A 259456-nucleotide genomic window follows, 5' to 3' on the forward strand; every position below is an offset into this window, starting at 1 on the left:
CACAATGCTGCTCGGCACACGGGGCGCCTGCTTGGCTTCGTCCCGTTGATTTAATAGTTGTGAGTCTGTCGTCATGCAGGGTGCTGTACTGCTCAGGAATTCTGGCACTTAGACATCTTATGGTTAGACGCCGGGGCTTTGAAATCTGCCAGGTTTGTGTGCACATTTACATGCGTCCTTATAGTTCAGAAAAGTAAGCACATTTTATTATTATCATTATTCACTGCCATCAAGTCAGTGTTGACTCCTGGCGACCAGAGAGACAGCATTTCACCAGAATGTCCCATCTTCTGTCTGGGTGTTCTGGCTTCTCAGTGGCATGTTCATTGTTGTGATGACTGAAGACCCATAAGAGGGTATTAATAATGTAAAAGCTTAGGTACACTATACAGCAGATACGAGTAACCTTTCTGCAGATGGTAACAACATGGCAGTAGCAGTAATGTATGACTGGTGAATTTCAGAAACATTCTATAATACAGAATGTACCTTAAGCCATTCAGGCTCCATCCCTCTCTGCTCAGATGTCTTTGATGGGCGTAATGATGCCACAATCGGCTTGAATTCAGTCGCGCTGCCGTTGACGGCACGGGGTGCAGTAGTAAATTGACAGGATGCACCACTGAGCTTGTGGGGATTGTTATTTGCTTTGCCTGACTTGTAAATCACATCCCCGGCGCCTCAGTACCGAACACCGTCCCATTAAAAATGCTAATTTCCTTTTTGCGCAAGGCGGCATCCAAGCCACCGAGCATGTCCCCCGTTACGGATACGGCCGGGAGACGTGAGCTTATTAAGAAATGACGCAGACTTCTGCCCATGTCCGTGAAACACCTTAAAATAATGTGCGGGATAAATGTGCAGTTTCCTTAATTTATGGAGTCTTGATGTGCCCAGGGCTACATAAAAATGAAACTTTTAAGTGGAGATTGAAAAGCAGACTCTTCAAAAGGAATCAATATGTCAGTCAGTTTAAAAACACACATGCACTCAGTAGAAAAGGACAAAATGTGTCATTTTGTTTTAGATAATAGTGACGCAGCCCACCCACCTCCCCAAAATAACTGCTTTACACATATTTGCAAACCACGCGTGTCAAAGATATAACATCTGTGCAGGGGCTGGTGCCTGTTCCTCGCCGTTTATGGAAGCAATTACATAATGTTTTCAGCAATGGCCACCGAAATATTGCAATTTTTTGAAACTGGTTTTACAGCGATTTTAGAGCATTTCCCTATTAGCTCTGGGGCAGGATAAACCTGTGGAGAGTTAGCTTTCCAACACTCAGACGCCCACACGCACTTGCTAACATATCACACTCACACTCTCATGCACGCACAAGCTAAATATTTGAGGGCCCAACGTATTACGGTTTACATTGATCACAGTGTAATGACTTCAGTCCCTCGCAGTACAAGTACACAGAGCAAGGCCTCCAGAGACTGATGTTATGCAACTCATGCGATGCCCACAGAGTAAATGTAAATGTGGATCAACACCTACTCAGTGCAGTTCTGCCTGTTTTTGGCAACTGATAGCACTGCCGTTTCCAGCAGGAACCCGAGGCCGTTGGTGCCATTTATCCGTCCCCACAGCTCCGGATCACGGCAGAGGAGCATTTCCTGCACTAGCAGGCGCCGGTGACCCGACAGCAGCGGCTCACAGACGGGTCCATCCCGGGGATTTTACGACAGCGCTAAAGTGATGTATCCTGACAAAAGCAAACTGTCATCTCCTGCCCAACTCTGACCTGGTGACAGACAAGGGACACAGTCAATATCGTCACCCCCTCTACTAACCCCCAGCCCCCACCCATGTCCTGTCCTCAGACGTGACGGGAGGCTTGCTGTCACCGTGAGGCCACGCCGCGCCGTCCCAATTGCCCGTGTGATCGTCAGTCTCATTAAGCAAACGTGCTCAGCTCGCCGGCCATGTCGCCTCATTGGCCTGCCACTCGCCCCCCGTGACCTGGAAACGCAGCATGACAAGGGCTGGGGGCCAAGCTGCTGTGTTCGTGTGGCACGAGATTGCAAAAGAAGCGCTTATAGTTAGCGGCTAGCAGTTAGCAGATAGCGGATAAACATACTACACAGAGCTGATCCATACAAATACATTGCATATTGGTGTAATTATGGAAATAAGATGTTTACAATTACAGCATATCTTGAAGATGTTATGTTACTACAAGTAGAACTTAATCAAATGAAGAAGGTATCAAAATTAAGTTTTTATTCGCGAATCCAGTTTCCAGCATGGTGTGTATTCCCTGTAATCGGTTGGCACCCCATCCTGGCTGACTGTTACCTGCCATGTGCCCATTGTTTCCAGGATAGGTTCCAGAACCATGTATAAGACAAGCAGGTATGGAAAATGAATGAATGAATGAATGAGTGAGTGGAGGGTGGTTAATCATTCCAAATTGCACTCCGGTCTAACTTGGCCCTGAAGAAGAATGCAGCTAAATATCTCCATTGTGTTCACATTTGGCACTTACTCTTCAAACGATTTTCTCACATATCAAAATTAATATGTACTATAGTGTATAAGTTCATCTAGGGCTTACGAATGCATGTGATAAGTTATACAGCTTTGTGGCATCGAAGTATATAAAGCATCTCTTTTACTGAACTCGGCTCGGAAACTGACATCTTGCGGCTGAGATTAGGAGCTGTGTCACAAGGGCAAAGGTCATAGCCGGAGGCAAGATGAGGCTGTTACATCAACGCTTAAACTAATCATTATACTCAGGGTTACAGGAATTTGACTAGAGATTAAGCTAAAAATGACTAATTTAATGTGCATTTTGATGGGGTTACCTGTGTGGATAATAAAGAAAATGATAAGTGTTCTGTCTCCATGTTTACCTATTTGTGTTTTGTTTTTCACTAAGATCCCATTTTCATGTGCTCTGATTCAGATTGATGAATTCAATGCACTGATATGTAGCCCCAGAGACGATCTGCACACGGAGCACATCTTCATAACCAAGGATAAATGCAATCTGCATCAGAGAATTAACAAGGCTCAGTATTAATTAGTATAATTACACCAGCCACATCATTCAAGAAAGTCATGTAGGAGCATCACTGTTACACACACAATGCATTTTGAATATGAGAAAGTGCTGCGCAAGTTTATATATTTAATCACCGATCTTTCAGGATGCACATTTTGAAATAATGTTATATGTAGCATTTGAACAAATACACAAGTACAGATGCAACAGAATGCTTGTTTTTGAGTGTGAAGATTGGGGGTCCATACATTTTTCAGGCAGCCCTGGGAGGGGGGTTAAGGATCTAACAGAAATTTGACTATTCAGCTGAAGACAGGGACTCAGACTGGTGACCATACAGTCACAGGCACCAAGACCTAACCTGAGGTGCCACACACCAAGAGACTGAGTGATATTCATATGTAGTCATGAAGCTCCTCGTCAGCAGGACTCACTTTATAAAATGTCTCCATTCACCAGCGTTCGTGCAACCGAACTGGTTTCTAAGCCTTATAATAGTGTCATCTCAGAAGGGATTACAGTAATTAAGCACTTAAGACAAAAACGCTTTCTGTTTTCATATGGTAGGAACAACGATTCGCAGTTAATTGTGATGGAGAAAACGGCATAATAAATGTAAGAGATGTGAAAATGGAGACAATAATTAATAGATTCATTTTTAAAAAAGTTACCATTGTGGCCATTATGCCCCAATGGCTACGGAGCAACATTAACACAAAGCGGATGAATTCCGAATGGATAACCAGCACCTGCCATCTCTCTAATACCCTTTATTTAAATGATGTACATCAGTGGAGTTTGGATTTCGATTTCATTTGTTCACATGCCTGTTTGAGGTCCAAGCCCTGAGCCAATCAGATGGCTCTGACAAGTAATAAAGGGGACACATAGGAAGCACACACACACACGAAGCGTTTCAGGAAGTGCCTGAAAACATAGGCGCTGTCATCAAATGACATGTGAGAGCCACGGTGAAACGTGTCATTTGTAGAGATGGCAACGTGAGGCGTGCTAATAACTGCCAACAAGGGCACCAATACAAATCATGTTAGAAACAGAATAAGGTATAAAGGCTCATTATATCAGCAGCTAGGCATAGCCTCACCGGAAAGGAATTATGTGCTGATGCAGGATTTCAAGCGCTGTCCTGTCTGCAAGCAGCAGACTTTCACAAGCTGCATAAAGGGCACATTATTGCCCTGCGAAAGCACATGGAAAATTCTAGATGCCCAACAGAAAAAAACATAAAAGGCATTTTTTTCCTAGCTGTATACTACTACTACTACTACTACTACTACTACTACTACTACTACTACTACACTACTACAACACTACTACAACCACTACGACTACTACTACTACTATTATTAATAATAATAATAATAGCAGTAATTACTGCAAACAGACAAAAAAACAGCCTCTTACAATTAGTAATACCTCATTTATAATTGGATTCTGTGGATATTTTAAGTGAGGCTGATTTAATTATACAGTGCAATTAGTATAATCAATTGCACTCCAATTACCCTTCATTTCACACTTTGTGATTTCTGAATTTGATACATATGGTGATGCACAGCTGTGTGTTGTTAATTCCCAAATCAGCATTAAGAAGGTAAAGAAAGCCACTAACTGGTATGTTTATTCTGCGTCATTTCGAACCAAATGCAGAGTTTGCTGAGAGACAGTCGCTCAGACGTGGGCCCCCCCCCTCGGCTGCCAAAGGTCCCCCCCCCTCGGCTGCCAAAGGTCCCCATAACTCCTCAACCTTCCAGGTGAATTTGAACATTTCAGAGACATTTCAGCAGCTGCATGGTGGCTCTTTGGGAAGCATCGCTGATTTTAACCCCCAGGGTTGTGTGTCTGTGTGTCTTTACATTAGGTTCATTACACTGGGGGCCAAATGTCCCCCACAATATGATAAAAACCTGTTATTTTGACGTCATGGGAAACATTTTTCAGGTCCCCAGAATGACCTATGAATGCAATCAAAAAACTAAAATTGAAAGAAAAAAAAAAAAAAAAACATATTTGTTTGGTTACTTATGGTTAAGGTTAGGGCTGGGTGGGGGTTAAGATCTTCATGCTGGGATTAGAGTTTTCCCCATAGATATGAATGGAGAGTCCCCACAAAGATATAATTACACACGTGTGTGTGTGTGTGTGTGAGAGAGAGAGAAAGATATCTCAACCAGGGTGTGTCCCTGCCTTTTCCAGGGCATCCTGTTGCCCTGTCTTGACAGGTGTTTGCAGGATGTGTGTGTGTGTGTGAAAAGTCTTACAATGAAAAGTCACAGTAAATGTGACTTATCATAAAAGTAAGTCATAACTGATAACACTATACATGTGTGACTGACAGTTTATTATAAATGATTGAATACAGCATGCAATCAAGTTCTCTTTTAAACTCAAATTATTTGGACATAATTACGATTTCTTAAATCTGCCTTTCTGTCCTTGCCTTTGGGAGCCAGAAAAAGTGGGTCAGGTAATAAACTCTGGATGACCTTGAATAATCTTCTTGTGGTCTGTCACAGTTTGCAAGATAAAAACAATTATTCAGTTTTTAGAGAGAATTGCAAATTGCATTAAAAGAGCAGCAAAAACTGTTCAGGAGTCATCTCAGTGTGAGGGTAATGTGGAGAAAAGAAATTTCATGTACTGACCATTCGAGTAAAACTGACTCCTCATAAGATGATATTAAACTTTACCTGTCCAATATTCTTTCCAATTACCCAGGAAGGGAAATCTTGCTTTTTCCAATAGTAGCATGTTAAAAAAGCTGAATTTCTGAGGCATTTCGAAAGGTTGTCGGTTTATGGAAGCTACATCGGGCCGTGCTCTCTGCTGCCACTTCAGGCATCAGCTTGGAGACTCTGTTCATGCCATCATTCCACATTTTCCTGCTAGAACCATCTGAGAGGACCACACTCTGTGTTTAAGAAAATGCCCATCTTAGTGTAAATAGTGCTATTGATTTATGTAACGCTGGCATAAGAGAGAAAAATAACATTCGTTTCTCGCTACAAAACACAATTTAAGAGAAGTTTCAATCCCAAGCAATCAGCGGGGGGAACTTTCCTGCTGACGAGTTGAGAAGCTGTCAGAATGAGACCTGATCTAGCTTGGATCTGGGCAGTCAAATTTCTACGCTTAACTAACCTGCAGTTTGAAATGCCACACAGGCCTCTCCGAGCATAATTAAATCACAGCTTGCTGTGCAAGGGACAGTTCTGTGATATACCTGAAACTGTCATACATCCATGCCAGCAATATGAAAAGCCTTATTGGTACCATGATTCATTGCTCTACCAGGCCAGCCAGGGAATCATATGGGAGGCAGTTATTTGCTAAAAATGTCTGCTGCATTTAAGATTTATTTCAAAACAAAAGGAACAACAGTCAGGAATGTTAGGTTATACTAATTGTGGTATTGCTGGTGTACCTAAAAATGGATATAATGCAACATATTGAACACGTGGAAGTAATGCTGCATGGACTGGTGTACTCTGGTGTACTCTGGTGTACTCTGGCCTTTCGTACAAAAAAATGTCACATGCATAGTTTTTGAATAAAAGGCCATGCAGAGCAACAAATGAAGCACATTATACATCTGATGTGATTTCAGTGTGTTCTGTATCATTATATACTACTCTGTAGTATAGTATAATACTCTACTCTGCAGTTACTTCCTAATCCTTGAATTGAACAGAAGGAAGAGGAAAATTAAGTGCCTTAACGTAAACAGAAGTCCTCTTATATATCATTTCTGAATTTAAAAATGGAACCATTCAGAATGTAGGTGATCCCCCTCATGCCCAGACTATGCATGTGCCAACCACCAAGAGGAGAATGGTGAGGGCAGGGGGGGGGGGGGTGTTTGCCTCGCTAACAAGAGCAGACTTCATCACCATTAAAGTCAGGATCTGACAATAAGGCCGATGGGAGGAACCCGCCTCGTTTTCTGTTTGGCTCATAAATGAGTCATTGGCTCCATGCAGTGATATTGCTGACCTCACAATGATGTTCATCAGACACTGCTTTGCAGATGTGGATGACTAATTAAAATCCATTTAAAGATTAATTCTGCACTTACTAATGGCTTTTCAGTCTCCTGGGAGGATCATACCTCATACTGGAATGCAAGTGGAGAGAATGGTGCATCACGCCAAAACACAGTGTCTACGTTCTGCTACCAAAGGAGGTCTGACTGATTCACTGAACTTCAATCTGAACGTGGAGGTCATTGACCTGTCAGTTTCTGTTACTATTTGGTGATGATATGTAAACTTTATTCACCATAAAAAAGAGCAATATATGAATGGTATTTTATATAAACGTTAATTTGCATTAAATTTCGCGCCGAAAGATCTTCCTGTTCCTTCCGATATTCCCCAGTCACTTGAAGACATTTCTTCTCTATATACTGTTAGTTTAATGTATGATGACAAGACCCATTAAGGTGAGACACATGCGTAAATGGCATGCCAAACTCTGTGTATCAGTCTGTTAGATCCTGTCTCCGCTTAAAGCCACATGTGCACCCGGTCATGGGCAGACCGTATGCAAATGCAGTATCTGGCAGGCTTGGGCGATGGTCATACACCATCAGACCTTATTAAGGGAACCCTGTGCACCCACCCGGAAGCAAATCCAACAAGAAACCTCCAGCGCTGCTCTTTCCCTTAGTTTAAAAACCAAATACAATATTTAGAAAATATTGCATCTACTCACATGCAGGTACGTTGAACGGCTGTTTAAGAGCTAAATAAGAATCCTTTTTTAAGTCTGACATGCCATTTGAGCACATACAGTTAAGAAACCAAAATGTATTTTGTTGTACGAAAGCCCTGAAGTGCAAAACACAACACATTGAGACAATGCAAATAATTATAATTATCATTATTGATGTTGTTGTTTCCTTATTTTGTGTTTTTGATGGTTCATATTCTTGTTATTTTTTTCCTTAATTGTGTCGTTTTCTTAATGCATCGAATTTTCGCCTTCCAGGCCACCGCACGGTTGGCTCCGTTCCGTGCTGCACCGAGTCGTTCTGTACGCCATCAGAGCCGCTCTGGACACAGTTGGGTCCTGCTTTAATACTGTGCGCTTCTAATTACTCACGTGTCCTTGGAAAAAGGGCACACCCTTCAGGGTTCTGGCATGGCTGTGTGCCTTGGATGGATTGGCACCTCGCCCGTGCTCAACTGCCATGGCTCCACCAATAGACAGCCGCTCACACATCGATCCCCCATGATCCCCTGATGTCACTTTGATGAAACTTTTTAATAAGTCAAGGTTTTTTTTTCCCCTGATGAAATGCTGTTGACGGAGGATATGCCTCCGGGCGAAGGTCAAAAGCCGTGTGATCGCCATGGCAGCCCATTCAGCGAAGTGTATGTGTCTAAAAATCACTCTCTCAGAAACACTCTTCAATCAAGTAAGTTTGTTCTGATTGAAAAGTTGCAAATTTGACCTGCCTAGAATTACACTTTGAATTTAGCCTGTCTGATTCCGTTCAGCGTTAAGAGCTTAAACCTGGCAATTACAGCCACACGATCGCTCATTCATGCAGCTCCTACCTTTGTTGGTATTTCAGCTGATCAAATGCATTTCATGTGCTGAGAGTCTGAATGTGCAAAATTCAAAGTTTACGTCGTTGTAGAAGGCATGACTATATAAACCTGTAACTGAAATTCACCACTAACCATCATAACAATTATATTATTAATAAAATACTTTCAATTCTTAGTATTACAGATAATCGTCCAGAGCACCAAGTTCCTCGGTGTCCACATCACGGAGAACCTCACGTGGACCCTCAACACCAGCTCCACTGCCAAGAAGGCCCAGCAGCGTCTCTACTTCCTGCGGAGACTGAGGACAGCGCACCTTCCACCCCCAATCCTCACCATGTTTTATAGAGGGACCATAGAGAGCATTCTCTGTGGCTGCATCACAGCCTGGTACGGGAATTGCAGCGTCTCGGACCGCAAGATCCTACAGAGGATTGTGAGGACAGCCGAGAAGATCATTGGGGTCTCTCTCCCCTCTATTACAGACATCTACACCACACGCAGCATCCACAAAGCCACCAGCATTGTGGACGACCCCACACACCCCTCACACACATTCTTCTCCCTCCTCCCGTCTGGCAAAAGGTTCCGTAGCATACGGGCCTCCACTGCCAGAATGGGGACCAGCTTCTTCCCTCAGGCCATCAGACTCCTGAACCGGAACTGAACACAATCCCCCCCCACACACACACACATACACCTCTGTACATCTGTATATAATATTTATTGTTATTTATTATACCACGGCATTTTTGTACAGCATTTTTGCACAAACAACCTTCGCTGCTACCATACACTAACAAATACTGTATCCAGAATGTTACCACTGTTAATTGGCACTGTATGTTGTCTTGTCTGTCTTGTCAATCTGTACTGCTATGCTGTCCTGTCTGCACTTATGATGTTGCTCTGTCTTTGTCCTGCTCTGTGTTGCCCCATGGTCCTGGAGGAACATTATCTAATTTCTCCATATACTGTGTGTATGGCTGAAATGACAATAAAACCTACTTGACTTGACTTGACTTGACTTGAAAAAGTAAATAGTGTCACGTACATATACCCAGAACTGCTTTGGGGATCTTGATAACATGAATATGAGAGTCAAATAACTTTAGCCTTTCTTTTCTACTATTGTAAAATAAGCCACTAAAATAATTAGATTTACTTGATTTAGGGTTAATGCTATTTGTTATATTATGTCACCGTTTAACAGACGTTCTCACTCAGCAACTATAACAATAATGTACGAGGTAGTAGCATATCAATATATGTTGCAATACCATTTTGCAATTGATGTTGCAAAATTTGTTTTTGAAAATTATGCTTGATTCTTAACTACAGGCTGAGAGGACTGTATACTGAAAAAAAATCAGTAGAATGTTTTACAAATATGGAGCATAAAAGGGCATATTATTAAAGATTCTGATGTGTAATTACAACGTACTGGGCAACCTTTATATGTCGTAGATGAGCCATTGTTCGTCTGGGCAAGCGGACATGAGAATCATGTAAGCACAGGCATTTCCCTTTACGCAGATCCAAATATCCAGTTATGCCACTTTGGAAAGAGTGAAATTGTTCTGTCGCTTTGACAGCTTTCTGGACCCCATACATCTCGGAGTCTGACAGCAGGAATTTCATTGAAAAGCTCGTCTTTGAGACCCTTCTCTCCTGTTACATATTCACTGTACCTCTTGATTTTTTTTCTCTTATATAACAGGTCATCATAATGATTTTTTTCAGTGAATTACCCTCAGTGTTCAGTTTGAAATAAAAATCGGAATATTTAATAAGCTTCTCGAAGTATTAAGATGACTTGAAATTCCAAGCGTAGCCGACAGGTGACAGGTGTGTCAAACTGACCCTGTTTATCTGTGTGAAACTGACCCCGTTTTAAGTGTATTAAACTGACCCGGCTATTTAGCTGACAAGAAGACCTTTTCTAGAGCTTCCCCTGCTTCTGACAGGCACCTGGTTTAGCTACAGCTCACACTTCAGATATCTTGGCACTGAGGTGGTCATCCACTAGCCTTAAACTAACATCTGCAAAATGTGTGCCTACGTAAGTCAGGCATATGACAACTGACACTCCTCTAACAGGAACCAAAATGGGATGATCTCATCCGCTTACTCATATGTTCATTTTATTAGCTTTTTTAAAAAAATTGCTTTTTTTTCCCCAAATATATGAGAAAATTATTTAGGACAAAATATAAGCTGAAAGGAACCAAACATTTGCTAATATGTGCACTGTGTGGTATGAGTAGAAAAAAGAAAAACGCTTTTAGCATAAATTTGAATAAATGGAATTGTGTTTCAACTGCTACTGTCCTGCTGGAAGTTTGTTTCAAACCATTGAACTATTGTTAACTATTTGTTTAATGTGTTCATGAGTCAGGGCTATTAGCATAGTACAGTACAGTATAGTATAGCACAGAGTAGCACAGCATAGCAAAGGTAAAACAGTTTAGTAGTGATCGGACTGTGCCTCATAATATCCAGGTTCTGTATAATGGGATTACTTGGATGACTTAGGGCCTCTAAGTTCTCTGTAATGCAAACCTCTTAAGGTCAAAATCCATTGTCAGGACCTTCTGCTGAACTCATCTTACAGCTACAACTTCGGTTTGGAATCTAGGTGACTGAAGCAGCTCACAGGTGATGATTTCACAATGTCTTGCACAACCTCAACATGCAGCATTTTTTGGACAAAGGAACTCTTAAAAAGTTTTGACTATTATAATGAAACTCCATTATTGCCAATCTAAATAATAATGACATAGTAAATTAGATTTACCCTCAAACATGTGCTTCTGGTCCGAGCAGTTCAGTTCAAATAGGGCTGAAATGAAAGGCTGGTGAATTAGTGTCGCTCAGTGCAACCATCCAATAAGGCCCAGCTGTGAATATGAACAGTGTGTTTATCTACTTAATTGGCTGCAGTTGAGTCCTGAAGCCAGTCAACACCGGGAACCTGCCCAAACTACTGAAACTCCCTTGCTGCTCCAAACTTTTCGCCCTGAAATATTTCCAGTGCCATTTGTCTTTTTATATTGTATCAGCACAGTCCTGCTGTCGAATAAGCACCATCCTCGGCAGACAGCTCCCGTGGCTTAAACAGATGTCATAAATACTGTATAATCAATACCTAATGTACTATTGCTTGCTGCTGAACCCCTGTAGTGTATTCATTACATTGTGGCAGCACATATTTTAATTTGTTTTATTTTCATTACTCAGTGAAAGGTGCGTGTCAGCTAATCAGATGAAAATAGCTTTGTTATGTAATTTATACAGTTTAATATGCATACATTTTATAATTTAAGTATTTAACATCTTGGCTGTCTTTCAGTGGGGGTTGAATAAATGTGTATGTAAATTATCATAAGGGATAGGAAAACAATAAAAGTGAGATGTTAGCTAAATTGCATTTATTGTATAATTACTTCTAGGTAATTACAATTCACTTGGGCCATCAGGTCTTCCTAGACTATGTGCATCATTATAATAATGTTTATCATACATTTTTAAGAACCAGGACGACGATACCTCATATCTGGAGGGTCCCTAAAGCATCAAAATGATTTAAAGTCATAGGCATCACAGAACATGAGCAAATGTTTGCACAAAAGTTGTAATATTGTACATAAGGATGCAAATGATTGGAATGATGACCTCCAATCCCAAAATTCTCCTTAGCTGACACGTGTGTCAGTTCAAAGTGACACTCATGGTTGAGGCTGCCAAACTGCCACTTTCTGTCTTCTTTATTCACACATTACGGGCTTTAAATTTAACGTTTGAAGGGCTTGAAGCAGACATTTGTCTCCATGTCGAACAATTCTTCCTCACTATCATTACTGCAGCTGCCTGTCACTCACTCGTCATTCATGCCAGCCGATCCTTCGTGTAAATCACATGTGAGCACATCCTTAAGTGTAAATAGAGCCCTTGTTTGTTGGATTTTTGTAATAAATGCTGTAATCATTTTATACAATAATTATATTCAGGTTTTGTTACACTGGATGTTTCAAATTAAATTACAAAATTCGTAAGTAACATGGTTTCATAACTCTCACATAAAAACTTGATATTGAAAATAAAATCATCACACATTATGTCGATTCACCTGCTGCTGAATCTCATTTGAACATTACTACAAATGACACAAAGGTCATCACAGGCTCTAGGAATTACTGCATGCAAATGACAGGGAGGTCAACAATGAATATAATAAGTACCGAAAGCTTATTAATAATAATACAGAGCATAATTTTACCCATATGGCATACAGGTGACCAGAGTTTCTAGTCACTGAGACTCCATGCATAGTGTAGATAGTCAGAGAGGAGCCCCCCCCCCCCCCCCCCATTGTAACGGCGTGATCCCATCATGCTGACTTCTCAAAGTTAATCCCCAAGCAGAGCAGGACTCCTGCCCTGCTGGGTTACTTGGGATGTTTGCCATGTGCCGCGTTCATAAACAAAGGGGAGGTAAGAGGAGGGAGCGTGAGCCCCAAGCAGTGTTTGAAGGGGGTTACAGGCCCCGATACAGGACTAACCTAGTTAGACCAGAGCTGCTGGCACTGTAATAAAGCCTTTAATAGACAGACTGCCACTTTTTACCTTATTTGGGGTAACACTAAATCCCCTTTTATTGTTGCCTGCACAGATGTTAGTGAGCGATCCATTCGTATAATCACACCGGGAGGTGGTGCAGTACATTTGTCTCAAGCTGAAAAACAAATTTGGCATCTGAGATATAAATATATATTTTCTACGGTTTGAAGTTTTTTCCCTGATTTTCCGTTAAGCAAGCATATAAGTTACCTGTCACTTAGATAAACAGAATGTTTAGCTTCTATATTGAGGGTTTTATGTCATTACCGAGTTAGTTTACTATAATTGTGCCGTATCTGCTAGATCTAGACGAAGTTTTAGGCTATAAGATGGACTAAATTATCCTCGTACCTCTGACCTAGTAACACTATCTGTTTTCTTTCTTAAGAGGAATATTGCAGTTAACTTTTCAATGTAAAAACACTCTGTACGGTACACGGCGATAATGCACATTAATGTTTGAGGTGACCTTAGCCCAATCAAATGCACTGCTGAGATAAGCGTAGCGATCTCAGCTTTGCAATGTCTCGCAGTTTTCTGGCTAAGCCTGCAATTGCATAATGATGATACATGTTACTCTGCTTTCATTTTTTAACAAGCCTTCTTTCTTTAGTCTGTTTAGAATTTCAGCAGCAAAAGCTTCAAGCTGCTTTTCAGACTGTTTTTCGCACTTTATGACACTCAGAGATGCAACTGAGCAGAGGAACACAGCAAATTTGATTTGCAGATAGATACAAGGAACATTGACGTTATGCATTTAATCTAATTCCTTATAATAGCATTTAATTAATCTTTATACGCAAAATAATTAAAACCACGTAAAATAATACCTGATACTGTAATAAAAGTAAAAAATCTTATTGTGCTTTTTGGTCAGGACTGTTATGCCTAATGCATGGTGGAAAAAACAGAGAATATGGGATTGCGGGCATCATTTAAAGCCTGTCTTTTTTAAGTGTAACTATGTGCTAAGGACAGCAGCTTCTAAAATGCATTCAGGGGTCAGCTAAAGTTCAGCGTGTGCGATGACTGATGGCTGGGGTGTGGGGGTCTGGTGCTGGGCCTTGTTCTCTTCTGCCCTGGCTGATGTGGCTCACAGCGGTGGTACGAGTTTGATGGATCGGCAGTCGGTGAAAGGAAATGTTTCCCGTGCTGCTGGGATTGGACATGGCCCTGCGGCCCCCCGCCCCTCTCCCTCCCTCCATAAGCTGCAATAAGGAGGGGGGCTGGGCTTGGAGGGAGAGGAAATAGAGAGGGGGGGGGAAGGTCAAAAGGCTAACGGCTCGATGATGTTAGCGCACGTGATAGTTTGTTGAGAACTGGGAAATTCAAATGCAAATGTAGCTGTAATAAAAATAAGACATTAGTCCTTTTGTGTTATTGATCAAGCATAATTCTTATCACACATAGTTATAGCTACTTCAGTTCTATTAATCATCAATGCTGCGCAACCAACATTAACCATTTATTTTAAAATTAAAAAGAATCATCAATGATTAATTTGATTCCATGGATCTCCAGCCAGGTGTTGATTAAAGTGTAGAGAAACAAGAGCCTGAAACCTAAAATATATTTCAGTATGCAGTGTGTGTGTATGTTTTATTAACAGTATACCTGCTAATTGTGGTTTTGTTCCCCAGAAAGCTGTACCCATTTGTGTTACATTTTGGCAAAGATATTGTGGTAAATAACTCAAACAAATATACCTTAAAATAAACCACAAATTACCTCTGTACATTTTATAAAACCCAGTTCCAAAAGGTTCCTTCTGGTGCATTACCGAAAGGTTAGAATCCACTTAACACTACGGATTTTCCTCTAGCATGAGTAAAAGATCTTGCAGCTACATTCATTAAAAATGTGTGACTTTTTCAGGTTTTAAAATTAAACTAAAAATTTTCCCAAATAATGGCATATGTTTTTATTTCACTTTGTAGTTAATTTTACTTCTATACAACATGTATAAGAATACAAAGCAAAGGTGTAGTGCAACACACACATTTTCTGGGTATAAGTTTCCAGTTTCCAAACCCTTCATACAGGCTGGGAGCTGGTCTGGTTAAGCAAGCGGCCAGTTCTGGAGTTCTGGAGAGGGTACTGAGAGGACACTGCACTGTTGGAGATTCTGATAAACCAGAATTGCTGCTGGAACCATTCAACCGAATGTGTGTATGACTAACTCTGTAATCCTGGATAAATTCCCATTCAGGACTGTTTGGAAGATGAAGGTAATCTAAGTTCCCCCCAACCTACTGGTTTCAGTCACCTTTCACTAATCATCCAGAACACTGACTACACAGGTGTGTGCTATGGATTAGCAATTATGGGTTTGAAGGATTAATCCGTGAATTCTGTAAGTAAACATCAAATCCATCCATCCTACTTATGGTGAAGGCTGCTATGCAAATAATTCTTCTTAAAAATAATAATAATAATAATAATAATAATAATAATAATAATAATAATAATAGCTGCCCTGCTTTGTTTGTATCGTTGCTGCAGTGAGCGACCTGGCATTCTGAGTATGCAACTATTGTACGTCAAGACTGAGCATTTAGGGCCAGTTACAGGGCCAGAATGCAGCATGCATCTATGTGCATTTGCGAGGGGGGGGGTATTCCTTCTCCCTCTCTGGAGAGCCAGCCCACATCTTGCATCTGTTGCAGGTGGCAGGTAGCGCCGCAGTGCCGCACCCACCGGCCCCCTCGTCAGACGCCATCACAGCACTCCAGCTGGTGCGGAAGGAGGCAGCCGCCGCGTCCCCTGCTACAGGGAGGTGCTACAGGGAGGTGCTATAGGGAGGTGCTAGCGCCTCCCCACACAGCTGCTGTGAGGTGCGGCCTGCAAAACGAAGCCTGTGAAAACAAATTCCAAACTCTGCTGTATCTGCGTGACCCGGCGACCTACGTCTGACCTCCATCCCTCGCCCTGCTCTGCCGGCCAATAAATTATCTTCAGTTGTGTGACAATCCCCTTTAGCCTGCCGTTTTAATGCATTTCTCCTTGGAAAGTCTGGGTGGGCCGTGATTATCTTCTCTGAAATTCTCTGAAAATCACTATCTTCGGCATCTCTTGAAAGAACACCGGAGAGTTCGCTGAAAGGTACTCCACAATCCCTGACTTTCACTTTCTATAGTTCAGCTTCTCATTCTGCATCACCATGCATAAGACCACTATGGCGATTACCCTGAACTATGACTCCTGTTAATTCATTTTGCCTTTTCATTAACACACAGCAGAGTAACTGCTAGCAGAATGCCTGGCCCTACTTGGATGAAATAAGGCCAATCAGCCTATAATGAGGAAGGTAATATTTCCCCTGAGAGGCTGATTGGGCTCTTGTCAAATCAGCCCCCAATCCTGCCGTTTTCCTTCTCAGTTGTTGCTGCTCTAACCCTCTGTCCTTTCCCTTCTCCTGAACCTGACCCCCCCACCCAACCCATCATCCTCCCTTCCCTCTGGTCTCCCCACCTTTTTAGCCTGCCCCCGAGCCACCCTGAATGATTATGGACGGCTGTGTATAAGAGGGCTGGTCCTTCTCTGTAAGTCTGAGCCGTAAGCCTCAAGACAGGAGGCCTTTCCGTCTCCATACAGCTCCGGCTGGTTCATACTGGCACTGAACAGTCCGGCTGAAGCAAAACCACTCAGCCCATATATAACATGGGGCTCTATTTGGAGCCTTAATTATCGCTGCCTTTGAAAAACACATTTCACACTGTCAAACAGTAGGAAATCTGAAGGTGCATTTATAAATCCATGGACAGTGGCCTGTTTTAAAAATTAAGGGATGATTTTAGATTTTAGATGAAAATAAACAATGGTCTGCCTTTATTGTACATTATTTGTTGCCAAAGACATGTAAAATATTAGGATTTGAACAATACAAAGAAATGCAAAGGGTGTCTGATGAGCAGTATCTTCAGCTTAACACATTAGTACATACCCACACACTCAAACATTTAAAAGCGAGAGGAATATATTTATAACCAGACAGATATCATGTAGGAAAAAAACCATTTTCTGATAATTATCATATTATACTACAGCCCAAATTCATTTAGCATTGTATCACTGACATCAGGATTACTTCAGGCAGCTACAGGTAACTGATGTACAGTGAAGATCGACAGGAAGTTAATTACAGCTAAGAAAAGGGTAGAAACAAAACCAAATGATGCAGTTAAAACTAAACGATTTCAGTTCCTTGAAGCTGATAAATCTAGAGATGATTTGAGTTACTAGAATAACTGGCAAGTAAGTGAAAATAGGTAAAAAAATAACACCAAAAATGTTAAAAGTTTGAACTGACAATATCCCCAAAACACTCTCCAAACTTTATACTAGCTTTTATAACCTTCGCAATGAGTTTTTGTCTACTTGACCTGTGATCCATTTAATTAATGGAAAACATAATTAACATGTCATAACTTGAATAAAGATTTTTGACAGAAATTATTTCGCATATCTAAAACCATGGTAATTTAATCTGCTCCCCATGCCCTCGCACAACCTTCTCCTGATTATGTTTTGAAAATAGTTTTTTTTCTCCTCCTTATCTTGTCACATGTTTCATTAAGACTCGTTTCCTGTTTCAGCAGATGAATGAGAGGCCCCGCCTTCTCACAAGAGGCGTTTGTCAGTTTGCAGAAGATCACATGACCTTCCAGCAGACGGCTATATGGAGAGCCTTGGATCACGTGTGCCGTCTACCTCTTCTGTACATGCGATTCCCCAGTTCCACACTTGGAGTGTGATCTGAAAAGGAGAACAGCACAGAAAATGTGTTCTCATATTTATTGCACTGTCAAGAATGGGGACTACGGGTAGGGACTAGTAGCGTATCGACTACTCCTCCTTCCTCCATAATGTGTTTACATTTTCAGGAACAAACAGAGATGAAACCCAGGATGTAGACTGGGGGTTGTGACCTGTAATCCATGGAATTTGTGAAACACATCGTATATGAAACAGAACAATGCTGTTCGACCAGAGTTTTAAGAGAAATCTAGGAGAAGGAAATCATTAATTAAAAGTAGGAACACAGATGTGGCCTGCCTCTAATTGCCATGCTCATTTTACAATGGTTATTTATTACTATTATATGTGCTCTGTGTGAGCAGGTAGAACAACAAACGAATGCTTAACCTCCACCCAGTAAGGTTAGAGACTTTTGGCATTTCTGGTTGTTAGGTTGCAGTCACAGATTTTTATAAAATTGACTTCTTCCTTCTGGGGACTGGATAAATACTCCATACAATGTCAAAATAACTGGTTTTTATCACATTGTGGGGACACATAATATGTGTGTGTGTGTATATATATATACACACACACACACACACACACACACACACACAATAGTGAAAAATGCCATCTTTTATTACCACAATAAATATACAAATTCTTTTTTGTTATGCAAGTCTTAGGGTCATGAACGTATAAGACTAATGACGTCTGCATAGCCAAAATATCACTATTAAAAATAGATACAACAACGCATGGCGACACAGAGAATCAGGGTGGCATATTTTCCTCAAGTAAAGATTTTTGACGTTTTCAAATGTCAACAAATGTCAAACCCCGCAATAACACATGAGCAGCAATCACTGCTTTGTTTCTCCTGCACTGATACCCAGAAGCAGCCCAGAAGCAGGAGCGAATCAACGCTACAGGAAGTTAACAGATGATGTTCGTTCAGCCCATCTAAGGTAGCTACATCGTAACAACATTAGTCGGTCTGAACATCTTTACAATACGATGCTAAGTGCATCACGTCTCCTTGAAGTAGAATGGGCACGTAACACACCAGGCCAATTTGGTGCATGGAGGTCTTCCAGTGGTGAAAACGAGGCCACTCATGTAAAGAGAAGTTCAGCGCAGACAAGGCTAACAATGACTGATTCTCGTGCTAAAAGTCTGCCGACTCTAGGGGATGTCTATAATGTAATTTCTCTGGAACATCATCTATCCTAACCAATAGACAAGTGACCGCTTTTTGCCCTGGGGTCATACAAAGTTCTAGATGAGGTGCTGCGAACGCATGTCTAACACACACACACGTAGATGAAAAGCTGTAGACTTTCAGTAGCCTTTTGACCTGAGGTCAAAGGTCACACTTCTGTTCACACACTCAAGTCAAGACTTGTGTGCTCAAGTCAAGGATTTGAATCTGAGTGTTTATTTCTTAATACGTTGATTGGTTAATGCACATGTAGAACAATTAGCTGGGAAACTCATACTTTAGTGTAAGAAAGTATGTCATGCATAAACGTACCGTCTACACCTTGAGACAAACTGTGATCGGATTTTATTCTGTTGCCAAAAAGACAGAAGAAATTGAAAGAAAGAAAGAAAGAAAGAAAGAAAGAAAGAAGGGATAAGGGCCTCATGTCAAAGAAGGGTCAAATGAGGTGAAATGGGAGGGATGATGGTGTAAATGGTGCAAAGGGGTGTATACCATTACCACCAGATATGTTTTAGGAGGTAGAGGGGGGGCGTTGCCAGAGTCCAACAGAGTATCAAACAGAGACGAAAACAATTTCTGCCAATAACAAAGGCCAGATGAAGGATGTTTTAATATGTGCTTCCGCATCATGGTGGAGGGACTGACAGTGATGGAGACAGTGTCAGCTTTTTCACTCTAAATGTCATGCGTTGTCTGCCGGCTGTTCTGTCAGCTCTTGGTTCCCGGGTTCAGGCCACTCTGCCTCATTGATTACAGCCTTTGTTTTTTTTTTTTTTTTGTCGGTGGGGAGGGATTAGAGCAAGAAGACACTGCAATTCAAGAATGGATCGCTGTTTCTCGAAGGAACAACGTTGCAATGCCCATATTTCTTCTTTTCACTGGTGCCTCAGAAAGAGGCTGCTTGCCACTGTCAGATAAAGCCCCTCCGAGTCGGCAGTATCACTCGGGGTGGCTCTTTATCCACATTACATTAAATTTCATTGGCTTTCTAAACTATAAGCTAAAAGACATTAATTAATCCATTGCTCATTTTGTAACCATTTCTGAAACAACAATGACAGCAACAGCAGTCATTATTATTTGTAATTTTTCTTAGTTCAGGTTGTATGTATGATTGCAAATGTGAATCAAGACTTCTTTCAGACTAAACAAGTACGAGAGCTTGCTATCTGCAATGCGTCTGCAGCTGTCAGACAGCCCGCTCCCTCTCCCATTTATAAATGACTGCTTTGTTTACCCCCCTGACATTTTGTGGAGGACTTGTGACTCTCAGCTTCTGTTTGTCCTCATTGTGATCGTGAATATTTCGGGACTCGCCCAGTTATCCCTACTTCCTGTTTTGGATGCTCCCCCCAATACCACAACCCTACTGACAAATCATCAATGTCTGTTTTCAATTTGTTTAAGTTCTCTTTAATCAGGAAGCCATTTGTGTGCTTGGGTGGGCAGGGGCTCCCCCGAAACATCCAACTGCTAACATTAGTTTGAGGGCTGATAACTGACTTGTTTTGACACATCACAACAAAGTGGCCTATATTTTACCTTATTAGGTAAATCGTAATAAGCTGTCCTGAATGCTTACAGTTTTTTTTGTTGTGATTCATTCACTTGCCTGTAAAGAGCTTCAACAGAAAATGATGCAATAGGAAACAAAGCACCCAAGGCTCTTCCAGAGAAAAACAATCCCCTCTTGCTATGAGTTATGTTTACCATGGTTCTGTCTTCAAAAATAAAGTAATAATAATAAAAAAATAATAATATAGTAAATAAAAAATGAAATTCAAGTCACTGCCAAGCCATAGCTCTATTAAAAATAAACATGCTGCATTCTGCGTTCTCATTGGCTGGCTGGGTTCTTGCTCTGTGCTTTTCGCACCTGAAATCAGAAATCAATAACAACATAACACCTCCATTGTAGAGATGCTCTGCATGGAAAATAAATGTAAAATAAAAAGAAAATGCTAAGAGAAATGAAATGGGCCTACTGTTCCCAGTAACTCATAGAAATATTTCCTCTTGCTGCTATTGTAAAAATATTTTTATTTGTTATTCTGGAAATACAGTTATATAGCAAAAAGTGTTTAACATCGTATATTCAGTCACTAGTGGACCTTGCTTGATTGGCAACAACTCTAAACAAACATTTTCTGTGGCTGTTATATGTATATATGAGGTATCTCTGGGATATCCTGCATGACTGTACTGCTCCAGATATCATCACAGCATTTCAAAGAAACTGAGGCCACAACTTCTTGGCCAATCTGAAAGGCTTTCTTCTGTTTTGGCGACTCACTGCTGACTGACTTCTCTTTTTGGATTATTGTAGTGTTTATGACCAAGCTTCTGTGTTTCAAATTACAGACAGACCCACTGAGATTTTCTTGTAAAAATGACCTGACACAACACTTCTTTGGTCCGTCAGTGATCACTAGACATTCACAAGGTTGCCAACTGTCATTCATCCGGCATGACACTCGAGCTTTCATACTCTCATGCAAGAAATCTTATGGCAAATCTATATTATTCTATTATAAGATTAAAATTAGCTATAGCTAAAGTTTTGGGGTATTTATAAGTTAATTAAACTGTTACATGTGTCTGCAGACTTGTCTCGAGTTGAAAATCTCACTCCCAAAGTTGCCAGCTGCCCAGAGTTGGCAACCCTGCATTTCATGACCAGAGGTCTCCATCATGCTTTACAATTGCAGTGAGGTGTGGCAGCTGGAATCCAGTGTTTCATCTACTCCAGAGCAATACTGGTCAACCTATTAAGCAACATAGGCAGCCATCTAGGATGCCATCTTCGGAGGAGGCAGGGTCATTTTGCTTTGTCTTCAGTGGGAGGCGTTGGCGGTGAAGTTTGCCTACGACGGCACATGAGCTTTGGTCAGAACATTTGTCTCTTCTGTTCACATAATGTGGTTGCAGTAGTGCTGTATAACATCTAGGTCAGGGGTCTCCAACTGCAGTCCTGGAGAGAACCAGCCATGCACAGCTTCATTCTTTCACTGTTCCACTGTACCTGATTCAACTCAAGTAAAGGATGGTAATTAGCAGAGAAGCAGAATCAGGTGCATGTTAAATGAGGGCAACCCCAAAAATGTGCAGGGCTGGGTCTCTCCGGGACTGAGACCACTGATCTAAGTGGTCCTTGGCAAACTTGAGCTGGGCAGCAATGTTTTTTGGAGAGGAGCGGTGTCCTCCACTGTAAATCTCTACTAGTTTTGTTTAGTTTTCCTCTTAAGGTAGAACACAGACATTGTCAAATGCATGTGGTACTGCAGATGCTAAGCAGTTACTATTGGATTCCTTGTCATTTGTTTGAGGATTCTCTGGTAGACTCTCGCACTGACATTTATATGACATTTATATGATCTCTGCTCCTTGGGACTGTAGTAACGGTGTACACTTTCTTCTATATGGAAACTATTTATTTGTCTGACTGGACCGAGGTCCAAGTCTACAAATATTCGTGATGACTTATGAGCTTCAGTAGCTCTGCGGAGATCCTCAGAAATCTGTTTTGATTGTGCTATTTTGCACTTGAAGAGAAATGTGTGGCAAAGAGCGGGTAACCAACATTGTTATTTTTTGCTGGTTGTTGTTGCTGTGTGGCAGGGCAGGTAAATCTCTGACTGAAACACCTGCGTCCAATTACCCTCTTTTGAAGAGGTTGTTATCACATAATTTTTCCATCAATGGTTGTGATTGTTTAAAGCACTGTTTCAACAAAGATAGGGCATTGTAAATGTTGTGTGTTTGTTGAATAAGATTGTTTTTATTATTAATGCTTAAATGAAGATCAGATCTCATTTTAGGGACTATCATACAGAAAATCAGATCGTTGCTAAGAGTTCACAAACTCCTTCTCAAACTATAATGAAATTATTTGAATATACTTTTAATAATTGCTTCTGCATGTAACCTGCATATAAAACTTACATCCAGATGTGTTTACTTCACTGTCTGACACAGTGCCATATATAATTAGCTATATCAGTTGTTATACATAACAGGATGCAGTTTTGCTTCAAGATATTTTCTTTATAACCCCTAATTCCTTTTCCATTTTGGAGAATGTTTTGTTTTTTTTGACAATCAACTCAGTGATGATTTACCTTCTGGCTAAAGTATATATAGTTAAAAACTGCCCCAACTTCTCCAAAACTTTTTTTTTGACTGTGAGATAAACTAAAGGCAAACTCACTGTGTTGTGCTGTATACTAAATTATTATGCAGCCATGCTGTTGTTGGCGTCTTTGATTATTCAGTAAGATTTTAAAATACTCAAATGAATAAACTACAGACTTACATTTTATTCACTTTGCAGACACGTACAGAACAATCAGGTCATAAAAACGTTCCAGATCTATTTTACATAGCTAAGAATTTAGACTTAAGTTGTCACTAAAATGACACTAAATTTGTCCTTTGGCACATCTGTGCAAACAGTGCATTTTCCTTCTTTGTTGTAGGAATTATTACAAATGAAATAAATAAACCCAGTATTGGCCGAATACATGGTTTTGGCCTATTGCGCTTATTCATTGCACATGTTCAGGAAATATGACCAATTAACAGAAAACTGAACTTACAAATGCCTTGACTGAGAAACAGGACTGAAGGCTCATGCAGAGAAATAGTTATAGAGTTACTACTCCTTTAATAGAGTGAGCAGAATTAGTACATTTTTCCAGCTTTTTAATTATTATTTCAGCCAGTTATAGCGTAAAGTATAAATACTTTGAAGTCCAACCCTTTTCATGTTTTTGTGCTGTGCTTTGATGAGAAAAGAATTATGGGATGGGGGGGGAGTAATTTTATTCCTTTAAATATTCATGTATTTGTGAACAGATCAGGACATACATTAATAATTAATTGAGGGCCAGTATATTAATAGATATTTAGATAAACGGCAACTTGAATCTTTTTTTTAAAGTGGTGTCTTGCAAATGGCTCATTTATAAATCTAGAGGAGTTTATGTTTGTGTCACACACCTATTGACATGAATATCCATCCATACATCTTATGCTGGTCAGTGTCATTATGGGGGTGGGGGTGGCACCCCTTAGAAGGGATGCCAAAGCACACACACTCACAGTCACACACTACGGGCAATTCAGGAATACCAAATAGAGTAACTGTATGTCATTGGACTGCAGGAGGAAGCTAGTGGGCAGATGAAAGCCAACCCAACACATGGAGAGCAGGCAAACTGCAGCCAGAGCAGAGGTGGGATTCGACCCCTAACCCTGAAGGTGTGAAAGCATTGCGACACAGTGGACCATTGTGCCATCTGCTATATTATTCATCTCGTAATATTCAGTTCAGTAGGTTGCGGTTAAAAATCATTGTAAGTATAGATAAAAACCCATGAAAGCTGCTTAGATTTCCAAGAGGAGATATCAAAATTAACATGGAAATGCAAAGTTTCAACAGGGACAAATCTCACTCAGCTAGATTTATTTTTTTTGGATATAGAAAATCAATGCTTTATTTAGACACTAGATTACCGACTTGTTAAACCTGAAATTTTAAATTTATTGGAATATCGTATTTTCCTCGCATTTTAAACTGGTCTGTGGTGCTTGTTTACCCCACTGCCAGTGGTTTTCCTATCTGACAGTTTTGCCGTGTGACATTTGGCAGCGTAGAACCCCTTGAACAACCGAGGGTCTATCGGGCCACAGGTGTAAGGAACTCAATCATGTGATGAGCCAGTCCTAAAAAATACCTTCCTGTCAAGGAGGAGATGTACCTGTCACTGCGTCAGAGGTCTGGTGCCCTGGCAGGGTAGCCCACATCCTCTGATAAAAATAGTGCATTAACATGGGGAGGATATGAACGAGAGGTGCCGCTGCCGTGAGCAGGATTGATGAATCTGTGGTCCATCCATTAGCGGCATTATTCAGCCACTGTGGCTGAGGATGCGGGAGATGGTGCTGATGCATGGTTATTACAGGGTCATTATAAGATGTGCATTGGGTGTCCGACAAGTGCACGGGCGGCGGCAGACGAAGACACATCTCCTGGAAGAAAATGCAGATCACTGTCAGATAAATCGCGCTCTCCTCAACACTACGTGTAATGACTGCAATGTGTGATTTTGCAGAAATGATTATATATTTTAGTTTTTGCATGCAGAGCTCTTGAGATTGAAATCTGCAATAGAGTGAAAGCTGGCATGTAGAACAGGAGAAAAGATGAGGAACTTCCAGTAAAACACTATTATAACCTAAGGTTAAAGAAGGAAATTAACTGAAAATCTGACCCTGAAAAAAGACACTGGTGATCGTCCTCACCCACAGCAATAAAGCTGTAGTTTTGCCTTGAAGACACCAATGTGTGAGTGTGTGGGGGGTGTGAAGGTGGAAGGTCTTTCCATTTTCAGTGTCTGAATGAGGCTCTAATGTTGAGCCCCGACTTGCAAATATTTAAACATTTACAGTAGGACTGCTCTAAAAATGAATAGGACAAAGTTGTGAGCTAAAAACCATCTATAAACATGAATCTTTTTTTTTTCCATTTACAAGATACGTCATGAGCGTGGAACATTTGGAGAATCCAATTGGGTAATCAAAATGAGCAACAAATGATGTTAGTCCAAAGCTGCTTTACCTAAAACCATCATAATGCTGCGATCATCATAACTTCACAGACTGAATTCAATTTGACGACCCTCAGACACACCAAGTCTGACATTTTCATTAAAATTCCTTTGACAGACGCGTTTGTCCAGAGTGGCGTCGAAGTGAAGAACAGGACACAAATAAGCAATACGATGTGAAGAAATCATTTACGGTACTTGCCACTATACAGAGTTTTAAAGAGCTTGCACCTTAGCCTTTGCGATGCTAGTTGCTCGCCCACATGTCGGTATGACGTTTCGTATGCATCGCAGATCGCGTCCAAAGCACTGCAGCACCGGAACCGAAGACCACGGATTCTATGAGAAATCAAGCCTCACAGCATCAAACACGGCAGACGTCATTCCTCCTGAGCTCGCGCGACTATTATGCCCTACGCCGCGGGGTGCTACATCCTGGACGGCTCGCAAAATAAATCAGGCCCCCGCTCGGGCGGCGGCGTGTAAACGACGCAGAGCTGGCGCATGAGTGGCGGAGGGAAGGGCCCCGAGCACTCAGCATCTGGTACTGAGCCTCATAGGGAGAAAGCGAGCCGCGGTGGGGGGGCATGTGGCCGGGAGCATGTAGGGGAATGCAGGAGAGGAGTGCGGCACGGGTGGTTCGGCCCACGGCGCGGCTCAGTCGTATCACAGAGCGGCGGCGTAGAAGATGCCCGCAGAGTCCCGAGCCAAACCCTTGGCTTACATCACACCAGCGGAGTCCTGGCATCAGACAAGCTATTGTGAGGAGTTTTTTCTTTCCTCTTTTCAAAATGAAAGTGAGAGAGAGAGAGAGAGAGAAAGGGGGATTACTGGGTCATCGCATGATTTGCAGTGGGTGGGATGCATGATGGGAAGGTTGTGATGTTTATATCTGTATCTCATACTGAATTTGATTTTTTCCTGGAAAGAAAAATTGTACATGGTGTGTACAAAAAAAAATTGTCTGCGCTTTTACATCATTTGTAGCTCTGTTTTATAGAGTAATGTAATAAAACCTTAAGATCCTTTCGCTTTATGTATAATAAACTATTTGCCAGCGGTCTTTCCTTGCCTCCTGTAATAATCAGCCCTCTTTGTGGAAATTCAGCTCAGGCCTACGTGACGATAATTGTCGATTATCTTTGTTTAAGCTGTTTATGTATATGTGTGTGAGGATGTCAGTATGTAAGCCTTTGGGGGACAGTGGGTGTCATCTGTACAGCTAGAAATTAGTGCCGATTAGTGGGATTGTGTTACTGATAACCCTTTGTTGTATAAATGTGATTGTGCATGTCTTTGTGTGTGCATGTGTGTGTGTGTGTGTGTGTGAGAGAGAGAGAGAGTGCCTACATATTGAAGAATGCCTGCACAGCAAATGTGCATGTCTTTGTGTGTGTGTGTGTGTGTGTGTGTGTATACAGAGATACTCTGAGGCTTCTGGGAAAGTGGTTGGCTTCAGTTTGTGTATGTCTATACATGCCTTCATTTTTCTATCACAGCGGATGTGTGAGGTGCCTGTGAGGCACGTGGGCGAGGACCATGCAATTCCTGATGCCTGTCCAGCTCTGACTGTCACGGGAGAATGTCAAGGTGTCAGCCGTGAAGTCCCCAGCACCGGATCCCGTCAGGTAGGGCTGTACCTGTGCATGGTGATGTGTTGGCAGTCAGCTCTGGGCTTTCGTACCAATGCCAGGGAAAATAAAATAAAAAATAGCACCTACACTGATACCCAACTCTCATTTGTCTAAATTAACGTATTATCATGTCTATCATTTGCATCTAAATAATGCAAATACACAGTCCAGGTAATGTAAATTTAAGTTGCCGAAACGGCACAATGACCTTACATTAACTTGATATACACCACTTTGATCCTAAATGTAACATGAGATTAATAAGTCGACCTGTAAATCTATTTCCTAACGTCATTGTATTACATTACACATGAAGTTATTTATGAAAGGCTTGATGAAAGGCTGAAATATTGAAACTGTTCTAAAGGGTTGCACAATGTTATTGGAAAATTAATTGAACATGTACATTTCAAGATGGTGTAAATATGTCACGGGGCCAGTGGATTATACTCTGGGAGTCTCCTTTAAACAGACGCATCCCACAAATCACCAGGATGTCCCTTCGCTCACTAAGTTGCCTGTATCATGTTCATTTTCTAGGTGGTAATAAATATTAAAATAGAATAAACGAAAGAGTGTCTGCCTGGGGTATCTGTTTGCTGTCTTTCCGGTTGCCACGGTAGCTGACTGACATCGCAGCTATGGGCAGATATGAGAAAAGGAGGGCCGACTTTTTTTTTGACAAGTAAATTTAGCCTTGGGAAGGATGAACATGATATAGCTCGGGCTCCTCAGCAGCGGCTGATGCTCGTCAATAAATCAGTCAGATTTTTAATTATCGGACACATGACAGGAAGCCGTGACAGCCCCACGTCCGCGGGAGAGTCTTCTGTCAAAGCGGCTTTGAAACAGAACAGCGCTCAGAGACGAGAGCCACATGGGTCGTTAATAAGAGCAGCCCGGATAGAGAGAAAGAGAGAGAGAGAGAGAGAGGGAGGGAAAAAAAACTCCAAAGAATATGGATCACATTGCACCCACAGGTTCAAAATGGGCATTTAGCTTTTGAAGATTCACAGAGTACGGCCAATGGAGTTGAGCGAGGGCAGGTCCGGGGCTGTGGTAATTCTCAATACCATGCAAGGGGTGGGTGTTGTGTGAGTATGTGTGTGTGTGTGGGGGGGGGGGGGGGGTGATACTGTTCCGGCCTGGAAATTCCCAAAATAAACATGTCAGTCTGATCCCAAGGAAAACATCCCTCAGCTATAGGTGTGCACGTTCCCCTGGTGACGCGTTTCATGTTTCCGATTTGAAGTAGTAACTCTTTCTTTCTTTTCCTTGTGGCAAACAAAGTAATGATACGTCAAAATGAACAAATTGACTTAATTCATTTTACTTGCGAGAATGATTCCTGTTCATCGAGCTATTGCTGCTTAGCACGCCTCCCACTGGGAGAGAGCTAGCTGTCATTATGTAAGCTGTGAGCCACCACAAAGCTAATGGCTCCAAGCTGACCCACGGCCCGCTTCTCCCAGTGTGTGCTCGTGTTTTCTGTCTATGACTTCTTTCACCTAATTCATCTTGGCTTTAAGCACATGCCTTTTTGCCAGCTAATCTTAATGTACACTTAAACTGCTTATTGTGATTATGAGCAGGATTTTAAAGAAAGATCATTTAAACAGTATTACACTATGCTAGCTAATCCCAGGCCACATAAATAGACTACCTCAGGCAGCACAAGGCACAGGGAACCCTGGAATATGAGCCAACCCATTGCCAGGCCCCACACTCACCCGCTACAGGCATTTTAGGGATATTCACCCAGCTGAAGGAAAATGGGATGACAAAAGAAGAAGATGCAGACTCTAAAGACACAGAGTCATTTGGAAAGAGGGAAGAACTCCTTCAGTTCTGCACCAATGATGTGCATCATTCAAATGTTACAGCCGCGAAAGGCCCGGCTCACGCCGTCTTTAGCGTATTCCGATTGCTCCACACTGCTCCACAGTTTTTTCAACTCAAATGTGAGCACTGGGAGTTTCAGAAGTGATTCACTACCGATCAGACCACCAATCCTTCGGAACCCTAGGGGAAAATGTGCAAGCAGATCGTAGTCTGAGGTGGTAGGTAAGAGGCTGCAACCCATATCATGTCCTACACGGAGCTTCTCTCTCCTGCAGTGTAATTTATGAAAGGACACAGCTGTTCCATGCTAATTCGTCAATAGCGATCTGACATCCTGGAATGTAGGCGGGCAGCTATGGTCTTCCTCTGGCAAAAAAACGGGACAGATTTTAGAACAAACTGAAAAATGGGATTCTTTGTGTTCTGGATCGGACCCAGAAATGTCTTTGTGGTGTAGAGCACTTGGGGAATGTTCAAAACACTACTAGTCAGAGGGGAGAGTCAAACAACTTCCAAAACAGGATGAGAAACCCAAAGACAGCGACAAATGTAAATAATGAGAAGAAAATAAAGGGAAACAGTCCAGAGATAGTAAGGGCTAGTTTAAGAACAAAGACTGTTAAGTATAACAATTCTAAAGCATGTTATCAACCTGTGGGCCACATATAATCCTGGCTAATACTTTTGCAGTTAGACTGGTTATAGATGGTTAGGGATTAGGCAAACCGCTGTATTCCGCAAGGCTTTTAAATGTATATGTTCTGGAAACCTTCAGGAATCAAAAGGAATCCAATGATTAAAAGTAAAACTTGAAATTCAGATCAAATTTTAAATATTAAATATATAATATCAGACCCTGAATAATCACTTTTAACCCATTGCCAGACAAATATTGAGGGATAAAATGTTGTAAAGACTAATAAAACAGTCTGTATTTATTAATATGACCAGAGGATTTAAAAAAAGCTAATTAGAATGGCTATGTGCAGGATTGACAGATGATTTAAATGCCAAGATGATCATATCTGTTTCCTTTGAACACACAACATGTTACTGAGTTCACAGCTACATAGGACACATGGTCTCCATCGTGCTCTTTGCCATCCAGCCTATGCTATTTATGTATGTTGCAAAAGCCTGTAGAGTTAACTATCAGCTTACTGTATGTGTGGTGGAAATATGTCTAGATGAGGCAAATAGCAGACAAAGCTATAAATAAAGACAACTGCACCATAAGGTGTATATATACGGTGTAGAACTCTAGCACAAGATCTGTGCATGGTGTATATATACGGCGTAGAACTCCAGCACAAGATCTGTGCATGGTGCGTATGTATGGCGTAGAACTCCAGCACAAGATCTGTGCATGGTGCGTATGTACGGCGTAGAACTCCAGCACAAGATCTGTGTGTGTATTATATTGGATTCCTTCATTAGGTGCCCACCTGATTGGGACTATAGAACAGGCGTGAATGTGTACCAGGGGAGTCATAGGCAGGCCAAGGGGACTGTTTGTTACAGGGTTATAATGTGAGAGTCAGGTGAGAAAGAGCACATCTGTACCCTGTGTGTGTGTGTGTGTGTGTGTGGGGGGGGGGGGGGGGGGGCAGGTGGTGAGGGAAGAGGAAGAGGAGGAAACATCATTTCTACTCTGACCCTGAAGGAAGGGGAAGACAAAGGCAGACCATTGAAGACGAGGGTAGGAGGTAGAGCGCATGAATCTCAGACTGGTTCCTGGAATGTAGAACTCTGACTTGTGGTGACTGTCCAGCTTACAGGTGGCATGCGCCCAAATGTAGACTGCCCTTCTGATGTGCAGACACTATGGCAGTCTACAGTACTTAAAATGCATTTATTTGTAAGGCTCCAGTGTCTATTTATGGTTATTCATCTGTATTAAGTTTGTGTGTTTATATAAGTTATGCCACGGCACCTCAGTGAAGAACCTTTTCAGCTCATACATGCCTGTATTCTTACTGAAGCGAAACACGAGTTTTCATGCGAAAACATGCACATTGACACACAGCAAGAATACAAATAACTACAAGAAATAATGATGCAATTCCGGCAGATAATATTTTTAGTTTACTGTACAGAAAAATTTGTCACATATTTGTCCAAATTTCCTCATATACTAGAACTTAATATTTTTGCCAATGGTTGTATGTTCCTTAAAAAATAGAGAGAAGTATATACAGCCATGGAAAAAATTAGCATTATGTATGTATTCCTTTATAGGACTTCAGTCCTGTTTCTAAGAGCCTGATACGACCTGTCCTAGCAGTGCACTTCACACCTGCACTTAATGTTCCCCATTCCTTTTGAAGGTCACTTGATGTCATCCTCTGATTCATGAGAAACTGTCGAATAAGTTAACGGTCATCTCTGGCATTAGAAAGTCACTTCTGCCCTTTAACTGGCTGGTTTCTAGTCATTCCCAGTGTCTCCCAGTGCATCCTGATACTCAGCGTAGCCTTATGCCAGTAGAACCACAATTAAACCAGCATTTAAAAATACATATTTGCCTAAAGATATAGAATGGTCTCTTAATTTTTTCCATGGCTGCATATGTATATTAAACCAGCTTTTTCTCTCTGGAATGAAGGTCTTAGTCCATTGTTTAGGATTTGTAACTGTCACGTGATCAGAGTTCTAACAAAGAGCTCTGTTGAGACAGCTTGGATGTGTTCTGCTGTATAAAAGCATAAAAGCCAGAAAATGAGGCACAGATTTTCTCTAGTCTCGTGGGTAACTGTACTAGTACTCAAAGCATGAGAACGGCTGATAAAAAGCTTACAGCAAGAAGCACATCCCATGGTATCTTTACCCAACCTTCCACCATGAGCTGAGAATGAGTCTTACAGCACTGATGTCCTGCTGGCCCATTACACCTCCATCTATTTGTCTGTCGACATAGAAAAATGGGTCCTTGCAGGATAAAACCCGAGCCACAGTCAATGTGGAATTTCACCATTTTATCACATGGTATTAACATGATAGAAATATGAATACTGGAACCTTATCATAGGTACACTGTACAGTTCAATGCATCTATAAATCTGTCGTACATTTGTCAAGAAGATCTGCTCAATTTCCAGAAGCTTCTAGACTCAATAATGCAATAATATATCATGGGCAATTACAATCAGTTTTGGTTTATATATATATATATATATATATATATATATATATATATATATATATATATATATATATTGTTGTTTATCTTTGTTTTAGGAACGTGGTTTTACATTTCAGGACATCATAAAAAATCATATGGTCCTTACCGGGTTCTAAAAATCTTTAAATGTAACCTCAGGTGGGCAACGACAACATCGCATCACTATTTATTTAACAAAAAAAGCCAAAGTGGAGAAGCCACGTGTGAAAAATTAAGTACACCCCACCATCCAATAGCTGGTATACCTTTAGCAGCGATAACTTGAAGTAATCATTTTCTGTATGACTTTATCAGTCTCTCACATCATAGTGGAGGAATTTTGGCCCACTGTTCTTAACAATGTTGTTTCAGTTCATTTATGCACAGCTCTCTTAAGGTCCCATCACAGCATTTCAGTCGGGCTGAGGTCTGGACTTTGACCCATTGCAACACCTCAATTCTTTTCTTTTTCAGCCATTCTGCTGTAGATTTAGTTTTTTTGCTTGGGATCATTATCCTTGATGTACAACCAAATTTCAGCCAAGCTTTAACTGTCAGACACATGGCCTCACATTTGGCTCAATACTTTGGTATAGAGAGGAGTTCATGGCCAACTCAGTGACTGCAAGGTGCCCTGGTCCTGTGGCTGCAAAACAAACCCAAATCATCACCCCTCCATCACCATGTTTGACAGCTGGTATGAAGTGTTTGAGCAGATCTGCTGTTTGGTCTTTGCCAAACACAGCAACGTGCATTATGGCAAAATATTTCAACTTTGGTCTTATCTGTCCAAAGTACATTGTTCCAGAAGTCATGTGGTTTGTTCAGATGCAACTTTGCAAACCTAAGTCATGCTGCCATGTTCTTTTTAGGGAAAAGAGGCTTTTTCCTGGCAACCCTTTCAAATAAGACTTAGGTCTTCAGTCTAATTCTACTGTCGTGGACTTTTAACATGCTATCTGATGCCTGTAGAGTCAGATGTAGCTCTTGGGTGTTTTTCAGTTTCTCTGAGCATTACATGGTCTGACCTTGGGCTGAATTTTCTGGGACTTCCACTCCTGGCAAGATCGGAAACTGTCTTTAATGTTTTCCACTTGCAAATAATCTTCTACATTGTAGAATGATGGACTTCAAATTGTTTGGAAATGGCCTTATATCCCTTCCTAGATTGATGGGCAGCAGCAATTGCTTCCCTAAGCTCATTGCTGATGTCTTTCCTCCTTGGCATTGTCTGAATGCTCCAGACCAGCAAACTGCCAAAACTTGTGCCTTTATAGAGGTCGTCACACTTGGTGATGATCAATTAATCAAGTGCATTTTTATTAGCAGCACCTGGCTGCTACTTACCTTCTTAATTCCTATGGAAGCAATAAAGTGCGCTTTATTTTTCCATACATTACATCTACATTTTGGCTTAGTTTTTGTTAAACAAGTAATCACACAATGTAATGTCGTGCTGTTCATCTGAGGCTGTGTTCACCTAATTGTAAGACCTGCTAAGGATCGGATGATTTTTCATTATGTCCTCATATGCAAAATTTTAGAATTGACAGGGGTTGTACTTTCTTTTTAACACGATTTGTCGGGCTTTTATAATGTAAGGTTATAAACCTTTAACGTGTATTTAAATGATAGCAAAATGCAATAGAGAGTCATTTGCATGTATTGTTTACTAATTTCAATTCACATGGATATAGATTTTAAAAATGTAAAAAAAAATGGCATCGGTCAAGTGTACTGGTATTAATCTTCCCATATCCCAAGATGACAGTCAAATATTATAATGCATGAATACAATCAAAAACTGAAAAATTTAATTTTTTTTAAATGATATTACCCTTTCATTGTTTGTTCAAGCTCAACACTTCCACTCTCTCACCGCACACTGAGCACTCAGGTCTGATCTCACTTCAAGTGCCACCTTTCAGGAACTTCCTGGATGACTGCCCACTGAAATTCAATCCATCTAAAATGAAAATGCTCCTCATTTACACCTGTACATCAGTCCGTGGTGAAGTTACTGTCACGCTGGACAGTAACGCTGTAGTGTTGTCGAGCGTCCCCAGATCATGGGAACACTTCATGCGGTGTCATGTGTCACACAGTGAAACTCAAATCCTCCCCAGTCCTGACATGTGCAAGACTTAACTCTCTCTGTACACTGAGGGGGTATCTCCATTTTAACCCTTATTGAAGGGTTCCCTTTGATAATGACCTCAGCACACAGTGCGTGTGATCAATCCCAGGTATGTTTCCCAAAAGCATTGTTACTAACAATGTTAGTCACTTACATGGTTTGAAACATGCAACTGAACAGTTCTAGCTACCAAAGTTCTTGTTCAATGTTTTCCCCATGTTATGCAGGAATACTCTGATTTTTATCCCATAGCCCAATGATATGCATCTAGGTTGATGAGCATCTCTGATTTTCCCATAGTGTGTGACTGTTTATGCATTTATGGTCTCTGTGATGGACTGACATCTTGTCCTATGTATACCTCTGTCTTGTCCTCACTTCTGACTGGATGTTGGAGCCGATTCCCTCCCCCAGCCCTGTCCATGATTATGCGGAACATAGATGAATAGTGATAATCCGGTCTGTTAAGGGAACACAAAGCGATACACCCTATCATGATCATTGCAGACAGCATCCGGCATCCTGTCCACGACAAAACATTGGAGGCCTCTAGTTTGCTTGTTAATATCAAGCAAAGCAAATATAAATCACAAACAAGAGACTTTTGTTTGCACAATACTTGCTAGAAGCTTTAGTAAGAAACACAAACGTAGTATTTCTGTTTGTAGCTAAATATGCTGAAATATGACCACCCCACACAACTGAAGATTAAGAGTCACATGTTTCATATTTCATGAGAATTCATTAATTTTAAGCACCTTGATGTGCATCTGCTGGCTTTGTCATTTCAGCTAACTAGCTTATTTTTATTACGTTATTGATATTCTTGTTTTTCAAATGCTAATACACTGTGACTGGAATATTGTGCCAAAATCCACATGGAAAACAAGACACCTGTGACTTATAATCAGAAACATATAATTTATTAGAAAGAAACACATTATTCAAATTTTTGTAAATGAGATCCACCGGTAGCATAATGATAAGTTGCAGCTAGTTTGAGAGCTTTTAAGAAATGCATCAATTTATTGTCCTTGTCTGACAAGGATAATGTTTGACAGTGATATGTACATTTGTACTGGGCAAGTTATTTGTATTCAATTTACAATTCAATTTTTTCTAAATATGCGTCCTCTGGTTTCTTTTGGAAAGCATTAGTTCCCTGCAATTGTCATGGCCGTTTTGCCACACAATTTCCCTGCGCCATTTTAGAATCCTGTTAATCTAGTGTTACCTAGATTTTTGTATTATCCATGTAGTAATTGACAATTAACCTTTTAATTGAACTGCAACAGGTCTTTGTTTTTGTTTATCATTATGCTTTTTGCTCATAGTGCTGGTAGAGAGGGTGCCAGAATAGCTGCTGGTGGTTAAAGGCTAAAGTGAATCCTCTCAGGGATTTATTTATTTTTATTTTTGCACTTTTTTGGGGGGGAGGGGGGATTTTTAATAATTTTTACCATTGGCTTCTTACTTTCATATGGTCCCTATGAGCATCTATAAAATGCAGGTGAGCTTAGTCCGGGAATGGAAACGGACTTTAATCTGAGCTAACGGACGATAAGGAAAAACTATATTATAAACTTCTTTACATTTCATGGAAAGGATGAGGCAATATTTTCTTCAAACATGACAGTTTAATTAAACAAATTACTTTGCTGAGGGAGAAGGACCTTCAAGCACATGATGAAGGAGACCAGATAAACGTTAGAGAATCTTTATCAAGGAATGGGGTTTAAACCTTTAATAGGTAATACACAGATAAGTTAGTCTCTGTGATGCTACTCCAACGGAGATCTTCAGGGAGAAGCTTATAACAGAGAAAAACAGCATCAGACCAAACTGCATTAATGTTTCATAAAAAATACAGATCAGAAATGCTTTATTTTTATATGGACCTGTTGGTTTTGAATTGGTCTGTATTCATCACTCTTTTAAACCTTAAGCCCCAAGATGCTGTATGACTTCTTACTGGGGGAGGTTGAGAGGCAAAGTTAGTTGAACTTTTCTGCCTGTTTACTCTCATTTCAGTTTTCAATGGCACCTTTGACATGACGTACTCTGGTGTGTGATTCTGTCACATATTCCCATCTAACTCCACCCAAGCCTCAGGCCTATTCTGACGGCTGTTTGTAGTGTGTTTGCCAAGTGCTCTCATCTTGACGCAATAAGGCTGAATCATCATCGGCCTAAGATGCAGAAAACTGCACATGGAAATATTTATTGCTTTTAATAAGCTGTATTCCAGCTGATATCATTGAGTTTTACAGTGGAACGGCCGAACTGATATGAGTATATTTGTAGGGATTATAGCAGAAATGTACAACAACTGTGTGGGAAAAGGCTAGACAGCTAGGTACACAGAATGACGTGATATGAGCGGTACAAAACGAAGCATGGCTTTATTAGGGGATTCCCTTCTGGGGAGGGGAGTAAGAATAGGAGCAGGGAGGAAGCACTCTGCACAAACAAACAAAAAACTGCTGCTTCGGCAGGGAAGGAAAAAAATAACTGCACACTCAAGTACTTTGCAGGGCGGACATTCGGGTCCAAGTTAAAAGAGGGGCGTTGTTGGTCTGGAGTAACAGTCAAAACAAAGCAGAAGTGGAGCCCAGCGATATACAGAAACAGCACAAACGAGGGACAGGTAGAACGAATCAGGAGCCCAGCGATATATGGAAACAGCACAAATGAGGGACAGGTAGAGCAAATCAGGAGCACAAGATGACAGCATGCGCTCCTCATTGAATGGGGGAATGCATTTAAAAAATAAAATGACTATTATTATTATTATTCATAATAATTTAAATATTAATCATGCCCAATAGCAGGTTTTACCACCCCTTAACATTTTGCATTCTAATAATATAACATTTTAGAATTATGCAGTATTTGGTGTTTTTTTTTTTTTAATGAACATATTATTCAATTTTTCTACAGTCAGTGTATCACGAGTCATAGGTGGGTCATTGTTGTTGTGTCATCACCGTTGGCGTGGTTGTCAGACATGACATGCATTGCCAGAGTGTTACGTTTAGTTGAAATTGGTCTCATTTTTCTACCTGGGAGAAGAATGAGTCAAAAAAGAGGCTTTGAAGCCTAACAGAACACAGAGAGAGAGTCATTTTCAGAGGAAGACAATTATTAGGGAAGTTAGCTGTGTGCTCAAGGATGCAAGTACAGATAAAGACTACACACAATACACACTAATTTAATGTAATATTTTTTTTATATTATAGAACAGAATACAAAACAAAACTAGCAAATACACAGAAAACAAAACAGGGACTTTGTATTGAAATGCCGGAAGTTCAATTCTCAAAGCAGGCTAAATCCAAGCTGATGTATAAATGCTCTCGCCTTCAAAGCATTGTCAGTACTATGCTGTTCACGTCACAGGACAGACGCATTAACTGTCATTGCCCTTCTTTCATCTTCAAACTTCAAAGACGACGATTGATTACTTTAAATGGCCATTATGAAACATCCGCCACCAGTGAGCGAAAGAGCAGTGCGACAGAGAGGAATGAATAATCATTATCTAGCTGCAAGGAATGAAGGGAGAACATGAAGCCACAAATATCATCCATCCGTCCGTCCGTCCATCCATCCATCTTCTGTACCTGGTTGTACAGGGTTGTAGTGAGCCTACACCATAACCCTATCCCAAGAAGGCCTGACATGTAGGGTGCAGTGAGCCTACACCTTAAGCCTGTCCCAGGAAGGCCTGACATGTAGGGTGCAGTGAGCCTACACCTTAAGCCTGTCCCAGGAAGGCCTGACATGTAGGGTTGCAGTGAGCCTACACCTTAAGCCTGTCCCAGGAAGGCCTGACATGTAGGGTGCAGTGAGCCTACACCTTAAGCCTGTCCCAGGAAGGCCTGACATGTAGGGTGCAGTGAGCCTACACCTTAAGCCTGTCCCAGGAAGGCCTGACATGTAGGGTGCAGTGAGCCTACACCTTAAGCCTGTCCCAGGAAGGCCTGACATGTAGGGTGCAGTGAGCCTACACCTTAAGCCTGTCCCAGGAAGGCCTGACATGTAGGGTGCAGTGAGCCTACACCTTAAGCCTGTCCCAGGAAGGCCTGACATGTAGGGTGCAGTGAGCCTACACCTTAAGCCTGTCCCAGGAAGGCCTGACATGTAGGGTGCAGTGAGCCTACACCTTAAGCCTGTCCCAGGAAGGCCTGACATGTAGGGTTGCAGTGAGCCTACACCTTAAGCCTGTCCCAGGAAGGCCTGACATGTAGGGTACAGTGAGCCTACACCTTAAGCCTGTCCTAGGAAGGCCTGACATGTAGGGTGTAGATTTGGGCGTGGACAGTAGGGACGTACCATGTGTGTGTGTGTATGGGGGGGGGGGGGGTTCAGGGCTGGTTACGTCCCTATCAATGCTGAAACCAAACCTACATCCTTGCCTAAGACACCCTGTATGGAATACTAGCCTAATGACATATGCAAAATGTAATTCTATATGCTGTAAACCACAATGAAAATATTGCCCTAAGACACATAGTGAATGTTTGTAACATCTGTTGAGAGGTTTTATGGGTATTTAAAAGTGGGCTGCCACTGGGGTTCTTATACACGCCAGAGGCTAACGCTAAAGTTCTCTTTTGCTTGGCTGCCCCAGCAGTAAGACTCTATGCTATGTGACACCGAAATACTTATCTTTAGAACACAGGTAGATGTACCTTCACAAGGGTTTTGTAGATCTGGAAAATACATTCCTAAAGCTTTAGTATGAATTGAGGGGTCAGACCTTATATTTTTCTGATATTTAACGCTATGCGTGGGGTGTAGCGTTTAGAAATCTTTACATTTTTATATCATTTCCTTCATGCAGTAGTAAGAGTTGGTTTTGTGTTTTGGATCATCAGCAAATTGCTGGAGTCATTATTTACTCAAAAATACTATCAGATGAAGTAATTTTCTTTTTGTCAGTTCTGCCTGTTTACCAAAGAATTTTACTGTATAATGGTGTAAAAATGATGATTTTAAGAAAGAAAACGCAAACACACATATATACATATAAGTAGGCACACACACACACACACACAGAAGATAGTAAACCAAGATACTAAAATGTCATAAAATCCTAAGCTGCACGAACGAACAGAGCTAATAATTCGATGAGTCCAAACAGCTGCAAGCTGCACAGATGGGCCATTTCAGTGCATCATTAGCTCGTGCGCCTGCCTTCCCATATGGAATGCTGTGGCAGCCTGTCCCGTTTCCTTAGTGAATCCGAAGCAGTCTTTGTTCCCTGTCCCCTTTCCTTACTTAACTTGCAGCAGTCTCCCGGCTTCTTCATTGACTCTTCAGTGGCCGTGGGTACCGACCATCTCGTCTCCTTTGTAAACCTGCAGCAGCCTTTGACATCGGCTCTGTTTATTCGGTGAACCTGCAGAGATGTCGGACACCTGTCCGAGTCCCCTAATGGCCCTGCGCTTTATCAACTTGCGCTTTAACTTCAGTAAACATGCATTACCTGTGCCATTAATAAGTGGCTAGTGATGAGCATAGATATGACAAGTTAAGATCCCGCCTCCCACGCACACACACACAAACACACACACACACACACACACACACACACACACAAACACACACCTTTGCTTCACCACTTCCACTTCCTGCGTTTCTCAAGAGAAACTGCAGAGCAGGGGAATTTCAGTCATTTATTATGGAAAGCATCTGGCCTTTCATGGACCACAAAATTACTAAACCTCTGAATTACAGTAAGAACATGTAAAGACATTTTTTAGCAGTAGATAAAAACAACTACAATGATGATAATAATAATTATTATTATTCTGAATAAGAAGGAGCAGAAGAAGAAACTCGCAGAAAATTTCACGATGTGTGTTTTCTTCTTGGGGCTGATCTGCTGATCATATTGCCTGGAGGACACAGCATGTTTTGGGCTGTGTGGTCATTGAAGCTACTGAGAGTCTTGAACCTCAGCCGCAAGGTGTCTATAAAGACCCCCGAGTGCCTCTGACACTTCACCCCTTCAGCGCCACTCTGCATTCCTCACACAGAGCACTGAGAGCGATCGATTCTGACAGCTGCCTGTCACTGACACCGACACCCAGTGCAGCAGAACGCCCTGGGAGAGAGATTAGTAACTCCCACATCTGGGTGTCTTCAGCGACGCGGCGCAGTGGCTGAGGGAGAGGATGCGGGGGGGGTGGGCAGGGGGAATCGCTCTGCCAGCTGCAGCACCAGCTCAAGATGGGAGTCTGGGGAGAGTCACCATCTGCAGTGTCACCTGCAATGTTGCTGTACCCTCTGAACATAACACTCATCTGATGAAAGAAGTAAAGCACTTCAGAGGAGGACCTGGCACCTCGGGGGGGGGGAAAAAAAGTTTGGCTTTGAAGAAACATGTAGAGGGACTGACCAATGAATAATGCAGCAGGAATTGAGAACTAACTTCATTTAATGGATTTTAAGCATGCGGCGGTCACATTGCGAGCTTTGCTTAAAAACAATTCCATACTAGTTTTGTCTACCACATGGCGAAGGATCACTAGCATTGCCGTATCTCACTGTAAACGCACAGATAAAAATAAAATCATTTGATTAAAGTTTGATTAGAGAGAGGGAGAATGGGTGTAAGGGGCGACTGTGTTTATGAATGTGTGAGAACATCCTAAGACGGGTAATAGATACATTCCTGCTTTACTACAGAACAAATCGACCTATAAAATGACAATATGACAGAAGCATCAACACTCTTACAGGTCGCCCACGACCACTATATTCATGTGGGGTGATTTCATGAAAGATCTTATTAAGTAATTACCTCCTTAATGCTCTTTCTCAATGTTCCTCCAACATTGTCCCAACTACCCAATAAGCCAGCTGTTTGTCGCACAGCCTCCAAATGAATCCACACTTATTTCATGTTTATAAGCTTGGAGACGGAGCCATTTGCCATTTGTTTTCCGATGGCCATCTACTCTACAGTAAGTGTACCCAGACTCCCTTCTTCCCATGGGGTCCACAGCATGTTCATAATGGGAGGCAGTATACGCTGGTTTCTGCCAGAAAAACACTTCACGACTTGTGGAAATGATGCTTCATAATGCGGCTCCCCGGACACCTCGCCTGCCGCCTCACAGGATGCCTGTTGCACGAAGGCTTGTCTTTAGCCATGGTGATGATATCACTGCACAACAAAGATTTTTCTTCATACTTGGGTGCATCTTGTAGATTTTGCACTGCCGATCACGGAAATCGCCTTAAAATTAGCGCATCATGTGCAGTTTTGTGAAATCCTTTATTTTCGTCCACCCTTCAATACCTGTTGGTATGAAGGGTCCCTCAACATCCCAAGTTAATGAGTTTAATACAGAAAGCCTGAGGGATTTGATTACAGGGGATGACAGGGGCCATCACTTTACACACAAAGGTGATAAGGACATTACCACAATGGAGAAACGTATCAGGGCTCCATCAATGCTGCCTGGCTATTTTTGGACACAGGTGAGATGCACCAGACATTCAGAACAAAAGAAAGCAAAAGACAAAACAATTTTAGCCCGGCAGGGGATTAACAACATCACTCATTAAAAGTTAAGCGTCATGCTTCTCAAAATTCCTGTGTGATACAGTCAAGCTGCAATTATGTTTCATAATCAGCAAATTTTTTTTAGGGAGTAAACATTTTTTTTTTTTAGCATTCGTTGTCCAATGCATGGAAAGTCAACGTGTGCTGTAAAGTATAGTAGAATCTATCGATAACGGACCTCAGAATGCTCAGTGTAACAGGGATGCTGTTCATGAAAAATTTAAGGATGGATTACAGTTGTGTATGACGTTAATGGGTATCTGCATTTTTTTCAGTCTGTAATTTTATGTCCTTAAAAGACCTGGATAACAGATTAAAAATGCAACTGATCAAACTACTAGGGCTAGTTATAACCACCACCATCACTGCTACTGTTATGCATTGCTGATATACATCTCTGTTGATGCTACTGTGTATTCACATACATATATGTGGGTGGGCTACATTTTAATCCTGTATGAGATAAATGGACACTTATTCAGGACTTCTTGATACTGAGGCTTGTTTTATTTTCTCCACAGCCCATTGTGGATATTGCTTTGTGTTCATTTCTCCTTGGTACCTGATGGTCATAACAATTAGCAAAGCTTGATCCTGCATTATCAGTTTCCAGGGTAGGTGACCAATACATTATGCTATTGTTTTCTAATCAGGCACCTGGGAGCTCTGATTAGTGAGAAAATAATGGTAATGTCAATTATCCCACCATCATGGCTGGGAACTTCACTCACGTGAACTACAAAGCAGTTCACTAATCGCAAATTGGATTTTAAAGATTTAAGCGAGTCGGTGGTCCACGAGTGTTGTTAAACTTCTGATTTAAAGCTCAAACTCCCATTATCAACATATGTTGCATTTTTGTTTGACGGTGATGATCCACTTGAACAAAACGAAGAATACAAACAAAGCAGAACAATAATGCACAATAATCTACCCATACAGCCATCCTCTAACTGGACCCTCATCATCATCATCATTAATGTTGTTTTTGTTTCTGTAGTATGTAGGTACACCAATTATGTGCTTATAGCCAGTGGTTTAAACAGTGAGAAGGTTGTGGCAGCCTAACAATGGCGTGAGATGGCATGGAGCAGGTCTACACAGTCTATTAGAATGCAGGCTTAATGCAGCTTATCAGATTGCTGCCCCGAACCGTCATCTGTGCGCCTCGATGCAGCACTCTGTTCCTGCCGGGATGCGAGCCATCCGGGCGGACAACAGTCCAATTCGTAGAGTACACATTGCTAATAGGAGGTTTGAGAAGGACAAGGACGGAGTGATCCGTCACCATATTCCCTGGCCCTTCTACTCACCCGGCATCAATCCCATTGAGCATCTGCCCCACTGGCGCCTACGACAAATGGTCCCCGCCTCATCACTTCCTCCTTTTCTGGGGAATGGTGCCAGATTCGCGCCATTACTTGCCCATTCTGACTTTGCTTCAAATCACATCTGGGCTCTCCAGGATATAGCTTGATCCACAAGCTGTAATTTTGTGTGTGTGTGTATATAGTTTACCATTTGTGTATATATATTTCTATATGCCTTAGGTGATTTTTGTCATAGCCCCCCCCCTCCAAAAAATTATTTTCTTAAATAGTGGTAGTGGATTGTTGGGTATTTTCGCACAAAATATAGGGTGACGTCCCATATTTCTCCCCTAAGGGTTAAACCCTAGAATCACCCCTGCCATGTACCATCCATCAGACTGGGAAATTACGCTAAAATTGAAAACCTTCAGTGTTGACATTTTTCGTATCCCCAGTATTTATTTCAACTCATTTTCAATGGGCTGTTTACCTGCTCAAGAGCTTTAAAAATGTGCATCTTTGTTCAGACGCACCACAGATTCCTGCTGCACAGCAGAATAACCATTGCTTACATTTTGGTAAAATATCACATCCCGATCGGATTTTTTAACTTACTTTCCATCATTTTACCTTTGTACGACCTGCCAGCGTTGTTAAATGTTGTGCAGTGTGCGGCATGCATACCAAACAGATGTGTGTGCCCCTGTGGACTGTAAGTATGGGAGAATAACATCTAATAGCGTCAGAAAATGGGGGAAAAAAAAAATCTGATATTTTCTCCTGTACTCACTTTCGTGGTGAGAACAGGCCTCCTGACAGGTGAAGCATAAAGTCATTTTTCAAGTTAAATGTCAAGTGGTTATGTAGCATAATATTCAGTCTAAATTAACCAGCTCTCCTCTACCACTGTCAATGAACATAAAGTACTTTAAAGGAACCTCTCCCTGGAGCTCCATTTCACCCACAGCCAGTAATGTTTGCATACAGTTTTGTTTTCCCAGCATCCTTTGAAAAAACAACCATTCCGGCTGCAGCTCCACAGCAGCTACATACATTTAGCCACAAAATAATTAGCCATCTCTTCCTTCCTTCTTTAAATAGCCATAACCAAAAATCAAATGATTGATATTAAGAAAGAGCTGTTACAATCCTTGCGTAAATGTTTCAGGTTTTGTAAACACCCGGTTAATACGTTTAGCGAGAAAAGTGTAGTAATCTGCAGTCATTTTATGTGTATTTATTGCTGAATAAATATCCTTGTAAAAAAATCTATTAAATGAGTTTCTTGAATTTCTAAATATAAATAATATTTTTCTTCATATTTCAATGACTGCAATTACTTTAAAATCAACAACTGGAAAACTCACACTTTTGTATATCTTATTGTGAGGAGCTAAAATTCTAGCATAATATCTAGTTCTCACGACAGTAACTATGTATGTAGGTCCCAAGCCGAAATGTCACGCGTTTGTCCCGAGCAGAAAGGCTGCTGTGAGCTCCAGCCGCACCACCCTCCAGGGCTGCTTTAAGGTAAGTCCCCCGCAGATAAGCACCTGAAAACCCTGCTTGCTCTGGCCTGCTGTAAGTGGATCAATAGCAGATCCATTTCCTCCCCTTAATGACAGTCATATTTCACTGCTGTGTGCTGACCTTCCCGACTCCCTTCTGTCAGCTGAGGAGAAAATGTGTCAATTAATGGCATTTAGAAGTTTCTTATCAATCCATATTTCCGAGGGGAGGACTGGCTAGGTGTGCGCGTCCTCCGCTGTGACCACATGCATATTAATATCTATATGAGTCTGGCTAAAAATCAAACACGTCATTGTTCTCATTTTTAAAGTACCTTTTAAAGTGGAAAGGTGGAATGACTGAAAATATCTGACAAAATTGAGGGTTACATTATTTTGTATTGTCTGCTACTCTTAAACGGTCCCATAAAACTCAGAAGTAGATCTGAAGTAACTCACCACAGGTTTCTTTGATCACAATTTTAACATTTCAGTTTTCCCCAAAATCAGCACCAGGTTCTTTCAGTGATAAAACAATGCAATAGAACTGGGTTGGAAGAAGCTTATTTAGCTTAATTGTCATGGCTGGTAGAGGATTGATGTATGGAGGATATGTGGTGATTATACATTCTGCTGCATGCATTTTGTTAATGTGGCTTCGCTTTGAACTCAAAATTGCTTATAAAAAATTTGAGAGGGACATTTTCAGGCAGTGGGCGGCATGGTGGTGCAGTGGTTAGCACTGTTGCCTCACACCTCTGGGACTCGGGTTCAAGTCTCCACCTGGGTCACATGTGTGCGGAGTTTGCATGTTCTCCCCATGTCGTCGTGGGGTTCCCTCCGGGTACTCCGGTTTCCCCCCACAGTCCAAAAACATGCTGAGGCTAATTGGACTTGCTAAATTGCCCGTAGGTGTGCGTGTGTGAGTGAATAGTGTATGAGTGTGCCCTGCGATGGGCTGGCCCCCCATCCTGGGTTGTTCCCTGCCTCGTGCCCATTGCTTCCGGGATAGGCTCCGGACCGCCCGCGACCCAATAGGATAAGCGGTTTGGAAAATGGATGGATTTTCAGGCAGTCTCCATGGTACTAATCAGATTTCCTATGAATAACGCACCTCAGACCTTGTGATCCCAAGCCCGCTGCATACAGTACACTTACACACCGGTGTGACATCCTCTCTGCTGCATTCTCATTTCCTTAGAGGGGATCAACGGCAGCCTGAGATTTGGCAGGATCTCTCCAGAGGTCTGAGAGCAGTAAGAGAGCACCACGCTTCTCGTAAGTGTTCCCACGCAACGTATCACTCTGATGCCAGGATAAGTTCCGGATCATCCGAACTATTACAAAAGCTCAAAAAACTTTGACATCACCGAGGTCCTCTTGCTACAGTTCACTCTGTGGCACCATGACTCACGTCTTAAATGGCAAACAGATCAGTGCGAAGAACAAGGAAAGGGTTGAAGTCACCGACGCCCCAGCCGGAGTCACTGGCCTCAGTAGCATGTTGCAATCATCCTGTTCATATTTTAGCCCACTGACATAATGGCTTCTGCTCCATGGTTCTAAATGCCGTATTTCATGTCAGGGGGACTGACTGTAGAATTGAATAACAATCCTATTCAAATCTGCAAGTAAATAGCTGGGGGTGACTTAACCTCTCATGTAATACCAGTGTATACTTGCAGAAATAATTGAAGCCCTTGACCCTGTCTACATACATGTGACAGTAAAAACAAACTTGACATTTTGATTCGGCTCCTAGCCTTTTCTGCTTGTTGTTTTCTCTTTCAATAATCCATGGGCAGGTAGACAAATGAAAGAGGGAAGCATGAATGATTAATACTGTCAGCCTAGAATAATATACCAGAAAGGGACTATAAATCTGTTTTTGTGACATTTCTTAACTGAATGTGATGCACTTCTTTAGCTAGTACTGTTTGTTTATTTATTAGTTCCATCTCTGCCTGGCCACTTCAGGCCTTTGTCTTACCCACTTGCTGCAGGAGCAACGACACTCGTATTTGAAAATGAAATGGAAGACAGAGAGCAGGCAGGCAAACAGGAGGGGAAAGTTTCACTACTCCACCTTTGTGTCTGATTATGAAATTAATATTACATGGAAACAAAGAAAACCGGCGAAAAAATTCAAATAAATATTTAATACTAATAGTGTCAAAAATACCTCTGGAGTTTGAGGCCCTTATTGTTTGTATGTTCTCTGCATGTTGCTTTACATACTCTGGTTTCCACCCACATTCTACAGGTATCTCTATATTGCTTGTAGTGTGTGAGTCTCCTTCAATGGCCTGGCATCCCATCCAGTGTCACATGATTTTATTCAAAGTGAAAAATGTTAGAGAGAGTTAGCCAGTCCTAGCAGCAACTGAGTATTAAGGGCAATGCTCAGACGGCGAACACAGAGCATCCTGCTGACTCTAGGATTTGAGCTAGCAACCTTCCTGATTACACGTACAGGGTCCTAAACCACTGTGCCATGCACCGGCCCCAAAAACACAACCAACGACTTAATCATTAACCATGCCTGCATGTTATATTCTTAATAGATTATGTGCCTCTTATATTTTATGGTTAATTATGATGACCATATCTTAAGCAGCGTTATTGCTGAGTGAGGATTCGTGTGAGATTTGTTATGACAGCCTCAGAGTACAGTGCCTTTATTGTCAAGACGTTAGCAGGTTCTTCTGTTCATCCTCGGCTCCCTGTTAGCGTGATACACGGCTGTCACAAGGGTGGAAAGCTAATAGGATTGAGGCTGCCAGGCTGCGTCACTCATCCCCCTTTCAATAAATAAATAATGGCGATGCTGAACTCTACACAAAGTCGTTTAACTCTCTTACACCCTCCGCATTGACAGGTATGTTTCTGGAAGTCGTGCCGTTTTGAGGCTCTTTAGTTTTCTGTAAACAGGCAGGCAAGAAAAAAAAAAAACAGTTTGGCACATCAGAATCTCATCACGCTGAAGGCTTGGCAAAGAGATGCTTCCGAAGCCTTTAGTAGGGATGTCGACAATTCCTGATTCCGGGATGCTGCTGATGTAGGTAAAAATGGGCTTTTCTTCATTTTGAGGTGGGAGTGCCTGTAGAAGCAGAGTAACTGGAGCCGACATTAAATGCACACCCCTTAATTCTCGCCGTGTTAACAGTGCATGGGCCTTCGTTTCGCTCAGTGCTGAAATGATGCAGGCCAAAGACCGTATTTCCACTTGATGGGCTGGTCTGCTTTACTCCCATCACGAGTGTTTAGGTAGGGTTAGGGTTGGAGACAGACACCGTCCCGGCTCATACGCTTCCTGAGCGACGCTAAAGTATCTCCCAGATCTGTTTCTCTCTATATGTGATGCAACTTTACATTGAATGAGCTTATGAATATTCAGTGAAGAAACAGGGTTTGCAGCCAACAAATTCTAAAGCCAAAATATAATATATGTGATATTTACTGCCTTATGTTGATGTACTCGTAGCGAGAGAGCAAGAGAGCACATGGTCTGAGCCGCAGATGACAGTCAACCCTCTGAGAATCGAGAAAACCCCCAAAGCTTATTTTTTACCCCCCTTTTAGACAGAAACATGGCTTAGCAGTTGTAAGGGTTAAAACCCCCACACCTTTTCTCTCGCAATAACCCCCCACTCTCAAGCTCCTCTGTGATTTATGGCCTGATCTTGGCCTGTTGGGAGTTGACAGTCGCTCTCATTTCTTATATATATTTTTCCCTCCTTACCAAGGTCACCAAGGATCTGGCCCTCCTAGTTTTCAGCGTTCGTCCTCCGACACCCTTCCCCCGGTCGGGGCCCATGAATCATCCCGTCATTGCATCGAGGACCCTGACGCTTCTCCTCTAACGCAGGGCGGCCAGCCTCAGCAATCTTTCTTCATTCTCGCTAACAATTTGGTAATGAAATATTGATTTTTAGTTAGATTCAAATAACTTTATTAAGTTTGCATTGATAAATCGTTCCCTCAGCAGGCCTGGAAGTGCCTCAGTCAAAAAGGCCCTAACCACACACTTACAGCTGCTGATGTTTTCATCGGATGCCTTTGGTCGCTCCTTCTCTGATTCACATGAAGATCCTACTGTCTGTCATAATTGCTGTGGGATCAGGGCCAATGTGTCATTGCTGTTGATATTTTTCAGAAGAGGAAATAAAAGTAGGAAGGCATGCGCACAGTCAGAGGCAACATTTCGCATCTCCACATACCTCTCATTAAAAGAAAGCCCTGCGGCTTGATATATGGAGGGGAGACTTGTATTTCCTTTCTAAAATTTTGTTTCCCCACATTTTTGACAGTGATTAGTGATTAATGGCTCCTGCTCATATTTGAGATATTACACATCTCTTTCCAGGGGAATAACACATTTTAAAAGTAACTTGTTGGACTACTCAAGTTACTGTTCACTGGTCGGTATAAGCATTAAGGATGCTTTGAACTGCATTATAGAGGTATGTATAGTGCATTAGAGATGAGAGCTTCTCAAGGCAGTCATGCTTTCTGTTCCTATCTCTTACGTTAAACGGGTCGGTGCTGACCCGAACACGACAGCAAGGCTAAGTAAAGTGTTACTGAGAATACTTTTTAGGTTTTATTTTGCAAATGTCTCCCTGTTTAATTGGTTTGATTATTATCTCAAAACATTTGGAATTGTGGAAAATATTCTGGAAAACGTTCTTAAAACCCCTAAACTAATGGTTACATTTAATTCACAGATTACAATCTTAAGAATTATTATTAAGAATATTCATCCATCCATTTTCCAAACCGCTTATCCTACTGGGTCACGGGGGGTCCGGAGCCTATCCCGGAAGCAATGGGCACGAGGCAGGGAACAACCCAGGATGGGGGGCCAGCCCATCGCAGGGCACACTCACACACCATTCACTCACACATGCACACCTACGGGCAATTTAGCAAGTCCAATTAGCCTCAGCATGTTTTTGGACTGTGGGGGGAAACCGGAGTACCCGGAGGAAACCCCACGACGACATGGGGAGAACATGCAAACTCCACACACATGTGACCCAGGCGGAGACTCGAACCCAGGTCCCAGAGGTGTGAGGCAACAGTACTAACCACTGCACCACCATGCCGCCCCATTAAGAATATTAAGAATTCTTATTTACTCTTTTTAAGAATATCACAAGCAAGGTCCAAGAAAGGCATGAAACAAAACCTAAATGTAGCCTAGGTTCAATCCCCCTTAAATAGGTTTGCTTAGCTGGTAGACTTCTGGATTTCTCAAGGGAACGCAGGTCCCTCACAAGCATAGGCCAGTGTGTGACACTGATGAATAGGTGGACAGTAGTGAACCTCACTGACATGAAGTTTCTTTGTTTTGGGTGACAATATACACTGGCTTGCTTTTCCAAGAGCCATCTGCAACCCTGGTCTAAAGTTTATAAAAAAAAAAATGTGAAGCAAATGCAATCATGCACAAACACCATCATAATGTTAACCATGCAGATTTGCAGAGTGAGGATTAGTGTGAGATTTGTGGCATTCATAGGTCAAACATCATTACCCTGCCACATAATTAGAAGTGTATAGTTAAACTACTCAAGTTGATCAGATGCCATGCATTTGACATTATCTGCAGAAGAGGACCCAAGAATTTGAGGATTTGAAAATATTTGAACACAATCATTGATTTGAGATAATTGGTTACGCGTTATAATAGTGCAACATGCTTTGGATTCAGTGCAAACACAACCCTATGCAAAGAAGTCAAATTAAAATCATCTTCATTATCAGTATCAGTGCCATCATCTCGGCTTCCTCTTCCCACTTTTCACTCTCTTTTGAATCAGAATTACAAAATCTAAAATATTTTTATAATGCATCAGACTCATTTCCCAAGTCGTGGGATCTGCAAAATGAGCATAAATTGGCTCTCCACCCCCCCCCCCCCCACTCTATAAAAACCATTTGCCCCACCCATCTGCTGCAAAGTACTGTTGCCGCATGCACTGTACCAAGCATTGGAACATGGCCCTGCTCTGGCTGATGCTGCCCTGCATGCTCCAGTCCTGCTCACCCCTGCCTGCCAGTTCTTCCTGGTGTGTCTACTCCCCGTCACGTGGATCTTCATGACCTTCTCAGCTTGCAGACCTTCAGGATTTCCCATTACGACTACGATTCCTGCCTTGTGATTTGGAGACTTTCCAAAAAAATTCTCCTTCTCATCTGTGTCCCCCGTCTTTCCTGTCTTCCGGTTGTGACACAGACTGGCCTGCTCTTTAACCATAAGACACCAGGGATTACTGCTCTTTAACCATAAGTAACCAGGGATTACTGCTCTTTAACCATAAGACAAGCAGGCATTACTTAACTTTTCCCGTTTACAAAATTATTGATATGTTGATTATTTGCATCTCATTTGTATTTGATCCTAGATCTAGAATTAGTATACGGTTAGTATAATATTATATGCTATGCAAGTTCTGTGATATCCATCCATTTTCCAAACCACTGATCCTACTGGGTCGTGGGGTTCCGGAGCCTATCCCGGAATCAATGGGCACGAGGCAGGGAACAACCCAGGACGGGGGGCCAGCCCATCACAGGGCACACTCACACACCATTCATGCACACCTACGAGCACAACTCCAATTAGCCTCAGCATGTTTTTGGACTGTGGGGGGAAACCGGAGTACCCGGAGGAAACCCCACGATGACATGGGGAGAACATGCAAACTCCACACACATGTAACCCAGGCGGAGACTCGAACCCGGGTCCCAGAGGTGTGAGGCAACAGTGCTACTCACTGCACCACCATGCCGCCCCCTATATTATATATACACACACACACACACACACACACACACACACACACACACTCTGATTGAAGTGTTTTGTACCACATATTAACACACTATCCTGCTTGTCACAGTGTACATAAAGTGAAGACATGGCTGCGGCAAGTTGAAGTGCAGTGAACGCAGTAATTGGAATTTGAGGATGAACTATAATTTACCTGGAGTGGACAGCATTCCAGCCAACAGCATAATAAAATTCTCTTGTTTGATCAATCTCCACAAAAACTATTGTGATAACAATTTATGTTTTTAATCTTTACTGATGTATCAGTCTCTCATTAAAGGAATATATCTTGTAACTACTTACCCTGGACAGGGTCACAAGAGGGCTGAGGACCATCTCAGACAGCACAGAGCAAAAGGTTGAGGCACATCCTGGATGGGATTTCTGTTCATTGCAGAGTCCCCACAATGTAACATTTTCAAACACATGCACTTACACATATGCACACACAGATACTCACACAGACTTGTACTTTGTGGGGACCGTCCATTGATTTTTATGGGGAAAATTCTAAACCCAACACGAATCCGCTTAACAATGAATCCACTTAACCCAACCCGGCCCTGACCATAAACCATAAGTAACCAAGCAAAACAAGTCTTTTGGCATTTTTAGTTTCTTTATTACTGTCACAGATTTTTATAAAATTGAATTTCCCCTAAATTTGCATAAAATACATCAAATTTTTAGCTATAAATTCTAAATGGGGTGTCATTGTACATGAACAAGTCTTAATGCTCTGTATACAATACTATGATTTATCCTTACCTACAAACACCAGTAAACAAAACCACCGAGTTACTTGTGTTGACTATTCATGCTTTAAACAGTCTTACAAATATCTTCCTTTGTCTCTGGGTTTAAATGGGTTAAATTGCTTTTATCCAGGAGAGGCCCAGGATATATAGCAGGTCTTAAAGCTGCCTGCAGTGTTACAAAATGTATGTTTTTATTTGCCCCCTTAGAAAACAGCAACAGAAATATACCCAGCGCGTAAAATCGGGGCTGCGGATAAATCCACAAATACGATGATGCTCGAGATCCTCCATTCAGGTCATGAAAGCATGTGCTCCCACAAACACACGCTTTCCTACTTATGCCTTTAGATTTCACAGATTAAGAAACAAAAAGCATTAATATAAACAGCATTATAAAGATCAACGGTAGCAGTTATGGCGGCCTTTGTGATCACAGCAATTACTCCTGATATTTCTGGGAAATGTGACAGTCCGACAGTCCAGCAGGCCACAAGACCAATAATCATGCAGGAAGATCTACAGATTTACTGGTACAGCTGGTTTCCAAGGTCAGAACAAAATCACACAAGCCCCATAGATGTCGGATGAAAGACAACGGCTCTCCTCCACTCTGCTGTTCACGTCTTCACACTTCTCCGTCTTAAGGTTCAGGTGCCAGGTGACTTGTCATATATCAACAACCATGCAGGAAGACTTATGGCTTGCAATAACTTAAACTGCCATAATCTGAGTACTTCATGTATATTTATTCAATTATAATACTATTTCAGTTAATTTCCCTGGCATATATATATTTTTTTGATCCACTAAGGAACACATCATGAAATGTGACTCTTTGTAGGAGGGTATTTCGGCTTCCAGCTCCGACATTCCTCTGGTCTCGGTTAGAGGCCCTGTTTGCCTGTGGCTGACAATCCGGAATCACAAGCCCTGTCCTACTTAAACTGCGTCTCTCAGATCATGTCAAACATCCGCTCAATCAAAAAAAAAAAAAAAAAAAAAAAAAAGCCTGCCACTCTCCCTCCGCTTGCCTGTCTTTTTTTCCTTCTTCTTCTTCCTTTTCTGTAATGTCTAAACCAGATGTAGCTGGTCCCTCAGTTACCTGCGGTCTTGACGGGCTAAATACGGAAAGGCTGACAGAGCGTGTTTGACGTTTCAAACGGCTTTGCATAATGAATAACGCAACCCGCTTGGCTAAATTCGCTGGCAGGAGGTTGCAACAAGTTGAACGCCCTATACAGCATAAATCACATTCTTCAGCCCATCTCTCTCTTACTGTCCAATCGCGAGCAGCTACTGTACCTCTGAGAGTTTCCTTTCTATAGCACTCTGAAGTCAGGGTAGGTCTATGGAATAATTAATATATAAAAATACTTTTTTTGCAGTAGTAGAGTTACACGAAATAAACATCTGTACTTGGAGGGTTGAGGAATTGCAGCGTATCGGCAAACATGCATTGCAGCCATGCAGACCTGCAAATTTCAAGATGCATGCCAGACACGGTATAGGACACTTATGGAGTCTGTCGACATAAAAGGTAGACACTACTTATATACACAGAAGCGATAGTGCATGTCATGTTACCGGCAAGTCAAAGATTCATGAATAATTAGAGGAAGGACCCCGATTTGGGTCTGCCACAAAGTTCATTCTGTGTACATTTTGTCTCGCACAATGGCTTAAGATAAAAGAAAAATAAAAATCCTCGAACTGCAATTGCATTAGCATAACAACATAACGACTTGTGCTGCTTCGCAGCCACACATCACGGGCCGAGATGCGGCCCCCCCAGTCTTCTGTGGTGCATGATGGGCTGTTGTGATGGGTGAGTCCATAAACCTGCCTGCTCTCTGGCGTCACAAGAGGAATCAGCTTTTACCTGGGAAACACCATTACTGGGTAATGAGCCATGCAGGAGAATATACCTTCTGCAGCCACTTGATAAAGGCCTACTGACACACTGCTCCAGACAAGGCTGCTTTTTGTGTGTGTGCGCGCAACTCCTGGATGTGGGGGTGTGTGGGCCTCTCCATATTTTGTCCATCTATCACGTCATTAGGCAAATCAGACAGCGCTGTCAGGGAGGGTACCGGCACGGAGACGAGCAGACAGGTGTTAGGGCTTTGCCAAAAAAACCAGCCACTTCAAATGAGCCACCCCCGTCAGGGCCCCATCTCAGCGGCTCGTACGTCAATAACGGGGAGACGGAGGGAGACGGGTAAGGCCCAGCCACTGTGCCAAGAACCATACAGCCCCTTTAAAAGCCATTAATTAAAAAGGAAAGGAGAGGGAGAGGAACAGGCGGTGGGAGAAAGTGAACGCTGAAAAATTACTTTCCATTCCAGATCTTCTCGGTCAGTTTCATTAAGCTCGTTAGAGTACAGCTGTAACACGGAGTGCTCTAGCCATGCCTTCCTCTGGTCTGGCTCAACAGGAAGCTAACGATTACATTGCTTTCCCTTACAGGTAATGAGTAACACTTTGAAATGGTGTTAAAATTTGTCAGACAAAGGGAAAGGTAGTTGTTCAGGGGGGGAAAGGGGGGGGTAAGACCTAACCGCTGTAGTAAAGGTAAAGTTTAATAAAAGTCTCACAACATGGAAAATGCAGCAAAGCTCTCTGGCTATTTTATAAGAACCATAATGAGTAGGATCCAGGTCACAGGTGGAAAAGCGCTTTACTGCACAGTAGTATGCGGCAAATAATTACGCGAAACTCAAAATAACTTCTCTTGACATCATAGACATTTCAATCCTTGAAGGACACTGGAGATTGATACTAAATGAAAATTATTTGAAGACATTGTGTGTAAACGTATTGCTTAACTCAATATATACAAGTAACCAAGTGCTTTTTTTGTATGCAAGTTTCTTTGGTCAAAGGTGGCATCTTAACAGCAAAATATCAATGTAAGCTGCCAACGTGACAAATTGCCTTGGAAGCATAAGGCTCATACTGGTGACATTTTTCCTGACATTAACCACCAATGACTCTGAGCCACCGTGGTCTTACATTGCCCGAGATGGGCAGCAACCCTTTAAAATCTGAAATCATGTTGTTTTGCCTTAAAATAATAGCTTGCCTCTATAAAGCATGTTTTGGAAGTTTTCCACGGTGTTCTGTGCGAGGCAAAATCTCAACGCTACTGAGATGTTGTACACTTTTATAGATTCATGCATGCTTTCCAGTGGACTGAACATTAAACTCAAAGTGTACAACTGAGAATGTACACTGAGATCATGGAATGCAGGCCTTCTTGTAATTCCTGACAAAAATGTATTTTAAAACTGTTGGCAGTAAGACTTTCACCCACAGGGTTTCTGCCAGCAGATATGTGGGTCTCAGTTTTTAAATCCTGATTTAAGACTTACTTTAGAATTACTTTAGCTTAGCGTAACACAAATAAGGCTGCCAGATGCTACTGCACATGCCCCTGTTGTGTTTCTATGTTTATGCTCTTCTTGGTTACCCATCAGCATCTGTGCTGGCCCACTGTGTAGCTCGGCCCTCCACATGGCCAGATGTCCTGGTCACCAACTCAGTTCATGGCGTGGGTATATCTGGTCAATAGAGGATAGAAGACTGGTTTGGTGATGGCCAAAGAGTGTCGACCTACAGAGGGCAAGGAGATCCTTAAAACGTATTACAAAAGCAAGCACTACACAAACTCACAAACTACTTCCTGGCCTGTTTATCACCTGCATGCCCAAAAGTGATCTACAGCATGATTGCTGTGCACAAAAAGGGCTTCACAGGCAATGATATAGCTTCTAGTAAGATGGTTAATTTATGTACTATTTATTGGATCATCAAGAATTTCTAGGAGAGAGGTACAAGTGCTGTGAAGAAGGCTTCAAGGAATCCAAGAAAGTCCAGCAAGTGCCAGGACCATCTCCTAAAGTTGATTAACCTGCAGGATCGGGGCACCACCAGCGCAGAGCTTGCTCAGGAATGGCAGCAGGCAGATGTGAGTGCATCTGCGCGCACAGTGAGATGAAAACCTTTGGAGGATGGCCTGGTGTCAAGAAGGGCAGCAAAGAAGCCACTTCTCTCTAAGAAAAACATCAGGAGCAGACTGATATTCTAGAGAAGGTACAGGGATTGGACTGCTGAGGACTGGGGTAAAGTCATTTACTCCAATGAATCGCCTTTCCGATTGCTTGAGGCATTTGGAAAAAAGATTCTTGGGAGAAGAAAAGGTGACGCTACTATCAGTCCTGTGTCATGCCAAAAGTAAAGCATCCTGAGACCATTCATGTGTGGGTTTGCTTCACAATTTTGCCTAAGAACACAGCCATGAATAAAGAATGGTACCAAAACATCCTCCGAAAGCACCTTCTCCCAACCATCCAAGAACAGTTTGTTGATGAACATGCCTTTTCCAGCATGATGGAGCACCGTGCCATAAGGCAAATGTGATAACTACAGTAAGTGGCTCGGGGAACAAAACATTGACATTTTGGGTCCATGGCCAGGAAACTCCCCAGAATTCAATCTCCTTGAGAACTTGTGGTCAATCCTCAAGAGGCAGGTGGACAAGCAAAAACCTACAAATTCTAACAAACTCAAAGCATTGATTATGCAAGGGTGGGCTGCTGTCAGTCAGGATTTGGCCCAGAAGTTGATTGACAGCAGCCAGGGCAAATTGCAAAGGTCTTGAAAAAGAAGGGCCAACACTGCAAATATTGCAGAAACGTAATGTAATTGTGAATAAGCCTTTGACACTTACGAAATGCTTGTAATTATACACTTCCTGGCCAAAAAAAAAAGTCACACACTTTAATATTCTGTTGCGTCGCTTTTAACTTTGATTGTGGTGCACATTCGTTACATGCATTGTTTCCATGTGCTTATGCAGCATCTCAAAATTATTTTCCCCCAGATTTGCATTAATTTCTCGTCAAGATCTTGTATTGATGACAGGTGAGTTGAACCACTCCATAAGGTCTTCTTCAGCACATCTCAAAGACTTTCAATGGTGTTAAGGTCAAGACTCCGTGGTACCCAATTCACGTATGAAAATGATTCCTTGCGCTCCTTAAACCACTCTTTGACAGTTCGAGCCCTATCAATCTTGGCATTATCATCCCTGAATATGCCCATGTCTTTACGCAAGAAAAAATCTATTGATGAGATTCAGGTAATCTACTGAATGGCCAGGTTTTCAGCTGACTTCACCTTATTGTTGCATATCGTTGCTAAGCTTTAATAAAGATGCTAGCATTGGCTTTTAACTACCTGATGATTTCAATTCGACTGGTGACTTTTTTGGCCAGGCAGTGTACTTCAGTATTACCATAGAAACATCTGACAAAAAGATCAACAAACACTGAAGCAGCGAAAACAAAAGCAGGTGAAAACCAATATGTCATTGTCAAATGTCTCACGACATCTGATTGGTTGGCCTTGCCTCCTCTAGGTGTTTGCACCTACCTCCTCCACAATCTAAGTGGTTCTCTCTCTGAACCAATCATTTTCCGTTCTGCCCTCAGAACTTTTTTATTTAAACTCCCATCAGCGACCACTGATAACTAGCTCTGTGTTAAGTGCCCCGGCGAAATAAAGTTGAGAAATTGAATTGAAATAAAAAAATTAACTGAACTGAACTAAGCTACTTCATCAGCACCCTTTTCCCTCCATATTGTACACATGTATGTACCTATTTGAAGCTTAAATGTAAAACACATTCATTTAAACTGTAAACCATTCATTCACGTTGATTAGTACGCCATTCTGTACATCATGATTTAACACAAATCTGATTGGGACTGCCTATATTTTTCTGTATTTTTAATTCTTCCTTCCCTTCCGCAAAAAATCCGCTTTAGGATCAGCTGTTTCTGCTCTTTAATTCTGCAGTCACCGGCTGCACATTTAAAAGTCCAGCATTCATTTGTCTTCATTTGCGGCTTGGGTTAAAAACAAAAGTAATGATTGCTATCAGGAGGGGGATGAGAGCAGCTTCAGTAGTGAAAAGCAGCACCGTCAAATCAGCCCAAGGCTGCCATTTCTCACCCCTTTTGTAATTACTAGATATACTTGTAAACATTATTAAAAATAATAACTTAATGTTTCCAGTTCTTGATTTTGCAGAGTTAGTGAAGTATGTTCAGTTAGCATCTTCCTTTTCATTTGGCCCCCAACCCTGTGGATTATGAATTTCACGTTTTTTAAGACAATAGTCTTAATGTGATTCTGCACTTAAAACAGGCATTTCTAACAATGTTCTCCAGTTACATACAGGGTATAATGTAATACACAGCCAATATGGATAATACTGCCGGATAACCTGAAACTGTGACCAAGGCTTCTTCACAACACTATTATTCTCTATTATATTTGTTAGAATTTTAAGGGGAAATTATGATACCTTAAAACAAACCAGGAAAACACCTCTTATTCAAAAAATACGAGACATAAAGCAATGAAAAGTGTCTGCTAAAAGAAATTGTAATTTCATCGTGCGATTAATCCTAAATAGGGGTTAGATAAGCCAGACTTAATGGAAAACATATTTGAGGGCCAATTTATACATTTGTTGACAAATGTATACATATATCTTTCATTTGACTGTAGTAAAGTAAAATTATTAAAATAATGTTTCTTCTTGCTGGTAATAATTTGTTCAGCTTTATTTGTTTAATCTATCCATCGATTTATTTATTTATGTTTCAGCTGACAAGTTGAAATGCACACAAGGTCAAATTCTGCATCTTGATTAAAATGTTCTTGCACGCTGGAGGCTCTAGGGCATTGATCTGTACATCACCTGCACCTTGTTTTCATATCCATTTGTGAAATTCTACAGATCAGACCATGTTGGTGTCAAACAAATAAATTTCATCTTGCAAATGTTAAATAATCTCTATAAATTAAATATATTAAGTGCCCGTGTGTATGCACACATATGAGAACGTTGGATTGCTCAGCCTCTACGATTATTCTCAATGTCTTGTCATGTGTAACAAGGCTGCAGCCAGTCATTAATCAAAGGAGCCAATCGGATAAGTAATTTAGACTATGCTGCTCACTGCAGGACACACTAATCTCTGAAAATGTTTGAAAGTAGCCAAAGATCGATGGTGATCTTCAGGATCTCAGCCGTTAAAATTCACTTGCTAATCGGGCATATTCAGCCTATAATAGGTCTCATTGTCATACCAGTCCTCCTTTTTTTCTTTAAAGAAAAAGATGACGTTTGTAGCATTTCGGTCATTAATGCCAAGTTACCTGTGCTTGTAATTATTTTGTACATGTGTGTCATTTGGATTTCAAGAATCTATGTGTACGTTATATAGCATAGAAACAAAGCCACAAACCACTTTTTTTTATATAGAAATACATACTATTATCGCGTTCTTTTTTTGGGGGGGGGGGTGTGCTTGCCAATAATATAGTTATCCACATCGCGTAGGTGCAACAGAGTGCAGTAACATCTTTTTACATTGAGAAAGGAATCCTGTTCATGTAGCTTAGAGTTTGTATTAGGACAGAAAACTGCAACACGCATCACAATAGTTGTTATCCCGGTGTCGGCTTTGTGCTAAAATGGGGAGCATTGCGGGATGATTTCCGAGGGTAAAACCTGACACGGGTTGACGAGCGGCGATGCACTTCGCCCACCATATAACTAGATGTACAATTTATTGACTGAACGGGAAAAGTAACAGAAGCAATCCTGGTGGGGAGGTGTCAGCACCCGGCCGTCACATCCCACCGACAGCCCCGGGAAGAGAGACAAAGGAGGGAAGGAGTCTTTCCGCCGGGGAGATCAGTACGGGTGCTCCCACGTCAAAGCCGGCTGATGCCAGTCGGAGCTCCGCTTTCCAAGAATCCGCGCGTTGCCTGTTTTATTTATATTTTTATTTTATTTTACATAATCGTTCTCAAGAATTGTTGAAAGCCTCTTAATTGGAGAGACCGGGGCCGTTCTGATGAGCTTAATGTATGGCACAGTCAAATCCCCTAATGACATCTCTAGGGACCATCGTCTTTTGCAAGCGCTTTTAATAGACAGGTGATTTTTATTTTTTTTTTTAATTCAGTGGGAAGCATGTTAAATTCAAATGGGAAGAATTACAGCGAAGCAGCTCTCATTTCACGTTAAGACATTTTTTTTAACGCAGTTGATTGAGATTACTGTCAGCTTCCACTGCAAGCACCCTAGTCTGTGATGAAAACCCCAATTTTAATAAGGAGACGGTGGATCACCCATCACTTGTCACATGTCAGAATTATACAAGGTATTATAAAGTACATCTAATGCACCATTATTGCTTGTACTTCCACACCTAGTGCTTTGATGATGCTATACTATATGACCAAAATGTATTCTATACAATGACACTAATTTTGTGGCTTATTTATTTAGCCTAATTTTGTCAGCAGACTCCTACAGAAAGTTGTGTGCAGGATGACACACAAGATGGGTTCATTTGTTTTCATTATGGCGGCTGCTGAATTATTTCCTTAGCTGATCTGGATTCAGTGGATGTACAAGATATGCTTTGCGTCCACATGGAATTATAAATAATAAAAAGAAAGAAAGTGTTAAACAGAAATTGGGGGTGGTACCTCATGTCAAGATGAAGGAGGTGACAGCAGAATCTGTGTGGACGTTTGTATCTTTACATGCGTCCTGTTACTGAGGCTTCTGCAGCTTAATAGCCAGTAAATAGCATAAATTAATGTTCTGCTTTAGAGGCTTTGCACCAATTTTGACAGATAAGTAGGATTTGACACATTATTGTTAATGACTTCATTAGCCAAATATGCTGCATTCAGGGGAGAAAAGTTACAATTTTAGCCTACTGAAGAGCAGCAACATCACTTATACAGTACGTTTGCCTTTTCATGCCTAACACAATTAAGAAAAATATGCAGATCTAAAATCAACACGAAGTTCCCGTTTGAAAAGAAAAAAAAACGAATAATGTGCATGACGCTGTAGTTTTTATTTAAGAGCTGCATGTCGCCCCAAAGCCTGTCATTGCACGGGGTGCCGTCCCAAGCTAATTCCGTCCATGTCACATTGTCTCTTTTTACAATTAAAACATCAGCACAGCACAGCACCAGGAGATGTAAGGCAGAACATTTATCATGATTAGGTGCAATTAATAAACCTGAAGAGTTCATTAAGCAAAATGCTTTAAAACTAATTCCACTTAATGAAGAGCATGATGTGACAAGCAGGGTGATGTGCACCAGGTGGGAGATGTGACAGTATTTATTTGAAGATGCCGGTTTCCATCCCGCCCAGAATCTCAAGGTGGACTTGTGCAGTGGCTTCTCTGTCGGCTGGATATTGACAGCTCTGGTAGAACTTTGATTATCAAGTCAACGGGAGGCTGAGACCTGTCACTTGTCAGGTGTGAAACAATTGGGTGGGGTGGGAAGGGAGGGGGGTGTTGAACAAGGCAGGGAGGCCAGGGGTGGGGGGGGGGGGGTCACCCCCACGGGCACACAGGATATGGATGGTTGGGGGGGGGGGGTGGTTTGGTGCCGTGCTGATTAACTACACTTATGAAAGACAGTGCTATACACCTGAGGTGAGAAGCACATAGTGCGAATATGGCATTTGTTATATTTACGCCGTGAGAAGGGGCTCGTGTAAAGTCATTCGGCGCGAACACGACTGTCAGAACTAACCACGATCAGCAATACCTGCATCAAAGAGAAACGAAATATCGTAAAGGACGTAGAACCGGGCTATCATGATAATGAAAGCTAACAAGATTTTATTTTTAGCTAAAAATAACAGGATCTACCTTTAATTATAGAATGGAAGATTCTAAATTCACTCTGTTTGGGGGCAGAAAGAGTACCAGTGTGGGGTGACGTCACGGCAGCCAGTAAAAGCGCTTATGGCGCCTGGTAAATGACCTCCATAGCTAGGAGTGTGTGTTTCCCAAGGACCTCAAATAGGTGTCACTAATAAAAAGCATGTCAGCACACGGAGAAGGGTTTCCGCTTCCCCCTCCCTGGCTGTAATCAAAGCGTTCCTCACCCGATTACAGCAGCACCAGTAACGGCTGACAGAGCCCAGCGGTCGCGACATGCTACCCAGGACCCTGGCCATGATTAGTACTTTCAGCCATACATCATGTAAATATGACTAAATCCATTGTTTCCTTCCCATATAAAACAAAAGACTTGTGACATTCCTTACGACATTCCTTACTACAGTATGTGTTTGTATTTGTTACAACTTCTTTGCAGTGATAAACCCTGATCAGATGAAAAAAAGCACCACAATACCCCCAGATCTGCATAAACCTGTATTTTCAGTGCAGTGGATTTGTACATTTGCTCTAGGTAATATTTCTATTCATATTGTATTTCTGTCATTGCATCATCTGAGTGTCAGTGCTGTGCAAGGCACTGATAAGAATTAACATTCCTGTGTGTGTGTCTTCTGTGATCCAGAGTTGCATTTTCTGTTGTGATATACAGAACATTATAAAATTACCTCTAACAGATACATTTAAAACACACTAGGAAGGATAATTACAATGAACACATTATGAATTAATTATGCTTATTTGAGGAACTAATTACAAAGCACTAAGTACATTAGCACTTACAGCTACATTAACTTTAATTCTCTTCAAATGTTTTTGAAATAAGTGCTGAACATGGTGTCAGGTAACCTGAGTAAGACAGGACAGGAATCCTTCAGTTTTGTTTAGAGGTTACCAAGCTAGCTGCTTTCATACGCTAATGCTAGGAACATTAACCGAAACATGCATCTGTGCTCCTAAGATGCATGTGATTAGGAAGCTTATTGTGTTTTGTTTTGGGGAAAATATGGTACATTGCTCTGTTATACACTGGTCCATATTTGGTGCCTTGTGCCTTGAATCAACATTAACAGTTAGCTCACGCTTCAGTACTTTATATAGCTTTTATGTTCATTTATGACCCTGATCTTCTTACTCAATCCAGACACCTATATGAAAATAAATTTGAGTGAATTAAGTAGTCATTAGGCCATACCCCGTGAGATTTCTATAACCGGATTACAGCCCTTCCATGTTGACTTTGCATGCAGTGACTTAATGCTTTTCCTCTCTCCTTGTATGGCAGCCCTTCAAGACCGGAATCACGATATCCGATATTCATTGAAACTGCTGCGGCAATATCCTGTCTGAAACAGGGACATGAAAGCAGTGGAAAATATTCTAGATGTGATCTTATTAGTGTTTTGTTGAACCAGAGCCGACTCCAGCCCCTTATGGGTTATTTGACATCATATAACTATGGATCACATACAGAATGATCTAACTGGTCGAACATTGACCTTATTGTATATCCGAGGTTCACGTGTTTATACTGCATGAGGAAAACCACACAGGAGCAGAGGTGGGATGTGAGAGTCCAATCCTGGAGGTACAAGACGACAGGGCCACCCACCCAGCCACTGAAGCACCTCACCGTGAAGTACTATTATGTCATGCTCATTTAAGATATATATAGCCAATTGTGCATCATCTCAGTGTCAAAACCTAAATATATCCAATGCCAGACAAAGTATTTATGGTTTTGCTTTAGAAATACTTTCAACTTATTTTCTCAAAAAGAAAGTTTCACTCACATTTGCTTTGTAGTAATTTTTTCTTTGGCAAAATGACAGAGTTTTGGTATAGAGGCCATCTGGCTTCCCGATGAGACGCATATAAGGGGTGAGAGTCAAGCTTGGGGTCAAAGTGTAGAATCAACCATTTATCTGCTACTTATCTGGAGCCTTTCAGCAGGTTAGGGTCCCTGCTCAAGTGCTGTAATCACTGCGCTGGCCATGAGATATAAAACGACGGAGCTTCCGATCACAGGCTCAGAGGCCTAACCTGCAGAACCATACACCGCCCCCTGGTGTCAGTAAAGGGATTTGGACCCATACCTCTATGCAAGTATTACTGTGAGCGCAGCCAATCGGGAGAGGAATGGGATAGTGGGTTGGGAGAAAATCACAATGCTAAAGGAATCCAAATAAAGTCAACTGTCTCAAAACAGGTTACCCTACCCTGATTGCTAGGAACCAAGTAACAGGTGGATTAAATTAAAACTGATGATCACCCTCTTCTACCATCCTATACGTATAGGAAAAAAAAAAAAAAAACTTAAATTAATCCCCTTGGTATCTGCATCAGCAAATCATTTCAACTGGTGGTCATTTTTGAAGCGCCGCATTATTAAATAGATTTTACTGGAGTTGATGATTAAGGCATTATACTTTCACTAAAACATTTTGCTATGATGTTAAAAACATCGGTACAGATGTCCTTTAGAAAGCTTGGTGGATTTTGCTTGTTTTCCCAAAGGTATTTTACAATAGGACCCATGGTTCCCTTTAGCAATAACAAAAAAAAAAAAAAAGTTGGAGCTATTAATGTACTTTAAATGCCCTGCAACTACAAGAATATGAGCATTTTATTAGTCTTCAGAGACTATGCACAGGTGGATAGCTGCTTGAAGCTGACAGCATGCCCTGCCCAGGGTAGCAAATCAGCAGACAGTGAAATTTGTTTTACCCTCTAAAAGGAGCCATGGAAAGAGAGGGATTTTCACCATCCTGCCTTCATATTTCAATTTCATTGCTTATGTTTCACTTGTCACATAATCGTGCACCACGGCAGGTTTTGATTTCTGCCACATTGGCACTTCTAAACGTCTGAGACGTTTCTAAAACTCAACTGAAATCCCTCAAACGAAACCTCAGACTTTAAAACCCAAGATGGGGCAGGGGCAGAAATCTGACTCTAACAAGCCATAGTCTTAAGCCACGATCAGCATGCTACCATCACTGAAATATAGCTCACAGGCCCCAGCTCACCCCATTTATACCTAAAAAGATAATTAGTCCAATCACAGTCAGGTGGATTTCATTACTGAGGCATCAGCAAACAGAGGTCTCCATGGTAATGCAAACGCAACTCCACCTCCCCACTATTGTTCTACCTACAGAATGTAAGCACCTTTTTTAAAAAAAAAAATGTACAAGAAAATTCCAAAAACTGTTAAGCCTTAAAGTGAGGCATCACAACGACAGGCTGAAGGAAAATGGGAGAATGCTCACTGTGTCAGAAGAGCAAAGAGGAGAATGAAAGCTTTGACAGACATCTCGGCCGGGACGACAGCCCCGTCAGTAGCCCGGAGATGGCTGCCTGATTGACAGCTAGCAGGTGGCGGCTTGAATGAAGTTGTCAGCTTGGCTCGTGATCAGCTGCTTGTCGCCGTGACAACAGCGGAAGGTTAGGCGGCTACCCGAGGTGATCTCTCGTTTTACAACAGGGGTGGCCAATCTTATCCAGAAAGGGTCACTGTATGCGGGTTTTCACTGCAATTCCCTAATGAGATTATTAATTACAGGGCTGTTCTCACACATGAGTTTGAACAGCTGACATAAAGGTTACCCCAAAACCCCGCATACACACCGGCCCTTTGTGGGTAAGACTGACCAGCCCTGTTTTACAAGCACGAGAAAGTGGAAGTCGTGCCTTTGGAGAGCATTGTGTCAATACACTGCTGACCACGTAACATAAGGAGCATTGTGAGATCGGAAGTGTCAGCCTGATTTGTAATAAAAATTAATGAAGATGATGACACTACAGTGGGTTGTGAGTTCGAAATCCACCTTGCTGCTAATTTACTATTACTATCTTTAAATAATTTTTTTCTTTGTAATACTAAAATATTCTGTTTTTCAGGAAATCCTATGTGTACTGTTTACATTTACTCGCACTATCTGTACTATCTTTTTGCTTTGTCTGTTTGGCACTACATGCATGTTCATCTGTGCACTACATTGTTGCCATCTGTAAGCACCAGAATGTCCCCCTGGGGTCAATAAATTCCAATTTTAATCTTAGTCTTAATCTTTATGTGTAGAGCTTGTGTGCGCTCCCTGTTTCCTTCTGCGTCCAAACGTGCAGTCAGGCTAAGTTGCAGTATCTGTATGTGTCCTGCAATGGACTATCATTCCATACAAGATATAAACCCCCCCCCCCCCCCCCATGGACTCTGATCAGGATAAGTGTTCCGAAGGTGGATACATGGGTAAACATACCAAACCACAATTATCCATTTAATAACTAGCTATTTTTATAGTACATCATAATTATATTTAGCTAAAACTACTTGCAACACAATATACACCATAAATTTAAGTGGATTACTGTATTAATTGGAAAGAAAGTACAATGTCCTAATAATTAGGAAAAAATTAATGGCATGATATTTGCGTATTAAAATACAATTTTATCCATTAAAAGGAACAAGATTTGCGACTGCTGGGAGATGGGAGATATAAAAAAAAATATTGCTTTATTCTCTCCTTTTGTTATTGTTAAACAGAATTAAACCGTAATGAGATAATCAAAGTGAAATGTTACAATGAAGATATTACAATGAAGTTACCTGCAGAGCAGAGAGAATTTCCTTTTTGTATTCATTAAACATGTTTTTCTCTTTGACTTCATGTCCATTACCAGACCGTACCCCCTCAAAAGCAATGGTCATTATCTTAGAGGAAAATAGGAAAATGCATTTGCCGTTAATGAAAATATCAATTAGAGTTCTGTTACTTCTGACACTAGTAATTCTGTGTCTCCTACCAGAGACGAATACTGCAAAAGTTCTGCTGACTAGTGACACAAGAAAATAAAATGCACACCAATGTTTGCACACCAGCAAACAATATATTTTAAATAGATCAATATTTATTTCAGCACAGTATTGTGCAGAAATAAAATATTGACTGATTGATTACAAGTGACCTGAAGTCTAAAAGACTTTAAGAGCGGTATTATCAGAAAAGCAATATGGCTTCTATATATATATATATATATATATATATATATATATATATATATATAAAATTCCAGTATATTTACAGAAACATCACTGTTTTTCATAGGTACTTTCAAAACTAGCGTTACTGTGAGCCAGGAGTCTCTCCCAATAACCACAGGGACCAAGGGACACCCTTGAGCGGATGCTAATGCATCACTGGGCAAACACACTCGCCCATACAGTCAGTCTACTCAAATATAGCAAAAAATCAAAATCATGATTATTCTGCTCAGTACTTGAGATCCCGATTATTTAATATGATTACTCATTGACTTTGGAAATATCATGCATATATTGAACTTTTAAAAACACTAGTCTAACTTAAGAGTTCCTTGAACTCTAAGTATAATTCAACATAAAAACAAAAAAGTGGGACCTGCAAAAGGTGCCCTGGGTTTATTACACACGACAAAATGGGAGCATCTTTGCAAAATGAAATACGCCACAATAACTGTTTTTTTTCTCAAATAATTAATTTTGATAAATCGCTGGAAGCCAAAATCGTAATTGTAATTAAAATCTGATTAACTGCCCAGCCCTAATACATAGTGACGAAGTCTGGGGAGTTTAGAGACAAAAATTCACCCAAGTGTATGTTTGTTGGATGTGGGTATAAACTGGAGTCCCCAGTGGAAATGCATGCAAACAGAGAAAACACGTCCAAACCCCCAACCCGGGCAGTGTGACGATGCAGTGCACAGTGTTACTTTGTTCAGTGAGATTACTCTCCTTTACACAGCACGTTTCACTTTGATTACCCTCTCAGGGGTAATAGTAATCACAGGAAAGAAGTGGTAAGCGGGATTAAGTATGGATAAGTTGCACAAACTTATTATAGCCCTGCAACTGAAGGCATGCTTGCAATATGAGTCAGAAGCAAATCTTTTTGTCACTTTTGCATTTTCCTGAGCTGCATGTCTGTGAGCTGTGTGTAGAATCTCACGGAGCAATGTGGAGCACGTGCAAAACGCCCCGCACACAGAGCGGGTGGGGGGGGGGGGGGGACAAACCTTCTACACTGGGGGTGTGAGGTCAGGGTGCAGCCTGCTGAGTCGCCATGCCCCCCGCCTTCTGTCATATGAGAAAGTCAACGTGAGGGTAGGACGTGGCGTACGTCCATCTCCAGGGGGACAGTCAGCTGTGGGGGTCTGCCTGAGCTACACCTGTGCCTTATTAGCAGCGCAAGATCAAAGTCGCCGTGTTCATTTTGCCCTGGTAATCTGGAGAACATCCTGGGTGATGGTGCTCAGACTCTCTCACACAACACGATTGTTTTCCTTCCATTGAAACAGAAACTTTATCTGTCATATTCTGTTTTGTGTTGCTGACCCCTCCCTTATTCCTGGAAAGGAAACCCCAATAAAATATACCCTTCGCTGCCAAATCCCTGTGTCACATAATTCTTTTCATTCAGAGTGCTTTAGATAGGCATGTAAATAAAGTAGTCTTTGTCTGATCAGTAGAATGAATGAACAGATGTTTACAGTATCTATCAAAGCATCTAAAAAAATAGATGTATAGAAGGTTAATATATCAACAAAGCAAAATGTATGAAAACACATTTTAATACCTCATTTTAAATTAAAATTAGTAAAATACCTTGTCTGAAAATAATCTATGCAGATGAGTCTATGTTCCTTTGGCTGTTTAAGTCAACTTCTGTATACGTCGCCATGAGTTATTTTCGGGCTTGATTTCAGTATCTAAGATTTAAATGAATAATTGAAAAGAAAAAAAAATCTTAGTTTTCTTCACATTCAAATGTTAGTTTTCAGACAAAATATTCAGCCAAGCAAAAAAGGATTGCTAATTAATACAACTCTACATAACTGTCACTGCCCAGTTACACTAAGCATGAAAGTTTAGCTGTAAATAACCGGCTACTAGCACAGATTCTCTATATCTCACTTGTTCAGCATGCCTCATTTCAACCGCGTAGATGTTCTTCACCACAGTACAAGCAATGTTCTTGTTATGTGAATGATTTTAGTGTATATTATATAAATTATTTATCTTTCATACACTGCAGTTCTTTAGGAAAACATAGTGGAATTATTGTATTTATTACAATTTTGCTTCAACGCAATAAAATAAAACTTGAGAATAATATAATAAAACACTTTATTTGAAATTGTTCTCTCATGTGTTGTAAACAAAATGGATGACAGTAAAGTCACAACTGCAACATTCTACTCAATTACATCTCCAATGATTAGTGTCTGAACATCTGGCACAGAGTCTTTAATTGAAAGCAGCTTTACACACTTTGATGGATATCTGGAGGCAAAATATATCTGAAATTTTATCTCCAGCAATAAACTCTTTGAAAACAAATAGAAAGTCAAGATAAAATATTTGGAAGAAATAATATGATCATCAATTCAAGTGGATGAGAAAATGGATGAATGAACAGGCTAGAATGCCTTGGATGTATGTGGTTGAGATCTTCACATCCTTTCTGAACAGTGCTACAACCTTACGGACGATTTTGGTGTCTTATCTATATCAGCGAAGATGAAAGGTGTAGTACCCTTTACACTGATATAGTGCGAGGAAAACATCATTATAACATCAAAAACAAAGCAAAGTACATATTGTGTGTATAAATTAGACATATGGTTTTGTTGGAAAAGTTGTCAATGGAGGCTTCCAGAAATTTCCATGCCTGATACCTCTGAGAATGAGCACATGGAGATGCTGTGGGATTATGTACCTTCACAGCTTGTATATGCATCTATAACGCGAAAGAGAGAACTGAAAACAAACTGTCAGCTTACACCTTGTATTAGTGAAAGCTGAGCTAATGTCATGCTTTTGTTTTCTACTTTCTGCTTAATTCTCTGTCTTTTAAGCAATTTTGTTAAGCGCGAGTGGGAAGGGAATTGTTTTTCCACATTGACTGGCGTTGACTTTCATTGTAAAAATAAGATGATTTTCCTCAGTGACTGCAAAGGAGAGATTTACAGCCCCAAGCAAAATACAGATTCTGCTATGTCTTTTCCAACAATATAACATTGGAAGCTCTTTCCTTCTCACACACCCTCACACACCCACACAAGCAGAGCAGTCAATCATTCCTAACCCAACTCCAATGCTTACCACTACCTAACAACGTGGAAAGGCATGTTTTTATATGATAGACACCCAAGAAAAAAAAAAAACACTAAAACTTACTAATATTTGTTGTCTATTATATGGAACTATTGCATCTCAAGCACACAAATAAAAAAGTCATGAATAATTTTTATATTTAACTAGGAATTAAAATGACTGCACTCATTTAAGTGTTCCTCCATTTTTGCTCAGTACAAATAATATCAATAAGCCTGAAAGCTCATAATACTGAGCCAAATAATTGCCTTTGTCAGAAACGTAACTGACAGCCAATCAGGAGAGCGTTCCCTAATGTAGGCGCAACGCAGACCAGGAACTTAAGCACACTAGTGTATGATTGAAATGTATTCAGAGTAGTGCTTAATATCTCGATCAAGTAACACCTGCAGAAGCCTGGCTGATGAACGTGTTTAAAGTTTCAATGCAAAAACAATAATAAAAAAAAAAGGGAATAAACAAAGACTAAATATATAAAGGGGGAAATTGGGGAAAAACCATCACAAACATAAAACAAGTTCTGCCTGAGGGAGAGAACTCAGGCAGGGACTTATATACTAAAACTGAACTGGGTAATGAGACAGTAGGAGAAAGACAGACAATTAACCAATAGGGGAAGGTGCAGGAAAACGAGCAATCAGGAAGACACACAAGGACAGGCAGAAGAACGGGCAATAGGTGAAACTAATTAACTCATGGAACTGAACAGGAAAACTAAAAACTAACAAGGAACAGGAAAACAGTGTGTAACACTGGGGAACTGGGTAAAAACACAAGCACATGGCACAAAGCATGAAGCCAAAACCAAATACAAATCACAAGACACAGGAACAAGAAAACAATGAAACACTAAGGAACAAACTACAAAAGCGGAGGAGGCGGGATTCAAACGCTGGACATAAGGGTTCACAAACAACTGGATGCTTAATGTGTTGAGCCATGAGGTCAACAGCCAACAGGAGAAAACAGAAAGACTGACAAAATGAGGCATAGGATGACCAGCAATGGCTGCTGGCCAAACAGGGAAGGGACACAGAGTGAGACAGGTGCTGACCCTGACACCTTTACACTATACTTAGCAGTATTCCTTGTATTGTTTTAATTCATAATACTGGGATTCATTGTCACGTACAGCCCCGCCCTGCTTGTCTGTTCCCTGCGTTTCCCTTGGATGTGGCTGAAGCTTCTAGATTCATACCTCTTGTTCCTCCTGTTAACCAGCCATGGCTGCCTTGTGTTTACTCCTTCGTTGTGCATTTGCATTTCTTGTCCTGTGATACTTGTTCAGTCATTATTCTCTATCTGCGTGAGTTTGTCCTGGCTGTTTCTCCTGATAAACACCCCTGTGAGGAGTTTTGCTTGCAAACAACCTGCATTCGGGTTATCCTTCCCCTGCTCCAATGTGATAGAAGACCTGAAATACAACGACTCCACGGCTGTTCTTCCCCGACCGATGGTGGCTCTGGTCTGACATCAGAGTGGGATCTGCAGCCACTCCTCCAGAAAGGGGCACAATGGAAGACACGTCTTGCTCTCTCCCTGGGGTTCTAAAGGAGCTCCTTGGAAATCCACAGCTCCGAGAATCATCTGAGGTGGTCATCCTACTGCACTGGATTGGGAGAGGATTGGAGGCGATTTCCCCAGTCTCCACTCCCTAGGTGACTCTCTTTACTTTGCACCAGTGGGTGAAAGATACGACTCCACCTGCTAATCCGCTGCCAACCGATGGGCCTTTACTGGAGTCGCTCTCGTCTGCAGCAGGACTCCTGCCTGCCCAGTTTGCCTCATCCAAACTCCTCAGTGAGCCCACTGCCGGCTAAACCGTCAGCTAGGAGAGCTAAAATGATGACAGACTCGGGTCTGTCACCACATCTCCACTGGCAGACAACTCAAAAGAGACTGCTGCTGTTCCACAAAGGTCCGAAAAGGCCACCACAACTCCACTGGCATCTGGCCCAGACAAGGCTGCTGTTTCGTAATCGCCTGGCTAAGGTGAGGCCTCCGCGATCACCCGGTCCCAATGAAGCCACTGCTTCGCACTCGCCCAACCCGGAAGAGGCCACTGCTCCGTGCTCGCACGGCATTAAAAAGGTCACTACTTTGCAAGTTCCCAGCCCAGGCGAGGTCTCCGCCTCCCCGCAGATGATCGACCTGTAAAAGGTCCCTACTGTGCCTTGCTCGCTGCCTGAGGTCCTTGCTGGGCTCTGTCTGCTGCCAGAGGTGCCCGCCGTGCTCTGCCCACTGACAGACGGCTCCTGCCTGCCCTTTCCTGCCCACAGCCATCGCCCAGACGGCTCCTGCCTGCTGACCTGCCTGCTTGCCCATAGTCACTGCTCTGTCTGTTTAAGTCTACCTGCCCTCAGCCACCAAGGCTGTGGTCATCGCCCTTCAGATTCCCGTCTAATTGGCACCTCCTCCCTTCAACGCCAGTAGCCTGTCCCAGGGCCCTCGTGGAGGAGGCCGTGGGGAGGGAGGTGCAGCAGGGTTTGGATAACAGGAGCCTTTTCCATCACCGGGCCCCTCGCCGGAGTCATCCACATCGTAGCTGGGCTCCTTCCCTAGCCCTTTGCAAGATGACTGGTGGTCACATTATCAGCCTCTTCTATTGGCCACCAGCAGCCCTGTTCCTGACACACCAGCAGTGAACAACCTGGTGACTGCCATGCCAGTCACTCACAACCTGGAGGAGTCAAGCGCAGAGAAGGAACTTGATTGGGACTCTCTGGGCATTTCCCTAAGTTATGAGTCAGAGACCCCAGGCCAGGATTTAAAACACACTGGTCCTCGACTCAGAAATTGTCCCCGGTACCGGGAAAAACCCAAGAAAGATGTAAACAGTCTCCATCTCCCGAAGAGTGAAATGTGGGCACACCATTCGTGGCAACCGGGCCAGTTCTAGCTTTTCTCTTGCAGAAGACCCAGGACCCTCTTTTCCCAGTTTCTGTCCCTGTCTCTGCTCTCGCCTGACAGGTCCAACAACATCCATGAGTTCTGGCTTGGAAGTCCCAGTGGTCCCTCCTTGCCCTGTGGTGCTGGCAGCACCCCTTTGCTCGTCTGTTCCTATAGATGCCACCTACTCCAGCCCTAGTTCCTGCCCTTCCATGCCACTCGGCCCGGGACCAGCCATTTTCTCCATATCCTCCTGCTCACATCCTGACCCCATCCCAGCCTCACCAATCTCTCAGCTTAATCCTGCTGACCGTGCAGTGCCACCAGGTCCCACGGATCCACAGATGCCAAGGAGGACGCACGGTGTGGAATCAATGCCCAGCGTCTTGGGACCATCCAGAACCCCCGGTCTGACCTCACTCCTTCTCCTGCCTCAAACTTTGCCCTCTCCTCCTGTTTGGCTTTGGTTTCCCCCCTGGTATGCACTCTCTCCTGTCATCGTGCCTTAGTCCTTTCTCCCTGTGATCCACATTGGTGTTTCTGTTCCTGTTATTATGCTTCTTTCATGTACTTACCCCGTCTTGTTTGTCCAGTCTGTCCTCCCTACAGTCTCTGTACACTGTACAAGTACAAGTAAGTACAAGTAATGTCCTGTGGTGTCCTCTCTAGTCCTCTATATGTACGTCATTCAGTCCCTTGAGTCCCCTCCCCAGCTTGCCTGACACACCCGGTGTGGGCCTCCGGGGGGTGCTGTCACGTCCAGCCCCGCCCTACTGGTTTGCTCCAAGCGTTTCAGCCACGCCTGATCTTCTTACTCGTACTTCTCGTTCCTGCCCTCTTGTTAACCAGCCACAGCTGCCTTGTTTACTCCTCTGTTAATGATGCATATTAGTGTCTCTTAGTCCAGTGATCCTTGTTCAGTCATTGTTCTCTGTCCACGTAACTTTACCTTTACTGTTTCTCCTAATAAACACTCTTGTGAGGGGTTTCGCTCGCAAACACCCTGCATCCGGGTCATCCTTCCCCCGGTCCAACATAACATTCTTGATTCATAATGATCTAGTTAAATTTCTCTGCAGCTTTTGAGAAAGTGTTCCATCAGATTGTTACTACTAATGGAACCTTTGCAGTGATATACTTGGGTCCTCCAAGAAGAAGGACCACCACAGAAGACCTTCTACAGAGTTTTCTTCTCAAATATTGTTAGATGGTACTCCAACAAATTCTGCCTTTGACATACTGCTGATCTCAAGGGTTTTTATAATAATGTCCTTGTATCATAATCACAAACATATACCTATGGTATAATATAGCCTTGTGCCCTATGCTGCTTAAAACTGAACATTTTTTGGATTGAATTAATTTGTTTTAATATGACTGTCTTTATTATTTTTTTTGTTGGTTTTTTATTTTGTTTCACACTGTAGAAAATAGGAATAGTACTTGACAGCAGACCAGAAAACTGTAGAAGAAAATAAAATTACTGAGAACCTAGATAGAACAATATCTTTATAATTAAGAGATAAACAAAACATAAATTCCGATATAGCATCTATTTAGACTACGATTCAATTATGCATGAGCCAGGCTATTTTAATTAAAAGATAAATCTGCATGACAATCCACTTCTGAGTTAATCATTCAGTAAGGTACAATAAAAACAATACCCATTAAGCCTGCCTTCATCCTTGTTTCATCAACAGGAATAAAAGCACAAAAAATATGTAATAATTGTACATATTTTCAAATTCGGATGTGAATTAGGGATTAAATGTTGTTTACAAAGTGGAGAGTTTCAGATATATAATATGAATTCCACTATTCAAACAGACACACACATACACAAAAACACAAACAGGATTCTAATTATATCTTTGTGCAGACTCTCCAATCATTTCTATGGAATAAACAGCATGATGACCTTAACACCTACCCAGGCCTAAACTTAACCATAAGTAACATAACGAAATACTTCTACATCAACCTTTTTTCTTAATGTAGGATTCACAGTGAATGGTTTAATAACAGGTCGGTTTTAGAAAAATGTTTTTTTCATCAGCTTTAATGTTAATTTTCATTAGTAGCTCTGACCAGACATTCATGTCTCAAGTAGCTGCTTAGATATCTGTCCCATGTTTTTTTTATTGTGACATATTTCGCTTGCCATACAGCTGCCAGTACTTCTCTTGCTAGATAGACCTTTGTAGAGGAAAGATATGTGTATGAATTATCCATCCATTTTGTGAAACCACTTTTCCTATTCAGGGTTGTGGGGGCTCCAGAGCCTATGGATGCATGGCATGGAACAACCCTGTATGGGGCGCCAACCCATCATAGGGCACACTCACACATAATTCACTCACACATGCCCACCTACGATCTATTTGGCAGCTCCAATTAACCTCCGCATGTTTTTGGACTGTGGCGGGGTGGGGGAGGGGGGATTGGGGTACCCAGTGGAAATCCCACGACGACACGGTGAGAACACGCAAACTCCACACACATGGAGCCATGCCAGACATGGGAGGCATCAGTGCTAATCATGGCACCACCATCAATGCCAATCCATGTTTGTAAGAATCAGTCCAAGAATGGCTCATTTTTATGCATTTTCATGGGGACATTTTTAATATTAACAATATTATTTGTAGTGATAAACCATTTTGAAGCATTTTTAAGTTTCATTTAAATATTATATTTCAAAAAAATGCAGGTACTATTTACCAACACGCTATGTAACATACCCGTATGTCATAATGGTAGGGTGACTAGGTAATACAGGGATGACACTTGACAGTATTTGTAAACTACCGTTTATTGGGTGCCAAGTGTTAAGTGTTCATTTTCGTTCACAAAATATATTCTGTCATGACCTGCTCATCCGAGCCTCCTGTATGCCACGCTCCCTCATTAACCTCATGTGAAACCGATTGTTCCCAGTTGTTTGATGTTATTTCAGGCTTGTCCTGTGTATTTCAGTCTGTGTTCGAGATGTTTCCCTTGGTCTGTCATTGACCACCATCCGAAGAAAAAAGAAGCGAAAGGAGCAGAGACTGAGCCAGAGATCTTCCTGGGGACCTTCTCTCTTGCCGCTTATCCCCCCGCTGGATTCCAAGAAGTAGTATCCCTGATCGAGAATCCAACAGTATTCACCCCCGATATCACCGCCACGTCAGGCATACAGATACCCCAAGCCCACGTGGCCTCCATTACGCTTCCATCGCGGGCAGCTTTCCCCTTCCGAGGAACTCGTCTGGCTCTTAAAGGGTCCAGGTCAATTTGGGATGCTTTTAAAGGGGCAGCACCTGCTCCTGAGGCGCCAATCCTGGCTCCCATGCCTGACCCACCTGATGTGCCTGTCTCACCAGTACCTGATGTGCCTGTCCCGCCTGTTCTACCTTACTCGCCCGTTTCTGAACCTGCTTGTCCCAGTGCCTACTGCACTGTCCAGCGAGGCTCTGAGGCTCTGCTCCACCCGAGGCCCCTCCTGCTGCAGCTGCTGTGTCGCCGCCCTCTAAGGCTGCTGCTCCGCCCGAGGCTCCTGCTGCCTTGGCTGCTGCTCTGCCCGAGGCCCCTGCTGCTGCGGCTGCTGCGTTGCCGCCCTCCAAGGCTGCCGCTTCACCCGAGGCTCCTGCTGCTGTGGATGCTGCTCCGCCCAAGGCCCCTGCTGCTACAGCTCCACCCGAGGCACCGCCTCCACCTGCTGCTTCTCCGCCCGAGGCTCCATCTCCACCTCCTGCTGTGGCCCTGCCTCCTGCTGCACCCGAGGCTCCTGCTGTGCCCACTGTCCCAGCTCCACCTGTCCTTGCTCTGCCCGTCCCTGAGGTGCCGCCTCTGCCCGAGGTCCCGGCGTCGCCTCCTGCTCCACCTGAGGTCCCGGTGCCACCTCCACCTCCTGCTCCGCCCGAGGTCCCGGCTCCGCCCGTGCCCGATGTCACGATCCCTGCACCACCTAATTCCGGGACCCCAGTCCCTGTCTCCAAGGAGGTCCCGGACTACCTGACCACCGCCCCTTCTCCCTTGATGGAGGGAGAGAAGGAGCTTGAGTGGGACCCCTCAGGGATCTCCCTAATGGCCCCAAAGGACTCCTTCAGGAGGAGGATTCCTTCACCCCAGAAGGGTCAATCCCGGCCCACCTGTCAATGCCTTGTAAAGGTAGATGACAGGGGTCGGGTCGGGTCCCACCCACCCTGCACCCAACCTTCACCCACCCACCCTGCACCCAACCTTCACCCACCCACCCTGCACCCACCCAGCCTGCACCCCAGCCTGCCTGTGGTTCCCAGGCTCCCGCTCAGTTGTTGTCTGCGGGTCCCCCGCCGTCGCTTTGTCGGCCGCCTGTGTTCCTGCCTCTGATGCCTCGTATACCACCTGTGGGTTCTCCCGCTCTGACTCGTCGTTGCACGGCACCTCTGCCTGCTCTGGCTGCGCCATCACCTGCTACGGCTTCACCTCCCTCCTTGCCTCCGCTCCTGCCTCACAGCCGCCCAGGGTCCCTCCAGCTTCGGCCCCTCCGGCTGCCGCCCATCACCCGCTGTGGCTCCCTCGGGCTCCCCGTTATCCGCCGTCCTCTGTCTTTCTGCCTCCTTCCTTTGTCCCTCCTGTCCCTCCCATATTTACTCCTCGAGTTGGTGTTCCCCCGGTGTCTCCCGTTCTGATTTGTCTGTCTGCGTTTCCTGTTCTGTATTTAGTTTTTGCCCTTGTGTCTGTTCCTGTGTACTTCCTGTTCCCGGTCTCTCTTTAATGGTTTTCGCTTTTGTCTTCCAGGTCCCATGTCCCTGGTCCCTTCTCGTCAGTCGCCTCCCCTGACGCATGCACACAGTGTGTGCCTTTGGGGGGAGGGTTCCGTCACGACCTGCTTGTCCGAGCTTCGTGTGTGCTACGCCCCCTCATTTACCTCGTGTGAAACTCTGATTGTTCCCAGGTGTTTGATGTTATTTCCAGCTTGTCCTGTGTATTTCAGTCTGCGTTCAAGTATGTTTTCCTAGGTCTGTCACTAACATTTTGTGCCTTGTTGCTCGTTCGCCGTTAATAAACCCTGTTTGCCGTATTCACGGCTCACCTTGCCTGTTTGCCCACTTGCCTGAAACACGGCGTATACATTCTGTATGTATATGTGTGTAGGTGTGTTTAGTTACTAATCGTAATCCAATACATTTCAATGGGCTAATAACGGTAATACTGCACTAACAATAATACATTCAGCACTTGTAGCTTTACTATAAAGCCCTTGAATGCTGTATACACTGAATCTGATGGAAAAAAAAACATATAATTACAAACGAAAAAACGCTGTTTAAATGGAAACAAAATTTAATTCCTTTATAAAACATTAGATTATTTAATATGTGTATAACCATAAATAACTGCCATGGGTAATAACAGACAGTGTACGAAAAACTGCATTCCTTATACAGTAAATACTGTTTTACGCAAGAGCAAGGAGACCACGATGATCAGGAGGACGGAGAACAGGAACATAGTACTACAGTATCTGTCGCACATTACTGACAATGAACCGTCTTTTCTACCACTTGTTTATTACTGTTGCTGTTGTTGTCGTGACATGAGTAGCAAAGAGAGATCATTCAAGGAACTGGGAAGGGCAGGTGACAGTAGCACTGGAGCACATGGTACTGATGAACATTCACACAAATATGGTGCTCAAGTTTGTTTTTCTTCTAATATGAAAGGTCTCTATTTGTCCTTAGAAAATATGAAATTATTATTTTTTTAAAACATGCTGAAGCACTGATTTGCATACAGTTACACATAAGCAAAGGGAAACTTTTATCACTTGTAAGGAAAACACATTAAAATCTCATTTGTGTGACACGTGACACGACGTGTGACATCGTTCAAGAAGGGATCACACAAACTAACGATAAGGCAGTGGGAATTATACTATAGAAAAATGCAGGTCTGTTATGCCAAAACCCTAATTATAAAGCAACTTAAATTAAAGACATAGTCTAAGCATGTGTTCTTCTACTCCAGCATATATAAATAATAATAATAATAATAATAATAACATCTAATATTTTTATTTACACATTTCTTGAAGTAATATTTCACAAAATGCTTTTCTTAGATTCAAGATGCTTAAGGCTGTAAGATTTCAGGACATCGGAGCTGTCATTCAATGACATTATGCTGTTCCCCTTAGATCATTCTTACTCATGTTAAAATTTCCATGAATGATAAAAAATATCATGTCTTCATTGCCCTAATTAAGAGTTCACTGATACCAAATATTGCTATTATTTGTAACTTAGTAATGATAATATTAATAGCCATTAACAAAATTAATTTAACAACATAAACATGAACAAAAAAGTTGCAAAAAGCATAAAAGTAAAACCTAAATAGCACAGTACTTTTATTATGTTCAAAAGATACCTGTACATTCTTAACAGCTTCCATCCAAACAAAACTGAAATGTCCTACATCATACTGTATGATATGAAAGTGAAACAAAGGTTCCGCTTAGTAGAACAGCACCACCACACCAATCCGACAGCATTCTATGCATACCAGCCTGTCTACAATGTTATACCAGCATGAGAGACCATCCAAAGACCATCCATAGTTGTTTAATATGAGATGTAAAGTTTTATTTGTTGCTTAATGCAGGTGATCGGCGAGGCTGGTGCCCGAGGTCACCTTCTGTCTGCTTGGCCCAGAATGATGACCTTCGTCACCTGGTATTCGTTAGACCATACATGCAGGGTATATGTGCTTTTTAAGTAGTTTTTTCAGATTATAAAAAAAGTCTCAAGTTTTAAGGATTCCAGGTTTAAACCTGCAATTGTTATTCTGTATAAACAAGAATGTAATATCTCAGTATTTATCATACATTGTAGGCAGTGGTAGTTTATTGTAATTGTACTTTTGGCAATTGAACCTAAATTATTAAGCTGTACATATATGTATATGATAGCTATGAAACCAGTACAATATTTCAATACACCTGTATAATATGAATTAATATGTTGCCTGAAAAAATGATGGCAACAACTGCACTTGGCCCCTGTGTTGTTGCACCTCCCTGCAGCATCACTGGTGAATGAGCCGGGAATCCCCGGTGCTTGCTGGTGCCCCCCTGGTTCTGTCATCATTGTTCCCAGGGGTTTCCATGTGCACACGCGGGGGATTCCATGTCCACACGCAGGCGCTTGAATCGCCGGTCGGGGTACTGGCTGTTATCAAAAGGCATGCGGTGGACACACACCACATGCGTCTTCAGGTTACCTTTTTGGGAGGCACTGTAGGGACAGTATTGGCACTGGAATGGCCTCTGTCCTGGATGGGGGACACAGTCAAAAACAAGTATAAATGGCATTTAATCGCATTTTTTGCAATATGTTATTATTTTCATATTAGTTTGACAAACTGATTGATGCAGGTTACAGTTTTACACCATGCAACATTTCTATTCAAAAAGTTACCTGTCCTGTAATTTCAGGAAACTTTTTCAATTGCATCAACCTTAGCTACTGTGGTAGTTGGGCTGCACGAACATCATGATATGTGATATTTCTACGAGCAAAACTGTGATATTTATAAAACCAAAAAGAAAATGAAATTACCCAGAATAAGCTATAGCCCAATAGAATTTATTATCTACCATTAGTGTATCAAATAAGTTTTTTGCCTGGAGTCTGGTCAACAGACACAAAACAGTGCCGACAAATATAAATGTTGTGCAAGTGCACATCACCTTCACGTTGCTGAAACGGTGTATCGTGCAGCCTTAGTGATGCAATACCTTGGATTGGAATGTTAACCCAGACCATGTGTTGGCAATTGGCAGTTTTATTAGGGATAGGATTTTCTGTTGCTGGGATCACATAGAGATGATATCAGAATAACAAAATGCGGAACATGAATACTACTGTAAGGGCACAAACCCCACAGACGGGTGGGTAACCTGGGAAAATGTCATCACAAAAGACCGCTTAGAACTGTGGTTCATGTTTCCATGGACAGACAAAGAACACAATAAAGCTATAGCAATTGGCAGGGAGAGCAGGTGAGCTGAAGAATCATCTGTCCATCTGTCCCAAGACGGACGTCAGCATTGCTTCCTCTCCCACAGATACGTTAGTGATGGTACATCTGTACAGCCTTGATTCCCCAGGTTCCTCTATGTTCCTTAATAAGAAACAATCAGGATATTACAGCTAATAGGTCTTCTTTGGAATGGAACCAGTGTTCATGCTTCACTTATATTAATAGTAGCAGATTTGTAGTTTACTCATTACCACGATGCACCCACTGATCAAGACCAACAATCATGCCCCTGGCACATTTCAGATACTCAGCAAGCTTACAGGAGCCTAATCCAGTGTTATGGTTGCAGGAATCAGCATCTCTTCGCTTTTTGGTGTGTAGGGAGATTTTAATAACCTCATATTTGCCTGAATTCCTCCACTGGGTCCAGGAAGCTCAAATTAAAGGAAATTGAATTAACAGAAGGTTCTGAAATAGATGTTGAGTAGGTGCATTGAAAACAGATTGGCTGAACATGTGAAATGTAAATCAACATGATATTCAGTAAAAAAAAAAAAAAAAAGATCAGGCTGCGGATTCTTATGCCGAATCGAGCCTCTATAGAAATGATGATGTCAGCAGTAGCCAGGAATCAACTGCATGCCCAGGTACTGTTACACCTTTGGGCTCCTACATGTTTCAGGGTGTTTCAGCTGTCATGTGTACTTGATGGAAGGAGCTGCATAAGACAGAGGGGCCATAGCAATCTTACAACAAAAAAAATTATTTATACTGTATCATCCCATTTCACAATTGGAGGGAAAACTGTTGCTGTCACGCCTCCCGGGTGTGGTTAGCCGGAGAGCTGTCAATTAGGCTCTACACGGGAGCACTATAAAGGCAGATAGTACGCAACACACATCGCAAAGTTTCATTGCAATCCTGAACAGTTTCTTGTCTCGTGCCATTCCCTCATTCCTTGCCTTGTCCGTCTGCTTTTTGTGTGCTCCTCACTCTGCCTGCCTTTCTTCCCCAGACCAAACCCTGTTCCTGAGTCTCCCGTCCTGCCCGCCCTGCCTGCCCCTGGACTTCGCGTCTCCCCTTCTTCTTGTCTCCGTGTCCCATGCCTGCATGTAGGACAGACCACCCCGGCTTTTGACCCCAGCTCTCACCCACGACTACGCTCCTCATCTTGCCCCTTTAAACACCGTTCTGTCCCGCAATTATGGGTTCGTGTTTCCCTTCGGGGGGGTCACCTGACAGAATACTTCAAGAGATGGACCCAGCTGCACCAAACCCCTTGGAACGGCGAGTTGCTGCTCTGGAACAGCTCCTCGTAGCCCAAGCCGCCCGTGTCCCTCGGCCAGCCTCACCTCCTCGTCGCCAAGTTGTTCCCCAGATTGCTCTCCCGGAGCGGTATGACGGCAACCCCAAACATTGCAAGGGGTTCCTCATGCAGTGTGGCATATACGTGGAGGAACACCCTGAGATGTTTGGGAATCCTGCGGCAGAGGTCTGGTTTGTGATCTCTCTCCTGACAGAGAGAGCCCAGGATTGGGCTAACGCCCTTTGGGCAAAACAAAGCCCTTTACTGCACTCAGCTCGGGACTTTCATCAGGCCCTTCGGGAGGTGTTCAATCTCCCGCGGTTGGAAGAGACCTGGGGGATCAATTGCTGGATTGTCGACAGGGAACCTGGTCCGTAGCGGAGTTCTCACTGGAATATCGGACCATAGCTGCTGGGCTCCGGTGGACTGAGTATTGCCTGCACACGATCTTTCAGCGGGCACTCAATTAAGAGCTGCAAGAGGAGCTCACATCTCGAGGGGAGTCTGGTACCTTCGACGAGTACACAGTCCGGGATAGGCGCCGCAGTCGCCATCCACCCTCTGCACCCAGAATGCTGCCTCCGCCTGTAGCTGACCGCCCGGAGCCCATGCAGCTCGAAAGATCCCCTCTGATGACCAGCAAGAGACGCAGACGAGCCCAGGGAGAGATGTGCCTGTACTGCGGGGAGTCCGGTCATGACCTGCACAGCTGTCCCATCAGACCAGAGCGAGAGACGTCCAGCGTTCTGTGCTGCCGCGCACACCCAACTGACTGTACCCGTGGAAATGCGAGGGAGGGGTGAGCAGATTGCTACACAAGCGTTGATCGACAGCGGAGCGGCCGGCACGTTCACTGATCTCTCCCTAGCGCCAGCTAGGCATTGGAGTTGCAACTCCCTATCTCCGTCTTGGGGGTGACCGGCGAGTGGATGCAGGAGGGAACCATCCGGCATCGCACCACCCCTATCTCACTACAGGTGGATGTGCTCCATGAGGACAGCCTACAGGCATACGTGCTCCTAAAGGCAAAGGACCCCCTGATTCTCCGGTTAACCTGGCTCCGATGGCACAACCCACAGTTTGATTGGAGAACCGGTGAGCTGACCAAGTGGTCTCCCAGTTGCTTCGACTCTTGCATGTCTGTTCCCTGCATGGCCACCAGGATCGAGGGCCAGGAGCCGGAGATTCCCATTCCTCCAGAGTACAAGGAGTTCGAGGACGTCTTCAGCAAGACAAAAGCCTACCAGCTGCTGCCTCACCGGGAATCCGACCGTCCACCTCACCGGTAACCGCCGTTTTCCTTTTCATAAAGAAGAAGGATGGAGGGCTCCGTCCCTGCATAGATTACCGTGCCTTGAATGCGGTGTCAGTCAAGCGTAGAGAGCCACTTCCTCTCATCCCCTCATCCCTCGAACAGCTGAGAGAGGCTACCGTCTTCACAAAATTAGAACTGTGCAGCGCTTATAATCTGATCCGGATTCAGAAGGAGGTCAGTGGAAGACCGCCTACATCACCAGCAGGGGGGCAGTACGAGTACCGCGTGATGCCTTATGGATTGGCTAATAGCCCTTCTATTTTCCAGAAATTCATGAATCACGTCTTACGGGACATGCTAGGTAAATTTGTGGTGGTTTACATAGACGACATTCTGATTTACTCTCGCTTCAAGTGAGAACATGTCCAGCATGTCAAGCAGGTGCTACAATGGTTGCGCTAGCACCGACTCTACTTGAAGGGAGAAAATTGTGAGTTACACCAGTCGAGGGTGAAGTTCCTAGGTTATGTCATTCAACCCGGGGCAGTGGCCATGGACACCCAGAAGGTGATGGCCATCCAGGACTGGCCATGCCCACGGAATCTTAAGGAGCTGCAGTGCATTTTGGGGTTCGCAAACTTTTATCAGAGGTTCATTAGGAACTTCAGTCAAGTAGCGGCCCTGCTCACCACGATGACCCGGGGTCGATCAACCCGATTGCGCTAGGAGCCCGAAGCTGTTATTGCGTTTGAGCGCTTAAAGGAGGCTTTCTGTTCGGCCCCTGTCCTCGCCCAGCCCTGACCTGAGCTCCCATTCGAGGTGGAGGTAGATGCCTTGGAGGCAGGGGTCGGGCCGTCCTCATCCAGAGGAACCCGACGACGGGACGTCGGCACCCTTGCACATACTTCTCGTGAAAGCTGTCTTCGGCTGATAGGAACTACTATGTAGGGGACCGAGAGCTCCTCGCAGTGAAGTTGGCGTTGGAGGAGTGGCAACATTAGCTGGAGGGGGCCCATCACCCCTTTGTGGTGCTGATAGACCATCGCAATTTGGAGTACCTAAAAAACTCTAAATGCCTGTCAGCCCACCAGGTTCAGTGGGCTTCTTGGTTTGCCCATTTTGTGTTTAAAGTCTGCTATCTTCCAGGGTCCCAGAACATCAAGGTTGATGCATTGTTGCGCCAGTTCGACCTCTCCTCAACCTTGATTGCTTTGCCGCCACCATTACATAGTCACTGGAGGAGGTCATCCGCCAGAAAAACGAGATTCGCCCCATCCCTTCAAGCTGCCCCGAGGACCACCTGTATGTGATCAAAACACATTGGGCAAGCCTCCTTCAGTGGGTCCATGCCCAGCAAGATACAGGACACCCAGGGCCCGCCACCACTCTACGAATGGTCGCCCGTCGATACTGGTGGTCCGAGATGCGAAAAGAGGTAACTGCTTATGTTGAGTCCTGTGCGGAACGCGCCTGATTGAAATACGCCCATCAAGCTCTGGTGGGGCTGCTCCATCCCTTGCCTGTGCCTTCACGCCCCTGGTCACACATCGCCATGGATTTCATTACGGATCTACCATGCTCACAAGGTAAAACCACCATACTCACTGTCGTGGACCGATTCTCCAAGAATCCTGATCGCCCTCGTGAAGCTTCCGACCGCCTCCGAGCTTGCGGATCTCCTGGTCCAATGGCTATTCCGCTACTACGGAATCCTGGAAGACATCGTTTCGGATCGCGGACCTCAGTTCGCCTCAGAGGTCTTCCGGGCTTTCTGTCACAAGCTTAACATCTCGCTCAGCCTGTCTTCAGCGTATCACCCACAGTCAGATGGCCTCGTGGAGAGAATGAACCAGGAAGTCATGAAGACGCTGCGGCTCATCGGCAGCAGGGACCCCGCCGGTTGGGCTTCCTGTCTTGTGTAGACGGAGTACGCTCTCAATTCCCGGGTGAGTCCCAGTACCGCCGTCTCTCCGTTCCAGTGTGTGCTGGTTCCAGCCACCCCTCTTCCCCTGGGACTTTCCCGTGGGGACCGTACCGGCAGTAGAGACGTGGTAGAAGGAGAGCCGGGAAGCCTGGCACCGGCTCCAGCAGGCGTTGCGTACTCAGGCGGAGAAAACAAAGGTCCAAGCCTACAAGCACCGGCGGGTTGGTCCTCCTTACCGGGTGGGACAGCAGGTGTGGTTATTCACCAAGAACCTCAAGCTCCCAGGATGCCATAAGCTCACAGCCAGGTACATTGGACCATTCCGAATCCTGCAACGAATTGGGGCCACAGGGGTATGACTCCAACTGCCCTAAGTGTATCAGATCTGCCCCACTTTCCATGTCTCCCTGGTGAAACCCGTCCGTTACAGCCCGCTCCGCCTCGAGGATGGACCGCTTGAGTCGTCGCTGCCGGTGGTCCCGGATGACCCCCCAGCTAACCGGGTTCGGTCCATTCTGGACTCCTGCCGCCGAGCTGGAGTCCTCCAGTACCTGGTCGAGTGGGTGGATGGTGACCCCGACGAGCGCTCTTGGATTTCGGCCCGGGTCATCGAGGACCCCTCCCTCGCCGCAAGGTTTCACCAGGCTCACCCCTCCAAACCGCCACCGGCCTGCAGGAGGCAGCCGTCTGGGTGGGGGGTACTGTCACGTCTCCCAGGCGTGGTTAGCCGGAGAGCTGGCAATTAGGCTCCACACGGGAGCATTATAAAGGTGGATAGTATGCAACACACATCGCAAAGTATTTGCCAATGTTTCATTGCAATACTCGTGCCATTCCCTCATTACTTGCCTTGTCCAACTGGTTTTTGTCTGCTCCTCACCCTGCCTGCCTTCCTTCCCCAGACCAACCCTCGTTCCTGAGTCTCCCGTCCTGCCCGCCCTGCCTGCCCCTGGACTTCGCGTCTACCCCTTCTTCTTGTCTCCGTGTCCCGTGCCTGCATGTAGGACTGACCACCCCGGCTTTCGACCCCAGCTCTCGCCCACGACTACGTTCCTCATCTTGCCCCTTTAAACTCTGTCGCTTGCCCCATCGAATAAAGATTGTTCTGTCCTGCAATTCTGGGTCCGTGTTTCTCTTTGGGGGGGGGTCACCTGACAGTTGCTCAAACACGTAAAATTTTCTGCAGTATTTAAAGTGATCAGAAATTAGTTTCTTCTCATTGCAGGGAAAACTCAAGGTACAGGATAAATATATTTGAAAAGCTTCAGGAATTTCATATAAGGTTCTACACCAGACAAGGTGATGCAGAGTTTGGGAAAATAACAAAATATGAAGCACACCATTCTTGCCAGGGAAATTAGGAGAAACTCACACAGTTATTTCCCATTTCCGTGCTTGGATGGTTATGCAAATAAGAAAAGAAATATTCAAAAGGAGAGCTCTTAGAGTGCTACAAAATTAATTGTAAAAGACTACGAATAAGCAGATTTGCATTCAGGCTATGATATGTGGAGCTTCATAGACACATGTGGTACAACAACATCCAGGAAATACAGTATAAATGTTACAAATTTTAAATAAAGCAACCATAATTTATTTAAGCTTTTACAGATTAGTGAAAAGATCACTATTGAGACTTTATAGTGAATATTATAAAGTACAAAAGTGTTCAGAAACAGGATACTGATCCATGAAGCCAAGAAAATGATAAAAAAAAAAACAAATTATTCAAAACCATGGCAATTTGCTGTAAAAATGGAATAACAATTTACTATTCTAGATTCAGGAATTTAGGATACGAAAGAAATATTTTGGAAATCCAAACACATGGAATTTTTTTTTTTTTAACCTAAAGTGTCAAAACGGCAGATTGATTACGGAATGGAGCCCTACACTAGACCTTGCATCTATGTGGCTGTAAAGTCTTCTTCAAATGAAAGGTGTCTGCTTTGGCTGTCTATTCTAGGTGTGATTGTAAGTTCATTTGCGGAATGACAGATGTCTGCAACCAGCTGCACAGAGGCATGTTAGAGTCTCTGTCTGGTCCACTTACCTCAGAAGAGTCACACGGCCCAGAATAAATGGGCAGCAGAGTCTTACATTATATAAAACATGCCGGCATTATTCCCACGGACACGGCAGCAGATATTCCTTGTTTTTTTCTCCCTCTCTTTCTGCTCTGTTTTGTTGTGCTTTTATCATCCCTGCTCTTACAAAAGACAAACACACCTCTTCTTTGTAAAGAAGCCCACCTTCTCCCCCAGATCGGACATCTGTCCCCAGTCACGCTTGGTTCTACCCACTCAGCGAGGGTTTATTTACAGCGCAGCGCGTTGGTGTGAGACTCTGTACACAATGGGCCAGCAGCTATTAAAGCTGAACCATAAGGGAGCACAAATTCCATTCTTCCTCTCTACATTTCAGCAGTACTGGGGCATCGCTGTGGAGGTGCTGAGTGACATGATTCAGGATGGAAGTCATGACACAACACTCCCCCCTGGGCGACTTCCTACCACCCTGCCCTCTGGTTAATATTGCCAAGTTGAAAACAACAGGGAAGAAAAGAAAATACTTACTTTCCTTGTTCTCATTACTTAGGAATGATATGAAATTAACCTCGTAACTTACTAAATGTGGAATTGAGGACGTTCTATGATATTACAGAAAGCCGCAGTTCCGCCACAGATTGAACCGAAACAACCCCTTCACTTCTCCCTCCCGCATGCCTTGTAAAAAGGAAGGGGAGCAGCTGCGTGAAGCCCACTCCCCCTGCAGTCACCGCAGCCACACAGAACCAAATCCCCGCACATGGGCTTTAACACTAGATTTAACCCCGGCCTGACGGACAGGAAAGGGGTTTCTAGACTCAATGGCTGAAGAATGCTGAGAAGATCAGTGGAATCCCCCTCCCAACTCCATTGTAACCCTAACTCCACCCCCTACCCCCAAAGTATACCTGTGCCTCTTTAACCTTCCGATAGATAGATAGATAGATAGATAGATAGATAGATAGATAGATAGATAGATAGATAGATAGATAGATAGATAGATAGATAGATAGATAGATAGATAGATAGAGTAAAAACAAGTGCTCCCTCTAGTGTCTGTTCTGCACACATACACACGCCTCCTTGGCAAAAGTACAAAACCACTATAAATTCTATCTGATGCCAGTGCTACCATCTGTCAGCAAGAATGCTTCACCTACATCTGCTTGCAGAAAGCACCCTCTCTGAGAGAGACAACAGGGTGAAGAAGGGACACGGAGCGAGGAAAGGGGGACAGGGGAGTAGCGAGGCGAGTGTTTGTGAGAAAGGAGCAGCAGAGAGAGGAAAAAAAATGGATTCATTTGCAGAATCTTGGTGAATTGCTCATATTTTATTTTAACGGCTCATCTGCACTTGACAAATCCCTGGCTCTGAGTGCCAGGGGATGCCAGCGGGCTTTCGTGTGTCTGCATGTGCATGTGTGTGTGTGTGTGTGTGTGTGCTGGCACCTGACAGACTACAGACCCCCTAATGGCTTTCAGATGCTTACAAACAGTAATTCTATCTTCCGAATAAGAGGAAAAAGCTGCAGGGGGAAGAAAAGGTCAGTTCGCCTGTTTCATTTCGGTTCCTGTAAATTATTTGGGGGTTAACCCCTGACAAGTAGCCTGCTGTTTCAGGATTACGGGGTCAGAGGAAAAGGTGGCAGCTGGGGGGGTGGGGGGGGGAGGGATCTCCATGTAAACCAATACCAATTCGAGATCCACACAATCACTTCGGACTGAGAATTTAAAAAGGAATCTTAAATCAAGATGTGTCAAATTAGGTAAAGTGGCACTATCACAAATAATTGGAAGGGACTTTTGCATTAGATGTAGGTTTCAGAGGACTTCGCATAGGTGGCACTGGGTAGGCCCTATTGATTAACAAGCTTTGAAATATGTAATGGGTTCATTACTAATTGAAAACATAAAAATGCCCTTTAGGATAACAACTGAGATTGTGTCACACGGCGTGTAAAATCAAACCGCAAAATGAAACTATATGGTAACTGTAAATGTAGCCTAATAGTCTAAATATTGACACTAGTGCTGGCGAATGCTGCTATCGCTCCGTGCATCAGCTCTGTTGGCCCATGTGAATCCCGGCTCGTTTTTTTAAAGGGCGCCAGCTGAACATCATTAACTGGGACTATGCCGAAGGAAGAAGGCATGAGCTGGTGGCGGAAAATGTGAAAACTCTGGCCTGTGCCCTCAAATAACCAGCTATGAGAACAGAAGAACTATGTGAGGATAGAAGAATTACACTTTATTTCCCAGCTAACAAAAATGAGATTTCAAGATGAATTAATAATTTATGAACGAATTCAATCTTTGCCAAATGGCAGCACTAAAAAACAAGCTTTCCAAAAAGAAATTTCTGGACTACATATATATAATATAGCAATATCGATATCACAGAAGGTGCATGTAATAAACCGTGGGGCACCATCTGTCGGTGAATAATAACCTGCATGTTGTAAAGCCTGGCATGTTACTCAGCAAACAGTGCTTGCTAACGCCCAAATCCCCGTGCAACATTAGTGTGCAATTCCCTTCTATCCATCGTTCCGTTTCAATTCGGGATCCACCGATGGGGATATTTGCCCTTCAAAGCCATGTAAATAAAACGTTTTGCCAAAAATCTACAGAGAGAAAAATATAAACTAAAAAGAGATCTATTCCCCGCGTTTATATGGATACTGTGCATTTACAGATGCAGTCCAGAAAGATAACTTTACAGTCCAAAAATGGCATTTTTTTTATCAGATATTCGATTATATATCGATTATGAAATGTTTGCAAAAAATGGGACCACCCTTTTCTACAGGTCATAAAACTTCTTGGTGGAAATTTTCATGTTGCTGACTTCATCACGTCTGAACACGGGGAACCACGTTACTCATCGATCACACAGATTGGACAACGAGTGTCTTGAGGGAATTTTAATAGATTTTTCTCACCTATTCTATCTATCGTTACCCTATTTATTAATTAGCTAATTATCAATTCATCTGTATTTAAGTATCTGATGCTAAACAGGTTTGGAACTGACCTTACTTAGATACCAACTAGGAAAGCTGGGTTGCTGCTGGAAGAGGCGATGCTGTGGCCAACAGGGAAACCCATCCTGCGGTCTGCGTGGATCCCAGTGCCCTAGTGCAGTGACAGGGACACTGTGGCCAACAGGGAAGCCCATCCTGCGGTCTGTGTGGATCCCAGTGCCCTAGTACAGTGACGGGGACACTGTGGCCAACAGGGAAGCCCATCCTGCGGTCTGTGTGGATCCCAGTGCCCCAGTACAGTGACGGGGACACTGTGGCCAACAGGGAAGTCCATCCTGCGGTCTGTGTGGATCCCAGTGCCCCAGTGCAGTGATGGGGACACTGTGGCCAACAGGGAAGCCCCTCCTGCGGTCTGTGTGGATCCCAGTGCCCCAGTGCAGTGATGGGGACACTGTGGCCAACAGGGAAGCCCATCCTGCGGTCTGTGTGGATCCCAGTGCCCCAGTGCAGTGATGGGGACACTGTGGCCAACAGGGAGGTCCATCCTGCGGTCTGTGTGGATCCCAGTGCCCCAGTGCAGTGATGGGGACACTGTGGCCAACAGGGAAGCCCCTCCTGCGGTCTGTGTGGATTCCAGTGCCCCAGTGCAGTGATGGGGACACTGTGCTGTAAATATGGTGTCCATCTCTGGATGAGACATAAAACCGAGGTCCTGACTCTCTAAGGTCATAAAAGGTCCCTGGGCACCTTTAGAAAGAGTAGGGGTGGGACCCCAATGTCTTGGCTAAAATAGCCCACTGTGGCCCTATCAAATCTGGCCTCCTAATCAGCCCCTGTATCTAACTGGTGAATTCTCTCCTGCCCCTTCACCACCTTAGCTACTGTGTGGTGAGCATACTGGTACAGAACGGCTGCTGTTGCATCGTCCAGGTGGGAGCTACACAGTGCTGGTGGTTGAAGTTGCTCCCCATTGGTTCTGTAAAGTGCTTTGGGAGTCTTGAAAAGCTGTATATAAATGTAACATTCATTCATCCATTCATTCATTCAGCTTTGAAGGGAGTATTTACAGTATTGTATTTCTCATTGCACTATTTGGTCCTTATCACAGTCACCTAAACCTGCTATGGGATGAAACTTCTTGATGTCATGGGCAGAGTGCAGCATATCCATCACGTTCTGAAGGAGATGTCAACAATGGCCTGAACAGGGCCTCCAACAAGTCTGCTGCAAGGCTGCTGAATTTACCCAGGGACTCCACACTCACCGAGGACGTTGCTCTGCACCATGCTGACCCATCAGACCAGACTTATAATGCCACAGTATGCCTGAGTGCGACCACATGGCTGCCCATGTATGTGTGTCCCTGTGTCCGTAGGGATAAGAGAAAAGGATAATGGTGTGAAACAGACATTCCACTCAACGTTTCACGATCCCACCACTGCTCTTTCTTCTCTGCCAGCACTAATAACGCGGGTTTCTACGTCATAGAAATATCCGCCTCACTACTTTCGACAAAATGTGTAACCATTTTGAAATATAAGGCCTGTACTCACATCATAGCTACACAGTCCTTGAGGGGACAAAAAACACACACTCTGAAAAAATAATGTTTATGACCTTTAAGCACACTGGTAAGGGTGGGGAAGGATAGCAGAGAAGTGAAGCGAATTCTTCTTTAAGATAGCCGCGGCATAAAAACGACAAAGCAAGCACTTTGAAAAGTACAGACAGTGTCAGCTTATCCTGCCGTACGCCAGGTGCCATCCAAGGACTTCCAGCCAATTAAATACCTGCAGGGAACAGAGCTGATACCAACCGAACGATAAGCCAAGGGGGTCCCATCAGCAAATAATAAGAGGATACTGAGGAGTTTAATTGTTAGGTCCCTGTTAGTAGCTTGATTGTTAAGTAATGCTGGCGTATATCATTACATAGTTATGAGAAGGAAAAAAAAGGAAATTATTCTTCATTGACAAAACAAGTGTTTTTTTCCCTCTGTGTATCCCATCATGCTTTGCTAAACAGTTGACAGAAAGTTTGCAGTCCAAGCACGGGGTCAGCCATTTATCTGCTGCCCTTGGAGCCCTTGGAGGAGCTAGGAGCCACGCTTATGGGCCAAAAGCAGATGTGACTATTCAGCTGAGGCCAGGACTTGAACTGACAGTGATCCGAGCGCAGGCAAGCAGACCTAACCCACCGAGCCATAGACCATTTCCTTATTTGTCTACGCTTTTTTGTAGCCACTTTTCTCCATTGCAACATATATACAGAAGTATGTATCTCTCGGTAGGTTTTCTTTTACCATTTTTTTGGTTTCCGTTTTTCTGTGTCAGGCATTACAAGGACAGCTAAAGACTAAACATTAGCACAGCGTTTCCTAACCCAGTCCTCGGGGACAGTCCATGTTTTTGCTTCCTCTCAGCTCCTAGTTCACGTGTACCAGGTGTTCAGGAGCTGGGAGAGAGCAAAAACGTGCACTGTTCGGGGTCCCCGAGGACTGGGCTTAGAAACACTGCCTTAGCACATCAATGAACGGACAAACAATCACTGACTGGCAGCAGGTGAATCAAAATAAGCATCTATATATTCTTGTAGAATAGGGCTGTTGTGACCAAGGAATGTGTTTCACTGTTTTGCCCTGTACGTGTGTGTCTGCACACACATATGCATGCAAGAGATCTGTAGCGGATCGATGCCTCCTGACCTCACTCGCTACCAGGATACCTTCATTCATTCCTCATTTACTTCCATTCAACTGAATTCAATTGAAACATTTGAACATTTTGCATCTGAAATACTTGATAGATCGCAACAGCCTGCAGTAGTTAATCATTCAGCCCAGAGATGGTTTCCTGGCTTGCAAGCCCTTCCCCCCCCCCAAAAGCCACTCGGTCTCTCTGAGGCCCCGATTCGTCTGCTTTAAGTGAAATCACTCAATTCCAAAAAGTCAGTAGAGGACTTCGGAAGGGGAGGGTCGGGAGAGGGCCACCTCCAAATAAGTTCCATTAATCACGGCCTGGAGTCTAATGTGACTAATACTTTACAATTAGAGGAGACAAGATGGAGCTAAAAGCCATCTATCTCTCTTACACTACATGATCATCGATTCATAATCCCGAGCCTGTGAGCAGCAGACACAAAAAAAGGCATTCATCAGAGAGGGGATTTGGTAAGGGCGGGGGTGTGTTTGTGTGGTCTCAGTGTGTGTGCATGTTCTCTGGAAGCCCAGCCGTGGGGGTGTAGGCCAGAGTGTATCCAGGGTGTAGGGGGGGGGGGGGGGTACTGAATCTTGAAATAATGACCATGTTGAGAGAGCGTGGCAGAAGAGGGCAGGCAGCACTGGGCGAGCAGCTCAATGGTGACGGATGACTCAGGGCTGGTCATTGATAGCCCACAGACAGGGAGTGATGGCCAGCTCTCCTTCTCCAACACGGCCATCCACTATTATCTCCCCTGAGCGATGGGGATCCAGGTCCTCCTGGTCACCACTCTGCTCCCACGTCCGCCCACCGCAGTGAACAGAAGACCAGCCCAATCCCACTCATACCTCCCTTGCTGTCCTCCTCTCCTCACAGCCTCTACTCCCTCAATAAGACTAACACTGCAGTAAGCTTGATAGCCCCAAAACGCTATCTCTCTATCTGCCCACCCCCTCCCTATTCCTCTTTACATCCCTCTTTTTCTATCTCAGTAATCAGACGTTATCCATCTTAAGAAACGCACTGAGATCTGGCCGCAGATCTGTGGCTCGAGCGCCACTTCCTGTTTCGTTTATCTTCACTTCCCCTCCACCTGACTTTCATTCCACCCCCCCCCCCTCACACAAGCCCCAACAGGTAAACGGCACGATAAACTTCATTCCTTCAGGCCTGGTGAACCCAGCAGAAATGCCCGTAACACAGCTGGCAATGCGGAGCTCTTCCATTCATTTTTCATAAAGTTGCAGACGCTGCCGTTATAAAAAGCAGGCGCATGACTGCTGGGCAGCAGATCACAGCGTTCATGAAGCATCGCTACATTAATGCACAGCAGCAATGCCTGGGACTGGAAAAGGAATTGGCTGAGTGACAACATTACCAAATGTGGATCTCTCCATGAAATCGCACATTAGACATTTCAAATGAACTGCTACCCAAGCGAGCTTAGGAGAAGAGTCCTTTGTTCTGAAAATAGCTCCTATAATCCTCTCCATTAGCAGAATTATTTAATATAGGGATGCAAGTGTATTCACATATTTGCACAGCATTCTTCGTGGAGACTTGAAACTTATTGTATTGCAACTGATGCTTAACGACGCTTCTACAAAGCAGATGGACACTGATGATTAATCACGTTTTCAGTTTTATGTGGAAAAAAAAAATATATGTATATTATAATTGTGTGTTTTTCAAGAATTCTTCATATTCTCAAAAACACATACATTTACATTAACATTGTTAATTTACATGCATCTTTGCTTGAAAAAAGAAATAGTTTTGCCACAATAGTTACGGAAATACATCTTAAGGCATAAACCCTGGAGGAAATAGAACGCCTATGGACAGTAAGCTGGTCTCTATCACCCCCTCGTGGTGAAGGGAGGAAGTGCAGTTCAGAAGCTGTAATGCAAAAGTGAAATGCAGCTGAAGCACATGATCAGGTTCAACTGGGGGTCACCATCTGCCTGGTTACAACTGTTATGCTGGGACACATGGACTGAGCCTCACTGTCATATTAAACACATCAATCGATGCCAAAGCATATGAACAGGGAGGCTGATGCATTCTGGATATAGAAACAACAATGTGTTTGCTTTGAGAAATATATACCCATACAGATCATCAGTACAGTGCTCCTTTATAAAATCCCAGACAACTAAAAAGACACTAAAACTATCAAATGAACCAATGCAATTTTAATTCACATAAACACACATAAATACCAAAGGTTGCATAGTGTTACCTAGGTTTTAGCCTTGTGATTTACTCGTAAATAAGGAGGCCTCATCAGATGCTGAGTGGAGTTGTTTGTAATAATATGGTATTTCGAAAGGTGTAATCAAAGGCGCACTCCCAACGAAAAAGAGTGAAAGTTTTTCAAGAAGTAAGGCTTATTGGAAACACATTCTAATTTTATATGTGACTCACATCTGGTTTCGCGTGTCTGAGAATTAGCCAGGCGTTAACCTCTGACTCTGTCGTTTAACTTCACAGCGCTGTCAACAGTGTTCCGTTAACAGAAAGGTGTCTTTCATCAGCTGTGGCTGGATGAAATGTCAGTCCGTTTCAGCAATGCTACCCTGCAGTAAAGCTAAATGCCTGTGAACCAGCAGTGACCGCACACAGAGTACTGTATATATAGGGTTATGTCATAAGAGTGTCTATACTGTAACAGTGGTATGTGCAATTTACAATATGCTATGCCACTGGCATGTCAAAAGGTTTGCGCGGAATTTCTTCTGGTTTATTCACATAAAGGAGGGCTCTGTTCCTCAGTTTCATGGCTGTCGGCTTTGAATGAAACATTGTGCCTGTGAGCATCTCAGGGGGGAAGCAGGGAAATATTTCTGCCTGACAAGTAAGAGCTGTTATGACAGAGTACCTTCATCAACAGAAATAACACATTCAGAAGAGGCCTTTTAAGTATTAGAGTGTTATTAGTAATTAAAGATAATTCCTTTTTTTTTGCATTAATGTACACCATAAAACAATTTCGTTATAGGATCATGCAATTGCCATTTTCTGTTCCTTAACAAAAAGTTAGAACCCTTAATATGACTTTACATATTTCTGCATAATCCATCAAATAAAGACCCACGAAAGGATAATCAAAAATACTGTTTTTTTAAAGTCCAGGCCACATATGAAACACATCTCTTTAAGGACCTCCTCTCTGTGACATAATCAGCTGCTTTTCATTAACACTGATGATACATACACAACACATTCACATGCGCACACAAAATGCTAAAACTTTTTCGTTATACAGACATTTACACTATATTGTTTTATTTATTTTAGATTTTACATTGTTACGTTTGTATGTTTTGTTGCATCCATGGAATACCCCTTTCAACATCTAATACTGTCTTGCCAGAAGATGGCAGTATTGATGCAGCATTACTGCAATCGGAATCAAACCACATGCTATGCCAGTCAACATGGACTAAGTAATTCCACTTATTCACATTCACAAAAACTAAGCACAAATAGATGAACACCTAATTCATGAATCTAGCAGTCCAGCAACTCCAGAGAATCCACGCCCAGGGTATCACTATCTTGTCAGCTATGCTACGTGGAATAAGCTTCCCCGGGCTACCTGAACGAGGAAAAGTAGTTGGAAAATGGATGGAGAGATGGATCAATGGGTTGTACAAAGTAGCAAAGTGATTCCTCAGAATCCTAGCAATGCAATTTAAATAATAGGATCATATCTAGTCATAACGAGAGAAACTGTCCTGCAAGCCGCTCTGGGTGTCTTACAGTCAGCGACTGGGCTCTGTGTTGTGTGCCAAAGGCAAAATAAATGGACATGGTTTGAAAGCACTTTTTTATTGCAAGTACAGTTTTCATAGTTACAAAAGGAAAGCGTTGCTATTAAACTTGTACTGCCATGATAATACAACAGAGTTTACAAGTCACAAATCTTCCTGGAATGTGAAATGCACTGAAATCCATTTAGTTAGTGCCAAACAGACAACCCTCCTGGGTAAACGAAATAAACCGAGTACTGGACGTCATTTCTAGACTTTTGTTTTTTTTAATAACACAAAAGAAACAAGGAAAATGGATGTCAGTGGGTCTCCACAGCACCGCAATCCCTGAATCCAATGCCTGACCAAAGGTACCATCATTATTATGATCATTTGTATATGTGTTATGCATCAATTAATTACACGGTGATTTTGGCAACTTTAAAGGCAAATAATACTAAGTTCATTCAAAGGTCATTATGGAGAAAAACCTCTGTGCATCAACAGAAAGGGAAACAGAACTGATTATGATTTCAGCAGGATTTCTCACCTTGACACATGACAGACTGTGTGTGATCTGATGTCCATCACTGACATTCATATAACAAAGTCTTTACCAAAGCCATACAATACCTAATCTTCAATATGCAAAGAGATTTAGGACTGTACAGACTGAAGAGATCTGACTGGGGCGAGGGGGGAGGGGGGTCCACAGGAAACAGACACTTTTTCCACAATTTCAAGTGACACACAAACACGCATTTATTTATTTTTTAGTTCATTCGATAAGTACTGCTATATTTGTTAAAACCAATATTTCATGAAAACAATCACAGTGCAAAATACCTTCGTAAATTAAAAATTCCTCTATGCTAAATGAATCATGGGTATATTCTCACAGCACGTGAAAAGATTGTCAAAAGTGTTTATGTAAAAGGCAAAAAGTACAGTACTTGAAAAACAACCCATTCTAAACGCTAAATCTAAATCAGCTACTTTTGTAGATGTTACAGAGTATTGTTGTATCTAAGGCTAAACAATAACTACATTCTTTTTAATTTTGTATTCGTTTTTCATGTTATATATTTTTGTTACATCAAACCATATCAGTAGTGAGTGATACTTTGCAACATTAACAGGTGGCAATATTTCATAAACATTTCAACCACTATAGTCCTTTAAGTCAACAAGATAAATGTAAATAATAAAAAAAAACAATATTTTCTCACATTCTTTTATTTTTCTATATATCTACCTATTTTGGATACAATTCTGTAAACTAATGACAGTTACTTTAGCAATTTTTGCAACATTCAAAATGTTGTTCTTTTTCTCTTTAATTAATTATTTGTTTATACATTTAGCTCTTTGAGAACTCGGAGAAAACCAACTGCAAGTATGACACTCATGTTTAACTGGCAGAGTGCTCCTTCATACCTTCCATACTTTATATATCTGTTGTCCTTAGTCTCCACGAAAAAAGTGCAACTGACCGATTGAATGAACTTACTGTAACAGCTACCATAACAGACCTGGACATTACTTCAATGACCCTGTTCTGTAAACAACTAGATTGTCAGCTAACATACATGAAGCTCTGGCAGACACAATTGGAACATAATTTTAAAAGAGGCCAAAAACTGCATTCCAGTTAAAGAACGTGGTCTCCCCCAGAAGTCTGCACTGCATTGCTAAGCTGCTACAGGCTCTGGCTCAGAGAAGCTTTTTCTATCATAAGTGAGCTCTGTTTAGTTACAGTACTGGGAAGTAAGCGGAGTGGTAATTAAAGGACTCAAACCAGTTACCTGTAGTTTAATGTCCCGAACAGGGTCCTGCACTCTGGTACCACTGAGGTACGTCACCTGAATCATAGTAGTAAAATATCCAGCTATATGAACGGGCATAGTGTACAACTGTAATTGTGTAATATTTAGATAAAATCATCTTGTCCTTCGATAATTTAATGTAAATAACTCTTTACTGAGAAGGGTGGCTACATCATGAGATCTGGTACCAGAGGAAGCGACAAGCTGCTCCAGTGTAACACCTAGTAACCCTGGAGCGCTGAAGAGCTACTTGCAATTCCTGGGGAAGTGCTGCCAAAGTGAAAGAGCTTCCCACCTGGCACAGTGCTGATCCCAGGCATGTTTGACCAGGCGAGAGCAAAGTCTAGCCGCAGGTAAGATCAGTCAGGAGGAATGTAAAGTTGAACGAATAGCCAGTCAACAGCGTGAAGACATGCGCGCGCACACAGACACACAGAGCTCAGAAAGTTGACAGAAAAGCATTGCATTTGAAAGACTCGCTTTGCATCCCACAACTGACAAAATCAGGTTTTCAGTATTTCATACTGTTCCTTCATTTCTTGACTGGTAACTGACAGAAGCTCTCTCCAGCTGGACCTTATGATGGTGAGGGCTGCATTCTCTGTAGTGGTGCACTAGCCTTTAAGAGAGTCTTCCATCTCACTGTCACCTAGGTTACATTCCTGGACCAGCACAGGCGCAGCGACTTGAGGGTCTTCCTCCTCCTGGTCTACCCAATGAGGAACTACAGTTTAAAGAAAAAATGCAGATTAACACTACATGGCTTATGGGTAGACGCAGAAAAAAAGCTAGACATCAGGCAAAATTTGGTTCCACTGGAAAACAATGTCATTTTAACAAGACTGTTGTGCTTTGTGTTCTCTATGCATACAATGCCAAAGCCAACTAATCAACCAACAGTAATGCAGGTATTCTGATTTGTCAACTTTTACAATGGAACCAAAATGCTGCTTTACAGAATTTTATTTTGCTTAATTGTAAACAATATGACATTCAAATGGCATTTATAAATAAAAAAAATGGGAGTTATTGTAAACAGTCATAAGATAATCTAAGAAATGTAACTACGTAACGTGTAAGACACCCATTCAGTGATAAAGGAGTATAAGTAAATAAATATTCATATTTTTTCAAAACTCTTTTCCCAAGCAAGTTTAGATGTCATGGAATAAAACTTAGTGTAATTTCGTCACTGATATTTAAAACACACTAATATTCCGATCTGCAGTATTATTCAAAAGCTAATTTAAAAATGAAGTCCATAAAGCGTTCATGTTATACTGCACTACAATTCTTTTGTGAAAATCACAAGGCCAAAGTAAAACACAGTTACATATTTGAGTCTCTGAAGAATTACAGTAAAAGGAAATTCAAATAATAATCCTTTGATTTTTATCAATTATAGCAATATGCAATGTGCTTTCAAATGATTAAAATTGTTAAACTGCATAAACATTTATTAGCTTGTATAATTGTATTAAAATTTATTTTAAAAAGTTACTAGCATGATACATTAACGTCACAAGTAAATATTTTCAGTTTGACAGTTGAGTTCAAAATTTACCGGAAAACACAACATAAATACTAGACGGTGGAAAAAAAACATCTGTTTAAAACTAAGTATTTTGAAATACGATTTTAATAAAACAACTGTGAGATTTGCTATGTTGTTCAGTTGGGTTTTCGATGGGGATTGCTAAGATTTATTTGAACTGCACTAAAGTGGTTTGACCCTAACCCTAACCCTACATTTCACTTACACAGGTCAGTTTGTTACAGTCTGTACTCTGTTACTAAACACTTGAGAAAGTACAGGATTAGTGTAGTATAAAACCCCTCAAAATGCTGCCAGCACTGCCCCCTGGTGGCTATAGTGCACTTATTCAGAGATTTAAATACACTTTAAACAGAGGTTGAAGGTTCAGGTCTAGAAAGTAAAAATCCAGACCAAAATTCTGTTTCAGCCAACCAGTTGAGTACTCTGTAAATATGACTTTTTATTCAACTGGTTGGTTGAAACAAAACCATGCTCTGGATTTGTACTTTCTGAACTTTCCACCTCAGATTTAAAATGTATAGGATAGCAAGCAATATCATGTATGCTTGTTTATTTTAATTTGCCACATTATACCCTGGGATTGTAGTGTTATTCCAATAATCTACTATGACTGCCCTATCAAGTATAGAACTGCATAATTAAGTTTAATTAATTAAATTAAAAATGTTTCCTACAACATATAGCACTAGTTCATAACATGAAATAATTGTAAATATAATCCAAAAACCACATGGATTCTTTAAGTCTGGCCTAATGTTTTAAAAACGTTTTCTGTGTTTTCAGCCAATCGGCATTTGGAATTATGGTATTTTTATACTATTGCAGTTTAAATTAACAAGATCTTTTCGTAGTAGGTTTAATTGAAAGATGCATTTTTAGTTTGGCAGTAAAATATATCAGCCTCCCCGCAAAGATCTGCAGCAGTTGAATTTTTAAAAATCATGCCACTGGTGTGAGCGCCCTCTGCTGGCACATTGCGAGGATGCACGCTTTGAGGATTAGCAAAGAGACCCCAGAGAAATAAAGCCATATGGTAAGTGGAAATGTATCCGTGGATCCAGCTTGTGTTAATACAAAAGTGTCTTGGGTAACTGAATAGATTAACTCAATGGAACAAAAGGTCAAGCAATGTTGAAAACATATTGTAAAAATCAAAAGGATGATGAGTAATACAGGAAAGGGTTTTTTTTTGTCCAATTAATTTCACGGTCTAAATCTTAGACTCAACATGAATCTATCTATTTATTATCACGTGGAGCCAAAATTCCAAAACAGACTGCATTTATATTTCAGTAATTCTGTGTCCATTTGACATATTTAGTAAGAGTTACTCTTTTTAAATTGAAAGATCGGTTCAGTAGAGACAGACCCGAAGGTGTAAAGATCAGTGATAATTTACATTGGAGTGCCCTAAAAACTGCGTGGTTACACCCCACAGACAAGACGCCAGACTGTTAATTCAGTGCCATGGATCCTCATTCAAGGGGTTAACAAGAGAAGCTTTTCCACCACTTTAGACATTCGTTATTTTTTGACAGAGTAAAGCTCACTGTCCATCCAGCATCTTAACATATGTAAATATGACTGTTGCACATGTCCTGAGCACCAGGAAGGCATGAAATTTAAATGAATACAGGATGTTTATAAATAGCATTTGCTGGAAAATAACAAAGGCTGAAAGAATTTCCTATACAAAGCACAACAAAATAAAATAAAGATAAAAGACAGACGACTTAAATTTCAAACAATAAAAAAAATCCGAAACATAAATCTTCAGCAGGAATAAAAGACATTAACAAGTAAGAATAAATGCTTAGCCACAATGTTTACAATTAGTTTATCTTTATTGTTTTGTCGAGAGAAAAAAAGCTGATAACCTTGGTTGTCTTAAATTGAGGGATGACTCTTGTTTGGAAAGGAAAACTTTATCCTTCTATAGTACATAAGAAAGGTTTATATCGAAGACAGTAAAATAAATGGAGTTTTTGTTCTGATTTATGAACTCCATTTTTGTGGCAACGATGACCCAATACAAAGTAAATTGGACAACATCTAACAATTTAAGTTTAAACTGCAGAAAACAACTCTAGCCCATCCTGAAATATAATAAAAGTATATAATATAATAAAAGTATCTAAATTGACTTTTTGTACTTGGATTTCAAATATCCGAACTGTCATTTTTTTTTTCTTTTGCTTTCTAATTATTCAGTCTCTTCTGCAAAGAAAAACAAATCATGGAACAGGGAACCGGAATGTAAACAAGGAGGTTTTCGGAAAACTAGGAAACGCAGACGAGACAAAGCCTTGGTGAAGCAGCCTCTTAGCATGCGTGTAAGATGCCCGTGTGCAGGCGTCACCTTAGTGCCTGTACACAAGGGGGCAGCTTGACTTTTTGGGGTGAACTTTACCCAGCAGCCCTGGCTGTGGGCCCCTCGCCAGGCTGACAGCTGAATGTCGCGTCTCTTCATTCAGGCTGATGCCCGGCTCTCACAGACACCTCGAATCCTTATGCCTGAGAAATCCCACCCCTCAGCCCGATTCGTCCCAAACTCTCTTTCCCACAGACAGGGTAGCCCGATATATGTCAGCTTAAATACCCCCCCCCCCCCCCCATTAATGTTAGGAAATGGCACTCTGTTTCCATTTGATCTCATAATCATTCCTGCTGAAATGATAATTAGTGCCAGAGTCATCCCAGGCAAATAAAGCAGGAGAATCCCCTCATTGTACAAAATACATCTGTCATTATGAGGTATTATCTTAGCTGATACATTGAGGACCAACAAGTACATTTTTAAAATACCCCCCCACCCCCCAGTCTGTTGGTGGAGTCCTCTTTCTGATTCTTTTCAGCTGACATAATTCGGATTGATTCGTTCAGCAGATAAAACTAAAGCCACTTCTTCCCTTTATGGCTGGGACATAATGCCGCTCTTTATTCACTAACAATGAGACATAATGGTGCTGGAATGTGCAAAATGACTGCATCTGAAATGACTGCAACACACAAAGGGCCCAACACAAAATATGGCTGAATGTGATAAATCATTAAGCACAGATTACTAACATGTTCCTGCATCAACAAGGTCAAATCGAGGCTGCGTTCAAAAAAAAAGGGAAGAATCTTCAGATGTGTACAAGTCATCTGTGCATGAAGCAATTAAGATTTGGATTTTTCTGCTTCTCTCCCAGCTCCTTTACAAAAGAGCCTTTTGGTTTGACAACAGGAAGAGCTGTGGTCAGCTGGAATTTCAGCCTGTGTGGAAATTGGGAGTCTTATTTATTTTAAACAGAGCTCATCTCAAAATGTATCTGCAGAATGAACATATCTGCCATTTACAACAGCCTTAGCATTCTGGTAAAGGCCCCATCCATTAAGGTGAAGCGTCAAAGTGCATGTGTTTGCTGTGTTTTTATTGCCTGTGCCTAGTAGACAGGCTAACCCAGGCTAACACGAAAACATCTGCTCAGCTACGTATCTCAGGTTGTGTGCCCTTCGGGAGGAGATCATGATGCTGTTGTCGCTAAACCGGTAAACAGCATTTGTCAGATGTCTCCCTGACCAACAAGCATCTATAAACAGAGATGTCTCAGCCTGTACAACGTCCCTGGTAAAAAAAAACAGGGGGACACTGAGGATCAGCTGATGAAAGGCCGGCTTGTACGAGCTGTTCGTGCTAATCTCGGGTCGCTCCGCTCCCCAAGCATGCCATATTATTCATAGGTTCCACAGCTGCTGCATCTAGTTGCTAATTTTGTGAGGCGTCGGGAGGGGGGTAGCGGCTGTGCGCGGCGTTCGATGTTACTGAAGCACATCCTGGGACCCCCTTTTCTCGCTGAAGCTGTCAGTCACTTTGTAGGAGAATAAAAGGTAGCAGAGCAGGTCTTTCATATCCATTATATCGGGAGCTGTCACCACAAAAAACACACTTAACGCGACTAAAAGGCACAAAAAAGCAGACACAGATACACTCTGTCACGGTGCATTTTTTTGGGGTGCAAGGTGGGGGAGAGGATTGAGAGGACGGTCCCTTATGGTGCAGAAGTGTCTGAACAGTTGTGCTTTTGATGAAAGTGTAGAAAAAGGAAAATGCATTGTGAACGACGTTAGATTGACAGATTTTGGATATGCGACTGTGACGTAACTTTTTCTGCGGTACAATTAGACAACGTTAAATTCTACCCACCCACTTGCCCCCGACTCTGAATAGTACATTGAAAACCTGACAAAACCTTTTGAAACTGGAACTGCGTAATATGGCCTGGAAAATTAAAAGAATGATTTCATGAGTCGGGCTTTTCATAAAAGCCAGTGAATGATGTGGTGAATAAATTTAATCAATGCTATCATCCCAAAGATAGTCATTCTTTCCCAACAGAGGCTTTCCTATACCACTGCGAAGCACGAAAAACACAAGCCCGGCCTCACGCTTTATAAGGGTTCATTTACCTCCTCAACTCTCTGATGACTCAGAGTTCTTGGTAAAACATCTGTTACTCACACTTACTGGATCTCAATTAAGATAGCACAATCCTGAATCAATTTTCAAATTAAAAATGCATTTCCCTTAAAATATAGTTTACAGAAGTAATACAAAAGGCATTTGGTGTAACAATCTGTTATAAGTGACCAAAATGTAAGTATAGTAAAATCTACATTTTTCAAATAAGCCCACATTAGTATTCTGGATACAAAAAAGCACAAATATGCAGGTAAGATTATGTAAATGAAAATGGGGGTGTCCATTACTGGATGCATTTTTGTCCCATTCTAATTTAAAATCTCCCATTAAAATATCCTCTGAGGACTCAGGATTGCTTAATAGGATAATTATGACAGACAAAGCTTCCAGGTTCACGCTTCATCCGGAGCAGCTCGTATTTTAGACAGTTAGTGTCTCTCCTGTGAAATCTGTCATTTGATTTCTCTTAAGACCCTCACTATGACAGTTCACGGCGTCATCCTTGAAACCTACTTACCTGACAATGTAGAACAAAATGATGAAACATAATTCAGGGAATGATTGTAATAGAACCGGCATCTGGGCCAGGGTGAACCCCAGGCTTGTGGCCTGTGCTGCCTGCGATGGGTTCCTAACTCACTCTGTGACCCTGACCAGGATATGCAATTATAAGATGGACGGATTGTAATACAGAATTTTGTGCAAATTTTGTGTCATTTACATGTTAAGTTGTTCAATACTTTTATTCGATATTAATATGTGTAAACACTAATAATATAATGTGTACAATTTAGCAAGAGAACTGTTTCATTTTGTTTTACATTAAAATGGGACTGAAACCTCAAATGCACTGCATAACTCACTGCAGCACTGGGAGTAAAACCTTACCTTCCATGCTGTGTATAATCTCCTGAGGTTACTACAGCCTTACACTGCTACAGCAGACCCACTACTGGTCTACCGATTCTGAGAGATCCAGCAGATTTTGGGTCTATTCCCATTTCTCATGACTGCTCCATTTAACACAAAAATGTTACATTAAATTCCATTTTCTGAGTAAGATACAAATCCTCCACGGGTTATTCAGGTCCGTGATCCTCCACAGCTTATTCAGGCCCGTGATCCTCCACAGCTTATTCAGGCCCGTGATCCTCCACGGGTTATTCAGGCCCGCGATCCTCCACGGGTTATTCAGGCCCGCGATCCTCCACGGGTTATTCGCTCCACCATAAATACCCAGAATTCCACTCCTCACCAGTACCGTCTCCAGCCACACAGACATTTTTTCTGCACCTTCTATTTCTTGTGCTAGTATAAAAAAGCCAGTTGAACATCTACATTATACTTCAGTTTTCCACACAGGTGTCTCTTTAAAAGGTTTATCAGATTTTTGTGATCTCAGGAGCCTGCAGGTCATTGCAATTCACTTTTTACCCAAAACTCTGCCAGCTTCTAACCAACACACACTCAGTCACACACATCCTGAAGAATGCCTTTACCTGTGCTTTCATGTCGCTGAAGGCTACAGAAGGATAAACAAAAACGTAAAAAAACAATGATGATGATTAAACATCTTGACAGATAGGATTCCTCCTTAAGAGATTTTCAAGGAAAAGAATATACTTCATAACTTGAAGTAACTTAATTACTGTGTTTATATACAGTATGTTTATATACAGCACCTGTTAAATATCAATGAATCCAAATGTACAGCTTGCTCAGCTGGGGTCAGTGTGATCTTCAGCGTACTGCGTGAAGCACAGAGCATGAGGGAGTGGGTGAGACTGCATGTGTGTGAACCATGGGGAGACACTCAAAGCAAAAGCCACACAAGCATGGGAAGAGCATGCAAACTCCACCCCCAAACGGTGGAGATCATCACGCTGGCTGACCTTCAATACCTCCCAGCTTGGAGGGAAAAGAAAAAGTGCTTCAATCAAAGTAGTGAAATTCCATCTGATTACAAATTTGCCCGATTTTAAGAAATGAAATCAAAATACATTTCAAATATGTACAATTTGAAAGCTAAAGAAAGAAGCAATACACTGTAATTAAAAGAAATACTTCTTCTACACAATGAGACCTTGAGAAGCTTTCATTTTTCTCTGGTGCGATAATGTGTTTCATCAATAATTTATTCTCAAACACTGTTCTAAAGCTTGTGTTCTGGATTTAATAAGCACAGCCATAACAGTATTTCACAACATACTTTAGATGAGCTGCTCTGTGAATCATTACAGTGTTTGCACTTCAAATGCAGTTTTAATAATATAAGAACTAGCGCTACAAAAACATCCTCCATTTTGGAATGCTAAATTTAGACCACTAGACTGGTCAAAACAGCAACTTTCATCCATGATGTTATTCTAACAATTTCCCCTTCCTGTTTTATTCCTCAAAACTTTTGTGTTGGTTCCGATTTAAGACAAAAGTAATAATTAAACCATAAACCCACAACATAAGCTTTTCGCTACAAGCTAACTTCAGTCGGACTAACTTTGCTCAGAATCAAAAATATAAGTCAGCGCACTCTGCGATATCTCAGCGATACACTCCTTCCTCTATGCTTGCTGTCTTTTTGCCTCACTTACATACTTACACTAATATCACAATTGTCTCTATTCTCACTTTTTAAAATCAAAGCCACTGTGACATCACACGAGAGAATGACTAGTCTTTTGTAATAGAAACCTGTAATATATACCTGGGATTATAAGGCACTGGGAAAAAGAAAGCTTGCTGATAGATGTGCTAGATTTTGTTCAAAGCAACGTGACAGACTCTGAAGAGATTAGTGGTCTTTATCAGGTCAGTGATGCCATGTGGGAAAATGTTTAAAATCACACTGACATTATTTTTTATTACAAGAACATTCTTCTCCCTGGCCTATATGCTGTATACGTATAACAGTGCTTTTAAAATGGCTGCAGTTTGTCAACTATGAAGACAATTCAAATCCGCTGAGTATATTGGCAGACCAAGTTAAATGGGATAAATTTTTTGATAAATTTGTGCTTTTTTTCCCCTCGCAGCATGCTTCAACCAACTCAGTGAAACTTACTCAGCTTCAGGCAGTATTTGTCAAGTGATGGGTGACTAGACGCATCACAGGAGTATATAAATAAAGATTTTTTGCTGGTTCCCTGAAGTCAGACTTCTGAGCATCTGTTACTTTCTGTAAAGCAATTGTTCCGTAGAACTTTAAAGGCGATAGAGATCTATGGGAACAGTGCAATGCTCACTCCTATTGGCATGACACGTGTAATAGGCTTGCTGCTGGTGTGTTACTAGTCAGTTCTGTCATCCCCCTTCCCCCTTAACCCCTTGCTGACCCTTACAACCTGTTCTGGTGGCAGCATGACTTTGAATTGCACAATATGATTTCACCATCTACCATATTCTTTCATTAGCTTTATTATTCTTTAAAGATGGATGACAACAAATCCAGTTTAGATTTTTAGCACAGGTACTGAAGTAGCAACAGCTGCACGATGCAGACATCCCAAGAAACACATCCCATTAATTTAATCCGCCAAAAAGATAACCTGTCAATAAACATTTAACGATTCCATCCTCCGTGGCGGAACGTTAAGCATGTCAGCTGCTTTGACTTAAAGTACTGTTTTTGCAGAAACTTCTAAAAAGTAATCAGAGCTCATGAGATGAGAGAAAAATCACACTAATGGTTAAATGCATTCCCTGTGTCTGGCCGCCATCTGGACGTATGGGCTGCACAATGATCTCTTGTTCAAATGAAAGCCTTTGTTTATCTGTCTATAACTGTCTGGCATGCAAAGATAAACAGATAAAGAGGGATCAATAGATATCATACGGAATCAAATGAAATAACAACAAAAGAATGAGCATGATGGGATTATTTTTCTGGTCCTTTTGAAGTAAGAATAAGGGGACAGAAACTCTACTGCCCAAGGTGATTTCGGCCTAAAAGAGCTACAGGCTTGCAGAGCACAATGGTCTTTTCATGCTGCAAAAATGACATTCAGCATTTCATTATGCTCTTTGGTATGGAAGTAATGCCCTGCTGAACTGCAGATTAGGGAGTCAGCACAATACAGGGAGTCACACGTTACGGCAGTGAGCGTCGGACGAGAACGACAGTCCGGCCGTCAGGCGGAGACCTTGGGAGGAGAAAAGATTTGCGATCAAATGTCAAGCCACAGCAGTTGCTGGGTGGAGGTGAAGGATTTGGGAGTAGTCAAACTTCTTGAGATGATGTGTGACATGCTTAACGCAGCGTGCTCAGGAAGTGTGTGGAAATCCTGAGGGTCAACATTTAACTGGAACCTCTGGAGAGATGCAAATGATCACACCAATGGATGCTCCAGCTTTAGATCCTCATGCACTTTCAATGACTTAAACCAGTTACTTTACTATTTTGCAATGTCTAAAAATGGCCTCTAGGTGGAGCTGGTCTTTTATGTGTGATGCAAAATTTTACAAGACTAAAAAAAAAAAAAAACATTAACTTGTCTTGAAATTATTTTTGATAAAAATGTAAAATGATGCCCGTGTGAACTCCATAATAAAGCACAGTGCATTTCTGCAGTTCCTAATTTGACTGGTTAAATGACTCCTTTATATGTCTAACTGAGGAAGGAAACCGTCAGTAAGCTGTGTTACATATATCCTATGTCCGCTTTTCTTTGGCCCTGTCTTTTCATCTGATTAACAAAAATGCAGAAAGCAGAAGTGTACAAGGAAACAATGTGTTCTATTGCCATGCAATAAAGATCACAACATTACACTCAGTCAGCTAATATGTCTTCACAAGAGACATTTACAGCCTCCTTCATACGTTCTCTGATGTTTAGACTTCAAGTATAACCCTGAGAGACAATTCAACCAGCTTAGTGTTGTATGTTAAATGTTTTTATCTCATTTAGTAGTTTCAGTTTAATGACATTATCTGTATTATATTTTCCAAATATTCAATAAGATTAATATATATATATATATATATATATATATATATATATATATATATATATATATATATATAATTAAATAAATGTCTTTACAGTGTTGTGTGGGCGAAATTACTATTGGTTCTCATCTTGTAGCACAACACAGACTTACTGATAGATAACGGTGAGATTAGCACATGCGAAATGTGACAGAAATACTGGTACTCTTCTTTTTTATTGACTGTTAAATATGTAAATTGGTATTTTTTTCTCCTAGGGGAATTGGGCAGCATCTTGGTAGAACAGCATGTAAATATATGCATAAAAAAAATATCACAGCGATTAATGAAGGTGATTTGCAAGTGCAGTGTGTTGTATATTTATTACACTGAGAAGGCAGGTGGTAACTGTAACTCCAACATAGATTTACAGATGTCCAAAAGAGGTACATACTCAGAGAGCAGTAGAAAAGGTATGAGTAGGATAGCCATAATGTGGGACATTGACATGGCTGATATAATATGCGATTCTCAGCATGAGTAAAGGGAACATGGCTGAAAGGCAGTGCAGTACTCAGTACTCCATAATATGGGATTCTCAGCATGAGTAAAGGGAGCATGGCTGAAAGGCAGTGCAGTACTCAGTACTCCATAATATGGGATTCTCAGCATGAGTAAAGGGAACATGGCTGAAAGGCAGTGCAGTACTCAGTACTCCATAATATGGGATTCTCAGCATGAGTAAAGGGAACATGGCTGAAAGGCAGTACAATACTCAGTACTCCATAATATGGGATTCTCAGCATGAGTAAAGGGAACATGGCTGAAAGGCAGTGCAGTACTCAGTACTCCATAATATGGGATTCTCAGCATGAGTAAAGGGAACATGGCTGAAAGGCAGTGCAGTACTCAGTACTCCATAATATGGGATTCTCAGCATGAGTAAAGGGAACATGGCTGAAAGGCAGTACTCAGTACTCCATAATATGGGATTCTGGACATGTGTAAAGGGGACATGTTAAACAGGGGCTGCAGTACTCAGTACTCCATAATAATGGATTCTGGATCTGAGTAAAGGGATATGGCTGAAACGGGGAGTAGGGCCCAGTACTTCATAAGCCAGCACCCTGATGCTCAGTACAGTCCACAGCTGTGCACCTGACATGCAAAGATGAGCTTGCATACGGAGAGACCCAACCATCAACACAATGCAATGCAGAATCACTTTTAATAACACAACATCTAATGCAAAACTGATGGTCCGTTCATGTGCAATATGCCATGACTTGCACACACATTTCCTCCATTTTTGTCCATTTTAGAAGATTCATTAAATGCAATAAACAGATTTAAAAAATCTAAAATGGCACTCCAAGGGTCTTAAATCAAACTCAAATTGCAAAAGCCTGAACTCATTATGACTCCATCAATTATTCAGATTTTTTTGATTTAAACAAATACAATTTAACCAATACCGCAATTACAATTTTTGACCTTCACATTCTTCTATGAAGACAGACAGACAGACAGACAGATATTATTAATCCCTAAAGGGAAATTAAGGTGCAACAATGGAACTACAAATACAAGACAAATCGGTCATGAAAGACAAGCGACATGGGCTCAGAAGGTGAAGGGTACAGTGACGCCATGGAATGTTGGAGAACACAGGGTAAATACACATGGATGGCACACACAATGTCCGAACGGAATTCAGCGTTTGCAAAGAAAAGACAGATGTTCTATGTAAAAATCACCTGTACATGTACTGTGTGACCTGTATATCTCCCCCTATAAGGCTGTAAGACAAGAGAATTCATCAGTATAATGCAGGCAGAAGTTTCTGAGCAAGGTAACAGCTGCAGACATAGATGCAGACAGCAGTACTTTTACACCAATAAAAACTTGAATAACTATTTATAGAGGAAGCTGGTGACAATCTAGCCAAATGTCAGCAATGTGGTCGAAACCTCATTAGTGTGCGACAATTGACGTGCCAGAGTGTATGTGGGTGGAATTTCACTGCGTGCCATTTTTCAAAACGGCACAAAATGTTACCGGCGGGGGGGTGGGCTTGTTGCATGACTCGATGCCGTTGATCTGCTACTCAATCGCTTTCATCTCCACAATGATTATATTTGTTAGGGAGTTTGGCAATGCGAATACCCATCATGCAGTTCTCCAGTGACATTGTTTTAACAAGAAGCTCAATTTTTAATCTCTAAAGACATAACCATCAAGAGGATATTTTGAGCTGCCTGGAAATTACACATCAGAAATCTATCCATCCAACTTCCAACCACTTACTGTATGCTGGTTACAGGGACATAAAGATGACATAAATTATAACTTCAGACCCAAAATCCTGCATAACTTTAGGCATTTTCCTAGATGCAAACTGCTTTTAAACGGCGATTTGTTAAATTCACATTGCAGTCACTTTAATCTCAAGAATCACTGAGCATAAGGTAGGGTGCACCTTGGATGGCACCTCAATCCATCGCAAGGTAAGTGAGCCATTGATTCACAAGTTGTCCTGAACAGCATGTCTTTTGAGAGTTGGAACTTAGGAAAAGCTCACTGGAGCGATAAAAAACTTGTGTGTGAAGAAAGTTCCAACTGGCACTAATTTTTCACCAATACCACACAATCAGAAGAACGTCGCCTACAGGTTTCCTGTGTTTTTTTAAAAAATACTCACATAGTCTTATTACAAAGCTCTATCATGTATTATTTTTAGTTATGTGTAATTTGCTAAATTCATACCTCAATAAGATGTAATTGTCTATTACCTGCCATTTTTAAAGAAATTTGTGTTTTTCAGTATTTAGAATTAAACTACACTAAATATACTACATGTCTTAGTCCACGTTATACATATTTTTGCTTTTGTTTGCTCTATCCATATAATTCCCATTGTACATATATTCAATATGTAAGCTATAGGCTGCAACAGGAATGTTATAAAGAAGCGAAAATCGCCCCTTTAAACTTTGTGGGAATTTTCAGTGCTGTTCCGAGGATCAGACCTCGTGCTTGAGTCACTGCCCACTGCTGTGCCGCGCCGTGCTCTGGGCCTCGCTGAAAAGGCAGCTTCTCAGCTCCTAACTGCCAAGGTTACTTTGATATTCTCACTCCAAGTCTATCGGCAAAGACATACACAAAGAGCGGGCAGGAAAGTAAGGGGATTTACGAAGGCATCTGTGAAGGCGCGTCAGCCAGCGGCTTCTCCGGGCCTTTTGATGTCCCCCTGCCCCCCCCCCACCCCCCTGCCGAAACTGGGGTCTCTGGCAGCCCCCGTAGGCAGCACAGTGCACCGAGTGCTGTCAGAGTCACAGAGGAGTTACTTTCGGGAAATACCTCTTTTCCGCTGTTATATAATATTACTACTTCCACTACTACTACTACTACTACTACTACTATTGATATTATTATTATTATTGTTATTATTATTATCTATTACAATGTATTTTTGGGTTATTTGTACCTGATTGTCCATCTGTCAGTCTTTGCGTATCAAAAATATTAATCATCAAGCTCGCTATTTTATATGCATAGTCGATACAAGAAGATTGTCAAAAAATAAGCTCAGCTCAGCTAAATAAAACAGTAGTAAGCAAAACAGACGTGGGCTGGCAGAAGTGAGAGAGTTAACAGGCCTTTTTAATGTCTCTGCATAACCAGATTTCGCTGCTGCTTAACGCAGGCTCAAAATTAAAGCATATCATTTTACAGACATATTGCGTGCATATTACTGAGGCCCAGCTGCTAGTGTCCTGGTTTTAAGAGCCATATGATTAAGTTAAGCAATATCAGATAAGATTTAGGCCTTTTTGCCAGTGGCCTGACTCTAGAAGGGAGCTATTTGCGTTTTTCCTGGAAAGATATTAAATGTTAAAATGACATTATTTTTAAGTGTATGTGTAATTATGGCCATACACCTGTGGCTCCTGTCATTTGTGACCGGAGCGTAATTGAAAGAAAGTATTGTTTTTTACAAGGGTTCTTGTATGGGGATAAAATTATCCCATGGGGGGCTGGGGGGGGTGGGGGGTGGCAGGAGGAGTATAAATGATGGCCAACAATTCCCAGGGAGCAGATGTAATCTTCACAACAAAATAAAGAATGGTGGCTTATATGCAAATCAACAAGCAATTCATAGGGGGCATTTCAAATTCAGTGGTGGAATAAACAACAGATTGAATCTGAATAAAAATATAACCTGTACAGAAATGTTATACAAATACCTGTATTAATATGTGTCAGCACATTCAATACATGCATTAAAGGGTGTCTATTTAACATTAGTACCCCCACAAAAAATAAATTAAAAAAATAACACTGAAATATAAGAGAGATTACAGAGTTAAACAGGACAGCAAGCCACACAACATCCACTTATATGTATGTATTACGTATCTTACGTATCTTACGGATATTATGTATCTTACGTATCTTACTTTTCACTTTTCTTGTTAGAAAAAATGTAAAGGATTGTTACAGTTCAACAGTAGTCATTGAAAGAAGTCCTCCTATCATTTCGTTTGCACATTTTCCAAGAGACACATTTATCATCATCACGAAATGTGGCCTATTGGAAAGCACAGGTCAGTCTTTTTGGTAATCATTAGCATATCGTCAAACCTGAGAGTAAGTAAGTTTTTACAAGAATACATCAGTGTTTTAATTTTCCTTTTTTTTTTTGTGCTGTCAACTTTTAGCAGCACCTGAACGAAAGTGAAATCGAGTCACAGTTTCCCAGTGATACGCCAAACCAGATCGGCGACGTGCATTTTGCTTTAATTCCAAGCAAAAGAAAACAGACGGTTGCAAATCCAAAGCTAACAGTGGAACGCCTTTAATGCTTATCCTCCTGTTATAAAGTTATGAAGGACTTTCAAGCATAGATTTACTGTAAATTTCAGGAGCGAGTAACCGTAGCAAAAACAGTCATTTAATTTTGTGCTGTGTTTGCCTGTCTCAAATGTCCTTTTTTAAAGTTGTGCACAAACATCCACTTACACTGAATAGCATATGCAGTGATGTATTTTTAAAAGTACAAACAACAAGTACTGTGCAGTTGAATTTGACTGTGTGTTTGTGTTTCTTCTTTTGGCTTCAACCAATTTGGATATAATGTCAGAAATGAAGACCGGTCCCATGATTCTTACAGTAGATGGTTGTTATTAATTCAAATGTTGGCATTTAAAAATCCGCTTCAAATTGTAAGTATTTAAAATGCAAATAAACTGGATACACTGGCAAAGTAAAACACCAAAACACAGTTAAACGCATTTGAAATCATTCCTTTATACATTTACTAGTCCAAGATTTTCTAGCATTTTTTTCTTCTTGGAAAAAAAAATCAATGTCATACAACTTTCAGAGCAACTATAAATACATGAAGTAGCCTATTCCTTCCATCCTTCCATCCTTCCATCTTTCCATCCTTCCGTCTAGTTTTACTCACTGGATGTGTTTCCCTTCATTGCCCCATTCTTTGTAAACTCCAGACATTATGGTGAATGAACATCTGAGGAAGGTGGCTGTTCCTGCTGTCACCAACAACCACAGCACGTTCACAATCGCAGAGATCAGGCGCCTCAGCCACTCTAATGCTTAGGCAAACAGCAAGTGAGGCCCGTGACCCTCTCTGTCTGATATATATTTTCAGTTGCAGACACAAGATTCTCTCCATGGAGGAGAAATATGTTTATGTTAAAAAGCAAGTCCATCTAAAAGTAATAGCTCTTCAAACATCTATCTCTTTGCATGTCTATTATATATCTCTAAAAAGAAAACAACCAAAAGTTACGTAATATCTGACAAAAATATAAGCACAAAAGATTCATTATAAATGGCTCTACATATATCAAAAACCTGAGGACTTTTAAAAAGTAAGATTTATTCCAGAATAAATAGTCTGTAATGTGCTTGAAGCAGAAAGGATCAAGGGGCAGTTATTGGATTATCCCTTAACAAAAGCCCCACTGTTAGAGACAACGAGGGCTCCTCAGATACTGTACCTTTCAGAATCAATATGTAATCATATCTGTTTTAAAAGGCTGATTCATATTACTGCAAATGCATGAGAAAGTTGTACCCATCTCCAGACCTGGGAAACTTGAGCATGATCTTAATGAGACCCACTTGGAGAGTGGGCTTTGTGAGAAGTATTACATTTGAAATAATAACCCATTACGTTTTATAATGATATAAAGCATCTTTAGTTTTTACAGGACAAGGGCACTAACTGTGCTTGGTGCTACAGTAGGTCATGGTCATTTCATATGTGACTAAATAGAATAAATGTCAGATGCTGCCTGGGTGTAGCATGACCCATAAAGTCACTCCAAGAAGCAAAAAAAAAAAAGCAGGTGTCTATCTTTGCATCCCATTCAGCTGTAACTGCTAACAGCACTTCAGCAAATACAACCTGCCTAAGAAAGAGCACTGGAAGCTATTGCTCTGCACTTCAAATAACTGAGTTGTTCAGAAAAATAAGCAATGTAGAAAAAACCTTTGCATATCTGACACTGTCGTACTTCATCTACAATAGACACAAATGTCAAAGAATCATCCTACAAGTAAATTGTTACTATCTAAACTATCGATGGATGGATGGATGGATGGATGGATGGATGGATGGATGGATGCAAGGATGGACGGACGGATGGATGGATGGATGGCCGGACGGGGGAATGGACGGACGGATGGACAGACCAGTGAGCTTTGGTTGAGCAACTAGTGTCACTTGAAGGGGTTATGAAACACCAAAGTATTTGTGTTTTTAGCCTGCATTTGGATAGGGGGGAGTTGATATTCTGTTAATTTACCTCAGTGCACGTTAAATATGGTAATAATGCACATGTGAAATTGCACCTCGCGTCGAGTGATAATCACACCACGTCACATTACACTCGACGAGAACGAGCACTGCCAGCAGCGTGCGACACCTCTTAGTTACGGAGAAATACAGGACTGAGAGAAAATAATAATGCACAACACGGGCTTTGAGGTCCTGACTCACTGGAAGTGCCACATAAACATGTGACCTAGCAGCTCAGCCAATAGCTGCAGCCAGCTCTTCGGGATATGGAGCAGGTTAAACACCCTTCTCAATGCTACTACAGCTACTGGACACCTTCAGGTTATGAGTTCATGCTCCGATACCCAATATCCAGGCAGTCTCCAGGTTAAGAGTGTCTGACTTACAGAGAACTCGTACTTACAAACGCCATAAACCATACTGTATTAAAAATTCTGGTTAAATATAATGGTTTGTAATAAAACACACACACACTACTTTGTGATACTTGTGAAAACACTGTGTGGCTACAGTGGTTCGTCAGCTGGAGGTCAAGTACAGTTACCACATATAGCAGAAGCGGAAAGTTCAGTTCCAAGCTACAGAGAAAGACCGATGTTTTGTTTCAGCCAACTAGTTGAGTCCCCTGTGACTGCGATTCATTGTACTCAATTGGTTGGTTAAAACAAAACCTTGGTTTAGATTTTCTTTCTTGACCTGAAGTGCTGTATCCATCTCTGATATGCAGTTAATTTTATCATTATGAACTTACCCACCCACAAATTCAACTTAAACACAGACTTTAGTGAACGGATTCCATTCATAACTTAGGGATTGGCTGGAATACATACTTAAACCTGATATTTCACACATAGCAGAATGCACCGTACAAACTGAATTGTTAGGGACAACACCTCCTTCAGCTCGCACATAATATGAGATATACAAAATGCAGTTTTATGTTTGCTATGGAAAGACAATTGGTAATACATCAGAAAATATACAATACCCTAGCTGTACCTTTCGTGGACCTAAACAATAGCCGACATGAGGTGGTTGTCCCTGTGGGCAGCAGAGGGGTAGAATTACCAGTGGCCCCTACTCCCATTTACTGTCCCGGGGACGCTAACTGACCCCCCACTTTCTGCCCAAGCCTTCCTCCCATGTACGCTACTTTTGACAAAAGCATCTGCAAAAAAAAAAAAAAGTAATGCAAAATGTTCAACCCAAACGAGACAATATTAAAATGGTAATTAAACACGTGAATTAGATGCTATGCTGAAAACATCAAGTTTAAATGGTTTGCGCTTCAAAAGAAAAAAAACCAAAAACATTGTAACAGATGATAGAGCTCAGAGTGCTGCTGCTTCTGGAGACTCTCTGACTCAAACCGGTGTGATTTTATATGTTTCGTGGCTGTGATCATTAGTGTACAGGAAGTTGAAAGAGCAGTCAATGAGGAAACGTATGTCTATGTGTGTGATACGTGGGGGGGTTGGGGGGGCTTCTTTGCCATGGAGGAAGAAAGAGAACCGAATGTAGACGGTAATCCAGTCCATCAGTGAGCTCTCTGTGCTTGGTGTATGGGCCATATGCTTTTAATTACCGTTATAGCCAAAGAAGAACCTGTTCAGGCAGAATCACACATACGATCTGTTTTATTGCACTGGCCTATAATTTAAAGTGTTTGGGTGCCGGCAGCCTGCCACTGGCCTGACAGCCTTGCGCCATTTACGACCTCTGCAACTCCGGGTCAGGTCCCATGCAGCGGGAGCAAACCTTAGACCTCTCCAACCTGACAGAAGTAATTGGCCACCAACGACACCATTAGAGTTAAGTATACAATTCCGACGATCCCCCGCACGTACAGGGAACCACACAAAGTTGTCAAAAAGCTAAAAATATCGCACATCCTCGAACACATTTATGTGTTTTACATAGTTTATGGGTCTGACACAGACAGTGTGTGTTTCTGTTCTCATTACAGCCCTACCCCCCTCCCCCCTCCCACTCTGCTCTCCTGCTGCCATGAGTAAACACACTGCAACGTGCAGCTCTCTTAGGGGCTAAACCTACAAGCTACATGAATATTTCCCTTCTACTGCCCCCCAAAAGGCAGTGTCCTTTTGCGCACAGGACATACAAACAGGGCAGGTTCCGTACGCTTCCACCAGGTGGGGTAATGTGCTAATGAAATGCGAGAGTCTGCAGGACATGCTTTTACTGTGCTTTACTTCTTTCTTCTGAAGTATACCCCTGAAGTTACCATACTTATTATTGGATGGCTGCTTATGACGCTGCTATCAGAGTTCCTGCACGTTGAATACAGCCACGCTTACTGGACTCATGCCTACTTGTTTCTGCCTTAATCCTTATAGCACCAAATAGCTCCATTAATTGAATTAGCAATAAACAATAAATAGCCAACATAACTGAGCACGAAAGGACAGCATTATCATTACATAATACAGTAACCTAATGCATGTGCTTTTATTTAAATAGCGGCTAATTTTATATGATTTCATCTTTAATTTATTCAATCTTTACTACTGCCTTTAAAATGTATATTTCATGAGGCATGTATTGATTTCGAAGTAATAGTTTGTAAATTGTTTTCTGGTATAATTTATTATTTAAATCTGATTGCCTTTAAATTAACATCACTCAATTAGTCAATAAATTTGCATATTTTAAGTAGCTTAAAATACATTTCTCCCATTATCAGAAAACCTGAAAGAATACATACTTTTTGCTAAGATGATATCAGTTAAGATGGGATGAAAGAATGATCTATGATGAGCTTCTACCAGTCACAATGCAGTAACACGGTTTGTTCCTGAAAATGACTCGTAATGGGCCACACAGAACTGCCCAGTCCAACTGGCATGAGTTTTCTACCATTTAAATAGCAGCTTTTTTTATCAGTCTTGTGCCATATTGACCCATCATGGAAGGGAAGGTCCATTGATAGCACTGTGCTGACAGTGAAGAAGGCGCTTATATTGATGATCATGATGACGATGATGATGACGCAGATGTAGACCCAGGTCTCTGAGGCTCCATGGTCATATGTGAACGTGATCATGTCAAGGCCAAGTTCCCCCTTTAATATCTGATGCAAGTGGACTGTTAGGGTGCGTACTTCAGGCATATTGTCCCACAACGGTTTGACCTGGTGACTGCCCGCCAAATTGGGCGACACCGTGTGGGCTCAAAGCAGTCACGTAAATAGCTAGTTAGCTAAAACAAACAAATAACTTGAAAACCAAATAAGGGCTTCCATGTGTGTCCACTAGCCTATTACCTAGTCTGTTATTACACGCCTAGTTCAAATTTCACAGAAAACTGAGTTATGCATTGGCTTTAGTTAAGTAATTTATTTAGGCTTGGCCCTTTTTTGGAGATGTGGGTGGGATGTGACCTCCCACAGTGTAATTGTACATAGAGCGCTATTTCCTCACAACTGGGGCCCATAAACAAAGTTGACTGATAGCCTTGCAGCTATTTTCTTTTTTCTTTTATTACACAGACCTTTTACAAACCCGTACTATTAATATGCACCTACAGAATCTGTATTGCATGCATGCAATTTAGTATAATTCTAGACTATTATTGTTAAGTTCTCACTGTGCTGTTTTCAACTGAACCCGTCTAATTTAGACTCATAAGGACAAAGGACACAAAAATTTGCACAACGCGGTACAGCTTTTTTGGATTTCCTGAGAGGTCCTTCACATCAACTGCTGGCAGGTCTTCAACACAGCAATCGCACTCAAACAGAGACTCAGCTGTTAGGATGACTGCTCACACCAGAAGACGCAACGCAGTACCTTTGACTAACACTACATATTCTATTCTGAGGATGTTATATGTTTACTTAAGTATTATATTACACATCCGATTTTTCCATCTCATAATTCATCGTATCCACCAAAAGGGGTAAAGTTCTATCACATTCGATTACATTCTATCACCATTTAGTTATTCAAAGTATCTCTTGAGTTAACAGATTTAATAAAATTAAAGGTCAATAATAATGATAATAATAATCATCACTATGGAAGGAATACATCAGATGGCATATTTTCAGGTCAATTTGTAACTAAATGTCCACCTGCCTACGGGTCTCTAAGTGTAACACTTTGGACGCGTGAAAAGCTGTTAACTGCTGTCTGGTGTGTCCCTCGCCCTGAATAATGTCAACCTCTGTTCATGTCACCTTTAAAACCTCATGAACCCAGTGGGCAGATGCTGCCAAGAGGATGAATCCAGAGGTTAAAGCACTGCTTGGCTGACTTCCACCTGGCAGCGCACAGAGCTTAATAAGGCAAGAAAGTACTTTTATACAGTAAGCAAGGGGACACGACGATTAGAGAGTTTAAGCTCTGCCTGTCGGTGGGTGGGACAGGGGTGAGGTTGTCCCTTATGATCTTTACGATCTTCTGCCACCCTAAGCTGTGTATACAGTGAAGTCTTATGAAAGCTGCTTTGGGGAACATCCAAAGGGGAGAAGATATCTCCCAACCTTTGATTTAAACTCAGCCCTCACCGCCGCGTGGGAGGTCCTGCTCTGAACATCTCTATCTTTCCTGTCTACCACAGCAGGACTGAAACTGGAAGAAATCTGGTTTACAAATGTGCCAGTCAGCAAGCACCTCTGAAAAGGACAGCCATTAGAGTTTGTGTGCGCAATTTCTGCATTAAAGACAGCTAAAAAATGGCTTTTGATTGTGAGTGAGATTAAAACACAATAGGTGTGCATTTTCAGACATTAGCAGGGGATTAAAAACTGGTATTCATTTTCATTACGAAGATTGACCCATTCAGGAAATTAAAATGACTTTTTTTTAAACCAGAGGGGAGACATTTTTTACAAAGTTCTGCCTTAATTGCAAGTACATTAATTAATAAAGGTTGCATTATTATTTAAGCAAGACATTTTATAGTGGAATGGAATGCAATTAATAAGACACTACATTCAAATGTAACAATGGCCTATTGCTGCAAATATGAACTGAATGTTTACCCATGTAGTAAAACATTTATATTTGTGAGTTAAAATCTCATAGCTTAGAGATAGTTTAAAAGATATACATGCGTTATTTCGACATTACTGAGTGAAATCAGAGAGCGCCTACTGTAATTACCCCAAATTTGGGGCATTGTAATGTGTTCTCATTTACCATGCTTAAAGAAAATAACATACTTAAATATGGAATACAACCTGGCTGTGAACCCTTCACAAAGGATGCGCTTTGCTGCAAATGACAATCACACGACACAGTCACAAGCGACAGTTATACGTGACATAACTTTGGTTTGTCTTTGCTAATACTACTTCTATTAAATGTGAAGGTTTATTTTGATTTGCACGTTATTTTTCGAATTGAATAATAAAATTCAACATTGTTTTCAAATTTACACACGGTGAAATATAAACATTTATATGGAAATTATATATTAGTATGTTACAACAAAATAAGAACAACAATAATAAATAATAATGATAATGTTGATGATGACGATGATGATAATAATGATGATGATAATAATAATGTCTTTATTATTTGTGTTTTTATTTTAAACAAGCTTTAAAAGATTATATATCTTGGACTGAATGAATAATAAAATACTGTTATACACCTGTCTGAAAGCACATTTTATATATTGCGGAATATACTGCTTTAGCATAACATGACATGGCACTCATGTCAACAGGATTTCAAAGTGATCCTTTTCCCTTAGGAGATACAGTTTTTAGGAGGATAGTTCATTTTTCACAACATAAAGATATATACGTATTACAAATCTCTAAATTTCACGCATGGTGAAATATACTGAAACATACTGAATATAAGTGACTGTGCTGCTTAGGAAGACAAGGGCAGGGTAGATAGGCTCTTTGTCTGCAAACAGGGTTACTCTTATCCTTCCAAGTTAATGACAACATCAATAATATCAATTAGCAATAAAAACTTAAATTGCTCTTCGCAAATCAGACTGCTGGTAAACTTGCTTGAAATAAGGTTGAAATGATTTTTTTTTTCTTTTGTGCCACAGCAAATGTCATGAGTAAATGTGTGCAGATGTGAGGAGGTAGGGGACCAAAAAAAAGAGCTACTCACCAAATATGTCTGATCTCTTGGTGCCACTGGTGCCGTTTGAGCCGTTTCCAATGCCGTTGAACGCCGCTCGGCTCTCTGTGCTGTACGCCCTCAGGACAGACAACATGTTCATCTGCTGCTCAAGATGGGCCTGGCCTGCTTGTGGCAGCCCAGTGGGAGCTCCATGAGATGAAAGGAGGCTAAGGCCTTGCCATCGCTTCTCCAGACGCGGAGGAACTGGAGGCTGGGGAGGTACTGGAGCCTCTAGTCTCGAGGCCACCTTCAGGTCAATCTCACTGGACGCCTTCGCCAACTCCTCGGCCCCCCCGCCTTCCTCATCCTCCATCTTCTCCTCTTCCTGCTCATCCTCTGTTTCTTTAGACGACAGTGGCTCTGTGACGGGCTCCATACTGTCATCTGCCATTCCAAGTCTGTCATATTCTAAACACTCCTGCTCTGTGGACATCTCCATATCGCCGAAGGGAATCTCGTCAGACGATTTGTCGGACGGCTCCTCGGTGGGTGAGATGCTGCCACTCAGACCAGCAGATTTCCGGCACAGAGTCTCGGGAACCTGCATCTGTTGATCAAGCGACCCGGGGAACATAGCGCCAAATCCTTGGGGACCTTGTCGTCGTGGAGTTTCATACACACTGAACTGCTTGTAGAAGTCATTCTGAAAGCCACTCATGATGGCGCTGTTCAAATGGTTAGGCTCCTTGCTTCTTTCGTGCTGGTTCATTTTATTTGCATGTGGGCCTTGCTTGGAGGAGATGGCCTCATTGCCAGGGTGACAAACAGCTGGAGCCAGCCTGCCTTTATTCACGGGGGAAAACTCGGCCGTTAGCTCCTTGCTTGTGACTTTCACATCCAAGGAACTGCTCTCCTTGTATTTGCCTTTCCCCAGGTGATTGGCCTGCAAATGGAGAACCATTTGCTCTACAGAGGAAGTTCTGAAGGAGCAAAACAAGCAGCCGTGCCACACCACGTTGTCTTGGATGGTGACGGAGGATCCTGGCAGGGATACTGAATCTGGCCTGACAGATAGATCTAGCGGTTCATACTGTGATTTCTCGGGTTTGCCTTTGGAAGGCCTAGCATCTGTTTTTTCCCCGCTATTCTCGCCTCTCTTGGCTTTCCCGTCGCCGCTCTCATGGCTGAAATTCTGCTGCTGTTGCGCTGGCGGCTGGCTCTCCCTCATCTCCTTGTCCTTCTTCAAGGAAGTCAGAGTGAAGTTGTCCATGAAGGCCTGCAGGGCCCCTTGGAAGCTGCTTCCGTTTCCCAGCACCCCGTGGTAGGCCTGGCTGAGGTCGGAGAAGCTTGCCGGCCTGCTCGTTGATAACCCATCTGAGATGTTCAGGTTCTCAGAGGGGTTTTCTGAAGGCCCTCTATGGCAGTCTTGCTCCAGGTCCTTGGGAGCCATGATCCCAGGAGGGGTCCACCGGTGGGGCAGTGCCGAAGCAGCCCTGAAGTCCACGCTGCTGGCTGTGCCTTTAAAGACACTACGCAGGACATCTGGTCTGATAAAAAGGCTGCTCTTGCTTCCTGTCTGCTCCTCCTTGTGCTCAGGGGAGTGTCCGGATGACGGGCCTGCACCATTCTGTCTCTCCCTGTGGTGCCTCTCCAGATGATACTTCAGCGAGGCTGACTGTGTCCCAGCGTAGCTACAGTGAGGACACCTGTATGGCTTCTCGCCTGTTAGGGTGAACGAAAGAAACATGCAAACAAACAGCCAAATAAATAAACCGATAAACACTCCATATAAAGACAAAATTCCTCATAAGAGTGAACTAACATCACATTCTCATTCTAATACCAGCTGCATAATTTTGTAGAAGAATTATACTATTGACAAAACAAGAAAAGTCTAATATTTATCACTACTATCATGTCCTATATTTTTCATTCAGCATATGCATATTCCTGTCATCTGGCCTTTCAATTGTATAATAGAGAACATGAAAGAAATGCCGAAAAAAGATCATTCTCAGACGCAGTAAATGTTATGTTTGAAACATGTTTAAGTGAAATGCCAATTTAAAGCAGCTCTAAAATTAGAATTCATCAGTTTATTAATCAATGCGGTTTATAGCAGGTGTAAAATCCCCAAATGAAATGGTAAAGGAAAAAATGGAGGTGAGACTGGGTGGAGGCAGGAACAGATGGTAAGTTAAATGGATGGTTATTCAGCAGGAACTGTATATATACAATTGAAACAAATATTGAATGAAAAAATGCCTGCATTACCATATATAGCAAAAGCTATTTTTATTTATATTCCATATATGTGTTTACATACACTGTACTATTGTACACATGGAAACCATTTCTGCTCCGACTGAACGTTGCATTGTTACGCAAGACTGAACTGAATGATTCAAGTCTTGCTCTGCAGTAAATCATGGATATAATTAGCAAATGGCATACTGCTCAAGTAATTTATCATTATTTGGAGGGCACCATTCCAGAAAAAAGGAAGAAAAAAAGGAAAGATCTGCAGATCTACTGCATTGTTCCCAAATAAAGGCTTGCAGATACAAAATCAATATAATATTAACAGCAGAGAACTAGTCAGAGGTATACTTGCATTTAATAATGCTTCAGAAGAAACCAAGTGATGGAGTTTTAAAATTCAGGGCTGATAATAAAGCTATTTGTGACAAGGACTGTAAATATATGATCGATAAGTTTATTTTCATGCGTGTTTTTGCAGTAGAAAAAGGAAATTTTTGAATCCTAACGGACTGCTTATAATATAATGGTTAAATATGTACAAATCCATTGGCTGAGGGAAGTAGATTGATAAGACAATTTGCTCCATCATAAATCAAAACTTCTGTGGAATTACAGCCTTTATCTCATTTTTGCATACTTTACTATTAAAGATAATTAAGGATGTGTTAATCCACTTTTTACCGCCATCTCAACAAACACCCAAAGCTAGACGAAAAGGATAAAGAGCGTAGTATATGTTTTTATTATAACATTGTATTATGGTGATTACTGTCCTTCACTACTGGGATATGAGAGAGTCAACATATTTAATTTTTTATAAACCTTTGCAACTGCACTAAAACTGCATAAAGCCTGTTTCATTGATTATCTTTAAATCCACCCTTTGTCATTCAGGATATTGAATAAAGCTGCGACTACATGCTGAGAGTCAAGCATTAAAGTCACATAGATGCACTGTAAAAAGTGAAAAGATTTCCACAGCTGCTTACTGCTAAACGCCACTTTGTCCAGAAGGGGACAATCTGTGTCTCTAATTGCTGTCACTGAAGCTTAGATTCATTATGTGACTTTCCCATTAAAATGTGAACATTAATTTGTATAATGAAATATCACCCACTACAGTGTTCATTAACTGTGGCTCACATTGTATACTGCACAGCGTTAGCAACCTAGAAACTGGAGTTCATTTAGTTAATGGATATTTTCCTACTCGGTGTTGGAGTGGAAATTAATACTGTAACATTAGCTCTTTAACTTTTAGAGAATTTTCTGTTCACGTCGTACCTTTCAACAAAATATTTGTGTGTCATTATTTTAGAATTTTATTTCATGCAGTAAGTGGTTTGAGTTACCATGTTTTTGTACTTGATGGAGATCTGCAGGTCTGCTTCACGCTGCTATAAAAATAGTTCTGCATCTTACTGTTTTGTTTTTTTACAAAACTGTGATCATCTAAATGGAGATAATTTTTATACTTGGACGCGTTTTTTGGGAACATTATAATGACAATAGCACCATAAAGTGGATGCAGCTGTTTATGCAGCGTATGCCCTTATGCTACTTGATGCGCCACATTGTGTCATCTGAAAATAAGGCGATAAAATTAGAAGCTTCCATAATACTGAACTGTCCAGCTGTACTAGTGGCATTTTTGTAATTTTTTTTAGCAACAAACATTCTAATTGCAGTTGCTTTGACAAAGGCTTAAATGAACTGTATTCTAAATATCAGGGTAAAGATTCCTGATTATTTCAGGCTATTACAAGTTCCTGTGACACTGAATAGTCAGTTTTCCTTCAAAGCTGAAGTATGCGTTCATTATTTAGAGTTGTGGCTTGGGTGGTCTCCTTATTTAGCACATACTAAATCAGTGCCGCTTTCAGAGCTACAATAAATATTCTGTTTTGTGGGTTCAAGAAATCTCTCTCTCCTTAAATGTGCACTGAACACTGTGGTTGAAAACCTGGGCTTAAACTTTCTTTGACAAAGGAGTCTGATCCAAATTGTGTACAAAATCTTGAGGGGAACCAGTTGAAATATGACAAAAGAATTCTTTAGACAACGGACAGAAGGACCGGTGGGGAAGCAGTGAGCAGCCTGAGTGGTTTCCACATCCTCGCTGTTTCTGAAACATTTGAAACGCTGCGAGGGACAGTACTGATTTAGCACTGAGCAAGGTGCTGTGTAAACTATCTAAGGGTTTGCTTAGCAAATGTAAATACCCAAACCAGAGCTTGGTGGTTACCGATTCCTACTGAGGTCATAAATAGATGTATCGATTAATGTTTTATTTACCACATTTCAGGTGATTAAATATCACTGCTCACTTTATCAACTAAAAGATTTCCCTTTAGTAAAAAACAAGTTAACAAATGTGGTTAAACTGTTTACATGGAATACTTCAATGCCTCAATACAAAATTATTTTACACAAACAATAATAGCAACATTTCAGCTTCAGGTGAGGAATTGTTCTGTTTATTTATATTTGTTAACAAGACGTCTTTAGTGTAGGATTTCAACCTGTGACTGAGAGTATAAATAAAAGTCAGATAGTGGATTGTTCCATTGTTACTAACATGAGACATTTTGCATTCTTTTGCTGAGCCAAAGCACTTCAGGACAAAGCAAAACCAAAGGTAGCTCGGTTTAGTCGTTCTGAGGCAGCCTTGCAAAAAAAAAACAGGTTTCCATTTCAAGGAAAAGGCCTGTCACTGTACCCCTGAGCGGGGCACTCGCTGTAACCTGAACACCTTCAGCAAAGATCATCTGTATAAAAGAAAAATGGATGAAAATTGTGAGCTTTGACAGTTGTTTGAAATGAAAGAGAATGTGACTTTTTATGTGATAGATCGGCATCCTGTCCAGGGGGATCTCCGGCTATTCCGCGGCTTCTTCCAGGGATATTCTCTAAGCTTAGTATAACCCTGTACTGGATAAGTGATTGGGTGGGTGAACCAGCCTATGCCAACTGCTATATAATGAGATACATTAAGTGCAAAAGAAAGGGACGTTATTCTGGCCCATTAGGCCCAAAAAAGGGCAAAGAGAGGGCAGCCGGTGATGCAGCGTACCTGTGTGTATCCGCAAGTGCACCTTCAGGTGGTGAGATGTCCGAAATGTCTTTCCACAGTAGGGGCAGTCCTTTGTGGCAGATGCAGGTACCCTCTCTCTGTGCTGGGTAGGGGGCGAAGCAAATCCCACCTGCCTTACGGACTCGTCCCCGGCATCTACAGAGAGACGACACAGACAGACTTCACTTGACAGGTGTACGTTTTCACCGAAGCCGGTGATCGCAAAGCGAGGTGCACATGCGGCATGTCACCGCCATTTTACTGCCTGTTTCAACCTGACAGATTTCTGACTCTTACTATCTGTTTTATGAGTCTTGTGTTTCATTTTGCCCCAACCGACCCAAAGCACTCTCATCTGGATCCTTCATCCCTAGTATTATCATTCTCTGGTGGGCTATGATGGATTGTATTAAAATGAACAATGCAAGAAAAAACAGTAGCTAAGTCATCAGGGATTATTGCTGGTTGTAGCTCCTGACTTAGGTGACACCTCCTCTGCAAGACATATAAAAAAGTAACTGGGAATCACTTCTGCTAGACTACATCATATTTGCATTTATGTCAAGTCCAGGTAACCAACAAATACAATTTGCCAATAAACAGGTTTAGCGATTAAAAGCTGTACTTAAATTTATAACGTACAGTGCGGTGAGCCAAGCAAAAGTTACAGCACACCATCTCCGCATCCAGGACATGAACAGAAACCAATTGTACCTGGTGATGGTAAGAATCCCTCTTTGGCTTAATTCATGTGAATAATTCAGGCTTTTTAATAACACCGTTTCAATTACTGTAAAAGTCATATGGCATCACATAACCACAAATATCGACGGTTTATTGCGTAGGACATTTATGGTATTTGAAGGTTACCTTACACATTGTGGAGATGTGTGTATTTGCCTGTGCGTGTTAGAGATGTAAAAAACAAATTAAATTATATGTACCACAAAACCTGCAATCGCACACAAATATACTCACAGAAGCATACATACATACATGTATACATACATGTAAACCTGCATGTAATAAAAGGTACCATAGCATCGAAGAACAAAGGCAAAATGTCACACAGCAGTCATGTAAATGAGTGACAGTTCATCAGTTATTCCAGCTGCTGTCGAATGCTTTATCCATCCCACAAAGAGTAAAGCGTGAGCCACACTTCAGAGATGCAGGCATCTCTGACGCACTCCCCCGGCATGCATGTGAGTCTGTGTGAGAGGCTGGAATTCTGTTCGAAAGCCTGGGTGATGAAGCGAGGCAGAAAAGCACTCAGCTTGCCTTGCGAGGGGCTGTGAGAGGTGTGTTTTCGCAATATGGCGCATGTGCTCACATGTTAAAGTGTGCGTTTGTGAGTCTGATCAAAGTGTGAGCGTGCACTCCCATCTTAACCAAAAAAAAAGTACTACGGCTCACGCTTTTGTTGAAGCACTCAACTCAGACCACACCCTGTTTCCAAAAATAAAGAAAAAAAACACAATCCATTTACTGTGCCCTTGAAATGACACTTCTGAGCATAATTATTAAATGATTATGATTACTGATATGTGACAAGCCAAGAATACAGGGAAGCATAAAGACAAAAAAAAAATATCCTATAAAGGGTTTAATTTTGACAAGCCACTGACCTCTTCTCTTTGTGAAAACCAGGCAAAAGGAACAGAATTAAAGTGTTTAGCATAGCAAGGGAGAGTATAAAATTTGACGACACTACTGACGATACATTAGCGTTTAAAACGAGGTGGGGGAGGAGTCACATCCTTAATAAATATCAGTATAATAGCATCCGGCGAATACACTGCTCTGTTTTTTACTTGGATGGCTGCCATCTTTGTAAACGCCAGGCCCATGCATGTTAATAAATCTGCGGTTTACATACGTCGCTGAAACGTGCATGATATAGGCTGTTACTGAGGGATCTGAAACTCCCAGTATTTAGTGACCGCACGCCAATTAACAATAAACAAGGCTGCATTACTGCTGCTTTTATTACCTGACAAGAACGACTTCATGAATTTTTAAATGAACGTTATTTGCTGGCCACACACCTTAGGTAACCAGGTCCTGAAAGACACGTTGAGGCACTCGGACCAGCGCACACATCAGCTGGTGTCGCAGCAACAGCCACGTAATAATTTCTGGATATTATGTCAAAATAAAAGAATATTCTAATACAAACAAAATGCAACCCCTCCCCATTAAATTATCGTCACGTACTGTATCATTCGTTTGCCCGGACAGGGCATTTTTTCTGACCTATGTGTCAAAAATATAAATAAATAAAATGTTTACTACACAATGTTTGCAAGATGAAACAGCCGCAAAATGTGTTACATATAAGGCTTGTGAGTAAACAGGGGCACCAGATGTTCTTTGATGTTAATAATGGCATTTATTATTAATATTAATTAGACTGCATTCAGCAATACATTTGGGCCATTTCCAAGTCAATTAAGCGAAATGGCATTCGGGAGATGTTGGGAACGACATTCTAAAGGCAGGTGTTCATCATTCTCCTAATAAAACATTTTCACAGCTACAGGAAAACAACAATTTTGAGCAATTTTCCATTGTCTATAGCAGAGCTACAGAACCTTGCACAAAGTATATATATATATATAGACTGAAGTTATATAGCAAATTTTTTCAAGGTTGAATAGTGTGTCTGAAAAGTAAACAACTATAGGTTTAACTAACAAAGATTTCGTTTTAATGCAAATCTTGAGCAGAGCTCTGCTTTCAGCTTCACCTACCCCACATTTAACAACTGATAGGGTATAAATAATGTATGTACCGTAGTTCATTACAGCACCTGACATGCCGACACCTGCAATGCATGGATCAGCAGTATGTTTTATGAATGCATCTGGGGCATCAAAATTGTTGTTTACGTTATATGCAGGTCACTACAAATGGAATGAGCATGTTAAGGAGAATGACTGGATGCTTAGCTGTGGGTTAGCGACTCAGCTAGCAGCCCAGTGCAGCCTTCCAGCCAGAAACGATGCCATAAGTCTTTTTTTTGGCTGCAGTCCATCTTTGTTTTCTTTGTGAAGTCTGTTTCAACCCTTTCAAAAAAAAAGGTAAAGAAGCACTGAGCTCTTATTAATTTTATTATTATGCTGCCTGATCACAGTTGCTGATTAAAAAAAATAGTTTGTGACTTGGATGATAATGGAGACGCCTGTTTATATGAGAGAGAGAGAACAATTAGGTTTTATAGGCTTGATCTGCTGGGACATTGAATCTTTAGGATGTAAAGAATGGGATGTTATTTAGCGTAAATATTCATTCCCCCCCCCCTTCCCCCTTGGCAAGACCTGATTGTTTATCATTAGCTAAGGCCGGGTAGTTTCAGTCTTGTCTTGGGAGGGATATCCATGAATTAATTTTACAGGGATGTAGAAGTGAGTGAGTGTGTGTGTGAGAGAGAGAAAGAGAGAGAGAAGCTGTTTATTTCACTCAAAAACAAAGGTAAAATGCAAAAGAGGACATTAATCTTTCCACAAATGACTGAGTCATAGTTTAGCATGTATAACCCGCAGAGCAAACATCATAGGAATAACTCATGATCTCATTTTGAAGTTTATACCTTGTCTAGCAGCTGAAGAAAAAAGCCACTCGAGGCTAACATCAGTTTTGCATTATATTAGATTAACACCTATTTTTTGTCAGAAAGGTAAAATATAACAAAAAAAACACATGGAAAAAAATAAATGCAGATTTTAATAATAATGTACAGTGTAAAATTAGATGGTATATATACCTATAATCAAAATTTTAAAGAATACCACTTTCCATGTTGTGACATTTTAATGATAGCATGGTAGGTATTAGTATTGTAACTGTGCAAACATGCAAGAATGGTAGTTATCATAATAAAAATAGCCTTTATCTCAAAAAGAACAAAACAATAACCAACTATGGCCCCTGACTGTCAAGCCCATCTTCTCTCCCAACCTACATTTCTCATATATATGCAAGCCTGAACAGAAGGATGTTTCACTGTGCGTATTCCTATTAAAATGAACATACCCCTCCCCTGCCTGAATGTTAATTTGTTATGAAGGTCATTGACAGAGAAAAATAATCACCATTAGGGATCTAACAATTTGCCATTTCAGAACATCTCTGCGCTGATGACTCAACTATTAATAGACCCCATCTTATATGACTAAAAACTATTCTGGTATTTTCACAAAAAAAAAAAAAAATCCCGTATGTCTCCTGTTACATGTCACATCTTTTATCTCTGAAGATCTTTGACATTTAGCACAAATTAATGGGACCCAAAACCCAAAATAAATTTACATCATGACTAGATATTGGAAAATTAAATACTCATGATTCAGCTTGAACTGTGACATCCTTTTGTTCCCATTATATTTATTGACGATATTTTCACATTTAACTTAAAAGGATGATTCTTAAAATATGTACAATTCCTCTGTACTGTGTACCTCTATATCCACAACAACTGGTATTTATCTATGTATACTTAATTAATAGAATGTATTACCATGCATCCCATCCATAGTGTACCGATGCCCCCCCATCACCTTCACTGGAATAATGTATGGATGGTTGGATGGATAGATGGATGGAAGGATGGATGGATAGATAACATTTTCAGGGGATCTTAATGCCATATGTATTGGCAGTTGTTAGGTAAACAATCTTAAGCATCACTTTTTTGCAGCCATAAAGTATAAACATGTTGTGTATCTGTTATTATTGTAATATATTCACAAACTTAAATTCTGCAGGTGCACAAATGTATTAATTTCCAAAAAAAAGGAAAACAATTACAGTGTGAGGTAATGATACTGTAAGTGCTGTCACTGCTTCGAAAAAAGGGAGGCGGTACGAGACTGAAGTGAGCAGATGCTTAGTAGTTATGGTTGTGCTATATACAATATTACGATAATACAGTAATCAACACCTTTAAAGTGAACGTCAGACAGGAAGCAGCAGCACGGCGATTTTGCTCGCATCTCCATAAACTCGCTAACTCCCGCTGACAAGTTGGGGGATCTGAGCTTTGATTGGCTGCGCTGTGGCTCCTTCACTTCCTCTCCTTACTCCTCAGTCGGCGCACTGTGATCCAGTGGGGGGAACTTTGGGCACCTTGACTGGCGTTAACTACTTGTGGCACACACAGAGGAAATAGGTCATTAAATCAAATGAGCCCAACCAACCTCAGAGGATCCCTGAGCTGTTTCTAATCAGAATATTTCCGTTTTAAAGGAGCCAGAATTGCACTCCACAATGTCTGTCATTAATTTGGATTTTTTTGCTCCCTTTCCAATTTTTGTGGCTTTTTTTAATTGTGTAATATCCCTAAAGAGTGAAAAGGGCAGCCATTTTGGTACAAACTAAATAATTAAAGGTTACTTAAGGAAGAGCTACTTTACAGCTCCTTCGTACTTTAAGGAAGATATTTACATTCCTGCAGAAGCGGTACACAATCGATAAAAAGGAATGCCGCAGATTAGTCACGTGCACAAGTACAGGAACTATGCACCGAACTGACAGAAATGCACCAGAACATGCGCCAAATGCATAAACTTGTAACTGCATTGCAAGAGCATCACTTTGCATAATCTTTACACTTGCCTCTAAAGAGAAATAAATGCTAACCTTGGAAATAATTCAAGGTCATAAGAGTAAAATAAAATTCAGCAGTTAAAAAAGAGTGTGTCCCTGAAATGGCAGGGAAGGCAAATAAGAAGACAAATCTATAAAGATCAGAGCACACTGTAATGGTTTAAGTAGTAAGGTCTTGTAATAGCACTTGATGGACAACTGTATGAAAAAGATACATAATTTCTCGACTTGCCATTTACCCAGCATTGTGCCTGAAAGCAGAGCAGAATAATAGACAGTTTAAAATGTCAGGGAGCTAACTAAGAAAAAGAAGGGATTGGTCTGTAGAATCTCAATTAGAAACTGAGCTAATAACAATGGATTTTCGGAGGAAAGCAGCAAGATGAGCGCTCTACTAAAACACTTCCTAAAATGCTTCATTCCAATTAGACTCTTGGCTTGAATTGACCAGTGAGAAACAAAATATGTCGAGTTATGAAACCCGTCATGAGTATATTCTCTGTCATGAAATGCATGTATAGGATTTACCTATCTATCCCAGTGCAGACCTGCGTATTGAGCGGACGCCAGCAGTCCATGATTGTGTCAATTAATCTGCCATTGTGAGCTGGGGAACAGCTGCAGTGGGTCTAGCGGAAGTGTTGTCAAAGGGAAACAATGCCATGCTAAGCTTCTGACTGAATCTTCCATTACAAAAGGAGGTCTAACACAAAATAAATTCATAAATCCATAGATCAATTTTTACCAGCACTAATGTCTGACCTTTAAAGGGAAAAGGTTTTTACATACTTAATTTCGGCTTGAAATATGGTCAGAAATGGGATACACAGAAGGTGAGCCAAGTCCACGGCTTTGAAAACAAACCAACTCGAGGAAGGTGAATGTGGAAGCTGGAAGGACTTGATCTTTCAAACAAAAAACACCAGGATTCATCAACTGAGCACTGTTATTTTAAAACAATGGGTCTAACGAGATTAGACTGAATTCATCAGTCTCTGTTACGTGGCTTTAATTTTAGGGGATACTAGATTCCCTGAAACAACCCCCCCCCCCCCCCCCGCCCCATTCACATAATTCTCCCCACACAGACTTTAAAGAACTGCAGCAGAGATACAAGGAGCTTCCCAGGAAAAATAAGATAAGTCAGAATTAACATCCATCAACAGCGCATAGCCAGAATACTGGCGTTAGTCTGCCTGCTGGCTTCTCTTACAACTTAGAAGCCCTGATGCAATGACACCACCGGGACATGCGAGACAAGAGCGTCACCAGCCATAAATTATAGCTTCACCTGTCCATTTTAATGCTCCATTAATGCAACAAAATAAGTAACCTCTGTCTATTCGTTTAGTTTGCTTCTTAAAATGCCCATTAACCATCCTTCTTCACACTACATTGATGCAATATCAAAATACAAAGGCCGGTCATTAAACTTTTAATTGAAATTCAAATTTCAAATATAATTTAAAAATGCATGTATATTAGCATTTCTAGCTTTACACATGTGTCTGCCAAGTGCCTCATGCAAAAATAATTCAATACAGAAGTAAATGTGGGACAATATTTATTTAGTACACATTTAGTGCAGAATAAAAATCTTACTATTACTATTTTAATCATGCCTTATTCCGGCAATTCCCTGGAAATACATCTAAAATACATAACAACTAATATAAAAGTTTATAAAATGTGACTTTTATTTATTCACGCCATGACTAACCGGGACTAAAAATGAACTTCACAAAAATAGAAATCATCGAAAGGGAGGCATGATTCACTTGAAAGAAATTTGATAAACAAAATGAATCAAGAAACTTACGCTGTGAACTTCAGAAAGAGCATCTTTTCAAATTTCACTAGACCAGGACAATTACATTATCATATTGTATGTTCATCAGGACGTACAAAAATTAGCTGAATGTGTGGAGCTTAGTGAAGCCAGAACCGGATTTCATGTTTCCCAGAATCCTCTTTCCATTGGACTTCATCTCTGTGTCTAATAGCATACACCTGCTTCTGGCCACTGGAGAGCTGTGATAGTGCCATTTTGCAGCACATCACCTGAAGAAGAAGCCAAGGGATGTGGCATTTTGTCCTCAAGGGCTCACAGATCAACCAAGACTTGGCTGAAGTTAATATGATGAGAAGCCCCAGTAGATACCAGGTTTCTGAGTCTGCCCCTGAATCCTCCTGCCCTAAATCCTTTTGTCAATCCTTTGACAAACCCGCTGTCTAACAAGTTTGAAGCTCACTGCACTCTACACAGCACAGTTCAGCCCGTCTCCAATGACTAGCATGTTCCTGTCAGCTCAGATATAGACTGCCAATACTAGCCTTGTGTATTTATCCTTCAGTTAAATAACATGAGGAGCCAGACTCACTGAATCTTTAAATGGCTCAATCTGTTTCTCTTCTAACCTTCAAAAAATTTTTAAATTTAAAATTTATAATTGAAAACAAGTTAAAGGAACCCCCCCACAACCCCCCCACCACAAAAACAGCACAGACTGACCATGGACTGCTCTTTATCCATGTGTGAGAAAGGAATTGATGGATCAGCCGGTTCTGACATGTACATTTAATTTAAGATTCGCATTGAATCTGAACTTCATATCACCCATATGGGCCAGAACAGCCAGAACTGTGAATGGAAAAAGCACCGTGACCCTGATACTAACACCTCAAACTAACCCCAACCCCAGGGAAAGACAGATGCGGCCTTTGGAGACAGTGGCTTCCTTATTTACACGCAGAAAGTAGACACTTTAGCAGTTTTCAATTATCACTTCTAATATTTGTGTACAAAATATACTAACAATACTCTCTACAAAAAAGTTCACATCAAATAACATATGTGCTTAACTGCAACAAAAGGTGTCTGATGAACTAAATTATCAGTGTGAATAAAAGAGCGTTTGTTTCCATGGTATCTGACAGGATACATTTTCAGGACTGCATGCATTGTATTAGCGGTTTTGCCCATTGCATTTGAATTCTTTTATACATGAAATAAAAAAATTCTAATCATTGACTCCGTGTTTACTGTATCAGGAACAGTTTGTCAATTCAAATGTCAAATGAATATCGATATAAATCTGTGTATATATTTGAACATTAAAAGTGTAGCTATAGTCTGAACTGCAGCTCGCCAAAATATCGCTTTCTATCCATCCAAATGAATTAATTTCGAAACCTAATTAATCCACAAAGGTTCCATGTCTTAATCCTCAATGTCACGGGGGTTATGGTCCTCTCAAATGAGGTCAGTACTTCTCCCAGAGGAAATATCGAAAAAGGGTACACACTGTGCTCTTTTTTGTGACTCCAGTACAGGAACACAGACTGCTGTTATACCATTTGGGTACAAGAGCTCCTCCCTGACTTTGTTTCACCTCCTGACCCCTGCCAAACACCACACATACTCATAAAAGACTGTTTCATTATAGCGCATGACATAATCTTATATAATAATCACTGCTTTACTTCATATTATGTAAGATGCATATAACATTTAAAATATAACCACATACGTGCCCTCAGAACATTCTAACATAAAGTACCTACTACTTTTTCAGGTTGTATTAGAAGTATTTTAAATCAGAAGAGCAGGGAATACATTAACAAAGAGAGTTAAAAGAGATTTGATATCAAAGGATTTGAGATGCAGGAACTGGGCAGAGTGGACAACTGTTAGAGGAGAGACATAAGGCCATTGGGGCTTGGCAGGAACTGGGTTTTCTCCAGGGTGCCACAATGGTTGGCTTCTCACAGACACCGTCTCTGCAAGCAACTACACCTTTATGATCCACAGCGACAGAATCCTGCCAGGGCGGACTGGCAAACAAGTACAAATTATCGGTAGCCGGTTGCCTTTTCTACGTACGTTTAATCTCCGCTGGTACCTCATTTCCCCTAATTATAATGTTACACTGGAACTAGTTAGTAGCTTAAATATGGCTCAGGTTTATGAGATTTACGGGTTATGTAGCAATTTCCTGGCTGAGAATATGTATGTCAGGGAAAAAACATACTCAGGCACATACACAAAGATAGATTTTACAAGAGGCTTAACAAAAGCAGGTAAACCATGGGTCAGTAAAAGGTCAGACCACTGACAATAGACCCTATTTTCAAACACCTTAATAAGTCTTTGCGTTCACATGATCTTCTCAGGTTAAGATTGACAAACATTCACTCTGAATATATAAAACAAAAGATAGTACCAACCCTATTCTTCCTTTACTTAGGCTTATGTAAGGTACTGTATGCCGACAATCCTCTACTTACAAACTTCAACTTCCGAACTTTTAGACATACAAACGAAGAGGACTCCGGGTCAAATTGTGTTCCTTGGGCTTTTTTTTTCTGCGCGCCAATCCCACCTAGTACGACTTCTGGCCGCTACTCCCACCGCACAGCAGCGTAGCGTCCGAACTCCCAGCATCCCAGCTCTTTGTACTTGCGTATACCCATAAAATGATGATGTTAACGACGTACAATCATTTCAAGTTACGAACGGCTATTCGGAACGCAACTCATTCGTAAGTCTGTATATCTACACTGATTGACAAATTCCTGAAGGTGGGGGCAGTATGACGTATGACATTATGTATGTAATAATGTATATATGATGGACAGCTACAATATGGAGATAAGCCCAAAATGGCTTGTGTCCACTGTGAATGCAAGTCAACGCAAGGCTGTATTTATGAATGTTTCTAGTGTCCATCTGTCCTTTGCCACCTCACTACAAAGCAAAGGGATTGACACAGGATGGCTGAGTGCAGGATGACGAGTAACATACATGGTACCAATGACTCAAAAGGCAGCCGGAGTGCCACATGCGTAGCGTATGTGGCCACATGCGTAGCCACGCGTTGTGGGTAGCTGATGGCGAGTGAATCCCAGCCTGTTCCCTCCTACCTACAATACAGCAGAGTCAATTTATTCCAATGCGACAGTCACAATCAATAAACAGCACTGCAGATTTCAGTCCAGATCTGGGTTTTAAGAGGGGCACATGGGGAAAGGCAGCTTAATTTAATTAGCTACTTTCTCCTTCTTAACACTTAAACATTAGGGGGGCCCTAGTTCTAGACCTCCTGCATCCTTCGCCTACAACATTTGTGATGTGCCACATTTTGGTGACATCTTGCTTTATTTTTAAGATGCAGCTTATGACCAAGCGAACATATAAGACACACAAGCGAAACCGATTGATATTACCCAAACACAATAAAAACAATATCACTACATTATGAAAATGGCAGGGTTTTTATTTTTAAAGGAAGTGCTCTATGAAAGCTTGGTATTAGGAGAGTGATGAGATGTATTAGTTTGCCATTTGCCTAAGGAGCAGCAGCAAGCAATCCATTGCATGCTGTGCTACAGAAGAACTTAGTACCATATGGCTGGTGAGAGATTTCCTCCCTCCTTTCTCCTTGCCTCTCTCTGACAGCTGGATGTCTAATAACAGGGGACAAGACGCTTGGCAGCTGCGAGCTGCGAGCGGCTCTTTGATGCTGCTCGGAGCGAACGCAAACTTTCCACAGGTGGACAGTGGGGACCAGGCATATAGCTTTTGTATGCGCAGAGGACTTGCTGTGGGAGTTCTAGGCTTCTGGGAGCATATTAACACGCACAGCTGGTCGGAATAAGTGAGAATTTTTACTCCAAGAAAATGAGTGCTCATCATTTATTTACACGCCTATACGGGCTCACAAGGAGCCATTAAATCAGCTGCGACCAAGACCTATATGTGCCGTTGGTTTAAGAGCAGTTTAGCCCTGTTTATTACACAAGACTGAAGAACAGCACACTTTTTATAGCATGGATTAACTGTTTCAGCAGGAAGGGGAGACAGTAATATTCCTCAGAAAGCAGATTTTACTCTGGTTAGGGTCCAGTGCAGTGACCATGTGTTGGAGAGAGAAAATACTGCCCCCCTCCCCCCAATGATCCTCGCTACAGGTGCACGTGGGTAGGGTGACTACGTGAGGGCACCTCACTACTGCTCCTCCTGGGGGTCCATAGCCCATTTACTTTCAGTACCGAACCATATTTTGCCTGTTTATTTTCATCAGACCCTATATATGCGTCAATAACAACAATAGTTTAGTCATGTTTTAACCTTAATTTGTGGATTTCCCAGCCAAGCAGCAATATCTCATCGTTCATAGATGAGGTGAGCAAATGAATAAGGCCCTGCACACTCTGACAGTTCCCCCAGCAAGTCAAGCGTAAGCTGCATTTGCACAGCCCCAAGTCAGAGTGAAAAAAGGAAAAGCAAACGCATCACAGGTCATCATGGGCATTAGAACTACTGAACCCTAACGCGGGGTTACACTGCAGAGTGCTGCTGCTCTCCCTCTCCCTCGCTCTCTCTCTCTCTCGCTCGGTCTGAAACAATCACCTCACAACAAAAGGCTAAAAGACGACATTAAATAATAACACATAAAGATCTACCAATAAAATATGTTTACCCTAGCATCCTGCTCCATCACATGACCTCCATATATTAATCCCACTCGAAGGAATGCTCATAAGCTGTCTCCACTATATAACTAATTAATATGACTAAGTAGCATGATTCTGTTTTTCTACTTCAGTGTGTATGTATGAGTGTGTGTGTGTGTGTGTGTGTGTAGACCTATACATACTCTCTCCCTATCCTTCTCTGTCTTCTCAGTGAACAGAAAGGCAGTTTGTCACTCCTGTTCTCTCAGCCCCCTGTTGCTGCCTGCTAGCCTGAGTCGTGGTGTAAAGTTTGGCTGGAGCTGCGAGGAGCAGCTGGCCCCGGCTAACGGAGAATAATAATGACCCCAGAAATCTGCCGCTCGCTCCACTACAATAGGGTGCTCAGTCTAGTGGAAAATTGCGTTCATCAGCTAGCTCTGCTCACTTACTAATTGACATTGCCAAATATTTTAAGAACAATTGGAATGTGCAGGCAAAAAAATGGAGATCTTAATCCTTACACATTTTTCTTCATTTCGACCCCCCTGTATGCGATTATATGATTACTGCAGCAGATTAAAAGTACAGAAGAAAAGCAAAACATGCAGACCTGTGACAGAAAAGGCTTTTTGGAGGTCTGCTCCCAAACAGAAAATAAGTTCTGCACAATTGTGCTTGAATTAAACTTCAGAATCTGTAAATGTCATCTCAACTTTCCTATATGAGCAATGCGTTTATTTGAGAGCGTTCCAACCCCCAACCGACTGTATACATCTGTGTGCATGTGAGAGAGAGAGTGAGCAAGAGAGAAGGAGAGAGAGGAAGAGAAAGAGAGCTGTGTGTGATATTTCCCATTAATAAGGCAAAGGTCAATGCATTTCATAGCTTTGCCTTATAAGGGCCTCTAACACACTTTCTAATCTACATCATCAATTGGCAGACGTCACAATGCAGGAGAAGCTTACCTACGTGCCATGTGGTATATGGGAAAATAAAACCGTATAATTAGCAGCCTGTTCCCTCATTAAGTGTCAGCCGCAGAAGATACATGCAAAAATGTCCCTAATCTTAACATTCCCCCACCGCCCGCCCCCCAATGTATTTCATCACTTTCAATTACTGATTCCATAAATTGTTTTTTAAATCCCTGTATTTAGGGATCAAGACAGAGATGCCTCCTTTTCAGCAATGCTGCTCTTTCCTACAACAAAAGACATTTTGTATTTATGCTTTTAAATATAAATATTCAGATGGCCTTCTCCATCTCAGCGAGGCAGCCTTCTGTTACGGAAAGATAAATATTATGTTGCAACTATGAAAACATAAAATAGACATGAGGAGGGGAAAAAAAATGTGTGGCAGTTGTGCGGATGCTTATCCAGGAGGAAGGTAAGCGATGTTCTGGCAAAGGCGTGTATTTTAAAATGTGAAAGTAAACGGCAAGTGTTTCACCAGCAAAACACGCAACACTCTGCGTTTGTGCCGTTCATACATAATAAACAGGAAATCTAAATATAATCATTAAGGCATTAGACAGAGTGCTAAATATCGGACAGGAACTGTGACATGTTTTATCAAAGGATTTGGGAACTGGCTCATAAGGACACATACGGTCTTCCTTAACATCTTAAATATATAACATTTTAGATTTAACATATTAAAATATGAGCAATCTACATGAAAAGCCACATTGTACGTGTCCCTTTTAGTATTTTGTAGTTAAATAAGCTGTAAGACAAAGTTTGGTGGTGTTAATGTACACATATACATTCTATTTGCGTTCCCATGCTTCTAAATCATTATACTCAACAAATATACGGAAGCTTAAGAATTTTAAAGAAAAAATATTGACCTAAAGTCTTTTATGCAGTCTTGTATAAAGAGGAATTTTCCAACTGGCATCTTCAACATAATAACTTCATAACAGTGTGAAGGCAGGTTTTCAGACTTTACAGCAGTAGAGGACAACGGTGTAGAAAGAAAATAAAGTTGCATACTGCTGTCCCCCGCTAATTAGCTTGGGAAATACAAAGGTGAAGATTGCCCTAATTTCACAACACTGCTACCAAACATGATAAGCCCGTACATAATAAATGTAAATCTGATTTTAACCTGGGGTTTATGCATAGTATGAGGACTGCATGTCTCTTTTAATCAAATAGAAAGATGTTTACCTAGCAACTCAATATTTATATAGTCAACGGTCTTGTATTTATATTAAGACTTAAGCTGCGAATGAGCATTCGCATGAGCAATACTATATACAACGTTGCTTTTTCATACCTTTGCTGTTCTGTGTGGCAAAAGAAATGATTATGTATCTGTGGTCATTCTCTCGTTTTTAACTAGCTATCAGAGAGTAAGGGCACTCTGTACTGATAATTGCCCACACTGTAATTATGTAATTAGACGTACACCCATGTCTTAAAACGTAAGCCATCAGAAAGCAAATCCAATTTCAATTTATATGGAGTGACTATTTTGCCTTTCTGTGTCTTACAGCTGTAAAGATCCAGGGATGTATGACTAATCACTGCCATGTTGAAAAAACTGCTCCTTTTAAATATATTTAGACATGGAGGATTCAGTGCAAGGAAAATAAAAGCATTAAGTTTGGAGCCAGGAGCATGGGGTGTGGGGAGGGGGTGTCTTGGGGGGCTTTCAGTGACGTCCCCATTTTTAAAACGGTGACAGGAAGCTCTTTCTCTGAAGTCAGGGGTCCAGTTTCCAGCAGTTGATCTTGAATTGGGCTTCTCAGCAGTCAATCAGATCCTCACAGCACAACATTTTCTGGTTCGCTGGTGTTATTTTCACGCACTCAGTAATTCAGGCGGCCTTTTGCCGACATGACAAGCTGCTGTATACAATGTTACGAACCCCAATCCACCCCCCGCAGCAGGTCTGGGTCCCTCATGTCCCAAACCCTCTGCCCTGTCGCACATCTCTGTCATGACCGTTGCTGCTTAAAAATGAACAAAAAGCATTGTTTAAACCGTTCTTTGCCTTCCGATTCTTCTTTACACATTATTTCATCATGTGACAATGGGCATTCATCATAAGCACAAGATCCTCCTTTAGGTTTCATTGTGAATTCACTTATACCATCATTTGGAGAGGCTCTTGTTTTCTGAAATTAAGTCACATTCATAGGACAAGTACATTAGGAAAAGCGTATAGATCGTCACATAGGTCTGACTTGTGTTCACAGACCAATGGCATAGACTGCAGAGGAAATGATGGCAATTGGGAAAAAAAGAAATTCTTCAAATGAATCATCATCCTTGTCTAGGTATTCATCAAATGAAATACACCCTTTCTAAAATATATTAAGATACACTTTAAAGAAGATCACTTCTAAAAATTTTGAATCATTCATAATATCGCAAAATGTTACTTCTGTATTGAAAAGAGGCTGCCCATTGATGCGAAATGCTCAATATTAAAAATGCTGTAGGCTGCCTATTTAGTCTGTGATGTAAATTTGCCGGGCTCTTCTTTGCAAAGCCATGCAAGGACACGTGAGCACGTCCGGCTCCAAAGTTGTGGCATGTGTCGTCCTGTAGCAGGTGACTGTCATAGAGGGGGGTGGGAAGCTAATCCAAACCGGTGCTTTAAATGCAGATAGTGAAACAGCCGGCTCAACCAGCAGGCTCTCCAAGAAGTAACTGAGACAAAAGGGGTGTTTAGGACTAAAGCAAGCTGAGGATTTGACTGCGACCTGATGTCAGTGTTGAAGACAACAGAGAGCAGCCTCTACGATTCACTATCTAGAGCCTCTGCCAGACTCATACACGCATTGGTTTGTTAATGCTCACTTTCCAAAAATGATTATCAAGCCTAAAAGCTTTTATATTTGATAGATTGACTTTAAATCACAAGCATGTATGAATGGGAAAGCATTTTAGCCTTTTAAGTTTTTATATAGAAAAAAATCTGCATATATTGGAACTAAATATCTCTAAGATAAAAATGGAAAATTTATTAGGACGTTGATGTCTACTGAATCTCATTCAGAACATTTATTATTAACATTTATTTATCACATATCATAATGCCTGTGAAAACAGTAAATGGGAAAATGCTTGACTGTCTACCTGAGGATGGTGAGGAGGGACGTGGGCTGTCTTCCTGAGCGCTGCCGGGCTGGGAGATGCCCCCGCCAGTTCCACTCTCCTCTGTGACGTTAGATGAGCCCGGGGTGGTGGACCTGCTGATGGACTGAGACTCCGGGTCGCTGGCAGAGCCACGGCGCTCGTCCAGGCCCACGCTCTGCTGGATGCCCTCGTCTGCATGCCGACGCTCCTTGCTGTGCACCCGAGAATGGACCGCCATCTGGTGGTAAGTTCTGAAAACCCGGCCGCAGTCGGCGCACTCACTAGGTTTCTCCTTCAGGTTAACCAGACTGTACTCGAGGGTCTGACCCAAGCTGGCATGGGACACAAACTCTGTGTGACCGTCAAAGGCACCAGCATCCTTGCAGGAGGCTATGCTACCACCCTTGGCTCTGTGAACTGCCTCCAAATGCGATGAGTGCTTGGAGCCCTCAGAGCCAGTTAATGGATAGTTGTGCTTCTCTTTTGAAAAGGCCATGATGCCCTTCGTCGGCTCTTCATCCTGGCTACGATGCACAGGCTGCTGATCTTGGGGTGTGTACAGTCGATCCATAGCCATACCTCGGGCCATGATCTGCCAAGCCTGGTAGCTGTTGAGGTGATCCATCTCTACCACTTTTGCCGCTGCCTGTAAGCGCTCCATGCAGCTAGATTTTAGAGGGGGTACCATATTCAGACAGCTAAACAAAGACTGTTTTTCCCCCTCAGTCAATCCATGGCTTAGACCTGCTACAGGAGCCAACAGCTTTCCCAGCATTTCCTTCTCCTTCACTGCCACACCTGCTTTAGTCAGCATCTGGTGTTGATCAGACAGGTTCATTTTTTCAGCCGAGAGGAAACCACTCTGCAAGCAGGAGATGTATCGAGAGTAAAGGTTGGCATGAGCATCTTGAGAGGTGTTGTTCATGTTGATGGACATCTCGGAGTCGTTGGGCGGCTTGCTCTTGATTGTCAATTTGTTCAGGTGGACCTTCATGTGGTTCTTCAGGAACCATGGTTCCTTAAAGCGCCTACCACAGATCTGACAGCAATGCTCGAAAGAGTCCTTGTGCTTCCTCATGTGGCCCTTTAAGAACCAGGCTTGGCTGAATACCTGACCGCAAACGTCACAGCGAAACTCGTTAGTGGTCTTCTCCCCGTTGTTACTTACGCCTTGCCCCTGGGCGGACTCAGCAGTAATGTGGGCCTTCTCCACGTGGCTGATGAGATCTTCCTCCTGCGAAGCGGCGTATTCGCAAAGGGTGCACTTGTAAGGTTTGTGTAGGATGCGGATGTGCCGGTCCAGCTCCTCTCGCTTCTTGAACTTCCCTTTGCAAAAGGTGCAGCGGAACCCCGTGGCCGGGGCAGCCTGCTCATCATGAGAGTTGGCTGGCTTAGGGGACGGTGATGGTTGTGACAGGCTCTCAGCAGAGAGCAGACTGCTTGGTGCAGGGTGACTGCAATCAGAATTTGGTGCTTGATACTGGAACTGCACAGGCAGCTGCTGATGTGAGACAGCCGGACTTACGGGCTTTATATCTGTCTGGGGCTGCATTTGACCCTTTTTCAGGTGTTTGTCCCTCAATATGGCCCTCTCTTCCAGCTCGTGCAAAAGCCGGTTCTCCTCACGCACTCGGCCGCGCCCCTTTCCGAGATTCCCCAGCTTATGTGTGCGGAGATGAATCTTCAGGTTGCCCTTCTGTGCAGCCCTGTGGTCACAATAAGGGCACTTGAAAGGTTTCTCCCCAGTATGAGTGCGCATGTGCAGCGATAATATGCTATTGAAGCGGAACCTCTTTCCACACAGAGGACACGGGTACTTCCTGTTCTTACGGGCATCCTCCTCAATGTCATTCATCTGGGATATGATGCCTATGTTCTGCCCATTCAGGAACTGTTGGAGATCCACTCTTCCATTCAAACCCAAGGTACTGGCATCAATGTCCCTGTTGAGCTGGTTGGCTAGCAGTGCCATTTGACTGTTGATGTGCTGGCCAGGGAGGGCAGTGCGGCTTTTCTCATCCAGTGGGGTGGTTGCTTTTTCCTCTGGGATCTGCTGTCTCTTGGGAAAGTCAGGGAATGCATGGCCCAGCTGAGTGGTCAGCTGGTGCATCTTCTGGCTAATGGGATAGCGGCCATTGAGAGCGGCGTTTTTGAGATGGCCGTCAGCTTCAGGAATCACCGAAGACACACCAAGGCACAGACTGGATTCCTCCATCCTAAGTGAAAAGAATAAACACAAAGTGCTAACTGGGGACCAGATACACTTTCACAACACTGCGTCGTAGAGCAATTGTAGGTCACATAGCACACGCCTAACCGTGAAGAGGAACTGAACATGAACTGTGAAAAAAACCCTGAAAAGATAATTAGATAAGTTTACCACCGCCTCCACCCCATAATATTTACTCCAAGTGTATGTTATGAAGGCGAGATTCTATTGTCATGAAACTGCTGATACACAATTATAATATTACCAGCAGCACTTAAACCAAAAGGGTCTACTTGAGTAGATAGATGCACTTATCCTGGTAGAGTGAAATAGGGTTTTTGGTTCATTATTCAGTCTCTCTCGTAGCATATCCCTCCACAGACTTTCATCTGACAATAAGGTGGAGTAGTATTAAGAAGATAAAGAACTACAGAAATAATGCTATTTGCATTTCAAACGACATATTTTGCAGAAAATGCATCAAAAGTAACTAAAATGATTGTTCAATAAATAAATCTGTTTTCTAATATGCTGTACACAAACAAACCCTACCATACTTTCTGTTGAATAACTACCCTGAAGATCCTGATTGAGTTATTGATTGACTGATCGATGGCTTGATTGATTGAGCTTTTCAATTTCAAGTTCTGAACTAATACTATACAATGTCAGCTGCTTGATTCTCCCCCCCATTATTTAAGGAGCAGAATCAGTTAGTAGATATTAAATCTTCCCAACATTAGACAAAATGTAATGTTTTTCCATTTACACATAGTTTTTCGAATAACAAACAGTTAATTTTAACACAGACTAAATCAAATCTTCCTTTGCAATGTTTAACAGAACAGTAACTGATTTAACATTAAATGAGAGTACAGGGGAGTATCGTTCTTGATAAACAGCAGATCACTGCTATTGCACAATCCAAAACTACCGTTTGTCCAGTTGATAAAATCTTTGCAAAATCTCAAAACCTGCAAAATCTGCAAAGTACTTTGCAAAATCTGCAAAGTACAAAAAGGAGACATTTTCTGAACCACATGTAACTGAACACAACTGTACCTTTAGTAGAAGTGTGCTGAGAATCATGTTTATTTGACTTTTTTTGCGTTTTAGCTTGAGAGAGTACCAACTGCATTCTTGAGAATACTGTGTACTGAGACTTTGTCCCGCTCTCCTTAAATGGCTTAAACTTAAGAGCTAAGCTACCAGTGTTCCTGTTATAACAAGCGTGCGAAATGTGTACAGATTCTTCTGAGCATTCAGAGGAATTTCAGGAATTTACTAAATGGATGTATTGTAAGTGTTGTACTGTATACTGTCATAGAGGATTCGAAGTCATACTGCCTGCATGGTTTATACTTGCAAATGACATATACAATTTGTTAGTATAGTACTTTAAAAAAGACTATTACCATCAGACATTCAAATATCATATTGTGCTTTTGGTTCACGTCTTTTCACCATTCCAATACTGAACTGTGGTGCTGGTAAAGTATAGCCTTATTGCAGACACACTATACTGTACTTTTCTTGATTCTCTGGAGTCGTGGTTTTATCATGCATACACATAATAAATATATGAACAAAAGGTGTCACCTAAAATAATGGAACATAAAAGGAAATCCATTAGTTACACTTGCTTTGCAATTTTTTGGCACTTATTGACCATAAATTATTGACAAATTTTAATTGCAATTAAATATTTATAAGTCGTATGTAGGTAACAGAGCTATGCAGTGTAAGATTTAAGCCAGACTGTGATCCGTTACTTATTCCTAGTTAGTTATTACACCAAACGCTGGAATATTTTTATATAATTGAAATATAAAAGATAATCATTACATGAGTATAAAATCGTACATCTAATGCATCAGCATAGATTACTACACAATAACAATATTTATGGAATAACTAGTGTGTTTATTTTCAGGGACACAACTTTAAAGGTGGTAGCCAATTACAGTAGTATTGAAGTAGCTACCTAATAATCTAACTTGAATCGGCTAAATGTTTTATACATTCATTTGCAAAAATGCTACTGATTTCAAGCACAACAAAGAAGTAAAAGAGAAACCATACACCTCCGGCTCGTTTGCTCGCCCAACACGTCAACTTCAAGATTTAAAATTCCAAGGAAACATGAAAAATTATTAATACTCTTTATAGAAAGCAAATCTTCTAATTATATTTCATCCGGCCTTTATTTTATCCTTATGACATTTGACGATTTTTCTTCAATGAGAATAAAAGAACTGACAATAAACAGGTAGGAAGCCATATGCTTTTGAATCTATATTAATTATGCCATAGTTAATGGACTCTTTAAATATTGATGTACCACAGACCCTTTTAATTCTAGGATCTTAAAAATCCTCATTCCATCACTATGATGAAGTTGCAAGATAATGTGAAGAAACTTTTAAACTCTGAAAGCTATTCAGTCATGGCAATTATGCAATGTAACTGTACTGTATGTTCAAACAGAAGTTTAAATACCTCACACATCCTGTTTAAGCAACTAACCAATCTTATCAAAGCAGCCAGGAAGTCAGACTTGACTGGAAATGCTCTCAGTTCTTAGCATATGCTAGAATGTGTTTATTTGCTTCACCACAACTGTTTTCAGCTCTTAGTGGAAGTAAGGAAACGCGATATTTCTCTTTTGATCAGAATGTGGTTGAAAGTTGGCAATTATAGTCAAGTTTCACGCTTAAATGTGAAAGAAGGAAAACAGACTGCTTAATAAGAGCAGAGTGCATTTATTATGAACTAATTGAAATGAGGAAATCTAACTGGAGAGCTGCTCCCGGGAGAATGGGTGGGGGGCTTAAGGGAGTTACTGTAAATGTTTATTTATTGAATTATATCGGAAATGGGGTGGCTTTCTCTCCTAGGATTGGATGCCTTCTGAGAAGTGCAACCAGAGCAAAGCATTCCAGCATTTGCGTAGACCAGCAAAGTGTGCATCGATGAAAGTCCTTTACAAGATATGGCTTTCATAATAAATATGATGTACTGTGTTTAGTCCAGAACGTCCAGATTTATGTACTCGTTCCGTGACCTCCCCCCGAAGCTCCTACACAGGATTATTTTAACCGAATTTGATTTTATATTGAGATAAAGTGAAGAGTTTATTAGTGGGGTTAATGGAGAGATATTTATGAAGTGTTTTTGCTGTAAATTGTGACACGGATTCCCTGGAAATGGCTTCTTGCATCTTTTGGGATAATGTATATCCCTAAACCAATTAGAAATTATACAAAGTATTACTACTGTATAATGCAGAAAAAGTTTAGAATTTACTGCAAGGTGAATGTAATCTCTACGCATTTATATATTACTATTTATCTAACAGACAAACATCTTTAACATGTTCTTTGAGTCAGACATATTTCAGTCACAGTTTTCTCCATAAGGGTTGCTTTATAGGCAATAACCTTTTTCAGGACTGTTCCTTCACCGCTAACAATATTCAGTCGTACTTCGGGGACTCATTCATCCTCGCTCCTCTTTCTCCTGGCATACATTTGATTTGCATCTAAATATGTATATTAAGGACAAAATATACAAAAATAGGCATGAAATCACCAAGAGTGGCCAGATGTCCATGTTTAAATCCATGTAATACAAACTCTACTGATGTGAAAAGAAGGGGAGGGGTGAGCTACTAAAAAAGGAAATATATTCTTATCATAAAACCAGAATCCAATTTCATCAAAACACTCATTAAGCACATTATAAGGCAGGGCATAATAATCAGGACTAAAGCACCTGCCTCATTGAATCTGCTACACACAGACTATCCTTGTCCTTTTTTATGATACAAGGCATTAAATCATCAGTGTCCTACAGCTGGGATCTCTTGTCAGAAAGGCCTGGGCACCGACCGGAAGGCTGACGACACGGTGCCACCATCACAGAAACGGCTCGTCGGAGGCGCTTGACGGGAGTTTGCAGGAGCCGGGGTAGCTACAGGGGCAGGTTAGCAGCAGAGGCTGGGGGAGACCGCGTTACCCTAACCCTGCCAACAACGCCCCATAGGTAGATGGGTTTAATCTGCCCATCCCATCCCCTCTTGGCAGCGCGTGGCTTGTTTGCAGATCCTCCACCCGAATTCGCTTCCGCCTTCCCTCACTTCTGCATCTGATTAGGTTAACAATGTGCTGTTATTTGCATGCTGATTTCACAGAGCCCTCTCCTTTACAGCTGCTCTGAAAGCTGGCCCCGCGCGCAGTAATATGATCGCACAGCAGTCAGTAAATTCAATCTCTGTCAACCCAGGTGTGCTCTTGACTTGGATCTAATTCCTTCCAAGCCCCCCCCCCACCCCCACCCCTCCCATTTTAGCTTTTATAAGCTTCCATTATAATCAAATGTAGAGGAAAACCACAGTGTTCCTTTTTTTAATTACAGACTAAAAAAGATTTCTGCGTGTTCAGAAAGCAACTTCAAAACAGGCTGTCATATAGACTTCTATTCTTATCACATTTAAATGTCAATAGTGTGAAATACTGCAAAGAAGTTGTGATAGACTTCAAACACCAATGCCCATTTAAATATAGATCCTCTTGTCTAATTGCTTATTTTAAATAATTGCATGCATGGTTTTATTATTATTTGATAGCTGAGTACTGTGCTTTGTAATATATACATATATATACATATCCACTACAGGATGCTGATGTGACCTTACATTGATTTACCATTTTCAATTTTTTTCTTTAAATTATCTTATCATTCTTTAAATTATCTTATGCCTCACGCCCCTCCTCCCCAAAACACACACACACACACACACACACATAAAATAAGCCCATGGGGGAGAAACAGCTATATCTAGGACAGAGCAAAATTTCATCAAGTTCACTCCACCCATTTCCTTATTATAAACAGGTTGCAGTACTGACAACAGCTATTACAATTTTCCGCACATTGTACTTTACACCCAAAAGCACGTCTTCCAAGCCATGGTTCCAAAAAGGCTTTTCACCACGTTTACAGCACATTCCTGTGGGCTTCCTCTCTTAGCTCTGCTTTTATTTTCTTTCTTCTCAAGTACAATAAATGTTACCACAATTTGAAACATTGTATGTAACACTCATACTCACTGGTCAGGGGTGTTTAATGGTCTAAGGTAATTATGAATAGAAGCAATAAAAATTCAGAAAAAAGATATATATCCATGTGTATAAACTTCTATTCTGATACAGTGAATCTGTTATTATTATAGTACAGAAATATTTCAAATGAAAAAGAATATTGTGTGTGTATCAATGTGTTGCATTATACTTTAATGATACTTATGTATTTACATATGTAAGAACAGCAAATTGCCCGCTAGCCACATCTTCCCCTAAGTGTTGTGGAGTTTAGTGTCTGTGGAAATGCCTCACAGCTCCTTTTCATGTCATTTCAGAAAGTTTGGAGCACCTGTAGGACTCCATCCAAAGAAAACTTCAAAGTGTATTACGTCTATAAAGCTGAAGTCTAGCTCAGCAAATCAGGGTAACTCCCTTTGTCCAGGTTAGATCATTTTCCTCCATCGGCTTTCCAGCACAGAGACTCTTCAAAAATAGTCAGTCCAAAGAACAATATTATATTAATCAACCTAGTGCAGTGTTACTGCTGGAAATGAGCAGAAATAAATGTCCAGTGGATGCACATGAATAATCATGATCAAATAGCGATTTTAGTCTAAGAAAGATGGAGGTTGCAGAGTAAATTGGCCAGGCATCATCTAAGCTGCTGACATCCACAGCACACACCCTGTAATGCACAGACTACCTGTTATTACCTTTAAAAAGTCAGAACAGTGAGTTATTCAAAACGGATCATGGATTTTTTTAGAGAACCGAGTCCATTATGAACATTCCTATATCATTCTTAAATTTCATATAATATTTAAAGTACTTCAGAAAAAAAGCCAGACTGAACTATACATCACATCAGGGACAGTGACAAGACGTCTAGAGTGTGTGCATTTTAGTGATCTGGCTACGGACCTGCATGTAATTCCTCAATGGATAAGAACTGCATACAAATCACTAATAACTAAGTTCACATCTTTAAAGATGGTTGTCATGTCAGTGCTTTACAATAACCTGAGATTTATTAAAATGTATCACTACATTTTTTAAAGTGTAACCTTTATACGACCAGACCAGGAAAAATGTACATTAGATGTGAGAATTTGTGTCACCAACAGCATTTAAAGTTTTCAGGAAATGAAGCTTATAAAAACATGCTTAAGAGGGAGATGCGAGTTGGTGTGAAAATTTCAGAGAAGCCCAAACAAATCTGCAAAGAAGTCAATCAAAAATAGGAGGTGGGGGTGACTGAACTACAATGGAGGTGCAAAGGGCCGCAGGGACAGTAAGACAGTTGACAAAGGGAGCCGCTGAGGACCCAGTGAACTATCATAAGACCAGCCATGAAAAACACAAGTGTCCTCAAAATTCTTATCCCCTTGAATATGGAGTATAAAGAGCCCTGCTGTTGTTTTCTTTCCTGACGAAGCACTTTGATGGATTCTCCCTGGAAATAAAAAGCGGGCAAAAAACAAAAAGTTTTAACAAAGACACAGACTAAAAATAAAAGATTGTGTGTCTGGCCCAGGACCCTGAAAAAAACAATCAAGGAAATAACACTGAAAAGGAGGGAGAGAGAAAAAAGGGGGGAGAGAGAAAAAAGGGGGGAGAGAGATGTGTCAGACCTGGACCTTTCAGTAGCACTGAGGCTGCAGTGCAGGCCACAGATATCTAAAAGTTTACTGTCTAGTGCTTATCTGGGAAACAGAAAATGTTCATCCCGTAAACCTCACTTATTTGGAATGGATTCATTCCAGAGTGGCGGATCGGGGAAGGCTGAACATCTGAAAGCTGAACTCATCTGACAATAATGCTAGAACCAAGAACAGCAGGCAATGCTTCACCCAGTACCGAGCTTCAGGTAACAAGGAATGTCTTCTGTAGACCTGAGGCAAAGGCAAAGGCAAACCTTCGGCTTTCATAGTAACCGTCAGCCACTAACAAATGCCTTTAGATTATAAGCTGTCCCATGGTCCAGGTACACAGAGAATCATAGAGCCTGAACACAGATACGTAACATTAGTGTATTAACACTAATAAATGCACATGCCACAAGCTGCAGTCATGCTTTGTCTCCAAAGCTTTGCATGTTTTCATCGCAGTAGAGAACTATAAATATTCTCAGCTACACCAAGATGAGAAAAGACAAAAGACAGAGCATGGCTCTTAAGCACAGGCATTTGTGTTTATTTCAGCGCTCCATGCCAATAATGTTTTGGAATAAATGTTTCTCTGAATTCCAACTCACTTTGTTGAATATATCATTCTCAGTTTGCCTCATTTATAATTGGGTTCTGTAATGCTCTCAGTGTCTTTTCACGAAACATCCTTGTGCTGAATTCACGCCAAGTGTTTGCATTCTGTTCTATCTATCTATCCATCTATCTATCTATCTATCTATCTATCTATCTATCTATCTATCTATCTAAATGCATTATTTCACCACATATCCTACATAAATTACATGGACAGGACATTCCAAGTGTGCAGTGCAACATGTTATCACTATAATGAAATATATACATCCCAGCAGTTAATATTTCTGATGAGGTATAAAAGTGGCATAGGAAGAAAAATGTAGAAATATGGATTGATAAATTGGATTTGACACCCTACGGTACCAAAAAATACTGCATGCAAAACTGTTCATGTGGTCTGTAACTCGTGTATGACATTAGCGTTTCTTATTTTACTTTTATATCTACTATATATGTCTACTTCTCATATTCAATATTTATAAAAACCATTAGAAAGCATGTCATCAAAAAAAAGAGGTGATTAAAAGACATTAAGTGCACCAACCAGATTGATGGATAACTAAACTGGTCTGTTATGGAAGAATAAGACAGACTTTGCAGCTGTGCATTTAACCACAATTTCTTTGTTCCCTGAATGTAATGATGACCATAAATACTCTAGTGATGAAAACTGCTAAACTTTTTTTGTTTGTTATAAACTTTCGCATCTTTTCCAGTTTCACCAAGCTGGACTCGGGAAGCCCCTTTGCAGCAAAGCAAAAGCACATACCTGTTAAAATGTGTAACATTAGCAATATGTGTACTTGTTCTGGAATATATTAATAGTACACAGCGAGAGAGAATGATGATAAAAACATCGCCTCTTTGCATCCACATTAGAAACTTTTGAAGGCCACCACTAACATATGTTTAAAATATCACTGAAACAGAAAACAAAGGCAGACCAACAAGGTTTGTTCCTGATATCCTTAGTTCATTCTGTCTCTCTCTCTCTCTCTCTCTCAGTTCACTTGGAGCACAATGTGAGAGAATCCATTCTGCATTAAGTTAAACACTGATTTCATCATCTGGGTAATACACATAACTTAAAATCGAAATCGGATATTAAAAATGACAGGCTATATGAGTTTGGTGACTGAGTTAGGGTCACGGAGGGAGGGGAGAGCGGCCGGCTTGTCAGGCACTATCTGTCAGAGTGAATTAAGGACGATCAGAAGAGACCGAAAGGGAAGGTGATTGTTATTAAGGAGCGGGGATCTGAGCAAGATGCCCAGATGTGGCCGTGCATATGAAGAACAGGAAACTAGCAGTTTAATTCAGGAAGCGCAGACGCATGCAGAGGCCAGCACAAAGGATAAAAGACTATTGTCCTCAATAATATGGAAGTGGCTTTGATACTAGCGAGTCTTAGAGGGGAAAATAGCATATTTTCTCAATGAGAAACTTCCTATTAGTATCTCATGAAAATACCAAAAAAAGAGTAAAAAATAAAGCGAGAAGTTGACCTAAATGTAAAACAAAACACAATGCTTGAACCAACTGTTCACACAATCACACAGATTTTTTGACAGTCGCTTTTCAAACAACAGAAATGCTTAGTTTTGATAGGACGCCATAAGATCTTGTATGTGCCGGGGGCTCTGGGAATTTCTTAGAGTCATGGTCTTGCCTCTAGATAGTTGTCACTGACGATAGATGTTTACAATATGCTCAAGGAGAGCGGGCTTGAGTTGAATGATTGTGACACACATCTACCCACATACAGTCTTAGAGGCACATTTATTGATGCTAAAGTTCCTACCTAGTAAACACAGGTCTTGTAATACTCAATAACATTCCAAACAATATATCTGTGCATGTCTGAAGAGACTAAACATTTACTTCAGATTCAACCATTTAGAAAGAACATATACATTTATAGATATTATGGGTGTATATATGTTTAAATTGAAGCAGAAAACACACCATTTATAATGTTTTAATTACGTCTGGGCTTTTTATTATGTGTAATTTTTCTATAGTGGAGACCGGTTTTCTCATAAACAACACTAAGCTAGTTTGGTCTTGTGTTTGTATGTTACCTTCTTCTTTCAGCTGGAGTTTTGAAATGTTTAAAAGGAGTTTATAAGCTGTAAGTACATTTCTAAGCTTCACATTTGTATATCCTTTGTATTTCGCTTTGGTATTTTTGATTACAAAACAGATACCTTTACATTTTTTTTTTTTACGATAACATACAATCTAAGCCTGTTGCCAGTGTTGCCAGTAGGAGGAATATTGAAGGTGCGGTACGTATATTGGTACGTATAATTATTACAGCATTCAGTAATCAAACACATTAAGTGTAGGACACGTGGTACAGAAGATGCATGGATGAATGAATGAATGAATGAATGAATGACCTCTTAGGGAAAAACATGGTGCGGTAATGCTGCCAAATAAGGGAGCACATCTTACCTTAACACGCTAACTTCATTCTTGTATAAGGTTTGCCAGGGAGGTTAGAACACACAGAGGCAAGAACTACAGATGATTAAGGGTGGCAAGGAATGAAGTCTAAGGTGGTTTCCACTTCCCTGTTATAAAATAAATGGGGCAGAGATAGAGATGGAGGTTAGGAGCAGAGCAGGACCCTGATGTCAAGTGCAATGTAACAAATGCGGCAAATTACAGCAAAACGCAGGGGTCAAGGAAAATTCAGCTGAAAAGGTTGAAGATGAAATTCAATCCCGTCCATGCGGCAAGAGAAAAATCTATCCCCAAAACCAAGGCCACCGGTGATGTGCAGCAGACAAGAAGCTAAACGCTGCATTGCACTGTGGGATCTTTTATTTTCATCAGATCAATAAGAGCTTATATTTGTCAGCCGTCCAAGTAGCTGCTACTTCTGACAGCCTCCACTTTATTTTCTCACTCCTCCTGCTGCTAAATCAAGCCCAGCCACTGCAAAGGAGAATCAAGCCTTCAGGAATATTTACACGTCCGATCAGAATCCCATAAAATATATATATATATATATATATATATATATATATATATATATATATATATATATATATATATATATATATATATATATGAATTGTTAAAACTATTGGCAAACGTTAATCTCATACAGCCTTTGGTTTATACCCCAAATGCAGAATAGCCCAATTTTTAAAGCTTATATCCCCATTATTTGTGCTTTTAGGCTAAATCATATCTCAGTGCTTAAACATTTACCTAAAAGGACACCAATAAAGCACACAAACAAATAAATGTGCGGAGTAAAATCTTTAATTATCTGTAAGGCAAATTTTGCTGTTAGACATTTTAAATAGATTATTCCTGGTCCATCTGTGTCATTATTGATTTATAAGACATTACGCCACTTCAGCAAAAGAAGCATTTCCACTATTATATTCAAGCTCATACATACAGAACAGATCTACTGGCTGAGAAAAAAGTACATATGTAATGCATACATACACATATACTCATGTAAACTTTTACCTTTAATGATTTTAAAAATAAATTAAATATATTAAAATGTGGTGATAATAATGGGAGAAGAAAAGCTGAAGAAGAATTCTGACCCTGAATAAGAAGCATCATTAACATTTCAATATTATGTGCTATTTGTTAAGCAAGAGCAGATGTTGGTGCATTTAATTGACCTATATGTGAGTTACGAGCAAACCTTTAACTCGTGTTTTCTGTTGTTTGGATGCATTTCACAATGGCGCCGCTTCTGAAGATCCACACGCCAAGGTACAAAAAAGTGGGTTATTAAAACGAACTAAGAGAGAAAGAGAGAGAGGAGATGCGGCCATCTTAAAGAAAGTCTTCCACTTACATGGAGGTTTAAAGGTTTTCAAAAATTACAGGAGCTTATTATTCCACTCTCTTTTCTATGTGTCGGCATTATATGTGTCTGTGTTTGTGCGTAAGAATGATCGAATGGTTGTATGAGGGAACAATGAAAATATGTTTCAGTCTGGAAGGTCTTGCCACTGCCACCCTCACTTGTCTTCTTAGGAATGTCATTACATTATATTAAATAGTCTTTGTCCAGAAGGCAAGAACCGCCAGATATATAACAATGCATAAAAGCCCCCACCAACCTGCAGGTATCGGGCTAGAATATATAAGGTCCGAAAGTCACAGAGCAAGTATGAAGCAGCGTTGAGTGTTCATAGCTTGCTGTGTCACAGGCTAATAGACACATAGCTAATGAATTACAAGCTTGGAGAGTATGGCAAGCTGACATTTTCTGGGAGGAAGGCAATTTCATATTTGCTGCGCAGAAATTGCATCACGTGGAGATGGCAGGAGATTAGCATAAAAATTAACACTTAAATTTCAGCTTATTGTCAACCCCTCACATTCCCCTTCTGCCTTCACAACAATCAATTCCTATTATAAATCTGATTAGATTTCACGATGCTTATTATTCAAAGCAGGTCCCTATGTGTGATTCTCAGGCTTGAAGACTATTTGTATAAATGTTACCAAGGAGTAAATAAATCTACCGTAGTTACATCTTCCGTTGTGCATGTTCCTTTATTGGATTCTTCTGCACTCAGTATTTGAGTATAATTGCCATTTTAAAAGCAAATTTGTAATTACAAAAAAAATATTTTTTGGTTTATTTGCAGATTTAGTGAGCAGGTCTGTTTTCTTGTCTTTCTGCATTCAAGCCTGTTACAGACAATTGGAGAATCATGTAGCCACAAATCTGAACCAGAGAAACTGAAAACTGCAGAAAAACAAAAATGTACCAAAATATCTGATATTTATTTAATTGGATTGGTAATTCAGCATATTGATGGTTATCTGCTTATGTCCTTCCTTAATGTCAGACAATTGATCTTTCAGTGTTTAACTATGGAAACTTCTGAAACCGTAACCTGTGCATTTTTTTCTTCTCGTTCAAATGCTTGTCCACATTTCATCAATGCGAATAAAGTTTAGCTGAGGCAGACGTCATAGTAGGATTCTGTGCTGCTTTGTTCATCAATCAACAACCTCAAATCTGTTCATTGTGAGAGAAAGCCCTTACTTAGGTTTTAACAAATTTTACATCTGTATATATATATATATATATATATATATATATATATATATATATATATATATATATACAGAGCCTATCCCGGAAGCAATGGGCACGAGGCAGGGAACAACCCAGGATGGGGGGCCAGCCCATCACAGGGCACACTCACACACCGGTCACTCACACATGCACACCTATGGGCAATTTAGCAAGTCCAATTAGCCTCAGCATGTTTTTGGACTGTGGGGGGAAACCGGAGTACCCGGAGGAAACCCCACGACGACATGGGGAGAACATGCAAACTCCGCACACATGTGACCCAGGCAAAGACTCGAACCCGGGTCCCAGAGGTGTGAGGCAACGGTGCTAACCACTGCACCGCCCCTATATATATATATATATATATATATATATATATATATATATATATATATATATATATATACACACACACACACACACACACACACACACACACACACACACATCCTTAGACAGTAATGTTCAAGTGCCCTCATTTGAGTATGACTTACCAAGACACTAAATACGTACTGCTCACATACACATCTCTCACATTCATGCCTAAGAGTTGTACTAATACTGCAGACATTAATGTTTATCTATAAAGTAAAGCAACTGTGGAATCCTGCCTTGGAAAGATCTCTCTGGAAATTCTTAAGGTTGCTGCAGTAAAATATTTGTCCATATACTACATTTGAAAATGCTGGATGAACAGCAAAAATGCATGTGCACTTGGGTGGCTTGAGAGATTCCTTTTTTGTTTAGTTAAATGCCATTTCATTGCATCCAGATGTCTTCAAACGCAGATCACCCACTATCCCTTTCAGAACAAAAACATATCTAAACATACATTATAACCACATTCCTCCACTGACCTTGCAAAACACAAATATTTCTCGCATCCTACAAGAGTTAATGTTAAATGGAGATGAAAGGCAGCTCAGTGGACTTAATGTCATTGGTCTAAGGTCTCACCTGATGCTTGTGCACATTTCCAGCTGGTGACAAAAAAGGTAATTTTGCACTTGTTTTCAATGTGAAATCAGCCCACATGCTGGTGTAAGAGGAATTTTGTGCAAAACGTCAGTCCATACAAGAAGCTATGCTTGTTTCCCATGGTGAAGCGTCACAGAAAATAGCCAAAACAATGTTTGCACTGTTGTCTATTTTGCAGGCTTTTGGGAAATTATAAAAATGAAAACAACTAGCTACAGTCATGTGAAATGTTGTGAGTTAGTCAGGGTAAAGCTGGTGTTTGAAAGGTAGCTACTGAATCATTTTCCCTTTACTGTATCAAACTGTGAACATATATTGCAGGATAGTGCATTTGAAGCAAAGGACACTGTGATATGACACATACCTTTGGCAAGAGTCTACTTTCATGCAAAACTGGGATCAACACAAGCAAGTCTTATATTCTTCAGGTTTAGCTTTAAAAAAGATGGCTAGTAACCTCATACTGTTTAATATTTGTAATAAAAAGCTTTGCAAGCCCTACATATCACCAGACAATTCCTGATTATAATCATACCTGCATTTTAAACTAGATGTTCACCTATTTTTATGTTAACATGGTAAAAAGGGCTTGACCACCCAGCTACGAAAATGTTAGTATGTCTGTTTTCATATAAAAAATATGTAATTTATTTTCAGGGTATATATTTCATATGACATAAATAATAAACTAAATATTTTGTTACAGTTTCCAATTTGTCTGTATTGATATACGTAGGAAAAAGCACTTAAATTCAAGTCAAACTCATACATTTTCACCATAATCGCTCCAAAAAAAGTTGCACATTCTTATTCTTTACTTGTCTCATGTGAACCATCTTGTTCAATACTAGACAAATACCCTCCCTCTGATTTACAGGTATATTCTAAAGGTAAGTAATCTTTTATATCAGAGGCTACTTTGTTTCCACAAGGACACATAATTAACACAATGTGCCGTCTTTTTGTCTCTTTCTCTTTTTTTGCGAGGTGTTTAACGTTTGTTTAAACTTTATTGTGAAATGTTTGCATTCTCAACATTCACAGGCCACACACAGATTATTATTTCATATTTCATTTTGAAAAGTTTATACTTTTCAATAAAGCATCTCTCCCTCACACATACTCACTTTCAATCTCTCACTCGTTCGCTCTTCCAAGAAACTAAGATAAAAACATGTTTTTGGACTTAATTTTACACACATGCACATGCGCACAATTTAAATATACATATTATTTAGCATTTAGCATATAGCACAATGCTTGATAATTTATCATTTTCCTTGCCAAATCAGCTGTAGTGGATTATATTAGAGAGCAGATGTCTATTATTGATTCACATGAATGATTCACATTATTGGTCACCAGACCTTTCAAGGCAAAGGTTTGAAGCAAGGCACACAATGAATGTGAAATCTGCATGCTGATCGCAATTTTTATACCTTCTGTGGTGATAGCGTACCTACTGTTCCTCTCACGCAGAGAAATAACTTGTAAGATAGTAGGGGAGGGGCCATCAGCACAAAGTGAAAGAAGTGTTCTAATAAGAGAACTGTCTGTTAAAAACTTAAATTCATTGTTACAGTTTGCCTTCTGAAGTATAACAGTAAAAAAATCTCATCATATGTACAGACCCCGTCAAGCTTATGCTTAAGTCAAATCCACATTTATCAGACATACATTTCATTATTCACTGTACTAATTCATGTAACTAATTTGCCAAAAAATACCTCTTTAACTCAAGAAACATGACAAAAAATTAGGGAGAGTAATGTAAATCTTTCCAGATGTGTAATTACATTTTGTGCCCTTCTATACTTGTCTACTTTGTTTTTCTGTTTCTGAAACCTAATTTAATGTAAGACTGAATTACTCACCCTGAGTATCTTTAGTGAGTACTAGACAACCTGAAAGCATGACTTTGGGGTCAAAAGGTCATGCACAGTTTTTATGTTGCACTTGGCCTGGGCGTGTATTATGGAGGAAAGAAGGGGACTTGATCTCCTGGAAAAAGGCCACTCAGATTAGACCAGGATAAATCCAGTCTCAGCAGATAATCTTAAAACATATATGACTCAAACATCTTGGCGTCAGAACCATAGTATGCAGATTGTACAGATGGAAATTTCAGAGCTGGGCCTGTCATTTTTTGATTAAGAAGAGGAAATGATTTCACGTTAAAGATATTCTCCCTTATGTTGTTGTAATTTTAGTCCTCATGTTCTTTCCACTGAGTTAGAGAGATTTATTTATACCCTCTAGATGTTTAAGCAATAGCAACTTCACTGTAATCTCAACAGCCTATCTATTTTCCTTCTGATTGTCCAAATATCACAACTGTAAAATACATCTGCAGTCATTCTGATGTAAACAACTCGCAGAGCATCAACAGTATATAACATGCACGCGTTGTAATTTTTTCAAATTGTGAGAGAGAAAGGGGGAAAAAAGAACGTGTTTTTAAGAAACTGAACAATCCAAATGTTTTGAACATTTCACTGTTTAGCTCCACTCAGTTTAATGAACTCTTGCCTGCTCCAAAGTCATTAGTTACTAATAATACAGTGATTGTACTGGAATACTGTGTAATTCATGACAAAAAAAGCTCAATGAAATCTAAAAGATGTATAATTCTGTTCATACAATCTCTATATTTTAGATGTTACGGAGTGTTTTCCCTGTTCACTCCCGCCACAGTGAAGGCCTTCCCATATCTCAGCACACTGCGAGCTGAAGCTCACTGCCGGCTTCCATTAGTATCGCTGAAAGAGCTTCTGCCCACCAAAGAGGCTTCATAATCTGACCAGGAAGAGAAGGACGCCCCTCCCACTCCCTCCACTCCTCCCCTTTCCTCCATTTGGCCTCCATTTGTCTGTCCCATGAGAGTTCAGATCATCCCACTGACTTTATATATGGAGGTGAAGCTCAAGTCATCACTAACAATTACATAAAGGGGGAGGGGGGACCACCTAGCTGTTTCTGACCAAGTCCTGCTCCAGCAGTTACCCTGAAACAACTGCCAGACTCTGCAGAATCACAGTGTTTCTAAAGATATTAGCATTTCATTTATTTATTTTTTTGATAAACATTACTTATCATACATATCTCATCCTTGAGCTAACTATTCTTTAGTTCAATTCCTAGTTATATACAGTTTGGTATTTTTGGCAGATTAGTAAATTAGGGTGACAATCATCATTTGAAATATATGAAGTTTCTTCTGCTGCTGGACAATGGGAGACACCCATCAGTCCATCTGGTTATCCTGCACAGTGTGGTAAAGGGGTGGGATGCTTGGAGCCAACCCCCACACACAGCACAGGGCGCGCAGTAAGCAGCCCCCCACAGACAGCACAGGGTGCGCAGTAAGCAGCTACCCCGGACAGCACAGGGCGCGCAGTAAGCAGCCCCCCACACACAGCACAGGGCTCGCAGTAAGCAGCCCCCCCACACACAGCACAGGGCGCGCAGTAAGCAGCCCCCCCACACACAGCACAGGGCGCGCAGTAAGCAGCCCCCCACAGACAGCACAGGGTGCGCAGTAAGCAGCTACCCCGGACAGCACAGGACGCGCAGTAAGCAGCCCCCCACACACAGCACAGGGCGCGCAGTAAGCAGCCCCCCACACACAGCACAGGGCTCGCAGTAAGCAGCCCCCCCACACACAGCACAGGGCGCGCAGTAAGCAGCCCCCCCACACACAGCACAGGGCGCGCAGTAAGCAGCCCCCCACAGACAGCACAGGGTGCGCAGTAAGCAGCTACCCCGGACAGCACAGGGCGCGCAGTAAGCAGCCCCCCCACACACAGCACAGGGCTCGCAGTAAGCAGCCCCCCCACACACAGCACAGGGCGCGCAGTAAGCAGCCCCCCCACACACAGCACAGGGCGCGCAGTAAGCAGCCCCCCACAGACAGCACAGGGTGCGCAGTAAGCAGCTACCCCGGACAGCACAGGGCGCGCAGTAAGCAGCCCCCCACACACAGCACAGGGCGCGCAGTAAGCAGCCCCCCACACACAGCACAGGGCGCGCAGTAAGCAGCCCCCCACACACAGCACAGGGCGCGCAGTAAGCAGCCCCCCCACAAACAGCACAGGGCGCGCAGTAAGCAGCCCCCCACAAACAGCACAGGGCTCACAGTAAGCAGCCCCCCACAAACAGCACAGGGCTCACAGTAAGCAGCCCCCCACAAACAGCACAGGGCTCGCAGTAAGCAGCCCCCCACAAACAGCACAGGGCTCACAGTAAGCAGCCCCCCACAAACAGCACAGGGCGCGCAGTAAGCAGCCCCCCCACACACAGCACAGGGCTCGCAGTAAGCAGCCCCCCACAAACAGCACAGGGCTCACAGTAAGCAGCCCCCCACAAACAGCACAGGGCGCGCAGTAAGCAGCCCCCCCACAAACAGCACAGGGCTCACAGTAAGCAGCCCCCCACAAACAGCACAGGGCTCACAGTAAGCAGCCCCCCACAAACAGCACAGGGCTCACAGTAAGCAGCCCCCCACAAACAGCACAGGGCTCACAGTAAGCAGCCCCCCACACACAGCAAAGGGCACGCAGTAAGCAGCCCCCCACACACAGCACAGGGCACGCAGTAAGCAGCCCCCCCACACACAGCACAGGGCGCGCAGTAAGCAGCTACCCCAGACAGCACAGGGCTTGCAGTAAGCAGCTACCCCGGACAGCACAGGGCTCGCCGTAAGCAGCCCCCACACACAGCACTGGGCTCGCAGTAAGCAGCTACCCCGGACAGCACAGGGCTCGCAGTTAGCAGCCCCCACACACAGCACAGGGCTCGCAGTAAGCGGCTACCCCAGACAGCACAGGGTGCGCAGTAAGCAGCCCCCCACACACAGCACAGGGTGCGCAGTAAGCAGCTACCCCGGACAGCACAGGGCTCGCAGTTAGCAGCCCCCACACACAGCACAGGGCTCGCAGTAAGCAGCTACCCCGGACAGCACAGGGCTCGCAGTAAGCAGCCCCCCACACATAGCACAGGGCTTGCAGTAAGCAGCTACCCCGGACAGCACAGGGCTCGCCGTAAGCAGCCCGCACACACAGCACAGGGCTCGCAGTAAGCAGCTACCCCGGACAGCACAGGGCTCGCAGTTAGCAGCCCCCATACACAGCACAGGGCTCGCAGTAAGCAGCCCCCACACACAACACAGGGCTCGCAGTACGCAGCCCCCACACACAGCACAGGGCTCGCAGTAAGCAGCTACCCCGGACAGCACAGGGCTCGCAGTAAGCAGCCCCCCACACACAGCACAGGGCTTGCAGTAAGCAGCTACCTCAGACAGCACAGGGCTCGCAGTAAGCAGCTACCCTGGACAGCACAGGGCACACAGTAAGCAGCCCCCCACACACAGCACAGGGCGCGCAGTAAGCAGCTACCCCGGACAGCACAGGGCTCGCAGTTAGCAGCCCCCATACACAGCACAGGGCTCGCAGTAAGCAGCCCCCACACACAACACAGGGCTCGCAGTACGCAGCCCCCACACACAGCACAGGGCTCGCAGTAAGCAGCTACCCCGGACAGCACAGGGCTCGCAGTAAGCAGCCCCCCACACACAGCACAGGGCTTGCAGTAAGCAGCTACCTCAGACAGCACAGGGCTCGCAGTAAGCAGCTACCCTGGACAGCACAGGGCACACAGTAAGCAGCCCCCCACACACAGCACAGGGCGCGCAGTAAGCAGCCCCCACACACAGCACAGGGCGCGCAGTAAGCAGCCCCCACACGCAGCACAAGGCTCGCAGTAAGCAGCCCCCACACACAGCACAGGGCTCGCAGTAAGCAGCCCCCACACACAGCACAGGGCTCGCAGTAAGCAGCTACCCCGGACAGAAAGCCAATCCCTCACAGGGTGGTACGGTCATATAGATATTAAATGACATCAACTTTTAATGGCAGCAATTTGTAACCCCGAAGCCAGATGTGACTTTTATTATTCAACTAGTTAGTTCCCCAAAACAGGTCAGCGACATCCACATTCTGAACAGCATGAAAGGCATGAGAAAATCGCGACTTTCGACACCCTCAGTGGGTGGGATTTCGATACCCTGTCAGTCACTCACTGACTAAACCTACTTCCCATTGTACACACACTGCATCATAATTAACTTGTGTTTACATGACAATAAGTGAGCCTGTGCAAATAGGTGATGATTCTGGAATAGCGTTCGGTAAAATTGTGACCGAGTGTCACACCAGGCTGCAGACCACCCCCCACCCCCCCCCCCCCCATCATTCAAACCTTGTAAGTCTTCTATTTATTTTGTTTTTATCACTTGTTTAACACCAAACAGTACCAGCAACAAGCTTCAGCACACAATCTTCAAGCTTAAAAAAAATATATCTGCTTCATCTATTTATACAGCAAGACTGTTCTATACGACCTTGTGCAACAATATTCATTACATCATTAGGTTACTTCTTCATTAACTTTTCATCATTTATGAGGTCGCTTTTTTTCTAATGGCATCTCTTTCCTGGAGTGAAAATAGACAACAGCACCGGAGAAATCCCCCGGACACTCTCTACTTGTGCTGAACTGTAAGATCCATATTATAAAAAGGCCCTCAGAATATTTCACAAAAAATACGAAAAAAAATACAAACCGTGTGTAACAGTTTAGAGCTTAGCCCTTATTCCACTGTTTGCCATACATGATGTTACTGTGCCCTGCCCACAATCCTGTCAAGCATGGCACTTTGCTCTCGATATGTCATTGCAGTTGGCCGTCATCTGTCAGCGTTAACACAGACTGTATGAAGAAAGCCTGGCCATAAATCATTTAAAAAAGAGGCAATTAGAAATACAAAACCAATGATATTGCAGTAGGTCAGATCTACAATTGAATGTTTTATTTAAATGCCTCCTATTTGTTTGTTTTTAAGGTCATTTTTTTAGGTGTATATAGCAAGTAGTTTGCGGTGGGAAAAAAAAAGTGGAATCCACATAAATTAACAAGGGATTGGAATTACTGAGTCATTCATATGGAAGGAGGAACTTAGAAAAAGATAGACGATGAAAAAAGTAGCCAGACAGATATGTATGAGATACGAAGAGCTATGCTAATATCATCTAGCATGTGTAACTGCACAAGAGGCTCGATCGTCCCTCAACATACCAGCCTCCCACCACCAAATGGAAATTCTCTTGATGTCTTTCACTGGTATTGTACAAATGCCTTTCACTTTGAGCTACTTGGGGTTTCCTTCTTTAACGGAAGTCTATGGCTAAAAGCTGCTGGGCTCCTTAAGAGTGCCATATTCAGTACATATAACAGAGGGCGGACTAAATAAGGGAAACACCTAATAATATATTAATATTCATGACATAATAAGGAGTGGGCTGACCCTGTGTCTTGAGAAAAGCTTCAGTCATTCTTGTAATGCTGTCATGCAAATCCTGAATGTGCAGTGCGACACTGGAGAATGTTTGAATAAGAAAAGCGTAGTTTTTTTTGAGGGATAAAGCAGGTGTACGTCTTCTCTGCATTATTCACTCTAAAACATTCCATGAAGATTCCGTGATGTTTAGCTCAAGTGACTGGGAAGCCTTGGATGACGTCTGACATCCTAGCATTCAAGAAACCATTCCATGATCTGTTAAGCAGTGAGTATAAGGGCATTATCAACGTGGAATATGGGAACATAATTAAGGAACAGTGTTGGAAGCACCTGGCCCTATAATGACCTCATATTGCCTGTCTGTGCAGACCAATTACTGGCCATAATGACTCCCATGAGATGGCTGCCCATACCAACAGGCATTGGGGGTTGAGGGCATCCTTTGGCTTTGTACAAATGGCGACCAGTCAAGATTAGAAAAGAGGGTTAAAATGTCTCCTCACCACATTTTACTTTTTAAAATTCCTTAGGGGTCCAAGTTTTGTGCGGTAAATTCGAGGATTTCATGTAGAATGTAGAGTTTTGGTCAAAACCTGGTCATAAAGGTACTGATTCAGTTCTTGGATATTTTTGGAGGACATCCTGGTGTTTAACCGCTAACCTGTCACATGTTTGCCGATTCCTATTGGTGAGCTTTGTCTTGCCATCACTCTTCGTCTTCAGCAATATAATTTGCCCATTTGGCACATGCTGTCATTATTTTTGAGAATGCTTTTTTTTACTAATGTATTAGAAATACAGGAATTGACTGTTTGGCCTCTTTGCTTGAAGTTGCTTTGAAAACTCACATGTCAAAGCACAGACTCTCATGCCTGTTATCACTGACCTAGCAGCGTGTGTAATTTTTATTCAGGTTACTGAAATGTACGCAACTGAAATCTTTTTCATGTGGTGTTTCCAATGTCTTGTGCATACTCTATGTGTGACAATAAATGACAAAAAAAAATCTCTATGATTTCATAATAAACAAAACAAAATCTGATTTCTAAAATTGAAAACTGTAAACTTATCAGTAGTAGTATCATTATTATTTATTATTATTATTATTATTATTTATTATTATTATTATTATTATCATCATCATTATTATTACCACCAGACCATAAGACTGTTACATTATTACCACACTATTGATGCAGTAGATCAAGGCAGAGAAGAGCGACTACCATACATGATAATTTGATCATCAGATGCTCGGTGTGAATCACTTCTCTTTCTAGGCAGGATTGTCATCGATATTGGCATGTGATTCACCCATTATGTTGACTGGCCTACACTACAGATTATGCCTGTCATTTTTTTCATTTTCTGAAGTCGTTTTACAGAAAAGTCATACAGATGAGGTTCTCGAATTCTTAAACATTACCAATTACAGCATGTTTTACCAAATATTTTCTTAAATGCTTCATATAATTTTTTTCTGCCCTCTCTCCTTTGTCAACGATGCTTAAAATATTATATTTTTTTTTTACATGAAAGCATTTTAGTAGCTCATTCATTTCATATTTTTAAAACATGGATACTCTCCTCCTGATGAAAGACTACCTAGTGATACAGGAACAGATATTCCATCTGTGTATCTTTTTGAAGCGACATCTCATTTTAACAGTTTGTTTTTTTTTTTGTTTTTTCTTGCTTAGCGTTGCGTATCATCATGCCTGTGTTAGAATCTTATCACTGCATTTCTGTGTCACAGACCCTCTGATCAAAATTAGTTAAAATGGTTGGAAGGGAACAGATGTCAGAGTAATGCTGACTGCCAGAAAGATTGAACAAAGCCAATCACAGCCTTCCTGTCCAAAGGCAATAAAGGGAAGACCTGAAAAAACAACCGCTGACATTAATACCAAATGTGCTGCTTGTCAGTTCCTAAAGGGTTGCCGACACCGACAACCAGATTTTGTTGAAATAAATTGGCTAAATGATTGCAGAGGATGTGAAAAGTATAGAATAACTTTTCAAAATGGCAGTGAAACACAATCCTTCAATGTGATAGCACACCAAGTCCTCCCCCTTCAATGATGAGGTCATTTTCCCCCTCAGATGCAACTAAGTCTGAAAATCAAGCAGCCTTTTGTTACTGCCTATCTAACTTTAGAACATTAATGTATATAACGATGCAAAATTTATCAAGCCCCAATTATGTATCACCTTTACACACTATCAGAGATTAGGTGAATTTATCGCCAAGGCTCCAGGCACTGCTGAGAGTTTGGATGGTGCACAGCTTATGTTGGGGACCATATAAGACACTTAAAAAACAGAAATGATTCTAGGAAGAATATATATGAAAATCCATAAGCGTGTCTCTCTCTAAGTGAGAGAGATAATGGCGGCGGCTGAGCTGCTTTGTGGAGATCATGCCGTGAACAGCTGACGTGGGAGCTGCACGCGTAAATGTTTGTGGCAGAGTGCCATCCCAGAACCCTGCCTCTGCCTTTCAGCACCATGGCAGTCAGGGTTAAAATCTAAAGAAGTGCCGGATCTTACAGATGGACACAAGACTATAGTGACTGGCAAGGCGAGCAGCTCTTTAGAAATATTTGCGCGCTGAAACCGGCGGCATCTCGTCGAACGTTGCCAATCCAATTGAGAATGTTTGTCATGACAAACAGAAAAGACCAAAAAAGAAACGCACCAGATGCTTTGACATGTGAGATTTCTGAAGGCGGCACTTGCTCCCTCTCCGAGCGTAGGTGGGTGCATTCAGATGATCGTCATTCTGGGTAAAAAAAATGATAATAAGTCTCCCATGGTTCTCTGCAACTGTGACGGAACATGACACAGACACGAGATCCTGGTGATAAGATTCAGTGACCTTTACCATTAGTCACATTATAATCTTTACTCTGTTTCATGTGTCGTAACACGCTGGCTGTTCGTGACCCTAGAGTTTCAGACCAGCCTGTTAGCATTTAGCCATATGAGACGCAAACCATCTATCATATGAGTGAGACAAATAAAATCTGGCTTGATTCAAACATCACACTGAGATTTAGGCACAGGGAAGAAGCTGACTAGAGCTTAAGGAATCACTTGCTATTGGGTGCCAGTTCGGAATACACAATGCAAATGCGGTTGTTAAGGAACTAGGTTGAAATTTTGTTGTTTTCCTATTGCCCAATTTTCCCTGCAATATTGACCAGTACATAGTGTACAGTGATTTTGGCTGTATACATAGCACACGATCTGGATCAGGCTGCCGACCTGAGTCGGTGACTGCCTATCTTGCCGATGTGTGTGGCACGGTCAGACACGGTTGGTCCCCATTGGCTCTGTTTTGGCCAACTGAGCATGTAAAATCAGCATCAAAACTAGTTGGTGAAACCAAGTTCTTTGATTCGGTTGTATGAAAACCCATCATCTCTAATCGTGTTGATGTGTCCCAGTGCAGATTTACACACAGACAGAAGCTGATCATTTGTCAACCTTGGTCGCTGCTAGTCGCGTTCAGCTTTAGGGACAGTACCAAATAAGTTCTGTACTGTCACACTCTCTCAGGATCATTATAGTAACGGAAATACATTATAATTCAAACTAAGGACAAAACAATCTATCCCCGCTTGACTTACTCACACCACTGTTGTAACTTGATCTACTAGATGCCTTCCTTTTCTTTTTTTTCCTCTAATAGACATTTTTTTGCAATAATAATCTCATATAATTTTCCCATCACTTCGCTGGGCGACAGACACAACGTCAAGAAAGACTAAAGCACTTTTTCCCAGGCTACAGCCTCTAGCTCATTCTGGAGCCCTAGACATCCCCAACCCAAATGGGAGGTATAACCCCCCCAGTGTGTCCTGGGGTCTCCCCAGGGTCTCCACCCTGTGTGGGAGCTGACCGGGTGGGATCCTGGTTAGATCCTCAAACCACCTCAGGTTATGTGTCAAGGTCCATGAACCCCTCACTCTGTCATGAAGAATGAACCTGACCAGCCTGTGGGAAAGCCTGTGTTTAGATATTGTCATTTTCAAATCTAAATCAATGCAAATGTGATTAAAGAAGAATAGCAACAGGATAAAACTTAATTTTAGACGCTGCTCACTGGCGAGTTGTGCTATTTTGAGAACAGGTCCGCGGGCGACTCATTTGGTCCTTGGGGGCATCCTGGTGCCCGCGGGCACCCTGTTGGTGACCCCTGGTCTATTGTAAAACGTATGGGTAAAAATCCATCTTTACATTAATAATAATAAATAATAATAATAAAATAATAATAGATACTTTATTGATTAAATTGTCTTTATGTGTCCCTCAACTTGCTCTTTTTTGTAGGGCAGCCACCTGTGGTGGTTAAGGGCTTTGCTCAAGGACCCACAGTGCCTTGCATCGTCTTGCATATTGTACGTCATACCGAGGGCCCACCTAAGACAAATCCGTTGTACACTTGTAGGCCAATAAAGATCTTTCCTATTCTGGTTCCGATTGCATTCTTGACCTTGTTCTTTCAGTCATTACTCACAGCTCATGACCATAGGTGAGCATTGGGATGTAGACTGACCAGTAAACAACGAGCCTCATCGTACAACTAAATAATAATAATAATCATTCAAGTATAACATTCTCATTTAGTCAGCATGTCTGTCTCAGAAGTAATAATGTCATATAGTTGTTGCCATAATCACACATTATTTGCAAAGCTTCAGAAAATGTTCAGCTGGACTATTACAAATCAGGTGTAATATTTACTGCTCAATTGAAATGAGGCGAAACTATATAAAAACGTGAATGCTTCCGCAAAGGAATGCAAATTATTACCTGATGGATTTTTATTTTTAAAGGGTCTGAAATAGTCCCCCCCCCCAAAAAAAAAGTAGAAAAAATAAAAAATTTACGCGCTCAGTCAATCAATCCTATAGTGGCAAAGGAGCAGATGATCGCATCATCGTGTTAGTTTGCCTGACTGGCTCGGCACAAAGAAGGTGGGAACACACTCGCAAGCTGGGATGTCAGCACTCGAAAAATCAATCACCATCTGGGGTACATTTTCTGAAGAGGAGAAGGGAAGCTTGTGTGCAGTCGTATACCAGGCATGAGTACCTGGCAGTGCTGTGGGAACTGTCCTAATCAGCCAGCAAATCAGCACTGTCCATTGTACTGCAGCCTCAAAATAGACGTTTGCTGTACTCTAGCCTCTCAAAGCCCATAGGCTTATGCCTTAGCCATGAAAGAACTGCTGAACTTGCTTAACACAACATTACTGCCCATTTCTTTTCGCTAACTGCACGATTAGTCTTGTTTATTATTAATAAACATATTTTAGAGTTAACGGAACAGATGTGTGATTTATTTTGCAGAAGGGGCAGTAGATAATACGATTCTGACGTAGAAACGGTTCTTTTCAGTTAGACAGCTGCATGAAGGTTAGATACGATAAGAACAAGAACAGTAACGATTCCACACTGGAATGTAACAGGGAAAGAAATAACAATTAACAGTAATTATACAGGAAATTGTCCCTTTGATTCTTTTTCTTCAGTGTTCAGGGGATATATATATATAGGAGCATTTAAGCTTGGTCCCCAACTCAGAAAAAGTCCCAGGGGATAAAGGACATCCTTCAAAGTTAGGATTAGGGTTAGGGGACAGGGTTAGGGGACAGGGTTAGGGTTAGGGTTAGGGTTAGGGGATAGGATTAGGGGATAGGATTAGGGGATAGGGGTTAGGGTTAGGGTTAGGGCTAGGGTTAGAAAATCGAAATAAAACAAAACACTGCAGAGAAAGATACGGTTTGGAAGATACGTGTTTGTTGGCACAAATAAAAAATGCGATAAACATGAAAAAGGTCACCTAAATTCTTATTTAGAGGACATACTGTAACCTTCTCATACTAGACAATGTTTAATGTGAAACAGTAGAATCAGCCTTTCAAATCAGATAACAGGAATTTCATTTTTATAAAAAAAAAACTGAAAATGATGAGGGACGTGTGTGTATATATATATATACACACACACACACACACACACACACACACACACACACACACACACAGACCTACATATATACACACATATTTCAATACAAACGCACGTGTGTGTGTGTGTGTGTTAGCTGAATTCTCCTCTAAAGCTGTCATTTGTTCATGCTATGTGTCACGTGTGTTTCCTGAAACATCTTAAAGCAAAGATGGACTGAAACCATAGTGAACTAAATACTAAGTAACATTTAGCTTGTGGATTGAAAAAACTTAAAACAATTTAATGTTTTATATTAGTCAAACAATCAATGTATTACTATATCAATGTATTTGAAATCAATTTATCAAATCACTCTGATTATCAATTTCTAGTGTTTGAAAAAATGCTTGAAACCAGCAACATTTATAGCAGAGTTTTATAATGCTACATTATCTGTAAATCAGTATTTTGCAATATGCTAGCTTTGTCATTATTTTTAAAACTAGCAATTCTTTAGAGTAACAGCTTAACATTTTTGTTTATATGCGATTCTGTGTCCTTTATAACATTTTTCTTCAACGGGAGTTTGAAATTTGTTATGGATGTGTTTTGTGAAATCACTACTCCAATCCAGTGAAAACTGTTGAAAGTGATCCCAGAAAATTGTTGCAATAGGAAATCAACATACAAATAAAATAGCATAAACAATAAAGTCTAGAGACAATGCTTACAGTAGCTTTAGTTGTTCACTGACTGAGACTAAAAGCAGATATACAGATGCAAAATAACCATATATATCCCAACTTAGACATAAAAATTAGTTGCAAGTTTCAGTGATAATTCTGCAAAGCCTGCAGTGTGCATTGTGTTCCAACTTTTCAAAACTGGCACAGTATTGTCCTTAATACCTAATTATTATTATTTCACTGCTATTCTGACACTTTTTTTTCCCCAAAGTGATTTACCATTTACCCATTTATACAGCTGGATATTTTTAATGTAGCAATTTAAATTATGTATCTTGCTCAAGGGTACAACAGCATAGCCACACAACTCTTCGGGTTAGAAATCCATGCCCTTAATCACTGAGTTACATCCTGACCTTACATCTCTTATTCTGTCTATAAGCACAATCCACATTTCATTGTGGTAAAAGATGCCTATGTGCATGTCTAAAGTATTGGAATTTTTTTTATCATCTTCTAAATGCTTTGTGGAGAACAAAAGAAATCTGAGCAAGGTTGATTTTAACAATGATTACATTAGTTCAATGCATGCAGTTAAATAACCACAAAAGATTTCATATCCTGAGTTGTGCCGTCTCTTCATTTTTGGTGTTCTATTATAATAATTAAAAATTAAAGTTATAGTAAGATTATACAGACATTAACATACAATATATTGGTATAGTATGCAGTGATAGTACTATACGAAAGGCTAAAGAATAAAAGGTACATGGATTCGGAAATGTGCTTGACAACTGAACATTCGGAATCGACATTAGGGACAACTAAGTTTTGGTAGATCATCAAAAAGTTATTCATCATTTCATGCAGGAAATCCTCCTACACAAACACAGCCCTGACATTTTATAAACAGCCTAAAACTCCCAGGGCCAATCCAATTCATAGCCTATTAGTGATGGGTCACTCCTCCTTTTGCGAGCAGCTGAAGTGGCACAGTCTCATAGCCGTCATCCTCTGCCATGCAAGCCACTGTGCGCTGGCGTTAGACTTTCCAAGCTGACCACAGCAAATAGGGCCAGGCGCTCAAATGTTCCCGTCAGATTCACCCTTTACCATGTCATTGTTATTGTTATTATTATTATCATCATTAATAGTAGTAGTAGTAGTAATAGTACTGTAGCAGCAGCAACAGTAGTAGAGGTAGTAATATTACTAGTATTATTAGTATTAATAGTAGTAGTAATAGTAGTATGCTCAATATTTTTTGCTTAAACTTTTATGCTTAAATTATCTTGCTCGTTTATTTACTTATTTCTTTTTTGTTTGTTTTTAAGTTTTATTTTGCACAAATTATATTACGACATCACACCCAAGACACCCCTTCCTGCAATGTGAACCATAAATGCATATTTTCAGAGCTTGTTTTATTCTTATCGTGTTACATTTCTGCAGGTACCTGCAGTTTGCATGCTTGGATTAATCAAACTTTATGCATAAGTTACCGAATTTGACTAAATTAGTTTTAGGAGGGTAAGGGGGGAGGGGAGTTATTCTGATTACCAAAATAATTTGAACTTGCAGTGAACTTCCTTCGAGAAATACAACTGCATTACATTACGCCGTACAATTATTCACTTCATCGCCAGATGAGCACTATATTGTACTCTCCCTCATATTTTAGCACATTAACTTGGCGTCATCCTCTGGAGAGCAGATGAAGTTTAAATCCAACTGCTGTCTTTAGAATGGAGGTTTGCTGGCCTCCTTTTTAAGTACATATACTGTAAATCAACAGAGCTCCATGTAGCCAGTATGAACATTTTTCCTAAACTGGGTCCACATCTCATCATCACGTTTGCGCTGTGATATTGGAGTCTTTCCGGCAGGTTTACTAGTGCAGGCATTACATAAACAAATCCTCGTGGATGTGGGGGGGGTGCCCCAGCGAGCCACAGCAGAAACACAGCCTGGAGTGTTAGAAGGAACAGTGTAACTTTAAGGATCTGACCCACCTCTGCCATGGTGGCACTTATGAGATTAAATTGGAATTAGCCATGCTACGTTTACACAGGCCTCTCTCTGCATGCACAGACGTCAAACAAGGGCAGTCATCCACACTTATCATCATTATCATTATCACCCCACAGACCGAATCATGTGTACAACAGGACCATGCTATTGGATGAGTATATGCTACAGACATTGGTCTTTATCCAACCCTTTATACTCTCTCTTTCTCTCTCTCTCTCTCTCTCTCGACTACCTGTTCATCCCCTCTGTCCTCTCTCACTTTCCCCCAGTTGCCTGGAAACAGTCTGCTGAGCTACAGGTGGTGAAAGTGAGCTCTCATGTCAACCACCTGTAATCAACTGTACTGGAATGACCTCGTGTCGTACCCCTTCTGACCTCTGACCTCACTGAGAAGTGCTGCTTTTGGTATCAGATGCATAGGTGGCACTTGGAGTGTGACTCAGTGCTATAAATGCTACATTTGCCCTGATTCAGGGAACCACACACTTCACTCCTTTCTTCTACACTCCTCAGCCATGGAAAAAGCACATGATTAGGAACTGAGCATTTATGATGTTTTTTCCCCACGAAACAGGCCAGGGAAAAAAAAACAAAACTAGAAAAAAATAACATTATTAGAATTTGATATGTTGTTTGGAGATTGGAATGAGGAAGTTGCATTTTCAGTCAGGGTTCCCACGACATAGGACTTAATTAATTGACTGGGCAAACTGTACTGAACAGGCCTAACAGAAGATCTTTTAAAAGTGGTCTGGTTGAAAGTATTGACCGCTCACTCTTACTGGGGGCTGTTTCAAAATATGGTCAATTCTCTCTCTTTCAGATTACAGAATATACGTGCTACTAACCTTCTATTATTTTTCAACAAGGTACATTAAAGACTATTCTTTGACTTTCTTTTCTTCACACAGCTAATGTTTGACAGGTTGATTGGTCCGGAAAGCGCTAGTGAACTAGCATAAATACGGAGGACTGAAAAATAATTAGAATTACAATGACAGAATAGCCATTCTCTATCTCGCAAATACACAGCCAAAGATCAGGCTGTTTTCTGAGTAAGTACACCGACCTACCCTCTAATGGCTGTGCTCACCCTGAAATGAGTCGTGTGCAATACGAAATCAGTCACACGTCTAAACTAAGATCAATCGTGTGTACATTATGCATGATTAGAGTGCAAAGCTGTTTGAACAGGTCACATGCAAAGAGCAAAAAAGAAATAATTAAAATAATGAAAGAAATAAGTGCCCTTCTCGCTTATATTCTCCCTGTTGAATACATATGATTCCGTATGCTGTTCTAGAGCTGAAGATAATAAACAGACCGCGGGATCTTATTACGGGCAACAAACACTTACCATATGTTTGGACAGTTTGGATCTGGCCAGATAAGATGTTCTTGAGCAGGTTTTTCCCACCTGTTGCCTGTCAACACATTACAGACATGAGGTGCAAAAACTCAGTAAAGACAGTTTCCTGAAAGGAATGAAGTTCCACTGCTCAACAGCAAATGACATAAACATTCATATCTGCATCATCATAAAAAAAACTATATCAATTGTGGACAATGTGAATTATTATTATTATTATTACTTCAAAAATCTAAGCGGTTAATTCCTTGTCATTCAGTATAGCTAAGATGCATAAATGACATTGCTAACTTGTTTTCCTTTCTAAGGATTTACAATTATTTGAGCAAAACAAAAATACTTTACACTGTGATACAAAGAATCAAAATAGGAAGCAAAAGCTCTTTTTTAAGTCAATGAAAAGTAAATTGCATTCATTTCAGTCATACAACCAAGTACAGCGACAAAATTAATCACAAATACAGCCATAACACTCTTACTCTGATTGAATGAAAATCATAATAATCTAGAATAGAAGAGTAAGTTTCTTGTAGTACAAATTAACAGTCACATTCAGCAATATTGTTAAAGTCCACATATTTCTATTGTTAGTGTTACTGTTTGTACAGAAAGAACTGACACACACACACATACATACATACATTCATATACGAGTGGAAGATACTCTTAGGACCTCAATAGGATGTCGGTACATTTTAATAAAGACACTATAATGCCACACTATTATCAGACCACATTAATTATTATGGTGCCAAAGGCTGTTACAGCAATGCCGAGATGGACTGAGAATGCTAGTAATGAGTATAAATGAGTTTTATTCTTGAGAAAGTAGGAGTAAAACCAATGTAAACCAGTTATCAATGAAATCTGAGTGACTGTGCATTACATTGCGATACAAGGATGACACAAGTGGAAGACACTAACTACAAAGTGCAGAGACCTGGGCTGGTGTTCAGCAGGTGTATCTGACAGATCACTGTTATTCTGACCAGTGACACACAGCAATATCTCTCTCATCTACCGAAATAAGGAGCTGGAGTTCAAGCACGGACCCAATCTTGAAGTCCAAAGAAATAACAAGCAAGTAATTAGAAATCACACAAGGAATTTGGGTAAAATTAGACAAGATTCATCTATAAAGAGAGAGAAAGTAAAAGTAGAAAAAGCCACTCTGTCTCAGGTTATATCATCAAGCTCTGCTGAGCAGAATATCACTCAAACTATTCAACCTCTGCAGAGTGAAGCATGGACCCACAAAAACCTAACAGCTCCTGCACAGATAACATTCCTAATTTCACAGGAAAATATAAAGGTCCCATTAGTATGCTTCTGTATTGTTTTATAATAATTATAATAATTATTATTATTTATTATTATTATTATTATTATTTTCTCCTTTTGTTTTCGCTACACAGTAAATTTTGCAGTATTTTTGAATATGTGTTTTTTTAACAATTTATTGTTAATTGTTCTGTTATTTTACTTTGCACGTCTTTTGCCCCGGATCGGTCTTTCATTAATTAAGAATATCAGACCTGACCTTTGCATTAATTACCTCTAGCTGGCCGAGAGCAGCTTTGTACTGTCACCTCCTGAAGGTGCTACACACGGCCAGCTTTCCACTTCCAGAAGTTCTCAGAAGAGAGAGTGAAAAGTATAGTGGGTGAAAAACAAAATGTCCTTTAAAATGTCAAGTGGTGATTTACTCAAATTTAACAGCACAAAAAAGTTATGAAACATAATTGAAAGTCAAATTAGAGTGAGAGGAAACCTTCCTTTCCAAATTTAGATGATGTATAAAAGCCACAAGTGTATCTTCTGAGTGAAGTGTCACAGAATAAATCCTAATGAAACATTAGGTTCTAAGTTCATCTGGCACTATGAAAAAGGAGAGAAATGATTACAGTATTTTAATAGATTCTTTCTATTAAAAGACCATTTTTAGATTTTCTAAAAAGGACACGTTTTATAACAACTCGACACCTTGTTGACGTGATTGCTGGTGTGTCAGACGCTCATTCATTTTGAAAAGCGGATAAAACTTTGCAACCATATAAGGCTTGACCCCACTGTCAGACAATAATGGCCTTGTTGTTAAATTGGCACAGCCTTTTGGCGGCAGATCCCTCAATAGCAGGGCTCAACAACAGGGCGTTTTTCTCATGATCAGAAATAAAATGACTAGTGTAATTCGTCTGGATCACAATCAGATATTACGTATAACTATTGTTTTTTTTTTTTTTTAAGTCCAACATCACAATGGACATTTAATGCGTTTCCATTTTTCAGTAGGTCACACAAAGGTAGACTTACATTTATAAAATCTCATGTGAAGGTCAAGATTCGTGATTCCATGCTCAAGATAAAAGGTCTTTTCTCTGCAGTGCACGCGCTTGGAGGTTCCTGTTCTCGTGGTTGTCAGAGGGACAAAGTACTGTATCATAAATTCTTTTAATCTGAAAGTTTACGTTAAACTGGGAAACAATGAGTAAATAGTGTAAATAATGTGCATTCCAAACTGCCGCAAAAGCACAAATGCTTTGTGCTTCAATCGTAGGTCTATTAAACTACAATTCTGCATTCCGACTGTAGACAAGCAAGACAAGGAGTTTGTGACACAAACAGAAGACTTTATCAGCTAAGCCGTGCGATGGAAATCATACGAGAGGAAGCTGTACCTATTATTATCACTATCATATAATTAATAGCTTTTCTTCGCTGGGCAGGTCCCAACTCGGGGAATGTGGCTACTTGACCTGTAATGGGAAACATTACCACCCCAGTTGCATGTTAACAAACAAGTCTCCGTTCACATTAACAGTGGTGAAAATTAAATTTGAGCTCTTTGTCTGCCAATGCCCTACCCCAACAACGGCCTTTTTCTTTATTTTTTTTTAGAGCACAATGGAGTCATTAGGGCTCTCTCTTCATTACTTCAAAAAACAATCATTAGACACCAGAGTATATACGTAATTAGAAAATCACTTCCTTTGCAATCCTGGCTAAGTAGTTTACATACTGTAATTACAGGGACAAAATCAATTTTTAATCATTTCACTGATTGGGCTCATCAGCTCAGTAGGAACATTGTATCCTGCTTGTTGTGCAAAAGTAACATCTGGGCTAAAACAATTACCCTTTTGTGTTCCTATTCAAAAAAGCTTTCTGCAAAAACGACCGCCGCCATAAAATCAAATTGCAGCCATCGTTTTGCCCTTGAATAGCGTACAGTGGATCCATTTAAAAGCATTATGAATCGATACACTGCATTATACTATTTTCAAGAAGCTACATATTGCCCTTCGCCATTAAATGTGTTTATTAATGCTCTGCCTGTTGTGTTTTTCCTCCTGTACTTTCTTTTATTATCTACAGTATGCTAACTTATCCACAGTATGCTAACTTAACATTTATTTAAAAGTTCCCTTTCTTGGGAATACGACTTAATAAAGCAATGGTATGCAATACTGTGTGGCATTTTTACAAATATAATACAGCAATTCATTTCCATCATACTTTAATTTATTTCTTATTTAGTAAAGATCTGACCCCTACCTCTGTGAAGACCGCAAATTAATCAAAATTTGAAAAATTGATCGTGCATGATGCATGCAAATTACAGTCGCTTCTGTTTCTGTGATCAATAAGGTTAATTAAAAATGTGTTTTATTGCACTTTTGCTGTTCTGACATGCTCTTCACACTGCCACCGTGAATGAAAATGCATTAAAATGACAGTAAATTTTAAAATACAATTTTTCATGGGGCTAGGAGGTGATGTAACAAGACGACAGTATACAGGTAGACAATAAGGGAATTTAAGTCAGACCGGAAAGCCAAAGCAAGAACTGAAAAATAAACAATGGAAGTTTATTATACTATTGTGAGTTCTTTCATTAATCAGTTTCAATAACTGGAGGTCTGTTTGGCCACTCAGGAGAACTGATTGAAAACAGTCCACTGAAGATCTTTACCAGAGACAAACGTGGTTAAAGTTTCAGTGATAGTGTTCAGATTACTGGGGGACGCTTTTGGAAATTATTATTATTCCCAAAATGCTCTTTTGTGATTTGCTTTGAAGGGGGAAGTGCTTGAATGTGTGGGCTGCAGAGGGGTTTTTGCTCATTTAAAAAGCTTTCCAGTTACACAATTAGTAGGGAATGTAGGGCAGCTTCCTTCGTGTTCCAGTTGGTCCTGCCATAACGAAGAGGAGGCTTTTCTTCCTCTCTACTCTTGTACATCAACAACAAGGAAAAAAATGAAACGTGCACAGGCTGTTGGCACTGAACAATCACCACGGCCGAACGCAACACAACGTGGGCGGGCGACGTACAAGGACGCACTACAAAACACAGCGAGCGTATCTGAAAGCGTATCATCTGAAAACAGCGATGGGTCTCCAAGCCGGGCTCGGGGCCCTTCTCTTGGACCCTCCGTTATTTGCCCGCGACTTTGCATTTATCTGTGACTCGGCTGATTAGCTGGTTTTGGGGGCCCAAGTCCAAAAGGCCCAATTATGACTTTGATTGTGTTTTTGAGCTGAAGTGATTTTATATTGTTCGTCCTTCAGATTGTCCTCCTACGATGGGCTGGTGTTAAACGTAATAGTTTAATGTGAAAAAAAAGTCCAAGTGCCATCTGTTTGCCCGTGGATTTCCAGTAATCGCTCTTGACTGATTACACTGATGACTATATGAACCTCTTAAATAATTATCTGGCAATGAAAAAATTTTAAATAATTATCATTAACTCCATCGCAACTGCAGCTGTGCCATCTTGACTATAAACAGCAAATAGTGTTTATCCTTCTCCTCTTTAAAGATGCCTTTATTGGTTTTAAGTAATTTAATTCCAGGTATTGCATCAACCAGATATGTCACTGCAAATGTTTTTTGTAAATCTGACGTCACAACCATAAAAAGAACATATGTACACACACAGGATAGAAGATGTGTAGTTGCAGAAATTCATATTCAGCTGCTATATTTTTCACAGGCTTCTGAACAGTCAATGAGGGCAACAGGCTTTTTTAAGGGTGTTTGTGGTGTGTGTGTGTGTGTGTGTGTGTGTGTAAGAACTGACATGTAACGGGTCAGACACAGCCTCCCAGCAGCACTGTCCTTAAATTCAAGGACCCAAAAATGCTGATGATATTTCTACACACCAGTGTGACCGCAGAAGCAGTGTTAAAAAAAAATAATTTAGAAGTAAAGCATAATAATTACTCCTGAAATTTTACCCTGAATATCACACAGTAATTTTTCTTATAATTCAAGTACTAAGACAGTATTCGAACATCCAGGCTTAATCAGTCAGAGCCAATGTAGGCAAAACCTCCAAAGTGTCGTACTCATAATGTCCCGTCAGTCTAAGTAATGTGGATGTATTGCCACAGGCTTGGAGAATAATGGGTGCACCTGTTTACTGTGTCACCCTTTTTGTAATTGCCTCCTTGAGTGACATTGGAGGAGTTAAAAAAGTATGAAATCAGACCATGTTTCAAGTGCAATTGTGCTTTGAAGACTGGTAAACGAAGGCCAGCGATACAATGCTTGTTTCTTGGTTAGAAAGATGAATATGTTCTACAGCTATTACACCTGTCAATTTGCCTTAAAAGAAATAAAGTAGGTGTTTCCTATTGCTATCGTATGTACATCACAAAGAAGGCCACGATCAACACTTTTAGCCCCACCTTCACAAAACTCTGAGTGTGGGGGGAGGCAATTTGCTTTATCAAGGCCATTGTAAATCCAGAGGACAAAGTAGGAACAGAACAATATTTTGGCAGTCATAAACTATGTCATGCAACTCTTTGTCGCTGTATAAATTTCTGTTTATCACTCCATAAAATCAATAATGCATTCGCATAACTTTCCCAAAATGCCATTTGATTGGCAAATGCGCAATCTGTGGACTGTAGAGTGAAGCTATCTGCAGTGCAACACAGAGAAAGAAACTCGAACCCTGGACCCACATAAGCACTGTATCCTGCGTAAAAATAAACTATCCCATGCCCCTCAAACAGTCCATTGGGCATGCTAATTATTAGCATGTAACACGTCCCCCATACCCCAATAAACCCCAAAAAGCTCCCCATAGCACCTCTCTCCATCCCACTATGTTCACTCAGATCATCCACTTCTAATTCAAATACATGCATGGCCCTATCCCCCCACATTCAGAACAGGCATGGCAAATGTCCACAAAACATCACACTTAACGCTGTCCATAAGACCTCATTGTTAATAGTGCTCACATTCCCTCATACTTAACATTGTCACATAAAATCATCCACAAGAAGTCATTGTTAATGCTGCCCACTATTCCTAACACTGTCACTTAACTGTCCTCAAACCCTCAAAGCTAACACAGTCAACTCAATAATGTCAACAAGCACTCACACCTAACACAGTCAACAGCACTTCCTGCAGACCTTCACGCGTAACACCGCCACCAACACTGTCCATAAAACCTTACACCTTCACACGATAGACATAACCTCATGGTCCACACCGTCACACAACACTACTCACAAGCCCTCAAACCTAATACAGTCACAGCACAGTCAAAAGAACCTCATACCTAATCCTGTCCAAAAAATTTCAAAGTGCCACCACCATTGTCTCGGACATGAACATCTATCTGGCAGACTAGCATCCATCTGGCTGTGTGCATAGAAATGATCAGTCTGCTATGCTTCTGTTGACTCTCTTGTTTTCCTATAATTAGTTTTTTTTTCCTTGTATAACTGCATTCAAGGTTATTTTGAATCACACAATCCCCCCCCCTCCACCCCAAATTAATCTGAGCCAATCCCTTATGAATGCACCTTGTTTTTTTCCAAAGCTTTTTTTGAAATTTATTTTCATATTATATTTTCCACACTGAAATAAATCCAAACACGCCGAGAGAAAGTAAATCTAAATCATTTCTTGATTTTCTTTGTGGTATTGCTATGACTAAACATTCTGAGGTAGCATGAACACGCCCCTCGCTTGTAACCATTTCGAATACGCTAAGTTTGCAATTCTTCAAGCCTTTCCTCTTAATAAACAAACCTCATCCCTGCCAAGCTAGTTGTGCCAAATCCCTACAAGTTGCACAGAATATTGGCCATTTGCAACATTAGATGTCATTAGCATTAGCCAAATGCTCAATCAGTCCAATGTACTTGTACATGTTTGTCCCAACAGAGAGACCAAGAGAGCAATACTCTATACAACAGAATAATATCAAACAAAAATGCAGGCAACACATTAAAGATGTCACAAAAACAGAGTGTTGGGTATAAAGGTAATTTCCTATCATCTCACAGCCTTAAACAGTTAGAGTTAAAGAGTATGTCTGTAACTTTGGTGGTGACAGTCAGATGTGCATCTCATTCAGCAACACAAGGGGAGAAACCCCCCGTGACAAAGAGCTACCAAGCATTTCTGACAATTCTGACAAAATACGACGCAAGTGGTCCAACCCATAAAACGCCACAGTCTACATCCTCGATCTTTAAAAGTGTACCACGTAACCCAGTAACTTAGTTTTCGGCTGACCCGTACGGTCCACAGGGGTAGGGTGCAGATGCGGATCTCGAAGCAGGCCACCCTTGGAGTTTGGGAGGGAGTTCCGATCATAGCCCCTATTTCAAGTGTGCCAAAGGAAACACACACACACACACACACACAGACACACACACACACACACGCACACCCAGACGCACAAAAAAAGAAAAAGAAAAACTCACTTGCCTTAAGTCACAATCTAAATTGGCTCCCAGGAGCTTCTTACCCACCTTGTTCACTAATGCTCTGCGCACGTTCTCTGAGTGTTTAGCATATGCTGTGTAACCTGAGATCTTCTACACGTACATATTGTTTCCAGAGGTTGTTTTTTTTTCCTTGCCTAAACTATTTCCCATCAGGAGCTTAATTAAATTCAAAATAGTGCATGCATATCTATTTTCTTGAATTCTCAATTCCCGTTGCATTCCAAACGCACAGTTGTGGGAGAGATATGGAGAAGGCTTTTCTTAAAAAAAAAAAAAAAAGTTAAATGAACTCTCCTCCTGTTTCTATTTAATGTTGATGAGAGTCTCTCAGCATGTGCTACTTACTGCATTTCCACACTTTATAGCACTTGTGAGGAGCTTGGAGGTGTCTGAATGGCAACCACACTCACCCAGCACTCCGGAGACATCAGGCCGAATGCAGCTGTAACAATTCTGATGGGAAATTAGCAACCAGTCTGAGACAGTACAGAGAGCTGGGGGGGGGGGCACTGGAGAAAGCATTGTTATATGTGTTATCTTCTTTGGCAGAGACATTTATTGATTGGGATCAATATAGCGAAATAGAGGCAGAATCAGAAACTGTCAGTTGGATTAGGAGGTGTGAATGATTATTTATCCTGTATATATTACATCATCTTCACAACCTTTGTGAATGTGCACATTTCAGACAAAAGGGAGAAACCCACCTTTTTCACAAAATATGAAATGATAGATGTTCCCCTGCAGATACAACTGTGGGATTTTTCCAGTGCTAAATCCTGCTTCTGCTACAGTACTACAAATTCCCCCATACAAAACCAGCACAGAAACCCTAAAATATTGTGGAAGATAGGAATAAATGTTGATTTTATAAATAATTTGTAGAAAACAATATATGTAATGCATAATAATTTTCCTTTGACAGCAGTCTGGCAGGCAAAGTTAACATTTTAGCAGAAATATATTCCTTGCCTCCAATAGACCAATGTAATTCATTTTCCATCTCTGTTCATTAATCATTGTTAAAATTAGTGATCCATTTCTTCCACTCTGCCATCTGCACTCAGCTTCGTTACAAACATGACACCTTCCCGCATAATAAAAGCTGACATCCACGAGGAGCCCCTTCCAAACAGCATTTCTACATATATGCACCTCCTCAACTGATGCTGTTGTCAGACAAAAGTAGGTTATTTAAGCAGTTGCTGCTTTGCAAGACGCACACACACACACACACACACACACACACTCACACACATTAAGCTAAACTGGAATGTACCAGATCCAAGGCATCCTGGGCCCTGTACAAAATGCGGATCTCTGCATTTTGCAAAGACTGGAGTCAACAAACGATAAGCAATAACGGCAGAAGAATTGTCATCATTAGAAATGTGTCACTTATGCAAACGAGATCGCGTTTCATAATAGATAAACATCACTAATTCCTGTGCCCTGACTTTTTTCCCCTTTACCTTTTTTTCCATTTTGTTTTGTCATACCCAACTAAAGTACCAGTGGACACCGTAACTGACCCACTCTTAAAGCTCCATCTGTGACAAAGGCCGGAGATAAATTCAGAAAGAAGCATATTTATTACATCCAGTTAAAGCAGAGACGCTCTTTGTTCTCCCATTTTAAAGAATGCACCTCAGATGCACAAAAAAAGGCGCTTAAACACGAGTGCAACCCGCTTGGGAGCGAATCGGGATAATGAGCCTCCCCGACCAGATGATGCACCTCTTAAAACACACAGCCGCGCCGCAATCCCCCGCATATCCAGCCCAGAAGTCGCTGTTTGCTTTCAGCAGGAATTCGTGGCGGCTACCCTCAGCCACGCGCGGCCCCCTTAGCCGGCAGACGCAAACACGGGCTCCCCTGTGAGGTGTCGCTTGAGGCCTGTGGAACAGTAAATTAATCTATATAATGCCCAGGAAGAGCCAGGCTTTTCACACTGCTAACAGCCAAGTCCAACAAAGAGCACGGATGTCAGGAGGTACAGCTGCCCCCCCCATTCCCGACTCTAAACCCCCACCAGCCCCTTTACACATGTAACATATATGCATATATCCCACACATGCTACCCCCCCCCCCATCTTATCAATGAAAGCCAGTTTAAAAATAAGCTATAGATCTGAATTAGACTGTAACCCGGGGTGAGTGCACGATCACATCTCATTACTAATCACCCAACACCACCAACGCGACACGAGAGGCAATGGTGTTTTTACTCTGTTTTAGCGAGTCATTCACTTACGTACCATCGCTCACCCTCTCCTACTGTATCACGCACACACAAACACACACACACACACACGCTGACACACACCAATTCGAGGTCTGCGTACTGACACATTTAATTTCAGGTTCTTAGCACATCTGAATTACAGAAAAGTAATGGGGACACAGGTCAGGCCTCTGCGGCCTGATTAGCATCGTTTAAGAAAGCATTCACTTCTCCTGCTCTGGCAGACTCCTGACTCCGTAACTTGTAGTTCTGCTAGTCGATATTTGGCTAAGTCTCATTTTAAATGGCCATGGTCATCTCCTGCCTTTTTTATTTCTAACTTGGATTTGGAATAATTTCATTAATTACTTTTTTTGTTTGTTTCTTACATTTTACCTGTCCAGCTACTTACAAACAGTACAAACAGTGAAATGCCCATACACACAAAATCTGTCTTTAAGGGTGTAAAATTATATATTTTTTCCCCTTCTTCTTTCTTCGTAAATTAGATAAGCCATTCAAATGGCTTAAAATTTTGTAGAGCTTTGGGAAAATCCTACTTATGGCGGCAGTCCTGTGCCAGAAAGTTCATCTGGCCTGTAAATTTTAAGCATGGATTACAAATATTCAAATCATGAGCTTACTGCTCAAATACACATTTCCTACAGGGAGAAAGTTGCAAGGCATACACTTTCAATATAATTCCTCCCGTCTAGCCCTCCCCTCGCTAACAAAAACACAAAGAGAGAATGCCAAATAAAGTTAATACATTTTCTTAGAATTATACGCAACACATTATTTGCTTCATTAGTGGAACTGAGAACTTTTTCAGTTCGTTATAAAGACCAGTCAGCTTCAATCTTTCCACCTGAGAAAACAGTAGTTTTTTATACCGAGGGAAACAGGTACTATTTCATCAAGTGCCTGGAAATACAGCCATTTTTTTCCTTCCTAGCACTGGGGCCTGTTAAGACTGTCCTTCACCTCTAAAGATCTTTATATCAAGATACAGAGCCCACCTTGGGCCTTTGTGCCCCTTCCTCTTAAATGCTCAGCATCATCAAAGGATGTGCATGGCACTTTTCAAATGGAGTTGTGCATTAACTTCTTCCACATTTGTGAAATTGCAGGCAGATGCAACTGAAGTGTCTGGAAATGAACTGCCAAGACGACGTTAAAAGGGTGATTGGGTTTCATTAGGACTTTTTATGATGAATGGGCAACATCAGTGTCTCAACAAACAAATGGGCACCACTCAAACTGATTACTATATACTATTAACAGTCTGGATTTGGTATTTCAGGATTCCAGATATTTTTCACGTAATGGTTCTCTAACCAATATAGGTGGGCAGAAAACATTTTTATTTGGATTTTTTATTTTTTTTATAGGATGTTCAATACATGCTTTGCCATCGTAGTAATAAATCTGGGCTTTCTGAAGAAGTCCCCAGAAGGACCCCCACCACATTCAAAAGCCTGATCAACTCAAAAGAAGTGAATCGGACTTGTAATTTATGTTATTTAAGTTGCATATGGTTAGTTAATGTTGTATATCAAGACTGTATATCCAAATACTTAAATTAATATTCAGAGTGAACAGCAACGAATCTTAATGCAAATTAAATCACAGATTCTCCAAAGAATCCCGTGTTAGTAAGTGACATTGTAATTGCGAGGTTTTCAAGTATTTTAGCAATAAACATTTACATACAATAAAATGTGATACGAGTAAATTGCAAAACAACTAAACGCAGAACAGGCCGTGTTAATTAACAGGATTAACCCTCCGTTCCTACATCCTTCAAGCCTCCTACACTTGTGGCATCTGCGGCATCCCGGCCCAGACGAAGACGCTCTATCTGCGCTTTCAGAAGACAGAAATCAAGTGCGTTTGAATCCGAGGAATGTGAGCGGCAGAGTCCTCTCAGCCACCCATATTATTCTTTCCTGCTTCACTCTAGCTGGCAAAAGAAAATTCCATAATTGAGTGGTACAGGACATGTGCCCCCCCATGCAAAGATGACAGATGGATTATAAAAACTTCAAAGGCGAGCATTTGGAGCACCGAGGGAGGGGGAGTAGGTATCTGAACTATCATCCTTTACCCGGGAGACAATGGCAGCATGACATGGCAGATACATCAAGGAACAGAGCAACCAGAAAGGCATAATCTTTCTTTTCACTATATATTCAACATCCTGTTATGAGCAACTTTCAGCCAAGCGTAAAATCTGTGAGGAACAGAGAAGGAAATGGTAAGCTTTGTAAGCTGTTCGTGGCCCTCGAAAGGTTAGCTGATATCTTTTGGTCTTCTTTTTTTAGTATTTGGGACCGTTTGTTGTTTTCTAGTTGGTGTATGCGTTGTTCGCTGTTGATTCTGTAGCTCGATTGAGATGTAACAAATGTTGGACATGGCTGTAATAACACAATACAAACAATAAAGATAGACACAACATTTGAACACAGGGATTGACTTTAATTGTGATTAACTTCCACAGCCTGCCCACCCCAACACACACACACACAAACCCGATAGAAGCCTTCAACCTCGCTGCAAACGGAGCTACAGGAAGATAGATCGTTAACGATGGCGATGATCAGAGCAGTGTGCTGACGTAACCAAGCGGGTTGAGATCTACAGCTCCTTTGCAATAGGTTGGACAGGGGCTAATCAGTCCTGACCTCCGCAGTCGCACCATTTAACATCAGTTTCGCAGCTCAGCCCTGCTGGAGTGCAGAAAAGTCTGAGTTATGCTGATGGAAATTCCACCGAAGCCCAAAGCAACTTCTCTCTGATGTATCCAGTGCTGCCACTTCTTACACACACAGATACACACGTACAGCCCCTTACAAAGAAACAAAAGGTGGTGCATACTCTAAATGGACCATTCTGTCATTCATATCATTTTTATTTAATCGTTTTCCTTCATGTAAGCTTCCATTTAGCTTTCTAGGAGCGGCATAAAACCAGTGAAAGTTACTTTTTTAAGCACACCATGAATTAAACCTGAGCTTTATTAATGCGATTATATCCCAAAACGACGGCCTCCTGACTTCTCCTCACCTCACCAGTGCCTCCTGTATAGCCATGGAGACCTCACTGGTTCCTGTGTAACAATGGAGCCAGTGTACAGCTATTCAGTGTGTGATAACCTTTTCAGTGCGTTCATCCGGATTTTCTTTTTCGATCTCACTCGCCATGACCCTCGATAATGGGAAGGTTGTTTGGATGTAATGGACTCCTTCTCTCCCTTCGTTTCACTCACCCCCCCACCCCCCCCCCCCCATTTTAACCACTTTGTTTACCATCTGAAAGTGGAACTCCTGCAAGGATAGAAAAGGAATCTAAAAAACCATTAACATGAACGAACGAAAAGCTTCATACTCTTATTACACCATAAGAACATTTAATAATGAGCACATTCTCCCAGTTAAACCAGCTCAGACAGTGGTTCACCTGTTTATGTAGTTCACTTTCTCGATAAAGCAGATCATGTTAAGTACCCCACTCAAGCATACAACAAAGCAGACCTCCAGGGACCATTAAAAAACACCATGTTTTAAAACTCACCATTTATACGCAGTCTGGCGATTTCGTACAGCATCAAGAAGCACAGACCTCCTCCACCCATTGATCATAGCCAACAAAAATTACTTCATTAAATGAATAATGTGAGTGGTACAAAATAAGATGCCTTGGTTCACTTTGCCTTTGGTCCATCTATATTTCAATGAGTGTGAAATTAACTCCCACAACTGTTTGATAAGTCTGAAAGATTTGGCTTTTATTCCATCTTACCAAACACCTTTGGTCATTTTGAAGTGACTGAACCAAACATTTCTGGACATGTTATGTTTGCTTTCTGAAGTTAGCATAGCTTAGTCAGTTTGGCTGCTCAGTGGAGCACATCTGCACTCTCTCTCTCTCTCTCTCTCTCTCTCTCTCTCTCTCTCTCTCTCTCTCTCTCTCTCTCTCTCACTCATTCTGCCTGTAGAGGACCGAAGAACGGGAGCTTTGTCAGATGAAATAACTATGTGGTACAAGGACTTGTAACAACAGTTAGCAGAAACATATTAGTGTTCTATATTTTGATGGCAGCCATGTCTAAACTGTGCAGGGCCTCCATAATTAAGATCATTGCTCATACAAATATGGACAGCAAACCTTGAGAGCATCCATCTCCAGAAAAGAAAAGATGGATGGTGGGGAAAACAGAAAAGGCCTCATCACCGGAACATTCAGCGCCCCATGCATTGGATATCAGGTACAGTGTAAAGGGAGCCCCTAGAGGCCTGAGGAGTTAACTGAAAAAAGGCCTCATCACCGGAACATTCAGCGCCCCATGCATTGGGTATCAGGTACAGTGTAAAGGGAGCCCCTAGAGGCCTGAGGAGTTAACTGAAAAAAGGCCTCATCACCGGAACATTCAGCGCCCCATGCATTGGGTATCAGGTACAGTGTAAAGGGAGCCCCTAGAGGCCTGAGGAGTTAACTGAAAAAAGGCCTCATCACCGGAACATTCAGCGCCCCATGCATTGGGTATCAGGTACAGTGTAAAGGGAGCCCCTAGAGGCCTGAGGAGTTAACTGAAAAAAGGCCTCATCACCGGAACATTCAGCGCCCCATGCATTGGGTATCAGGTACAGTGTAAAGGAAGCCCCTAGAGGCCTGAGGAGTTAACTGAAATATAGGAGCTATTTTTCAGTTTAAAACAAATATTTGCTTACAAATAAATGGTGTTATTGTATTAATCCTTTCAAAAATATATCCGTATTTAGAATCCACATAAATGACATGAAACAAATTCTATGATATCAGTAATGGTTTTCATCATTATGGGTAATTTGAGTAATTGTAATGCAGACCAGTCCAGGCAAGTTTGTATTTCATGAAGTTCCATGAAATGTTTTTTTTTTTTTTTAGATCAAACCACAATTCATTAAACTATTGCATAATTACAACTACAGCATATATATATATATATATATATATATATATATATATATATATATATACACACATACATACACACACACATACACACACGGAAAATACAACTAAAATATATCCAAACATATAATTTCATCTACAATAAATATACGTGTTTAAAAATGGCTCCCGAAAAGACATCTTTATGTCTTTAACAAGATTAATATAAGCAGATTTACGACGCCATTAGGACCTGAAATATAGGGAAAATGCTGAAATATCATTTTAATTGTTGTAATTCATTCCAGCTTAAAAAAAGACTCCAGGATACAAGCTGAAAGGGATGTGATCCCAAAAGGAGCAATACAGAATAATTGAATGTATTTATTTAAGGCTGTTAGGCTGTGGCAAAGAAATCCGTGGATTAAAGTTAAAGAAAATAAGCAGAAGAGGAACTGCTGTTCATCACCATTGGAAGAGGAATCTCTGCCGAAACTCGATAACCTCCAATGGTGGTGCAGGACAGCAAAATGAAGAAGTGCTGTTTTAGGACTACAAATCTTGTCAACTGCAAGTGGTTTGAACGGGGAAATGATTTGCCCTATTAATGTTAAAACAGAGAATAAATGCTGGAAGTCACCCATTTTTTTTCCAAACTGACTTCTGAAAATGGGTCACATTTTATTTTAAGGAGCTCTTTATATTGTTGGTATTGCATGATCACTTATTAATGAAGAGTGATATCAAGTGAAAGAGAAGAAACAACACACAGGTAGACTTCGCTTGTTTACACACTTCTGCTTATCCGTCAGTATTGCAAAACCTAGACAAAATTAATTAAAACCAACTAGTATGAATAGAAAGTGGATTTCACAGTCAAAAAATCCTCATACGAAACTGTTCTGCTTTTGTGCCACTTTGTAGCTGCTTACAGATTCCAGTCAATGTTACCAACCCAAAATGAATATATTAAATTCTAATAATATACAAGGGTAATTAAAGTCAACATTGATGTCTACCTCTTATAATGTTGATCACACATAACTTTAAATGAAGCATGATTTGTGTTGTGCATGAAAGACTGACAGAGCTGGACAAACATTCTAATAAGCATAAACAAAACAAAAGCAAAAGCAATACTCTGCAGTCTAGCATCTTCCGTTGACATTCTTATAATTAATTTGATTGATATGCAAAAGAAAATCAAGCAACTACTCACTGAAGTATAAAACTAAGCAGAATAAAGATGATCGAAATTTTGGAACAACGAGTGTGTGGAAGCCATTTTTTTTTAATCGGTGTAACAGCTTTAATGGTGTGATTGTAGGAGCACAGATCAGCATGAATGAGCAAACCTTAGGGCCCAAACAGGTATGCGAAGACACTCTGTGTCATGGGACTTGCCTGAAAAGCCTTTTTAAATTCAGCACTGCAATAACACAGCTAAATAAAGATGAATTCCCCAAAGTAAACACTGTTTATTTTATATCTTGGGCTGTGGTTGAAAGTATTTTAGACAGAACTGACAAATCTCTCTCTCTCTTTAGGTTTTCGTCTTGTAATACACCTGTAGGTAATCTGTGGGGATGGATACATGGCACTTGGGCATTCTGGGGAAATAATGAATCCCCAGCTAACCAAAGCAAGGCCTATTCTACTTTGGTCCATCTTATTTTATTTTTTTTAAGACTACTACTTCAATTCCTAGCTTCTTCCCACATACCTGGTCAACTTAACCATGTGCTGTTTTCATTCTTTTAAAGCTAAAATGTTAAACTTTGATCAGATGCATTTTTATTTCCATCTGGCTCACACTTGTAAAAATAAATTCCATCTTCCGTCTATTTATACAATGACAATACCACCCGTTCTTCTTTGATGTCTACATATAAACCACAGCAGCATAATCGCATGCCGGGTTTTACCAAGTCATAAAACAACTCATCCTTTATATATTTCATTATAAATAACACATAACTGTCTCAGAGTATTACGTCACACTTCCAATAAGTGAAATCCTCGCCATAGTCTAGTAAACCTGGGAAAAGAAGATGCCCCCCCCCCCCCCCCCCCATTTTCATGACCAGTCACTATCTCATGTTAGGCACTAATCTGTCTCAGAGCAAAAGAAGAAAAAAAGGCAAATGCTATCATTACCGGCCAAATCAGCCAGCCGGTGCACGGAGAAAATCTGGAGGCGTTTGCTCCCTCTACTAACGCGGTGACATCATTACCGAAAGAATTAACAGCAAGAGCTGTCGGTCCACGGGGGGCAGAAAAACAATGCTGTAGTTAAAGCTTTAGCGATTCATTGAGGAATTAACACGTGTGGCCTCCAATAACACAAGGTTTCTATGGCTCTTCCGAAGGCCATGCTAACATGCTATGGGTGTTCGCAAAACCGATGACAAACAGCCCAGAATAACTCATAGAGCTGCAGCTTAAGGTAACAAGCTTCTATATACCACTACTGTGAAATTCAAAGGTAAAGGCGTTTAGCGCATCCACATTTAATTGACTTTTCATTTCTAAAAGACTAACTGTTTCGCTAACATGACTGAAATCTTTAAAACTAAATTTTAAATGTATTATGTGCTTTAGTGGCTTATCCTTTTCTCTGTCATTTGAAGTGAGACATAAATAATCCAGGTTTAATTCTTCTTTTATTCCTAAACGAGAAGCCCATCAAAAAGACAAAATGTGTGACCAATTATATTTAATTCCCTGTAACATTCATAATGAATTGGAAACAGCTATATTTAACATCTGAACCTTCACCTACAGAAAACTACCTAAAAAACGCTTTTTAATTAACCAATAACGAAATATTTCAGTGAGACTAAGCAAAGGGGGGGAGGTGGAGAGGCTTTTAAAAAGCTTCAATAAAAACATTCTGAATGCATTCTTGAAATCTGACTGCTCTGGATTAGAAACTGTCAAAATATTTGCTACCGAGGAATTCCAACTGATCAGCTCACTGCAACAAAAGAGCCCATCTTCCTTGTGTAACAATTATATGAAATGAGTACAGTCAGAAAACCTAAAATCCCCCAGGCTAAAGAAAAAAACAGCTATTGTAGCAATCACCCGTGAGACCTGGCTGGGAATGTAGAGCTTTCAGAAAGACTCCGTTTCCCATTTGTAGTTACAGCATTGATGGCCTGTAGCTCAGGGAGGTCAGGAGGATCTTAAAGGTGCATTTATCACATTAAAAAAAACAGGTGAACCTTCACACTGAAGTATTTAAGTTTGCTAATGAAAAAAAGAGAGAAAAAAGGATAGCATTAGGTTTGTTCCATGAAGAAAATTTCAATAAAGATCCAATTATGCAAATACGGTCCAGGAAAGGCAGTTGAATATGCAGTATAATACCGTACTGTAATAGCTTCACACAATATACAACATTAGGCAGATTTACAAGGCAGCATAACATGCCTCTATTCTTGCAAGGAACCCTGTGGATGATACTTGATTTGTGTCATTTTTTCCCCCAACAATCATCTTGCAGGAACCTCAGAGCAGAATCGGTGTCCAGCGATGGGAACCAACTGAATGAAAACTAAAACAAGTTACAGCTATAGCAGGACCACCCCCCACCCCAAAAAAAACACCCCCAATAACAACCCTCCAATTAAATTTACTCAAGTATTGCAGATATTTGCTACCATGTTAAGTATGCCTCCTAGAATGTAAACGTGCACACGGGGGCGCTTCAGATTGGGTGATTGATGTGCAGTTGCCTGTTTGTGTAAAGCTCTTGTCTAAAAATGACGCGGCTGTGATTGTCTGTTCTTCAAAAGATCAAACAGGTCCTCTAGAAACAGCACATTACCAATTCAGATGCAAAGCATTCACTTCAAACTTAAAAAACAAAAACGTAATCATTATTGTTCTAATTTTTTATTTTTTAAGATAAATAACGATAGGTTAGGCTCATTCGTATTTAAAGGAAAACTGGTTTATGGAAACAATATCTTGAAGTTAGAAGGTTACTCATGTAGAAAAATGGGGGGGCTAGAGAGCTAAGCGATCATGTCTCTCAAGGCTGAACAAACGGTTCCACCTTAACACATTCAATTATCGAATATAAACATCAATCCAAATCTCCAGGTTGGGAATCCATATTGATTTTCCCCAAAGCTCCCGGGACACGTGTGAAGGCTGCAGCAGACAGACCAGAGAGGTAAGGCGCAAGTATAAATGAGAATGCGGGATTATTTCTGTCCCATCAAGTCGCCCGTGGAATCGATAAAAAAACTTACGGTATAGGGGTACGATGCATCAGGAAACACGAAGCCCCTTCTGAGCAGCGCGCTGATTTACACATACTGCTTTATTGCAAGATCCAACCTGTTATTAGAGCTGAATTAAGCTCCTCTTTAAGCTTCACAAAAACAGCAGGGTTAATTTAACACTAAGAAGTGTTTTAAATAGACATAAGGCTTTGAATCTGTAAGGGTGAGCTGAGACTGTCCTTCCACCACACGCATGTGAGGCTTTTAAACACGTTAGTGAAAACTGCCTCATACGCTTTATGTCGAGAAACTGTCTTTTAAAACCATTATAGCTATGAATGCGTACAAATCAAATAAATTGGTTGTATCTTCAAAACAGTTCTTAAACCCCAGGTTTAGAATATTGTAATATAAAAAAAAAATCCCTGTTTATTTCCTCAGATGAAATGTTAGAGGTCAAAAAACCGCACGATCCGAGGCCTGCTCCCTAACCTCTGCTCTTAAATTAAAAAGCTGCATTTTGTAATAAACACAGTTTCCAAGGAAGCTGCCTTCGACATTTTTAATTGCTCCAAAACATAAAAGGTCAATGGCACGTCTATTGAGCAATCGCGTTTATACTTTGTTAGCTGATGTCTATTTCTCAGAACACCTTTTCTATTTTTGTTACACTTTTGTTGGAAGAACAACACCACCACTAGAAGACCCAACACTTTGGAAAGCATAGTTTGTTCTAGAAGCCAAAGGTGTCCATGGAGCCATTGTCACGTAGGCAACGTCCTCAACACTGTGAGCAGGTTGACTTGTGGAGGTGATGGCGGTTGGGGTGGGTTGGGGGCTCCACTACATGTATCAGATCAAGAATCACCAGCATTGCACTCTCCCACTGAGACCCAACAAGAGCCATGCATCTGGAAGACAATTTCAAGCAATTAATAAAGTAATCAGTAAGTGCTGAATGCCTGCTTGATATCATCTCCAGACTGGACTCACTTCACTGCCCAGAGACTGACAGCAATGGAAAGCAGTGAGGAAGCAGTTTGTGTCCATCTCTGATAGAGCTTCACGCAGCTCCAAAGATGCAGAGGGAATTATTCAACCATGGCACAAAACTGATAGGTTAGGTGCCAGATGGACCAGCCCTCTCCACTCTTAAGGGACTCCTGAGTCAGACCAGAGCTAACTAACCTTACATGTTAACTAGCAGTTAGACTCAGAAGTCAGGAAGCCGCGACGTCTATCTAAAGAATTTAAGATGTAAGTTTTTGTCATAGTGACTAGCAGTAGCTGTGGTGTTTGTTTATTTATTTGTTACTTTTAAATGGTCTTTGGAATTGAACTCGTTCCTGTCCATTGTATAAAAGCGCAGTAAAGACATAATATCCGCTTAACAAATACCAACGAACAATGAATGCTGTTTCATACGCATCTGCATGCACACCCGCTATTCGTCTCTTTCCTATAACAATGCATCTAAGGGGGGGCACAGTTATCTAATTTAAACTTTGCGGAAGATGTAAAAAAAAAAAAAAAATTAAATATGCATTGTTTCAAGCTACAATAAGTCGTATCCCCTTAAAAAATGAAACACTTGCTTTACGCGGCTTTTAAGTCGTCTGCATGCTGGGTTTACACCAGAGAAACATCCGTTTCTTAGATTTGTCCGCGTGTGGGCTAGATGCGTTATAATCTTGCACGGGTATTACATAGAAATCAGTTTTAAATATTTAGATAAGGAGACTATTTTAAGACAAGGTATTACCACAAATTGTGCTTTAAAAGTTGAAATTAGATACAATAGACTTCTGCAGAGTAATAGTTTCCCTTTTGTGAGTCTATCATAGACACGTATCATTCACTCCTATAATCATTATTATTTTAAACAAACTTTTTCAACGACACATAAACATTTGATTTCTTCTGATATATTTTTCATAATAAATTACATATGTAGCCTAATCAGTGAGTATTTATTTTCCAAGAGATCTGATCACCCGTAATTCCGTTAATATTAAATGCTCCTATGTTATTCCTGGGAAGAATAATTATTTTCTTGAATATTTTCGAGCAGCCAGATAAGACTGAAGCAACGTGTTTTTTGTTTTTTTTTTTATCCGTACGGATATTTTAGATATTATATATAAATACATAATCTTTTATGGCAGGCATTTCTTAATTGTTGTATTGCCGTCATAAGGTCCCTCAAAGCATTTACGCGGCGCTCCTATTCATCTGAGGTCGATCACTGCACAAAATGGCAGGTCTCTCAAGCCATCCCCTGCCATCCCAAGTTTTTTTGACACATGGCATGCTCCTGCAAAACTTTTATTGCGATTCCCCTCGCGATCCGAACTCAGGTCCCCCTGAAATTGTGAGCTGAAGCCACTGAGAGCAGAAAGTTTGAGGAAAGGATTGAAAGGGGAAAGTTTTTGGATGGCATATACCGCGATAAGCGCCTAGCTGGCTGGCCAACGCCATCCCTCTCAAAGTGAGATGTTTACTCTCACGTCAGTCTTTTGCGCAGTTTTAAATACTGTATCTCTGTGAGTTGCACAGATTTAAAGCAACGACTGCGGTCAAATGAACCATGCTTCGTGTTACGACAGGGTTCAATGGCTTTCTAATTTGCTTTCACTATGTTGCTGTTTTCTCCCTTGATAGTCCCATATGCAGACGTCACTGCCACGGATATTTAATTATGCTGTATTCTTAAATCATAAAACTAAGCGTCGCCGCGATGCTTAAAAAGACACAAACCACTCATAACCGAATTAAGTTAATCCCATTTCCTGTTGTTAAGAGTCTAAAAGCTTGGTACTTCTTACCTTAAAATCCTACCGCAACGGGCAGAAGAAACTCCTGCACGTTAATGAAGCAGTGAAAAAAATGTCTTTATTGAATAATGAAGCATGTCCACATGATTGACTTGTTCGTTTTCCTGAGCTGAAGAGAGGAAAAGTCCGTCTCGGACCTGTTAGGCTTTGCCCACTCCTAATATCTCGCTGTAACTGTTCCACTCGCAACCCGCCTGGAGGAGCGTTTCATTTTATTCCGTCTCTTTTCAGGACAGAAGTGTCCATTGATAGCGATCATCCAACATCACACGGCATTTCCATCTTTCAGCTCGGACACCCCCTTCCCCCTTATCTAATAGGTGAAATGCATTGTACCGTTAAAAAAGGAAAGGAGGAAAACAAGCCCATTGTCGTCGTTTCGCGTAATTCACAACAGTCTTGCGGCGTTTTGTGGTTTTGATGACCCGAAATCTACAGCCTTGATAAAATAACTGAGAACATACGGAAGCGTCTAATCAACAATCTTAACCATGTGTGGCAATTATAAAAGCATTTAGCAAAGCACAAGCTGCTGTTGACCTTGAGCTCCCCTAAACATTCATTAAATTGCGTTTCTTAATAACGTACTCAGATAGTCAGTATGCACTGTTAGGCAGAGATTCCCGGCTTAATATGCAGTGATACTGAACAACCAAATAAGAATTATAACAATCGGCGCTACACGGGAATATGCTCTAGTATCGTGTAGTTAAACGTTAATTCTTACCTTTTTCCAAGAAACTACTTGAAGTGGGGTTTTTTCTGGCGAAAAACTCCGGGGTACATGTGCGATAGACGGCGCGTCCTGAGCATCAGTCAGCGCTCTGGCGCTTAAGAGAAGTAATCAGCGATAAAATGACGCTGATCTGCACTGTAACCTTGTGGCGTGTTTAATGTAAATAAGCCAGTTATGCCTCCCATCGTTTGCACACATGCCCAAAACACGTCCGGCAAAGAAGCGCTGCTTTCTTTTTTTAACTCTCCTTGGAGAAGCAGCTCTCCATTTAACGCGTAGTTTCAGGAGCGATGTTTCTGAAACAATGGAAACATTTATTTGTAAGTATGCATTCGTTTAGTGACAGACGTGCTCCGAGATGGACAGATCTGACTACGCTGTAACGAAGCGTTAACGTTGTTTTATGTGGATTTTCCCGAGCAGGTATATGTGACAAACTTTTTTTTTTCTTAACTCCAACTTTGGAGAATAATATGTGGATGGCACAGGCATGAAAAATTAAATGTTAAGTTTTGTGGAAGGTTAGTCTTAAAGAAAATGGGGAAAGTTTAATGAAATGATTACACATTTCACATACTTGAGCCCACAAAAGTGTATGTGTGTGTGTGTAATATTTCGTTATTATTCATCATATTGTCATTCAAAATTTAAAAAATGACTAATTGCCATTCAGTCTTTACAAAGCACACTGTGCTTTTTAATTATTGAGAATCATGTCCTTGCTTCCGGTTCCAAGTGTAAACAAATACCTTGTTTCCAATGAAGCTGCATACCAATCCCATCAATTTTATTAATATCTCTATTAGTTATTCAAGGATAAATAGCTCATTATGTGGTGCTCGTTTAAAACTATTGTACCACTCAAGGTGTTTTCACCAATTGAAAAAGCAGTTTAAAAAAATAATATATGGATTTTCATAAACTTTGGGCTTTGATAAACTTCTGTGCATATGTATAGACAATAAATAGACATAGAGAAATGCATGTTTGTGTCTCTGCATGGGTGTAAAAAGAGAATAGCACAGTATAGGATGAAATGAGACTGGAAACCCAGCTAATAGAACATGTTCCTAAAACTACTACTTGCAAGCAGAGGTAAATTTTCACAGGTGCAATTTAGCTTCTTTGGACTGAACTTCACAACGCAGCAGTGATTTATTTTCACAAACCCGATTCATAACCATTTCAGCACCTGTTCCACTAATGTGCCATAGATTTGTGGATCCGTAAAAGAACTGAAGATGTTCCTGCTGTTTACCAAATGCCACGAGGGCTCCAGAGAAGCAGGATTTTGAACAATCATCTTCCTGTTTGAGGTGATTTATGATGTTTCTTCATACACACAAAAATATAGCATATTAAAGCAAGGGGGGCAGAATTGTTGTAGTTTTGTTGTATTTGTCGCTAGTTGTATTTTTACAGACTTGTGTGTATGTTTCCAACACCGTAGCAATATTTCAATGTCTTTTCAAATATGTTTTAGAAACTCTTAATGAAAAGTTTTATGCTAAGTTACTCAGAGCGTAGGTCTTTCACTGAATACACAATATCCAGGAACATGAAATTGTCCATTGTTTACCCTGAGAATATATATCTGCAATAGTGAGTCACTGTGATTCATTAGTTTAGATCAATTGGTTTCTAATAGCAGTGATGTTCTGGCTCTCAGTCCACTTTCCTTGGCACCTTGGTTACATTAATGGGCTTTGGTTATGCTATGGGTGTTAAGTACGTCAAGCCTCTCGATATTGGTACTGAATGACGTTGTTGGTTGCTGTTATCATGCAGTCATAACCTTTTACACCAATGCTCACCTCACTTCACTTGTCATGTCTCTTCCGCTTCCATAATGCTTAGATCCCTCTGTCATAATTCATGGTCGGACCCGTGTGCCTCTCAAACTCACTCCTGTCACTACCACTTACTTTGGATGTTCTGGAATACTTCTCAGCACCCGGGTGGCAAAAACTTCTAGAGACATAACTTGTAGACATCTTGTATGTCTAATACTCCAAGGAGATGTCAAAAGATAAGACAGACATACCAGTTTGTCTTAAGCCCTGAGCGCGAGAGAGGTTACACTTGACAGTGTGAAAGATAAGTTGGAATCATTGCTTATGTTACCTCTCTCCTCTGTGAGTTACTATGTTTTCATCTGCAATATGCTGGCATAAAATATTGACACCACTGCTGTGCAAAGGAATATCTTTTACAGAACTTTCCCTTCACCTCAAATATTCTTATGCATAATTAAGCGGTGAATGTAGCATCATTTTTCAACAATGTATTTCATAACTCACTGCATACAGAAATACAGCCCTGTAATGACCAAAAAATGTGCTCCTGTACTTTTAGTGCAAGTGATTAAATTCCAAACTGATACCCAGGATTCTGTTTTCTTGTAATAAAACAGTTTACATTTTATACGATCCAGCAGTATTGAAGGTTATTCAGTGAAAGTAAGGAAGGTAAGACAGCTGATGGGGGGGGTGACACCAAGGCCCAGCTGGGGGCATCGTCACCTCACACCTGCAGGGTTGCAGGTTCAAATATATTCTTATCAAGTTTGTGTTAGTGTCTTCCCACGATCTAATAGCATGCTGTTAGGCGAATTAGTAAGACAAACGTCCTTGGTGAGTGACTTTGTATGTCGCCAATGACGGTTTGCTCCACCCAGGTCTGTCTTGTAGTTCCTGGCATTCCAGGTTAACAAAACCCTAATTAGATAAGTGATTATTAAAAATGGATGGTTGTATAGTAACAAAGTAGACTGCCCTGTGCAAGCCTAACAAGGTTATATTAAGCTACAAAACTGAGAGAAATTAAACCTAAGAGTTACATTTCACAGTGTGGTATTAAATTTCTAGGTATTCAGGTTCACAGAAAGAATGTTTGGGATTGACGGAATACAGAAGGCTACACCGAGCAGCTGGTTGCTTCCACGTTTAAAACTCCTAAGACAGCAGTACACATGAATATGATGAAGCAGGAGACACTGGGAACAAGCAGAAACCAGCCAGGTAAAGGGCGGAAGTGACTTTCTAATGAGATGACCGTTAACTTATCTGACAGTTTCTCAAGAATCAAATCAAATGACCTTCAAAAGGAGTGGGGCATGTGAGGGTGTGAAGTGCAGTACGAGAAGCAGGGAAGAAGCAGGCTGCAGTTTGCAAATATGCAATTCATATATATATATATATATATATATACACACACACACACACAGATACACACCCATAAATTGAGAAAAAAGTGAAACCAAAAATTGTGCTGTGGTCTCTTAATTTTTTCCATGGCTCTATACAGTATATGCTATATGTATGAGAACCTAGTTTCTGTAATAACTGTTCACTAAATGGGCCACAGACTACTAAAGCATGTACAAAGGTCAGTTTTGCGGTAATATCTTTGTGGAGGACATTACAATCATTTGCTGTTTAGAAGAACCAATTAGTGCCCTTTTGTAATAGGAAATTACTGACATTCTATAATGGAATGAGATCAGCATCATTCAGAATTTTTCTCAAAATATATGTGTTAATTGTGTAATTTAAGTAATATTGAATTATATCACTTCTAAAGGTATTGTCCAATTACCGCATGTTTTCTTACCATTTCCCCAACCACAATTTCAAATCTTCAAATTATTTGTTTGTTTGTTTATTTTCTGATGCTCATGTGTTCTGTGACATAAATACCCCATATGCTGTATGACACATATTGACAATTAACATTCTTACGTTTCTGCCATCCTGATACAGGATATGTTTTATTTTTTAAAGGTGGTGACCACCGATTCTACATTTACATGTAAACAGAACAGGAAGTGCACAGCATCTTATTAGAATAAGTTTCTTACATTGATCCTTGTCAGCTTCGTGACCTTTAAAGTTGCCTGTGCATAATAATGTAACTGTTTTCCTTATGCAGTAAAACTGTATAATGCTCTCTGCACACACAGACAACACTAATTATGTATGTAATATATACACAGACCTATAAACACACATACCGTACGGACACACACACACATCATATATATATATATATATATATATATAGTACGTAGATGACTAGCTTAAATATAAAGCCACCATTCATAAGAGCCTGAGCATTTTAAGTTGGATTGAGAGTCAAAGTGCTGCACGTTGGCTTCCACGTTTCTTTGGCTACCAGCTGTAAGGCGGCAGTGGGACCTCTTCGGGGGTGGGGTGGGGCGTTTGAGTCGAGCTTAACATTCTACAATGCTGCCCTAAAGGAATAAAAGGGATGAGTGCAGAGTTTAAATTAATTGTGCTTCTCACACGATTTTTTATTGTAATTGTGAGAAACGTGAAAGAGGAAAAAAAAATAGCTATAGGTTAATTTCATCAACCCCAGCACCCAAGGGAGAAGACGAGCGCATGTTCCCTCGTGGGTTTAACACAGGGCTAGAAAAGTAATGAAAGCTGAACAATTAAAGAAAAAAAAGATTCAGGTGATTTTGTTTGTGGTGTGTGCGTGTGTGTGTGTGTGTGCGTGTGTGCGTGCGTGTGTCTGCATGCACAAGTGTTAAAGCAACATTGCTTATCAGATATGACCCTTTGTGGAAAAAGCATTGAACATGATTGGTTAATTTACTAGCCAAAACTAAAACATCAAACTTAAAACTATTAATAAACTTAAAGTTTATTGATTAATTTCTCTCACCTGGGAAATGACAAATACATTATTTAAACCAACTAAGAAGAGCACACCTGGAAGTCTTTTCTGATATCAGTCTTATGATACCCCTTCCATCATGTCCACAGGAAGGAGGTCAATATTCTCCTCTAGACATATCAAATCAACAATTTGATAATTACATTGATATAGATTCAGCTCCAGTACAGACCAAACTCATTTTTCACATTTAAGAAGCTTGAATACTGCACATTGTGCTGTGAGGGGCTGGTGTGGTTTTCCCGCCCATAACTGAGGACTAGATTAGGCTTACTGGGTGCAGGTACTAAGGGGACGCTACAATCCTCTGAGCAGCAGGTGAGACCATTCCTGTAACTTGGCTTTTAGTTGGTCTTTTTTTAACAGATTCCCAAAACTCCAAAACAGGAAATCATTACACAGAGTAAAAGACATTTTTTTACACTTCACAAAGCTAATCCTATAATTCACGATCAGCTAGTGTTGCATATTCACTAATTAATAACACCAATACGTGTGAATGGTGACAACTTGTCAACTGTTGTTCTTACTACTGTATTTTCCATTGACATTTTACTGCAAAATTAAATCTGACATATTTGGTTTTTAATGAATAGAAACTAAAGTTCAGGCCAGATATCTAAAAGAAAAAAAAGCTGAATGCAAGTCTTAGAATAATGACAGCTTTTGTTTAAGAAGCTTTTACACAGAACATAAAGAGAAAAGGCTAATTATAAAACCCTCCTACAGATATAAAGAAATAAATTCTTGAAAACAATTTCTTATGCGTTACCTGATTTTATCAAAAACATTGTAATTCCATTTGCATCTATTCATCTACAACCAGTGAAGCTGCCAAAAAGCTGAAATTCCACGTTTTTATAGTGGTCTGATTTTTGGAAGAATAACATATATCATACATTCCTTAATTTTATATTCTCTCTCAACTTAGATATTGTTTTTTTTTCTCCAATTACAATTAGTAAAAGCATAAATGGATTGAAAACTTGCAGATTAATATATACTTGCATCAGCTTTATGAATGGGCAGCGTAGCTTCTAGTGTCAAAAGGTGCCTCTACTATTTTGTTTAAATTCTTTTTTACATTTGAGTCACCTTGTGGCCTAGATAAAAACAGATGTTTTTGGCAATTGTTTTTGTAGCATTTTTATTGTTTTTATTTTCAATTCTTGGTAATACAGAGCAATAATCTTGTGTTCTTCAGTAAACCAGTATCAGAGCTTACAGCAAGCCACACAATATGAGTGTTCAGAAGGAGTTCTCTTTCATTAATAGAGGAGCTTATAGACAATGGCTTTTCTTTTATTGTTAAAAAGCAGAATCATACAGCCAACCCCTTATATTCATGCGGAGACTGGATACAAGTGCAGAGTGAGGCATCATCAATAACACAGTCTACAATTGTACTGAAAATCCGGAAAAAGGGGGTCAAAGCCAGGCAAGCAAACAGAGTATAAAACCAAACCCCGAGCCAATAAGCAGAAAACGGTCAGTCAACAAGCAGCCAAGTATCGTGCAGAAAGCTCAGTGATGGCAACAAACATGCAATAACTCAAAGAACTTCAAAGGGAGCAAGAGGCTGTATATGTGGCAACTAATTATGAACAGGTGATCTCAGAATTCAGGTAGGCAGGGTGTGAGAGAGCTGAGCTGGGCGTGCTGGAAGACCTGGGCTGGACCTCGGCTGGATCTGGATTCCACTGGACTAACCTGAGTGTCTGTGCTGAGGGTTGTTCAGCAGACATATTAATCTGCATTTTGCTGTTACTAATAGCCATCTTCTTATCCTGGTCAGGGTGGTGAGGGACTGAAGCCTATCCCAGGTAGAGAAGGGCTCAAGGTTGGGGTACACACTGGAAGGGATCCTATTCCACGACAGGGCACATAGACATACATTCAAACACTCACTCATAGACAATTTAGAGACAGTAATTAATCTGACTGCATGGCTTTGACCTTTGAGAGGAAACCATATCACGACACAAGGAGAACATGCAAACTCCACACAGAGTATAGAGGTACATTACACTAGGAATTGCCAACCTTTTTCCTTTTTTTGACCATGGATCAGCCAGATTTAATAAGTTTAGTTATACCTATCTTTTTTTTCAGATACAATCAAAACGTGTGAATGTCATAGAAAAGTATGGCATGAAAATGTATAGTTTAGAGTTCATATATATGTGTGTGTGCGTGTATGTGTATATATATATATATATATATATATATATATATATATATATATATATATATATATATATATATATAGAGAGAGAGAGAGAGAGAGAGAGAGAGATGGTTTAGTTCTGAGGTCTGGTGGTCTGAGGCCTAGTGGAATATTGGAATAGCAGGGATGGGATCTCCCGCATTAGTGTTCATATAGAGCATGCATCACATTGGAATGTTTTGGTATTCATGCATTATTTCGTTGACTTCAGGGCAGCACCATGTGCAGGCTATTGGAGGGGGAGTCATTCGAGGACAAGAGGCAGGTGCTCAGACACCCCCAACCCCCTGCCCCCCATGCCTGATTCAGTGTGAACCCAGAATGAAAGTACCAAACTACCAAAACCTGGTATGGAATAAACTCCAGATCAGTGTTTCAAAAACTGTGTTAAACACACAACACATTTTGCTTGGATTTATCAAAGTATGCAGAATTTTGCAATAATCCTGAAAGAATAGCAGCTGGGTAGAAAAAAATGCCACATTATGGAAGGAAAGACAAAAAAGTACGACCATTAGTTTAAAGATGTCAAAGTAGCAGCGAAGACTTTCATGCCACAGTTTGTTTGAAACGTTCAGAAGCTCCCTGAAAATGAATACATTTGTATTTAACATGGTCAGAACTTCATAAAATGTGTGTGTGACTTTCAGTCTGATGGGATAAAGTTGTATCTACTTTTATTTCTGAGATTAGCTGAATTTATAATTTTATTTGGTATTTTGATTTGGATGAGGGCTTTCAGCATGGGTTTTATTGTTTGTGTTTTAAGCTATCACTGTGAACCCATGGCCATAAACTCGGCAATACTGGAGCGGCTATTGAAGGCATTTCCACATAGAATACGATAATCCCCGTCAAATGGGGACAGGCTACATAGTTCTGACTTTGCGGCGGAATGATGTCACACATTCTAAGCATGTATTTAAAACGTACTCCTCATCTCCACTTCTTCTTCTGAAGCAGTCGGGCGACTCTAATAAGCAGCTTCTACTGAAAGTATTTATCAGATTGAGAGGTAGGGAGATTACATCAAGTACAAATATATGTCCTTATTATCCTTCCAGAGAACAGCTCACCCTGCTGACACTGGAGGTGACAGAGAAAGGGAGGGAGGGAGGGAGCGAGGGAGAGAGAGACAGGATAGAGAGGGAGACTGTAGGGGATAGAGACAGAAAGATGGAGCAAGCTCATTATCTCCCTCACTTTTGTAACACTGCCATTGCTTAGCTTTTATTTTCGGACAGTATCATGCACATTTCTCAGTAAACAGCACATGCAATGTCCAGCTAACACCTGGCATATGGGAAAAACCCACAACTGTCATCAACATTTTTTTAAATTTGCTTGTATTTCATTCGTTTTTCTTTTCCTCCTTTTCTGATCTGCATGGTCTGCAGACTCCTTCGTCCTGTTATGCTCATTTCATATTTTGGATTGTTTTAACAACCTGGATGTAATATAACATGTAAGTCCTGTATGTATTTTTTTCTTGTTTATAATTGCCCTAAAGTATGCAAAAAGCATATAGATAGTTTTCAGGTGTACCTCAAAAAGCTGTTATAAACATAAGCAGATAAATAGGATTCGGCTACTTTTTGAATTTAAACAATCCTGTTATGTAATATTGATAAGTAATATTAATCCTCAATGAATGCAATATTCTTTTGAAATGGCATTAGTATTAGAATAATACTATCAATTATATCTTTCATTGTATTCCCATCAGCCCCTTTCAAGATCTAAATTATATGCATTAGTTCGTAAATTAAGTAACGCCTGTCTGTATTTAGCTACATGCCATGAATATATTCTCTGGTTCAAGAAATAATTGGTGGTTCAGTGGTCATTTAGACAGTAACTATCTCTACAATATTCGTGTCATTTTGAGAAATAACTACCTCTTAACCTTTGACAAAATTCTACAGAAACTCCCCTGATTTGATTAATCTCACACAAAAACATGACTCAAAGAAAATTATATTTTTTACATTTCTTATCCAGAGCAATCTGCCCGAATATAACAGGTAATTTGCACAGCTAATATTAAGTAATGGTGTGCTGCCGATCACATTGCTTTTATTTCCGAGACAATTAGATAACAACATGCACAGGTCATTTGCTTTCTTGTGGTTTCTCTCTTTTGCTGCATAACACTTGCATCAGCTACGGAAATCAAAGAATTTCAAAAAGTTAACTTAAGGCAAAACTAAATAGAGAACTGCTGTAAAGACTAAAATGTCTAACCCAAACACTTCATACCTTATAGCTTCTTCCTCATTTTCCATTCTCGTGAAAGACATTTCTCTGTAAATGTCAATAAATGCAAATCTATAATCTCCAGAGCAGATCTCTCATATAATTTATATATTATTAATATTCATATAATATTTATATACATTTCTTTGAAATATTCAAGATTATTGTTACTTATCAATGCAGGTAAGTGGGAAAATCAAACTGGAAAGAGACAGACACTTTTCTAGCTATATGTCTTGCAGGGGGAAAAGACTGTGCTTATATTCCTGTACATTGATAAATGTTTTATTGTTTTCAGGGTTTGTGTGACATCTGAATTGTAAAGCTGCGTAAATCCCTTCCAGCATTCCTACATTTGATATCTATGCTGGGCACCTATGGGTTAACAAAGAGGCATTATGCTATGTTTAACAACATTGCATCTCCCTAATGTTTGCACTAGTCTGGTGAAATTACCGAACATACAACAGTATATATTCTTGCAAGAATGTACTCCAGTAATTCAAAACTTGTACAAGTAGCAGGAAGGACAATGTCTGTGTAATTGGATTTAATTTCTACAGTTATTTTGTCTGTAAAGGCAGCTGTTTTGATTGTGTAATAATTCATGAGAGATGCAGATATGAACATATCGCTATTTATACAGCATATGACATTCATGCGGTTCTCTGCTGGCAGTTACCAACAGCCTGGCCAAATGCTTTTTTTTCAGGAAAATCTGCTCTAACATTATTTGAAGCGGCATTTTATCATAGTTTGGTTGTTCTGGGTTTTATCAAGATGCCCCACAGAGTAGGAAAATATTAGAAGACTAGAAACCTGCCAATTTAAACTTGCTTCAAAAGCATATTGACCACTCATCTGAAACTGTGTTTCCATGCGCCTCGTCCTTTGAATTGCTAAAATCAGCTTGGCAAAAGACACGCTACCATAACATTCAGCTGTGGGCTTCTTTCAGCCAAAGCGCTTTTCTTTTGTGGGGGGAAAAAAGCGAGCTTAGGTCTTAGCTGGGCTGGAGTATGGAGATGCACGGGTCCATCTGGCACCCATACAGGAGGCTTTGTCAGGTTTGATCCAAGACACACTGCTGCAGAGAGGTTCTTCTGAAACACCTGCAAAACACCTTATTTACTCACAGCGGGGAAAAAAAAATAAAAAAATTGGCTCTGATATCGCACCAGTGTCTCATTTGCTCCTTTTCACAATAACAAAATTATTTATTTTCGTTCTATAAGAAACATTTCATTTCTGTTTTGTGGGTTTTGTTAGACAAAATAGAAATTATCATATATAATCATTATATATATATCTTATTGAATTATGACTTTTTTGAACAACTTTTTATATACTAGCATGATTCTAAATACACTATATCTGTGGGACTATATATAAGATAATAAGTTTAAGTTGCATAAGAAAAAGAGTAGAAAATACTTGATTAAACGGCTGCATTTACATATAATGTGTACATACATGAGCTGAAAAATGTAAATGTCATGCATTCTCACAGCCACTTTCATTGTCTGTGGATAAAAGAAGAACCACACTTGACTATGGTGTTCGCGTATTGGATCGCATTAAGTAAAACAAAGCCTTTCAAAGGGCCTTTCTGAGCTGCTAAATTCCAGACCAGGGAATGTGGAGCGAGTGGTAATAGCACTTCATTACCAGGTCACACATACCAGATAAAAATGGATACTAATGTCTCAAAATCTTCCTCTCTTCACCCTCAGTTTTCCAGTTACTGGCTATATTCAGATGATACCTGTGGTGTCTGAAGGAGGGATTTGAAAACCTGTGAGAGGCTCTGTGCTTTGGGATGACCAGGGAAAGGTGTAAAATATTTTACAAGAGGTCAGGTTTCTTTTCAGCCACAAGGTTTCATATTTTAATGTGTGACCATTAGCATAACAAGTTAAGCCACGAATATCGGTCTAACAGAATATAACACCTTGTAAGAAATTCATTCCCAATTTTTCTATAGCTTTTTCCTCCGGCACTGTATTGTATTTACTAGATATGCTATAATATATTCAGTAAGTCATAACTCATTATTATGAAAAGTGTTATGCATTCCAGTAAATAAAGTCCTGGTCCCAGTTAAGATCCAAAGTCAAGAGAATGCATGTATGATTGTAATTAGCAGTGATATGGCACTTTAATCAGAGCAACACGAAAACCCCGACACACCTGAGGCACACAGGAGGTCAGTATCTTAAAAGGAAAGATAAAGCAGAATTACTGGGGGTTTAACCCATCAGACGGTTAGACGTCTCCCACCAGGAAATCGCCTGTAGATTATTTCCAGCACTGAGTGGCGTCTTGGAACATGAACTAAGGTGCACTGCCTTTAAATTCCAGGAATCCCGGAGAAAGCAGAATAGCACAAATGGGAAGACATTCTCACTTCTTCCTTCGTGATCCAGATGAAGGCTACTGAGGCTTGTTGAAGGCTCTTCAATCCCCCTTTATTGTACTTTTATCACCAGGTCTTCCTTTTCATTAAATGTGTATAGTGAGACTAATATTCCCCAACAGCTGCCATTGACATTGACTCCATGTGCCCTTACAGGGTGACATTTTCGCCGAAAGCTCCCAGTTTTCTGTGAAAATTTACCACAGCTTACATTTTGAAGCCTGAATACATGAACTTTCAATCAGGGATTAGCTGGATTTTGCTTCTTTTAAAATTTGGCCAGCATGGTGCCTATTGTTGGCAATGGGAGTGCAAATAGAATATGATTCATGAGCCAAGGGACCGCTTTGCTTATTTCAAAGAAAGACTTCAAACGACACAATTTAGCCTCCTCAATGAGGACGTGGTTTCTGGGTTTTAAAGTTTGTTCCATGCAAGAGAGTAGCCAGAGATGTCACTGCAGTCAGGAAGTTCCAATCAGGTAAGTAAAAAAAAAGATTCCACAATTTGAGAATCCATGTATTAATCCAGTCTATTTACCTTTTCAGATGCTGAAACAGACACACACACACAGGTTTGTAATTATATCTTTGTGGGGACTCTCCATTCATTTCTATGGGGAAAACTCTATTCCCAACATAATGATCTTAATCCCCCACCCAGCCCTAACCTTAACCATAAGTAACCAAATTAAATACAAGATGTAAAAACAAGTTTTTTGGGGGGATATTTGGTCCCCACAATGCAATATAAACCTAATCCACAAACACACACACGATGTACCAGGCTACAGACTATATCCTACATTCAATGTACAAGAATTGCATATTCTTTGTCCCAGAAGTAGGAAATTCTTTTCCTCATTTGTAAGGAATTGAAAGGCCTGGCCTCTGTTTATATATCTGAGCTGAGTAATGGAATTATTCTCTGTAAAGGGTTCGAGAATATAATTATCGATGTCCCAAAAACATGCACAGATGAATGTCACAAATGCGTAGATGAATTCTTAGTATGCAAAAACTTCTGAACAAAAGTTATTGCAAACTAAATTATGATGTTTAAATACACCTGTCTCTACAGTAGCTGCTAATGTTAGACTATACATTCAAAGTGAAGGCAATACTAGGTAAACAAATAATAGTGTAAAACCCTGAGAAGACATTGTGTAATATCACTGATTCCTAAGCTATTATCAATTGCCACGGTCATGTTAAACAATAATATGCATAAGGTACATATAACTACATAAAATGTTCTTGTTTCCTTAAATTAGCAGCAAATGGACAGCACTCTGTTAAGCCATCATGAGGCTAATGGCGACTCTGATGACCTGCAGAGTTCCACAGATGAAATATTGTCCATGGGTCAGAAATAGTTTGAAGGCTAAGGATTACTGATAACCAGTCCACAAACCGGATTTTACCGCTTCCCCCTTTTTATAGAGGTAAGCGTTGCAAATATGTGAGACATAACAATTTGCATATTATTCAATAACAATATAAATTCTAGATTTTTAAAAAAATTATTTGTGACATTTGAAAATGGAAAAAAATTGAGTACGTTTTGTATGATTATGTTCTAGAGGCATTGCTTAATTATTAAATATCAACAGTTAAAAAAGAAAATTTTAAATTCTGGTAAACACCTCCATTTAGAAAGTGAATGGAGTATTGGACAGGTCACCCCTAAATATCTTCATGTTATGGTCGTCATTTTTAAGGTATTGTATAATTATGGAGTCAAGCACATGAAATGCAACAGAACAGATCGGGTGACTGGGCACATGCCCAGCAGTGACCAGCAGTCAGAGTTTGACCCGAAGAACCTTCTTTCACATACAACCAATAATAAGTAAATTCTAAATAGGCACTATTGAGATCCAAAGCTGAAGGATGTCAATCTATAGGGTACATCTTATCTTTCTGCCTTTATGTTCATTAGCCACTGATGATTAATGGCATCGATTGACCATCTATATTTTCCTTTTTGAATTTATGTTCCTTCAGCAACAATGTTGCATGATAATAATGATTCCTCATAACCACAAATGATGAATGATTCCAATAAAATGGTGCCAATATCTCTTTGGTCAGCATAATTAGTCAGGCACAGTCCACTTCTTCTCCTCCAACACACGTGTCCACTTATTTTGTCGTTAAGACACGGCTTTCTCTGCCCTGTCAGTAGTCAACTTGTCACATTGTAAACAATTTGTTTGTGGACTGAGATTAATTTACGTTAATTATCATGAATTATTACTATTATTTATATTATTTTGGTAACAAATCGAAAAAACTCTTTTTTCATTGTTCTTAAATAAAAAAGGCATATATGCTTTAATTACATTTCAACACATATATAGAACATGCATATTGAATGCATGTTTCATACTGAAAAATGCCTATTGAATTATATCACTGTACTGTATAATGAAACAGAAACAGGTGCTAATTTGCCCAGAGTTGTTTGTAATATATTGAATAGTGAAATTATTTTGTTTACTTTCATCACATGCTAAATACACTCAAGAGGTTTTGTTGCTGAACAGAACAACAGGCTTGATGAACTACTGAAAAACAATGTATTAGTATATCAGTCATGTATGACTATGAAAATGTATGAATAAAAAACAGTGACCTGTAGGGTTTCCTGCATTTTCTGTGCATGTGTTTTGGGTTCCTGTTTTATGTTTTTAACCTTCAAACAAGCACTTGATTTCTCAGACATTAGAGCAGTGTTTCTCATTTCAGCCTGGTCCTCAGGGCCCCCCCACACAGTCCATGTTTTCGCCCCTGCCCAGCTCCATGCCAGACTAGGGGTCCCCAAGAAACAGGTTGAGAAACACTGCATTAGAGATACAATTAGATACATGTATACATCAGATAAATGTTTTACCTGATAAAGCTGGGGCACACATACATTATTCCGTGTTCAAATTTCTTCCATGACATGCTCCTGCAGTTTATAGGAACTAAAACATACAAGCTACAGTCCCATAGTTGCATCCCTCAGTTGGCTTTCTGTGAAGATTAATATGCTTCTTCATGCCTTTAAAACCGTTAATACTCTCCTTTAATTGCTTTGTTTATGAGATGATGGATAAGAAATGTAAAATGTTTGATTGTAAAATGGAAGTCATGGAATGGTGTGTGTACCTTGTGATGGGTTGGCGGCCCACCCTGGGTGGTTTCTTGCCTTGTGGCCATAGTCTCCAGAATACACTCCCCATTATCCCAAATAAGACAAGCAGTTACAGAAGATGGATGGATGGATGGATGGATGGATGGATGGATGGATGGATGGATGGATGGATGGAAGCCATGTCTTGCTGAATGATCTACCAATTTATGACTGGTGTTCATCTAGACTAAACAATACCAATGTAATCTCATAAAAACCTAAAGGATGAGCCAATATATTAGCCTAATCCAATCTAGAAAATACCTTCTGTTCAGCACTTGAGACATGCAAACATTGCCACAAGTCTGCATGATACACGGGAAGGGAAGCTTCTGAGGAATTTTACTCTTTGTAAAGGAGGTTTTAATACTTTTTGGGGAAGTTTAACGTGAGGGCGTGTATATCCGTGCAATGCCTAAAATACAGGATAAGTGACATTTGTTTGGTTTGTGTTTTTCTGGAGGGGGGACTTTAAAAAAATGTATAATCAATTCAATGAGATGTGCTACTTTTAGATGAAAAAAATTTATTGCTTTTAATGTAACTTTAGTCTGGTTTTCCATAGCCAGGTCTGCCAGAACAGACATACCTTATACATTTTCAAATTGAATCCCTTATTGCACTTTATTAAATGCATTACAAGGAATTGGGGGTGATAAATGGTTTAGGAGACCACGTCACACGTGTAGAAAAGCGCCCCATGAAGAGCTGTAAATTCTCTGTCTGCTTTAAACTAGACCAAACGAACAGGTGCAGAGACAGAAAATTGCCGCTATAAACAAGGCTGGCCTGTATAATTTATCATTAATCTGCCAGCTTCTATGAGCGGTTTTGTGCTTATTTGCATTCTGATAACCATGTCATATTTCTTACGTGTGATTTGTCGATGCTTTTATGCTTGCCCTTCCTATTCCTGCTTATACAAATGGCACCAGTATAGGGGAGTGGACATGGTCACATACCTATATGAGTGCTCGAAATACAGCTTATATTCAGAACATTGCTTTCTTCATGTATAATTAGTATTTCCTTAGGTAATACAATGTGCTCATTGCTAAAGGTCTTGCACTTGATCAGTTAAATAGTTACTATTTGCAAGACCATTATGTATATATTTTACAAGGCATTTATTTTGCATTTTAAGTGATACTTGGCAGCTCAGGCTCCTTATTTATTTGCTATAATTAATTAATGAAAAATCTCAAGGCTGCTCATGTTTAATAATTAATAAGTAAAATATTATATTAGCATTTCTAGTTTTGCATATGTTTCTAGAAATAAACTATTATTATAACTTCCTTCCAGGGTTTTTCGTGTGTAATGGGAATGGGAATGTGATTACTGACTACATCAAATGCAGTAGAGGTACGAGCAGTAATGACCAGTGTGATGCTCTCAGAAACATTAGCAGCTCCTGAATGCATCTTCAAATGCATTCTCGTGTATTTGAATCTTCTCTCCTTTATTGCAATCATTTGTTATATCATCAATGGTATCTGTGCTCTTTCAGGAGGTCATTAGTCAGATAGCAAGGCAATGATATCACGCATAATAAGACTTTCAATTACTGGAGGGGCTGCTGTCCTTTATAGTGTGCATACTAGAATATGTGCCACAGGGGGGGAAAAAGCTTTGTGAACTTTGCAAATATGGTTCTGGTTTAATACTTTTTTGTGATTTTGTGATCACCTTGCTTGCTCTTTTTGTGCCCCAATCGCTGACTACGGTGCTCTATATTTACTCAGATGTTTCAGAATGATTTCTCAGGCTCCTCTGCATATCAGAAGACAAGCAAATAAACAAATACATATACAAACAAACAGGCAAAAAGCAACTGCTATTCCACTTCTCATTTTAGGGCTACACTTCATTCATCTTCAATTGTCCCAAGCACTGATTAGCCTATTGCAGTTTTTCACAGTACATTATACCGGACAACAATGCAGGAGTGTAATCGGGAACGTCAGGAGAATTCCCATTGGACTGGTAACATTTCAGGCTGATTACTGTGGGCTAACAAAAATGCATTTATGAAAGTGCCTCGCTCCACTGTCCAGCCAGCAAGAGATGAGGCGTTGTCGTCTCCACCAGTGGTCGTCGAAACCCATGTAGCATCATAGCTATAGCCAGATACCCCCCCCCCCCGCATCAAAGTTTTCTAGCTTGCCATCCCATTAGTAATTCCCCATACTGCCTTTGCCAAGATCTGCCACCTGCCTCCACATATAGACACACGCAAAAACACACTTTGGTCACATCAAATATCTCTTTTCAGTACTTCACACAAGTGAATGAATGGCCTTTTCTTGAGGTACAGCCCTGGTTTGTCTTAAATTCCAGCTAATTATGAAATTATTCTTTGGTGGTCGGCACATTGCAGTGCTGTATACATTTCTTCCAGAAATGCTTCATGACCCATCTTTTCCATGAATTCCTCTACTAACCTGATGATCTTGACATTCCATGAAGGTTCTTAAGTTGCACTTGAAATCTTTGATTCATTTTATCAGGTTCTTGCTTTGTTGTAGTGTAGCTCCTGCCCTGATACTGTTTACGCTCAGCCCAGCTGGACTCCTGGTTATTTCCTTGACAGCATGTATGCGTACAATGTGCTATTTTCCTCACTTGTACATTGCTTTGGACAAAAGTGTCTGTTAAATAAGTTATATATAAATATTAATGTACATTCCAAACTTGAAACGTCAACAGCATAAATCTCTAGCATGTGACTATGACTAGCACATGGAACATTTCTAGCAAAGGCCTACACAGATTTAATCTTATCCTACAGCAAGAAAGCAGGCATTGAAGAAAATACCGATAATGAATTGTGCCGCATGCAACAGGTGCGCGTATTGTACAATGTTAGGAAAATGAAGAAAATGATAGGATACAGGTTTTAGGAACAAGTAACTCAGAAAATTACATTTAGTGTCTTATGACTACAATATTTCTAGAAATCCAGGGGAAAATGTGTTATAACACGGGTTCGTTTTTTATTGCAAAGAAATATAAAGATATCATTGTTATAACAGTCAATACATTACAAAGAAAATACATGTTAACTACATGTGCTAGTTCGTGCAAACTTGCAGAGCACAAAGGAGTTCTCTGAACTCACTCTCAGACTTCGAGACATTCAGACCATATATCTCTATCAGACTCACGCTTGACAAACCAAACACTAGGACACTTTGTGTATGGAACAGGATTGCGATGTTAACTCAGGCATACTGTACACCTCCACACTCAGTCTAGCCTATGGCCTGTTCTTAAATGTGTGACTTAAAGTCTAACTACAACAAATAATAAATCCACAAATCATTATCGATTAATGTGTGTGTCTGCGTGTGTGTATATTGTTGAAAAGATTTAAGATTCCACAACGGTCTTTATACTTCAAGTTTTCTTGAGGTTACAGGCAGTGCGAGTCCCACTTCTTATGTATTTGTTTGTGGAAACTGGAACGGACTTTCAGCTAATTTCTCAGTTGTGTTTCAATTTGTCTTTGTTTGTTTGGAGGAACGACGGCTGCATTAATACTAGGTTTTGTTGTTGTACATACAAGAAACACTGCCTACTGTACCACTATCCCCTCAGCTGGGCTGCACTGATCTGCATGTAACTTCTGCTCTGAAAGAAAGTGCCACTCCAGGCCTGCTGAACAATGACACATTTCCCCCTCTTTCATTGTTGCTTTGAATTTGGGGTTCAAATAGCAACCCAGCTCCCACATTCAACCCCATAATAAACATTAAAATGCATTGGCTGCCAGGCAAGAAATTGGGTTACTGAGGATTAAAACACCCTATGATGTTTTCATATACACTTGAAAAAAACCTAGAGTTTTTAAGGAAGCTAATCAGCTGACAATTGTGAATGCCTTTTCAGTTACTTTTTCCTGATGTCAATGAAAAAATAAAAAATGAAAGCATCTGTCCTCTAAAGATAATATATTGATATTAGTTTTATGAAAAAACAGCAAAATCTTTAAATTCTGAATAATGTTCTGAGCTACATACAAAGTGCATAAAAAACAGAAATGCACTTCACAGAGATGTTTGATATGTTGACTTGTGCTCTTAAGAAGAGGAAATTTTGGAACGTTTATGTCACAACCATTGCTGAAAAATTCTAATTAAAGCATAACCTACATAAAGAAAGATAAATGACACTGCTTAAAGCAGTCATGTATAATGCATTATGGACACCTTCGTAAGGCATTATAATGCATTCATAAAGTATTATAAACATGGCTATGACTATAAAAGTCATACCTTTTATAAAGTATCATAAGCATGGCTATGACTATTTATAAAAACTCATAACACATTACAGCCATGTTTATTATGCATTATTATACATTTTAAGATTCTAACCGGTCGGGATGCTGTTCAGCCAAATGACTGCTTCAATATTAGTTTAAATACTAGAACTCATGGCTATAAGTGGAAATTAGCAGGAGAACATTTTAAAATGAATTTGACGAAGCACTTCTTTACACAGCATGTAGTTGGAGAATGAAATAGTCTTCCTGCTAGTGTAGCACAAGCTAAAACCCTGGGTTCCTTTAAATCAGAGCTAGATAAGATTTTAACAACTCTGAGCTATTAGTTAAGTTCTCCCCAAAGGAGCTTGTTGGGCCAAATGGCCTCCCTCTGCTTTTTTAAATTTCTTATGTTCTTCTTAAGTTCTTATTTTGAATGTTCTATGAAGCTCTCATGCATAATACACTATAAATACCTCCATGATGCAGTACAAAGCAACCTTAATTCTTATACTGACCATTATAATGCATCATGAAGGTATCTACAGTGCATTATACATACATGCTTCATAGGGCATTCATGATGCATAATAAAGATGGGTATAATGCCTTTTTACAAATAGTTATAGCCATGTTTGTGATATTTTATGAGTGCATTACAATTCATTATGAAGGTATCTGTAATGCATTATGACGACTGATTTAAGTAAAGTGTTACTGAAAGGTATATACTGCTACACATATAGGTACAATTGAGAGACTGTAAGAAAAAGACTTACTATGATAAGAAATACTATGAGAAAACGGGAAGATCAATAAAGTTCTGTTAAAGGAGCTCAAAAGTGTTCAGAAATATGAAGATATGTAAAATGACACCCAGGAAACACCTGGGCTCATGGCACAGGGCATGTCCCGGAGGCAGCTCAATGGCACACAGGAACTGTGCTGTTGGCAGTCAGTGGGCGTCCAAGTGGTCCGTGCATGTTGTCATGCTCCCAGCATGAGAGGAGAGCATGCTACATAATTTGATTACAGTGTGAGTATCAAAAGAGGCATCCAGGGTCAATAATTCAGAACTATTGGTGTGTATAACTTTCATGCCATTTGGAAAATACTGAAAACCATCAGTGCGATTAATGCATTTCTGTGGAACTTTGTATTAAGTGCGCCCTATTCTTATAGCGGAAATGTCTGAGCATAATTAAATAAAAATCAGCATGTACTGTTAATAAACGTTTTAAATCAAGATACAAGCCAATGTCAGATATCATATATACATCCTGTTTGTTCACATATCTATAAAGAAATGTCTACTGCCTGAAAGATTGGATGGGGAGAAGAAAATTGAGAATCTAGAAGCAAAATGTCCTAGATTACAGCAGAGTTCGCAGTACAATATACTGTTTTGTCCAAATAAAACAAAATGATACAGCTTTTAAAATGAGTTATATGGGGGTAAGAAGTGAATCTGGATTGAATCGTGAAGCACCGACTGTACAGCAGGACTGCAGTTTCAACAGAATGGAATCTTCAGTTTCCCACTTTAGGGCAAAGGGCTTAAATCTCTGTTTTTAGCTGGGGAACTGACCTTTTTTAATGTCAGTGTCCTCTGTATGTATACAGATACACAACTGTGCAATTATTAATGAAATTCATGAAGGCTTTTCACAATGTGATAAGAAACATGTGACTGTGTATGTGTGTGTGTGTGTGTATTTATTTATTATGTGTACCACATGCATGCTTATAACAGAAATTAAATAAAATTCAGCATTTAGAATGAATAAACATCATTTGAAAGAAACATGCCAGAGTCCAAATCAAATGTGCCTGTTTCTACATCCCAGTGAACTGAATGTGATATGGTTAGGGTTAGGGTTAGGTGTTGGGGTTAGGGTTAGGTGTTGGGGTTAGGTTTAGGGTTAGGGTTAGGTTTAGGGTTAGGGTTAGGTGTTGGGGTTAGGTTTAGGGTTAGGGTTAGGTTTAGGGTTAGGTTTAGGTGTTGGGGTTAGGGTTAAGGTTAGGGTTAGATGTTGGGGTTAGGGTTAGTTTTAGTCAGACCAACCACATTATTATGGATTAGCACTGTATGCCCCGGAAGGAAACCAATTTATCCTTCTAAACCCTGGCATTTTCCTCTTGCTAAGATTAAAAAGGGAAGCAATATTTTATAAATAGATATTCAATATGTACAGTTCTGTACAATATGGACTATATGAAGTGAGATTAAAAAAATTAGAAAAGGAAATGTACAGAAGTGCAGTCATATAGCAATTATTAAAAAACTTCAGTTCACATTGTTTTCAAAAAAGTATTTATATTGCATTGTCACAATTGGTAATTGCATCGAGTCTATCTGATAGTGTTTAACATAATGACAAATTCAGTTACATCTTCAAAAATACAAAGAATGATTTTTTGGAAATCAAATACTATGCATGGCTGACCTGAATGTCATGTAAAGTGCAGAGGAAATTCAGTTTTTCCATGTCTTTGACATGACTCAGTTTGGGAATGAACAAACCATCTCTCTGTGTGGCAGGAACAAAAACGTTATGAAACTCACCTTTACCAAAAGCTGTATTATAAAACCATTTCTTTGTTTTGAACTGCCTCATATGAAAACAAAGATCTATTGTTTTAGATTTTGTGGAATGGTTCTAAACCCTGGAACAGCAATCATAACAGCCAAGTGTCTGTCAGTTTTGAATGGGTTTGTAACAGTATTGTTAAATAATATATTTTTATGACAATTTGAATCAAAATAACCCTTTTCCTTTCTAGCTTGAAACTTTTGACCTCATACATTGTAAAAATATCTCTGTTGCTCTTCAACATTTGTATTTGAAGTGTTGTCATAAGCGTCCTCAAAAGAATTAAGGTATCCTTTGTGAATGCATGAAAAATCGTTGTCACTATTGCATGGTATGTATTGGATCAGGCTTGACAACGTGCCGAAGGTACTATATCTCCTACCTGCTCTCCAGAGACCACAGAAAAGATGTCAATAAAATATAGGGATTTGCATTAAAATAAAAACAATGTTTAAAAAAACAAAAACATTGTTTATGCTGGAAATAAGCTGCCACACCCTATGATTTCTCAATAATTATATGAGTAATTAGGCCAATTTCTCTAATATATAAACAACAAGCTCCTAGTTTTTGGTGTTTTATTTTTGATGATGAGAATAAATGCTTTTATTTATACTTTGGATATTTCTGAAATACAATGGCCGACTCCAATTTCCAATGCACGATGACCCCTGACATAGATAGAGCCATATTTACTCCCCCTAAAGTGAGTGTGTGGTGAGTTTCCTTCACGCCAGTGAGCTTGACAGGGAAGCATCAGTTAGCTAAGTTTCATCTCCTCCTATCAAAGGTTTCCTTCTCACTCCAGACTTGTATGTTAAAATATTTTATTCTTAATGCCGCTGGGGGTTCATTGGGTGAAACATGTCTATACCGGATAGGTATATACTGGAATAGGGGTGGAGCTTAATTATTCTTCCTTTTAACAATAAGCTAAATCCACCACTTTCTTTCATAGGCTGCTGTTACTTCTGCAGCAGGCTCATCTCCATAAGACATGAGCTAATCAAAGTAACTATATTTTTCTCTATTTAATATTTTTACGCAAAATACAAATCAGCAATGTATCTAAACCAATACATTATACATATTAGTTGATAAACTATAATTTGCACATTCTATCCCTTGCATGCATCAGACTGCTTTATTCAGCTGTTCATTCTGTTATTATTTCATCATAAGGTATGATTTTAAATCTGCTGCCCAGAAAATTACTGTGCACGTGTGCTAGCTGTCTGACCCTCAAAAAAAGAAAAAAGAAAATACAAGACACATTAGTCTTCACAGAACAATCTGAAAGCGTTATATTCTTACAATCCCTCATGAGAAACAGTGCCACAGAGAAACCCAGCATGAAAACTAATATTTACATATACATTTACTTTTACAACAATGATGGTACTGTAAATTAATTAAAGAAAAAACTTTAATGACAGTTGTTTGGCCTTTTCATAAATTCAGCATAAATATATATGAAGGCAGAGAAAAAAATGCAGCAGGCTAATATAAATGAATGAACTAGTCAGCCGTAAATTTTCTGCAAGAGATATGCTTGTTCTGATTGGAAAGGGCAGCCGCTATCTGCAATATTGATAATACTTTTCAAATTTCATCTGCTTTTGTTTGCATTCTGGGCTGCCTGTTTAAACACACCAGGAATTATAATGAGTCCAAACATTATCTACCAGTTTTTTCAAGGCTGAACATATAACTTTATCACAAAAGTGATTTGAATACTTTGGTAGCATTGTATCCTTTTCATTAAACCTCTCACTATCAGGTTAAGACAGTAAATCAACCATCGGTCCGTATGTCATGTGAAGTGGCCTGGTGTCTTTAGTGGTCACTATTTTTATAATTTCATTACAAAAAAATAGTAAAAAAATGATCCAAACATGGTTGCAATAAAAATGCATGCTATAGAAGTAATGCTTAAAAAGTTATATTTGTGGTTATAAAGAATGTGTACTATTATTTATGATATAATTTAGGACTCATATTTCTAAAATATATGCATTGATGCCTCTCATCTGTCTATCTTAATATAGTCAGTTTTGACACCATACATCATGTGTACTGACTACTCTCTACATAAATGCCACAGCTTCATTTGTGATACATCACAATTTATCATACATCATGTTTACCATATTCTTGGCTTTAAATACTATTGGCCTTAATCTTTCATCACATCTGATACTGCCGTGACACTTTAATCTCTCAATGCCAAACAAATTTATTAGAAAATACGGGCATACAAAGATCAAATTTAAGAATAATACAAAATAATAAGAGGATTAGCCTTTAGCCAGAATTAAAAAGATGAAACAGGTATGGAAAATACACAGTCTGTGACATCAGCTGCAGGAACATTAGCAGAACTGCTGAAAGTCACAAGTACATAAGTGTCAAATGGGGTTAGCACACAATGAAAACAAATCCACTTACTTTATTATTTAAGCTGCTCTTGAAAGGATACTTTCTCATAGAGAAGATGGGTGAGCTATCTTAAAGTCAGGATGAATAGAAGTACAAGCACAAAATACTGTGAAACTTGGCAAGTCCCAAAGAAATTACACTGTATATTACACTGGATATTATTGACAATAAAATAACAAGGTATCCTGCAGTATATCTCCCAAAACCCTGGGAATGACCGCAGTATCAAAGTGATCATATAGAATTTAAGGTGAACAGGAAATCATCACTGATTAGGTACACTGCAGACACTCATACTAATTACAAAAATATCAATAAATGACTATTGTCAGGCAGTGAACAGCATTAAGACTCTCAATAATGTAAAAATCATCTCTCTTGATTCACTTAGTTAAAGCATGTGGCCTGCAGGTATTATAAGACTTATTTACACTACGGAATGTAATGGCATTGAATAAACCCGACTTGATCCAGTTGACTCTGGTTCCTTGAAGCACAGGCCCGGGTTTCTACAGAATAATCCGCAGGCTTGATAATAAAAAGTGACACTTTGAGTAGGAATTTACATCTTAATTTGCACCCATTTCCAAGTTTTTCACCTGTCATTCGTAAATTTACTTTAATATTTTGCTGAGCAAAGATTATTTGCTCAAGACTAAACTCTTTCTTTACCAGATCATGTAAGGTTTAAGGTATTAAATTTCTGCTGTGTGTGCAAATGTATTAAGCATTACAATCATTTCTAAGGAGTGCCATTTAATCATGGAATGTTTCATTTAAGATCTGGTTCTTTCTTACCTATTCAAAAAACTTAATAATGAGATTAACAGTAACAGATGTTGTGGAATGTCAGGAATCTAACTATGCTAAAATGTATTTTATGAATATTTTCATTCCTTTAAAATTTGTCCCAACTCATCAGCATTCTAGATATTGATTCAAAATAATTTCACCTGTCCAATGACTTTTGCTGCGTATAAATGCAATATTATTTCAAGTTAAGACCTTCTGATAAACTTTGTCGGTCTAGAGTGTCTAATGGTTTTTGCAGTGTAAAGTAAATTCAGTGACTCAATACATGTTAAACTGATTTGAACTGCATCTGCGAGAGCTGAAAAAAACGGTATAAAATCATTACAAATAATTGCATATCTTTGTATTATTTGGTAACCCATATATCTAAATGTATATTGCATCATCTGCGAGGGAGAGACTGACACCACTACCCATCCAGTTCTTTACCATGGTCAGCTTCCCAGGATGCATCCTACTTATTTTCACAAAACATACTCTATTGCCATAAATCCAAGTGAACAAAGGTGCAGGAGTGTATCTAATAAGGGTATTGGTGATAATTCAGGTGCAGAACATAAAACAAACCTTCCTACAGCCTGTTGAACACAAAGGTCAATGGTTTGCTAAGGATTTCAGCGATCTATATATATGTATACACACACACACACACACACACACACACACTCAAACTCACTAGCAACTTTATTAGGTACACCTTGTTAGTATCTGGTTGGACCCACTTTTGCCTTCAGAGCTACCTGAGACTTTGGTTCATGTCGACACGATACGATCACACAGTTGCCGCACATTTGTCAGCTGCACCTTCAGGATGCAAATCTCCTGCATTACCACCACATCCCATATGGATGACTGAGATTTGGTGACTGTGGAGGCCATTTGAGTGCAGTGAATTCATTGTCATGTTCAAGAACCAGTATGAAGATGGATCTATGCATTCATATTGTTTACACCAAATTCTGACCCTACCATCAGAACAGCGCAGTAGGATTCCGAACTTCTCAGTCACGGCATGATTTTATATGTTGTGCTGCTGACATAAGAATGGCTGAATAGATAAATTCGCTTCAACGAACAGCTGAACAGGTATCTCCAATTAAATGGCCAGTATATGAGTTTTTCTCCTAAAGCAACAATGTTCTATAAAATAGATAACATAAAGGGATTTAAAATAAACATTAAAACACTGTCACAATACATAGACAGCATACACACATTTTAAATAACTTTTATATTTTAATTTCAGAAGGGTAATTTACAAAACAAATATTTTGAAACTCATTTTAAAATGGCAGTGATGCTTTCATTTCCTTTGTGGTGTGTTTGTGTGTGTCGTCTCTGTGTCTGCTTCAATTGATTTGAACAGCCCTGCAGACAGAGGCTGAATGCTTAGACCAAGAATCCATAATTTCATATGATCTGATAGCTCTGCAATATTAGATAGATTTTTTTCCAATATTGACATTAACGAACAAGCTGGGTTTGAATGCTTTTCATTCTACCGAAAAGCTTTTCATTACAACTAAGAAATGCTGTAGTGTAATTCAGAGCAGCAGAAATGTTGCTCACATTGCTTAACTGGGACATTGCCCATAATAGTCTTAAGGTACAAGGTACAAAGTTTGAAAGCCTAAAATTTCTAATATATCTCTTAATACACAGTAACCAGAGACTAGAGAGCAATTTACCTGGAAACATTGTCCAACACTGCATGAATGCATTACATTTCATGGAGAACCTTAATGCCTTAAATTCCCCACAAATTAAACTTTGTAATGATTAGCATCCTTCTTTTTTTGTGTCTACCAGCAGACAAAATGGAAACTTACAGCATGAGATTTACACATTTACTCAGCTTGTCAGTAATATTATGATCGCCAAAGGCATTGCAGGACTGCTCTTTGTGTAAGGCGAACTCACTTTAGGAAAAGGTCAACAGTAACAAAAGACTGGCATCACTGTGATACTTTACAACTTAAAAAGATCAAAAAGAGAGATGGCTGAGAGGCAACTTTCCGAAAACATAGGCAGCTCCATGCTCCAGTTGCTCAATTTCACCCTAAACCCGCACCCCTTCCGCTTCCTCCATGTTACAATCAAGAGTGATTAATCTCTAGCACAGATTCAACGAGATACAGGGGAGCACCTGGAACAGCATTCGTTTTTATAGCAGGACTACTTTTAAACAGACAGTCTGTCATATTCATTGTCCACCATCACCAAAAGAAAATGCATTGCCTGGTCTGCTGTTCTGTGGTTATTTCCTGTTAGAAGCAAGTCGCCTTAAACATCAGTCTTACTGTTTGCCTTTTACATTCAGCAACTTATTCTATTCTAGTTTCACTGTAATAACAATAATGAAAACAATAACAGTAAAACATTATAATATGTACAATATATATGTGTGTGTGTGTGTATATATATATATATATATATATATATATATATATATATATATATATATATATATATATATATATATACAGTATTCTAATCTTGAGCTCATTAAAGCTAGTGATATATCATGGCATTACCTGCCTTTTTTATATCAGAGATAAACCAAATGAATATGATCCCACCAGGGACACTTAAATGCTTCTCGTTATCCAAATCCCCAAGCTCTCAGAACCTCAGAACTTATCAAGCACCAACTGATAGCATTTAAACTGTCTTGGTTGCATTGCATTGCATTGCATTAATTAAAAAAGAATCTTCTTTCATGCAATATACATTAAAAATTCTACATTGACATGAGACCGATGTGCCATGACACCCACTTAAATCTAAATGTACATTATTTTGAATTGTTTGTTTCCAATACACTTTCAGACAACACAGATAACCCCTTATTACTTATAACAGAATGGGATATAAATCGGTTTAAATTATGCTGATTTATCAATGCAATATATATTCTATTATTGTGGGTATTTTAATGCATATTTATCTCACAGAAATACAAATAAATAAGTACATAGTTTGAAAATCAGAATGTATTTCTTCCTCTGCCAATGGTTTTTGGATGCTGAAGATAATATATAATATTTCTTATTTCCTTACAATACATCATTCAGTTCTCCCTTTTGCCTGCATGAAATTCATTTTCTAATGGAAATATTTGTTTTGTAAATCAAATATGTATTATGCACAGAATGCAAAGCACAAATTAAATTATGTTAATGAAATGAAAGAAATATGAAATGCATATTTCATGGACAAAACATAACCCAAGCGAACAGCAATTTCTTGATAAAATCTTTAAACACAATCTCATTCTGGGAAAGACATATTGCTACAGAAGATAGGGCCTCATTAAATTGCTCTCCTTTAATATCAATGCTTAGTATATGTGGGATTGTAAATAACCACTAGGGATGAGAAACCAATAATGAAATACTGTCTTTAATAGCATGCTATTGATGTCAGCATAAAAGAATCATAGCGGTGGAATATTGGAATTCTGGTGCATAAACACATATAGACAAAAACTGTAAATGATGATATTTAGCTTTAGCTGACTGAAGCAAAGATGATACAGCTATTGACGCTTTGCAGAGAATTATGTTGATTTTACATAATAGACCACCCCCACCACCAACAGCAACAAAACATTTTTAATGTAGCACTGGTTTCATTTATTGAATAAAATATTCTGTTTTGTGGTAGAAACCATAATGCAAATAAAAGTATTGGGGGAAAAGCCTTTCAGCCTGATGTAGCAGCAAAAAATCTTAAATTTCTTTTGATCAAGATGAAGAAGCAGATAAGGAAACGTCTTTTATTAGTGTTTCAAAACAGACACAACATATCTTCATGTGCTTAAATCTCAAATACGATAAACATAAGTGATTTAAAAAATGTGTACCCTGTTGATTTGTTTTTGTATTTAAAGATCTCTCTATATCTGTTTCTGTGTCAGAATGCTGCTGTATCAGTGAATTGGAGTAAAAGTCACCTTTTTGGGTAACCAGCCCAAGGCATGTGTAATGCAGATAACAAGATAAACTATGTTAATATGATTTAATATATTCCATTAGATATTTCTACTGAGATGAAAAAGTGGTTTGGACAAGAGCTGACTGGCCATGGCTGGGCATGTTGTAGAAATTCACTGCACATCATCCTTCATCATCACCATCATCATCATCATCATTTTTATTGTGAGCATCACTATTACTATTGGCAGTTGCACCATCGTCATCGTGAGCATCAAACTCACCGAAGGGCTGTGGGAACGCAGGTCACAAGCTGACTGACCAAATGAAAATAACTTAAGCCATTCATTATGGGTCCTTTTTACATGCTTTTCACATCTATTTTCTTCTCCCAATCTTATGTTTAATTTCTTCAAGGCAAATGATTTGCTGAATCTGCCAGATCACTAAGCATACCAAAGAAATTTAAATAATATAAGATATGGTGGCTTTACACTTTATGTTTTGATAATTTTATATGTGTGTCTGTGTGTGTAAACGATATACAAATATTATTAGACAATATGATCGTAATAATCTTCAAAAGTCAGGTTAAAATAAAAAAAATGAGCAATATTACAAATTAAAACGAGTTATTGAGAAAATGAATATGTTCTTTTCTCTAATTCTAAAAAATAAATATGACAATAAAATGAATTCACATAACATAAATATATTTAGAATATAAATGGAATCGTTTTGAATCAAATCATGAATGCAGTATTTTTTCCAATATTTCCTGCATCTACTCCATGCATTTCTTTGACTATCCTGACAGTTATTCACAAATATATAACCCAAGAATGATGAGACAATTTGAAAAAAAAATAAATGATTGTGACTAGGAGCTCACAACGGGTCTCAACGCTGGAAGCTGACTTACTTGGCAGAAGCAAAACCAAACACATCAATGTATGCAAATTGCTGAGAATGATGGCAAGGGGCCACAGTCCCCAAAAGTCACCATTAGGGAAAGGCAGGTATGTGACATGAACATCTCCTTAGTGGTCCAATGGATGGAAGGTTTACCCGAAATGTGTCCTGCTGCATGTTCCCTTTTCATGGCATTCAGTATAATTCTGTGACAAGACCAATGCAATATAAAGATCCTAAAAGCTTTGCTAGAAAACCTGTTTACGCCTTTAGTTTGGGATATTGCGTTTCAAATCCCATCGCATTCTGTCCCTAGCATAGCTTCTGCGATGCTTATAGCTACACCATTGATTTGATATGCATAATTCCACGTGTTACCGTGAAATTGAATGAGAAGATATTAATATAGCATCCTTACCAAAACAAAAAAAAATGCTATACAGGCAGTTCCTGGGTTAAGAGTGTCTAACTTACAGACAACTCATACTTACATACACTGCCATAAAGCCTATTATATAAAAATTTGGGTTAAATACAATGGATAGTAATAATAAATACACACACACTACTATGCTTGTGAAAACATTGCGCGACTTCGGCGGTTTGTTGGCTTGAAGTAGAGTACAGTACAGTACTATAAGTAAGAACTTAATAATTATTATTATCATTATCATCATCATCATCATCGTGTACTGCATTATTATGTTTAAGATGTTTTAATGTACTTGGAAATCTTTCTTAGGTGTTTTATATGTTTATATGTATATTTCTATGTAGAAAGGTACACATTTGACTAACTGTATGTTCCTGTTCCAACTTACCTACAAATTCAAATTAAAGACAAACTTATAGAACATATCTCGTTCATAACCTAGTGACTGCCTGTACAGAAATAAACAGGCAGCTGGATCATTTTCTGTCTGACTGGTACCTTCCCTGCCGGCATATGAAGCTGTAAATGAAGACTGGTTGAGCTGAGTAGGAGGTGGTACGTTTATAGCACCTGGGTATTGGCTTTAGAAGCCTCAAGTGCGTCTTCCAGTCCTTTAACAACAGAAGAATCGAAAGCATCTCTTCCGTGACACTTACATACAATCAAGGGCATAATCTACCCTCCAATCATGTAGATACATTTTCGTCATGCCGTCTTTAAGGGAAAAATATAACAATGCACAAATGAAAAGAGCTTTAATGCAAAAATGTAATGATGTAAAAATACCAATTAATCTACCGTAGCCATGTGTCGCTTTGATGGAATACAAGAAGTCCGGTGTCCTCCGATTTTGCCATTTTTATTTTATGCCATCTGGCCTTCTTGTCACTGGCAAAAAGAAAAGCAATTCATGTTCTAATTCCGATCCCAAGCATGATAAATAGCACAAGTCCAGGTGCTACACTATGAGTTTAAAAAAAAAGAGATTAAGGAAAATTACAGATGCATACTGTATAATTTCCTATTGTAAACAAGACCCGCATTAAATTCTGACAATGATTACAAGCTTCCCATTTCACAATACCTTCTCTTTTGCAATGTTAATCATTAGATATTTTAATTAGCTATTCTAAATATCTACGAATGCAAAAATAAATCTACAAATAGCAATTGAAAAAAAATCTGGTAATAAGGAAGGGAAGAATAACATAGTCACAAAGGTCATAAACAGTGTGATTGTATCTATGTGCCTGAATCATGCCAAATAGACAAGCATTTTTTAACTCTTTGCGCCTTGCGTCTCCAGGAGGGACAGCTCAAAGAGGCCATGTTCCTCTTTAAGCAGTTTTCTTTTGAAAAGGATTCAATCACCATAATGAATCTGAATCCAGGCAATAATCCTCTCCACAGAGACAGTTTCTAAAAGGTTATAGAACTGATAAAATGAGCAGCTTGGGGAAGTAAATAGTTGTATGTGGGGGAATCAATTATCCTAGGATACGCAGCACTCATAATGTTTAATAAACATCAAACTGCATCTTTGCCTAGGACATGGTGCTTGTTTTCGGGCCTCGCTGAAACGTGAGTGTGCTGATTGAGGGGTATTGGAAATACAGGATATAACTTTTATTTCATTTCTTGAAAGACAAAAACTCATAGAACTGTTATTAAGTCATGCTAGCATGTAAATATTTAATTACTCAAGACATTCTGACATTTCAAAATCCTTTAATTTTATCTTTGTGCAGTGCGAAAAAAATAAACAAAAACAAATATCAGATAAACAAAATATCAGAGTAAAGCAGTTGGGTAAATGTCTTAGGTTTAAGTGATTTATCAATATGATTACATAGGAATATTGCAAAGTCTTTTAGGTAATTATACACTGGAATTGTATTTTGTGTTGTATAATGTACTGATTATATGTTTCCCATGGATTATGGCAATATAGAAGGAACTCACAGCATAGGCTAAGCTTTCATTTGGTGAAGAAAATATCCTGGGATGTATGGGCAGGGAAATCAAAGAGAGATTACATAGCTGACCATGTATCATCCTTAATATATTGAACGTAGCCTTTGTAGAGATAGGGCAGTCATAAAAAGTGGTATTGTGCAAAACTGAAAGACTGTGTGGGCTCTTTTGCATGACTAATCTGTCTTCCTGCATTAGTCTTTTCAATCCCGTCTTTCTTCGTGCCTTTGACATTTTTTCCACACTTAGTAGGTTTGAGTGAATGGATACTATTAAACATTTTCAAAGAATTTATAGAAGCCGTGGATAGGGACTCTTTGTCTGAGTTTACAGTTCGTCAGAGAAAGTAATGTTTTAGTAATTCCATGAGGTGGGGGGACATTTTGAGAACATTTTAACAATAAACACAACATTGAAAGATTCTCGATTGTTTCTGCCTCTGATTCCAGCCTGCTGCCCTAAAACAATCTGCCCAACACAAGCATTAGTGTGGGATGACTATGTAACACCCCACTTACAAAAAAGTTTTGCAATCAATGAGATAATTTTGTTTTAGGAGCATTACCGATACCGACTTCGCATCTTATGCCAAACCTTTAGCACACCGTTTCACATGGTTTTAATTAAGGAAGTTCTGCAGGTATAAATACTAGTTTTTTATTCCCCAAAAACTACATAATAATTAGTGACCTCATAAACCAGTTTAGCTGATTGTAATGACAACAACCAGCAAATACATGCCAGTAATTAGTCCACATGAACAAAACAGAATGAACTGGGGAAAATGACATGTGACTCAGACAATACAATCACTGTCAATGTAGTGACTTGTTCTTTATACTTATCTGCTGATATATGTTTTGCTATGTAGAAATCTCTCTGTGAAATGGAGATTTAACGAGATTGTGCTACTTAATTTCTATTTCATGTTCAAAATGCAATGAGTAACAACCTCCTGCATAAATATATAGACATACTGTATACACACATCGACAGAATATCCCCTGTTCACTTCAGGTCCTTGTGAAGAAATTAGACATGTGGATGTTTAGCAGTTATATGTCAGGTATAGCTTGAAGTTGATGAGCCTGTCACATGTGATTATGTCTCTGTCAGCGCTGTTGTCAAACAGCAAAATTCAGTAGTACCATTTATATTTGGTCAGACACATGGCAAAGCATCTGACACTCTCATGGGAGAGGGGGAGACCATCTCCTTCATTCCTACAGTAGACTGCTCTTGTCCAAGTTTTAGCTTTTAAGTTCTTGAGGTCTTAATTTGAGAACCTATGATTTCTCATACACCAAAACTAAATTCTACATAAAAGGACCAAAAATTGCTGGCTCTTCAATACATATTTCAATCTGTAAACTAATTTAAAGTCCCTGGAAAAAATATGCATCAATTATATGGGCTTAATTCACAAGGAAGGTTTAAATGTTAATATATTCAACAGACACACAATTCTTGGGCACATTAACACATTGATTTCATGAAACTATTGAGAAGTTTTTGATGGTGTGTTTTAAGCAAAGATTAGCCATTGAACAGCAATGATCATTAATGGCTGAATTAAACAGTAAAACCAGATGGGCTCAGTACTTATGAATACCTTTCTACACATTTTGCTCATCAATCCTGAATTTATATTTCTGAACTATTACTTCTTAGAGCTTCCTTATAATTTATTTTTTCTTGAGACCATGAGAATGGCCCTCTAAGCAAATGGATTGTATAATAATGCCGGGTTTTCTTTTCCCTCTTGCAGCCATTTGAGGTGCTGAACTAAAATGCTGTCTGTCAATTTCCTTTATAATTTAAAAAGAAAAAAATGCACCTGAGATTATAAATAGTATCAATAACCCCTCAATGAAAGTATAAAGAGTAACGATTTACTAATAGAAAATGAACCATGCCTGAATGCACCAGTTCTATACTGTATCATCAGGTTTGATTTTCTGCTTTAACCAGTTATGGGTAACCGGTTCCCCTAATTTAAGGATAGTGCCGGTTGTAATCTTAGGAATTATACCAACAATTACAGACTATGGAGAATATTAGAAATATTAGAGCTGTTAAATAAGACAAGATAAGGAAGTGATTGATGTTGTTCTTTTTGAAACCGTGCGGTATTTTCCAGAGAAAGGCCTTTGATCATTAAAATACACATATACAAAATCTAAATATATCTATACAACCTGTACATTGTGGCTCTACAAGCAGTCCCTGGGTTAGGAACGTCTGATTTATGGACTACAAACTGATGCCGTATAGCCTGTCATATTAAAAAGTTAGCATTAATGAATGCACGCACTGCATGGACACATTACTCCTTCTGTGGATCGTCGGCTGGAGGTACAGTACAGTACCATTTGTAGTTACTTGTATTATTTCTGCATTGTTATTATTAGGTACTGTATTACTACTGTTACGACTCAGCTACAAATCTGACCTAAAGACAGACTTAGGGAACGGATCTTGTGTGTGACATGGGGACTGCTTGTATTGTCTGGAATATTTAAAGTTGAGTTACATCCATCCCCCAGGTGAACTGCATCACCAGATCTCTCAAAATCATCACGAAGCTAGTCTCTCTAGGTCGGTAAGTATACTTCGAGTAAATTTTGATACATTTTACCTGTTTCACATAATATATTTATACTGGAGGAGTTGATCCTCTTCAGGGGCTTTGTTATGTGATTAGGTGTGAAGGACTAGATCCCTTGACAGTAGTCTATGATTTGATCAGGGTGCGTTGACTAGATCCTCTCATAGCAACCCCAATCTGATTAAGGGTTCTCTCCAAACCATAACATGTCATTGTTTTCCATTCCCAGTGAAATTAAGGCATATAGACTGAAACTTCAGAGCTCCTTCTCTGTACTAGCATCATGCTTGGTTTAGAAATAAGCATCGTTCTTTAACCAAATGCATGTATATGCATTAAAAATATGTGGAAAGATCACAAGGGCACTGTCAAGATATTGCATATGCTTTATCTGTACTGATATTATGGTCTGATTGCTGGGTCTCTTTCATAGCCCTTGCATAGATAATGGAAATAACAGACCTGGATGATGTAGGGAAAAAGAAATGATTTAAAAAAAAAAAAAACCTGGAAGAGAATGGCTTCTCAGCACCAACACTGATTAGAGTGCTTTGTGGCACAAAGAACAATGTCTGACACAAGCTTGTTCCTGTACCATGCAGAAAGCTTGTGAAAGGGCAGCCTGAGAGACTGTCAGGGCTGCCTAATATGCCTTTAGGATTTCAACACTAATCACAAACCCCAACTACATGACCAATTACTCTACACTCACTTGAATCTTAGTGACAGTGCTAAGTGATAGACAGCCTGTGTCTTTGATGTGGGTGACCAATATGATATGAGAGACATAAATACATTCTGAACGGAGGAACAGATCATATCTTTCTTCTCACTGATGACCAATGCTCCGTAGCCCCACAAGATGAAACTTTTAAAATAAGGTAAAACCTATTTGCATATCAATTTATATAAATATACATTTTTGTGACAGTAATTCAGCTTCACAATTTTTTTCCGCAAAGCTTTAATATGCGTATTTCTTTTGCAATTTTAAAAATAATTTCCTTTTTTAAAACATATTCACTTCCAATAGACAATCCTTTGCACCAAGTATTAAGTGTGATAAAGCGGATATTTCATTGTGAGCTTAGCATGCATCATTTTTTATTGACTTCCCTTGACAAATCAGAGAGCATAATTTTTAATTATGTTTTATTATTTGCATAGGTTACCAAAGTCCAAAGGCGTCATCTTACAGCACATGCCTTGTCCAGATGGGATATATTGAACAAGGTAAGCAAACATAAAATGAATATAAAGCGCGCATCTCCTCTTTAGTAGCTAAAGGGGTCTATACAAGATTACTAAACACGGCAATTGAACTATTCATCATTGCACATGTCACATGCTGACCTCAGAAACAACACCCTGCTACTTCTTCAGACGTGGACATTCCAGGATCTCTACATGTGTTTTGGAGTGATACTGTACATCCAGTCATTTTTTCCTGTCATAAAATCCTGATGGATATTAGAAGTAGTATTAGCATGGAACACAGTACTAAATATCAAGCTATACTATATAATGTTTAGTATTTTTTCTAGTGAAATACAATTCAGATTTAGATTATACGGCTTACTTCAGCATCTAAGTATTCCAACACATCGCAATATTACAGTATTGCTTTTGGTATTTTGTGCGGGTGAGATTTTTTAAGTTAACGTGTAGTTTCTTGAATATCTTAAAATATAATATCTTTTAGTAAAAAAGGGAGCAGTGGTCAAAGGTCAGGCTGAGGAAACTGGTAAATACACAATTACCGCAAAACAAATTTACATTCGAAGTTAAGGTTAGTTGCTCACAGAAGCATAATGGTATGCTAATTCGGCGCGGGAGGACTCACACATGCTCAGAAAGAGCCTTGGCGTCTGACTGACAGGTCTCAGAAGAAACAGATGCAGAGAAACATTCCCCACAACCTCCTTTGATTCTCATTTATTCATTATTTTTCCTTGTCACATAATTGTATTTATCATCTCATCCTCCAGGCGTGTTGGATCGCATCAGATGGCCTAATTATTGTACACACTGTTCTCTCAACCTTTGGCTCTGCCTTTCCACAGGCTTTAGATGTGCATGACTGGTATGCTTTGGTAGGGGAGAAGGAGCTACCTTATGTCACATTATCTGTTGCGAGTCTTCGGAGCTTTTGATTTGTATCGACCCAGCAGCAACTCATCTGACAGGCCCCGCTATCCATGACATTCAACTGACAAAAATAAATAAATAATGAGCCCATAATCAGAAGAGGGAAAATATCATTGCTTAGAGCGCCGTGCTCATAGCGTCCCGCTCCATGTCAAATGCATACCGACGAGATGGCAGATTGACAGAGGAGATGCATATTCCAGAAACATACGGGGCCAGAGCAGAGATAGTAAACATGGCATAACCTGGTCTGCAGGAGAAGGAGAACAGGCTCTGCTAGAGGACAAGTCTGCAAGCAGCAATGTTTACTAGGAATTATATTGCCATGTGCCTGTATATTAAAATTAAAATCCTTTTGAGAGCAATGTAAGGTCATCCTCCTTTGTGAGTATGTTACACTGAGTGCATTGGTTTCAAAAATAACTATAGAATAAGGTCACATTCCATGCAGAAAAATTACCCAGAAGGCTTTGCATAAATTATATGTCTTAATGATTTGAAGTGGCTCAGATATTTCAGGATGTTCATCTGAGGTCAATTCCATTTAAAACAATGCAAAGACGGGGCTAAAGACAAATGACTTATGATCAGATAAAAGATCGCAGAGGGCTTCAGAGTCGGCTTTTATAAATAAAAGAAGACGAAAAGGGAAATATGCCAGTCGCAATGTTTAGGAACTAGGTCTTGATTGGTTAAGATTTATAATAAATAATACATTGTTGCATATCCTCTACTTGCGTATCCAGTAAAGGATCAAGAAAGGGCTGCATAGGGCACAAAGATGAACATCTTGGAAGGGATGTCATGCATCAAAGAAGACACATATACACACTGCCACACATACAGTCACGTTTTATGAGCAATTTAGAGATGCCTAACTAACTGTATGTCTTGAGAATACAGGACAAAACCTGCACAACACAGTGTGAACGGTTCCTGGGCTCTGTATGGCTGCCCCATCTGACCTCATGCCTGCCCAAACATCCTCCCTCCTTCCATTTTTTCTCTCTCCTATGTCCCATGTTTCTGTGACAACACGCCAATCTGAGCTTAGCATCAGTTTGAAAGCAAATAAAAAAAAAAAGCGCTTGAGTAGATTGACATTTACATTTATCTATTTAGCAAGTCTCTGTCAAACGCGAAGTGCAGCAGATAATGTATCAGTGACTGTGCATTTTCTTCTACTGCTTTACTTCCACATTGCAGTCAATTCCCAGAAAGTATGCTGATGTTAAACGGAAGGGCAGCAGTTAAAACAAAATTTAAAATTGGATGTTTGCTTTTCATATGGTATCCTTAGATCTCAAGTGGTTGATTGGTAGGTAAGTTTGGTGGAGTTGCTGTGATCCTGTTAGGGAACAGGGGAAGCTGGGCTTCCCTGGATTCAGCTAAACAAAATGCTAATGAAAATAAATGACTTATCAACTGCCAGGCAAACATATTTCAGACATTTATCAATGCTTTCATAGATTTTTATAGGATCCCACCTGTGCTTATCTGAGCCAGATCCCATGGCATTTCTCCAAACATTGCCACTGTCGTTGTCATTAATTTTGGCTTATGTGGCTCTCTGCTGGCTTAAAAACACTATTCGCTAGCCACCCCCAGCTGTGCCACCCCCGTGTCAGAGAGCCCACTGATTTGATAAAAAAGAGAGGATCTGGACTGCAGTGTCTGCCAGATGTGATTTGCAGAAATGTAATCATAAAAGTTCTGAAAAAAAGGCAATGGATGTGTTTCGTGCTGTAGAAAGCAGTTGTGTAGTAATTGTCTATATGTGGTTTCTTGTATTTAATTATGTATTAATAGACACAAAGCATTCATATGTTTGAGAAATCAGTAACATATATAGGTGCTAGAAACATTTCAAAACTCCAGCAGTCATCCTTTCAGTATGTGGTGTTGAAGATAGCTATACCCACACGTTATAACAACATAGAACTGAGAACATAGAAGTACATTTTTCCCATCTCTAATTGTTCAATGTCAATGGTCACTGGCATTTTCAGAGAAGACACCCCTACTGTGTCATCACATGGTATCTTCCTTCAGCAGATGAGCAATGGACTGCTGCCAGGTCTGGTCCTAGGTGGTCGGATGTTGTTGCCATGCTATCACTGATGAAGATCGACATAGCAACCCCATGCTTCCTGAGAGGGCAACAGCAATTAGGCCAGACAAGGTGTAAGAAGAGAATAACTGGAGAGATTACAAATATTTAGGCATGATAATATTCTCACAAACAGACACACACACAGGTTTGTAATTATATCTTTGTGGGGACTCTCCATTCATTTCTATGGGGAAAACTCTAATCCCAACATGACGACCTTAACCCCCACCCAGCCCTAACCTTAACCATAAGTCACCAAACAAATGTTACTTTTTTGATTGTATTCACAGATCTTTGTGGGGACCGGAAAAATGGTCCCCACAACATCAAAATTACAATTACATTGTGGGGGACATTTAGTCCCCACAATGTACAGTAATATAAACCTAATCCACACACACACACACACACACACACACACACAATAGAGTGCATGTTCTGCTCAGTGCATGCCAAACATGTAATAATGGATAAATGTCAGAATTCTGAACGACATGCCCAGTGATACAGCTTCTTTTTCCAAACTCTTGAAAAAAATGCAACATAAGTCCAGTGGTTTTACAGCTTCTCAGCACAAATACACTAAACACCGCTACCAATCACCCAAAAGTGCCAGGGAGGCAGGGTCTGTGGAAATGCTCCTCTTTTCTAGGTCAGTGTTACCTAGAAATCTGACAAACTTTTTGCCCTGAGTGATTGCATAAGTAGGATGCTTTCATCTATCATAATTAATGAGAAAATGCCACGGCCGTCGTCGCGTATCAGGGGCGTCACACAGACCAAAGGGAGTTACTCTACTTGTCTCCTGTCACCCCCCCCCCTTCCCACTTCAGCTCAACATTCAAATGACAGCGCCACCTATCAGCCACGTCTATATACATGTCCAAGGTGACAAGTGAAGATATAGTGTGTGGACACATTAAAGCTCTCCAGATTCCAGAGGCTTTGTGTTTTAACCGTTAACACTTGTTGACAATTGATGGAATCTACTATGATGGAAGAATATTAAATTTGTGATGCATAAATCTAAAAGAGACTCAGGGTGAGGAATAGAAGAGAGAGGAAAGGAAGGTCTCTTATCCTGCTCCACAGTGAATGGAATTCTGTCCTTTTTAATGGGTTTAACGCTTCGGTCAGTCTGGCTAAAATCATCACAAGAAACAGAAACGATTATTTGAACGTCCGATTGCTTAATGCATTTTTGGCTCCCCTACTCCACTAATAGGCGTCAGGTCTGAACTTCAAGCAAACCACTGCCCGTGGTATTAGAAACAGTAGCGATACCTCAGGTATTTAATTGGATTTTGTTTTGAAATGATGGTACAATCTAGCTTCATTTAAACAAGACCATATTTGATGACATTTCCTCATGTTGAGCATATAGATAGAAAATACAAGAGACTGGGAAGCTTAACTGATTACAGGTCTCTCTGTATCTGGTATGATTTACAATAGACCAAAAAATGACTATGCGCGAGATTTGCCCATTCAGAGACAAATGCATTTCACAAACATTGCAATAGAATTAAAACACAGAAAAGAAAATTACCATTTGAATATATAACCGTCTCCTTCCACATCAAATCTATAATGCACTACATTTGTTGTTTATTGTTGCTTAAAGCCCGGTATAAAGACATAAGGATGGATGCAGAATTCCCCAGCAGTTAATAGTGCCACTGCAATAACAATAAAATGTCATCAATCTACACAGCCTCCTGCTTCTGTCACACCAAGTTTGTACAGATTAATGACATTACACCCCAGCTGCAGACAAGCTCTTAAAAGGCAGACTCTTAAAGGGGCCGTGATCCCCCAAACAAACATGTCCGTCACATGGGGCTGGGGTGACTTTCTCCTCAGCAGTTATCGAGTAGGACGACAGTGGTACGGCAAAAGTCAAAAGGGAGCCATTAAATTAGTACCTCCCCAGAATGTCAGACGAGAAGCAAATAAAGCCAACTCTATAGTTAAGGAAATGCTGTTTGCAAGACAAGGGGAAAACATCTCCAGGTTCTACAACAAGAAGCAAAATCTTTTATAGTACAAGAGCAGAAATGGATGGGGGGGGGGGCATGTGTAGCTACAAATGGGTCCGACTTTGTAATTAGCTTGCTTTCATATTAGTTGTTCCAAGTGATAAATAAGCAAAGGAGCTAAATCAATGACAGACCCAGGATTGGCAGAGAAACAGTGGCTCCGTTTGACCCGTCCACTTGGTCCTGATCCCGTTTCTGATTCCATCCCTTCAAACCCGACGTCTGCTGTGGCTTCTCATTGGGGCCTGTTTATTTCTGATTAGTTTTTGTTTATTAGCCGGTCGTCAGGTGCCATCATGCCCCCTTTTCCTCTTGTTTTTTATTGGTTTTGTGATGCGCCATCGTGTTGAAGTGCAGGACGAGAGCAAGGCGGCCCTAACCTTCCCAGCATCGGCGTCTTCCCTCAGCGGCTACGCTACTTAGAGATGGGAAATGAAAGAACACTCCAGTGAGGTCATGCTGCGTTTACTGCACACACTGCGGCTCCTTTTATACTGTTCAGCCTCAACACAGCCATCACTTCAACAACAGGCCATTAGATTTTTATTATATCAAATTAGGGCTGCATGGTAATTGCAGCTAAAATTTCATGTTAAACCAAGTGGATGCCAGAGGTTTTGCAACAAAAAAACACTTATTGGCAACCCTAATTCTACACAAATAGGCCGATATTAAACAAAAAAATGCAAATACAATATTGAGAAATCCACTGAACCCCATGATTCATGCTTGCTCCTTGCCAGTGAGGCAAATAAGACAAAATTATAATCCAAAATGACCTGTAACATATACAAGTTAACCAAAACATTTTTTATTTGAATAGAATATCAGTATTGTGTTGTATAATAGCTCCTTTTAACGTAACAGCTTGTATCAAAGTAAAGAAAGCAGAGGAGCCGTTATATCAGCAGTTCACAGGACATGGCACCAATGATCTCTGCTCAGCAGTGAGAAAGATGGTTAAATTACCCCATTTAGGAACCCCCCCCCTCCAAATCTTCATGCATTGGGGCAGGCTGAAAACCAGCAGAGATTACAATGCATCAGACTCGGGTTGAGAACCTCTTCTCCACAGTCATGTTCCTCTTTAATGCCCACTCACAGGAACAGCATGAATGGAGCATGAAAGAAGCCAAGAACATGTTTTAAGTCATATTTATTACTGAATCTGTTATTCAGCATATTGAGTTTTTGCTGAAGATGCTGCTCACTGTTGCCATCTTCTGGACTGCTGGGAAATAATTACACACTATTTCCTATTTACATTATCCCTCAAAGGTGGCAATTCAGTATAAAAATTAATAACACGTCAGGCTGCCACTGCTCTTAATGACAGCTCCGATGCATGTTGGAAGATCATCTACTAATTGTTGGAAGTTAATATGCTTCACTAATGAAGAAGGCCGTCTTGGCGTTGCCCTTATTCTGTGTTCCGTTTAATCCCAAACATGTTCTGTCAGGGTTGAAATTGGCTACAGCAATGATATTATCATATATTTGAATCACCAGGACTTGCCTTTCACCAGTATGAGTATTGGAGTCCCTTTGCTTGTGGTAGGTAGGACATTTTATAAGACAAAAATGTGACATTCTAAACAACAATACACTATCACTTTTCTCTATTTCCAAGTTTCTTGTCTTTAAATATTTAACACTAGAAATTCCCTAGATCCCATCATAAGTAATCGAAAAGCAATTTAATATTCTCAAGATGAGAAATGCTTCTTGTTGTTGTTGATTTATTATTTGTATTATTTTCTTATTTTAACAGACAAATAAATTCCATTAAAAACAAGCAAAAATACTATGACGAACAGAAAATCTGTGACCTACTTTTCATCTTCAGTTACACAAATAGAAAATTCATCAAGTAAATAAAACAACGTTAAAAACAACTGCGTGGGAACTGAACTATCATCCAAAGGGGGACACACATGGCCTTGGAATTAAAAAAAAAACTTTTTAGGAATCAAATTATATTACTGGATTTTAGCTCCTGAGATTACTGAACAACTCTGATTTACACATAACTTCGATAACTGTGGAATAGGTGTAGATCGCTAACTTTAAAAGCCTGGAACCCTTTGCTAAAAAAAACCTCTATTAGCAAAATACTGCTTGTTTAAATTCAGTTTTCTTTTTTGAACTAGAAGTAGTTTGATCTGGGCCTAATACATAACAGAAGTCTTAACCACAAGGCCAGAATTGGCAATTACTTGCACACTGCTGTGCCTTAAACCAGTTACCGCATGTAGACATTTCCTATTTATCCTTGTGTTATGCTACCGCCACAAGTTTGGGCTTAAAACACCCTGTTCCTAATTGAACACAGTGTGTTCACTGCATATGTGAGACAGAGGTCCGCTAAAGCTATAATTTGAAGCCATGTGATCTGAGGGTGAGAAATTTTCTCCATAGTTTCATCTTACCAAGAATGTCATCCCTTTGACACTGTGGGTTTGTCAAATTTGTCAAAGGGTTGCAGATTTTATTACAGCATTACACTGTATGCACAACTGAGATTTCTTTCTCCCAAATAAAGGGGGAAAATGTTATTTTCATGTTTTTCAATTTGGACAGGCAAGCCTTATTTTGGGATTATAATGATTAAACTCAATTGATGCACCTGCAGGAGTTTGTGAGGCTCTTGGCTAATTTTCTCTTTTTAGTTAGCGAATATGCTTTCTAAGGTTGGTAAGAAATTCTGAAAAAGAGCAACTGTTTTTGGATGATCGGTTTAGTAATGCTTTAGTGAAAAATTATGTTCCTCAAATGTATGTTTTCTGTGCTTGGTTTCACTTGATAAAATAAATTCCACTTTTGTCTCTCCATCGGCAGCAAGGTTTGTGTGGTACTTGGAGCGTCACTTCAAATTCAGTATAAACATACAGTATATAATCACCTGGGGTATTGCTTTATAAAATAATCCTAGGAAATAATTTGATAGATAATTTCTATGCAAGTACAAAAATTATTTTAACCAAGAAAACAGTGTTTACACAGGCTTATGCACAAAACCAGTGCTAATTGTAGAGAGGGTTACAATCTTTACCAGATTATAGTGAAGTCTAACTCTCGTAATGTCCCAAAAAAAAACACGATGACATATAATATTTCACCCATTCGCAGACTAACAAAAGGCCTTTTAAAATATTTTAACATTTAAAAAATTTCAAAACATTTAAATAATATTATACACATAAACAGCAATATTAGACGTGTATTTACTTGACATCCCTGGAAACAAAGCACAATGCAATCTGCAGTTATGTTACGAATATTACAGACGAAGGACATTAATTACATGCTGTAGTGGCAGGTGGTAAGTAGTTGTAACATGATCTCATAACCTGAAGTTTGCTGTTCCTAGTTTATGTATATAGAACTACACACACACAGACACACACACACACACTCACAAACACACATACTTCACATATATAAACACACAGAACTACATACACAAAAGCTAATCAAATAAATGTCAAACATTAGCATGGTTAGCATCACACGCTGTCCATCAGTAGCTCTCCACAGCTCATTCTTTCACAGACATCAAATCTGGATGACAGACAGTGGAAATTATTTATCTGAGATTCCGTTCTCATTGTGAGCTCTTTAAGTCGTCAGACCAACAAAGGTCATCAGAATGAGAGCCTGCTGGCAGTGGACACTGACAGGGCCTCATAATGCATCACTGTGTGCATCACATTTCAAACTTTTTTTTTGACCTTTTGAATAGGCTTAGGCAGCATGTTAACACGGAAACTTTCAAATAGATCTCGGGAGCCGTCAGCAGAAACAAATACCAGGAATTGGATGATTATTCTCATTTTAAAGGAGGATCAGAAGAAAAAGGGGGCTTTTAAATAATAGTTTATGGGTAACTGCAATGACAAAGATATAATTATCCACAGCTAATTACCTGACAATAGACAGCAGGGTTCATGCTGCATACTGTTCAGCATAATTAAAGTAGCAGACATACATCAGGCGTTAAGGTGACCAGAACTGACCACAGAATGGCAGAGGGCGCTGATTCTGAAGCATAAGCATTGCTGGCACAGTCTCTTTTACTAGCACACGGCAGTTCCTGGGTCAGACCTGCCCGCATCTCTTTAGACCCTGAGAAATGCAAGATGTCAGCACATATATGGTGTCATCTTCCTTATCACGGTGGGAACATTATGCATCAGTAGGTGACGATCAAGGTAGGTGCTAAAAGTAGGCCAGTAAAAGCATGTGGCGACATGATGTAGGTTCCCTTTAAGACATAATACAGAGATGCGATATGCACCGATCCCCCCCCCCCTCTACCCCCACCCCCTGGAGCTGAGAGCCAAGGTTGCACAGATGCAAACTCCCTCCTGACTGCTGATTGCCAAGACACGTTTCCCCAGCCCTTCGCCAGCTGGGAGTCTGCTGATGAGGCCAGCGCATCCATTTCCGTGGTAACCATGTTCTCCCCATGAAATCACTCGTGCCCCCCCCCCTCCTTCTCTCCAGCTTCGCACCCAACCTGCCTCTAGGAAGCTGGACATCACCCTGTATAGATACCACCACAGACCAAATGCATGCCACTGAAAACGTTTTTGATATCAATTTTTTTCTTTATTTTTATTATTATTTTTTTTCTGCTTGGTTTTACACAGCATGTTATCATGTCTGTCTCTCCTGTCCACACAGACTTCCTAGCCTACTGGGAAGCAGGAAACAGAATGAACCTGGGCTTCTCAAAAACCTGTATCACTTCTGTCTTTGCTCAGTAGACTCTGCAGACTGTGCTCAGAGACATGTGGGAGAGTTAAGTGCTTATCTGCAAGAGCTCTCGCTCACTGATCCTCACTGCTGACGATCAAAAACTATGAAATGCCTGCCAGGTCCAAGACGCCAATTCTATATAATCCACCGCACCACTAGGGTCCGCCGGTTGTTGTCAGATCTTAACTGACTTAACATTTTTTTTTCTTTTACATAGAAGCTCTTCCCATCCAGTTCCCATTCAACAGAAGTTGGATGTTTGCATATAAACATACATAGATATTTAAAGTACATTAAACACATTTAATAAGGGGACTACATATAAAGGGCAGTTTATAATTTTTAAATAACAGTTTTTATTTTTGCATTAGTGTTTTATTGCAATCTGTTACCCTGGGTAAGACAGCCTAAATTTAATGTCAGTTTAATCATAGATGCTATCATACAGTAGATGTCTTGCTGTTTGGGAGAGTCTGAGACTGGCAGGATTGAGATGTGACAGTACAGCTTTGCTCTCGCCCCCAATAACCTTTGATTATGCAAGAGAGAGGACTCTTCAGCTACAAATGAAATGAGAGGAAGAGGAAACGTCTTTTAAAGAGGTTTATTCACATTAATATTTCCTCATTCCAGCTTTTAAATGGCACACTACAGTCAAACAGCATACGGACCCTGCCAAAAACAAGTATAAAGGCAAAGAGGTTTGTAATGTAGTTAAAAGGCGGAATTATGGTGGACTGTTCATGGACTCTGGACATGAATAAAGGAAACGCAAAATCAAATTGGTGTTTAACATAATTAGAGTTCCCAATTCTTAAATAAAGCAGTTAATTTGGATGTAAGGAAACAAAGAAATGGTCACACAATAATATCAGTATTTTGCTGAATGAGTTAACCCCCACATTCATAATTGTTATGTGCTCACTCATATTCTCATTCATTATACTCAAAATTATATGTTATGTTGAAAACTTCAGTTATGTTTAACCACTTATTCTGGACACTTATCCCATCCCAGGCAGCGTGCAGTACAAGCTGGAGAATGTCTCGGATGGGATGCTAGTCCATTGCTTGGCCTTTAGTTATGTGAGGTTACAGTGCAAGGCCGGAGAATGTCTCGGATGGGATGCCAGTCCATTGCTTGGCCTTTAGTTATGTGAGGTTACAGTGCAAGGCCGGAGAATGTCTCGGATGGGATGCCAGTCCATTGCTTGGCCTTTAGTTATGTGAGGTTACAGTGCAAGGCCGGAGAATGTCTCGGATGGGATGCCAGTCCATTGCTTGGCCTTTAGTTATGTGAGGTTACAGTGCAAGGCCGGAGAATGTCTCGGATGGGATGCCAGTCCATTGCTTGGCCTTTAGTTATGTGAGGTTACAGTGCAAGGCTGGAGAATGTCTCGGATGGGATGCCAGTCCATTGCTTGGCCTTTAGTTATGTGAGGTTACAGTGCAAGGCTGGAGAATGTCTCGGATGGGATGCCAGTCCATTGCTTGGCCTTTAGTTACGTGAGGTATACAGTACTTTATAAAAGTTTTTAAAAAATTTAAATACTGAGGTCTATTTAAGCTTTCAGAGTCATAAAACTTTGCTACAGAGCAAGGTTTTATAAACCTACTTTTACAAGTGGAATATTCACATGTAATTTTTTGATTGTATTTAAGTCAGGAGTGGCTCTATGAAGCCATATTGGTGTCAGAGAACAAAAATCCCCACAGAAAACATTGGTGCTACTCTATTGATATGTCGTTATGTATTAAGCATATAATTTGTGACATATGATCTGTTCTATCACTGTGTTTTGCCTGCTAAACTGACTGCTGATGTTTACCAAAATACAACATGTTAACTACAAATACTTTAGAAATCATTCAGCAGCATGTAACTAACCAGTAATATTCTTAGCTTTCCTATGCCGTGTAACCTGCTGTCCATCTCAGATATTAAATATTTACTAAATATTTACCAGCCTAAGACAACTGTTAGTTTGCCGGTCAATCATATTAGAAGGAACATAATAACCGTGAAAAAATCTATTTAACAATTAAGGATTAAGTCCCATAATTTCCCATCCTGCACTTCCTATTATGCATTTTGTTTACAATATATCCATACCAGTGTAGTAAAACACATGGGCACACTATAAGCACACACACATACATAGACTCGAGAAGCCAAACCTAACAAGTATCATGTTGTTACATCAGTTGTTTAACTAAAATGCTAAAAGACACATTTAGCAGAAATGATGTTACATTTAAGCACAAACCTTTGAAAGGCTCCAAACATATGTGTCACGTACTGTCTTACATACATTAGGTGGCTACATTTTTACCTTCTACTTTTTCAATGCCAGAATAGCTAAACTAGCTTGAATACAAACCAGTTGTCCATCACCTCCTGTCTGGTCTTATAAGCACAGCTACACAAACGCCCTCCATATGGTCTGAACTGTGATCTTTAATGCTTACACTACTACATGAGTCTTTGATTTTTTAATTGAGTCTTTGAACTTGCAAATGTTAAGAGATCCTTTTCCTTCGGCATATATGTGCCTATTTTCCTGGCCTCCACATTATCTAAATGAACTTCAGGATGTCTTTTCCCTTGTCTTAAGGCTGACTTTAGTTATTCTGGTCAGACCACACAGGTAAGTTTTCCCACTAATTACAATTCAGACTGATCTTTTGCCAGAACCAACATCACTAAACTTAACTTTTTCTGACATTTTCCAAAACAGTTGCCAAAATAATGAGAAGAGTTAACTGGGGAAAAATAAAATAAATAAATATATTTGGAAATATAAATATATTTTCATTTCTGTTTTGTTATGTTTCTTGGCTGGCTATATGTTTCTATATTGAAATGATTCTTCTTATTATCATCGTCATCATTATAAAAATACACTTTTGCAAAAATCAAATATTAAACAACCCAAAATGCCGTCATTTAAAAGTATTAGATTTCAAAAAGATTTTAATCGCAAAAGGCTCCACTTACTGAAAATTATCATCTACCTTTAGAGGGGCACCAGGCCATTAGGGATTGACATTAAAACCAACCATTACCGTATCAGTGTGATACCAGTAATGTGGTGCTCAGTGTAATGAGTGTGAGATGACATTGAAGCCAGGGGGCAGATCAAGGTGGCTGTGCGTCCAAGTCACTTGGCATGACTGTGACAGGGCTACACGCCACTTTGCAACCATTCACAGCTTTTTTCTTCCCCTCAAATTATATTTAATTAATTTAATTATATTAATTATAAAGAAAGTCCATAGATTTGGTTTTTTAACAGAAGTAAGAAAAAAACACACCATCTTCTGTTAAGTAAAGTAAATTTAGTTAAGTAAATTATTACAAAACGACTAGCTTCAAGGCTACAACAATGACTGGCAGAGACAAAAAATAGCCTTTATGAAATGCACAGCTCATCTTGTCTTCCTCTGAGTAAAGGACGTACCTCTGCTAATTTAGTACACACATGCTATCTTAGCCTTTTTTAACAGAGATATGGCACATAAAACAGAAATATCTTAATTTGGGAACCTGGGGGCTACAGTTCTGTGTTAATTCCAATTGTAAGGAATAGACATCAATGAATCCTGCAAGGCATATAGTATGAGACTTTGAGAGAATTAAAATGTAGAAGCAAATCAAAAGGGAAAGTAAAAAACAAACTGCACAAATATGCGGCAATGAGGCAGATTTACTGTTCATATATCAGTGGGAAGGAGGCGGCGGTATAACAGAGAATTTACTGTCAGCACGCTTACCATCACAGACATGTTCTATCTTCTTTGTAAAAGCTCAAAAGGGTTTGGGATCATTGTAGAGCTGAAATGCATTTTAGAAAACAAAGCCAGGTGTTCAAATGAAGAGAAGTTTTCACAAATCCCACATATATCTTTCGCTTGTGACTTTAGGGAAGGATTTCTGTTCTCTGATACTGAACTTAATATAAAATTAAGATTAAGTCAAGGAAAAAGATGATTCAAAAAAATCAACACTGTATGTTATCTTAAATAATACACTTAAACCATTTTGCATTTTATGATGATTTTTTTTGTATCTGAATGTTGTTTGTCACTTATATTAGTGTTGTGGAACAACATGTATTTTAAATCTCCCTACTAGAAAAATGTAATTTTATTTTTTAATAAGTCATCTTATCTTTAGTGCTGTGCTTTGAAATTCCCCATCCTCCTCTGTCAATCCCCTTAAATTTATAATCAATCTTCCATTATCTCTAGATGGCTTGGTGGTGAAAGGTGCAAGGCTCAGTATTCTAACAAGGGGCTGTATGTGTCTGTAACTGAATGATATAAACAATTGAACAGTGAATGAACATATTTCAGGGCAGCACAGTGGCTCAGTGGGTAGTATTATTATCTAACATCTCCAGAGCTGGGGTTCAAGTGCTGCCTCTGTTCTTAGAGTGTCGAGTTTGTATGCTCTCCCTGTTCTGTCGCGCTTTCCTTTGGGTACTCCTGCAGACTGGAACATGCAAGTACTGACATCTATACATTTTCCACAGAGTGTATGATTGCTTGTGCGTGCTGTGATGTCCGCCTACTGACATGACGTACTGCTACCTTGCACCCTTTGCTGACTGAGACAAGCTCCAGTTGTGACCCTGGCCAGGGTTTGTAGTTAGGAAATGGATTCATGAACTTATTTCAACTGTAAAGCATGCAGTGCTAGAGTATGATAGTCCAAAATGTTCATTACCGTGGAGCCCTGGAGGGGACATGAACAGTAACCAAAACGTACGTACAACTTAATCCATTCCAGAGCTTGAAATAGCGAATTGAGAGCACGAAAAAAAAAAGTAAATCGTGTGCACATATATTTTAGAGATTTGGTGACCTTAGTATTTCATTGGGCATGTTAACGTAAATTTTTCACAAAATAAAATAATAATAATAGTAATAAAAATTTGTGGGCCCTCCAGGGCTCCATATATTACAGTCATATTGACAATTCAAAGCTTATTTGTGCACAGATGAAAAAATTAAATGGTCTGGAAATCAAACCTGAAAATTCAACAGCATTAAGAATGAATCCAAATGGTGTGATCTGTGTAAAGACACAGCAGGTATCCTGGGATAGAACCCCAATACATTTCAGCTGCGGATGGCTGAAGGAAAAGGTCAAGGCAAATTTTAGAGATAATTAGTACAATTTAAGATATTCACAGTCAGCTTTATGACATACAGTCTCTCAAACTAATGAGAAGGACCTGGTAAATATTTGCGGATGGTTAGGGAATTGTAGTGAATTTCTGAATTCGAAGTGTTAGATGTTGGGGTAAAAGTGACCTAGAGACCCTGATAATGTTTTACATTTGTATGGATTGAAAAATTTGTGGCGGGGGGGACATTTAAACATCCACTAAAGACTAAGGAGCTGCTCTCCTGCAAGAGACTGATTCTGTGTAGTAAAACTGTGTATCTGTATATATGTATACAGTAAAACTGTATATATGTGGGAACTGAGGGGATAAGCAGTAAAGAGAATGATATGTGACTCCAGTTTGAATTTTCGGTAACCCTTTATCTAAAGCACTCATGTACTGTATAATGCATCATAGATACCTTCATTCGAGTATTATACACACAGCTTTAACTATTTTTAAAAAGGCATAACACATTTTAGCCATGCTTATTATGCATTCTGAATGCTCTATGAAGCTCTCCTCTATAATGCACTATATAGGCATGTTTATTATAAATATATGAATGCACTATAATGCATTATGAAGGTATTTATAGTGCATTGTCTGAGAGCATTATAAAGCATTCATAATGCATTATAAACATGGATAAACGTGTTTATAAATAGATATATCCATGTTTAAAATACTTTATGAATATGTCATAATGCATTATGAGGGTGTTACCATGTATTCTTTCATCCCTCAGAGTCCATCCAAGCATTCATTTTGAAAAATATTTTGATAACTGAATATGTATACATTTAAAGAGCTGAATTTCGAACAATCCATTTCATAGTACAAACATTAGATCCCTAAATTAAAATTGTTATACTGTACATGAAATTGTTACACTGTACATGAAATTGTTACACTCCATGTCATTTACCATGATTGTCCCTCAGAAACTAAGATAACTGAAATATTTAGTTTTCCGTATCAGGGTTCAAAAACCTGTTGATGTTGCTCGTCATTTCAAAATGATATTCAGTTTATTTGAATTTATTTTAGTTGTTTCAATTGACTTTCACTTTTGCAGCAAACAAAATGTCTTAAGTAGGTCACTGTCTGTGCACATATTTCCATTAAACTGCTATTAATTGGGTCAGGAAAAACAAAAGTGCTTTGAGCAAATCTGTCTGCTTCGCTTTAGTTTGCTAACATATGGTGATGGAAGATTCAGGTTGGACTGGAAATAGCTACATTTCTTCCATAGTCAGTTGCATATTTTTAGGTAACCTTTTTTGCTGAATGCAACTATGTGAGCAAATCATATACTTGCAGTTGAATACATACAGGAGGCAGACAGGGCTAAGAAGTTCAGCTAAGCATCTGAATAGCCAAGATGCCTGGTCTAATGATTTTGAATGCGGTATGACTGTTACTGCCACACATGGTGGTTCCTACATCTCAGCTGCCCTCCTGGGACTTTCACACACTACAGTGTCTGGACTTCACAGAAAATGTTGTCATGAATTTTAAAAAAAATCCAGTCAATGGATGCCTGTGGGTGAAAACACCTTGATAATGATAGAAGTCAGAGGAAAATAGCTTAGATGAGTCTTAAATGAGCCTAACAGGAAGGCCACAAGTGAAAAGCTAACAGCTCAGTACAACACTGGTGTGCAGAAAGGCTTCTCTGAACACACAACTGGCCAACACCTGAACCAGTTCTGGTAGCTCAAGTGGGTCCTACACATTAGGTAGGAGGACTTAATTAACATCTTACTAATCATATATTTCATTATGTATTTCACTAGATCTCAAAAAACAAGCCATACGCTAGTCAAATAAGCTAGATTGTTAAAGTAAATCATTCATGGGTCTTCATTAAACTTAAAAAATTTTTTATCTTTAAAATTTTTGGTGCATTTTCCTGTACATACATATACATGTTGTAAAAAACATCTGCGTTCCAAAGCTGCTCAAGACATGTTGTTTTGCTTTGGAACTATAGTAATTAGAGCACTAAAGCCTTTTAAAATGGATATATATTATATCACAGTCATTTGGCACACAAGTCTAATTAATCATCTCTAAAAGTGAGTCCAAATGTTCAAAGTGAAATAAATAGCACTGAGCACACTTCTTTGGTGGATGTAACTGAGGTCAGATTTGGAGAGAGCAATTTACTGTTCCACAAATGACTGAATAGTCCATAATGAAGACGAGAACATGGCTTCCATTTAGTACCGCTTACAGAACAATAATATGTTAAAGTAATTGCTTAGTAATAACTGTTTGTTTTAAAATGTTTCATGTTTTGTGCATTTTCATGATCAACTCTTCACCAGATAGTGGTATAAAAATAGCACTGACCTAAATGCGCACACACTGAATTTCAGACATACCTTAATGTTATGAGTAGTTTATAAAATCACAAATATATATATACAGTATATATGATGGCAAGATAAAAAAAAAAAAAAAAACAGGCAGTCAATGGTGATTTAACGTCTCTTGGACGAAATTAACTATACATACGCACGAAAAATGGATTTCAAAATGTCTTTGCTGTGTGGTTCAATCAAAATATTCTGGTCCCGGTAACAAACTGAATATGTATGAACATCTCAAATATGCTGAGTTTATTTTGAATATTTAATGAGATATAAAGTATAAGTCTATTTCAGCTAACTTAATAAAAATCGCTCTTGTATGAATGTGCCACAAATTGAAACCGAATGGGGAGAAAACACAAGCTCTGAGACTCATCAATATTCCATGACAGAATGCCATAACTATATTTCACCATCATGCACAGTCAAAATACCAACATGCAAATCTGCGATAGAATCTCCCCCCATGTGTGACCAATCACAGCTCAGTCCTTCTCAATACAACAAATTAATAAGTATGACATTCTCATCTGAGCTGTGACCTCATTGAATATAATTTCAAATAGCTATGCGGAGCATAATAGGGTTGGTATTAAAAAATATATGATTTAAAATTACATAAATGCCCTTTTTATATAAAGGTGGGAGACAGTGCTTCATTTTAAAGAGATTAATAGACAAAGCTGGTTACTACTGAAAGCTGGGTGAGGGTTAAGTCAGAAAACATTAACAAAAGGAAAATTACAGCATAAACAGTTCATAAAACCTCACACCCCCCCCCCCCCCCCCATGACTCTCCAGATCATTAAATTTCTGCAACAATTAGACCTGTTCACATTGCGGGAAGCTGAAATTGTTGCCATGGCGAATCAGAGCCCTTAAGTCATATATCTTTTATTGCAGAAAGGTCATGTGTAGGCAGTCTAATAACTTAAGGAGCTGTGTGACAGATTTCATCCAAGCATAATCACATAATAGTCCAAAGCCACAGTATGTCACCAGTTGTTAAAAACAGAAAGGGGGTCAGAGAATAGGTTAAGTTAATGGATTTTATATTTATCCTTCTGTAAACAATAGGGATATCGGCAAACAAAACACAATAAGTATTAATAATATATTGCACATTTTTGGGAATTGGTAGGATAGTAAAACATTTTCAGATTTTACAGTGGATTGAAAAGTTTAAATTGCATACTATGGATAAGTTACCTACATTCAAATGTCTGTCTGTACACAGGAGTGAAGCCCTTTGTATAAAGAATTATCTGCAGGCAATCAATTTTTTTCTCCGCTTCAAAATTACAAATATAAAACAAATCCAGTAATTGCACAGATACGGTTTGGGAATTATTTTAACGATAATTCCATGTTCATCTTAGATTGTAATGTGCCATAAATGAATCTCTAGACACCAAAAATTCTTGACTTGCAAATGACCTTGACACTATGACACTACTAAAACACATTTTTCTTTCTTATTTTTTGTTAAGATGTTTTTTTGGAGCAGATCTTTACAGGCCTCAGGTGCTTGATGACAATGGCAAGGCTTCCTCCACTGCCGGGAGGGGCCTCCACTGGGGGGCCCCGGAGTTAGACATACGCGCTCATGTCCTTCATCTGCAGATGCCAAGACTACCTGCCAGACACAGACGAAATGCTGCCTCATAGGGCTGTGGAATGACTTGCATCTGCAGCGGAGAGCAGGTTTAATATCCGCCTGCTCAGCTGGAAGGCAGGTCTCCTCGCTCTCTGTAGGCTAACAGTTTCCAGCATAAGGCACAGCTCTCCAAGGAACACACCTTCCCTCTCCTCTTCCTGCTACCTTCTAAAGTGGCTGCTACAAATAACAAGGATATCTTAAATATCCTGCATCTTTGGATGAGTAGAATGCCATGACAAAAATGTATATTCAGTTTTTTTTAAATAATTTAATATAGACTAAAAAGAGTTGGTATGATACTTTTGGTGCATTGCAACTTTTGAGGCCCTGTGTTTAATAGCAGAGATGGAGGCAATGGTGCATGAATTAATAAAGTGCACTTAAACTGTTTTCACCAATTCCCAACTTGGGAGCAATAGGAACCTTTGATAAGCAGCATATCAAATACCGACAGAAAAAAGGTTTCAGGACAGTATTATTAATGCTTTGGGTTTCCTTGCCTCCTGCTGCTCTCTCACACAGCTGACTTCCATATCCTATCATTGATAGCCCATTGCCTCCATTTATTCTAGGACTGACTGGCTGAGGCACATATGTGAGCTTTTATACAGGTTCTAAGGTGTCTGTGGTATTAAACAGGTGAAAGCAAAATTCTGTGCAATAGTAACATGCAACAGATCACAGGCAAAGTTCATTCGAAGGGCTTCTGACAACTGTCAAAGGAGGAGCTCTTCATCATTCGGATCGCGTCTTGCTTTTCTTTGATGACTTTCTGATGTCATCATGATTGTCACTTCCTTAAGCCACTGGTACCTTTATAGTCACCTACAAATATGTGTCAGAAGCAAGGGAAAGAAAAAATAACAGTGACCTCATTTGTCTGGTTCAGTAATTAAACGTATGACTCAATATCTTTATTACAAAGTCACACGGCGTACTATGGTGTCCTGTTAGTGACATGTAGATGGTCATAAGTCCAATACGCAAAGACAGTAAATCATTCATTGTCAAAAAAAGCAAAGAGTAGGATGAGTTTGGAAGGGTTTTGGATGTGTCATAGAAGGATAGGAACATATAAATTAAATATGACACAAAAGACACTTATCGCTCTATTGCGGCAGACTGATGACGTTAGATCTCGCCTCACTCATTTGCCCCAGACTTCTCAGTACTTTTCTTTGTCTTAGCAGAGCTTCCATATAAGCTTGTACCCGTATAAAACATTAATAATGGATAGTAACACTCAAAGGGGAATGAAGTATGTTATAAATTATTAATAGAATGTATATCCAAGGCGTTTCTTTTTTGGTTTGTACATTAATATTCCAAGAATCTTGCTGTTCAAAGAAAACAATATTTCACAATCTTAGCTTATCTTTCAGACAATACGGTGGCATTTGTTTAATTTTGCTTCCGTGAAACAATGTTCATACATACATACATTAACAGATAAATACATATATGCAGTGTATAAGGAAGCTCGGGATAATGTCTGTATATCCATTTATCCACCTGAATTTGACCCATAAATGGATTTTAAGATATCTCCTCATTAAATTAACATCTCAGTACTCAATAACCCAGACACCTTGCAGAATTCAGGTTTCAAAACAACAATTTGACACCGGGTCATTAGGGAAACTGTTTCGAGAATACTCATTTTACATGAAACCCAACCTACCATGATTGATTCAGGGCTGTAAAAAGTATGTTTAGAGTTAATCATGAACAAAGCTCTCATAATTAGTATACGCTGTGCACTCCACATCTACTGATAGTGACAAAATAAAATGAAGTGCTGATGAAAGAAGATGTTGGCTTTGAAACAACATCCAATTTACTGCCCTCTATCTATTTCAGCTCTATTTGTGATCAGCCAGTTAATATTGGTTTTATCCAGTTGTATGAGCAGACGAAGGACAAATTTAGTGTCAATTTACAGCTATCTCTGAAGCATAAAGAATATGAGCGCTTCAAATTTTCAAAGCTATTTAGTTTTATTTTACCTTTCTATAAATTCTAAGATGTAGGAAGTGGATTGTTCAAAATCGCATTAGGGAGAAAAAAAACCTGTTCTTAAGATGAAAGGATGCAGCAGGATAAAAGCTAGTGAAAATAAGGTTAATTTTCTGCCTCATTTCCTGAAAGGATAAATGAGATGAGCACTCAGTGCAATTCAGATCAGTCTCAGCAGAGCCTCAAACAAGAGCTGGCCACCAGCCACCGGGACAGTGATGTTATTTAAAACTATCTAACGATATTCGTTCTCAGTACACGTACAGCATATGGCAGTATTACCACTGCTAATGTCATATCATTTATTTATTTAACAAAAGTATAAAAAAAACACACAAAAAGATTTCAGATATATGAACCTTTTCAGATAACATAAATTGAAATTTAGTAGGAAAATACAATTTATAGGGTATATCTGGTAACGATTTTAACAGCTGTCTGTAATGCTGGCATGGAGACTCAGTGAGTCACACAGTTACCTTATCTATAAGATTTTGGGTTTGAATGCCATCACTGCTGAGATTGAATGTTCTGCCACTGTTGTGACTGCTGTCTGTCTATAGCAGGGATCTCCAACTCCGGTCCTGGAGAGCTACCATCCAGTAGGTTTTCTATCCTACCCGACTTCTGATGAGCCACACCTGCTCTCAGCTAAATACCAGGAACAGATGTGTCTCATCGAAAGTCAGGTGGGACAGAAAACCTGCTGGATAGTAGCTCTCTGGGACCGGAGTTAGAGACCCCTGCTCTACAGACTCATTGGTGTCTTTAAACTGCCAGTAGAGTATGACTGTGGATATGACCTCTCACAGACTGGTACCCCAGCCTTGTGCTCTGTACTGCCTAGAATGGGTTTTAGTCTCTCTCCCTCGTCTTTGTGCCCATGATCGGAAGATCACCAATACAAACACCAGCTTCAGCAGAACAGTCACATGTCTGGAGGCTGTTGAGCAAGGCCCTTAACCCCCAGCTCCCGAGGTGCCACACGTTGGCTGACATTCTTCTGTGACCCCCCCCCCCCAAATTATAGAAAGCAAAATGGGGTGGGCAAAGAATTCCAGTGTAAAGGATCCTAAAGGATTAAGGTGGATGGAATTCTTTCACTCGAAGAAGTAAAAGAAAACTGAAGACTTTCTGGCACTATGATTGGACCTGAATTTAGCGAGCACACACAATTGCAGTGGAGAAGTACTAACCTGGATTTACTGTCATCAGAATGGTGCTACTTATATGAAACTCTCTAAATGCATGTATCATTAGAAGATCTGAGTGGAACAGAATCATAAGAAAAGCTTTTTATTGCTGCCCCATCCATGCACGGCCGGTCAATCCTATAGGCGACATAGGCTGTTGCCTAGGGCAACAACTTCTGAGGGGGCGCCAACTTGCCAGCCAATTTCAATTTGTCGCAGATGGGGGGTGCCGGTGGTGATGTTTGCCTACAGTGCCACATTGGCTGGTACTGGTACTGCATCCATATACAAATATAGGATGAAGTGGAACGAAAACGAGATTCCTCCATTACCACAATGCAACATACATACTAGATAGGAAATACATTAAAAACAGCAAGTGCGGAAATGCAAGAAATTAGATGAATAAAAAACAGGACCGTCATAGGTACTGCAATATAAAAATAATTATGTAGCAGTTTGTGAAAGTAGCCATAACTACTGTCATATACTTGGTCTTCATCTTTCTTCTCAACAGAGAGGGAACCATTTTATGGTAATAAAACAGATAGAAGATATTTCCAGGGAATAGGGTCCAGCAATGCATGTGCTAGTAGCCAGGAATGGGTCTCCAAGCAAGTGGCAGCATGTTCAAAGGGCACTAAATTCAAAATATCCCACATGACAATGATAAGTACAGTATATGATTCTCTAAAGCACATTGACAAGCAAGTGAAACCTTATACATTGTACATAGGGGCAGCGCATCCCAGCCCAACCAAATTCACTGTCATTATTGACTCCCATAAATGATACTGTGCCTAACACACCAACACCCCACCTCATGTCTATTTACAAAAAGCAAAATCCAAAATAAAACTATGCAACTTCCACATTCATAATTGCTCAATATGTGTATGAGTATCACAAGAGATTAAGCTAAGATCAGGTTTCTGATTAAACCAAGACACAAAGACGT

General features: G+C 40.4%; 1 protein-coding gene and 2 long non-coding RNA genes across 11 annotated transcripts in view; 1 reads left to right on the plus strand and 2 right to left on the minus strand.

Annotated features, from left to right (window-relative positions):
- Positions 1-78765: 78765 nt before the first annotated feature.
- On the minus strand, positions 78766-200522 carry LOC125706611 (zinc finger protein 536-like). Of its 9 annotated transcripts, none has more exons than XM_048973357.1 (7): positions 200253-200522; positions 177528-177594; positions 156545-156663; positions 144531-146746; positions 128374-128529; positions 123087-124760; positions 78766-80699 (listed from the first exon to the last, which is right to left on the minus strand). In XM_048973357.1, exons 4-7 carry the CDS (start codon positions 146743-146745, stop codon positions 80512-80514), a joined length of 4233 nt encoding a protein of 1410 aa, XP_048829314.1. In that variant the 5' UTR covers position 146746; positions 156545-156663; positions 177528-177594; positions 200253-200522; the 3' UTR covers positions 78766-80511. The 9 variants fall into 9 exon arrangements, with proteins under 9 accessions (XP_048829314.1, XP_048829315.1, XP_048829313.1 ...); XM_048973358.1 differs by lacking the exon at positions 200253-200522 and adding an exon at positions 199517-200230; XM_048973356.1 differs by lacking the exons at positions 156545-156663; positions 200253-200522 and adding exons at positions 170192-170275; positions 199517-200230.
- A 2706-nt stretch (positions 200523-203228) lies between these two features.
- LOC125706546 (uncharacterized) lies at positions 203229-236421 on the plus strand. The gene is made up of 3 exons (XR_007382016.1): positions 203229-203281; positions 234955-235010; positions 236184-236421. It is a non-coding gene; the product is annotated as an uncharacterized LOC125706546 (long non-coding RNA).
- An 18243-nt stretch (positions 236422-254664) lies between these two features.
- The window catches only part of LOC125706545 (uncharacterized), a 10776-nt gene continuing 5984 nt past the window's right edge, over positions 254665-259456 (minus strand). The window contains exon 3 of the long non-coding RNA XR_007382015.1: positions 254665-256114. This is a non-coding gene — a long non-coding RNA (uncharacterized LOC125706545). The remainder of the gene's footprint in view (positions 256115-259456) is intronic.

This window comes from Brienomyrus brachyistius, chromosome 13 (genome assembly GCF_023856365.1).
Source record: "Brienomyrus brachyistius isolate T26 chromosome 13, BBRACH_0.4, whole genome shotgun sequence".
Taxonomy (NCBI): domain Eukaryota; kingdom Metazoa; phylum Chordata; class Actinopteri; order Osteoglossiformes; family Mormyridae; genus Brienomyrus; species Brienomyrus brachyistius.

Excerpts from the sequence above, each read along its gene's own strand:
- LOC125706611 (XM_048973356.1), bottom strand. The coding sequence starts at position 170,259 with ATGCACCCACCTACGCTCGGAGAGGGAGCAAGTGCCGCCTTCAGAAAT. Across the intron at positions 146,747-170,191 it reads CTCACATGTCAAAGCATCTG|GATGGAGGAATCCAGTCTGT; the intron begins GTGCGTTTCTTT and ends CTTTTCACTTAG. Across the intron at positions 128,530-144,530 it reads TCCCTCCTCACCATCCTCAG|ATGCCGGGGACGAGTCCGTA; the intron begins GTAGACAGTCAA and ends GTCTCTCTGTAG.